Source organism: Oncorhynchus mykiss, chromosome 5, assembly GCF_057628025.1.
Source record: "Oncorhynchus mykiss isolate SJ-2025 chromosome 5, ASM5762802v1, whole genome shotgun sequence".
NCBI lineage: Eukaryota > Metazoa > Chordata > Actinopteri > Salmoniformes > Salmonidae > Oncorhynchus > Oncorhynchus mykiss.
Window position 1 is genome coordinate 58,904,017 of NC_143026.1, and position 288,200 is coordinate 59,192,216.

At 43.0% G+C, this 288,200-nt stretch overlaps 6 protein-coding genes across 19 annotated transcripts; 2 read left to right on the forward strand and 4 right to left on the reverse strand.

The window, feature by feature from the left end:
* Nucleotides 1–40,974: 40,974 nt before the first annotated feature.
* Nucleotides 40,975–43,001, reverse strand: LOC110524120 (growth arrest and DNA damage-inducible protein GADD45 beta). The gene is made up of 4 exons (XM_021603472.3): nucleotides 42,736–43,001; nucleotides 42,450–42,551; nucleotides 42,066–42,282; nucleotides 40,975–41,909 (listed from the first exon to the last, which is right to left on the reverse strand). The coding sequence occupies exons 1-4, from the start codon at nucleotides 42,777–42,779 to the stop codon at nucleotides 41,796–41,798; spliced, it is 477 nt and encodes a 158-aa protein (XP_021459147.1). The 5' UTR covers nucleotides 42,780–43,001; the 3' UTR covers nucleotides 40,975–41,795.
* Nucleotides 43,002–45,433: 2,432 nt separating this feature from the next.
* LOC110524119 (uncharacterized) lies at nucleotides 45,434–59,397 on the forward strand. Of its 3 annotated transcripts, XR_016496178.1 has the most exons (10): nucleotides 45,441–45,599; nucleotides 45,768–45,845; nucleotides 50,471–50,596; nucleotides 50,765–50,869; nucleotides 51,915–52,121; nucleotides 52,300–52,428; nucleotides 52,604–52,740; nucleotides 54,527–54,691; nucleotides 55,240–58,998; nucleotides 59,186–59,397. XR_016496178.1 is itself a non-coding variant. In XM_090235340.1 (8 exons), the coding sequence occupies exons 1-8, from the start codon at nucleotides 45,552–45,554 to the stop codon at nucleotides 54,615–54,617; spliced, it is 921 nt and encodes a 306-aa protein (XP_090091466.1). In that variant the 5' UTR covers nucleotides 45,455–45,551; the 3' UTR covers nucleotides 54,618–54,741. The 3 variants fall into 3 exon arrangements, 1 of the variants encoding a protein (XP_090091466.1); XR_016496179.1 differs by lacking the exon at nucleotides 55,240–58,998 and having other exon boundaries at nucleotides 45,434–45,599; XM_090235340.1 differs by lacking the exons at nucleotides 55,240–58,998; nucleotides 59,186–59,397 and having other exon boundaries at nucleotides 45,455–45,599; nucleotides 54,527–54,741.
* A 15,329-nt stretch (nucleotides 59,398–74,726) lies between these two features.
* On the forward strand, nucleotides 74,727–123,177 carry LOC110524121 (microtubule-associated protein 1S). 2 transcript variants are annotated; one of them, XM_021603473.3, is made up of 7 exons: nucleotides 74,727–74,920; nucleotides 91,716–91,817; nucleotides 108,909–108,991; nucleotides 110,031–110,171; nucleotides 111,480–114,795; nucleotides 119,205–119,428; nucleotides 119,557–123,177. In XM_021603473.3, the coding sequence occupies exons 1-7, from the start codon at nucleotides 74,737–74,739 to the stop codon at nucleotides 119,710–119,712; spliced, it is 4,206 nt and encodes a 1,401-aa protein (XP_021459148.3). In that variant the 5' UTR covers nucleotides 74,727–74,736; the 3' UTR covers nucleotides 119,713–123,177. The 2 variants fall into 2 exon arrangements, with proteins under 2 accessions (XP_021459148.3, XP_021459149.3); XM_021603474.3 differs by having other exon boundaries at nucleotides 111,480–114,699.
* Nucleotides 123,178–139,999: 16,822 nt separating this feature from the next.
* On the reverse strand, nucleotides 140,000–155,375 carry misp (mitotic spindle positioning). Of its 3 annotated transcripts, none has more exons than XM_021603475.3 (6): nucleotides 155,124–155,375; nucleotides 154,600–154,814; nucleotides 146,027–148,469; nucleotides 141,125–141,381; nucleotides 140,853–140,891; nucleotides 140,000–140,747 (listed from the first exon to the last, which is right to left on the reverse strand). In XM_021603475.3, the coding sequence occupies exons 2-6, from the start codon at nucleotides 154,657–154,659 to the stop codon at nucleotides 140,658–140,660; spliced, it is 2,889 nt and encodes a 962-aa protein (XP_021459150.3). In that variant the 5' UTR covers nucleotides 154,660–154,814; nucleotides 155,124–155,375; the 3' UTR covers nucleotides 140,000–140,657. The 3 variants fall into 3 exon arrangements, with proteins under 3 accessions (XP_021459150.3, XP_090091467.1, XP_036833834.2); XM_090235341.1 differs by lacking the exons at nucleotides 154,600–154,814; nucleotides 155,124–155,375 and adding exons at nucleotides 153,004–153,053; nucleotides 153,274–153,372; XM_036977939.2 differs by lacking the exons at nucleotides 154,600–154,814; nucleotides 155,124–155,375 and adding an exon at nucleotides 153,274–153,802.
* A 559-nt stretch (nucleotides 155,376–155,934) lies between these two features.
* Nucleotides 155,935–226,809, reverse strand: LOC110524123 (paralemmin-1). 8 transcript variants are annotated; one of them, XM_036977940.2, is made up of 10 exons: nucleotides 226,291–226,728; nucleotides 186,897–186,942; nucleotides 183,631–183,711; nucleotides 174,235–174,356; nucleotides 171,356–171,464; nucleotides 169,706–169,727; nucleotides 169,477–169,572; nucleotides 167,076–167,153; nucleotides 164,480–164,611; nucleotides 155,935–161,138 (listed from the first exon to the last, which is right to left on the reverse strand). In XM_036977940.2, the coding sequence occupies exons 1-10, from the start codon at nucleotides 226,293–226,295 to the stop codon at nucleotides 160,534–160,536; spliced, it is 1,296 nt and encodes a 431-aa protein (XP_036833835.2). In that variant the 5' UTR covers nucleotides 226,296–226,728; the 3' UTR covers nucleotides 155,935–160,533. The 8 variants fall into 8 exon arrangements, with proteins under 8 accessions (XP_036833835.2, XP_090091468.1, XP_090091469.1 ...); XM_090235342.1 differs by lacking the exon at nucleotides 226,291–226,728 and adding an exon at nucleotides 222,993–223,011; XM_090235343.1 differs by lacking the exon at nucleotides 167,076–167,153.
* A 39,442-nt stretch (nucleotides 226,810–266,251) lies between these two features.
* Nucleotides 266,252–284,698, reverse strand: plppr3b (phospholipid phosphatase related 3b). Of its 2 annotated transcripts, none has more exons than XM_021603481.3 (8): nucleotides 284,259–284,698; nucleotides 280,062–280,168; nucleotides 279,395–279,580; nucleotides 278,874–279,003; nucleotides 278,395–278,590; nucleotides 277,438–277,495; nucleotides 269,989–270,162; nucleotides 266,252–268,781 (listed from the first exon to the last, which is right to left on the reverse strand). In XM_021603481.3, exons 2-8 carry the CDS (start codon nucleotides 280,143–280,145, stop codon nucleotides 267,360–267,362), a joined length of 2,250 nt encoding a protein of 749 aa, XP_021459156.2. In that variant the 5' UTR covers nucleotides 280,146–280,168; nucleotides 284,259–284,698; the 3' UTR covers nucleotides 266,252–267,359. The 2 variants fall into 2 exon arrangements, with proteins under 2 accessions (XP_021459156.2, XP_021459157.2); XM_021603482.3 differs by having other exon boundaries at nucleotides 284,127–284,659.
* Nucleotides 284,699–288,200: the final 3,502 nt, after the last annotated feature.

Consider the following 288,200-nt stretch of genomic DNA (forward strand, 5'->3'; position numbering starts at 1 on the left):
GTCAGTGAACACGAAGCACTGTCCTGGTTTGGACCCTCACCCTGACTGGCCTGGGTCGGGCCCTGTCCGGCCCTGGTCATCACTAATGAACCCATCCTCCAATGTCTGTCCATCTCACACACACACACATGTAACAGTATAATTTTAAACCGTCCCCTCGCCCATACCCGGGCGCGAACCAGGGACCTTCTGCACACATCAAACAACTGACACCTACGAAGCGTCGTTACCCATCGCTCCACAAAAGCCGCGGCCCTTGCAGAGCAAGGGGAACTACTACTTCAAGGTCTCAGAGCAAGTGACGTCACTGATTGAAACGCTATTTAGCGCCCACGCTAACTAAACTAGCCGTTTCACATCCGTTACACTCACCCCCCTTTTGACCTTCCTCCTTTTTCCGCAGCAACCAGTAATCCGGGTCAACAGCATCAATGTAACGGTATAATTTTAGACCGTCCCCTCGCCCATACCCGGGCGCGAACTAGGGACCTTCTGCACACCTCAACAGTCACCCTCGAAGCATCGTTACCCATCGCTCCACAAAAGCCGCGGCCCTTGCAGAGCAAGGGGAACCACTACTTCAAGGTCTCAGAGCAAGTGACGTCACTGATTGAAACGCTATTTAGCGCCCACGCTAACTAAGCTAGCCGTTTCACATCCGTTACACACACACACACGCACACACACACACACACACACACACACACACACACACACACACACACACACACACACACACACACACACACACACACACACACACACACACACACACATCCATTGAAAAGTAGTTAGCTGTGGGACCAATGCATTGAAGTAGTGTTCAATTAGTAGGAATAGGAATCACTGTCATGATAGCTGTAATGTCGCTTTAACAAAGGGAGTATTCATAGGAAAATGCATCACAAAAAAACATCCTTCATAAGACAAGCAACGTATTTTACAGAAGCTTGGGTGGTTGTTGTTGTTATAGCAGTATTAGCAACAGTTGTAATAGTAGAAGTAGTAGTAGTGGTAGTAATTGTTGTCGTAGTATTTATATTATTTTAATAGTCGTATCAGTAGTCGGACCGGTAGGATTAGAATGGAGTGTTGGCACAGGGGTTGCTTTTGCCGCGTCTAGTCATTCTATTGCGTGTGTAGAACAGCCTAACCAAAGCACGCACACCTTGGCATTAGGACAGAGCACAAAGCATACCTCCTCATGTGTTTGACTTGTAGCTCACGCCAGCCTTTGGCTAACAGCCTCCAGTAGCATATCCTCTGGTTACCTCCCAGTTGTCAATGTGCTAAAGTTCACCAAATAATTGTTTAGAATCCACTGAAGAATAGAAAAGGGAGTTTCTATTAGTGCTAGTTGTGTAGGGAGAGATATTAGCCACCCATGCCCATCATGCTCCCTGCTACCACCCTAACTGGTTATTCATCAAAAGGACTTTTTTACTATTCAAACGAGAGATTTCTTTTGAGACACTGAGACCCAGCAGAAGGTAGATTGTCCTTGATAGTTCAAAACCTAACATCATGGTATTGTCACGTTCTGACCTCTATTTCCGTTGTTTTTGTATTTATTTAGTATGGTCAGGGCGTGAGTTGGGTGGGTAGTCTATGTTTGTTTTTCTATGTTTTGGTCTAGTTCTATGTTCGGCCTGATATGGTTCTCAATCAGAGGCAGGTGTTCGTCATTGTCTCTGATTGGGAACCATATTTAGGTAGCCTGGGTTTCACTGTTTGTTTGTGGGTGATTGTTCCTGTCTTTGTGTAGTGTTCACCAGATAGGCTGTATTAGGTTTCACGTTCCGTTTGTTGTTTTCGTATTCGTTTAGTTATTTCATGTATCGTCAATTATTGATTAAAGAACATGAGTAATCACCACGCTGCATTTCGGTCCTCTCTCTCAACAAACGAAGAACGCCGTTACAGAATCACCCACCACACCCGGACCGAGCAGCGTGTTAACAGGCAGCAGCGAAGGGAGGACGTTATGGACAGCAACGGCATGGAGTATACTAGTTGGGAGGACGAATTAGACGGTAAAGGACCTTGGGCTCAGCCAGGAGAATATCGCCGCCCCAAGGAAGAACGGGAGGCGGCGAAAGCGGAGAGGCGCTGGTATGAGGAGGCAGCGCGGCGTCGTGGATGGAAGCCCGGGAGTCAGCCCCAAAAATTTCTTGGGGGGGGGGCTAACAGGGAGTATGGTTACGCCAGGTAGGAGACCTGCGCAAACTCCCTGTGGTTACCGGGGGGCTAGAGAGACCGGGCAGGCACCGTGTTATGCTGTGGAGCGCACGGTGTCCCCAGTGCGGGTGCACAGCCCGGTGCGGTACATTCCAGCTCCGCGTATCGGCCGGGCTAGAGTGGGCATCGAGCCAAGTGCCATGAAGCCGGCTCTACGCATCTGGTCTCCAGTGCGTCTCCTTGGGCCGGCTTACATGGCACCAGCCTTGCGCACGGTGTCCCCGGTTCGCCTGCATAGCCCAGTGCGGGCTATTCCACCTCGCCGCACTGGCAGGGCGACCGGGACCATTCAACCGGGTAAGGTTGGGCAGGCTCGGTGCTCAAGAGCTCCAGTGCGCCTGCACGGCCCGGTCTATCCGTCACCACCTCCACACCCCAGCCCTCCGGTGGCAGCTCCCCGTACCAGGCTGTCTCTCCGGCCCATCCGTCCAGAGCCTTCCTCCTCTCCAGCGCTGCCGGAGTCTCCCGCCTCTCCGGCGCTACCAGAGCCTTCCTCCTCTCCAGCGCTGCCGGAGTCTTCCGTCTGTCCGGCGCCTCTGCCGGAGTCTCCCGTCTGTCCGGAGCCTCCCGCCTGTCCGGCGCCTCTGCCGGAGCCTCCCGCCTGTCCGGCGCCTCTGCCGGAGCCTCCCGCCTGTCCGGCGCCTCTGCCGGAGCCTCCCGCCTGTCCGGCGCCTCTGCCGGAGCCTCCCGCCTGTCCGGCGCCGCTGCCGGAGCCTCCCGCCTGTCCGGCGCCGCTGCCGGAGCCTCCCGCCTGTCCGGCGCCGCTGCCGGAGCCTCCCGCCTGTCCGGCGCCTCTGCCGGAGCCTCCCGCCTGTCCGGCGCCTCTGCCGGAGCCTCCCGCCTGTCCGGCGCCGCTGCCGGAGCCTCCCGCCTGTCCGGCGCCGCTGCCGGAGCCTCCCGCCTGTCCGGCGCCGCTGCCGGAGCCTCCCGCCTGTCCGGCGCCTCTGCCGGAGCCTCCCGCCTGTCCGGCGCCTCTGCCGGAGCCTCCCGCCTGTCCGGCGCCTCTGCCGGAGCCTCCCGCCTGTCCGGCGCCTCTGCCGGAGCCTCCCGCCTGTCCGGCGCCTCTGCCGGAGCCTCCCGCCTGTCCGGCGCCTCTGCCGGAGCCTCCCGCCTGTCCGGCGCCGCTGCCGGAGCCTCCCGCCTGTCCGGCGCCGCTGCCGGAGCCTCCCGCCTGTCCGGCGCCGGAGCCTCCCGCCTGTCCGGCGCCGCTGCCGGAGCCTCCCGCCTGTCCGGCGTCGGAGCCTCCCGCCTGTCCGGCGCCGCTGCCGGAGCCTCCCGCCTGTCCGGCGCCTCTGCCGGAGCCTCCCGCCTGTCCGGCGCCTCTGCCGGAGCCTCCCGCCTGTCCGGCGCCTCTGCCGGAGCCTCCCGCCTGTCCGGCGCCTCTGCCGGAGCCTCCCGCCTGTCCGGCGCCTCTGCCGGAGCCTCCCGCCTGTCCGGCGCCGCTGCCGGAGCCTCCCGCCTGCCCGGCGCCTCTGCCGGAGCCCCTCTGTCCCGAGCAGCTGCCCCTCTGTCCCGAGCAGCTGCCCCTCTGTCCAGTGGGGTCATTGAGAGGGGTGGGCAGGGTGAGTAAGCCACGGAGGCGGACAATAAGGCGGACTAGGACAATGACGAAGTGGGGTCCGCGTCCCGCGCCAGAGCCGCCACCGCGGACAGACGCCCACCCAGACCCTCCCCTATAGGTCAAGGTTTTGCGGCCGGAGTCCGCACCTTTGGGGGGGGGTACTGTCACGTTCTGACCTCTATTTCCGTTGTTTTTGTATTTATTTAGTATGGTCAGGGCGTGAGTTGGGTGGGTAGTCTATGTTTGTTTTTCTATGTTTTGGTCTAGTTCTATGTTCGGCCTGATATGGTTCTCAATCAGAGGCAGGTGTTCGTCATTGTCTCTGATTGGGAACCATATTTAGGTAGCCTGGGTTTCACTGTTTGTTTGTGGGTGATTGTTCCTGTCTTTGTGTAGTGTTCACCAGATAGGCTGTATTAGGTTTCACGTTCCGTTTGTTGTTTTCGTATTCGTTTAGTTATTTCATGTATCGTCAATTATTGATTAAAGAACATGAGTAATCACCACGCTGCATTTCGGTCCTCTCTCTCAACAAACGAAGAACGCCGTTACAGGTATAGGTTTCTTTTAGCAGGTAGGTCATTTTCACAAGTCAATAATCCATAACATAATACATAATACAAAGCCAATTACCCAGACCCAATGCTCTATTCAATTTGGATGGCAGAAGTTCAGCGTTACAGTTTGATTGATATTTAAAAGGCAACGTTTCCATGTGAGCGGAGACTGCATTCATGTGTCAATTGGAAATGACCTTTACATTTCTATTGTGCAATCTGTAAACACTTCAGCGATACAGATTGGATAGAGCCCCTAGTCTCTTAGACGGAGTAAATGATGTGTTTACTAGTAGTGCACCTGCACTGTGGTTTCGTTTGTGAATGCATGTGTGTGACGCGGTGAAGGACATCACTTATAAATCATCATGCAACATGTGTAGTCATCATTCTAGCCAAAGTGTTTGTTGCCTCGTGTCGCTCTGTAACTTAATTTGATCACTCTTTCGTTGTTGAGAATTTCCCTGCACAGCAGGAGATGCAGACTTGAATGTAGTCAATATTTTAAAATGATTTAAAATCCACTTTAAAATGTCAGACTTGATTTGCCTGAACAAAAAATGATCAACCCCTTTAAAAAATTACTATTAATTATAATCCACATAATAATTCTAAAATATTGTTACTGCAGTATTCTTTTTGTGCTATAGCAAACTAGCTCAAATTAAGATCCTATTTCCTTTTCAGGGTGCTTTTGATTGTGCACAGGTGCAGGAATGGGCAAAAATTACAAAATACATTTACAAAATACCATGAAGATCAATGTATAAAAAAATATACATAATACTTCATTTACATGTACAGATGAAGTCGGAAGTTTACATACACCTTAGCCAAATACATTTAAAAACTCAGTTTTTCACAATTCCTGACATTTAGTAGTAAATATTCCCTGTCTTAGGTCAGTTAGGATCACCGCTATATTTTAAGAATGTGAAATGTCAGAATCATAGTAGAGAGAATTATTTATTTCAGCTTTTATTTCTTTCATCACAATCCCAGTGGGTCAGAAGCTTACATACACTCAATTAGAATTTGGTAGCATTGACTTTAAATTGTTTAACTTGGGTCACATTTTTCAAGCTTCCCACAATAAGTTGGGTGGATTTTGGCCTATTCCTCCTGACAGAGGTGGTGTAACTGAGTCAGGTTTTAGGCCTCCTTGCTCGCACACGCTTTTTCAGTTCTGCACACACATTTTCTATAGGACTGAGGTCAGGGCTTTGTGATGGCCACTCCAATACCTTGACTTTGTTGTCATTAAGCCATTTTGCCACAACTTTGGAAGTATGCGTGGGGTCATTGTCCATTTGGAAGACCCATTTGCGACCAAGATTTAACTTCCTGACTGATGTCTTGAAATGTTGGTTCAATATATCCACATACATTTCTTCCCTCATGATTCCATCTATTTTGTCAAGTGCACCAGTCCCTCCTGCAGCAAAGCACCCCACAACATGATGCTGCCACCCTCGTGCTTCACGGTTGGGATGGTGTTCTTCTTATGTCAATTAGCCTATCAGAAGCTTCTAAAGCATAGACATCATTTTTTTGGAATTTTCCAAGCTGTTTAAAGGCACACTGATCTTAGTGTATGTAAACTTCTGACCCACTGGAATTGTGATACAGTGAATTATAAGTTAAATAATCTGTCTGTAAACAATTGTTGGAAAAATGACTTGTGTCATGCACAAAGTAGGATGTCCTAACTGACTTGCCAACACTTTAGTTTGTTAACAAGACATTTGTGGAGCGGTTGAAAAACCAGTTTTAATGACTCCAACCTAAGTGTATGTAAACTTCCGACTTCAACTGTATTTTGTATTTTACGAACAGCAGGGTGAAAGGGGGCGACAAAACGGTGAACCGCTATTAAAAAAAATCCAGCTCTCTAAAGTATGTTTTCACAAAATACATTGAAGAGTAGTTCAGCCCAGTTTAATACAAACTACAAAATACTCAGAAGTCATTAAAATTCCTATTTCCAATAGAAAAAACTGCCCATCTCAGCATGTGCAGTCACATAAGGCTGCGTGCACACACACACACATGCACACAAATGGACACACACACGCACACAGCCACTGAGCTTTAAACTACAACATGTTATATATTTCTATGTGGTCCTTTTCTTGCTTACTCCAGCAAAGGCAAAACAGAAAAAGTGGAGGAAAGAGGAGTTTGCTGACACGAGTTGGCACGTATCCAATTCCAGTAAGTTGTCAGCAATGTGTGCTGTTGTGCAGAGTACAGACTATGATGAGTTTATCTGTGTCTGCATCTGAGTCGGTGTGTGTCTTCATATGTCAGTGGTGTGTCTGTGCACATATTGTATGTGTGTAAGCAGCGGCTCTGGCAGAGTATGTAAAGCCAGGCCGGTGTGTGTGTGTGTGTGTGTGTTTGACTAGTTTCTTAGCCTACGGGGACCATAATTCCCCCTCCTACTCCAGAGGGCAGTTCAATGAAGACTGAGACAGTTCAACCTCTGAGTGGGGACAGAGGAAGCACAGCGGGGACAGAGGAAGCACAGCGAGTACAGAGGAAGCAAAGTGGGGACAGACAGGGACATATGTCGATGTTAGCTGTAATACTAGGCACAGTAAACTATTGTCCCACACTAGCATTACTTGAATTAGCATTACTTGAATTAGCATTACTTGAATTAGCATTACTTGAATTTGCATTACTTGAATTAGCATTACTTGTGCCATGAATTACTCAACTCAATACAACATTTCATCGTCTAATCAGAAGGATGGTCATGTGCCTTGAGAAGTGGAAGTCGTTGTCGCTCAAGCGTGGATGAAAGTTTATTCATGAGACCTGAGTTTAGTCACACACTCTTCACTCATGCCCTGTTGTGTGTTCTGTTTTTTAAGGAATGATATTAGTTGACACTTCTGGAAGTCTTACAGGCTGTGGCTGAGTAAGTGCCACATATTTGTCTGGAACTTGGAGCGTACCATTCCACATGCAGCTACAATTACGGGTGATTTATTTGTTACAGTAACGAAGCCAAAACAATTGTTTTAAGTGAGTCCGCCGTTTTCACTTCTTGTGGTTGAATCTACCACTAAATAGCTTTCTCTTGAAAGCCTCTCCTCTCTTTTTACTCTCCGGGCCCATAAATGATAAATGCTGTTGTCCTGAAATGGGTACGATGTGCATCTTCTGTCTGAGTCAGTCAAACGTTTGGGGTTGTGAGTCATTTTTAGGGACCTCTCATCCTAGATCTTGCGTACGACCCACGCCATTCAATCAACATCCAGACCCTTGTGTATCATCATTGCAGCTGAACTGTCTAAGATGGCTGGGGATGGTAGCTATGAGTCGGACTCCATGAGAGGTGCGCGGCTGGAGCGATATGAGAGAAGAAGTTCAAAGGCGCCCATAACAAGTTGATAAGGAACAGGGGGAAATATGTTTGTGTTTATAGTCGTGATGCCTCGGAAAAGTCTGGGTTGAGGTTAAAGACTGTGGGCTTGGATTCACTTTATAAACGCACACAAGCAGGCAGGCAGGAACACAAACCCAGGCAGACACACACACGCACACACACACCGCTACCTGAATGAGGATGAAAACATGACATTTTAGGTCATCCCATCTCTGTTTCCACTTAGTGCTAATTGTGGACATAGATGAGTGCTATTTTTACACAGTTTGAGTGGATTATTGAGGATTGTTTATTTTTGCCCATGATGATTACATCGCATAGCTGACATGAATCATTAGTCCACAAGGTATTGCATTGCATAATATCTACTGCTAAGAGAGAAACAAAATGTGGTTTTGTTGAAAATGTAATGATTCTTTTCACTACGCGTGATTCAGCCATTGCCTGTGGGATTGACTCATTCTCTTTAAGATTTATGTCATCAAACACTTGGCCGTTTTATGAGAGAAACTGCCAGATCTCATTTTGATAGTATTTTATCTGCAGGGTTTTTTGAGGTGCTAGCTTCATGATAGTCATCTGATATGGCACAGGCTAGACAGTATTCAGACCCTGCAGTCTGCTGCTTGATATACCTTTGTTCTGTACCTTTGAACAGTAGCAGAAGCTGCAGGGGGAAAAAAAATAAGAAACTGTACTATGTGACTTGGGTATAAACTGTACAAATGTACAAATATGGCATGGCCTGGGAAGAAATATCTCAGTGTCTCTCAGTGTCAGACTCTTAGTTCATTTGACAAAGATTGAGTCATACTGTCTAGTCTATAAAAGTCTGCCTGTCTGTGTAGTCTTGAGACAGTGAGGGAGGGAGGGAGGGAGGGAGGGAGGGAGGGAGGGAGGAAAGACGTTCCCAGCCACCTGTTTGATTAAAGCAAAGATAGTCTGGTCTGAATGCTCTGAATCTGAATCTCTCACTCTCTCTCTCTACCTCTCCCTGCCTACCTCTCTCTCTCTCTCTCTCTACCTCTCCCTGCCTACCTCTCTCTCTCTACCTCTCTCCCTCTCTTTCTCCTCTTTAGACTGTCTGGGAAGACTTTCCCCCGACCTCTCTTGGCACATGTATTTGGGTTTTCCCTCTGTGACTCAGAACTACTCCAGTCTCCCTCCCTCCTTTTCCAACCTTTCTTTTCCTCTCCAAGCAGACTAAGACTGGGGCGTGCCACCGTGGAATGGGCCGGCAAGTGGGAGGGAGCGAGAGAAATGAGACAGGGAGAGACGGGAAGAGTCAAGACTAAGCACAAATTTGAACCTGGAACAAACAGAGGGATACAGACAGATGGGGAGGGGGAAGGAGAGGGGGGAGGGGATGAGACGAGGGGTCAGGGACCAACATGTCCAATGTACCGTATATTATTTTGTATGCAAAGTCGTGCAAATACTTGCAAATAGCTAGATTAGTGACATTATTGCAACCCCGAACGCTTTTTGATCAGCTGAAAGGGTTTGACCCATACATAGATGATTTGCATTGGGGAACCAGGCTGCAGACAGACATTCTGCAACCTGACCTTACAGTCAGCCACCATGCTTTTTATTCAGGAACAACGCACTCTCCCTTCGAAAAAAACTTTCCTTCCTATTCAACCACTTCAAGAAAATTCCATAGGTCTATTTGGAAGTAACTATCCCCAACGGAGAATTGTAATCTGTTAGCTTTTCATTTCTTTTGCTGCAGCCGTCAACCGAACATTAAGCATTTTTAACGGAACAGATCGCGTCATTAGATTTGGAACCAGTAAGTCATCAAACACACACAGGCTATAAATGGACTTTGCTTTCATCTAAGTACCCTAGCAACATCACATGCAGCTGGTTTAAAGGCCATGAAACGTTTTCTGGGTGTTGTCCGCACTCCCACATACCTCTCATTACCACTGACTTTGGAATGTGCAGTATGCAGGCAAGAATGTGATAACACCAACAGTTTTGTAATCCCTCATCAATGTTTTCCAGTCTGCATTCCGTGGAAGTATAGGCCTCGAATTCTAACCGACACATTTCTGACATTATGACTGTGGAATCCTGCTTAAGATCTGTTCTCTTCTCACTAAGCCTGTGTCTTGGTTGCGGCCATCCAGCAGAGTGTATTGGTCTTGTTTTTTGAGACACGGAGAGGGAGGGAGGGAGTTCGTCATCTCTCCCACTCTCATAGGTACGCCTAGCCTGCTTACACACACTCCTGTTCAACTTTACTGAGGCATGGGGGATTAGCGTAACATAGCAAGTAACTGACGTGGTTTCTATCTTGTCTGCACAACAAAGTTCTCTCTCTGTTAGTCTGGGAAGGGCATTGTTTGCCAATGTGGTGCACCACCAATACTGCACCAATGAATTTGAAAATGATATGGCAAGTGTATCTACTATGCATGTCGCCCGTTTGTCAAACAATATGTTGTTAAAATGCATAGATACTTCTGATGATCAATTGTTATCCAAATTTAAAGTATGTTCAAATTGTGTGGAATTGGGGTCATTTTGAAGATAGATTCAGCTCTCACAGTAAATCCATTGTATTTCCCTGAGAATCTGAATTAGGCCATGAAGAGGCTTCCTATGCGCTCTCTTCTGAAATCTTTCAGGACACTCACGCTGTGCTTAACAGGAATTCTCCTGGGCATGATGACAATTTGGTTTTTGAATTTCACCCCCAATAACGACTTGTTTCTTTCACAATGTTTATGCAAGTACGTCATCGGCTTGAGGCAAATTGAAATGACCATAAAAAAACTGAAGGGAAGGAGAGGCAAATGAACTTTACTTTGTGAGGAAACCAGGACAGACAGGCAAGTGGTTTTTGAAGTAGGTCGCCTGCAAGCTAACATTGCCTAGCAACTGGAGTGGTCTGGGTTGGAGGGTGGAGGTGTGGGGGGGGACTCTGGACAGGGACGTTTGTTTAATCAAAACTGTCCCCTCTGTCCCCACCCCCCAACTCCCACCCCACCAGCTGTGTCAGCGTGGTGTGCATCTGAGCGAGTCAGCAAGCAGGCAGCCTAGACTGTGAACCGAGCAGCAGGGACCCCTACATACACGCAAACAACACACACAGAGCCAGAGGCAGCGTCTCTGTGTGAGAGTTACTGGGTCACTCCCAGCGCTGTGAAAGCTGGCCGAATCAGGTCAAATCTGTAGAAAGAGGGGAAATGAGGCCCACTGATCTGTAATCTCTCTCTCTCTCTCTGTCTTCCTCAGGGTCCCAGGGCTGGCTGACCTGACCTGCTGACCTGTTCCACCGTCAGTGGGAGGGGTGTGAAGGGGGTAAGGGGCTCTGAAGTTCACAACCTTTGGCCACTCCCCTTAAAACCAATACTTTATTAGATTATAGCCATTGTTACGGTGGGCATTTTTCCATTTTTCTTTTGTGCAACTTTTGCACTAAATATAAAAGTTAAAATCATCCTAATTTTTTATATGTTTGAATAAAGTATTGTGCAACAAATCGCTGCGCTTACTTAGATATTGTACTTTGCACATACAGGAATACGCAATGTATGCACAGACTGCCACCAGTGTTCAATCCCCCAAACATATATATAAAATGTTGACATAATTGAAATATTCCCGAAAATAAAACACAAGGGGCTGTAATAGTTACCCAGTAATGAGACACAGCAATGAGACACAGCAATGAGACACAGCAATGAAACACAGCAGTGAGACACAGCAATGAGACACAGCAATGAGACAGTAATGAGACACAGCAATGAGATACAGCAATGAGACACAGTAATGAGACACAGCAATGAGACACAGCAATGAGACACAGCAATGAGACACAGTAATGAGACACAGTAATGAGACACAGTAATGAGACACAGTAATGAGACACAGTAATGAGACACAGCAATGAGACACAGCAATGAGACACAGCAATGAGACACAGCAATGAGACACAGTAATGAGACACAGTAATGAGACACAGTAATGAGACACAGCAATGAGACACAGCAATGAGACACAGCAATGAGACACAGTAATGAGACACAGCAATGAGACACAGCAATGAGACACAGTAATGAGACACAGCAGTGCCTCTGCTGGGGCTGTGTATGAATCTCTACAGTGCAGTGGCCAGTGTTGGGGAATAGTGAACTACATGTAGTTCAACCAGTAATATAGCAACATTTTGCAGTAACTTGGTGGTAGTTGAACTAAATACAAATCTTTGTAGTGTTTTCTGTAGTTATTTACTTTTTTGCCATGTAGCGGTGTAGTTAACTACTTTTAAAGTAACTTTAGTGAAGTAAACTATATTTTTCATAAAGGTACCTTTTGTGTAGCTTAACTTCTTTCACTGTGAAGTAATTGGTAGCTTGGTAAACTATATTTTCAGAGTAGCTTCCTCAACACTCGGGGCGCCACATGTAGGCTCCCATTATGCCTTGCTTATTAACCCTTGTGACCGCCTGACAGCCAGGGCCACAGTGAAGGCCTTGACATAAAGCAGTTCCTTTTGCCTTCGTGGAACCATCCTGCTGTAGAATGGGCACCAATGGGCCCGGCGTTAGGGTGACAGTAGTGGTAAACGACAACTGTCTGTTCAGCAAGGGGAGGGTGGGATCTGTGGAACATGACCTCGCATACACCCCTCTCATCCCACCTAAAAACCTAGGTCACAGTGTGATTAGTTAGGCAAGAGGATCCTCCTGGTTGAGCCCAACGCTTCACCAAATCAAATCAAATTGTATTTGTCACATGCTTCATAAACAACAGGCGTAGACTAACATTGAAATGCTTTACTTCCGGGTCCTTTTCCAACAGTGCAGCGTTATAGATAAGGCTAAAGAATATATTTGAAATAGTAACACAAGGAATAAATACACAGTGAATAACTAATAACAATAACGAATACAAATAGCATGCCTATATACAAGGAGTACAGGTACTGAGTTGCTGTGGAGGGGTACAAAATAATTGAGGAAGCTATGTACATATAGGTAGGACTAAAGTGACTAGGCAACAGGATAGACAATAGACAGTAGCAGCAGCGTATGTGGTGAGTGTGAAAGTGTGTGTGTGTGTGTGGGGTGGGGTAGAGTCCAGTGTGTGTGCATAGAGTCAGTGCAAGAGAGTTAGGGTCAAGGCAGGTTGTCCGGGTAGTCATTTGATTAGCTCTTTAGCAGTTTTGTGGGGTAGAATTTTAGGGGTTGAATATTTTTTAGAAGATCTGAGAAGAAAGTGTAACCCTTTCACCAGACTCAGATAGATCCGCATGGTAACAATGGTGAAAAGGACCTCTCTGTAAATGAACTTGTAGGATGTTGACTCGCTAGGGGGGAAACGAGAGGCGAGGTATATTACTAATGGATAGAGAAAGTATTCACACCCCTTGACTTTTTCCACATTTTGTTGTGTTACAGCCTCAATTTAAAATGGATTAAATTGAGATGTTTTGTTGTTGTTGTCACTAGCCTACACCCAATACCCCATAATGTCAAAATGAAAAGCTGAAATGTCTTGAGTCAATAAGTATTCAACCCCTTTGTTATGGCAAGCATAAATAAGATCAGATGTAAAAATGTATTTACCAAGTCACATAAGTTGCAAAAAGGACTCTGTGTGCAATAATAGTGTTTAACATGATTTTTTAATGACCACCTCATCTCTGTACCCCACACATACAATTGTCTGTAAGGTCCCTCAGTCGAGCAGTGAATTTCAAACACAGATTAAACCACAAAGAACGGGGGGTGTTCCATCCCTCGCAAAGAAGGGCACCTTATTAGTAGCTGGGTAAAAATAATTAAAGAAGACATTGAATATCCCTTTGAGCATGGTGAAGTTATTAATTACACTTTGGATGGTGTATCAATACACCCAGTCACTACAAAGACACAAGCATCCTTCAAACTCAGTTGCCAGAGAGGAAGGAAACCGCTCAGGGATTTCACCATGAGGCCAATGGTGACTTTCAAAACAGTTACATAGTTTAATGGCTGTGATAGGAGAAAACTGAGGCTGGATATAAAAACATTGTAGTTACTCCACACTACTAACCTAATTGACAGAATAAAATGAAGGAAGCCTGTACAGAATAAAAATATTCCAAAACATGCATTCTGTTTACAACAAGGCACTAAAGATTTACTGCAAAAAACGTGGCAAAGAATTTCACTTTCACTGTCCTGAATACAAAATGTTATGTTTGGGGCAAATCCAATACAACATATTACTGAGTACCAATCTCCATGTTTTCAAGCGTAGTGTGGCTGCATCATGTTATGGGTTTGTTTGTAATTGTTAAGGACTGGACAGTTTTTCAGGATAAAAATAAACTGAATGGGGCTAAGCACAGTCAAAATCTTAGAAGAAAACCTGGTTCGTCCTGAATTAACCTTTCAGCAGGACAATAACCTAAAACACAAAATCTACACACTGGTTGCTTACCAAGAAGAGTAGTCGAGTTACCGTTTTGGCATCTGTTTGAAAATCTATGGCAAGACCTGCACATTGTTGTCTAGCAATGATCAACAACCAATTTGACAGAGCTTGAAGGATTTTGAAATGAACAATGGGAAAATGTTGCACAATCCAGATGTGGAACGCTCTTGGAGATTTATCCTGAAAGACTCACAGCTGTAATCTCTGCAAAAAGTGATTCTGACATGTATTGACTCAGGGGGTTGAATACTTATCTAATCAAGATAAATTAGTGTTTTGTTTTTCATAATTGTTTTACAAATGTTGTAATTGTTCTTTCATTTGACATCACAGAATATTTTGTGTAGAATATTGACAAAAATTGACCGAATTTTCTCCCAATTGGACAAATGATCAGTTACACAATACAATCAATTACAGTGTATGGCAATAAAAATAGAAAACCCCCGGGTATTAGAGTCCACTCTTATAAAACTCAGTCATTGACACTGTTCGACCTAGCAAGCTTGCAAGCTAAAGTTTGTGCGCACGTTGGAGCTCAAATTAAGGTATAACGAATTATTCAACCAAATGAATGGAAACCCAAGCAACAGTCTGTTTTGCTAAATGCAATTCGTAATCTCTTCCAATGTAAACGTTTTAAGCACAACAACAAATAGTGTTGTCTCTTTTCTCCTTACATCTCGAGCAGAATCATGCCTTCCAGTGCCTCCAAAGTCCCGTGCTACAGCAAACCCAGAGTTCACACGATTGGCCCAAAAAATTGACAAAGGCTTCTAATTGGCTAAACCAAACCAGGTTACTTTAGTTCACATCAATGCTATCAATCACAATATATGGAAATAATTAAGTGGATGGTACGTCAAAGAACTCAAGGTGATTCTTAAATTATTGACATAACGCTTCTTTGAAGTTGAAACATGAAAGCAACACAATTGTTTGATGTAATGCAATTCCAAAAAAGGCAAAAATGTAGTGTTTCTAATACTTGGTTTAACAGGGTATTACACAAGTGATGTGAGAACTAGTGTAGGACACATTAAATCAAGTGGGGGCCAGAAATGGCCCCCATGCCTCATGTTTCAGACCTATGGCTTAGGGTATCTTCTTAGTTGAGCTCATAGGTCTATAGTAGTAGTAGCTAACTAACATCATTAATTGGTCAATTCAATGCAAAAAGGGAGTGAAATGTAATACTATCTCACTGCAACACTCAAGGACAGGAATTCACAGATGTACATGTTTGTCAGTGTTTGTTATGCACATACAGGAAAAACATACTGTTTGCACACTGTCTCGAACATTTTTCTTCCACACATATAATTATCATGTCGGATTGTTAGGTTTACTGCTGCAGGGGCGGCTAAACTCACCAATCCCCTATTTTCGTTTTACCTGGTACCAAAGACATTGTGCGACAATGCATTTTGTCTTCGACCCTGACATTAAATTTGAGCACAGAAGCGCTAGACATTTTGGCTGTATAACTAAGACCAGAGCAAAACCATCGCCTGGAACTTTGCATTTCTTCTTGGGGTTTGATGTTTGTATAGAGATTTCGAAGGAGACTCTCTTTCCCAACAGCCTTATGACATTTGGACAAAAGCTATTTATACCAACCCAAAGGAAGGGAGAGTCGGGGTTGGTTTGTGATGTGAGATAACCAGTGAGTAAGAGCGTTGGTTTTGTGAGCAATGCTGTGGGGCTGTGGGGCAGCTGAATGTGGGACGTTTCGCTTGTTATGTTGACCCTTGAGGGAATTGTTTCACATTTGAACTCACGGCTTCCTTGGCATTTATTTCAAAAATGTTACTCTCGGTAGTGTGTGTGCGAGCGTCTGCGCATGCATGCATATGTTTGTGTGTCTGTGTCTGTATCTCTGTGTGTAGTCTCAGCCCATGAATGAGCAGGGGGAGTGCGGGGAGACAGTGGGGAGAGTCAGAGGGATCAGACGTCTCACTGACTGGCCTGGTGGGCGGGTGGGTGGGTGTCTACTCTGGGACTCTGTGTGCAGTTGTTTGGCTCATGTGCCCTGCTCAATCATCGTTATTATTACAGGGTGGAGCGCTGGCTTTCCAGACACTTTCAGACTGGGCATGTATCCCCGCCTGTGGTGGGGATGAGTCAGAGTGCACTCAGATCCTGCTATGAGAACATAGGTTCCGTACATCTAGGATGTCTGTTTTCAACTCCTTGTCCTGTTCCCTTAGAGTTTGACTTAATTTATTCCACAAAGGTACTTTAGCGCTTGCATGCACTAAAGAAAACAAAACGAGCAAGTAAATGCAGTAGTACCCGATAGACACAATCAACTTCTGTGAGGTTTTTACATGCGACAACCGCAGACCTCGTGCAAGCAGCTGAAACATTTACTCCACGAGCCTGGAGAGGTTTCACTCAACCAAACGCTCATCATAGCAGCATGAATTCAGTTCCAAGTGGAGTATCTATCCCCCGCTCGTCCTTCGCTGGCTAGAAAATGGGAACAGCATGGAGAGGGCGTCGACTAGGGAGAAGGGGGAGGAGGTGGGTGAGACAGGGTCAGGGCGCCAGGGGAGGGTGTCTATTTTTAGGGACTGGGCCAGCCTTGCGGCAAAGGCGGACAGGAGGAGGGGGATACGCTGGGGTTGCTGGAGCTTTGTGATGTAAATGGTGGCACACGCTGCTGTGGAGATTAGAGGCGGGCGGTGGTGCCAGGGAGGAGTTGGCATTGTTCTCTCCAAAGTGCCAAATTCGTCTTTTATGAACAGATTTGACCCCTGACCTTGGGGGCCCTGCCATGCTTTCCTCTCCTGATACCATTCAAGGGATTTAGGCTACTCAGAAAGTCAATGTACACTCTGAACACATAAACAACCAAATTTATGAGCATAGTTTGGACAAGCACACAGTGTGTCCAGAGTTTTGGTAGTATGACGCAGATTGTTGCTTCATCCCTGATATATTCACAAGCTGTAAGGATCGAGTCGAGAAGCAGGGAGTCAAACATTTAATGAAGAACAGACAAGGAACAAGACAGGAACAGCGTCAGCACACAAATAAAAAAACGGCATACGAATGTTAATGCGGAAGCGGGGAACAGAGCTGGGGGGTCAGACAGATATAGGGAAGGAAATAACACAAGTGATTGGGTCCAGGTGAGTCCAATTGAATGCTGATGCCCGTGACGAGGGAAGCAGGTGTGCATAATGATGGTGGCAGGAGTGCGTAATGCTGGGGAGCCCGGTACCCTCGAGCGTCAGGGGGGAAGAGCGGGAGCAGTCGTGACACAAGCCTTGTGAGAAGCCATCGCAAGACGTCTCAGTTTGACATGCGATTTGTAAATGAGCAAACCCGGAACATTAAGAAGGACTAGCTTTATTCATCCACTCACCAAAGTCATTTCCATGAACTCACCGAGTTACCAACCAATTAACTAACAGATACACCCCATCTCCAGCAATAACAACAAGTCAAATCCTCTTCTCATTGTGCTATTCTTGTTTGTAGTGTCATGACTGAACACTGTGGAGTTAGAATTGTGGAGTAGTTTAGTTTCATTGTTGTTTGTATACCATGAAGGCCATGGAAAGTTGGGAAAGTGCTGATGAATAGGACCAACCCTGACCCCCTGACACCCCATAAAGCACGAGGGCGGGCGGCTGCAGCACACGTCGCCCTTGGACAAAGCAGGTGTCAGGCCAGCTGGGTAGGCCGGTCCTCATCCACCGTCAACAAACCCAACACAGAGTCCTTGTCCACCTTAGTCTCTCTTTGTTCAGGAAAACAGAGAGAGGAGGGCAAAGGAAGGGAACAGAGTGGTAGGTGTCTCCAGAGGAAGGGCCGTTGACAGTCTGGTGACTTAACAATCAGAATAGGGGGAACTTTGACTGTGACAAAGAGCGAGAGGGTTGTTTGGAAACCTGTAACCAACAGGTTAGTGCGGCACTATGTCATTATATCAGGAATGAGGAAGAAAGCTATTGTTGAGGGCTTGACATGTCACTCCAGACAGGTAACCTTACCAACGGCTGAGGTTTATACTCCTGAAGGTGTACAGTGTTACATCTGGCATCTACAGTCAATGGGGGCCCTCAAAGTCACACTAATGACACAGTAGCACTAGTTGTCCAGTTTCACAGCATATATGATGGTTGGGTCTTAGAGAATAGGTCAAATACTTCAGGAGACACCTTGAGTTCCTCTGTTGACACCTGGCCTAGTGAGATGTCTTTGTTAGAGGACAAAGACTAATGAATAAGGATGCTACCAGTACTAGGCAAAAGCCCCCTCTTCACTTGTTTTATATCACCTGCCATCACATAGTTGGAGTGTAACTTATCCAATAGAACAGAGTGTATTCTTCAATTGCAGCTTCTCTAACAGACACTATATGTACAGTGTGGTATCCATCAGTGCAGTTTCCTTGGGCCGTTACTCTCTATTTTTACAAATGATTTGCCACTTTCTAGACGCTAAAATGACTATGCTGATGATTGCACACTCTACACATCAGCACCTACATCCAGTGAGCTCACCGAGACTCTTAGCAAGGAGTTAGTCAGTGTCAATAAACTGGTCTTAAATACATCTAAAACCAAAAGCATTGTATTTAGTTCCAACTGTTCTATTAGACCTAAAACTTAAGAGTAGTTGTGTACAAAAGGTGTGACCATTGAACAAGTTGTAGTAATATGGTCAATATTTGTCAATATGGTCAAGTCATATTGACAAAGTTGTTGTGAAGAGGTTGAGAGGTATGTCTGTTATAAAAAAAAAAGATGTGTGTTTGACAAACTGTACTAGTTCAGGCTCTGGTCTTGTCCCGGTTACTGCCCGGTAATGTGGTCAGGTACAGCAAAGAAAGACCTAGCAAAGTTCCAGCTGGCTCAAAACAAAGCAGCACACCTTGCCATTTGTAATGGTTTTCTTCCGTTGAAGGAGAGGACCAAAATGCAGCGTGGTTAGTGTTCAACATGTTTAATAAGGACAATAAACGTGAACACTACAAAATACAAAACAACAAATGTGAAAAAACCGAAACAGTCCTATCTGGTGCATAGACACAAAGACAGAAGACAACCACCCACAAAATACCCAAAGAACATGGCTGCCTAAATATGGTTCCCAATCAGAGACAACGATAAACCCCTGCCTCTAATTGAGAACCAATCTAGGCAACCATAGACTTACATAAACACCTAGACTAGAAAACACCCAATAAACATACAAACCACTAGACCAGACAAAACACATAAATCCCTCATATCACACCCTGGCCTAACCAAAATAATAAAGAAAACAAAGATAGCTAAGGCCAGGGCGTGACAGTAACCCCCCCCCCCCCCCCCCCCCCGTGGCTCTGGCACGGGACGTGGACCCCACTCCACCATAGTCTTTGTCCGCTTAAGTCTACTCCTAGGAACGGCGACCCTCGTCGCCGACCTAGGATTGGCAACCCTACTAAAGGGCCCTACTGGACTAAACAAATTCCTCTGGACCGACAAAACACATACATCCACCATGTCACACCCTGACCTAACCAAAATAATAAAGAAAACAAAGATAACTAAGGCCAGGGCGTGACACCATTATTGCAAAAGTAGGTGTAGGTGGACCTTACCGTGAAATGCTTACTTACAAGCCTTTTACCAACAATGCAGTTTTAAGAAAAATGACAGTTAAGAAAGTATTTACTAAATAAACTAAAGTAAAAAAATATACAAAGTGACAAAACAACAATAACGAGGCTATATACAGGTTAGTCGAGGTAATTGAGGTAATATGTACGTGTAGGTAGGGGTAAAGTGACTATGCATAGACAATAAACAGCAAGTAGCAGCAGGGGAAAAATTAAAATAAAATATTTTAAAAAGGGGTGGTCAATGCAAATGGTAGCCATTTGATTAGCTCTTCAGCAGTTAAGAAGCTTTTGGACCTAGACTTGGCGCTCCGGTACCGCTTGCCGTGCGGTAGCAGAGGGAACAGTCTATGACTTGGGTGGCTGGAGTCTTTGGCAATTTTTAGGACCTTCCTCTGACACCGCTTGGTATAGAGATCATGGACAGCAGGAAGCTTGGCCCCAGTGATGTACTTTGCCGTATGCACTACCCTCTTTAGCGCCTTGCGGTCGGAGGCCGAGCAGTTGCCATACCAGGTGGTGATGCAACCAGTCAGGATGCTCTCGATGGTGCAGCTATAGAACCTTTTGAGGACCTGAGGACCCATGCCAAATCTTTTTAGTCTCCTGATGGGAAATCGGTGTTGTTGTGCCCTCGTGCACACATAGGGCTAACATCAACAACATACATGATAGTCTTTCATGGTTGAGCGTTGAGGAGAAATTGACTACTTCGCTTCTTGTTTTTTTAAGAAACATTTGTGTGTTAAAAATGCCTATCAATAATCTATTTGCATATACTTCAAAAAGATACATACATACCCCACCAGACATGCCACTATGGGTTTCTTCACAGTACCCGAACCACATATATATATATATTGTGTTATTATTATTAATTTAATGACCTTGTCTATAACTGTTCTGTACTTTGTCATGTACAGTGCATTCAGAAACTATTCAGACCCATTTACTTTTTTCACATTTTGTTATGTTACAGCCTATGTTACAGATTTTTATTTTAAGAATCCCTCATCAATCTACACACAACACCCCATAATGACAAAGCAAAAACAGGTTTTTAGAAATGTTTGCAAATTTATAAAAATGAAATATCACATTTACATGAGTATTCAGACTCTTTACTCAATACTTTGTTGAAGCACCTTTGGCAAGCGATTACAGCCTTGAGTCTTCTTGGGTATGATGTTACAAGCTTGGCACACCTGTATTTGGGGAGTTTTTCCCTTTCTTCTCTACAGATCATCTCAAGCTCTGTCAGGTTGGATGAGGAGTGTCGCTGCACAGATATTTTCAGGTCTCTCCAGAGATGTTCGATCGGGTTCAAGTCCAGGCTCTGGCTGGGCCACTCAAGGACATTCAGAGACTTGTCCCGAAGCCACTCCTGCATTGTCTTGGCTGTGTGCTTAGGGTCGTTGTCCTGTTGGAACGTGAACCTTCGCCCCAGTCTGAGGTCCTGAGCACTCTGATCAAGGATCTCTCTGTACTGTGCTCCGTTCATCTTTCCCTCGATCCTGACTGGTCTCCCAATACTTGTGGCTGAAAAACATCTCAACAGCATGATGCTGTCTTGGAGTTCTACGGACAATTCCTCCGACCTCATGGCTTGGTTCTTTCTCTTACATGCACTGTAAACTGTAAGACCTTATATAGTGAGGTATGTACCTTTCTAAACCATGTACAATCAATTGAAATTACCACAGGTGGACTCCAATCAAGTTGTAGAAACATCTCAAGGATGATCGATGGAAACAGGATGCACCTGAGCTCAATTTCGACTCTCATAGCAAAGGGTTTGAATACTTATGTAAATGTGATATTTCCGTTTTTGTTTGTTTGTTGATACACAAAACCTTTTTTCACATTGTCATTATGGGGTATTGTGTGTAGATTGATGAGGGGAATAAGCCTGTAATTTAACAAAATGTGGAAAAAGGAAATGCTTTCCGAATGCACCGTATTTGTACATTTTAAGTGGACCCCAGGAATAGTAGCTGCTGCATGTACAGTAGCTAATGGGGATCCTAATAAACTAAACTAAACTGGTGATGTGTGTGTGTGTGTGTGCGTCCGTGTGTGTGTGGCACACTAAATATGTAACCACACTGCAAAGGTCATGCAGTTAACCTTTTATCAGGTTCTCCTTGTGAACACTAAATGGCCTTGAATCGATCATTTACCCAAAGAGGAAACCAGCCAGAGCTATCCACTCCTTCACAAAGACACCGCTAAGAACAAAGTATTACAGGCTTTAGCACTGGGGGTAAAGCTGTAAATAGTATTTCATCTGACTCACACACTATCATGTCAGGTCACGTGACAAAGGCATGAGGGCACATTGAGTAACGACCGCCTTCTAAAGGCATGAAAGTCCTCTTAGTAAGGGAAGACCACTGAAATCAGAAGGAACGCTCCAGTGCCTTTGATCTGCAGTTCAAAATGAATTACTGCATCTAGATTAGAACACAGATGTAAATGAGAAGAGCGAGTCTTTTTGACATAGTGAAGCGGTACAGGTCACATGATGTTATTTTGGTCACTCTCCAGCACTCTGGATATGATCACATTTACAGCTCAGACAGTTAGTGCCTTCTCTGTGGTGAGGAAAGCACCAAGTATCTTGGACTGTGTACAGTATGTTTGTGTGAAGTGTTTTGTGGCTCATTGGGAGGAGAGGCCTGTTAGAAGCATATTTTCTCTTCTTCACGCACATTTCAGTGACAAAGTGTGTACATTATGTGGCTAGTCACGCCGTTCCTCCCCTCCACCCTCTATCGCGCTCATTATTTCTCATTCTTTAAAATATACAAAAGTCAGTTCACACAAGCACTTAAACAAATTAAGTCACTGATGCCAATGAGAAAGCTCTACCTCAATTCAGAGCCTCGTGGCTCTGCCTGAAACGTCTTGGTCTCTTTCACATTACTCACGTCCTTATGCATTTTCTTTCCAGCTACACTGCTAATCCCTACACACACTACTCCCTTTCCAAGCCTGGCTGCCTCTGTATCACTGTACACCCAAACCCCACCCTGCCCAACTCTATCCCACTACACCCCCACAGACTCCTGATTGTGGCTGCAGAGAGAAAGAGAGAGAGAGAGAGAGAGAGAGAGAGAGAGAGAGAGAGAGAGAGAGAGAGAGAGAGAGAGAGAATGTGTGCGTGTGTGTTGTGTGTGAATCAAGGTTGGCCTCACTTGAGGTCTTTTTCAACTCCACTCTGATTCGGAGGACCCAAACAAAGCCTTGATTCTCACTGAAACATTGGCTGATGGGCGATCAGACGAGCACTCCTCATGACTTTGTGGGCTCCCCCTGGTTTTACTGGTGCCTTTCAATTAGGCTGCCATTTTAGACAAAGAAAATGGCAATGCAAACAATGGCCTATCTTCAGTCGCAGAAGCCTGAGGTTGAGGCCAACTGGCTTCCAGTGACTTCTGCACCCCACAGATTATTTTGAGTGTCACCTCAACTCCATCCTCTGGAGTTACAGGACAAAAGCAAAACCAAAACAGCATTTATCTATTTTCATTGTTGATGTGAGTTTTTTTTAGCGTGCTATGTCCTGCACATCTCCTGCAAAATTGTAGTTGAATGTAGTTCTCAAAATGGCTTTATGATTAGAATACAGAGGAACAATATGAGGAAATGGTTCCAACTGTGAGAACCAATGACAACCAAACAATTCACCCATAATGCAGTGAGTGCAAAACAGTAGGCAATCAGGAGGTGGCTTCTGCAGTAAGCTTCCTGTTGCTAGGGAAAGAAACCTATCACAACCCACTGGGCACACCATGTCATTTAAAAGTGGAAATGTTGGTAATATTTGATTGAGACGTTGATCAGTGAGATTTCAAACTTTATTCACCCACTCAAAAAGACAGCCAGAGGTTTGTTGAATTACCAATGTGTTATCACTATGCTCACTATGCTCTTCAACTGTCTAAAAGCACAATCAAATTCCAATGGAAAAACAATGTCAGATTTTTGGTTGAGTTGTCATCTAAATGTGTTTTCACCACGCTTTCAACCATTTAAAAGCACAACAAAGTTCAAATGGGAATTTATACAATAAATGAATGTGTTATCACTATCATTGCTTCATCTAATAGCAAAACCGAATGACCTGGATTGCAGTTGAGATTACATTAAAAGTACATAGTGAAAGTGATCAATGCTGTTCCAAGACTCTGCACAGATTATTATTGCAATTGTGAAGGTCTCCACAGAGCTGTGATGTCACGCCCTGGTCTTAGTATTTTGTGTTTTCTTTATTTCTTTGGTCAGGCCAGGGTGTGACATGGGTTTTTTATGTGGTGTGTTTTGTCTTGGGGTTTTGTTAGGTATTGGGTTTGTGGCTTAGTGGGGGTATCTAGCATAGTCTATGGCTGTCTGGAGTGGTTCTCAATCAGAGGCAGGTGTTTATCGTTGTCTCTGATTGGGAACCATATTTAGGCAGCCATATTCTTTGAGTGTTTCGTGGGTGATTGTTCCTGTCTTTGTGTTTGTTGTCACCAGATAGGCTGTTTAGGTTTTCTCACAGTTATTGGTTTGTTAGTTTATTCATGTATAGTTTTCTTCATTAAAGAACCATGAATAATAGCCACGCTGCGTTTTGGTCTGCCTCTCCTTCACCTCAAGAAAACCGTAACAGAATCACCCACCACAACAGGACCAAGCGGCGTGGTGAAAGGCAGCAGGAGCAGCGTAAAGAGGAATGGACATGGGAAGACGTTTTGAACGGCGAGGGTTGTTAAACTTGGGAGGAGATACTGGCTGGAAGAGATCGCCTCCCATAGGAACAGGTGGAGGCACTTAGGAGAGCAGAGGCAGCCGGAGAGAGGAGCTGGCGATACGAGGGAACACGGTTGGCAAGGAAGCCCGGAAGTCAGCCCCAAAAATGTCTTGGGGGGGGCCCACAGGGAGTATGGCGACACCAGTTAGGAGACCTACGCCAACTTCCTGTGCTTACCGGGGGGCTAGAGAGACCGGGCAGGCACCGTGTTATGCTGTGGTGCGCACGGTGTCTCCAGTGCGGGTGCATAGCCTGGTGCAGTACATACCAGCTCCGCGTTTCGGCCGGGCTAGAGTAAGCATCGAGCCAAGTGTCATGAAGCCGGCGCTACGCATCTGGTCTCCAGTGCGTCTCCTTGGGCCGGCTTACATGGCACCAGCCTTGCGCTCGGTGTCTCCGGTTCGCCTGCATAGCCCAGTGCGGGCTATTCCACCTCGCCGCACTGGCAGGGCGACCGGGAGTATTCAACCAGGTAAGGTTGGGCAGGCTCGGTGCTCAAGAGCTCCAGTGCGCCTGCACGGTCCGGTCTATCCAGTACCACCTCCACGCATCAGCCCTCCGGTGGCAGCTCCCCGCACCAGGCTTCCTGTGCGTGTTCTCGGCCCAGTACCACCAGTGCCAGCACCACGCATCAGGCCTACAGTGCGCCTCGCCTGTCCAGCGCTGCCAGAGCCTTCCTCCTCTCCAGCGCTGCCGGAGTCTCCCGCCTATCTAGCGCTGCCAGAGCCTTCCTCCTCTACAGCGCTGCCGGAGTCTCCCGCCTGTTCAGCGCTGCCAGAACCTTCCGCCTCTACAGCGCTGTCAGAGTCTCCCGCCTGTTCAGCGCTGCCAGTCTGCAAGGAGCTGCCAGTCTGCGAGGGGCTGCCAGTCTGCGAGGGGCTGCCAGTCTGCAAGGGGCTGCTAGTCTGCAAGGAGCTGCCAGTCTGAAAGGAGCTGCCAGTCTGCAAGGAGCTGCCAGTCTGCAAGGAGCTGCCAGTCTGCAAGGAGCCGCCAGTCTGCAAGGAGCCGCCAGAGCCGCCAGTCTGCATGGAGCCGCCAGAGCCGCCAGTCTGCATGGAGCCGCCAGAGCCGCCAGTCTGCATGGAGCCGCCAGAGCCGCCAGTCTGCATGGAGCCGCCAGAGCCGCCAGTCTGCATGGAGCCGCCAGAGCCGCCAGTCTGCATGGAGCCGCCAGAGCCGCCAGTCTGCATGGAGCCGCCAGAGCCGCCAGTCTGCATGGAGCCGCCAGAGCCGCCAGTCTGCATGGAGCCGCCAGAGCAGCCAGTCTGCATGGAGCAGCCAGAGCCGCCAGTCTGCATGGAGCAGCCAGAGCCGCCAGTCTGCATGGAGCAGCCAGAGCCGCCAGTCTGCATGGAGCAGCCAGAGCCGCCAGTCTGCATGGAGAAGCCAGAGCCGCCAGTCTGCATGGAGAAGCCAGAGCCGCCAGTCTGCATGGAGAAGCCAGAGCCGCCAGTCAGCATGGAGCAGCCAGAGCCGCCAGTCAGCATGGAGCAGCCAGAGCCGCCAGTCAGCATGGAGCAGCCAGAGCAGCCAGTCTGCCAGGATCCGCCAGTCAGCCAGGATCTGCCGGAACTGCCAGTCAGCCAGGATCTGCCGGAACTGCCAGTCAGCCAGGATCTGCCGGAACCGCCAGCCAGCCAGGATCTGCCAGAGCCAACTACCTGCCTGAGCTTCCTCTCAGTGCTGAGCTTCCTCTCAGTGCTGAGCTTCCTCTCAGTGCTGAGCTTCCTCTCAGTCCCGTGCTACCCCTCAGTCCCGAGCTACCCCTCAGTCCCGAGCTACCCCTCAGTCCAGTGGGGCCCTTGGTGAGGACTACTAGGCCAAGGTCGGCGGCGAGGGTCGCCTATCTAAGGACGCGAGGAAAATGGACTAAGACTTTGTTGGAGTGGGGTCCACGTCCCGCGACTGAGCCGCCACCGTAGACAGACGCCCACCCGGACCCTCCCCTATGGGTTTAGGTGTGTGTGTGGGGGGGGGGGGGGTTCTGTCACGCCCTGGTCTTAGTATTTTGTGTTTTCTTTATTTCTTTGGTCAGGCCAGGGTGTGACATGGTTTTTTTATGTGGTGTGTTTTGTCTTGGGGTTTTGTTAGGTATTGGGTTTGTGGCTTAGTGGGGGTATCTAGCATAGTCTAAGGCTGTCTGGAGTGGTTCTCAATCAGAGGCAGGTGTTTATCGTTGTCTCTGATTGGGAACCATATTTAGGCAGCCATATTCTTTGAGTGTTTCGTGGGTGATTGTTCCTGTCTTTGTGTTTGTTGTCACCAGATAGGCTGTTTAGGTTTTCGCACGTTTATTGTTTTGTTAGTTTATTCATGTATAGTTTTCTTCATTAAAGAAACATGAATAATAACCACGCTGCGTTTTGGTCCGCCTCTCCTTCACCTCAAGAAAACCGTTACATGTGACCTTTGCGTGCACACTTTTTATGATTAGATAAGAAGACATTCATAGTTACAGTAGGCCAACGTTTCCCAAACTCTCTTCTCGGGATCCCAAGGGGTGCACATTTTGTTTTTTGCCCTAATATTACACAGCTGATTCAAATTATCAAAGCTTGATGATTAGTTGATTATTTGAATCAGCTGTGCAGTGCTAGGGCAACAAACAAAAAAACATGCACCCCTTGGGGTCTCCAGGACCGAGTTTGGGAAGCCCTGCAGTAGGCTAACGTCAAAATTTGGCCATGGATGTGTTATTCATTTTAAGGGTGAATAAATACTGTTAGACTAGTTAGTAAGATAGCCTTAACTTGAGGCTATTTACTGTATTAGAAAAAGATGATTGAATTGTGTTTGGTTGACAATGGAGGATAGTTTCATCTGAGCCACTGGCTTAATCCTATTCTTTAACTTAGATGTTTGGTTTAGTTGGAGACGTGACTCCAACATACCATTTGATAACTTGTCAACAAGTTAATAGACTATTTACTATATTGCAAAAGTTATATTGTATTGTGTTTGTCATGGGGAGCCATGGGTCAGCCAAGGTAATGAAGACCAAATTAATAGATGTAGATCAACTCTCCAGTAGGCGCTGCCCAGGCGATTGTTTCTTATTTGATAGTGGATGTAACGTTGAAGAACTGACGTTGTTTCAAAGGTACAAATTCAACATCTTTGATACAAGGTTTGTCTATGTTGAAAATTGGTTACAATGATGACATATTCTTGCGGTTGAAATGTCACCCTTAAAACAACAGTTTACGTTTATGACTTTTTTCAAATCCAATGTATTTTCTTTTGTACAGTAGATTCCACGTCACAATACGTTGATAAATGATGTTGAAACAATTCAACCAGCTTGTGCCCAGCGGAAAGTGGGCATGCTTTCTATTAGGCTTTTTTATGACATGATTCCCTATTTAACTGGCGCCCTAAAAGGCAAAGTAGCGTATGTTTATGGGATGGTGAGGTCATAAAAGAACTACAGCATTTGTGCAGGTGAGCGATACGTGGCCATGTAGGTACTCAACTCACTTCCTATTGGGTTTTGCAATAGAGTGCTGTATATTTTCATTTTCTCAACCATTCTTATTCAGAGTGACTTACAGTAGTGAGAGCATACATTTTCATACTGGTCCCCTGTGGGAATCAAACCCACAACCCTAGCATTGCATGAGCCATGCTTTACCAACTGAGCCACACAGGACCAGGACAAGTATGATTTTCTCCTCTTGCAACAGTTTCTTTAATAATTGATTGGGAGCAAAGAATAAACGTAATAAATGTTTCTGGGCAATAAGCCAGTTACTGTACATCACACTTAACGAGACCACCCAAGATATGACTGTGCTAAAAAAAATTTTTTTTATACACATTTAGATGAAAGAAGAAAGAAACTGACACACACACATTGTAAACAGTAGGGTACAGTGTACAAACACAACCACAAAGCATTTTGGGGCTTTTCTGAATATGATTACAATGGTTAAAGGGGGATTTGTTCAAATTCTAAATGCAAAAGGTCTGATTTGTTTATTCTTATCTCATTAGTTTGCCTAATTATACTGCAAAAGGCCTGTTGTGGTATTCAGTAGGGAGATAGCTGATCATGCTGCTTTCCCACCTTGAACAACTGATTCCAGTTCAGCTCATGGTTCCCCAGTCCTATCTTTAACCATCATGAGCTACACAACCCAAACTGATCCTGGGCTTACCATTGGTTTGACTCTAACTTCCCTCTTGTCCGTTATAATTGAAAAGGTACATAGTAAATGAGTTATAGGATCCCTATGGGAGTGTGTGAGGGCATGAGGTTATATACCGTAAGCAAATGCTCTATAATCTTAATAAAGCATGAAAGTCCCACAGATAATTCCCATCAGACACAGTTGTTAATCTAAGGTTTGTGTCTCAGTGAATATGCAAAGCGCTGTCTTCAGCAGGGTTTACCTACATGGACACCTTGGGCATCCCCGCTGAGTCATGTGGTGAGGGCTGCCCCCCCCCCTCCCCCCCCGAGGCCCCACATGGGCCAACAAAAACTCCCCTTGACTCAGGATTTTACTCAACTCAAGTAATTCAGGATGACTAGCTCATGAGATGCAAATACACAGCATAGGCTGCAACATGACTTCTCCATTTGAGAACTGAAACTTCCATCTGTTGGTTGAGATATTATTATCTCCATATGCAAAACTGTATATTCTTCACAAAGGATCGTCAGTCACAGAAAGGACACACACGACGACCGCAAGGTTCACCTCACAAACCTTAATAAATGTCCCTCTGTTGTTCAATCGATTGTGAATTAGGGTAATATGATGTTGGGTTCCAGAATAAAGAGAAGTTGGGTGGGTGGGGAGTGGTTGGGTTAAGGAGTGGGGTGGAGAGGTTGGGGAGATGGGTTGGGGGCCCCTAACGTGGGTCTGTAATTAAGAGCTACTGCTCTACACTGGCCCAGCCACCTCACAGGCACTGAGTCCCCATTTAGCACTCGCCAGCACACAAAAGAGTCGCCACATTTCTCTGTAGCCATTTGAGGTGAAGGGGGGGATAACCTTGAGTGGAAGATTTAATTTCTTCAAAAAAGGAAGAGTCAATTGAAAAATCCCTCTGGTCTAAAAAGGCCCAGTCTAAAGAGGGTACCACTCCCTTTACATTTAAATATAGCCAGAGCCTTCCAAAAATAGTCCCCTCAGCCGGCTATTTATAGCTGGAGTCTTACAGATTTAATTCTGTCAGCAACATTAAATGGGGCAGAGTAAGGCTTTGCTGGAAAGAAAAGGGCTCCTGTTCCTGTAGTTTTTTTTTTTTTCTAGGCTGGCTTGATGTCAGCTGGGCTCAGCGTGCGTGGCTCCAGACTGCAGCCGCCCTGTCTTGCAGTAGAGCCTGCGTGCAGAGACCATGAACACAGCTATTGTGCTTTTCGGTGTGTCGGCCGGGAGCCCTCAGGGCAGCTCCTAAAACATTTTCCACCGTTTTTGCAGAGTGGCTGTTGTGACTTGGAAGACACAGCAAGGCATTGTCTCTCGGTGTGAGAAGTGTTTGTCGCACAATAGATCCTATTATCGCAGGGTTCACACACTCGCACTCTCCGTTGACGCTATGAGTTACCTTTGCTGTTTTTATGGCTTTGGGGGTTGAAGCACTTCTAAAATATCCCCGACCATCACCTTCGAAACAATAATGGCCCTTTATTTTACTTCAAAGGTAGCCAGCCCATGATTCATTGGCACTGATGCTTCAGACACAGTGAGGGAGGTAGGGTATTTTATTAGTGCCCATAAGCCGAGATGTGAGAGCATCAAAAGTGTCAGGTCAAGCAGTGTCATTTGGAGACCTCGTTGGAAGGAGGTCACATGTCCAAAGCCTATTCCATGACTCTGCTAAGATGACAAAAGGTCTCTCTGGCCTCATGAGTTACCATAGGATGATCACTCTGCCACCATGCAGTCGCTTAAAATATATAATCTTACCGTGTTTAACAGCTTGAGGTCATTTGACCTCAAGTACCCTGGCCAGTTGACAATAACGTGTTTGTTCTGTGGTTTTGCTCACGCACTTGCCTTGCTGCTTAGTCATGGTTCATTATCATTATGCTTAGCTCTTTTATCAGTGAGGGACTAGGGGACTTAACTATAGCTATGGTTTAACAAGGGAAAGTCAAACAACATGCTTATTGACTGTTTGGTGTGCTGTTGGCATAGTTGCTATGGGACCTGCCCTAGACAGCGAAACACTATCCACTCGCCCTTGCAGCCTCTGTATCTTGAGTCAACTTGAACCTGTGGGCAAGGACGGTTCCAGACGCAGTCAGTCTGTCAGACCAAGTTCAACAATGAGCCACATTATAATCGCCTTGTTACATGCTCGGGGGGAATATTGGACCGAAATAAACTCTCATTGTTTTTTCACTTCCTGACACTTCAGTTTCAACCCCATTCTCTTAATGCCGATATGACCGCCATGCAGCAGTGGCTGAGAGAATATTCTGTTCACTGGCATCTGCTGTAAACCTCCTTTCAGTGTGCAATTGAGGCCCAGTTTATCGCTACTCTGCTACAGTTTATAATGTTGAAACAAAGCATTGATCCTAGTCAGATTAAAGTGTTGGATTCATTGGCAGCTCCTGTTTGATTTGGTCTAGATTGCAGGATGGCATGAGGTCGTAAAACACGCCTGGTGTCTTTTAATTTCTGTTTATACGCAGCTTTGCTGTGACCTCAGACTCCTAGTCTGGCACTAAACTAGGTTAGCGGTGCTGTAGGCTGCGCTGGCTCTTAGGATCTTAATTTGATCACCCTGTTTACAGGAGAACATTCCTGCAATGCAGGACATTTTTTATGTGTAGTGTATTTGAGGTTTAAAAAGGCTTTAATTTCCACTTAGAAATTTCAGACTTGATTTTCCCTTACGAAAAATGTATCAACCCCTACACAAATGTCCATTAATTATAATCCACATTTCCTGTTGCTGCAGACCTCCCCCGACAGACTAGCAGGCAGACAGACACAGTGGTAGGGTGGGTGGGAGCCATCCCAGCTGCACACACAGATCAAGCCTCTATGTTTTGTGTGAGTTAGCATTAAAAAAAGTCAGAAAAACTGGGCGTAAAGGCTATGCTTGAGTATGTCTCCAACTCTGCCTGTCTGTCTGTGTCGAGAGAGAACCAAACTTCTCTTTTTAGCTGTATCCCTTTGCAAGTCTCCTGCCAGTCTCTCCCATCCTACACACTTTAGAATACTCTGACTCTACTTTTCTGCACTCAGAACCACGGAAGGACTGCTGTATTAAGCACCCTTAAGGCACCCATGCAGACATATTATTTTAAAGCACCCATGCAGACATATTATTTTAAAGCACCCATGCAGACATATTATTTTAAAGCACCCATGCAGACATATTATTTTAAAGCACCCATGCAGACATATTATTTTAAAGCACCCATGCAGACATATTATTTTAAAGCACCCATGCAGACATATTATTTTAAAGCACCCATACAGACATATTATTTTAAAGCACCCATGCAGACATATTATTTTAAAGCACCCATGCAGACATATTATTTTAAAGCACCCATGCAGACATATTATTTTAAAGCACCCATGCAGACATATTATTTTAAAGCACCCATGCAGACATATTATTTTAAAGCACCCATGCAGACATTTTATTTTTAAATCATCACTAATAAACCGAATAAATCACTGTGTGTGAATGTTTAATATATGAATATTATAATTGATTTCCCCGAGCTTCCTTGGGCCACTGAAATGCTCATTCTGACTGTTAGCGTGTGGATACATATTTGAATATATTTACATATATAGCCTGATTGGCTGATAGAATTGTCTAGAGACCACCCCCTTACCCCTTCAAAAAACATTTGAGCCCTATACCATGAATCAGGTTTGAAGAGTTAGCAAGGTAACTTTGGTCAACTCTGAGTTCAACTCGGGATAACCGGTACCACGAAAGTGGCTCACCTTTTAGCCGGGTAAGTTTCTATGGCAACGGATCCTTCAGAACTAACCTGCTCCGGGGAAGGCTAACTCAGGGCTAGCTCCATTTATCCTGAATTAAGTGTCTGAACTGCAGGTTGAGCACCAATTAAATCAGATATCATCATACCCATCATACTCTCCCTTTCTGTCATCATCCCCTTCATTTAAGGAAGACGACTGATTCAATATATTTTATTAATCAAATGTTTTTTTTGTGTGTAAAGAAATAACGTCTATTACATTACACATTTAGTAATGACATAATTTGCTTTCCAAACAATGTGTATTTCGTATGATTGTATTTTGAAATTTGCGACAGGCAAACTGACAGCCGCAACCAACCATAGACATGTAATTCATAGATGGTAGTTCCCATTAAGGTCAAGACTAGCAGCCGAGCCATTGCTACTGTACCCATGAGTTTAACAGTCAATTTGCCAGGGTTAGAGGTTTCAAACCCCTTCTATGGATTAAATGTCTATAGCCACAACGCAACAAGCTGTTCCATAGATAGAAGAAGGGAAGGGACGATAGGAGTGGGAAAAGGGTGCTTGTGATCCGATAAGCACACCAAAGCACGCCAAAGACGGCATTAAAAATAAGTAATAAAATAAAGACTGCACAAGCCTATTTCACACCATAGCCTGCTGAATTTGCAACATAACTTTTCTTTAATTTTGATATCAGGCACAAATGAAAACCGTGCCAATATATCCTCTAAACAACGGCTTCAAGGGCATTACCACTTTTACATGTTACCAAAATATTCAAATTATGATTGACATATTTTCATTCAAAGCGTTATTTTGATTAATTTATTCATACTATTTCATCCTTCCACAAGATATATTCCCGACACAAATCTAGGGTTACTACCCAAGCCGGCTGGTTGTTCGTTCTATAGGTTCGGTTGCCAGAGACTGGCTGGCAACGTTCTTCCCAGTCGTTTAGTCTTTTTGTTCAGTATCCATGGATATTTATTCTAAATGTTCCATTGCCATACTGGCTGGCAACGTTCTTATCCCTTGCTTGCTAGCTAGCCAACTATGCCTAATTTACAGTCACATCAAAAAGTGCAGCCAGAATAACAGCAAAATTGACACCGGCTGGAAGGTGTTTCCTGTACCAAACTAAGCATTTCTAGAGTAGTCCTCAAGTACATTGAAGTTTCACTCTTTTTGTTCTGACAATCAGCCAAATGTTAGCTTGGTCTTCGATCTGTTTGTGCTATATAAAAAATCTAATCAAATCAAATTTTATTTGTCACATGCGCCGAATACAACACCTTACAGTGAGTGAAATGCTTACTTACAAGCCCTTAACCAACAATGCACTTTTAAGAAAAATACCTAAAAAGTAAGAAAAAACAACAACAAATAATTAAAGAGCAGCAGTAAATAACAATAGTGAGGCCATATACAGGGGGTACCGGTACAGAGTCAATGTGTGGAGGCACCGGTTAGTCGAGGTAAATAAGGTCATCTGTATATGTAGGTAGAGTGATTAAAGTGACTATGCATAGATAATAACAGAGAGTAGCAGCAGCGTAAAAGAGGAGGGGACAATGCAAATAGTCTGGGTAACCATTTGATTAGATGTTCAGGAGTCTTTTGGTTTGGGGTAGAAGCTGTTTAGAAGCCTCTTGGACCTTGACGCTCCGGTACCGCTTGCCGTGTGGTAGCAGAGAGAACAGTCTATGACTAAGGTGGCTGGAGTCTTTGACAATTTCTCTAACCTTCCTCTGACACCGCCTGGTATAGAGGTCCTGGATGGCAGAAAGCTTGGCCCCGGTGATGTACTAGGCCATATGCACAACCCTCTGTAATGCCTTGCGGTCGGAGGCCGAGCAGTTGCCATACCAGGCAGTGATGCAACCCGTCAGGATGCTCTTGATGGTGCAGCTGTAGAACCTTTTGAGGATCTGAGGACTCATGCCAAATCTTTTTAGTCTCATGATGCCCTCTTCTCAACTGTCTTGGTGTGTTTGAACCATGATAGTTTGTTAGTAATGTGGACACCAAAACAGCATGATTGGACAATAAAACTCACATCGCTGAGCTTACTTTATGCAGGTTTGTATCATGTAGTCCTGTCCTATGCAACTGTAGGCCTAATTGAAAAGTAACTCAGTCAGTGTCAGCTATTGTGTTTCTTGATTAATTCCAGTTAATCATTTTGTATTAAAAAAGTATAGGTATTCAGCCCAAGTTTACCCTGGCCAGAAGGACAGTGCGCATAGTAGGCTAGACTATGCAGCTGCTGTTGTTAGTGGCCTAAAGTTGATCAGACTAAAAATGGTCCAGTTTCCATGCAACATAGCATATCAGATCGCTAATGTTTAGGTGTATAGGCTGCTACATTTATGAAATCATTTTTGCTTGTGTCTGTCGTGAGTGATTTATTATCACTCTTGCTAAATAAATACCAGAGGAAAGCGGACAGCGCGCCTCGATCTTTGTGGGTTGTGCCCTGCCCGCACATGACCTGCGATTTCCGTGAATCTGATTGGTCAAGATACACAAAGCGCCTGCAGAAACATTTGAATGTGAAGAACTCGGATGTGAAGGACAGATAAATTGTGCGAGAGTTGACAATTCGTGATGCAAATCGGTCTAAAAAAACAGTACTTTGGCCCTCTTTTTACTTTGGCGACAACATTTTTTATTAAACTAAATCAAAAGTGCTTTGGCAAATGCTGCGTGTGGCAAATGTGGCCTCACTTTTTCCGGCGGACCTGCCTTGTGGTCCTCCTCATCCTGCAAGCTTTCCTCAGTGATGACCCTTTAGCAAATAAGAAAGGGGACCATGAATGGAAGGGAATTGTGTAGCTACAAGTTTTCACTCTAACATTTGAGAAAACATGCAACATAATGTAATATTTGATAGTCCATAACTGAAATATTTATGATCATGCCTGTAAGTAGCAGTCAAACCACTTAGACCAGGCAGGGTGATTTAGTTACAAATCTGACTGCAAATCCTGAGCTTTCGTAGTCATTATCTATTATCATAAGGATTAGGCAATACAAAGACAAAATACCTAAAGTGCTGCTTGTTCACCGTTGTTGATTCACTGGTGGAGGAAAGGTCGGTTATTTTTATGCTGAAAGACAAATTCCAGAAAAATAGCTTAGCGTTAAAAAATGTACACTACCGTTCAAAAGTTTGGGGTCACTTAGAAATGTCCTTGTTTTTGAAAGAAAAACACATTTTTTTGTCCATTAAAATAACATCAAATTGATCAGAAATACAGTGTAGACATTGTTAATGTTGTAAATGACTATTGTAGCTGGAAATGGAAGATTTTGAATGGAATATCTACATAGGCATACAGAGGCCCATTAGCAGCAAACCATCACTTGACTGCTAAAAAAACAAGACACAGAGGTTGCTGGCCATGTGCTCGACATGCTTCCAGCCAAACCAAGCACTGGCAATGTATTTGAAATTCCTGTTATTTTCTAGATTTCTCATGAAAACATGTGTATCTCTGTGAAATGACACTGTTCTGTTGCACTGTGCTTATACCAAGCTGTTTATTCTCAAAGCCTTTGACATTTAATTCAGCTCGTGTCATGCTAATTTTGCTTTTTGTGACCCGCGAAAACAACTTTGAAGTGAAGATCACAAAATGTAAAATCCTTAAAAGTTGTTGAGTGAAAGCTGCATAGCTATGTCAACAGAGCTCGGTGTTTATTATTATCGGTTGAATTAGGTAACGAAATATGGCATTTGCACCCATGATTATTCCCAATCATACAGTCATCTGCTGCTTCACTGAATAGTTTTATTGCATTTTATAATACAAGTTCTTATGTTAAATTATCTTTTATTTAGCTCCATTGTGTGTGCAAAAGTGAACGTGAGTGTGTCTTCAGCCTGCCTACCTGACTTCGCTCTGGAAAAGAGCGCCACACTGGCTATGCAAATTAACCGTTTGAAAAACCTACTCGAGCGCACTTCCCGTCAAGACGCGCCGCTCGGTCCGCATTCTTTGCATTCCAGCGGCGCTGCTGCCAAGCACGACGCGCACGACACAGAACCTAGGCGGAAATCGTAGGAGATTCTCGTTTTCTCATGAGTGACCCAGACCGTGTCGTGGTGATGATGTGTAATTAAACAGCAATAACAAATATGTGACATTGGAGAAAATAACGAGTGTTTCCCTGTCCTGAGTGCCTTCTAAATAATATACAGTGTTATAACGTTGTCGTTCGCGAATATAATTGGCGTGATTTATTAATTTTTTCTTCAAAAAACCTGCCACATTTCTCAGCACCAGAAATTCTCAATTTTGCTATGACTGATCATCTTCCTGTGACTGTGATGCAGCATCCAATGTCTCAAATCCAACTTTAGCCAAGTGTGATTGGTTCAGGTTGTACTCATTATTTAACAAAGATAAAGACTAGAAACACTTGATAACGAGCCAGTAAAGATACTCTGGCTACCCCTTCCCGTTTCTATGGCAATGTGACGCACACTTTACCGAGCTGCATTGTGTGTATGTGGCCATCTCACTCCATAAAAACAGAGCAGCAATAGATCTGGGCATGATGCTATGAGAATGAAGACTTCGAAAATAGCCCTCTGTTTCTGTAACAAAAAATATGCCTTCTATTTAAGGAATGCATGAAACTCTGTTTTAAGATTTACCAGAGCTATTATTGTTGCTTTCTAGTGCAAAAACTGTATCTTACATGTCTACAGAATGAGACATATACAGTCTCTCATGTGCTTGCCTCGTGTATTCCAATACATCTTAAAAGCTAGAAGGGAGATTCAATTCTGGCTGTAATAATGGCCAGGAATGATGTCCACAAAATGGCAATCAATATTTTTGCAAATGTTGAGATGAGAGAATATTGCTCTCTCGCTCTTGCGCTCTCTCTCTCTCTCTCTCTCTCTCTCTCTCTCTCTCTCTCTCTCTCTCTCTCTCTCTCTCTCTCTCTCTCACACACACACACACACACACACATGGAAAACTCTGTGACATTTGTTTGATGTCTGTCTGGTTGCAAGACAGCCAGAACACAGGTATGATGTATATCTTGGAGACACACTGGATTCCATTTTACGCTCTAAACCACACGCTCTTCTGATAGAGAGTAAGTGTTTATGGCAAAAGCCATCCCAGAATTACATTTCACATTTTTGTAGATGCTCTTATCCAGTGAGTACATTCATTTTCATACTAGCCCCCCATGGGAATCGAAATCCACAACCCTGGCAACACAAGCGACATGTTCTACCAACTGAGCCGCACAGGACCACTACTATAGGGCTCCTGTTCATGGTATCATTGGTTACATGTAACTCCTCCCGACATGTACAACGTGCTGCAGGGATAAATGACACAGTCTATTCTAAAGCCTTATCACACCAGTTTGGGGCCTATTTAGTCTCAGACACTGATCTGTGGTTGCCATAGTGACCTAATTATAGTGTGTGTGTGTGTGTGTGTGTGTGTGTGTGTGTGTGTGTGTGTGTGTGTGTGTGTGTGTGTGTGTGTGTGTGTGTGTGTGTGTGAGAGACCAATGATCCCACCGCACACCTACTACTAGGGCTTCTTTCACGATTCGCTTTCTCTCCCTGTCTATCCCCTTCTATTTTGTCTGGACAGGATTCCCCAACCTCACAGATAGAAACCTGCAAGTGCAGTGACAGTGGTTTTAGATTAGAGAACCAAGGGCTCTCTATGGTCAGGGCGTGACACTCCACATGTGTGGTTCCCACTGTGAAGCATGGAGGAGGAGGTGTGATGGTGTGGGGGTGCTTTGCTGGTGACACTGTCTGTGATTTATTTAGAATTCCAGGCATACTTAACCAGAATGGCTACCACAGCATTCTGTAGCGATATGCCATCACATTCGGTTTGCGCTTAGTGGGACTATCATTTGTTTTTCAACAAGACAATGACCCAACACACCTCCAGGCTGTGTAAGGGCTATAAGGCCAAATTGTAGAGGGATGGAGTGCTGCAACAGATGACCTGGCCTCCACAATCACACGACCTAAACCCAATTGAGATGGTTTGCCATGAGTTGGACCGCAGAGTGAAGGAAAAGCAGCCAACAAGTGCTCAGTATATGTGGGAACTCGTTCAAGAATGTTGGAAAAGCATTCCAGATGAAGCTGGTTGAGAGAATGTCAAGAGTGTGCAAAGCTGTCATCAAGGCAAAGGGTGGCTACTGAAAAGATTCTAAAACAAAAAAATATATTTAGCTTTGTTTAACACTTTTTTGGTTTCTACATGATTCCATATGTGCTATTTCATCGTTTTGATGTATTCAATATTATTCTACAATGTAGAAAATTGTAAAAAACAAACAAAAATACAACCTTTGAATTAGTTGGTGTGTCCTAATTTTTTAATGGTACTGTATGTACTGTATACGTATAATAAAAGGTGTATCAGAGGTCATACACTGAGTGTGCAGAACATTAGAAAAACCTGCTCTTTCCATGACATAGACTGACCAGGTGAATCCAGGTGAAAGCTATGAACCATTATTAATGTCCCCTATTAAATCCACTTCAATCAGTGTAGATGAAGGGGAGGAGACAGGTTAAATAATAATTTTCAAGCCTAAACAATTGAGACATGCATGTATATGTGTGCCATTCAGAGGGTGAATGGGCTAGACAAAATATTTAAGTACCTTTGAACGGGGTATGGTAGTAGGTGCCAGGCGCACCGGTATGAGTATGTCAAGAACTGCAATGCTACTGGGTTTTTCACACTCAACATTTTCCCATGCGTATGTATCATGAATGGTCCACCACCCAAAGGACATCCAGCCAACTTGTCACAACTGTGGGAAGCATTGGAGGCAACATGGGCCAGCATAACTGTGGAACGCTTTCCTTGTAAAGTCCATGCCCCGACAAATTGAGGCTGTTCTGAGAGCAAAATATTAGGAAGGTGTTTTTAATGTTTTGTACACTCAGTGTAGTATAGCTTGCAGTATGTAGATTTTGGACTGTAGATGTCCAGATAAGCTTGTTTCCCTCCCCTTAAACCACCTCTGCACTCTGCAGCTTATTTTATTATATATTGCAGCTCTCTGTCCAATTTTTTGGAGAGAAGATTTGGACTTATTTGCCTATTACAACATCATTACTAGGCTACAGCTCAACCCAGTGGCACCCTTGTCTCTCCGATGTACCAACCTATCGTAGTTCAAACCTTAAGCCTTATCTAGATCAGCCTGTTACCTGTGTCCCAGACAGGCCAACAATAGATTGAGTGAACTGCCGTTAGTGACCATTTCTAGGACTAAGCTGTACCCTAGGCACACGAAAGGTCCAGGACAACTGCCAAGTCAAGGAAGTGTACTGCATTTCTGGGCCTATATGGAGTCACAGTCTGTTCCGGGGCAGGGTGTCACAACAGTGCTGGCCGCCATCCAGGATGTGAAGTAGTTACCAGTAAAGCCAGGAGACGGGTCTGCACCCTCAGCTATCTGTACACCCAGATCTTGATACACTCTGTTTGTTTGCACAAGGGGTTTGGAAAGAGGATAAGTGCCGTCAACAGTATAAGGAAGGAGAATATACCACGAGCCATGCTGCAATCCTTTTTTCAGTTAGTGTCTCATTGGGGGCCTATTGTGAAGGAAAAATTTGTTTGAAACTACAGTACAGCCCACCTGTTTGGTTGGTTCCTATTTGTCTTTTTAAACAACAAAAGACCCATAACTGAAACTAGGTTTGACCTGTCTTTTTACACGAATTGCACAAGAAACTCAGGTGAAAGGATTCAATCTTTACGTAGACCGATTCGAGATTTGAGAGCTTAGATGCTTCCAACTACCCATGCATGGCATTTGAGTGATGAAGGCTCTCTGGATATCAAACTGTAGGCTACTGTGGATGCATCACAGCATCAGAAAGCTACTGTCTGGCCTAAAGCAAACAGTGTATCTCAACAATGTGTATGAAAGTACAAGATTGCATTTAATAATGGTGTTGTGAAGCCTACATCTTGGTGAGAAATAGCAAGACATTAGTTCATATGCATTAGGCTGGGTGTCATTTAAAACTCCAGCCTTGGAAAAACAGTATATAGGCTACATTCTGATGCAGGTTTTCATTCATGGCTGTAAAGTTGAAATGGTATCAAGTATAAGTAAAGTATTGGAACTGTTTTAGGAAGTGTTGCTGATTCCATGTGTACATTATAGACAGGACACGGGTGAACATAAAATACTCTGAATTGGTTCCTTATAATCCAATAGGTATAGGCCTGTTAATTACTGTCTGATTGATTCCCAGCTGGAGTGAAGTTCATATATGTGCAATACTGTACAGTAGGCCTAGGTTACCAGAAACAATGTTGGAGAACACTGAAACAGTACCCAAAGCACACCTCGGCAACGCCCCCTTTCCCATAGGATAAAGCACTCAGAGAATTCAATTTCAGTTCAATCATTTATTCAAATAAGTTTAACATTCTATTCAACAATGCATTTCACTGTTATATATTATTCTGTTCAACTTAAATAATGGCAATACATTAGTTAATTGTGTCAATGTCAAATAAATCAATACATGGTAACATTGTGGCATTGTTACATTGTTACATTGTTTTTGACCCTCTTAACAGGCAGCCGCCACCTGGCTATGAGTGTAACCAGAATACTCTATCAAAAATATTTTACACAATACCCTATCGATATCTCTTACACAATAACAACCCATAGGCATTGTTGCTCTGAAGACTTCTGCATTGCACTGTTACTCATAACATCCAACTGTAGAGCATTGCAGTCATTCACATTGCATTTGATCATAAACACACTGACTTCCACGTCAGAAAGCATAGGGTTAAACTCAGTTTCAAGTCTGTATTCTCATTGATACAGTTGCTTTGTCCCTCCTCTCAAATAACGAAACTGCAAGTCCGTTCCCACGCGATGCAACCGCCCCCGCCGGTTGTTCCAACATGGCTGGGCAAACAGCAGCGAGATTTCTCTACAGTTCGTTCCTACGCCCCACTCCCGCCGACACAGTTCCTTTCCGCGAAGGAAGAGAGCGGGGTCAGATGCGTCATGGTTGTATGCGCATTGTCCATCGGAACCTTCGCATGCTCATCTCCGTCACTGGATAGCGGCCCAGGGCAGGCAAACACAGGCATGTCGACGATGCCCCTTCTTGAACGCCTTTCTCATTCTGGAAGAATGACGACTTATTCACTTGTTTTCATCGCTTTCACGTTTCTCAGCGAGGGTCATTAGTTCAGCGCTCCTGCAGGGACAGGTAAGGTACCCATTGGTTCTTGCAGCGACTCTCCTCGCAGTAGTTGCCGACATCCTGCAACGCTTGGCATTTCAGAGATTGGCACTGGGTGTTCTGTAGGCAAAAGGGGGAGAGATATCGTCAGGAATGTCTTGAATTAGGAAATTGTGATGATTTGATAATTTCGATGTATTCAAAATGAACAACTACGCATAAGGCCTATTGCCCGTTCAATGTAATCAAAATAAGAATATAGGAGGATGTACTTACAGTGACAAGGATGCAGTGCAGATCATTGGGCTCGTTGCCGTTGCTGTCAGCGGTGCTTGGCTCGCCAAGAACCTGAGCGAGGCGACTCATGCCGGAGACACGCAGTATGTTGATGTCGTTGTCGCAACAGAAGGCTTGGATGAGCGTGAAGTGAATCTGCAGTGGAATGACATCCTCGTCAGTCGCCAGAACACACAACACAACACTGTCAGGATCACTGCAGAAAGAAAGGGAATAGTACATTAATGATCTGTTCTGCATATCAAATATAGATACATTCGCAGACAAAAGTCTTGCAATGCGCGTCATGCTTGCAGCTATGCACCATTGACTCATATTATGGAATGGTCAATCGTAGGATAGAATGGTCAATAATGTACTTACACATTCATCAGCTTTGCAGACTCGTAGACTCCCACAGTCAGGCAGTCTTGTTGCTGCGCTGCCACCAGCAGCTCTTCTAGTGCTTGATTCACGGTCTCCATCCTTCAAGAAAAATACATTATGTTAGTTATGCACCACAATTGAGAATAGGCTACTAACACCTGGTGAATTCAGTACTGAGGCTATATGTGCTTCACGGTTCACTGCCAAACCATCTATTCTCAATGCACACTATGTTGCAGCAAGGTGTCGGCTATTATGAGCGACAAATGTACAAGGAACTTACTTTTTCTCAGTGATATTGCATCCGACGAGTTCCTCCAGAGTCATATTGAAATCCGTAATTGTATAATCCACAAGGTTATTCAGGATAATCTCCAATGAGTATATTCCCGAATCGAGGTTTGCAGAACGTCCGTGTCAATGAAGTAATCCAATATGGTATAGGTTAACTTGCAGTGTTTCAGCGTAAACTCGCTCGTTGTTGAATTGCAAAGTCCTTGTAATAGTTCTCCTGTCTATGGCTCAGTGGTTTCTGACACAATCGTGCGAAACTCAATGGTTATATCCACTCTCGTAATGGGCGTGGTGTTACTCAGTCGCTACTTTCCTGATTTGTTCATTGGTATACATGGAATCCCTACTCTTTTCAACCATTGGCTGTTTACGCCAACACATTTCGGGGACCCACGTGGGATGTCTCAGAGAATCCCCCACCTTCCTCGCTCAGTATCAATTTGTTTACTTCTACGGTGTGCAACGGAATTAATTCCCTTAGCTTCTCCATTGCTGCGTATTTCTTCATATTGGGGTCGTGTCTATGAAAGTATGTTTAATTTAACATAAGCTATATTGTTCCATTACATTTTTCAATACAAAACTTAATGCAATTGTTTTTATGCCAAAAATAACATTGTGACAAAGTCCGTTGGTTGATTGCACCGCAGTCGGAGGAGTTTGCAGAGAGGGATACATTGTTACCATCCATGTTTGTTACCATAGCACCTAGCCTCCCTCTTGTTAAACCACGTGCAGCAATCAGCCCATAGTACTGTACTGTGTAACCAAGATGCGCCCAGACAGTTAAATGACATTTTCTTGGGGTATCTGCTCCCCTACCTTTTTTGTCTGAAAGTCGTCTATCTTCTACTAGAATGTGACCGAATTTCTGCAGTTTCTAGTTCCACCGTGGCAAATTACATCTGCAGTCACAGGATCTATTCGTGGATTGCGTTATCCTATCTGTTACGGAATCTCACTTTACAGACAGACAGGTAAACTAGGCTACTCCATTCGTCTCAATTATAACTTCTTCCAATCCATATGTTGCATGATACTGAAGGCTACTTACTGTATGGGCCTATGAATGCTTATTACATTGTTATTATGTGTGCATTGGCCTATAGCATCCAATACTTATAGGTTTACATGTTAGCCAATACTCTCGGGAACAGTTTTCAATTATATGTTTTTAAGGCCTGTTCTATACAGTATGGTGATTGTAAGAAAGAACAGTGGGGTTTCACATTAGATTGCTCACCACGAGTCGCCCCTCAGTGGATTCTGTGCTGCATCGCAAGGAAACTGCAAGTTTAAACAAAACATGTTGTAACAAGTTGCAACTCTTACTGTCACCCCCTTATGCTGAATTGTGTCATGAGACCAAGACCAAGCTCTCACATTGTACCGAAAAAGCCACATTTCTGCAGATAATGCAGATACTCTGCAGATGAAATCCATATAGATAAAGTAGACTGCTTACTAATTTGTATAAATATACAACTTTTAAATAAACCTCATGTTATTGTTCAACTCCAGGGGCTACATATTTTAATAGTCATATTGGCTCAAAACTTTCATTGTTTGCTTAAACATGTACCTAATGAGAGTGCTAGAACAGTGATCAGAAAGCCGTATGTACAGTGAGGCTATAATAAAACGTTATTCTTCTTAGCGTGGAGCGCCGTTTAGTGGCCAATTGAATATCTACACTCTCGAAGACTGATATTGATTCAGACTAGTCGCGCTTTACACAGTATCAAGTGTGGCCCGGTTTGGAGACATTCGCTGATTTGTTCCCTGATCTGCTCCCAATTCTGAAATCACGCGTTTCACGCTAAATGAATGTAAACCAAATAGACAATGGGGACAATTAGCAACCACTACTTGATACTGCAGTAGTGTAGTTCAGGTTTGATAGGCTTATATCATAAATTGTCAAGCGACTGGAAAGGCTTATCTTGAGCTGTGAATAGCGCAGCTGTGATGAAATCAAATTATAGCACACTAGTCCGCAAATACAATCTAGTCTATCGATGTTCTTCTTCTCTTGGTGAAGATGTCATGCACTGTCAACTTTGTAGCAGTTGATCAATTCCTTGATAAATCGGCGGATTATGTTATTAACAAATAGATGTGACTGCTTAGCCTATATTTGATCGTTAGTATTTCTGGGCTCCGAATTTCTGAACTCATATCGGTGTGAAACTCTAGTCACAGATGAAAGGGAACGTTCTAATCTTCTGCCCAAATCCATTCCGAACGGTATCTGATTATAAGGGGGGAATTGCGTGCTTTAAAAAAACCCAATTAAGAAGTAATTTTGGTAGACCTGCAGCTTGTAATACAGAGGTCTCGCGTTCTTCATCTGGGGTGCATGGAAAGACACCCTGGGGAACTCACTGTGGTTATCCTAACACGGTAATTAATATTGAGTGCCAACCAGAACTCTGACTTTCCGACAAGATCATTGACGTCATGATTTGACCCCGTATTTTTCCGAGTTCCCAGTTGTCATGAACGCTACATTAATCTAGCCTAACTGTGAACTCGGGAAAAAAACGTGGTCAAATTATGACCTTCAAGTCGGTGCTCTAGACAGATGCCATAGTTTCCTACTTGGAATTCCAAGTTGGATGACGGTTCAAAACTCATTTTCCCTACGTTTGTAGTTATCTTGAACACACTGAAGTCGGATATTTCCGAGTTCCCAGGTGTTTTGAACGCTGCACAATCAAAGTGTTTGCTATTAACATTGACAATGGCCTAATGTCACGAAAACTATAACAAGTTAACACGTGTGTTTAATTCAACTAGCTAGTTATGGATGAATATTATGAAAGTATTGTTTTCCGATGTGAAGGAGTCGAGGTAAGGGTTTTATCGCATAACGTTAAGTTACTAGCTAACTAACGTTACAATCTCAACCAAGCTGATGATGAGCCAGTTAATCACTGAGAAAGTTAATAGCTAACGTCCATTGCTAGCTACTTATTATTACGAAGTTAAAATGTAAAGTATGTTACTGTTTTGATGTAGGATAACGTGTCTTTAGCTGTGGCTACTGACGACTCCGCACTGGTAAAGGCCTATGAAGACGCCCTCCGAACATTTCGGGTAAAGTTTGACAAGTATACAAGTGGATGGATAAACTCATTTGGTGTAGTGCGGAGCCATACATGTTTTCTCCCCTAAATACTTGGCTCTGATGTAGGGTTACTTAGCTAGCTAGCTTCCTTCAGCTCAAGGAGACAAGACAAAGGGAAAGGAAGCGCCTCGTGAGATTTGTCCCGTGTGAGTCGATGGTGGTGGGGAGTATTTTATTACTGATCCCCATTAGCTGCTGCTCCTCTTCCTGGTGTCCAAACAAGCGGCAATTACATACAAAATAAAACAGTACATGACACACTATACCACAACATATCTATACTGAACGAAAATATAAATGCAACAATATAAAATATTTTACTGAGTTACAATTCATATAAGGAAATCAGTCAATTGAAATGAATTAATTAGGCCCTAATCTATATCTGGGAATAAAGACATGCACTTGTTAGTAGCATTAAAAAGAAAGATTGTGGCGTGGATCAGAACCAGTCAGTATCTGGTGTGACCACCATTTGCCTCATGCAGCACGACACATCTCCTTCGCATAGAGTTGATCAGGCTGTTGATTGTGTCCTGTGGAATGTTGTCCCACTCCTCTTCAATGACTGTGCAAAGTTGCTGGATATTGGTGGGAACTGGAACACGCTGTTGTACTTGTTGGTACAGAGCATCTCAAACATGCTCAATGGGTGACATGTCTGGTGAGTATGCAGGCCATGGAAGAACTGGGGAATGTTCAGCTTCCAGGAGTTGTGTACAGATCCTTGTGACATGGTGCCTTGCATTTTCATGCTGAAACATGAGGTGATGGCAGCAGATAAATGGCACGGTATCTCTGCATTCTAATTTCCATTGATAAACTGCAATTGAGTTCACTGTCCATACCATACATGACATTGGAGGCAAAATGAATGTCAATTTCTCTTATGGTAGAAAAATTAACATTTAAATTCTCTGCAACAGCTCTGGTGGACCTTCCTGTAGTCAGCATGCCAATGGCACGCTCTGTCAAAACTTGAGACATCTGGGTCATTGTGTTGTGTGACAACGGCACATTTTAGTAGCTGTTTATTGGCTCCAGCACAAGGTGCACCTGTAAAATGATCATGCTGTTTAATCAGCTTCTTGATATGCCACCGGTCAGATGGATGGATGCAACATTATTTTGTGAAATAAGCTTTTTGTGCGTATGGAACATTTCTGGGTTCTTTTATTCGGCTCATGAAACATGGGACCCAACACACATGTTGGGATTATATATATTTTTTTCAGTGTAAAATACAAAATCCATAATACAGCAATATTAAAGTGTATAGTAGTGTGTGTCTGTCTCTTCACAATCCGCACTGTTCCATAAGGTGTAGTTTTATCTTAACATTTTTTGTTGTTGATTTGACTGCTTAACTGAGTTAGTTGATGTGGAATAGAGGTCCATGTACTCATGGCTCTATGTAGTACTGTGCGTTTATTTTATAAACATTTTTAGGGGGTAGAGCAGCTTTAATATTGCAGATTGTAGCTTCCATCAATGTAATTGACTGCATGATTTCCAGTCCCCCATATGTTATATATATATATATATATACTGCTCAAAAAAATTAAGGGAACACTAAAATAACACATCCTACATCTGAATGAATGAAATATTCTTATTAAATACTTTTTTCTTTACATAATTGAATGTGCTGACAACAAAATCACACAAAAATTATCAATGGAAATCAAATTTGTCACATTCAAAATTAGAGTGGAAAACCACACTACAGGCTGATCCAACTTTGATGTAATGTCCTTAAAACAAGTCAAAATGAGGCTCGGTAGTGTGTGTAGCCTCCAAGTGCCTGTATGACCTCCCTACAACGCCTGGGCATGCTCCTGATGAGGTGGCGGATGATCACCTGAGGGATCTCCTCCCAGACCTGGACTAAAGCATCTGCCAACTCCTGGACAGTCTGTGGTGCAACGTGGCATTGGTGGATGGAGCGAGACATGATGTCCCAGATGTGCTCAATTGGATTCAGGTCTGGGGAACGGGTGGGCCAGTCCATAGCATCAATGTCTTCCTCTTGCAGGAACTGCTGACACACTCCAGCCACATGAGGTCTAGCATTATCTTACATTAGGAGGAACCCAGGGCCAACCGCACCAGCATATGGTCTCACAAGGGGTCTGAGGATCTCATCTCGGTACCTAATGGCAGTCAGGCTACCTCTGGCGAGCACATGGAGGGCTGTGCGGCCCCCCCAAAGAAATGCCACCCCACACCATGACTGACCCACCGCCAAACCGGTCATGCTGGAGGATGTTGCAGGCAGCAGAACGTTCTCCACGGCGTCTCCAGACTCTGTCACGTCTGTCACATGTGCTCAGTGTGAACCTGCTTTCATCTGTAAAGAGCACAGGGCGCCAGTGGCGAATTTGCCAATCTTGGTGTTCTCTGGCAAATGCCAAACGTCCTGCACAGTGTTGGGCTGTAAGCACAACCCCCACCTGTGGACGTCGGGCCCTCATACCACCCTCATGGAGTCTGTTTCTGACCGTTTGAGCAGACACATGCACATTTGTGGCCTGCTGGAGGTAATTTTGCTGGGCTCTGGCAGTGCTCCTCCTTGCACAAAGGCGGATGTAGCGGTCCTGCTGCTGGGTTGTTGCCATCCTACGGCCTCCTCCACGTCTCCTGAGGTACTGGCCTGTCTCCTGGTAGCACCTCCATGCTCTGGACACTTCGCTGACAGACACAGCAAACCTTCTTGCCACAGCTCGCATTGATGTGCCATCCTGGATGAGCTGCACTACCTGAGGCACTTGTGTGGGTTGTAGACTCCGTCTCATGCTACCACTAGAGTGAAAGCACCGCCAGCATTCAAAAGTGACCAAAACATCAGCTAGGAAGCATAGGAACTGAGAAGTGGTCTGTGGTCACCACCTGCAGAACCACTCCTTTATTGGGGGTGTCTTGCTAATTGCCTATAATTTCCACCTGTTTTCTATTCCATTTGCACAACAGCATGTGAAATTTATTGTCAATCAGTGTTGCTTCCTAAGTGGACAGTTTGATTTCACAGAAGTGTGATTGACTTGGAGTTACATTGTGTTGTTTAAGTGTTCCCTTTATTGTTTTGAGCAGTGTATATACATTTTACAAACACAATATATTTTACATTAGTTATCTTTGTGTTTTGTTTTAGTCCCACCCTTCAGCTCCACTCAACCCCTCTCATCTATCTCTTAACAACATCCAGTAGTACTTTGCATTTCCCATAGTCTGTTCTGGACATGGGGACTGTGAAGAGACCTCTGGTGGCATGTCTTGTGGGGTATGCATGGGTGTCTGAGCATTTAAACTGACAGCTCGGTGCTTTCAGCATGTTAATACTTCTCCCAAAGACAAGTACCTTAATTTCTGGACTATTAAGCGCACCTGAATATAAACCGCACCCACTGAATTATTAAAAAATATGTATTTTGTACATAAATAAGCCGTACATGTCTATAAGCCACAGGTGCCTACCGGTACATTGAAACAAATGAACTTTACACAGCCTTTAAACAAAACACGGCTCGTAACAAAAATAAATAGGCTTTAACGAAACACGGCATTATGTGACGGTACTCATTGAAAGCGGGAAAAATCCATAAATTAGCCGCGTCATTGTATAAACCGCGAGGTTCAAAGCGTGGGAATAAAGTAGCGGTTTATAGTCTGGAAATTACGGTAATGATGCAGTCAACCTCTCCTCTACTGTGAGCCAGGAGAGATTGACATGCATGTTATTGATGTTAGTTCCCCGTGTACATTTAAGGGCCAGCCCTGCTGCTCTGTTCTGGGACAACTGTAATTTGCCTATGTCCCTCTTTGTGGCGGCCAGAATTTGACCATAATTTGACTGAGCAGTAGTCCAGGTACGACAAAACTGGTGTCTGTAAGACTTGTTTTGTTGACGGCGACGTCTTGAAACAAAAAACAGTACATGAATGTCACCCTAATGAATCTACTTTGTTTCGTTCATACTTCAGAACTTAAACAATGAAAAAGAGAGTAGTGAGAAGCTTTGCGACAATCTACAGAAATTGTTTGAATCAGAACTGTCCAAATCTTGTGTGCCAGGTCTGGAACCAGGTGACCCAAGGGCAGACTCCAAGGTAATAAGTCTATAGATAGAAGACTGACATTTTTGGGGTGTGCAGGCTTGAAGCTTTTTCTCATCATTGTTTCATCTTGGTATCTGAGTCTAAATGTTTTGTGGTCAGAGGATGGCCCCTTCTAACTCATGACATTCGCCCCTTGTGAATCGAAGAATGGGAGGCACGTGTTAAAACCCCACAAAAAATAGCATGAATGTCTCCTTCATGTCTGGCTGCCTTTCAGATTATTTTGTGCCCAATAGAAATGAATGGTAATTAATGTATTGTGCCATTTTGGAGTTACTTTTAATATAAATAAGAATAAAATATGTTTCTAAACACTTCTACATTAATGTGGATGCTACCATGATTACAGGTAATCCTGAATGAATTGTGAATAAGGATGAATGAGAAAGTTAAGAGGGTCAAATATCATACCCCCAAGACATGACAATGATCCAATAACGAATCTGCATTTTCTCCTGTAATATTTGTTTCATCCTTAGAGCTGTAATGATGAAAAAGAGAGCAAAGAGAAGCTTGGAAACAACCCACCGAAATTGACAGACTCAAAACTCCCCAAATCTCATGTGTTGAGTAAGGAGCCGGTTGAACCAAAGGCAAACTCAAAGGTAATCAGTTGGGCTATACGGGATGTGGGATGTGGTCAGCAGGTGGCACCTTCCAAGTCATGAGATTCATCCTTGTGAATTGAGGATGGGAGGAATGTCTTAAAACCAAATAGAAGAACACCTTTCCAAAACGGAGTCCTGAATAATCTCCATCGTTTCATCTTTTAGAGGGCCGAAAAAGAGAGCGGTGAGAAGCTTGCAGACAATCCGCAGACGCTGTCTGAATCATATGTGCCAACCAAAGGACCAGTTGGCCCGAAGACCAACTCAAAGGTAATCAATTAGGCATAGGATGAAAATGAACACTTGGAATATGTAGGGGTGATGCTTCTCCACAATGCTCTTTCTGTGATTCTTTCAATAATGGGAGGTAGGGTCCCATTTAGAGGTCGACCGATTGTGATTTATCAACGCCGGTACCGATTTATTTGAGGACCAAAAAAAGCCGATACATATTAATCGGTCAGAGGGACAAGTTACAACGTATATTTGTAGCAAGTAGAATTTGATGCATTCAAAGTATTTGGGTTTTTCAATGGTAAATGCAGATGAGCAACCCTATGCTTCAGCCTAAAGCCACTATGCTGCATCAGTCGAGCTAAAGGTTATGATGGTTTTAAAGGGACAATTATATTTCAGATGGTGTTTAATTTGAATTTATTTTGGAGTAGAATGTCCGTTTAAGAAGTGACCTTCTCTGTTGTTGTTGTCCCCCCCCCCCCCCTTTGCCAACGCTACTGAAAAAATCCTAGGAGAAACTCAACTCCTTTTGTATTTCTTTCATCCTTCAGAGATGTAATGATGAAAAAGATAGCGAAAGAGAAGCTTGGAGACAACCCACCAGAACTGAGAGAATCAAAACTCCCCGAATCTCAACAAACTTTTGCTTAGGGCCCTGAAAGGCTAGAGCCGGCTCTGACTGCATGTGTGGGTATGGATGTGGGTACACAGACCTGTGAGCCACTGCGTTCAGATTTTTTGTGGTCCCCACTCCCATCAAAGTTTGCCATCCCTGAGTTAGGCTATACAGAAGACTGAAATTGTGGCACGTGGACAGCGGATGGCCCCTTCCAAATCTTGAGATTCAACCAAAACCAAAAAGCATGAATTCTGCCTTTTTTATGTCTTCATCAGGAGAACACTGTTCTTGTAGCAAAACGTGCTACGGTGTAAATAGTTTTGCAACGGTGTGTGACTAATAAAGAAACCCATGGTAAAAGATTAATGATAGCACTGTTAACTCGACTTCTTTCGGTTCCTTTTCTCAAGCTTGCTTTTATTACTACCAGTTGTAGTAATAAAAACACCTGTGTACCAGGTGTGTAGGCTGGGATACCGGTGTCGTGCGGTGTACTCCGAGGATGGCCTGGTCTACCCAGCAGTGCTGGTGTGGTTGAGAGGCGAACGCTGCCGGGTGAAGTTTGAAGGCTACGGGAATGAGGAAGAGCTGGAGCTGAGCAGCCTGCTATCTCCAATAGAACTGGGAGGCCACAGAGGAAGAGTTGATGCCAAAGTGCAACAAGGGGTAACACTTCACTTGAACATTCATTTTTGGCCTTGTATGACAGATGGAATAAGTGTTACTTGTAGGGTCATCATTTTATAGTATCAAAGTTTAAATTACCACAAACATGTCAGTCAATCCAGTATATGGATAAAGCAGTGCGTGGGTCTGTCCAGTAAGGCAATTCTCTTGTCCCTAGGCTGTTGATGGGTTCAGCTCCACTAGTAACAACATTGCTGATTGGAAGAGGATGGAAAGAGATTGGAGGACACCTCAACAAGAGGGACGAGAGGAGCTGTCCTCACCTCAGCCACCTAAGTTTGCTCCAGTGAGTCTGGGTGCTGTTCCCTCTGTTTCAGGACACCTGGACTACATTGTTGACCAATGGCCATGCTTTACTGAGGTCTGATGTTTACTGACAAGGAAGTTTGCATTCAATTATTTGACTTGAATGTGACAATTCTGATATTTGTTGTAAGATTTGTCTGTGTGTGATATTTAAGGAAAAGACTATGGCAAAAGCAGCTATGACTTTGGCAAGGAGCATGGGGTTAAGAAGAAGCCAAGTGGCCGGCGAGAGGTACCAAACAATCACCCCTTTTCCTTCTTTCCTCCAGTGCAACCGCCCAAGGACTCTCTGGTGAGACTGCTGTGTGTGTTCTTACCTACATTTCTATCTTCAACCTGTGTGAGACTATTGTGTTTATTTATTTACTTATCTATTGTTCACCTAATACCTTTTTCACTGTGCTGTTGTATTCGGCGCACGTGACAAATGCACTTTGATTTGATTAGGTACCTCCAGCCTGTACATCCAACAAGAATAATGTTATTCAATGTCTGTGGTATTATGTCGTGGGTGTGCAATAAATTGAGTTATAAATAAGAGCTACTCAGCTTGTATTTCATATACGTGCCTTCGGAAAGTATTCAGATCCCTTGATTTTTGCTACATTTTGTTAGGTTACAGCCTTATTCCAAATTGTTTATCCCCCTCATCAATCTACACACCCCATAATGACGAAGCAAAAACAGGTTTTCAGAAATGTTTGCTAATTTATATATTTTTTAAACCAGCTTAAATATCACATTTACTTAAGTATTCAGACCCTTTACTCAGTACTTTGTTGAAGCACCTTTGGCAGCGATTACAGCCTTGATTCTTATTGGGTATGAAGCTACAAGCTTGGCACACCTGTATTTGGGGAGTTTCACCCATTCTCTGCAGATCCTCTCAAGCTCTGTCAGGTTGGAAGGGGAGTGTTGCTGCACAGCTCTTTTCAAGTCTCTCCAGAGATGTTCAAGTGGGTTCAAGTCCGGGCTCTTGCTGGGCCACTCAAGGACATTGAGACTTGTCCCGAAGCCACTTCTGCGTTGTCTTGACTGTGTGCGTAGGGTCGTTGTCCTGTTGGAAGGTTATCCTTTGCCCCAGTCGGAGGTCCTGAGCGCTCTGGAGCAGGTTTTCATTAAGGATCTCTCTCTACTTTTCTCTGTTCATCTTTGCCTTGATCCTGACTAGTCTCCCTGTCCCTACTGCTGAAAAACATCCCCACAGCATGATGATGCTGCCACCACCATGCTTCACCGTAGGGATGGTGTCAGGTTTCCTTCAGATGTGACGCTTTGCATTCAGGCCGACGAGCTCAATCTTGGTTTCATCAGACCAGAGAATCTTATTTCTTAATTTCTGGGAGTCTTTAGGTGCCTTTTGGCAAACTCCAATCGGGCTATCATGTCCCTTTTTACTGAGGAGTGGCTTCCGTCTGGCCACTCAACCATGGAGGCCTGGTTGGCGGAGTGCTGCAGAGATGGTTGTCCTTCTGGAAGGTTCTCCCATCTCCACAGAGGAACTCTAGAGCTCTGTCAGAGTGACCATCGGGTTCTTGGTCTCCTCCCTGACCAAGGCCCTTCTCCCCCGATTGCTCAATTTGGACGGGCGGCCAGCTCTAGAAAGAGACACAGTCCTGTTTCGTAGCTCTACGGACAATTCCTTCGACCTCATGGCTTGGTTTTTGCTCTGACATGCACTGTCAACTGTAGGACCTTCTATGGACAGGTGTGTGCTTTCCAAATAATTTCCAACCAATTGAATTTACCACAGGTGGACTCCAATCAAGTTGTAGAAACATCTCAAGGATGATCAATGGAAACGGGATGCACCTGAGCTCAATCTTGAGTCTCATAAAAAAGGGTCTGAATACTTATGTAAAATAAGGTATTTCAGTTTTGTATAAATTTGCAAACATTTCTGAACCTGTTTTTGCTTTGTTATCATGGGGAATTGTGTGTGTGTAAATTGCTGATGATTTTTTTTGTGTTTAATACATTTTAGAATAAGGCTGTAACGTAACAATGTGGAAAAAGTCGAAGGGTCTGATTACTTTTCGAATGCACTGTAGGTGTAATAATGGTATCTTCTCCTCCAGGACTTCCTGCCTCCTCCTCCTCCTCCTCCACCTCCTCCACCGTGTGTATGGCCCCCCCGAGCAGTGCTGGCCGATGCTAGCGATGGGCTAGACTCAGCCGTGACAGACATATCCAGCATGCTCCTGTCCTGGTACCTGTGTGGCTACCACACCGGCTGCTACATGGTTAGCAAGAGCCTTTTCCATTTCTAGACCATGCATTCCTATTGACAGACACTGCCATGTGCATTCAGAAAGTATTCAGACCTATTGACTTTTTCCACATTTCGTTACGTTACAGCCGTATTCTAAAATTAATAACCCTCCTCAATCTACACACAATACCCCATAATGACAGAGCAAAAACATTTTTTCACATTTATTACAATAAAAAAACGGATACCTTACTTAGCAAAAGGTCTGAATACTTATGTATGAGCCTTGAAATTGAGCCCAGGAGCATCCTGTTTCCATTGATCCTCCTTGATGTTTCTACAACTTGATTGGAGTCCACCTGTGGTAAATTAAATTGATTGGACATGATTTGGAAAGGTACACACCTGTTTATATAAGGTCCAACAATTGACGGTGCATGTCCGAGCAAAAACCAAGCCATGAGATCGAAGGAATTGTCCGTAGAGATCTGAGACAGGATTGTGTCGAGGCACAGATCTGGGGAAAGGTACCAAAACATTTATGAAATGAAATATGGAACTTAACTTGTTGGTACTTAGGCAATGCAACAGACGAAAACAAGTCGCAGGAGGGCTGATAAAGAGAAACTGGCAGAGGAATAAGGTAAAGTGATATACCTTCATGCGGTTTCAATTCCAATTCCACTGCTTTATCAAAGGTTATTTTAAATATTTGAATTGGGATGTGGGATGGCACTGACACTATCTATCGATTAAAACTGTAGGTCTATTTGAATCTTACAAAAGTAAAGGCCTAAGTTTTGCAGTCACTGAAGATTGCAGGCTGAGTAATTCTCGTATGAGGATATATTAGGACCGAAGATACCACCCTGGGGAATTCCACAGGTAGGCTATGTACTATTAAGCTCTCATAACTGCCTGCCTGTTCCTTTTCTGATGGGTTTTTAATTGAATTGATTTATTTGACCTTTATTTAACCAGGTAGGCAAGTTGAGAACAAGTTCTCATTTACAATTGCGACCTGGCCAAGATAAAGCAAAGCAGTTTGACACATACAACAACACAGTTACACATGGAGTAAAACAAACATACAGTCAATAATACAGTAGGAAAATAAGTCTATATACAATATGAGCAAATTAGGTGAGATAAGGGAGGTAGAGGCAAAAAAAGGCCATGGTGGTGAAGTAAATACAATATAGCAAGTAAAACACTGGAATGGTAGATTTGCAGTGGAAAAATGTGCAAAGTAGAGAGAGAAATAATGGGGTGCAAAGGAGCAAAATAAATAAATACAGTAGGGGGATAGGTAGTTGTTTGGGCTAAATTATAGATGGGCTATCTACAAATATATTGAACAAAAAGAATGCAACATACAACAATTTCTGCAATTTTACTGAGTTATAGTTCATATAAGGAAATCAGTCAATTGAAATGAATTCATTAAATCCTAATCTGGATTTCACATGACGACAGGGGCGCAGTCACTTGGTCACCTACTTGGGAGCCAGGCCCAGCCTATGAGAATGCATTTTTCCCCACAAAATAGCTTTTATTATACACAGAAGTACTCCTCAGTTTAATCAGCTGTCCGGATGGCTGGTCTCAGACTATCCCGAAGGTGAAGAAGCCGGATATGGAGGTTCTGGGCTGGCGTAGTTACACGTTGTGTGGCCGTACTGCCAAATTCTCTAAAACAAGGTTTGAGGCAGCATATGGTAAAATATAAAATTCTCTGGCAACAGCTCTGGTGGACATTCTTGCAGTCAGCATGCCAATTGCAGGCTCCCTCAAAACATTGAGACATCTGTGGCATTGTGTTGTTTTTTAAAAAGTGGCCTTTCATTGTCCCCAGCACAAGGTGCACCTGTGTAATGATCATGCTCATCAGCTTCTTGATATGCCACACCTGTCAGGTGGATGGATTATCTTGGCAAAGGAGATGCTCACTAACAGGGATGTAAACAAATTTGTGCACATATCAAGAATAAGCTTTTTGTCTGAATGGGACATTTCTTCTCTGATATTTTATTTCAGCTCATGAAATATGTGACCAATACTTTACATGTTGTGTTTTATATGTTTGTTCAGTATATATTCGGACAATCTGGGTGCTGTTTTCTCTGTTTCAGGACATCTGGAATACATTGTTGACCAATGGTCATGCTTCACTGATGTCTGCTTACTGATAAGGAAGTTTGCGTTCAATTATTTCATACTTGTCACTTGCTTTTTTTTGTCAAGAGAAAAGGATTTCGACCAAGCCACATGCCTTGTCATTTTGTTATGCTTGTTTTATTTAGATGCAATTGAATAGTAATTGTTTAAAAGGATAGCAGACATGATAAACAATATAATATCTGACTGGTGGCAATTGGGTCTCTCAAACCACCCAGCATGGTTTACTCATCTCCTCACCTTTATCCCTGAGATTCACCACATAGTTTTCTTCAGGACTTAAGAACTATAGTGTCAATATTATGCCAATTAATTAAACTGTTTCTCAGAAATGTGTGAGCGAGTAGGGACTAGTTAAATTTTTACACTTTTATAAAACACTAATGTAATATTTGCAAAAATATGCTATTTTTCAGATGCGTCAAGTATATGTGCAGCCTAAATGCAGAAAATGTGGTTTAAATCATTATTTGAGTCTTAAATGACACACACCCTCACCAGTCACCACGAAATTGAACGTTTAATAAGTCTATGATCTGTGTGGATGACGCAGTGTTCCAGATATAACACTGGGGGCCAATTTGGAACGACTCTTAGGTCAAGGATGAGGTGATGGGAAGCAGATGTGGTTTGACGTAGATGGTCAAAAGATCAAATGACCCGTAGACTCTCAAAAGGGCATTGATTTAGTATCTCTATTGGGAATTTGAATACTGTAGTTAGACAATTTTATGTAAAGAGTTCTTTGCAGAAACGCTGTAAGATTTCTATGGATTTTTGTCTAGGATACACAAAAGCTGCCAATATACAGTACCAGTCAAAAGGTTTTTTTTCTTTTCTTTTAGTATTTTCTACATTGTAGAATAATAGTGAAGACATCAAAATTATGAAATAACACAAATGGAATCATGTGGTAACCAAAAAAGTGTTAAACAAATCAAAATATATTTTATATTTGCGATTCTTCAAAGTAGCCACCCTTTTCCTTGATGTTCAGGTTATTAACAGCTATTATTCAGTGTAGCATGGGTATTTCATGTGAACAGAAAAAAGCCAGCCAACAACTCAAACTTTGCTATTTTGAATATCACATTGACGCCTCTCAATCATTTTGGGGCGTCAACTCTAAAACTCTAATTCTCCTGAGGGAAGAATTTGTTGGAAATGGCAGTTTTCCAGACAAAATGCCAGAGTTTGAGTTGAATAAGTTATGTTCCCCTTAGAAAATGGCAAAAGCACATGTATACAAAACAAAACATAAATCCACACCATTGCACTTCTCTCTCCAGTGTCTATGTACTGACATGTGGAACTGATAGATGCGCACACACACGTTACAATTTACACACATTTCAAAACATTAACATGTAAACTTTCTTTTTTCTCCCCGTTATGTGTTGGACACCAGTAAGACTAGCTGTCACCATTGGCGTCGGCTAATGGGGATCCTAATAAATCAAATGTATACGGTGATGTGAACCCATTTGACTCAACATGTCACCTGTCAAATCCTTCCATCATTTTAGTGTTATGATTATAGGAACAGATGATGTCAATGAAAAGTTGGTCCAGGTGGTCTGCCAGCCGGAATACGAGCCCAGACGTCTAGACCTACTGCTGCGCCTGCCCCGCCCGCGTCTCTTTGCTATCAACCTCCAATCGGGTTCAGTGCATTTCAGCACCATAATCGGCAGCCAGCTCCTCCTCCTCAGCGCTACCTACTCAGTGTTGGTACTGACGACCAGCTCCCACGACTTTCTGGAAACGCGCTCCCCTGAAGAAGACTCAATCCAGACACCAGATGAAAATAATTATTGAAAAGTTCTTTAGTTAATGCTTGCTGAAATAACATGATTATGTTTTATAAAGGGTTTATAGGCCTACAAATAGGTTTCTAACTTCTAAAAAGTACATTGCTCAATGACTTGGACAGATGGTTTTGTGTGCTATCAATTCGCACACAGCATGTGTACTGATTCATTGCACGAATGGACACTAATGCATATAGCTCATAATGGTGAAACTGTTGAAACTGTTAGATTGTCTATGTTTATAAGCTACCATTGCAGACAGAAACATGGACATGCCAAACTAAACTTGTTTCTTCTCTGTAGTAAGCAGACATTGTCCTAGGATTAGAAGTTTGGTTGGGTTCCCATGGTAAGAGGATTGGGTTTAGGATTTACTTTATTGTAATATAATTGTATTGTAGAAACTTGTTTAGAAATGCCAGAGCATCGAAATGTTTATCATTTGAATGACCATTATTTTGTGTTTGATATTGTCAAGTAGGTTACAGTGTACTAGAGCAAAAATAAATAAGTTCTCTGTGTCTCTGTACCCACAGTGTGATGCGGATCAGCAATGTGCAGTTGGCAAAGGTGCAAGAATTGGGAAGTTGTGCGAGTGTTCACGGGGAACGAGGGAATCGAGGATGACAGCTACCATCTGATCAATCATCACACTGTATGAGGACAAATGGTGTTTTCTCAAATGTTTCTCTTTTAGATATGTAAATGCTTAAGAGTTTAATAAACGTTTTTGAAGACTTCTCTTTAATTAAAGAAGTAAACGTCTTTACTACCTACATCTCTGCATTGAAAATGTTGGGAGATATTACTCTAGAGGGTGCAACAGAGCTGAAATTTCAAGAGGCAAAAAATGTCCACGTGAAAAGGAAACTACCACCTATTTTTATTAATAATAATAAATACTAATATTAAGGCATTGTATTATCTGTCATTATTATGCTACCTTAATAATCAAAATTGGCCTTAATTTATATATTTTAGACTAAATTTATTTTAGACTTTATTTTCAATTTGTCCAGAGAATATAGATTTGTATCAGATTGAAAATGTAGGACAGCAATGACAAAGCAGTGATGATTTATTTATATACAGTGCCTTAACGTATTCACACCCCTTGACTTTCCACATTTCATTGTGGGATTCAAATTGATTTGTCTTTTTTTGTCAACGAGCTACACAAAATACTCTGTCAAAGTGGAAGAAAAATTATATTATAAAAAAATTTACTTATTCCAGAAATTGAATAATGTGTCCCTGAACAAAGTGTGAGGTGGGGGGGGTCCAAATCAAAAGTAACAGTCTGTATCTGGTGTGGCCACCAGCTACATTAAGTACTGCAGTGCATCTCCTCATGGACTGCTCCAGATTTGCCTGTTCTTGCTGTGAGATGTTACCCTGCTCTTCTACCCAAGGCACCTGCAAGTTCCCAGACATTTCTGGGGGGAATGGCCCTAGCCCTCACCCTCCGATCCAACAGGTCCCAGGCGTGCTCAATGGGATTGAGATCCGGGCTCTTCGCTGGCCAAGGCAGAACACTGACATTCATGTCTTGCAGGAAATCACGCACAGAACGAGCAGTATGGCTGGTGGCATTGTTATGCTGGAGGGTCATGTCAGGATGAGCCTGCAGGAAGGGTACCACATGAGGGAGGAGGATGTCTTCCCTGTAACGCACAGCGTGGAGATTGCCTGCAATGACAACAAGCTCAGTCCGATGATGCTGTGACACACCGCCCCAGATCATGACCGACCCATCCCGCTCCAGAGTACAGGCCTCGGTGTAACGCTCATTCCTTCAACGATAAACGTGAATCTGACCATCATCCCTGGTGAGATAAAACTGCAACTCGTCAGTGAAGAGCACATTTGTCAGTCCTGTCTGGTCCAGCGATGGTGGGTTTGGGCCCATAGGCGACGTTGTTGCCTGTGATGTTTGGTGAGGACCTGCCTTAGAACAGGCCTACAAGCCCTGTCCAGCCTCTCTCAGACTATCGCAGACAGCCTGAGCAATGATGAAGGGATTGTGTGTTCCTGGTGTAACTCGGGCAGTTGTTGTTGCCATCCTGTACCTGTCCCGCAGGTGTGATGTTCGGATGTACCGATCCTGTGCAGTTGTTGTTACACATGGTCTGCCACTGCGAGGATGTTCAGCTGTCCGTCCTGTCTCCCTGTAGCACTGCCTTAGGTGTCTCACAGTACGGAATTGCAATTTATTGCCCTGGCCATATCTGCAGTCTTATAGTTAGATTAGATTAAACTTTGTCATTGAACAAGTACAAGTACACCACAATGAAATGCTGTTAGCATCTAACCAGAACTGCAAATAAAAGATTACAAAAAATGTACAAGTGAAACAATTAAGTACAATCTTTGTTATTAAGTGGGATGTATTATTGTGCAATGAAGGCAAATTGAAAGTGCAAGGAGGCATGCAACTGAAATGCAGGGAGAGCAGCAATGAGGTTACCGAGGTAGACATGTACATGTATAACTGAATAATGTCCTTAATCAGACTTTGCAAAGCAATGTCAGAGTCAAATCAAATGTTATTTGTCACATGCGCCGAATACAACAAGTTCCAACAGTGCAGTTCAAGAAGAAGAAAATATTTACCAAGTAGACAAAAATAAAGAGTAACACAATAAGAATAACAATAACGAGGCTGTAACAGGGGCCACTGGTAGCTCGTTCCAGTCGCTAGCTGCAGCGAACTGAAACGACGAGGGATGTGTGACCCAGGGATGTGTGTGCTTTGGGGACCTTTTAACAGAATGTGACTGGCAGAACGGGTGTTGTATGTGGAGGATGAGGGCTGCAGTAGATATCTCAGATAGGGGGAGTGAGGCCTAAGAGAGTTTTATAAATAAGCATCAACCAGTGGGTCTTGCTATGGGTATACAGAGATTAACAGTTTACAGAGGAGTATAGAGTGCAGTGATGTGTCCTATGCATTGGTGGCAAATTGTATGGCCGAATGGTAAAGAATGTCTAGCCGCTCGAGAGCACCCTTACCTGCTGATCTATAAATTATGTCTCCGTAATCTAGCAAGGGTAGGATGGTCATCTGAATCAGGGTTAGTTTGGCAGTGGGAGGGGATAAGACTGTATCATCTGCATACAAATGGATGAGAGAGCTTCCTACTGCCTGAGCTATGTTGTTGATGTAAATTGAGAAGCGCGTGGGGCCTAGGATTGAGCCTTGGGGTACTCCCTTGATGACAGGCAGTTGCTGAGACAGCAGATTTTCTGACTTTATACATTGCACTCTTTGAGAGAGGTAGTTAGCAAACCAGGCCAAAGACCCCTCAGAGACACCAATACTCCTTAGCCGGCCAACAAGAATGGAATGGTCTACCATATCAAAAGTTTTGGCCACGTCAAAAATCATGTTAAACACTATCATTGCACATATAGTGAGTCCATGCAACTTTTTTTGACTTGTTAAGCAAATGTTTACTACTGAACTTATTTAAGCTTGTCATAAAAAGGGTTCCATTTTTAATTCATTTGTAAAGAATTTTGAAAAACATTTCCATACCTATTATGGGGTATTCTGTGTAGGTCAATTACAAAAATGAAATGTAAATTGAATCCATTTTAAATTCTGGCTATAACACAACAAAATTTAGAAAATGTGTCAATGGGTGTGAATACTTTATGAAGGCACTGTATACACTAGATGACTAATAGGCCTCCATCTTTCACAATATGGCCGAGCCTAACCGAAAGGCAAACACTTTCAGCTGATTGCGAGGAAACGCGCTTCGGTCAACTACAGTCGGTTATGTTCGGCTATTGTTTACATATTGTGCATCACATGCAATGCGTCAACATATTAAAAATCAAAGCAACAGAACCTACCCGTGCAACTCTTTCTTGTGGATACCCTATCTCCACATCCTACTGCCAAAATGACCAACAGCATGTACAACCGATAACGTGTAAATGTAATTTTATTCAGCATTCTGCCTTGTAGAGACCACTGGCTCTTTTGAACAACTTCTTTCAGACTGATATTCATGGAGTAACCATGTTAGTGCCAGGCCTCCCGGGTGGCACAGTGGTCTAAGGCCACCAGAGATTCTGGGTTCGAGCCCAGGCTCTGTGACAGCTGGCCGCGACCGGGAGGTCCATGGGTTGGCGCACAATTGGCCCAGCGACGTCCTGGTTAGGGAGGGTTTGGCCGGAAAAAATGTCCTTGTCCCATTGCGCACTAGTGGTTCCTGTGGTGGGTCGGACGCAGTACGCACTGACATGGTCACCAGCTGTACTGTGTTTCCTCCAACACATTGGTGCAGCTGGCTTCAGGGTTAAGTGGGCACTGTGTCAAGAAGCTGTGCGGCTTGGTTGGGTTGTGTTTCGGAGGACGCATGGCTCTCGACCTTCAAATCTCCCCAGTCCGTACGGGAGTTGCAGCGATGAGACAAGACTGTAACTATCAATTGGATACCATGAAACTGGGGAGAAAAAGAGGTAAAAAACAAAAAACAAACAAAATATTTTTAAAATAATTTACTTGTGGGTGATAACCTCTAGTCTTGAACCCAAGACTGTAGAGGTAAAAATACTGCCTTGCAGTCCCGAAGGGATCATAAAGTCATTTGGCTGACACCTGCTGGAGCGCATGCTACGGGTGTGTGTTGTGTTGCCATCGTGACAAGTGAACTGAGATAAGGCGGAGCTTTACCTAGCATGGACTAGCATGGACTTGTAGATGACCTGGAGCCAGTGGGTCTGGTGACGATTATGTAGCGAGGGCCAGCCAACTAGAGCATACAGGTTACAGTGGTGGGTGGTATAAGGTGCTTTAGTAACAAAGCGGATGGCACTGTGATAAACTGCATCCAGTTTGCTGAGTAGAGTATTGGAAGCCATTTTGCAGATGACATCACCGAAGTCAAGGATCGGTAGGATAGTCAGTTTTACTAGGGTACGTATGGCGGCGTGAGTGAAGGAGGCTTTGTTGCGAAATAGAAAGCCGATTCTAGATTTGATTTTGGATTGGAGATGTTTGATATGAGTCTGGAAGGAGAGTTTACAGTCTAGCCAGACACCTAGGTACTTATAAATGTCCACATATTCTAGGTCGGAACCATCCAGGGTGGTGATGCTAGTCGGGCGTGCCAGTGCAGGCAGCGAATGGTTGAAAAGCCTGCATTTGATTTTACTAGCGTTTAAGAGCAGTTGGAGGCCACGGAAGGGGTGTTGTATGGCATTGAAGCTCGTTTGGAGGTTAGATAGCACAGATAACAGTTTGAGTGACTCTAAGGATCTCCTTGATTCTATAGAGAACTCGGTTAGTGAAGAATTAAATCAGTCTTTATTTATTTATTTATCAATTATGGACATCCAATATAGGGTTGGTCAATTACGAAATAACAAATCTCCAGGTTGTGATGGATTAACCTCTAAATTTGACAAAACCTTCTCTGAAGAAATAACACAATTTTTACTTGAAACCTTTAACCTTTAAGGAGGCTATAAAGAAGGGAGAACTACCTGCATCTCTGAAGCAAGGGGTTATTACTCTTATACCTAAACCACACAAGGATCTATTAAATATTGATAATTGGTGTCCAATCACACTCCTAAATAACGACTACAAAATCTTTGTGAAGGGTTAAAGTCATGCTTGAATGATCTGATTGATGAATGTCAATCAGGGTTTATGAAAGGGCGCCATATATCTAATAATCTGAGGCTAATCTTATTTTGGGATTTTCAGAAAGCATTGAAAGTCACAATTATATCTTTGATTGTCTTTGAAGTTTGAATCTTTTTTTGTTGATGCTATTAGAACTCTGTATAATGGTGGCAATAGCTTTATCAAACTCTTTCATGGAACATTCTCAAGGTTTAACATTTACAAAGGAATACGACAAGGTTGTCCAATCTCACCTTTTTATTTTTGTTAGTATCTCAAATCTTATGCTCACTAGTTTATCAAAGTCAATTTGAAGGCATTACATTCCAGGCCAGAGAGATCAAGATATCCCGACTGGTGGATGACACCTCACTTTTTTTGAAAAATGTGTCACAAGATAGATTAGCATTGGATATTGTGAAGCAGTTCTCCAAAATCTCAGGTTTGGTTTTAAATCTTTCCAACTGTGAGATGTTTGTTCTGAACGGTGCTGTCAATCAGCATCTCTGAAAAAGATACTGTAACATACCTCGGTGTAAAGATCACCAAACATCTTAAGGCGGTGAATGTTCTTAATTTGAATCCTGTAACTGGATCTATCAAAAGGTCGAGTGCTTTTATCAAAAGCTGATGGGCTATCTCGTGCATCCTATTTTTTTTTCATCTATTGACTTTTCCAAATCCACTTGCTGTACCTTAGATAGGCTATTGTACAACTTCATATGGAAAAACAAGCCACATAAGATAATAGATGTTATCACCAACAGGGTTTGTGATGGCAGTCTAAATGTCTTAGACTTCATTCTCTTTAATCAGATATCAAATTTCATTAAAAAAATTATCATAGTTTCTGGAATATTATATCTCATTTTGTTTTCAGAAGCTCTGGGCTTAATTGTTTTACTACAATATTGTGGGTAAACTTCTTGTGAAATTGGTGGATTTTCACAAGCAGGCTTTAACGTCCTGGGCTTTGCTGTATAAAAACAACTTTTCACCTCATAGGTGTTTTATATGGAATAATGGGTCGATATTACTTAGAAACAGGATGCTATTTTACCGTAACTGGTTCTGTTACGGTGCGTGAATGAGGACCCAAAAGCGAATTAACTTAAACAGAGCTTCTTTAATTACCAAACATAGGTAGGCTCAGACGGACCGGCAGATTCCGACAGGACAAGACAAGGTTACAGCAAACATGACGACAGTCTGGTTCAGGCATGAAACACAACAAACAAGAATCCGACAAAGACAGGAGCAGAAACAGAGAGAGATATAGGGACCTAATCAGAGGGAAAAAGGGAACAGGTGGGAAAAGGGGTGACGAGGTGGTTAGGAGGAGACAAGGCACAGCTGGGGGAAAGAGGGGGAGAAAAGGTAACCTAACAACGACCAGCAGAGGGAGACAGGGTGAATGGAAAGGGAAAGGACAGAGACAAGACACAACATGACAGTACATGACAGTACCCCCCCACTCACCGAGCGCCTCCTGGCGCACTCGAGGAGGAAACCTGGCGGCAACGGAGGAAATCCTCGATCAGCGCACGGTCCAGCACGTCCCGAGAGGGAACCCAACTCCTCTCCTCAGGACCGTACCCCTCCCAATCTACGAGGTACTGGTGACCACGGCCCCGAGGACGCATGTCCAAAATTCTACGGACCCTGTAGATGGGTGCGCCCTCGACAAGGATGGGGGGGGGGGGGAAGACGAGCGGGGGCGCGAAGGACGGGCTTGATGCAGGAGACATGGAAGACCGGGTGGACGCGACGAAGGTATCGCGGAAGAAGAAGTCGAACTGCGACAGGATTAATGACCCGAGAAATACGGAACGGACCAATGAACCGCGGGGTCAACTTGCGAGAAGCCGTCTTAAGGGGAAGGTTCTGAGTGGAGAGCCAAACTCTCTGACCGCGACAATATCTAGGACTCTTAGTTCTACGCTTATTAGCAGCCCTCACAGTCTGCGTCCTATAACGGCAAAGTGCAGACCTGACCCTCTTCCAGGTGCGCTCGCAACGTTGGACAAAAGCCTGAGCGGAGGGGACGCTGGACTCGGCGAACTGAGATGAGAACAGCGGAGGCTGGTACCCGAGGCTACTCTGAAAAGGAGATAGCCCGGTCGCAGACGAAGGAAGCGAGTTGTGGGCGTATTCTGCCCAGGGGAGCTGTTCTGACCAAGACGCAGGGTTGCGAAAAGAAAGACTGCGTAAGATGCGACCAATAGTCTGATTGGCCCGTTCTGCTTGACCGTTAGACTGGGGGTGAAAGCCGGAAGAGAGACTGACGGAAGCCCCAATCAAACGGCAAAACTCCCTCCAAAATTGAGACGTGAATTGCGGACCTCTGTCCGAAACGACGTCTGACGGAAGGCCATGAATTCTGAAAACATTCTCGATGATGATTTGTGCCGTCTCTTTAGCAGAAGGAAGCTTAGCAAGGGGAATGAAATGAGCCGCCTTAGAGAACCTATCGACAACCGTAAGAATAACAGTCTTCCCCGCTGACGAAGGCAGTCCGGTGACAAAATCTAAGGCGATGTGAGACCACGGTCGAGAGGGAATAGGAAGCGGCCTGAGACGGCCGGCAGGAGGAGAGTTACCGGACTTAGTCTGCGCGCAGACCGAACAAGCAGCCACGAAACGACGCGTGTCATGCTCCCGGGTGGGCCACCAAAAACGCTGGCGAATGGAAGCAAGCGTACCCCGAACGCCAGGGTGGCCGGCTAACTTGGCAGAGTGAGCCCACTGAAGAACGGCCAGACGAGTAGGAACGGGAACGAAAATAAGGTTCCTAGGACAAGCGCGCGGCGACGGAGTGTGAGTGAGCGCTTGCTTTACCTGCCTCTCAATTCCCCAGACAGTCAACCCGACAACACGCCCCTCAGGGAGAATCCCCTCGGGGTCAGTGGAGGCTACTGAAGAACTGAAGAGACGAGACAAAGCATCAGGCTTGGTGTTCTTAGAGCCCGGACGATAAGAAATCACGAACTCGAAACGAGCGAAAAACAGCGCCCAACGCGCCTGACGCGCATTAAGTCGTTTGGCAGAACGGATGTACTCAAGGTTCCTATGGTCAGTCCAAACGACAAAAGGAACGGTCGCCCCCTCCAACCACTGTCGCCATTCGCCTAGGGCTAACCGGATGGCGAGCAGTTCGCGGTTACCCACATCATAGTTACGTTCCGACGGCGACAGGCGATGAGAAAAATACGCGCATGGGTGGACCTTGTCGTCAGAGAGGGAGCGCTGAGAAAGAATGGCTCCCACGCCCACCTCTGACGCGTCAACCTCGACAACGAACTGTCTAGAGACGTCAGGTGTAACAAGGATAGGAGCGGATGTAAAACGATTCTTGAGGAGATCAAAAGCTCCCTGGGCGGAAACGGACCACTTAAAGCACGTCTTGACAGAAGTAAGGGCTGTGAGAGGAGCTGCCACCTGACCGAAATTACGGATGAAACGACGATAGAAGTTCGCGAAGCCGAGAAAGCGCTGCAGCTCGACGCGTGACTTAGGGACGGGCCAATCAATGACAGCTTGGACCTTAGCGGGATCCATCTTAATGCCTTCAGCGGAAATAACAGAACCGAGAAATGTGACGGAGGAGGCATGAAAAGTGCACTTCTCAGCCTTCACAAAAAGACAATTCTCTAAAAGGCGCTGGAGGACACGTCGAACGTGCTGAACATGAATCTGGAGTGACGGTGAAAAAATCAGGATATCGTCAAGGTAAACGAAAACAAAGATGTTCAGCATGTCTCTCAGGACATCATTGACTAATGCCTGAAAGACAGCTGGAGCGTTAGCGAGGCCGAAAGGAAGAACCCGGTATTCAAAGTGCCCTAACGGAGTGTTAAACGCCGTCTTCCACTCGTCCCCCTCCCTGATGCGCACGAGATGGTAAGCGTTACGAAGGTCCAACTTAGTGAAAAACCTGGCTCCCTGCAGGATCTCGAAGGCTGAAGACATAAGAGGAAGCGGATAACGATTCTTCACTGTTATGTCATTCAGCCCTCGATAATCTATGCAGGGGCGCAGAGACCCGTCCTTCTTCTTGACAAAAAAAAACCCCGCTCCGGCGGGAGAGGAGGAGGGGACTATGGTACCGGCGTCAAGAGCTACAGACAAATAATCTTCGAGAGCCTTACGTTCGGGAGCCGACAGAGAGTATAGTCTACCCCGGGGGGGGGGTGGTTCCCGGAAGGAGATCAATACTACAATCATACGACCGGTGTGGAGGAAGAGAGGTGGCCCTGGACCGACTGAACACCGTGCGCAGATCGTGATATTCCTCCGGCACCCCTGTCAAATCACCAGGCTCCTCCTGTGAAGAAGAGACAGAGGAAACAGGAGGGATAGCAGACATTAAACATTTCACATGACAAGAGACGTTCCAGGAGAGGATAGAATTACTAGACCAATTAATGGAAGGATTATGACAAACTAGCCAGGGATGGCCCAAAACAACAGGTGTAAAAGGTGAACGAAAAATTAAAAAAGAAATGGTTTCACTATGATTACCAGAAACAGTGAGGGTTAAAGGTAGCGTCTCACGCTGAATCCTGGGGAGAGGACTACCATCCAGGGCGAACAAGGCCGTGGGCTCCTTTAACTGTCTGAGAGGAATGTCATGTTCCCGAGCCCAGGTCTCGTCCATAAAACAGCCCTCCGCCCCAGAGTCTATTAAGGCACTGCAGGAAGCTGACGAACCGGTCCAGCGTAGATGGACCGACAAGGTAGTGCAGGATCTTGAAGGAGAGACAGGAGTAGTAGCGCTCACCAGTAGCCCTCCGCTTACTGACGAGCTCTGGCCTTTTACTGGACATGAAGTGACAAAATGACCAGCGGAACCGCAATAGAGACAGAGGCGGTTGGTGATTCTCCGTTCCCTCTCCTTAGTCGAGATGCGGATACCTCCCAGCTGCATGGGCTCAGCACCCGAGCCGGCAGAGGAAGATGGTAGTGATGCGGAGAGGGGGGCAACGGAGAACGCGAGCTCCTTTCCACGAGCTCGGTGACGAAGATCAACCCGTCGCTCAATGCGAATAGCGAGTTCAATCAAGGAATCCACGCTGGAAGGAACCTCCCGGGAGAGAATCTCATCCTTTACCTCTGCGCGGAGACCCTCCAGAAAACGAGCGAGCAAAGCCGGCTCGTTCCAGCCACTGGAGGCAGCAAGAGTGCGAAACTCAATAGAGTAGTCTGTTATGGATCGATTATCTTGACATAGGGAAGACAGGGCCCTGGAAGCCTCCTCCCCAAAAACAGATCGATCAAAAACCCGTATCATCTCCTCCTTAAAGTCCTGATACTGGTTAGTACACTCAGCCCTTGCCTCCCAGATTGCCGTGCCCCACTCACGAGCCCGTCCAATAAGGAGAGATATGACGTAGGCGACACGAGCAGTGCTCCTGGAGTAAGTGTTGGGCTGGAGAGTAAACACAATATCACACTGGGTGAGGAACGAGCGGCATTCAGTGGGCTCCCCAGAGTAACACGGCGGGTTATTGATTCTGGGCTCCGGAGATTCGAAAGCCCTGGAAGTGGCCGGTGGATCGAGGCGGAGATGGTGAACCTGTTCTGTGAGGTTGGAGACTTGGGTGGCCAGGGTCTCAACGGCATGTCGAGCAGCAGACACTTCCTGCTCGTGTCTGCCTAGCATCGCTCCCTGGATCCCGACGGCTGAGTGGAGAGGATCCGAAGTCGCTGGGTCCATTCTGGGTCGGATTCTTCTGTTACGGTGCGTGAATGAGGACCCAAAAGCGAATTAACTTAAACAGAGCTTCTTTAATTACCAAACATAGGTAGGCTCAGACGGACCGGCAGATTCCGACAGGACAAGACAAGGTTACAGCAAACATGACGACAGTCTGGTTCAGGCATGAAACACAACAAACAAGAATCCGACAAAGACAGGAGCAGAAACAGAGAGAGATATAGGGACCTAATCAGAGGGAAAAAGGGAACAGGTGGGAAAAGGGGTGACGAGGTGGTTAGGAGGAGACAAGGCACAGCTGGGGGAAAGAGGGGGAGAAAAGGTAACCTAACAACGACCAGCAGAGGGAGACAGGGTGAAGGGAAAGGACAGAGACAAGACACAACATGACAGTACATGACAGGTTCTCAAAAAACATTGTCCTTGTCAGCCAATTAGTTAATATTAGTGGGAATATATTTACAGAGCTCGGAAAATGATACTGTTATAAAAGCTATAACTAGTGGGATAAAAACTTTACTTCAGAATAATGCATATTTTGGAACATCTCCTATTGTAAGCGATATCCAGGTGAATGGCATAGGTTTACTAGATAATAAATTCAACAATTGTTTATGAAGGGATATTTTATACAGGAATTGTTTGTTTGATGTAAACACACAAATGTATGGTGACCAATAAAGTAAAGGATATCTCCTTTATGATTATCCATAGATTCTACCCGTGTAATAGCTTGATTTCTAAATATATACCTAATGTTACCAGTGAACGCAGTTTTTCTGAACTAGAATCGGAATCTATCGAACACTTATTCTGTAATTGTTACATTGTTACTACACTGATTCCACAATTGAACGTCAGTATGTCATAAATCTCTTTATTTTATTAGGAACATTTTTCAAACAAATCAAAATGTATCTGATTTGGAAAACTATTTTGAATCATTAAAACGTATAAAAAACAAAATGTAAAACACAGGATTCGATACATGTCTGTATTTGATTTGATATAATGTGGATTTGTATTATTATTTTTCTCCTAATTATTTATTTGTGTAATACCTCTGGCAGTTCTGTTTTTTGTGTTTTGCATGTTACGGTTTAATAAAATATATATATTGTTTAAAAAAAAAATGAAAAAAAAAAAACGTCGGATCGCATTTCTTTTTTTCTTTTTCTTTATTTCTTTAAAAAAAAATCAAAATGCAGATCAACAATTTACATTCTTACATCATACAAAACAGAATGCAGGGATTAATGAGAAAATACTAAAACTGTCACTTTCTGACCTTAGTTCCTTTGTTTTGTCTTTTGTTATAGTATGGCCATGACGTGAGTTGGGTGGGTTGTCTATGTCAGTTTGTCTATGACTTACTATTTCTGTGTTTGGCCTGGTATGGTTCTCAATCAGAGGCAGCTGTCAATCGTTGTCCCTGATTGAGAACCATATTTAGGTAGCTTGTTGTCCATTGTGTTTTGTGGGTGGTTGTTTCCTGTTTAGTGTTTTTGTTTCACCTTTCAGGACTGTTTGTTTGTCATGTTTGTAGTTTTGTCTAGTGTTGCATATTTCATTAAATAATATGAACACTTACCACGCTGCACCTTGGTCCTCCTCACCTTCTTCCACCAACGACAAGCGTTACAGAACCACCCACCAAAAAGGACCAAGCAGCGTGGTATCGGGCAGCATCGCTGGACTCCTGGACATGGGAGGACGTTTTGGACGGATAGGGTTACTACACATGGGAGGAGATCCTGGCTGGAAGGGATCGCCTCCCATGGGAACAGGTGGAGGCAGCCAGGAGAGCGGAGGCAGCAGGTAATGGGAGCCAGCGCTTCGAGGGAACACGGCTGGCAAGGAAGCCCGAGAGGCAGCCCCAAAAATGTATTGGGGGGGGGTACACGGGAGTGTGGCTAAGTCAGATAGGAGACCTAAGCCAACTCCCAGTGCTTACCGGAGAGCGAGAGGGACCGGGCAGGCACCGTGTTATGCCGTGAGGCGCAAGGTGTCCCCGGTACGTGTGCATAGCCCGGTGCGGTACATTGCAGCGCCTCGCATCAGCCGGGCTAGAGTGGGCAACGAGCCAGGTGCCATGAAGCCGGCTCAGTGCATCTGGTCTCCAGTGCGTCTCCTCAGGCCAGTGCACATGGCACCAGCCTTACGCATGGTGTCCCCGGTTCGCCAGCACAGCCCAGTGCGAGCTATTCCATCTCGCCGCACTGGCCTGGCTACGGGGGCATTCAACCAGGTAAGGTTGGGCAGGCTCGGTGCTCAAGAGCTCCAGAGCGCCGTCACGGACCGGTCTATCCGGTGCCACCTCCACGCACCAGCCCTCCAGTGGCTGCCCCCCGCACCAGGCTGTCTCTCCGTTTTCTCCCTACAGGTGCTCCCGCCTGTCCAGCACTGCCAGAGCCTTCCTCCTGACCAGCGCTGCCAGAGTCTCCCGTCTGTCCTGAGCTGCCAGGTGCTCCCGCCTGTCCAGCGCTGCCAGAGTCTCCCGTCTGTCCTGAGCTGCCAGAGCCGTCAGTCAGCCAGGAGCTGGCAGAGCCGCCTGTCACGCCGGCGATGCCAGAATCGCCCTTCACTCTGGAGCTGCCGGAGTCTCCCGCCTGTCCGGCGCTGCCGTAATCTCCCGTCCATCTCCAGTCCAAGGTCGGCGGCGAGGGTTGCCGCTCTTAAGAAGCCACGGAGGCGGTTAAGGAGGCGGAGAAAGACTATGGTGGAGTGGGGTCCACGTCCCGCGCCAGAGCAGCCACCGCGGACAGACACCCACCCAGACCCTCCCTTATAGGTTCAGGGTGGGGGGGAGGGGTGGGGTGGGGGGGGGGGGTACTGTCACGTTCTGACTTTAGTTCCTTTGTTTTGTCTTTTGTTTAAGTATGGTCAGGGCGTGAGTTGGGTGGGTTGTCTATGATTTTCTATTTCTGTGTTTGGCCTGGTATGGTTGTCAAACAGAGGCAGCAGTCAATCGTTGTCCCTGATTGAGAACCATATTTATATTTTTATATATGTATGTTTTTTTACACCTTTATTTAATTAGGCAAGTCAGTTAAGAACACATTCTTATTTTCAATGACGGCCTTGGAACTGTGGGTTAACTGTCTTGTTCAGGGGCAGAACGACAGATTTTTACCTTGTCAGCGCAGGGATTCATTCTTGCAACCTTACGGTTAACTAGTCCAACACTCTAACCACCTGCCTCACGAGGAGCCCGCCTGTTAAGCGAATGCAGTAAGAAGCCAAGGTAAGTTGCTAGCTAGCATTAAACTTAATCATTCATAATCACTAGTTATAACTACACATGGTTAATGATATTACTAGTTTATCTAGCGTGTCCTGCGTTGAATATAATCGATGCAGTGCGCATTCGTGAAAAAGGACTCGTTGCTCCAACGTGTACCTAACCATAAACATCAATGCCTTTCATAAAATCAATACACAGAAGTATATATTTTTAACCTGCATATTTAGCTAAAATAAATAAGTATTTTGTAAGGGTTTCCCAAAATTCTGACACAAATTTACATTCAAAGAACAAGTGAGACACATTCTCATGTTCTTTTTCACAGAAAACACAGATATCATCAATAGCCACAAATGTGGATATCATAGAATTACATGGATATATCGTATGTCAAATTTAAAAGTGCACTTCCTTAACTTTGCTTGGTATACAATATTTGTAAGGCCTTAACCATGCATTTTTCCAGACAATGTCAGGAATAAGCATGTTCCAGAAAATTTCCTCTCTGTGTAAATTGGTTTTGGGAATGAAGAACTTGTCTTATATATTTATTACAACAAGATTTCTCAAGTAAGCCCAAGCCTTCCAATCTAAGTTCTGGATAAACTTTGTGATCATTACCAAAGCTAAGATGAGTTTTCATTAGTGTAGTTAGACCACTGGGAACGGCTTTGATCACAGAAATAAACTCTTCCAATGTTATAAATTGTTCATATGTGAGAATATTACCCTTGTCGAAAACATCAAGAACAAAGTCAATATTCCTCTCATGCAAGCTGGGGTAGAACAATGACTCATTCCTTACAGTTGTGTCTGAATTATTCCACAAAAGAGCTTTATTGTGCAGGAAACATATTTTCCAGGCTATTAACACTTGTTGGTGAAACCTAGCCAGTTTAGCAGGTAATCTTTCAGGAATATAATTACATTTCAGTCAAATTGAAAACCTCCCAATTTATTAAACACATTATTTGGAATGAAATACCATATTGAATCAGTATTGATTCATCGGGGCGGCAGGGTAGCCTAGTGGTTAGAGCGTTGGACTAGTAACCGGAAGGTTGCGAGTTCAAACCCCCGAGCTGACAAGGTACAAATCTGTCGTTCTGCCCCTGAACAGGCAGTTAACCCACTGTTCCCAGGCCGTCATTGAAAATAAGAATTTGTTCTTAACTGACTTGCCTGGTTAAATAAAGGTAAAATAAAAAAAATAAAATAAAAATCTTTCAACCAGTTGATCTTGAAAGTGTTTTCTCATAGATGTTTTGAACGCACTGATGAAGTCTGAAGTCCGAGATTTTTGAGTTTCCAGCTGTTTTGAACGCGGCAGCATTGGCCAATACATCGCATTAGCAGTCCAGGGTTTATATACACAATTGGTTATTTAATGTATCGTTAACACTGGCCACAGCGATTCGGTTGGTCTTGCGAAGTGTCAATCTACAGATTTTCCGCCCTATAGATAAAGTAGGGGCGTCTCTGTATGACATCATTTGCCAAACTTTTCAACATGGCGACACAACAAACGGAAGCGATCGAAGCAATGGAAAATGCGAACCGAACTTCGCATCCTGGCTTCAGTAACGACAAGTATTCTCTGCTCGTCATTGTCGGTGGACATAGTCGGACTGGATTTGTGGACTACGTGGTGGCAGAGATAAAGAGAGGTAATGTGGCTCAATGTTGATTGATTTTGTGCCAGACCGCGCTTCCACCTCCCAATTTGGCTCGAGCTAGCGCCTTCAGTACAGGTGACGTTGCATACTGTATTACTGCGTTTTCAAGTATATTCCGTCAACAAATGGTTCTAATTGCAAATCAACACACACATCAGCCAATTGTCACTGAAATATCCCATTAGGGTCGTGAATATATGTAAATGTTTTCCACGACGAAATACAACGTTAAAGATGATGCCACATGCAAACCCCGTTTGTAGTAGACATTAAATGGAAAGATAAGGGAGGAAAAAGCCAGTGAGGGATATAATAGCAACAAGGCTGTTGGATCTCCTGGCAGATGGTTAGCAGAGGGCATCTGCATGGTGTGTAAGTTCACATAACAAAATGGTCAATATGGTGTGTTTAGTGTAAGTTCATAAAACAAAATGGGCAATATTATTTTACTTCGTTTTACTAGTTGATCACTAGTTTTGGATGATCTTGCCTGATAGACCAGCTGTCAATCAGACCATAAACTAGACCGCTAGGTTAGCAACGGAAGTTTAAACTATTTAAAATGATCAGGCAAAAATGTAAAGGTAAGAGAACAATTAATGCAATGGCATGGTTTAGCACTTGCTCTATAATGATTAGTTCTGACATTTAAATCTTAAATACTGTCTTCAATATTTACGAATACATATTTTGTGTAAATTATCATTCATTTATTTATTTAACACATTTCAGCACTACATAAAGTTTAAAAATAAAAAATAAATTTTTTACACACATTTCGACGTAATCATTCTGGGATTCAAGTGTTAGACATGTCCCAAACCCTTCCTCCAAACTTTTTTCCTCGCTTTGAGGACAATACAGTGCCACTGACACGGCCCGCTACCAAAACCTGCGGACTCTCCTTCACTGCAGCGGACGTGAGTAAAACATTTAAACGTGTTAACCTTCGCAAGGCTGCAGGCCCAGACGGCATCCCCAGCCGCGTCCTCAGAGTATGCACAGACCAGCTGGCTGGTGTGTTTACAGACATATTCAATCAACCCTTATCCCAGTCTGCTGTTCCCACATGCTTCAAGAGGGCCACCATTGTTCCTGTTCCCAAGAAAGCTAAGGTAACTGTGCTAAACAACTAACTCGTCATCAAGCTCGAGACCCTGGGTCTCGACCCTGTGCAACTGGGTACTGGACTTCCTGACGGGCCACCCCCAGGTGGTGAGGGTAGGTAACAACATCTCCACCCCGCTGATCCTCAACACTGGGGCTCCACAAGGGTGCGTTCTCAGCCCTCTCCTGTACTCCCTGTTCACCCACGACTGCCATGCACGCCTCCAACTCAATCATCAAGTTTGTGGACGACACTACAGTGGTAGGCTTGATTACCAACAACGACGAGACGGCCTACAGGGAGGTGGTGAGGGCCCTCGAGTGTGGTGTCAGGAAAATAACCTCACACTTAATGTCAACAAAACAAAGGAGATGAAACAGCAGAGGGAGCACCCCCCTATCCACATTGACAAAAGAGTAGTGGAGAGGGTAGTAAGTTTTAAGTTCCTCGGCATACACATCACGGACAAACTGAATTGGTCCACCCACACAGACAGCGTTGGGAAGAAGGCGCAGAAGCGCCTCTTCAACCTCAGGAGGCTGAAGAAATTCGGCTTCTCACCAAAAGCACTCACAAACTTCTATCACCTCCTGGTACGACAACTGCTCCGCCCACAACCGTAAGGCTCTCCAGAGGGTAGTGAGGTCTGCACAACGCATCACCGGGTGCAAACTACCTGCCCTCCAGGACACCTACACTACCCGATGTCACAGGAAGGCCATAAAGATCATCAAGGACAACAACCACCCAAGCCACTGCCTGTTCGCCCTGCTATCATTCAGAATGCGAGGTCAGTACAGGTGCATCAAAGCAGGGACCGAGAGACTGAAAAACAGCTTATATCTCAAGGCCATCAGACTGTTAAACAGCCACCACCAACATTGAGTGGCTGCTGCCAACATACTGACTCAACTCTAGCCACTTTAATAATGGAAATTGATGGAAATTGATTTAAAAATGTATCACTAGCCACTTTAAACAATGCCACTTAATATAATATGTTTACATACCCTACATTACTCATCTCATATGTATATACTGTACTCGATACCATCTACTGCATCTTGCCTATGCCGTTCTGTACCATCACTCATTCATATATCTTTATGTACATATTCTATATCCCCTTACACTTGTGTGTATAAGGTAGTAGTTGTGGAATTGTTAGGTTAGATTACTTGTTGGTTATTACTGCATTGTCAGAACTAGAAGCACAAGCATTTCACTACACTCGCATTTACATCTGCTAACCATGTGACAAATAAGATTTGAAAGTATCTTACCTAGAATGACTGTTTGATATGCAGGTGGTCACCAGAGTTCTAATTATTGGCTTTGATGACCTTGTCATTGAAGCATATTCATAAAAATGTTCTATGCTATTTTGTTACCAGTATATAAAGCTGGGGCAGTTAAGCTGCATTTAGTTTTCTGTCTGTACACCATATAAGATTGTTCTTGATGACTGCAAGTGCCTCTGAGTGAATTAAGGTAACTGTGCACTTCTACCATGAATCACATTTATTTCAATTCCATGATCACATGACATGATGCAGAGTTACCTCTGTCTGGTAGTGGCAGGGGCTCCAGTTTGTGTGTGCATTGGAATTTGCTTGGCTCGTAGTGTTGAGAAATCCAATAGCTGTCATTTCCCACTTCTGATTAGCTGAGGGAAGCTGTTTTATGCTGAGTTCATCTTTTGCAGACTTGCATTACTAGCCACACAGCAGATCATTCTTACATCCCATTGCAACAAGGCAATGGAAGGGCTCAACATTTGTACCCGCCGCTCTAGCTAAGGAGCCGAATAGCTTTTGCCTCACTTTCCAAGGACATTGCTCCAGAGAAAAGTTGTGGTATGTTTGTTTACTAAACACGGCAGGAAACACATTGAGCAGGCGGAGACATTTTAGAATACATTTAGCCTACGTTGTATCTTCCTCATCCCTTTAAGACTGCTTGACTTGGTGGAAAATGTATCTTGGCTTGCATCCATAAAATGCACTGTGTTTAAAGACTCCTGTCTGGTTCCAAGATGCGACTGTGCTGGACTTCTGGAGGTTTTTCTCACCGGGGAGGGACTTCTCCAGGGTCAAGATAGGGGATCATTGTAAAGGTCTGGCCTCTTGAGACCACTCAAGACCTCAGGGTCCTCTAGTCTCACACGAAATCATGGAATGGGTGGGCTTTTCTCCCAAGCTTGTAAGGGTGCCTCCTTGCTGTTTGTTTTAGTTTAGTTACTGACATACAGCCCTGCGCATCTGTCAGGGTGTTGCCTTAATAGCTCCGACTTTGTAGAAAGAAACAGTTTGCGGTGAGCTTCGAACACTCCAAGGCTAGTAACATTCACAAAGCTTGTTTGTAACTTGCTTGTAGCTGATTTATTTTTTTCTTCCCACTCATGCTTCAATGAATAGCAGGAAATTATATTTCCAAGTAACGTCAACATCCTGATTTGTGTCACCCCGTGTAGCGTTAGTTAATGGAAGCATATGCCATTTTTTATTTTTTTATTTCTTCCGGCTACTTCGAAAAATGAGTAACAAATCAAATGGTGATGAGTGATTCCTCAAACACAGACAAAAAATAATGATTTTTTTTAGGATTTTCACAAAATGTAATCCATAGAATAGTCCTTTGGTAGAAGGATTGTTGACATATACAGTGCATTTTGAAAGTATTCAGACCCCTTCCCTTTTTCCACATTTTGTTACATTACCGGATTGTGTGGAGGCACAGATCTGGGGAAGGGTACATAATGTCTGCAGCATAGAAGATCCCCAAGAACACAGTGGCCTCCTAAACTTCTTCCATTTAAGAATGATGAACTACCAAGACTCTTCCTAGAGCTGGCTGCCTGGCCAAATAGAGCAATAGAGGGAGAAGGGTCTTGGTCAGGGAGGAGACCAAGAACACAATGGTCACTGACAGAGCTCTAGAAGTTCCTCTGTGGAGATGGGAGAACATTCCAGAAGGACAACCATCTCTGCAACACTTCACCATTCAGGCTTTTATGGTAGAGAGGCCAGATGGAAGCCACTCTTCAGTAAAAGGCACATGACAGCCTGCTTGGAGTCTGCCAAAAGGCACCTGAAGACTTGAGAAACAAGATTCTCTGGTCTGATGAAACCAAGATTGAACTCTTTGGCCTGAATACCAAGCATCACGTCTGAAGGAAACCTGGCACCATCCCTACGGTGAAGCATGGTGGTGGCAGCATCATGCTGTGGGGATGTTTTTCAGTGGCAGGGACTGGGAGACTAGTCAAGTTTGAGGGAAAGATGAACGGTGTAAAGTACAGATGAAGAGCTCAAGAACCTCAGACTGGGGGCGACGGTTCACCTTCCAACAGGACAACGACCCTAAGCACACAACCAAGACAACGCAGGAGTGGCTTCGGGACAAAAATTCTGAAAGTCCTTCAATGGCCCAGCCAGAGCCTGGACTTGAACCCGACCGAACATCTCTGGAGAGACCTAAAAATAGCTGTGCAGCAACACTCCCCATCCAACCTGACAGAGCTTGAGAGGATCTGCGGAGAAGAATGATACGAACTCCCCGAATACAGGTGTGCCAAGCTTGTAGCGTCATACCCAAGAAGACTCGAGATTGTAATTGCTGCCAAAGGTGCTTCAAGAAAGTACTGAGTAAAGGGTCCCCCCTAACATTTTTTTCAATATTTGCCGAAATGTCTAAAACTGTATTTTTGCTTTGTCATTATGTGGTATTGTGTGTAGATTGATGAAAAAATTAATATTCAATACATTTTAGAATAAGGCTGTAACGTAACAAAATATGGAAAAAGTTAATGGGTCTGAATACTTTCTGAATGCACTGTATCTACCTCCATTACTCCAGTATCCATGCACATTGCAAATATGGTATTGGAACTGAACCTGTATGTCTTTAGTATGCTTACTTACTTATTGTTTGTCATATTTCTTATTTCTCATGTTTTCTTTTCTACGGATTACATTTATTGATTATTGCATTGTTTGGGTTTGAATTGGCAAGAAAGGCATTTCACTGTACTTGTGCATGTGAACTTAAAACTGAAACTTGAATATTTCATGGCCCTAAACCCGCCCACCCTGCGGATATAACCGTGGGGACTGCGTGTTATGAGTCAACCCGCGCATCACTTGTACACCTTTAGTCACTCACCCTTCTAGATAGCTAGCACTGGTTAGGCTGTTTCAAGAGAACTTCTTTCACCAATTAGCAGGCTGGTGTTCGACCTGTGGCAAAGTTGGTTCCACATTGGATAGTCTTCTTTTGTCTGGGTTACATGAGGAATCACTTTGATTTGATTTCTGTGCCCTTTGCATAGGCTTGTAGACTCTGCTGCTACATTTTAGCATGTTCTCTTTCGGATAGTTTCCCCATGCTCACAAACATTACTTGATTCCCATAAATTCATGCAAGTTGGCAACTTGTGTACCATTACAAGGATTGACTGCAAACGTCAATGAATAGTTTTGGTCTCAAAATATGTAATTGTCATGCCTGCGTCAGTGTGCCTTGGCAGCGTTCAGTGTGATGGAATGGTGAAGTCTCTTGAAGAAGCCAGCAGCCCTGAATGCCCAGCTACGCTGACGAGCATAAATAATGCAACCTATTTACTTCAGCTTGGCTTCACCAGCGTGCCAGAGAACAGAAGTCTTTGTTGTCAGGACGAACACGTTGGTTCCTCCACTACCCCTTTAGCATTAGCTATTCGGAGTTACCTTATCACCATCCAGACAGACTCCAACAACCGTGCAGTTCAGAGGCGAGGTGTGGATGTACTACCCATAATACCCTGGGTTGCTAGGAGAACATTGTGCTTAAAAAGCAGAGGTTGGGTAAGTTGGTAGTGGCATTCGATGTTGTCCACCATGTCTATCTGGTTCAGCTTGGGCTGGGGAGGGTACTAGGGATGATGTAGCTGTGTGTCTGAGTGTGAAAATACTGGCCTGCATCTTGTTGAGAGCCCCATAATGAGACTTGATGTGTAAAGTTCAGTCATTAGCAGTGTTTCCCCTAGGATTTTGTTTTAAAGCAATGGAGAAGTTAGCCGGCTACGGGGGTCTGGGTGAATTCCCCCTGGAAGATTTGTTTTTGTACACTGGGAATGTTACTTCTGGTGACTTTTTAAAAACCATTTCAACTCCAATACATGAACATTTAATTATGCCAAGCTCATACTGACACATACCCATGAGCCCCCTGTCTTGCATCCTCACCCACTGAGTCCCGACCGACACCGGATGTCCATGAACTTGAAAACTAGTTGAAATTTGGTCAGTCCACCCTGGCCTTGATGTTAACGTCCACAGAGAGAGCGGACTAGACCAAATCTGAGCCTATCATGGACGTATGTTTAGCAAGTTTTGATAGTACAGTGAGTTGAGCATAGAAGAGTACTGTACAGTTAAAGTACAGGACAGTGACTACAGCACAGTCGATTATAGTACAATGCAATACAGTACAGTAAAGATGTCTAAAGGAGAATGACATTAATTTCCATAGTTATGCATTTCTGTGTAGTACAGATCGGGGATTCATTACCGTAATTCCATTACCAGGTGTAAATCCACTTACTGTAGTTTAATAACCAAAATATATTTTTTTTCAAACTCAAGGTGCCATGTCATAGCTGACATACCATTCTTTCTGCAGACATCTTTGGATCTTAATTTGGAGCAGATATTTAATATTTTTTGAAAAACCTGGTTGCATTAAAAACAGATTTTATCGTAATTCCATTACCAAAGTTTGCATCTGCAAAGTTCTTCCACTAAATTTAGGTTTTGTAAATGTTTCCATGGAAATTGTTAAAAGTAGTCCTCGTGCATAAAGTTGTATGTTTTTGTTAAACTTTTAAAATAAATCATTTTTGTTTGGCGTACATTTTAATGCTAAAACTGTGTTAAAGCTTAATTCTGTTACAGTGGAATTGCCCGTCAGTATCTGTGTTGAGGCTATGTGACTGATGTCACAAACACTTCCTCTCGTGTGTGTGTGTGTGTGTCACACTGCTCACCATATCCTTCCCTTCCTGGTTAGTGATGGAGGCAGGCGCTTTGTTAATGATTTTGTTTGGGGAACAAGCCTGAAGAAACGGTCTTGTGTTGAAGATTCTGAGTATAACATGATTAAGTGTTTGGTGATGACTGTCAAAACATTTTTTTTCTATGAATGCAGACCCTGAATACTGTATCCCTCCTACATGGTCACCATGCTTGTGATTGCTGGCAAAGTGCAAATAGAAGAGGGGCTTCCTATTGAAAGAACAACGCTGTGCAGATGGTCTGTCAGTTAGTTGGTTCAGCTGTGCTGGTTCTTATGTGTTTTTGTAATGTGCTGATGGACGGCCTAGAAAAGATAACAGACATTTTGACCTGCTGGGGTTTTCTTTGCTCCAACCCAACGGTGGGTCAAACCAGCCCTAGTCTAGCCCAGACAAGTCTTCTCTTGTCTGAGACTTAGCAGCTGCCTCTGTGTACTCTAGAATCCTCTCAGCCCCATTTCCCATCTGCTACCACCAGTGTCCAGTGTACTCCCTCTTGAGTGTCTGTGTTGTATGTGCCACTGGCTTAACACTAGACCCGCTAAAGCGGCCATTTTGACAGCTCATGAATTGATTTTATTATTCTGCCATTTTTAAAGCCATGTCCCCTCTGTCGTTGACTTTTCCTAAATAAGTCTATATAACACACTGCCGTTGTTAGAATTGTTATATCACAAACAGAACTGGAATTAGAACCAGTTTTAGGAGGGCGTGTCATTATTTGAATGGTTTTCCCCGTTGCCCCTTCTCCCATCAGTAGTTCCTGCTCCGCTCATTCTCCTGACGTTGGAAGGTGCAGTGGCCAGTTGATAATCACCCCGGTAATTGCCTCAACTGAACCTAAATGAATCATGACCTCTCTGATTTTTCTTCTGATTCTACACCTCCGAGGCCTAAGTGCAAAAAAGCCAGAACGGTGTGCACTGAGCAGGTCCCCCGCGCCACCACCAAATGAAACGGTGAGAAAGGAAGGGAAAGGCACCGTTTTGGAAAAGATCCACATCGGGCAACAGGTGAGCAAGTGTCAGAGAATGTGGTGATGAGGCTTGTGGAACTTTACGTTGGCAAGGGGAGAAATGTCACAGTGGTCAATTTCTTCACTTTACTGTCATCGGTGAACAAGTTGCTTGCAAATAAAACAAGCTTAGTCGGCACCATGAACAAAGTAAGACTGGGAGCTTCCTCCCTCAAAATAAGGCACCTGCCCAGTCGTTGTACTCCACAACGGTGCTGAAGAATGACAACACTCACACTATACCAATTAAATGCAAGAAAGAGGGGTTCTGTCATGAGCAACATGCATCCGACAGTTGCCATCGACGGGGACACAATAAAGAGAACCGGATACTGTTACGCAGTATAACCAAAGATATGTCAATATTGCATAATACACATTGCCATATATATACTGAACAAAAATATGAAGGCAACATGTTAAGTATTTGTCCCATTTTTGAGCTGAAGTTAAAGATCCCAGATACAATCCATACTTTCAAAGTGCTTATTTTGCTAATTTTGTGTACAAATTTGTTTATCCATGTTAGTGAGCATTTCTCCATGGCCAAGATAATCCATCCACCTGACAAGTGTGGCATATCAAGAAGCTGATTAAATTGAATGATCATTACACAGGTGCACATTGTGCTGGGGACAATAAAAGGCACTCAAAAATGTGCAGTTTTGTCACACAACACAATGCCACAGATGTCTCAGGTTTTGCAGGAGTGTGCAATTGGCATGGTGACTGCAGAAATGGCCATCAGAGCTGTTGCCAGATAAATGAACATTACGTTTTCGACCATAAGTTGCCTCCAACTTTGTTTTAGACTTTTGGCGGTACGTCCAACCGGTCTCACAACCGCAGAGCATGTGCATGGCGTTGTGTGGGCGAGCGGTTTGCTGAAGTCAACGTTGTGAACAGAGTACCTCATGGTGGCGTTGGGGTTATGGTATGAGCAGGCATAAGCTACGGACAACGAACACAATTACGTTTTATTGATGGCAATTTCAGTGTACAGGGATACTGAGTTCCTGAGGCCCATTGTCATGCCATTCATACCTCGTGTTTCAGAATGATAATGCATGGCCCCATGTCGCAAGGATCTGTACACAATTTTCCGATTGCCACTAGGCATGAAAGGGGGGCAAAAAAATGTCATGCTCTGATCTGGTGATCTACTTATCCCTTGTGCAAAACAGCCGATGGCTGTGTATGTCTGTTCGGCGCTCACTAGCGTGTGAATATTTTATTCAGTGTTTGCTAGCACCAGCTTTGGCTGGACCAAGTTAATACAATAGTTGATACAATGTTTCAAGTTTCTTGCAAACAGGCCATGCATAGCCAATGTGATTAATAGGATATTTGTTTTATCAGGATATTTTCTACCTTTGGGCTTCAATGTGGGACTATCATTTGTTTTTCAACAGGACAATGACCCAACATACCTCCAGGCTGTGTAAGGGCTGTTTTACCAGCCAGCTGATATGTTGATGATGTTGTCGTTCAGCCACGACTCCGTGAAGCATAAGATACTACAGTTTTTAATGTCCGGTTGGTCGTTTAATCTTCCTCGTAGGTCGTCGATTTTATTTTCCAATGATTGCATGTTAGCTAGTAGAATGGAAAGCAGTGGGGGTTTATTCGATCGCCTATGAATTCTCAGAAGCCCGACCTCCATCCTCTTTTTCTCCGTCTTCACGCAAATGACTGGGATTTGGGCCTGTTCCCGGGAAAGCAGTGTGTCCTTCACGTTGGACTCGTTAAAGGGGAAAAAATTATACATTAGGTATATCAGATGACCTGGCCTGCACAATCCCCCGACCTCAACCAAATTGAGATGGTTTCGGATTTGTCGGACCGCAGAGTGAAGGAAAAGCAGCCAACAAGTACTCAGCATATGTGGGAACTCCTTCAAGACTGTTGTAAAAGCATTCCAGGTGAAGCTGGTTGAGAGAATGCCAAGTGTGCAAAGCTATCAAGGCAAAAGGTTGGCTATTTTTGGTTACTACATGAGTTCATATGTGTTATTTCATAGTTTTGATATCTTCACTATTATTCTACAGTGTAGAAAAGAGTAAAAATCAAGAAAAACCTTTGTGTGTCGACCGACCGACCGACCGACCGAGACAGACATATCTCATCTATCTCATATTTCAATTGTTCGAAAGAACAGAATACTCTCGTTCTACCAAATTATTTTTTAGTCTGGGATGGCCCTAGTAAAGAGAGAGGAAGAGGCGAAGCAAGGTTTCAGTCTCGCCAAAATAAGCCCTATGTGTTTCTATGGGCTTATTTTGAACCTCAGCTTGTCGCCTTTCTTCCCTTCTTTGGGACAACGACTCCCATTATTATCAATTGAAATTGGGTGGCCAGTCCTTCTGGCTGTGCCGGCTGGAGATTATAACAGAATATGGCCAAGATGTTCAAACGTTCATAGATGACCGGCAGTGTCAAATACTAATCAGTGGTTGTAGAGGGTGCAACAGGTCAGCACCTCAGGAGAAAATGTCAGTTGGCTTTTCATAGCCGATCATTCAGTTAGACAGCAGGTGCGGTGGTGAGAGGGTTAAAAACAGCAGGTCCGGGACAAGGTAGCACGTCTGGTGAACAAGTCAGTTGAAACTGGAGCAGCAGCAGCACGACCAGGTGGACTGGGGACAGCAAGGAGTCATCAGGCCAGGTAGTCCTGAGGCATGGTCCTAGGATGATATTCTATTAGGATGATCATCTCGTCATTACATACAGATCTCTGGTGTAAATGGGAAGGTGCACACAGCACAGAAGGAGACGAGACCAAAAAGACAACATGAGAACAAGCGGCCATAAACGCTCATAGAAACAAAAGAAACAAAACCGTGCAAAAACATTTATTCGACTTCATTAAATGTATCGTCCCGCCCTAGTTTGTGTGTGTGTGTGTGTGTGTGTGTGTAAGGTCCAGTGATTGTGCATGGAGCCAGTGCAAGAATGTCAGTGCAAAAAAAAGGTGCTCAATGGAAATAGTCTGGGTATCCATTTAATTAACTGTTCAGCAGTCTTATGGTTTGGAGGTAGAAGCTGTTTGACAATTTTTAGGGCTTTCCTCTGACACCACCTGGTATAGAGGTCCTGGATTGCAGGATGTACTAATTGATGCACTGGACAGTACGCACTACCCTCTAGCGCATTGCGGTCGGATGCCAAGCAGTTGCCATACCAAGTGGCGATGCAGCCAGTCAAGATGCTCTCAATGGTGCAGCTGTGTAACTTTTTGAGGATCTGAGGGCCCATGACAAAACTTTTCAGCCTCTTGAGGGAGGAAGTGGCGTTGTCGTGCCCTCTTCAAGATTATGTTGGTGTGTTTGGCTCATGATGGGTTAGGGCTGAGCAGTATACCTTTTTTTACGATATACTGTTATTGATGCACGGACCAGTTTGGGTTTTTACTTTACCTTCTATAACGGTATTTGAATGTTTGGTTTGTTATCTTATGTGTAACATCCATTTTTATAGTTCGTTACTTGAGTCCTCTCTCGCCACTCTCTCTCAATGCCGCTTTCCACACAGACCTTTCACTCAAGGAGCTCATTTGTTGTTCCTCGACCACGAGACACGTGCGTTCAGTCTGCATGGTCAATGCAGCACATGCAACAATGTTGATGACAACAACGCTGTTTTTACTTTGCTTCTTAATATAAATCCACTAACGTAAACTCACCCCATTCCGTACAAATGTGCGCAATCGCAACATTCAAATGAGGCTACAAAGAAAACTAATGGGACTGTAGCGACTGTGTTGACTTCAAAATCTGGGGTGTGAACTACGTTTCTATTCAAGAGTTGATCGACATGGTAATGGCTCTAGTATTGGAGTAAAGTTGAGAACTGACCCTCCGTTACATCGTGACGTGTCATGGCGCAAGGTACAGCACGCATAAAGCAACTATTTCTGTCTTACAATCTCTCCACCAGGTGTAGCACTTCTCTCATAGTTTAAAAACAAGAAATGGACAGTGACGGGGGTAAGGGGGGATACCTAGTCATTTTTTTGCGTCATCATTGCATGCGATCATCATTCTCAAAGCCACTGTTTACTTCTAAGATCACTTTAGCACCGCCCTAAAAACCCCATTCAAAACCTTCAAATAAGTATGTAATGACACATCAACTCTTTATAGTGTTTTATTTACATTTTAGAGGCCATAAGGGAATAAGTTGGACAGATCGAGTGAAAAAAAGCAATGTTCCCACATCTCTCCTTCTCACTATCACGCGTTTGTTTCCCGTTCCCACCCGCCATTTTTAAAAAGACCCGACGGGGCTCATTGCCTTCTTGAATCATGCAGAAACGGGCAGCGTGGGGTTCATGTAATTGATTCTGTTGGAAATGGGAGAAGTTGTGCTTTACAATGGTATTGACATTACAATTGATCTGGAAGTATTACGTTTTTGGGGCGCTAAAATTAGGTCAATTTTACGGACCAAGGCAATGTACAAAAGTGAGTCAGTTTACGTTAACGTTTTTATAATTACACTATTAGTTTGTGTTTCTTACATCTGCAAACAGCTAGTTTCTTTTCTTAGCAAGTTGTTCCTAAATCTTGTTAGCTGCTAATTGTTAGCTGCTAATGCTAATCGCTAGCTAGCTAATAAATGTACTGAGTAAGAGCAAACATAATTAGCTATACAGTCTGATAATACTAGTGATGGTTTAGACCTAAATCAGCATGTTTTTGCAACAGTATCTTCTAAATTAAAGAGGAATACACAAAGCAAGAATGTTAGCTACATGAAGTAGCTAAGAGAAAACGTGCCCCAATTTTTTTTTTGGGGGGGGGGGGGCCATATCACTCAGCCCTATGATAGGTTCTTAGTGATGTGGACACAGAGGAACTTGAAGCTCTCATACCGCTCCAATACAGCCCCGTTGATGTGAATGGGGGCGTGCTCTTCCCTCTGTTTCCTGCAGTCCACGATTAACTCCTTTTGGCTTGCTGACGTTGAAGGAGAAGTTGTTGTCCTGGCACCACACTGCCAGGTCTCTGAGCTCCTCCCTGTAGGCTGTCTCGTCGTCGGTGATTAGGCCCACCACAGTCGTGCCTTCTGCAAACTTAATGATGGTGTTGGAGTTGTGCCCGGCCATATAGTTGTGGGTGAACAGGGAGTACAGGAGGGGACTAAGCATGCACCCATGTGGTGGATGTGCGGCCCATCAGGAAGTCCTGAATCCAGTTGCAGAGGGAGTTGTTTAATCCCTGGGTCCTTAGCTTAGTGATGAGCTTGGAGGGCACTATGGTGATGATCACTGAGCTGTAGTCAATGAACAGCATTCTCATGTAGGGGTTCCTTTTGTCCAGGTGGGAAAGGGCAGTATGGAGTGCAATAGCGATTGCGTCATCTATGAATCAGTTGCGGCGGTATACAGGCTTGAGCAGTAGGTATACCGGGGTATTTGGAAAAAGCCATGGTATGGTTTTTCAATACCATCAAATAGGGCTTGGCGATGTGCTCAAAATCTTATATCCTGATATAGGTCATTTCATATAACGATACATATCACGAAATACACATTTTCTGTAAATTCAATGAATAAATAGTTTATATAAAATTACCACATGTGAAGGCTTATTTCTTATTATATTTTGAATTATACTCAACAAATAAAAGGTATTTGCATTTGGCCCCTTGGGTTGAGTGTTTGCACCAACTCACGAAGCCCCCTGTTTCTCGACCGTGTAAATTGGGGCCATGTCTTTGCAGATGCAAGTTGTAACTGCAGCTGTTCTCCTTCCATCTTCGTAATTGTTTGCCATATGGCGTGCTGCGGGCAAAAGCCTCTTGCAACGTCTGAGTCTGGGGTTTGTTTTGAGCACTCGACTGTACTTTTTTGGGTCTCATCCGTAGAGACTCTCCGTACTGTTTCACGTGATTCTTGCGTAGGTGGTAAGAGGTTAGTGGTGTTTGAGCCTGTTGTTAGGACCGGCCTGCGGCATATTTTGCAAAGGACGGTTTTCTGGTCCGTGTCAGACTTTTCATACCCAAACCACGTCCATGCGACCGAAGTAGACCTTCTTTTAGGTATGGTCTCCGTGCTCTGTTTCGCGTTCTCTCCATGTTTGTTTGTGTTGCAAAGCGACTTCCAATTGCCAAACAATATTGCCGGAAAGAGTGTGATTTGCAACACAACGAAATTAACGATAGAAAAACATCTATCGTTTAATATTATTCTCTATCGTCACACGATATATATCGCCCGGCCCTACCGCCAACTATTTTTTGGGGGAAGTTTTTCAATGATTTTGAATATTTGTAGCAACTTTTTAAGTTAATCCCTGCTGTCAACTTGTGCAATACGTTAGGAGATAAAGCAGATTGCGTTCTCCATTTCACATTATTTTACCGTGAAACTTACCGTAGATCCCCAGAACAGTTGAGCCAGTCATGTGTTCCCTGTAAAGTGCATAACAAGAGAAAGCTGGAGCTGGTGAGTCCAGTAAGACCCTTTTTAGTACTGTTTTCCTTTTGAATCAATTCATTTCACTTAGAATGTGCATGCAAATCAGGACAAATGGCTAGATCTTTTCAATGCAAGTTCCAAATCACTGCCAGACAAAGATGTTTGTCTGTTGAGGTTATACGGAAGTAAAGTAATGCCCAGATCCATGTTCTTCCCTAGCCTGGGTGCTATTCTGAGACATTTGCTTCAGTCTTTTCAGTCTAGAAACTAGGAATTGTTATACAGTGGGGCAAAAAAAGTATTTAGTCAGCCACCAATTGTGCAAGTTCTCCCACTTAAAAAGATGAGAGGCCTGTAATTTTCATCATAGGTACACTTCAACTATGACAGACAAAATTAGAAAAATAAATCCAGAAAATCATATTGTAGGATTTTAATGAATTTATTTGTAAATTATGGTGGAAAATAAGTATGTAATTTGCCAAACAGTTCAGCAGTAGCCTAACAATAGTGCCACAGAGTATAATAATGACTTTTATAGATATCGTCCCATCTTCATTTAGTAGTTCCAGAATGAGATGAAACAACCTTGGGCTTGGTCCCTAGGCCAGTGGTCTCTCACCTTTTTTTTGTTAAAATGTTCATGCCAGGAACTGAGCAATGAATACAATTTGTTGAGGAGATACTGTCCTCTCGGGAGACTAGTGGGCTGCCTTGCAGTGTTTAAAAAAAATATTCTACTGCTTTTTTCTGTTTTTGGAGAAGTAATAAAAATAACATGTGCCGATGAGGTCGGAGCTAAATTTGTCCCAGCCAGACAGAAGGGGAGGCTGCTTCCTCTTGCTTTGTCATTGTCCCTCTTGATCTTCACTATGGTGAGCGAATTCAAAAGCAGATCTTCTCTCTGCAATGTTTCATCATACATATGGTCGTATAGGCAGGGGAATGCATTTTTTTGTTTTTTGCCCTTTGTGTTCAAATAGGCCTGCAGTATGTCTTCATTACAATATTTAGATTATTAAATTAGAAGTCTGTCAATTTGCTCACCAGGGTCTACTTCGCTGTTTAGCATGCATTACTTTTTCTAGTAGAGTTGAATCTGATATTGCCCTCCCACTGTTAGTTTGTTATGTCATCACCACATGCAATGCTTAAGCCCTTAAATGGCCAATCCCTTTACTGCAGTGTAGCTCTCTTGTCATGCAGGGCACGTCATATGGACCATATGAATTCTGTGCCCTCCCATTTTGAATTTGACACTGCACCCGTGTACCACATTAGACATGACAGACATACCCTTTGTATACATTTTCAGGCAGTATAGTATATGCTATATAGCTTAATTGCAGCAAAATTGTAGATGAAATGTATACATTATATTCTGTCTTATTATCCATTTGTCATACTCTTAGTTCATGTCTTGGTCATTTTATTGGTTTTAGTCTATTTTTACATAATGTTATTGTACTTCTGCTATGTCATTGAGTCTAGGAATTTGAGGCCTCCGTTCACTTATTAGCTGCATGGTATTTATAGCATGTTGATGTTACAAAAAGTACCTCCAACAGTGACAGAGCCATAACCTATTATATTGTTTACTGTATGTAAGTTACTTATTAAAGGTGCAATATGCAGAAAGTGTCCGCCATTTCCTAGTTGCTAAAATTCAAATAGTTCCGTTTGTGACTAAACAAGCAGTCATTGTGTAGAGAATCATTGTACCACCTAATCCAGCTGTGAAATATATTTTACATAACCAAAAATATTGTATTTTCAGCTGTTTGACGCTGCTGTAGCCCAAAAAGTTACATATTGCAGCTTCAACTCAAAATATGTTTGTAATTTCATTACCGGTACACAAGTAGCATTTTCCATGTTGTCTGTGAGTTAGTCTCTCAGCCCATCCCTGAAGTCTTTGCTTCCCCAGTTGTAGTTTCAGTTTGAATCGTTCCCTTTTCTCCTCTAAAAACAATCCCTTAGCCTGACCGACATTAACACAAACCTCAACGATGTAATTCAACTAGGCTGTGTTGTCCAGTAATCGGGTTGTAAAATGGCAGAGAGCTATGTTATTATGAAGCAACTCTGAGCCTGGGCACGTTCTACTTCCAGCTCTGGCTAATTACATGCTGTTGACTTGAGTATTGAGTGTTCTCCTAACCACCCTGGGGTGTGTGTGTGTTTTCACAGGCATCCGCTCATGGGATGTGGACCTGACATTCTGTAACCTGGACGAGCAGCTCAAGCTCTTTGTGTCTCGACACTCTGCCTTCTTCTCGGAAGAAATAAAAGGTAAGGAGCTTTTTTCATCCGTCTATCCTTCTGGGTAAAAACATCAGTGACTGAGCTGTGAAACCCCTCCCTTTTGGCCCTCGGTATTACAAGTCTCTAGACACAATGGTGATCATGGCAAGGGATCCGTCGTCCTTGATCGGCTCGGTTTCGACTGTACGTCTTTATCCGTTTCAACGCAGAAAATTACATCTTAATGGTTCCTGTTGTGGTTGGTATAGTGAGGACCCGCTGCAGTAACTTGCAACAGTCTGTGTCAAGTCATGCTGGAACAAAAAGCTGAGGAGCTGCCCAGGTGATTTCTGTCATACCATTTGTGAACTGTACTTGGAATATTTTGACAGGCTCTCGTTTGCTGGTGTTGTGAAATAGTTTCAGTTTTTTTTGCGGTCCACTGAGCCAAGGCAATTAAGTACACCAAATTGGTCAAACCTGGCTCTCTTCTGAACATAGATGTTGTCCAGTATGTTGTCATAGATTCGCCCCCTCTATACTCCGTTTACTATGAGTTTAGCTTTCTGCCAGGCCCAGTTCATTGCATTTCAGCTCGAATCGCTCATAGGAACTAGAAGTCTTGTCGCTGCCGTTCCGGTGCTTTCATTGTGTCACCGATAGGGTGGAAAATTCCATCATAGGTCATGAGCAAAAAGCAAACACAGTGGCGTGTTTCAGCAAAGGCATGTAATAGTTCCACATAGAGCCTGTTTGAGCTGCCACTAATCGTTACCGCGAAATGCCAACTCCTGTTGACATAGCTAATTAATGCTACATCATTCTACCTAGGTCTTAAAAAATCTCACCATTCTCTTTGACCTTTGCATTGTGCATCCTGATGTTCAATCTCCGTTGTTCATTCAATGCCAGATCTATCCGTGAGCTGCCAAATGTCTGAAGAGCTATTGATCTAAACAATGCCATTATTTATCCTGTCCAAATATTGACCCTTACTTGTACGCCTGCTATTATTTTCATTATGTTGTCTGGCTCTTTATCAAAGTTCATTCAATGAGTTACATTGAATATCTTTGTGAATGCGGTTTATGACCCACTTTTCAAACTCGACAGCTGTGAAATTGAGCAAAGACACATGATGAAAAGCAAAAAAAAGCTTTACTAATTTTCTGTGAAACACATTGTTACATCTCATGACAGTCACAGTTCTTAGAGAAGATGCCATAAGCATAAATTAGTCAACCATTCTAAATAGTACAAGAGTTGCTTTGAATGTGAATATCCATTCTGCCATGCTCCAACAAACTGAGCCATTGGAACCTCCTTACATTACTCTATAGCTTACAATCCATTTCGCATTCTATTATTGACCCCTGTTAGGTGTGTGTGTGTCTCCCTCCCTGCTGTTGGCATGCTGGGTCACAGTGGTTAGCAACACGGCAGTACCCTTGGACTTGGGGTTTGCGTGCGGAGAGGCCGTGGCAGCCGTTAGCTCGGGGCTGCAAGCCGCTTGTGGATTAGAAAGTTTGACTGGCTCGGCTGGTCAGGGTCTGCTCAGTCTGGCAAACACCAGCGAGTTTACACTTGCCCAGCGTCTTCACACTCGAGTGGAGATGGAGCTCGCTTCCCCACGAGATTTTATCTCCCGTGATAACTCCATCTTTTACATCTGGTTGCTCTGCCAGCGTCTTTCAATTCAGCCCCACTGAAAAGCTTCATTCGGATAGACTGAACTTTTCAGATGAGTGGGCTATTTATTTATTTACCATCCAGATAATCGACAATACATCTGGAAAAATTCTAAAATTGACTGAGAAAATACTTGTTTTGTCTTCTCCTCAGCCAAACATCTACTTGAGAAATCTAGCAGAGTATCACCAGCCTTGGTCAAGGCAGAAAGCGTGTGCCCTTAGTTATCTGCCCATCTGCCGCTAATGATTGACTCATGTCTGTTTTATTTGACTGGCTGGGATGGTGTATGCAATGCCATGGGTGGTAACGGGTGCTGTCCACTACCAGTGGCCAGCTGGCTGTTTCTTCATGTCAGGTCAGTTGATAATTTAAGCTAAGTGATGTTTTCCAAAGCCCAGATAGCGACCCACCCTAGTTACAGCAGGAGTTGTCTTGCATAGCCAGATGTCGTATTCTCATGTTTGCTCTGTATAGTGACGCCTGGAAATGTCAGCTTTCTCAAGGTGAGAACGCTCCTGTGAGATCCAGAGGCCAACAAGCAACCTCCCTTTTTTGTCTGCTTGTAGAATAACTTAATTGCCACACACACCAGACTATAGCCGTAGAAATACTGCAATTAGACCTGTACTCTGGAGACAATCTTAACCTGTTAGAGCTCTAGGGGCGCTATTTCATTTTTGGATAAAAAACGTTCCCGTTTTAAGCGCGATATTTTGTCACGAAAAGATGCTCGACTATGCATATTCTTGACAGTTTTGGAAAGAAAACACTCTGAAGTTTTGTCTGTAAGTGCCCCAGAACTCATTCTACAGGCGAAACCAAGATGATGCATCACCCAGGAATTAGCAGAATTTCTGAAGCTCGGTTTTCCATTCTCTCCTTATATGGCTGTGATTGCGCAACGAAAGAGCCTACACTTTCTGTCGTTCGCCCAAGGTCTTAGCAGCATTGTGACGTATTTGTAGGCATATCATTGGAAGATTGACCATAAGAGACTACATTTTCCAAGTGTCCGCCTGGTGTCCTGCGTCGAATTCGGTGCGCAATTGCCAGCTGCTTCTACTTTACCATTTGATTCAGGGGAGAAAGCATGTGTCCAAGAACGATGTATCAATGAAGAGATATGTGAAAAACACCTTGATGATTGATTCTAAACAACGTTTGCCATGTTTTCAGTCGATATTATGGAGTTAATTTGGAAAAAAGTTTGCGTTTTGAGGACTGAATTTATGGATTTTTTTTGGTAGCCAAATGTGATGTATAAAACGGAGCTATTTCTAATACACAAGGAATCTTTTTGGAAAAACTGAGCATCTGCTATCTAACTGAGAGTATCCTCATTGAAAACATCAGAAGTTCTTCAAAGGTAAATTATTTTATTTGAAGGCTTTTATGTTTTTGTTAATGTTGCGTGCTGGATGCTAACGCTAATGCTAACGCTAAATGCTAACGCGAAATGCTAACTCTAGCTAGCTACTTTTACACAAATTATTGTTTTCCTATGGTTGAGAAGCATATTTTGAAAATCTGAGATGACAGTGTTGTTTACAAAAGGCTAAGCTTGAGAGATGGCATATTTATTTCATTTCATTTGCGATTTTCATAAATAGTTAACGTTGTGTTATGCTAATGAGCTTGCTGATAGATTTACACAATCCTGGATACAGGGGTTTTTTCATAGCTAAACGTGACGCAGAAAACGGAGCGATTTGTCCTAAACAAATAATCTTTCAGGAAAAACTGAACATTTGCTATCTGAGAGTCTCCTCATTGAAAACATCTGAAGTTCTTCAAAGGTAAATGATTTTTTTGAATGCTTTTCTGTTTTTTTGTGTAAATGTTGCCAGCTGAATGCTAATGCTAAATGCTACGTTAGCCATCAATACTGTTACACAAATGCTTGTTTTGCAATGGTTGAGAAGCATATTTTGAAAATCTGAGATGACAGTGTTGTTAACAAAAGGCTAAGCTTGAGAGCTAGCATATTTATTTCATTTCATTTGCGATTTTCATGAATAGTTAACGTTGCGTTATGGTAATGAGCTTGAGTCTGTATTCACGAACCCGGATCCGGGATGGGGAGATCAGAAAGGTTAATGGGCCTCAAGTGTTTTTCCTTTTACACCTCAACAATGCAACTTCAGCAGAGTAGCTCCTTCCGACTGTTATTTGTATCTTTGCAGTGTCGTTTGCGTGGAGAGTTAGTGGGGAGGACAGAGGAATGAGACGCGTTGGTTGATGGAAAGCAGAGAGAGAAATCCCAGGGAGAGTGGGAGGAGGAGAGAGTGTGTGACATCACAGCTGAAAATAGTTTGCCACAGCTTGCACCATCCTCGCCCTGAAGCCCATCTTCCCTCAGTCACCAGAACATTTGTTTATCCTCGGGACAACTTCCTCCTCCAGTGTCAAGAACTACCTCGCCCAACCTTCAGGCCTCTCCCATTCACAATCTGTGTGTCACACCCCCAGCACCTGCAATACATCCACACTTTCACTTTCATGCTAGCTCAGGCTATCGCAGCTCTGTAAAAGGAATACTATGTTACTGCAGTGCTCCACTATGGAATCTGTGCTGCAGAGCCTCTCCCGGGCAGCAGGCTGACTGACTAATGGCAGGCCAGCTGTTGAGGAATGTGGGGCGTCAGAGCTTGTGTGTGTGTTTACACTAGAGGAGTGCTACTGGGCAGGGTGGTGCAGGATGGGGGCGCATGACAGTCATCAGGGGGCACATGGTGTGCCACACAGTGCCTTGCCTTGCTCTCATTTCACAGGCCTACAGTATAACCTTATCCAGAATGGGCTAATTCATGACAAATACCTAATACAAATAAGTTAGAATATACAGTATATTGTAGGAAAGTTACCAAACAGAGTGACAGTTTTAGTAATTAGGCTACTCTATAGCTGTAAGCTAATGAATATGATACTGATAGATATATGTTTTGGAAAAGTGGACTTCTACCCTTGAGGCTGACTGTCTCCTGTTAGTGGGCAGGGCTCCCGGCTGACTGTCTCCTGTTACAGTGGGCAGGGCTCCCGGCTGACTGTCTCCTGTTAGTGGGCAGGGCTCCCGGCTGACTGTCTCATGTTACAGTGGGCAGGGCTCCCGGCTGACTGTCTCCTGTTACAGTGGGCAGGGCTCCCGGCTGACTGTCTCCTGTTACAGTGGGCAGGGCTCCCGGCTGACTGTCTCCTGATACAGTGGGCAGGGCTCCCGGCTGACTGTCTCCTGTTACAGTGGGCAGGGCTCCCGGCTGACATTTTCCCCTGGTGGCACCAGTCCATGATTTGGTCGCAACCCCCCCCCCCAAAAAAATAAACAGCTAGGGCATTTGGAATTTGAGGTTTCACCAATGTGATTGCTTTGGTGGAAGCAGACAAGTCTAATGTGTTTTACCAAGTATATTGAAAGCAGGTGCTTCAACACGTGTGGTTCCTGAGTTAATTAAGCAATTAACATCCCATCATGCTTAGTCATGTATAAAAATGCCCCGTTGCCCATTATTCAGCTACCATGGCTAGAAGAAGAGATGTCAGTGTCTGAAAGAAGGGTCTCAAAGGAGCGTAGGCTGTTTAAGTGGTGTGTCTGTGTGTTTGTCACAAGATCTCAATTGAACACTTATGGGAGATTCTTGAGCGGCATCTGGGACAGCGTTTTCCACCACCATCAACAAAACACCCAATGATGGAATTGCTTGTGAAAGAATAGTGTCGCATCCCTCCAATTGAGTTCCAGACACTTGTCAAATTCATGCCACGGTGCTTTGAAGCTGGTGGCTCGTGGTGCCACAACACCCTATTAAAACACTGTTGGAGTTTCCTTTATTTGGGCAGTTACCTGTGTTTTCAATGGGATTTTGTTTTTTATCAGAGCTGCTTTTATTATTTAATTTGTCATGTTCATTAAGTGGTTATTACTGTAAATCCTTTCATGACTTAGGACGTATTGGTATGTACTACTGCCACATTGCATATACATACTGTGAATGCAACTGTTTGGTAGTACACATCCAATTCCCTTCGTATGAACTCCGAGGACAGTGCCAAAAATGTCCTTATTTGAGTCAGTTCTCATGGATAATCCAGTCTGAAGCCCAGTATTTTATTGTATATATTCTCCCTGTTAAAAGAATTTGACCTTTTTATTTTAGCAAGATTAAGACTACTACTAATGTCCTTCAAGCAGTCCGCTCTGGATTCTTTGTGATGAAAACAGGGTAATGTATTTCACTGGCATTAAAGCTGCAATATGTAACTTTCTGGGCCACCTGACCAAATTCAGATAGAAATGTGAGTTATAGATCTGTCATTGCAAGCAAGTCAAAGAAGCGGTAGTAGAGCTGTTATAAGTGCACTATTTCTATGCTTCCCATTCTTACGTTTTGTTTTTGCGTCTTTTACACCAGCTTCAAACAGCTGAAAATACAATATTTTTGGTTATGGAAGAGCTATTTCACAGCAGTTCAGATGGTACAATTATTCTCTATACACTATATTTGCTTGTTTTGTCATATTAACCGAAACAGTAAACATTTTAGCAACCAGGAAATGTCGGAGTGATTTCTGCATAGTGCACCTTTTTAAATCCGATTGCTTTGGTGAAAGCAGACAATTCAACTTGTTTAAATTGGCTTTGAATAATAGCTTTCTATGATGAAATTGAGTTGTGAATTAGACACTCGTTTTGTTTTGATTGTGTAGTCTAATAGGTGTCATGGAAATCAACACTGATTTGACCATTGTGTTTTCAAATATCCCTTAAAATATGTGCAATTTCTTTGTTGGATCATAAAATCAGAGCACATTAAAATAGTTTGTTTTCATGCACTCTTGTCAGATGCTGAATGTTTATATAATGTTTATAAATATATATGTGTTCTGCAACAACAACCCCCCCCCCCCCCCAGACTTTATCAAACAATTCGCAAAACGTCACTAATGCTGCTGAACGTCATTCTCTGTGGCAATATGTTGTTCAGTGGCTAGAGGACACAGTAATGAGAGAAATTATATACTACTGGAAAACGTATATGCTGCTGAAAATATTAAGATATAAGCTTATGCATCCTATATGAGGACTCATGAAAGGCGTTTGGCTATGTTTCATTCAGTCGCACTCCATTTAACAAGAGAACAAACACAAAGCCGGCACCTGGCAACTCCGCTGGCCTATCTCTTCTCCCCTCTCTCTAGTTTGAATGAGAAGCCAATACACAGTGCATTCAGAAAGTATTCAGACCCCTTGACTTTTTGCAACGTTACAGCCTTATTCTAAAATGGATTTAAAAAATAATCCTCAGCAATCTACACAATACCCCATAATGACAAATGCGAAAGCAGGTTTTTAGATATTTTGCAAATTTATTAAAAATGTAAAACAGAAATTCCTTATTTACATAATTATTCAGACGCTTTACTATGAGACTCAAAATTGAGCTCCGTTGCATCCGGTTTCCATTGATCATCCTTGAGATATTTCTACAACTTGATTGGAGTCCACCTGTGGTAAATTCAATTGATTTGGAAAGGCACACACCTGTCTATATAAGGTCCCACAGCTGACAGTGCATGTCAGAGCAAAACCCATACAATGAGGTCGAAGGAATTGTCTGTATACCTCCACAGGTCCCCAAGAACACAGTGGCTTCCATCATTCTTAAATGGAAGAAGTTTGGAACCACCAAATAGCTGGCCGCCCTTCCAAACTGAGCAATCGGGTGAGAAGGGCCTTGGTCAGGGAGGTGACTAAGAACCCGATGGTCACTGACAGAGCTTAAGAGTTCCTCTGTGGAGATTCTTCAACAAAGTACTGAGAAAGGGTAGATGTAATATTTCAGTTTAATTTAATAAATTAGCAACATTTTCAAAAAACCTGTATTAGCTTTGTCATTATGGGGTATTGTATGTAGATTGAGGGGAACAAATATTTTTTTTAGAATAAGGCTGTAATCTAACAAAATGTGAAAAAAGTCAAGGGGACTGAATACTTTCTGATTGCACTGTATATGAACCGCAATGTAGTTTGAAACTTTCGAGGAGAGAAACATCGATTTGAACTTCTTGCTTGCTGAATAGCTATAAAATAGGCTACAGTGTTGGCAATAAACTGGTGGGGAAGTTTGATGAGAGCGACATGTAACTCTGGTGTGATGTGATCACATTGGCTAAATTGACATCTTTCTGCACTGATGCTTTGCAAATGTAAAAAAACAGGCAGAGAAATTAATTAATTGACCCAATGAGCCCACAGACCTCTGTGGCAGTGTCCCAGATAACAATTTCTATTGGTCAACAGCTTATTTTCACGTTAAAAAAAATATGAATAATTGACGAATTGTGACAGGATGATATTTTGCAGTTTGTGTGAACAGCATCATAAACAAGAGCGAGGGTCTTTACTGAAAATAGGCCTTTTAAAAAGTTAAATCATGACAGGAGCATTTGATTCTTATTAAAGAGATGGCGTCCAGACAAGCTACTTTAGAATCAGCAAACTCACACACCACCATAAAAGGACCTGTCAATCAAATACACCAACGTATGTCAGACACAAGCAAATATTTCTCCTTTCCTTAAAACGTATAAAGAAAACTAGGCCTACCTTGGTGAATTGACAAGGAAAGTATGAAGGGGAGAGAGACAGTTATGCAATCGTATGAAGATGAAATTGACAATCATTAAAATATAGGTAAATACATGCAACATGTCCATAGCCTATTTATCAGATTCCAAATTGTACCATGCCATTTTGGAGAGGATTGGCACATTATCCATTTGACAGAACATTAGCGCATTATAGGCCTCCGAGCCAGAATAACCTTATTGAATAATTAAATATTATTTTAATTAGTCTTTTTTTACAGACCTATTTATTTACTAATAAGCAATGATGGGCTAAATTACTTCTATGCTCCTTTGAGGCAAGTAACACTGAAACATGCATGAGAGCATCAGCTGTTCCGGATGACCACGCTCTCTGCAGCCGATGTAAGACCTTTAAACAGGTCAGCATTCACAAGGCCACAGGGCCAGACAGATTACCATGATGTGTACTCCAAGCATGTGCTGACCAACTGGCAAGTGTCTTCACTGACATTTTCAACCTTTCCCTGAGTCTGTAATACCAACATGTTTCAAGCAGATCACCATAGTCCCTCTGCCCAAGAACACCAACATAACCTGCCTAAATGACTACCGACCCATAGCACTCACGTCTGTAGCCATGAAGTGCTTATAATTGGCTGGTCATGGCTCACATCAACACCATTATCCCAGAAACCCTAGACAGATCCACAGATGATGCCATCTCTATTGCACTCCATACTGCCCTTTCCCACCTGGACAAAAGGAACACCTATGTGAGAATGCTGTCGATTGACTACAGCTCAACGTTCAACACCAAGTGCCCTCAAAGCTCATCGCTAAGCACCTTGGGACTAAACACCTTTCTCTGCAACTGGATCCTGGACTTCCTGACGGGCCGCCCCCAGGTGGTAAGGGTATGTAACAACATATCCGCCACGCTGATCCTCAACACGGGGGCCCCTCAGGGGTGCGTCCTCAGTCCCCTCCTGTACTCCCTGTTCATTCATGACTGCACGGCCAGGCACAACTCCAACACCATCATTTAAGTTTGCCAATGACAACCGTGGCAGACCTGATCACCGACAACGACGAGACAGCTTATAGGGAGAGGGTCAGAGACCTGACTGTGTGGTGCAAGGACAACCTCTCCCTCAACGTGATCAAGACAAATGAGATGATTGTGGACTACTGGAAAAAGAGGACTGAGCATGCCCCCATTCTCATCGACGGGGCTGTATTGGAGAAGGTTGAGAGCTTCAAGTTTCTTGGTGTCCACATCACCAACAAACTAACATGTTCCATGGTGGTCTGCTTAAAACATGTTGGTATTACAGACTTGGACAGGGAGAGGTTGAAAATGTCAGTGAAGACACTTGCCAGTTGGTCAGCGCATGCTCGCAGTACACGTCCTGGTAATCCATCTGGCCCTGCGGCCTTGTGAATGATGACCTGTCTAAAGGTCTTAATGAACTTTCTCCATTTATAGACAATTTGCCTTAATGTGGACTGATTAACATCGAGGCTTTTAGAGATACTTTTGTAACTCTTTCCAGCTTTATGCAAGCCAAAAATGCGTAATCTTAGGTCTTCTGATCTCTTTTGTTCGAGGCGTGGTTCACATCAGGCAATGCTTCTTGTGAATCGCAAACTCAAAATTGGATTTTTATATTTTTTTATAGGGCAAGGCAGCTCATTGATGGGACTCCAGGTTAGCTGGCTTCTGACTCCAATTAGCTTTTGGAGAAGTCATTAGCCTAGGGGTTCAACCTACACTGTGAATGTCTATTGTTGTGACTTAGATGAAGATCACGTTTTATGCAGAAATCCAGGTAATTCCAAATGGTTCACATACCTTTTCTTGCCACTGTACAATTACCTCGACTAATCGGGGCCTCTGTACATTGACCCTGTACCGGTACCCCTTGTACAGTGGGGCAAAAAAGTATTTAGTCAGCCACCAATTGTGCAAGTTCTACCACTTAAAAAGATGAGGCCTGTAATTTTCATCATAGGTACACTATGACAGACAAAATGAGAAAAAAAATCCAGAAAATCACATTGTAGGATTTTTAATGAATTTATTTGCAAATTATGGTGGAAAATAAGTATTTGGTCACCTTCAAACAAGCAAGATTTCTGGCTCTCACAGACCTGTAACTTCTTATTTAAGAGGCTCATCTGTCCTCCACTCGTTACCTGTATTAATGGCACTTGTTTGAACTTGTTATCAGTATAAAAGACACCTGTCCACAACCTCAAACAGTCACACTCCAAACTCCACTATGGCCAAGACCAAAGAGCTGTCAAAGGACACCAGAAACAAAATTGTAGACCTGCACCAGGCTGGGAAGACTGAATCTGCAATAGCTTGGTTTGAAGAAATCAACTGTGGGAGCAATTATTAGGAAATGGAAGACATACAAAACCACTGATAATCTCCCTCGATCTGGGGCTCCACGCAAGATCTCACCCCGTGGGGTCAAAATGATCACAAGAACGGTGAGCAAAAATCCCAGAACCACACGGGGGGGACCTAGTGAATGGCCTGCAGAGAGCTGGGACCAAAGTAACAAAGCCTACCATCAGTAACACACTACGCCGCCAGGGACTCAAATCCTGCAGTGCCAGACGTGTCCCCCTGCTTAAGCCAGTACATGTCCAGGCCCATCTGAAGTTTGCTAGAGAGCATTTGGATGATCCAGAAGAAGATTGGGAGGATGTCAGATGAAACCAAAATATAACTTTTTGGTAAAAGCTCAGCTCGTCGTGTTTGGAGGACAAAGAATGCTGAGTTGCATCCAATGAACACCATACCTACTGTGAAGCATGGGGGTGGAAACATCATGCTTTGGGGCTGTTTTTCTGCAAAGGGAACAGGACGACAGATCAGTGTAAAGGAAAGAATGAATGGGGCCATGATTCGTGAGATTTTGAGTGAAAATCTCCTTCCATCAGCAAGGGCATTGAAGATGAAACGTGGCTGGGTCTTTCAGCAGCATGACAATGATCCCAAACACACCGACCGGGCAACGAAGGAGGGGCTTCGTAAGAAGCATTTCAAGGTCCTGGAGTGGCCTAGCCAGTCTCCAGATCTCAACCCCATAGAACATCTTTGGAGGGAGTTGAAAGTCTGTGTTGCCCAGCAACAGCCCCAAAACATCACTGCTCTAGAGGAGATCTGCATGGAGGAATGGGCCAAAATACCAGCAACAGTGTGTGAACAGTGTGTGAAAACGTTTGACCTCTGTCATTGCCAACAAAGGGTATATAACAAAGTATTGAGAAACTTTTGTTATTGACCAAATACTTATTTTCCACCATAATTTGCAAATAAATTCATAAAAAATCCTACAATGTGATTTTCTGGATTTTATTTTCTCATTTTGTCTGTCATAGTTGAAGTGTACCTATGATAATTACAGGCCTCCTCTTTTTAAGTGTGAGAACTTGCACAATTGGTGGCTGACTAAATACTTTTTTGCCCCACTAACTGTAGTATGCTGCAAATTTTGCGTCCAAAATAACACTTCTTTTTTTTTACAGCAGTAATTTCTTATTTTTACTGCAGTACACTTCAGTTAGGTAGCCTTGTGGTTAGAGCGTTGGGCCAGTAACCGAAAGGTTGATGGATAAAGTCCCCGAGCTGACAAGGTAAAAATCTGTCGTCTGCCCCTGAACAAGGCAGTTAATCCACTGTTCCCCGGTTAGGCCGTCATTGTAAATAAGAATTTGTGACTGACTTGCCTAGTTAAAGGTTCAATTAAAAAAAAAAAAAAAAAAAATATATACAAAGCGTCACACACAGTCGACTGCTGTTACTGTACTTTTACTGCAGTTTCAAAACTGCAATCATTTTTTGTAAGGGTGGTTTTATTCACCTTAAAAAAAAAGACATTTTGATTGAGATGACCATGTAGAATGTGCAGATTGCATCAGTGCGACCAAAAATGTATTTAATTCGCACAGCCAAGTCAAAGGGTCACAAAGTTCAACTAAATGTTTGCGGTCTGGAGCTGGGGGGGGTTTACTGGCTGCCCTGTTTACCTTCTGCGATTTACAGCTCAGATTAAAACCCTCTATCCAGGGAGCGTGAACTGCAGACACATGGGATGAGGGGGTGGTCCGTGTTTATTTTTTATTTTTTTTTAAACCTTTATTTAACTAGGCAAGTCAGTTAAGAACAAATTCTTATTTTCAATGACTGCCTAGGAACAGTGGGTTAACTGCCTGTTCAGGGGCAGAACGGCAGCTCGGGGATTTGAACTTGCAACCTTCCGGTTACTAGTCCAACGCTCTAACCACTAGGCTACCCTGCCGTGGTCCGTGTGTGTTTGGATAGACCTGCAAATGGCAAACCTTAAAAAAGAATGACAATTCACCTCAGAAAGAAGCCAGAGGAGAAATATGGCAGAATCTTAAAGATATTCCTCTTTCAAAATCCTGATTTCAAATCTGTTCTACCTTTGCTTTGCGGTCTGACTCATCCAGTTGAAGAATAAAGGCAGAAACCATTCAGCTCTGTTTCCTTTCAGCCATATCGCTGTGAATATTTCAGGCTGCTTTCAGATTTGTCTTTTCCAGCCGCACAGAATGATACATTGCAATGTGTGTATGTATATTAAGAACCTGACAGTAGAAGGATCTGCCCCAAGGGGCAAATGGAGCCAACTCCCAGAGAGCCATCAAAGATGAGACGTCAAAGAGGGCAGGGGAACGGAGCATGGATTTTGTTGTAGGGTAATCCTTAAGTCCAGTTTAGCTGGTTTTCATTTGCACAATGTCTCAGTCTCACGTGGTGGGGAGTCGGATGCTGGCCTTTGTGCCGCTCAAGTTTCTCCCTGCAGGGGGCACTTCTCTGATAGGACAGGGCTCAACCAGACACGAAGCACATATGGAGAAAAGGACTGTGGTAGTCCTGAATCTTGGTAGTCATGAAGCCTTTTGTTTGAATAATTCTAGTTATTCATGGATTCAACTAATATCTGTTCTCTGTGAGATTCACACTGATGGACCATTATATACACGATCTGGTCATGGGCCTTGTTGAATCATTCCAAAATAGAATTAAGATAATTTGTGTCAACTTAATTCTTTGCTTCCTTGTGCTATTGTGTTCTCTGGCTGTGTATAGCCTCTGCAGCTGTTGCCATAGCAACGCCGTAGCTCGACTAGCTGACAGGAAGGAAGTGCTTTCTCGTGTTGGGTTTCGTCTCTACACCAGGGTCAAGGTTGGAGCCGAGGCCCTCTTTGAGCACATCTCTTTTTTAAAAATTTTTTTTACACGTTCTAGTGACTGGAAAGAATGGTTCCTCTTCTTTCAGCACAGCAAATAGGGTTGACGAGGGTAATGACAAGGGTGGGAAGTTGATACGCCAATGACATTGGTTTCTCAATGCTGTCCACAACTACCTTCTGTGCACTTCAGTGATGTTCAGGGGACTGGCGATAACCAATGACCAACTTATCTTCATATAAGGACGCAATCATGTACAGTACTCAGGGGGGCGTTACCAGACAGTGGTCAATGATTGATTCACTAGATAATTGAGTGACTGAGCACTATGATCTCCATGTTCTAATATACCATAGTTACTTCCCTAACGGGGTGGTAATTCAATAAGAGGTTCAATACCTGCTAGCACGTGTGACGACAGCAAGCAACAATTACTTTCTAAATCTCCCTTGGCTGGCTGGACCATCCACACCAACAACCTGACCTGTGCTGGGTTTCTTGGGTAACTGTCCACTCACTTTTGGATCTACTGAGCTTTTGGTTCATGTGCATTTGAGCTGTTGTTCATGTAGCAGACACAGTGTAGTAAATGACGGAACTTTTGCAGTGTAAATGTTCATACGGTTAGAAGGGGAAAAACTCAAAGCAGAACTATCTCACTGGCAGTCCTTTCTCTCGCTCCCACAGACTTTTTAGCCATACAGTGTGTTACCTATAGAACCCATAAATAAACGCACAGTTCTTGATTTCTGCTGGCCTTCCATGATTATTTCACCTTTTAGATCATGTAGCTCCACTACCCCAGGCACAAAACAGTCCCCACGCCCACCCCCTAATAATGATTGGGATTCAGTGTGGAAAATTGTAGGTTAAATGGGGATGCTGTTGGGTGCAGCACATGAGTGAATGCCACTGTATTCTGTCATGTGATGCAGTAGGATTTTGACTCACAGGTCGTTTATTCAGCCTAGATAGCCTCGGCATGGCATTGCAGCTTTTGAACCCTGCTTATAACTAGAATTCTAAACAAATATAGACTAAAACAAAAAATATGATATAAAAGTGTTGCCTTTTTTTGTTTCTCTTGAGTTTTATAGCATTATTGTATATATGTATTTTCTTTTACCAAGAACATTCTAACTTCTGGTAAGTCATGTTTTGGTTTTTGCTTCAGCCCTGTCTGGTTTCAGTGCCTTGCCTTGTTTTGAACCTATTCTCTCTTCAGACCTGCACTAAAAGTTAGTCACACTGCAAGCCCAGGGTTTATCTTTGTGCTATGCAAAGCTCTGTGCCTCAAACTGTGCACAGGGGTCGACATTCACTGTTGTCATCTTGTCCAGGAAAAGTAAAAAAAACAAAAACAATTGTTGGACAAGAAGAATATAGTTAAGTTGGACATTTTAATGGACAAGTAAAAAAATATATAAAATCATTATTCTGACCAGAATTGGATCAGAGAGGCCAACATTGGAATAATATTAAAATCAATGTTTTATGTACATAAATAAAAAAGCCTACATGTCAGTGTAGTAGATATGCATATTGTCCAAACATGAGGCGCCAGAAAATGGAGACAAACTTTGAGTTTTTTATTACATAAATATGGGCTAAATGCCAGTCATGTTTGACAAATATAATGAAGGATAATTACCATTTAAGGTCTAAAGGCTTTATTCTGTCGACGTGCTCGAGGGACGGTTCATTCAAATGATCACAAGACCTGAGAGTGAAGGACAGTGCCTGTTGCTCACCGCACATCACCCACCTTGAATCTGAGCAGAGGCGGTCAGCATTTTGAAACTATTTAACCATAAACGTAGTTGTTTAAACCCTGTACGGTTTATGTCTTATGAAGCATGTCTTACCCTGTTTCAAAGTAACCTATCCAAGTCAAAATACGACCATAGAAGTGTTGAATGTATTATTTTATTAGCACTTAAATGCTGGTTTCAATTGCATATTTTCTCATGTTATATTGGTTTTCATTTTTTTTATTCATTGTTTTATTGTCCATCACCCAAAGGCATAATCCTAGTCATATTAGTAACCCATGCTAGTTGATTCATCTTTAGATCTCCCCGCTTTCTTAATTTCTAACAGATATATTTTAATCTCTGTCAAGTGAAACCCAGGCTATATCACATCCGGCCGTGAGTCCCATAGGGCGGCACACAATTGGCCCAGAGTCGTCCGGGTTTGGCCGGGGATAGTCCGTCATTGTAAATAAGAATTTGTTCATGGAGCCGCCCCCTTCCCCCCCCCAATTTTTCGCCTAAAATGACTATATAATACCCAAATCTAACTGCCTGTAACTCATGACCTGAAGCTAGGATATGTGTATTCTTGATACCATTTGAAAGGAAACACTTTGAAGTTTGTAGAACTGTTAAATGAATGTAGGAGAATATGTCACATTAGATCTGGTAAAAGATATTACAAAGAAAAAAAAACATGCATTTTTTTTGTGCCATCTTTGAAATGCAAGAGAAAGGGCATAATGTATTATGCCGGCTCAGGCACAATTTAGATTTTGGCCACTAGATGGCAGTGTATGTGCAAAGTTTTAGACTGATCCAATGAACCATTGCATTTCTGTTCAAACTTTTGTATCAAGACTGCCCAAATGTGCCTAATTGGTTTATTAATACATTTTCAAGTTCATAACTGTGCACTCTCAGTCCTCAAACAATGGCATGGTATTATTTCACTGTAATAGCTACTGTAAATTGGACAGTGCAGTTAGATTAACAATACTTTAAGCCTTCTGCCAATATCAGATAGGTCTGTGTCCTGGGAAATGTTCTTGTTACTTACAACCTCATGCTGATCACATTAGCCAACGTTAGCTTAACCGTCCCGCGGGGGACCCATCGATCCTGTAGAGGTTTTAATTAACTGATTTGCCTAGTTAAGTGAAGGTTAAACACATATACAAAAAATAAACGCTTGTGCATGTTGTGCGGTTTTGAGAACAGTGTTTTGCCACTAAATGCATTTTGGCACATTAAAGGGTGTAGTATTTTGAGACAGGCTTGAATATGCAAAGAAGCCAATAGGCAGAGTGTAGCCTACATTGTCTGATTCTGTATGGTAAAAAATATGGTAATGAGTTGTGTTTTGTAAGGTGGTTCCTTGCATCATTCAATGGTGAAAAATGGTGATAAGTGTCTAAAAAAGTTCAAATCAAGCCCTGGAGCAGCATTGTTTCTCTCGCTTTACAGAGGCATTCAATTCTATAGACTGGTTGTTTCTGATGCTGACACGGATCTTTCTCTTGCTGTGGTCAAGACTAACTGTGAGCTGGTCAAGACTAACAGACTACACTAGAGATTAAAGGCTTTATAAATACATTTGATTTGATTGATTGATTGAGCTGAAGTGATCTACATCTGCTAATCGGTTTTCTGTAAAATATTTGACATCTGATTTTCCCAACCTTTTTAACCTTTTTGGTGGATGCAGGATCTGTTATTCCCAAACTATCCACATATAGCATAGACTATTGCCCAGTACCCCTTGTTTTTGTCAGGTCTAAAGGAACAGGCTAGGTTCTGTTTTAACCCCTACCTCCCTGGAGCCTTTTCCCTCACTCTCAGGTGTCTGACCACTTTCTCCCTCCTTCCCTATAGGCCAGAGGACACTGCAGCACAGTGGAGACGTTCTAGACACCAAGGTGGTGGGGAACCCATCCCATGAGTTGGTCTGCTCAGAGGTGAGACTTAATTAGGCTACATCTCTCACTGTTGAATGTCAGACCTCTGTGTTGAAGTCTTATTTCGGTTTCAAGGTATATTTTGTGTAGTCCAAATTCATTTTAAAATACTGGAAAATAAACTATGTTCAGAATGACAATAAGATATTTACTACGGTATGCTCTGCTTTGCATAACAATTGCTTTGTCCTGAGATGGAAAGGATCCAATTGCTCAAATGACACCTGCAGTACACACTGCCATCACATTACACGGTTCTTTGCCCTGCCATCTGGTGCTCATTTCATACTGGAAATCCTATCCTGTCGTTGCTGTAATGAAATATAACCTGCCTCACTTGAACTAACAATCTACTTCATTCAGCCTGTGCTTGTCAGCTAATGCTTGTGATGCTTAATTCACCGATATTTCAGAATGCATTCAATATTAGGGGAAATAATCTCTTGCGTTCTCATTCTGCATGAGCATATCTGGGGGTAAATTTGGGAATTATTTCAATGTCATGGCTGAACAACGTTTGCAGTATGTTTAGTACTGTAAAGAGTATGTGAACAGTAATTCCTGAAATATTTTCTCTGGGAAAGGATGGAGGGGGGGGGGGGAATTTGAGAAGTTTTGTAACAATAGAATATTGCCATGGAGTTTGAGGGGCTGCCTTTTTTATCATGAAAATGTTAAAACACGTGATCCTTTTTTATTGATCACTTAATAACATTGTATGTAGGCTATACATTGAAATCAGTATCTGGGTTGATTGTGGCCTAAGGCACCAAAACAAATTGTGTGCAGCCTTTTTTTAAATATCCGATCTGGCTAGTATGCATGTAATTTGGATCAAGATGAAGATCGGTTTGTCTTGCCATGTTCCCTTTTTTTAAAATCATATTATAGACTGTAAACGTAAAAAAAAACTTGAATGAGGGGCCTTGTTTATCTGTATTTTCAGTGACACTAAGCACATCTAATTGCCCTATTTGGAATTGTATAGGCTACTAAATGGAGCTTAATTTCATGACTACTTTTCCTTCCATTTCCCTAGGTGCGCCGGCTTATATCTGACGTGTCTCGCCACAAGTTGTTGGTTCTTGCTGGACAATGTGTCGAAGAGGCAGGAGACCTGGTCTTACAAACAGGATGTTTCTCTCTCAGTGACTTCATTCAGATATTTGCTGATGAAGAGGTGAGTTATTTTACTGTAATACAGTGCCTAGCGAAAGTATTCGGCCCCCTTGAACTTTGTGACCTTTTGCCACATTTCAGGCTTCAAACATAAAGATATAAAACTGTATTTTTTTTGTGAAGAATCAACAAGTGGGACACAATCATGAAGTGGAACGACATTTATTGGATATTTCAAACTTTTTTTAACAAATCAAAAACTGAAAAATTATTCAGCCCCTTTACTTTCAGTGCAGCAAACTCTCTCCAGAAGTTCAGTGAGGATCTCTGAATGATCCAATGTTGACCTAAATGACTAATGATGATAAATACAATCCACCTGTGTGTAATCAAGTCTCCGTATAAATGCACCTGCACTGTGATAGTCTCAGAGGTCCGTTAAAAGTGCAGAGAGCATCATGAAGAACAAGGAACACACCAGGCAGGTCCGAGATACTGTTGTGAAGAAGTTTAAAGCCGGATTTGGATACAAAAAGATTTCCCAAGCTTTAAACATCCCAAGGAGCACTGTGCAAGCGATAATATTGAAATGAAGATGGTTAAAATTGATGGGAAGATGGATGGAGCAAAATACAGGACCATTCTGGAAGAAAACCTGATCGAGTCTGCAAAAGACCTGAGACTGGGACGGAGATTTGTCTTCCAACAAGACAATGATCCAAAACATAAAGCAAAATCTACAATGGAATGGTTCAAAAATAAACATATCCAGGTGTTAGAATGGCCAAGTCAAAGTCCAGACCTGAATCCAATCGAGAATCTGTGGAAAGAACTGAAAACTGCTGTTCACAAATGCTCTCCATCCAACCTCACTGAGCTCGAGCTGTTTTGCAAGGAGGAATGGGAAAAAATGTCAGTCTCTCGATGTGCAAAACTGATAGAGACATACCCCAAGCGACTTACAGCTGTAATCGCAGAAAAAGGTGGCGCTACAAAGTATTAACTTAAGGGGGCTGAATAATTTTTTTCAGTTTTTGATTTGTTAAAAAAGTTTGAAATATCCAATAAATGTCGTTCCACTTCATGATTGTGTCCCACTTGTTGTTGATTCTTCACAAAAAAATAGTTTTATATCTTTGTTTGAAGCCTGAAATGTGGCAAAAGGTCGCAAAGTTCAAGGGGGCCGAATACTTTCGCAAGGCACTGTATACACGGAGTATACCAGACATTTGTCATAGGAATAGCAAATGTTCTTAATGTTTTGTACAATCAGTGTATATTCTAAGTTACAGATTTAATCTAAATTCAAAGCATTATTAATAAGCTGGTCAAGTGATTTTACATCAAACCATTCTATCTTTTTGAATAGATTGGAGAGTTATTGAGCTCGGCAGACCCTACACAAAAAGCTAGCCTCACACTGAGTTGTCCTAACACTGGAGTGTGGAAGAACTCAGTGTTGGAGAAACACAACCTACAAGACTTCATTGACATCAAAACAAACCTGCCATCAGTGCTACCTGAAATGGAAGGTCTGCAGGAGTTCACAGAATACCTCTCAGAGTCCCTGGAGCCACAGTCTTCTTTTGAGCTGCTGGAGCCCCCCAGTACTGTGGGCTTCCTCAAACTCTCCCGCCCCTGCTGCTACGTATTTCCAGGTGGGAGAGGAGACTCTGCCTTCTTTGCTGTTAACGGTTTCAACATCCTGGTCAACGGTGGGTCCGATCCACGCTCCTGTTTCTGGAAACTGGTTAGACATCTGGACAGAGTTGACTGCTTGCTCCTCACCCACATCGGTACTGACAATCTTCCAGGGGTGAACAGTCTTCTCCAAAGGAAAGTGGTAGAACTGGAGGATGAACAATCTGCCGACTCTCAGATCAATGAGGACTGGATGAAAAATCTAATTTCTCCTGATATTGGCATAGTTTTTCTTAATGCTCCAGAGAGATTGAAGTCATTCGAGGGTGATCCCAAAGAACTGCGGAGCTGCGATCAGGTGGCACTCACGTTGCAGCACCTTGACAGGCTAACAATCAATCCAGAGCCTGTTAGTCGCTCAAATGGACCCACCATTGAGCCTGTTATACTTTTCCAAAAGATGGGAGTCGGTCGTCTAGAGCTGTATGTTCTTAACCCAGTCAAAGGCAGTAAAGAGCTTGAGGCTTTGATGAAGAACTGGCCTGGCAATGGATCTAACATGAAAGGCTCAGAGATACCCCTGCCTTGCCTTGTCTCCATCTGTGCTCTATTGGTGTGGCATCCTGCCAGTACTCATGAGAAGATCATTCGAGTTCTCTTCCCTGGGTGTACTCCGCAGGCCAAGATTCTTGAAGGACTTGACAAAGTAAAGCATTTAGAATTCCTGAAACACCCCGCCGTGAGCCTTAGGGACCTTGAAGCATCCAAATCAGATAAACAACCAAAACGTGCAGAGAGTCGGGAGAGCCTTAAGTCCCTTCCCAAGGACTCCAGACCTAGCAGTGCCTTGCTGAAGGACAAACTTGGACGTGGGGACCTTAGGAAACAAGACGTGAAGACCAAGCCCAAAGGCCCAAGTGACATTGCTCCTAAAGAAAAGGAAGGGGATGAGAAGTTGAAATTGAAGGATGTGGATGCTAAACAAAGACTTCCAAAGCCTGAAAAGCTTATGACAAAGAAGGAACCTTTAAAGGATGAGAAAAAAGAAGTCAAAAAGAGGGATGAGAAAGCCTCTGCAGGTGTTGCCAAAAAGGATGAGAATGTGGAGAAAAAGAGAGAACCAATTAAGAAAGAACCTCTTGGTCTAAAACCAAAGAAAGATGTCAAACCTGATCCAAAGAAAGAGATCAAGAAGGAAATCAAGCCAGATGAGAAGAAACCAACAAAACCTGTCAGCAAGGATGTCAAAAAAGTGACAGCTGGACCTTCATTAGGAAACGCAGAAGCAAAAAAAAACGTAGGCAAGAATGGAACTTTGAAGAAGGATGCAATCCCCAAGAAAGACTCATTGAACAAGGGGGGAAAGTCAAAGACGAGTAAAAAGACAGAGAATCAAAAAGCTTCAGCCTCTGAAGGAGATGCGGATCGTTCTAAGATGTCAACGCCTGAAGACATGACAGCGGAATTCGAGAAGCTCAGAGCAGAAAATGGAGAGTCAGAGAAAAAGACTGCTATTGCAGTGAGCACTATAGCTAACAATGAAGGAATGGCGCAACCTGAAACAGAGAATGGATCAAGAGAAAATGCAGAGAAGGGAGACATCTTGGAAAGTCCAGAAAAGTTCCGCTGCATGGAGACACTCCCAAATCCAGAGAAGGCCCTGGGAACCACTTCACCTCTTGCCAAAACTCCTAAAAGTGACCGCAGTGTAAACTTTGATATTACACCAACTGAATACAGACTTCTTGATGGGGCCCTGCGAAATGGACAAGATGCATGTGCCAGCTCAGATGAGAAGACTTTAGAGTTGGTCTCCCCTGCTGACTCAGCCCCTAATAGCGCTGGGCATACCCCTTTCCACCAATCACCTGAAGAGGATGCTCAGGGCTCTGGTGAGGACAGTAGTCTCGGGGGAAGGGTGCCTAGCCTTGGGTTTGAAGACTGCCATGTCATGGGTTCTTGCAGGAACTCTGAGGTAGGCTCCTTGAAGGGGAACCTAGAGAACTCTACATCGTCCCAGGAGAAGCAATCAAGCCTTTTGACACTGAGTCCCTTCATGCTGCCGGACTCTGTCTCCCCTAATATTACCTCTATGCCTGCTGAAATCGGTTCCCCACACTCAACAGAAGTTGATGAGTCTCTTTCCGTGTCTTTTGAACAGGTGCTCCCATCTATTGATGAGTCACCCAAGGGAGACCATATGGACAGGTCCTACTCTAATGGGCATTTTGCTGATCCTGACCCCAAAATGGGGATGTCCTTACCTTTGAGGACATGTCATAACATGCGTCCGCCAGGGGACGGCTCAGAGGAACGCCTTACTGGATTTCAGGGTCTTCTCCCTGACGTTCCCCATGACGTCGACCTCTGCCTGGTCTCACCTTGTGAATTCAAGCACCCGAAATCCCCAGAGAACCAACAACAGCATCTGTCTCCGGGGCTAGCGACATGTAGCCCGCGAGAACTATCAGAAAACAGCGACCACTCCCAGGACCTAGCTAAGCCACAAAGCGTCATTCATAGTGATCGACATTCACCACAAGGTCAGGAGACTCCACCCACATCTGCTAGTGAGTCCCTCAACACAGCCACAGATTCAGACATACCCCCAGGGACTGAAGACTGCCCCTCCATCACTGCAGACATGGACTCTGATGAGGATTCTGGGAGTTTCCCACCCCACCATCCACACGACCATCCCAGCTCTCACTCCTCCAACAGGGGAGCTCAACATTCCTCTCAGGACCCTCCCCCAGCCCCAATGAAGGACCTGCCACCCTTGCCGCCCCAGCCCGGTGCCTGCATGGCTGACCCTGAGGCTGATGCTCCAAGCAAGACCTCAAAGAGCAGTGCCACAAAAACCAAGAAACCAGCTGGGGTCACACACAGGTTAACGTCAGCCACCAGTACGACTCTGAACAGCAAGACCAAGACTGGCGGCACAACTGGTACGTTGAAAATCACCTCAAGTCTTGACACAAGGCCTTCATCCCGCAATATCACTAATGGCTCCAGACCTGGGACTGCAAGGTCAACTTCTTCAGGTAGGCACAGTCAGTGTTTTACACTTAGAACGATGACATTTGATAATCTTTTATTACTTGATTTCTATAATCAATTTACAAAGCATTAGGGACACCTTCCAGATATGTGACTCTTTTCAGGAAGCTAGGCGTATGTCGAGCTTCACTACTTCACAGGAGAGTCATTTGAATGTAAACTTTTTAACCTGTCTGGGGCGGTAGTGGAACCCCTCGCAACAGCCAATGAAATTGCAGGGCACCAAATACAAATCAACAGAAATCTCATAAATCAAGATACAATTCTTGTTAATCCAGCCACAGTGTCTGATTTCAAAAATGCTTTACAGCAAAAGCTCCACAAACAATTGTTAGGTCACCACCAAGTCACAGAAAAACCTAGCCATTTTTCCAGCCAAAGAGAGGAGTCACAAAAAGCACAAATAGAGATTAAATTAATCACTAACCTTTGATGATCTTCATCAGATGACACTCATAGGACTTCATATTACACAATACATGTACGTTTTGTTCGATAAAGTGCATATTTATATCCAAAAATCTCATTTTACATTGGCGAGTTATGTTCAGTAGTTCCAAAACATGCAGTGATTTTGCAGAGAGCCACATCAACTTACAGAAATACTCATTATAAATGTGGATGAAAATACAAGTTTTATGCATGGAACTTTAGATAAACTTCTCCTTAATGCAACCGCTGTGTCAGATTTAAAAAAAAAACTTTACTGAAAAAGCATACCATGCAATAATCTGAGTATGGAGCTCAGAGCCCAAACCGCCATGTTGCACAGTCATGTTGCACAGTCAACATTAGTCAGAAATAGCATCATAAATATTCACTTTGATGATCTTCATCGGAATGCACTCCCAGGAATCCCAGTTCCACAATTAATGTTTGATTTGTTCGATAAAGTTCATCATTTATGTCCATATACCTCCTTGTGTTAGGGCGTTTGGTAAACAAATCGAAATGTGCGTGCAACTTCCAGCGGAAAGGTCGGATGAAAATTCCAAAAAGTTATATTACTGGTTGTAGAAACATATCAAACGATGTATAGAATCAATCTTTAGGATGTTTTTATCATAAATGTTCAATAATGTTCCAACCGGAGAATTCCATTGTCTGTAGAAAAGCAATCAATCAACGTTCTAAAGACGGTTGACATCTAGTGGAAGTCTTAGGAAGTGCAACATAACCAATATCCCACTGTATCTTCAATAGGGGCTGAGTTGAAAAACTTCAAACCTCAGATTTCCCACTTCCTGTTTGGATTTTCTTTCAGGTTTTTACTCACAGACATCATTCAAACAGTTTTAGAAACTTCAGAGTTTTCTATCCAATACTACTAATAATATGCATAAATTAGCATCTGGGACTGAGTAGGAGGCAGTTTACTCTGGGCACGCTTTTCATCCAAAAGTGAAAATGCTGCCCCCTATCCCAATGAAGTTAATCAAAATGCTTTTTTTGGCAGAAATGCCTTCTAGAACATGTGAACGTTCTTCTGCCCTAAATACGAATAAAATTGGTAAATTACGAACCTAGTTGGTTTAGCCACGGAAAAAATGAGCAACCTTCCTGCTAGCAATGATTGACTGGGATAATGAGTGGGCTGGACATGCCGAGAGATGAGTTCGGATTGGTACATCGGATGTAGTACACTTCTGTCTATAACATGAGCTGGTCAGTATGTGTAGGTAATCCTTTTTAACATGTCTTTTTTGGAAAATATCACATAGTAGAACTGCATAGTGTTGCTCTCCACTTTCTGGAGGACGAGTTTTGAAATGAGTGGAATTTGAGTATAATAGCTAAGGAGATGGATAAAATTCTGGCGTTTGATTGCAAATATGCAGACATAGTCGAAAAGAGAACAGAAGGCCGTTGTATAAAGCACCTGTCTCTGGATTACATCTTCAAACTAAGGGCAACCATTGGCTGGCTCACTAGTTAACATTAGGTGTTTGATCTGTGTAGTAATATTATTCGTATCGCAGAGCCATTTGAATTGCTAGTTATATTCTAATGTTAGCTAGATATCATTAAACCTGGCAGGTAGCCAAGTGGTTAGAGCATTGGGCCAGTAACTGAAAGGTTGCTGGATCGAAACCCCTAACTGACTAGGTAAAAATCTTGTTGTTCTGCCCCTGAGCAAGGCAGTTAACCCACTGTTCCCCGGTAGGCCGTCATTGTAAATAAGAGTTTGTTCTTAACTGACTTGCCTAGTTTAATAAAGGTTATATAAAAAACACTCTGGCACTCCAGATAAAATTTACCAACACACACGTAGTATAAACCAGGCATTGTTTTGAAGTCTTTGGTTGTTTAGTACATGGCCTCACATGTGAATCCTTAAGGAGATGGGTGGTGCTAAAGCTTTAAGGGTGTGAATCATGCTGAATGGGTGTAGACAAAGAAGAGCTCTCCAGTAGGTGTACCAAAGCATTCAAGGGCCATTTTCTCAAAAGTGAGGTAACAAGTTTAGCAACTTTCAATGCAGAATTACTTTTCCATTGTTCCTCAACTGCAGTGTATGATATACCATTTTCTAGCTCTGATTTGTACTTTTATCCATTACAAATGTTGTAACATAAGACAATCAAGCCAGTCGGTCACATATTGAGTGTGCACCCCTCACCCTCCTTCTGCCCTCCAAACAGCCTCAATTCGCATGGACTCTACAAGGTGTCGAAAGCGTTCCACAGGGATGCTGGCTCATGATGTCTCCGATGCTTCCCACAGTTGTCAAGTTGGTTGGATGTCCTTTGGGCGGTAGACCATTGTTGATACACAGGAAACTGTTGAGCGTGAAAAACCCAACAGCGTTGCAGTTCTTGACACAAACTGGTGCTCCTGGCACCTAGTACTATACCCCATTCAAAGGCGCTTACATCTTTTGTTTTGCCTATTCACCCTCTTAATGGCACACATCCACAATCCATGTCTCAAGGCTTAAACATCCTTCTTTAACCGGTCTCCTCCCCTTCATCAAATCAAATGTTATTGGTCACATACACATGGTTAGCAGATGTTAATGCAAGTGTTGCAAAATGCTTGTGCTTCTCGTTCCGACAGTGCAGTAATATCTAACAAATAATCGAACAATTCCCCAACAACTACCTAATACACACAAATCTCAAGGGATGGAATAAGAATGTATAAATATATGGATAAGCAATGGCCGAGCAGCATAGGCAAGATGCAATAAATGGTATAAATACAGTATATACATATCTTACATTACTTATCTCATATGTACACATTATTAAAGTGACTAGTGAGTATCTATGTAGGCAGCAGCCTCTAATGTGCCAGTGATGGCCTTGAGATATAAGCTGTTTTTCAGTCTCTCTGTCCCAGCTTTGATGCACCTGTACTGACCTCGCCTTCTGGATGGTAGCGGGGTGAACAGTCAGTAGCGTGAGTGATTGTTGTCCTTGATGATCTTTTTGGCCTTCCTGTGACATTGGGTGCTGTAGGTGTCCTGGAGGGCAGATAGTTTGCCCCCCCGGTGATGCATTGTGCAGACCGCACCACCCTCTGGAGAGCCTTGCGGTTGAGGGCGGTGTAGTTGCCGTACTAGGCTGTGATACAGCCTGACAGGATGCTCTCAATTGTGCATCTGTAAAATTGTGTCAGGGATTTAGGTGACAAGCCAATTTCTTCAGCCTCCTGAGGTTGAAGAGGTGCTGTTGTGCCTTCACCAAACTGTCTGTGGGTGGACCATTTCAGTTTGTCTGACGTGTACGCCGAGGAACTTTCCACCTTCTCCACTATTGTCCCTTCGATGTGGATGGCCATTTCAGAATGGCACAAATTCCCCGATATCAGGGTACTGTTTCCTAAAGTCCACGATCATCTCCTTTGTTTTGTTGAGGTTGTTTTCCTGACACCACACTCCAAATGCCCTCACCACCTCCCTGTAGGCTTTCTCGTCGTTGTTGGTAATCAAGACCAATACTGTTGTGTCGTCTGCGAACTTGATGATTGAGTTGGAGGCGTGCATGGCCACGCAGTCATAGGTGAATAGGGAGTACAGGAGGGGGCTGAGCACGCACCCTTGTGGGGCCCCAGTGTTGAGGGTCAGCGAAGTGGAGATGTTGTTTCCTACCTTACCCACCTGGGGTGGCGGCCCGTCAAAGTCCAGGACCCGATTGCACAGTGCGGGGTTGAGACCCAGGGCCTCCAGCTTAATGAGGAGCTTGGATGGTACTATGGCGTTGAACGCCTAGCTGTAGTCAATGAACAGCATTCTTGTCTACACTGATTGAAGTGGATTTAACAAGTGACCTCAATAAGGGATCATAGCTTTCACCTGGTCAATCTGTCATGGAAAGAGCATGTGTTCCTAATTTTTTGTACAATATGTGTACATTGTGTTTTATGCCTAACTCTGCTCTGTGTCCTACAGGTTCTGTGGGCAGCAAGGCCAGTGCAGCTGGAGGGGCACCAGTTTATTTGGACCTGGCTTATCTCCCATCTGGTTGTGCCTCTACCACCATTGACGTGGAGTTCTTCCGACGCCTGCGCTCCTCCTGCTACATCGTCAGTGGCAATGAACACCTGAAGGAGTCTGTCATGAGACCTATTCTTGATGCCCTACTGGACGGGAAGACAGCCTGGCCCGATGTGCAGGTCACCCTCTCCCCCCCCCCTCCTCTTATTTCAAATTTTCCGTATTTGTAGTAAGTTGTCAAAAGTCTGTCTACTTCTATGTACTCATGCTCTCATTTTTATTTACCCATCTACCTTTCTACTCTCAGGTGACCCTGATCCCCACTTTTGACTCACTGACGATGCATGAGTGGTACCAGGAGACCCACGAGAGGCAGGGGGAGCTGGGCATTACCGTGCTGGGCAGCAACAGCACTGTGGCCATGCAAGAGGAGACCTTCCCTGCGTGTAAAGTGGAGTTCTGAGAGAGAACAAGATAAATCTTCAGATCCCTGCACTCTTATCCACCAAAGTATCTCCCTCACTTTATCTTCTCTTAAATTGTGATGGACTCGTTTCCCCCCTCTAAAATGACAATTTCCCACCCTAGCATGCATCACGTATAGCCTGGTGGATTAGCAGGCTTTTCTCCTCCTTTCAATCTTATTAATATAGAGCGGACTCCAGCATCTTTGCCTGGGTACATATATACCATGGATATGAAGGCAGAACATGATGATGTCCAAGAGTCTTTGTTCTACCAACATGAAGAAATGTTGTTCATTATGAATGCTAGGTAAGGTGGACTTAGAAGACTGGCAATACTAATCGAAGTTCCTCACACTTCTTATCAGCAGCCAGGTAGTTGTGATCCAAATCCCCAACAGCCCAGAGAAAACTAGTCGACAGCTGTAGGAAACCCTCTGCCTCCCTGGGGCTGAACTCCTGAGTTCTTCCTTCAACGATGAATCATTTCATCCGTATAGCATTTCATAGGTATATTTAGCCCTGCACCCATTTGCACAGTTATCAATTTCCACAGACAAGGGGACCGCAGTGAGAGAATCAGTGTTACAATAGAATAGGATGTCAGTCAAAAACTTTAAAAAGGCAGAGGGTGTGTGAGAGGAGGTGAAGATGGGACCTTTGTTGTCTCCTGGTGCACATGTAGTCGTGCAGAGACCTCAGCACTTACTGAAGGACGACGGCATGTTTCTACATCCCATTTTGAGTTTCATAGACGGTCTATGAACATTATAAGGAGATCGCCAATGTCTTGGAAGGTAATGGTATGCATGTGAACAGAAGGATTACTCTGACATTGATAAAATAATGGAAGTCCACGTTTCAAGAAATCATGAAATGTGCAGTATTTTTGTGCAACATTCAGATCAGTCACTTTAACCCTTCATCTAGAGCGCATACTGTGGTATACTCTTTTGACAGTGTGTTTTTAAATGAAATGGCTTGGTAAATACTAGGTAATAATTTGTACTCAAAATAAATACTCGTAAGTAGTTTTAGATGGAAGTCAATAGACAATTGAGTCATTTATGTACCAACTCGCATGACTGAATTACAATTCTAGTACCGAGTAGTTATTTCATGAAAAAATGCACTTTCAATGAAGTGTTAACAGTACAGTATATTTCCACACTAATAAACCAACTGTATCCAAACTTCTATTTGAGTCCCTCTTCAAGACCAGAGTTGTTTTTATCATAGAGAAGCTGCATGATGTTACCATCCTTTAATTATAATTATAAACTGGGAGGGTTGAGTCCTGACTGCTGATTTTCTGAAAGCCGAGGTATATCAGACCAAATACCATAGGTATTTCCCCAAAAATATTTTTGTTGTTCTAATTAAGTTGGTAACCATTTTATAATAGCATTAAGGCACCTCTTGGTTTTTTGGTATATGGCCAATATACTACAGCTACTGTCTGTATCCAGGCACTCCGTGTTTCGTCGTGCGTAAGAACAGCCCTTAGCCGTGGTATATTGGCCATATACCAAACTTCCTCGAGCCATGTTTCTTAAATATGCCATGTCAATGGGACCACTAAATGTCACATGCGCCAGAGGTTAAGCTTCACTGAAGAGGGATTCACAAAATGAGAAGTCATTAGCAATACTTTGCAAGACAGTCCATTCCATTTATCACAGAGTGGTTATTATTGTGCCTAAGTGAACTAAAGGAAATGCTAAACATGATTTTTAACAAGAACGGGAAATCAGTTATATCAGCAATCGCTTGTGTATCTGGTTAATTGCAGTAAAATGTAAATGATGTTATCTGTGAATGTCGACGCTTTTAGCTCTCTATCAAAGCAGATTGAGTCCAAATGCATGTCAGCACTGCTTGCACAGCCATGCCCACCACTTTGCTTGCAGACCAAGCACTTGTGTTATATTGCTCTTTGTTACAAAATATATTTTAATTTTATTCAAGGAGAAGGGATATGAAAGGATTTTAAACTTTTTTTTTCACTTGGGTTAAATGTTATTCTTGGAGAAATGTACTTGTTTTTTTGTTTTTTTACTTACACTTGAAATTATATTTTTGGGCCATGCTGAGTTGTACAAGCATGCAGATCTCACAAGTTAAAATCTAATTTGAATTCAATTAAATGCCATGGCTCTTTGAGAGCACCTTGTACATTTGAAAATATCATGTGAAAAGGGTGTGTTCAGCCAGCCACATGTTGGCAGATCATATAATTCTAATTATTTCATACAGAAAAATGTAGTGTCATCTGTTTTTCTTTTATCAATCCATTAGCAATTCTATTTTTGTTTTCCCTAAATTGAGTTTTCTGTATATCAATAATGTGGTGTGGCTACTTTATCACTTACTATCATTTGATTAGCAACAGGCTACTCGCATGATATCATTAGCCAATGGCCGGACACAGTAAGTGGAACCGAGCTCACATTGTCACACGGAAGAGTGTTTAACAGCAGCATGTTTTTTGGTACTAGCTATAAGTCTGAGCAAAAAGGATTGAATGTGGATTGCATGACACTGATCACTTATTTGGATAGCTATTTCACACTACTGGAGTTAAGAATATATCTCATACTAATGTTAACGTTTGACAATCCATCATGTCTGTATTTGTGTGCACCATATATCACGACATTCTATATATCAGATTCTGGACTCAATGCATTGGTTTGGATATTGTGTGTCTCGTAACACCCGCTGTTGTTCATAACATGACTTGGCTTTGTTCTCAAAGATGTGTCCCAGAATGTCTACTACCACCTATTGATTCTCCCTCCTTGTCACAATATTCTGAAAGCCATGTTCAGTGGTATATTTGGCTCATTGGAATCAATAGAAGAACAAAATAATAATTCTAAAGAATGGTCCTGTGTTTCTCTGTTTCCGTCCCTGCCCCATTATAATAAAACTAGGTGAATGAGAAACCTCTTGTCGAAATCTGAGGCACTCCTGCGCTTCAGTCACAATTTAAGTGACCGTAGCACTTTGCATGGACATAGGTGTTCATATCTGTAAATCACGCCGCAACATAACTAAACCCATTGAGATTAATATGTTCTATTGGTCTTTGGCAACCAAATTGAACAGCACATTTTGGGAGATGGTATATCATTTCTTTAAAGCCTTTATATTTCAGTTTTTGGTGCTATATTTTTTTATACTTAGACACCTCTTTTCCCTTGCACCTATACATGTATGTTTGTCTATTTACATAACCTGTTGGTGGTTAACACATCCCTTGCAAGTGTCTGGAATTCACCTAGGAAATGCTATGAATGTCTGTAAAAATGTCATTAGACTGTTTCAGCGGTGTCACGTGAGTGTGGTGGTTAGATTAATAATGACAGGGTGGATTGATTCAGTATTGAAACACTAATTTTAGTTTTATTTTATTTTGCAGTGTATATATATACCCCTTTTATAAATGTGTGTGTGCTTAATTGGTGTTGTTTCCCTGACTTTCAACTTTCAAGATTGGAAACCATGACCTTGGGGCGGCAGGTAGCCTTGTGGTTAGAGCTTTGGACTTGTAACCAAAAGGTTGCAAGATCAAATCCCTGATCTGACAAGGTAAACATCTGTTGTTCTGCTCCTAAACAAGGCAGTTAACCCACTGTTCATAGGCTGTCATTGAAAATAAGAATTTTGTTCTTAACTGACTTGCCTAGTTAAATAAAGGTAAAATTTAAAAAAACCTGTGACCTTCTGATCCCTATCACAGTCCACTATGTCAGTAGGGTTAGGGCACCACTCCTTTTTTCAGTAGATTAGAAATGTGATTAGTTATGTCGGATAACAACCTGTATTGGGATTCGAACTGGCGATCTTGTCTGTCATAACCTGTGTTTTAACGTGCTCCATCCACCACCAACCTGCCTTTTTTCTTCTTTTTTTTACTCACCTGTAAACTCCACCCACTGACCTGTCGCTCTGCCCACTGAGCTTTCATCCAACCGATCACATTCGTATCTGCCAGTGCCCTGGAGGCGGAGCTGCCATCAGAACACATTGGAGGACAGTGTAAGGACTGTTTCTACAGTTGTGGCTAGATGGAGTACAGCTCCATCTAGTTGTCGTGTTGGGACAACAAATGTTGATAACTAGTGTTTTAGCTAAGCCTTACCCTTTTCCTAACCTTAACCTAATTCTCCTAACCTGCTACATTAGTTCCAACATGCTACGTAAAGTCACAACTGTAGAAACCATCAGTCCCAACAAACCAGTATCACCACTGGGATTAAATTCGAATCTTGGGATATAGGCTTCGCTGCTTTTAAAGGCAATGTTCCCACATTCGCGAGATCACGGTAAACACTGCATTTGTCGCCTCAATCTGAATTGACTTTTTTAAAGGTTCAGTCAGCAGTTGAAGCAATAGCAAAGCAGGTGACCCGCCACTGTTTCGGTAAAAAGCTGAGGGATAGAGCTGGAGACTGTCATCATTCTCAACTTCATAGACTGAGCTATGGATGACGATTTCAACATCAGATTTAACCATGTTTTGAGGGTATATATCGAGGTAGGCCTGATCACCGACAACGATGAGACACCCTATAGGGAGGACGTCAGAGACCTGGCGGTGTGGCGCCAGAACAACCACCTCTCCCTCAATGTGAGCAAGACAAAGGAGCTGATCGTTGCCTACAGGAGGGCCAAACAGGCCCCCATTAACATCGATGGGGCTGTAGTGGAGCAGGTCGAGAGTTTCAAGTTCCTTGGTGTCCACATCACCAACAAACTATCATGGTCCAAACACACCAAAGACGGTCGACTGAAAAGATTTGACATGGGTCCCTGGATCCTCAAAAAGTTATACAGCTGGACCATCGAGAGCATCCTGACCGGTTGCAACGCTGCCTGGAATGGCAACTGCTCGGCATCCTACCGTAAGGCACTACAGAAAGTAGTGCGTATGGCCCCATACATCACTGGGGACAAGCTTCCTGCCATCCTGGACCTATATACTAGGCGGTGTCAGAGGAAGGCCCCACAAATCATCAGACTCCAGTCACCCATAGACTGTTCTCTCTGCTACCGCATGGCAAGTGGTACCGGAGTGCCAAGTCTAGGACCAAAAGGCTCCTCAACAACTTCTACCCCCAAGCCACAAGATTGCTGAACAATTGATCAAATGGCCACCTGGACTATTTACATTGACCCCCCCCTGCTGCTTCTCTCTGTTTATTATCTATGTATAGTCACGTTACCCCTACCTACATGTACAATTTACCTTGACTAACCTGTTCCCCTGCACATTGACTTGGTACCGGTACCCCCTATATATAGCCTCGTTATTGTTATTTTGTGTTACTTTTTATCACATGTTTTACTTTAGTTGATTTAGTAAATATTTTCTCAACTATTTCTTGGACTGCATTGTTGGTTAAGGGCTTGTAAGTAAGCATTTCACGGTAAGGTACACCTGTTGTATTCGTATGTGAAAAATTAGATTTTGATTTAAAACAAGCTTATGCCCTGCCCTCTATTCAATCCGTATCGCAGAAGTTCAGCTTGACAGCGTGATTGAAATTTAAATATGTAATGCTTCAGCGATACAGATTAATTAGAGCCCTATATTTTTGGTTCTGCTGGGGTATGACAGGTTGGCTAAGCTAATGAGGCATTTATGAGTTATATTCTTCAAGAATCAATGGGTACATTTGTAGCCGGTGCTATACTGCACCGCTGTAACTCTGCATTGTGTGTGGTTGATTGAGACTATAAACGTGGACTTTGGAGATCAGGTAGTTTTAATCAAGCAGAACTGACTCTGCATCCTGCATCTCTCTCAGTGCATCAAAATGATTTGAGCACGAGCACGCTGGGCAAAACGTAAGTACACACTCCCCTTCTCCCAGGATACAGGCATGCATAACAAATCAACACAACATATTGATATATGAACCTGGTGAAATTCACATAGTACTTTAACAACTGTTATTTCACCAACCTTGTAAAACAACAAAATAACCTACCAAGCTCAAGGCTTAATTCTGAATGCAGCTCAAAGCTACCCATAGGGTTCAGGGCAAGTGAAAGTTGGTCAGGCCTTCAACTGCCCCTAGATGCATAGTGCCTCTTACACTATATCTACATTCTTAGCCTTAAAAAAAATAATCCTGTACTAAATCATCTCTCTGTGCTATGTTAAACTTACACCTTCTGGTGGATTGACTCTATTAGTCTCTTTACTGGTTTAACTACCCTCCCCGCGCTTGTGCGACCTGCCACTGGGCTAGGGGCCATGGTAACTAACGGTGGCTCTGGCCTTAGATCATTGATCAGAGGTGGGTTTGAAGGAATCAGCTCCAGAATCTGAGGTGCTTCCCCGGTCATTTTCCTCAAGCAAACTAGGTTCTTCTGGCTCTGACTTTCCATCCGATGTCCAGAGCTCGGAGTAATCGCTTGAATCCTCCGCCAGCCAGGATGCACTTTCCTCCCCAGAGTCCTCCATGTCTTCCCTGTCCAGTCCATCGCCGGAGTGGGTGACCTCTCCTGCATCTACATTGATTGAAGGCCCTGCAGCATCACTGTCATTGAAGTGCACTGAATCATCAATTTCAAATGGCAGGAAATTCACCTGCAGCAGTAGATTCCTGTAAACCACTTTCTCTCTGCCGTAATGGTCTTGGATTATGTACGTGTGAGTTTGTGGATTGACTGAAGTCACTGTGAAAATCTCGGGGTTCCACTTGTCAGCCAACTTGCGGCGGCCCCTTTCACCCTTGTTGGCGATGAGGACACGATCCCCCATGGACAAACCAATGCCTTTAACCCGCTTGTCATACTCCCGACCTTGTCGTCTCTGTTGCTTGTTAGTGTGCCTTTGGGCAACACTCATGGCTTCCTTCAGCCCAGTGATCAGAGTCTCGACATACTTGTTGCAATCCACAACACTGGAGTCGTCCAAAACATTGCGGAACATAACATCCACTGGTAGCCGAGGGACTCTACCAAACATGAGAAAGATTAGAGCATAGCCCGTAGTCTCGTGAACAGTGGCATTGTAGGCAAATGTTAATGACTGGATTTGTTCAGGCCAATGTTCTTTGGTTTTCAAGGGCAGACTCCTGACTCCTTTAGACTACCTAAAGTCCTGTTGTAGCGTTCAGTTTCTCCATTCCCCATTGGGTGATATGCTGTGGTTCTTGACTTTTGGACACCGGAGAGCTTAAGCAGTTCTGCTATTAGCTCACTCTCAAAATTTGCGCCTTGATCAGTATGGATCCTTGATGCAAAGCCATAGACACAGAAGACATGATCCCACAGTTTACGAGCTACTTGCTTGGCTGTCTGGTTTCTGCATGGCCATGCAAGGGCAAGTTTAGTGAAGTGGTCAGTCACCACCAGAACATCAACTGAGTTCTTCTTACTGTCTTCCGCTGTCCAAAAATCCAAACACACCATCTCCATGGGAGAGCAAGTTTTGATGCTCTCTAGCCGCTGGCTCTGGAGTCTTTGCTAGAACGCATCTCTGGCAGCAGCGCACATACTCCTTGATGTCTCTCTCCATTGCAGGCCAGAAAAATCTCTGTCTGGCCAGAGCTAGAGTTCTAGCTTGGCCTTGATGTCCTGCAAGGTTGTGAATGCCAGTCATCGCTTTGAGTCTCAACACCTCTGGCAAGACATACTGGAACTTTCTCCAGATTGTGTGACTCTCCTTAATGACACGATACAGAACTCCCTCTCTTAAGATCAAGCGATCCCACTTTCATCAGCAACAACATTATCGATCTCGTCTGGTGGGCCGTTTCATATTGAAGACGAAAGGGATGACCTTGGAAGTCACAGACTCTTGCAGCTGGAGATCTCGAAGTTCCTCGTGCGAGAGTTCAGGCAAAGTGTCAATACCAGGAGAAAGCAGCCGTTGGGTGTTGGAACCAAGCTGGATTGCTTGCATCTCCTTTGAACATTCCCAGTCAATATGGAGCGGACATATGGCCTTCACTTCAGCAGTGGTCAAAGAGGTTATCTCCTGGGGATAAGAAGCCCAACGGAAGGCATCTTGGACATCATCATTCAGCGTCCCAACAGCCTCAGACAGAAGTGCTAGGTAGGACTCCCTCATCAGTCTCTGCGCAACAGTCACTGCAAAGGGGTCGCGGCTCAGTGCATCTGCTGCTGTATTCTTGCTGCCTGGGATACACTTCAAATCAAAGTTGTACGGTGCCAGCTTGGCAACCCATCTTTGCTCGCAAGCGTCCAGCTTGGGTTTTGTCATGATGTACGTTAACGGGTTACTATCTGTCCAGACAGTGAACTCGTGCCCCTTAAGCCAGTGACTGAATTTCTCACACACACTCCATTTCAGTGCTAGAAATTCAAGTCTGTGTGCCGGATACCGTCTCTGCAACTTACTCATGGTCTTGCTCGCAAATGCTATGGGCCTTGCCTTATCTTCACCTTCAGGTACTTGGCAAAGCACAGCCCCAAGACCATCCAAGGAAGCGTCAGTGAAGAAAATGAACGGCCTCTCGAAATCAGGGTGAGCTAGCACGACACAATTCAAAAGAGCATCCTTCAGCTTCTGGAATGCAACGACACACTCCTAATGATATGTCTAGGGAATTTCACTGTTCTTCGTAGAAAGTGGCATTTTTTTGGGTGCTAGCTTGAGATTGTTGGCCCTTAGACGGCTAAACACAACTTCAAGTCGCTGTAGAGCCTGTTCCTCGGTGGGTGCAAAGACCAACAAGTCATCTAGGTAACAAAGGAGATTTGAGAAGTTTAGGTCCCCAAATATACTCAACATCATTCTCATGAAAGAGGCCGGGCTGTTACACAGACCTTGTGGCATGCGATTGGACTCATAAAGTCCCGTCGGTGTGGTAAAGGCTGTGTACTTCTTGTCCTCTTCGTGAACTGGAATGTTATAAAATCCTGAGGTCAAGTCCATGGTGCTGAAAAATGCACTGCCACCAAGGGCTGCGAGGCAATCTGCTTGATGAGGAAGGAGATGAGCGTCCTTCACCGTTCGTGCATTCATCCACCTGAAGTCAGTGCATAACCTCAGACTCCCGTCTTTCTTCCATACCATGACTAAAGGGGAGGCATACTCACTAACTGACTTGTGTATAAGACCTACTTCTTCCATATCTGTCAATACCTTCCTCAGCTTCAGGTAATGAGCAGGCGGAACTCTTCTGTATGGTAGCCGGAAGGGTCTGTCATCAACCAGGTGGATACGGTGAACATAACTCCTGGCTTCTCCGCAGTCCAGATTATGTCTTGAGAAGATGTCTTCATATTTTGTGATGGTATTCACAAGCTTTTCCTTCCACTGGTCAGCTACCTGGCATCCATCAATGTCAATGTCTACTAATCCTAGATCAGACAGTCTTTGTTTCAGATTGTGGCAGCCATTGTCATCCTGCTTCTGTTTCATTGGGGTTTTCCTCACTTCATGAAGGCCCTGAAAGATTGTTGCATCCTCAACAGCCAAGCATGTAGACACATCTGCCAGCTCATGTTACGTCTTAGGGTGAGATGTTTGTCAGAACAGTTTACTACCTTTAAAGGGACCCAGCCATCTCCCCACATGGGTGTAATAACTCTACCCATGAGTATGTTTCTGGGCATGACCTTTGACCTGGTAGGTTTGGCTATTACAGTGCTGCCTGGAGACAATGCCACATTTTTAGGAAGTTTACCCCAAACTAAGTGTTCAGTCTTGGGCGAAAGAGTCACAGCTTGAGTGAGCTTCACTGTCCCAATCTTGCCATTGACTCGCTGTCCCTTCCATCTTGTGACACTTGTCATCATCTGCAGAAACTGCTCACCATCTGTTGAGTGGGTCTGGCCATCCATGTTGTTGACGAGCTTCCAGTATTCGTCAGTGCCTTTCATCTCATGCAATAGATGCTTAATGACATTCGATCCCAGGATGAGATCATCACGCTGTCCAGGAACAACTACAGTGGGCACTTTAACATCAATCCCATAGATTTGCATCTCCAAATCATAGAAACACTGAGGTCTTCTTCCCCCCCACACCCCACTAATACTAACTCTGTGGGAGGCTGATAATGCTGAGGAAGGGCACCTGCTTCCAAAAGTCTCTGCTCCGCATGTTCACTCGACGTACAGGCCATAGACCCAGTGTCAAGCATGCCCTTAAGCTGCACTTTCCCATGTACAGACACAGAGGTGTAAAACAAATCTGAAAAAGCCTCAACTTCTTGTGAACCTAACATAACAATTTTCTCTCCTTTCGCATCAGAGCACAAAATCTCATACGTTTTCTCGAGATCATCAAATTCTTTCTTGGGGGTAGACAGTTGAACACCCACATTTCCCCCCTTCACCTGTGGGCGTGACAGTTTAACGGTTGCTGCTGTGGTGGTGAGTTTCTCTGCTGTTGTGGTGGGCGTCTCTCACCACCGGGATTGGCATAGCGTTCCCCCGGTTTAGGACAATTTGACTTCCAATGATCTGGGGAAAAGCACCGGAGGCACAGGTTATCATGTCTACAGTGCATCACAGTGGAGTGATCTGTTGAGCCACAAACCATGCATTCCCTACGCCTGAAGGGCTGGGTGGGGAAAGATGGTGCCTTGGCCTGTGTCTGTGAAACCATAACGGGTGGTAGGCTCTTCTCTAAGGTACGTTCAAGCAGGTGAATGAGTCTCTCGATACTTGCACTCTGCCCATCTTGTTTGGCTCTTGATGTGAGAGAAGTGTGTCACTGCACGCACCAGCATTGACCCCACCTTCACATGGAGTTATCTGGGGATGTACTGTTACTTGCTTTGAGGATACAGCGGTAGATTGACACATGGTGGCCTTCCTGCGGCGTTCATGTTCATAGATTCTCTCCTGTACTTCACTCGCAGTCCATTTCTCAGTAGACTTGCATCCCAGAGGTGTGGACTTGAGTCTTGATAGAAAACTTGATAGAAAATAAAGTGACTTGACTTGGGTGCCTCAAGACTCTGGACTTTGACTTGAGACTGATGACTTGAAATTATCTGGCCAGGTTTCGTAACGTTTTGTGGATTTGGGTCTCCAGTGGATTTACTCTCCATTAAGCCAGAGACGGTATCGCGCTTGCAAAAAAATAAAACGCTATAGTGAAACACACAGCCTTCTGATTTGGACCAGCAAACTGAAACAACACAGGTCATTTGAGCTAGCAGTGAGAACGTTTTGGGGAGTTGCAAGTGTGAAACTGAATGGGGGAAACAAGTCATACATATTTTAATAGGCTACATATAGCCTACCATTTTTTTAAAATGTTTATACCTTTGCTTAATCGTTCTGGTCACTAGGGATATCATGTCACTTCTCTGCAGTCCGGCGCAAGCACTCTGTTTTATCTGTGCTTCAGAACCAAAAAGTTGCAAGTCTTGAATGATGTCCAGTCATCAGCATTGGAACGCAAAAGTGGGCGCACATACCCAGATTAGTGACCAGGTAGCGCTTGTTTAAATTTCTCCGGTTTAGCCTGGGAAAAACATAGTAGCCTACCTACTTTCATAATATTCGTATAAAGTACCATTTAGCAAACTGCTACGGGCGCATCTTCGCCTCTGGGTAAAAGCATCTGCTAAATGACTACATGACAGTAAAGCTACCTGGTGATTTCATTAATGTTCACATTTCAGATAGGCATAGTTTGGGTGGGTTATAAACCTCAGTGGTAGTACTGCTTATGTCCAAAGAGAGCTGTGAAATCGCACTACCTTCAATACATGGGATGAAGATGTAACATATTCTTGTGAATTGATTACGATATTTGTGAGGAAGAAAGACTAAAGACGGATAGTGCTTTCCATCTGATCCTGCAACCGCTGCTGGATAGGCCTAAGTATGATCCTGCTTGCGCCGGACTGCAGAGAAGTGACATGATATCCCTAGTTGACATTGACTGCTAACAAATCCAGGTGTTAAACGCCAACCTGGTCTGAGCGTGTTGTATTATGTACATTAAGTCGACACTCCATCTAGTATGATACGTTATATTTGGTATGGTTATATAAGACTTGGTTACTTAAGGCAAAAATAAAAGGGTGGGTGGTTGCGAGTTCCAATCTCATCAGACAACTTTTATTACGTATTACGTATTTTAGCTAATTAGCAACTTTAGATTAGCATGTTAGCTAACCCTAACCTTAACCCTTCCCATTAACCCTAACCCTTTTGTTCATCCTTACCCTTTAACCTAAACTTAACCCCTAGCCTAGCTAATGTTAGCCACCTAGCAAGAATTTGTAACATATTCTAGGTTTTGCAAATTCGTAATGTATAATATGAAATGGGTGATGGACATCCACAAATAAATACATACCATACCAAATGTAACATATCAAACTATCATGTCTCAGATTTACATACAGAATACAAAATGCTCTGATACCAGGTTGGAAGGCATCATTGCAAAGTAACAAACTCCTCTTGACTTCAACCTGTTGCGCAATGGTGTATGGAAATTGTATGTTACCGTTCGTTTAGCTGATTGTTGCATCCAAAACATTGACTCAGAGGGCTGTGATATGCCAAATCTTCCAACACAGTAAGATCAGCCATCTCTCAGTCTTTTATAGTATTTCAACAATGGTTTTACTTTCAAATGTACCTCTAATTTAACAAATTACTGTACGTTACTTTATATGGATTATTATAACAAATGCAGTGGTGTTGAAATGATATAGCTTTTTTTTTTTTTGTATTTCCATTGTGAATTCATGCAATGAAAAAGTATTAAATTGCTTTCACAATATCACATTTTAACATACTGTATATTTTCCCCTTTCAACATTTGACAAACAGTTCCATTATTCCACCACTTTGCACTGTGTGAATCAGGTGTGTTAGTGCTGGACTGGAACAGAAGCCAGCAGACCTCCAGGAGCAGGGTTGGCCTGCTCCAGTTGTAATAGGGTTATACATTGTGCAATGTTTAACTTTATAAACTGGGTAGTTCGAGCCCTGAATGCTGATTGGTTGAAAGCCGTGGTATATCAGACCGTATACCAAGGGTATGACAAAACATTTATTTTTACTGCTGTAATTATGTTGGTAACTAGTTTATAATAGCAATAAGGCACCTCGAGGGTTTGTGATTATATTGGCCTTATACCACACCCCCTCGGGCCATATTGCTCAAGTATACAACATTTGCTAATAGGTACACATAACCAGTGATATACCCCTAGTCTCTTGGGACATTCATTGGGACCTCTTCATCTGCGGACAGGCTTTTACAGCTCTCCGTATCTGAAGGCATAAAACATCACAGAATTAGACAGCACTGAAATTATGTTGCTATTGTCTCTCTGTCCTAATAGTTTTCCTTACTAGGGTCTGGAACTGACCACTGGAGCTTCAGTCCTTTCACCCCCTTCCACGGCTGTTATCTACAAATACATTTGGAGCTTGTGTTTTTAATTTACAATGATGCCATTTGATTTACTTAGCTATACAGTAAAGTTAGCTAGCTAGTTAGCAGCTCATACATGTAGCTGGCTATGTAATGTTATTTGATAATCTAGCAAGGCAGGCTAGCTAACTCGGGGTTTACCAAACTCAACCCCCACCCGATGCAAGTTTTGTTTTTTGCCCTAGTGCTACACAACTGATTCAAATAACCAACTCATTATTTTAATCGCCTGTATAGTGCTAGGGCAAAGAAACTCAAACACAAAACCAGGATCAATGTGGTTAGGGTTAGAATCACATTTTAAGACGAGATTGTAGAAATAGGCAGTCTTCTGACATTGTTGGTGTGGTAACTAGTGATTACCTAGAATTAGCTTGTCCCAAGTTACTGCCCCGATGACACAGACTGCTTCCTCAACAACAGTTATGTGAAAAGTTGTTTGATAAACTAGTAGATTAATTACCCAGCCAAGCAGATACAAGCAGTATAGTCATTTTGGTTATGAAGTGCATTATCAAAAGTCTTTGTCCTTTATAACAAAATGCAATTTACCACTTGGCTGTCAATTGTTTTCACCCTGTCACGGGCCTCTGTCAACACCACATAAGATGAGGAAGCACATTTTTTTTTTAGGAGGATTGCCTACTGCAGTTGTTCAAGAGATGTCCAGTTTGCAGCTGAACATGCAACATAGGGTTACCAAGAGCTGACATGCCATGCTCATCAATGGGGCGCTGGCAAAGACCTTACTTCCAGCCTCACCTTTTGCCTGCTCACCAACGGTTGGCAATGGGGAGACCAGTATTAGGTAGGTTTAGTCTGACCTGTTCAAACTTCAACATACTGTAGCATACTGTGCCTTCAGAAAGTATTCACACCCCTTGATTTTTTTTCCACATTTTGTGTTACGGCATTAATTTAAAAGTGATTAAATTGAGATTTTTTTTGCTAATGGCCTGCCTACACACAGTACCCCATCATGTCAAAGTGGAATTATGTTTTTTGATTTAACTTTAAATGGAAATCTGAAATACCTTAGGTCAATAAGGGTTCAACCCATTTGTTATTGCAAGCCTAAATAAGTTAACAAGTCACAAATTGCATGGACTCACTCAGTGTGCAATAAGTGTTTAACATGATTTTTGAATGACTACCTCATCTCTGTATTCCAAACAGAATTATCTATAAGGTCCCTCAGTCGAGCAGGGAATTTCAAACACAGATTCAACTACAAAGACCAGGGACGTTTTCCAATGCTTTGGAAGAAGGGCATCTATTGGTAGATGGGTAAAATAAAATAAAACAGACATTGAATATCCCTTTGAGCATGGTGAAGTTAATTACACTTTTTGGATGGTGCATCAATACACCCAGTCATTACAAATATACAGGCGTCTTTCTTAACTTAGTTACCGGAGAGAAAGGAAACCTCTCAGAGTTTTAACCATGAGGCTAAAACAGAGATTAATGGATGTGATAAACTGAGGATCAACAACATTGTAGTTACTGCACAATACGGACCTAATTTAGTTGACAGATTGAAAGGATTATGTAAATCATGGATTTCTGTATTTTCAAAAAACATGTTTTCACTTTGTCATTATGGGTTATTGTGTGTAGATGGGTGAGAAAAAAGTATTTAATCAATTTTGAATTCAGACTGCAACAACAAAATGTGGAATAAGTCAAGGGGTATGAATACTTTCTGAAGGCACTGTATGTATGTCAGATATTGCCTATACTAACTGCCATTGGTAATAGAACAGTGACTGTGTACAGTGCCTTGCGAAAGTATTCGGCCCCCTTGAACTTTGCGACCTTTTGCCACATTTCAGGCTTCAAACATAAAGATATAAAACTGTATTTTTTTGTGAATCAACAACAAGTGGGACACAATCATGAAGTGGAACGACATTTATTGGATATTTCAAACTTTTTTAACAAATCAAAAACTGAAAAATTGGGCGTGCAAAATTATTCAGCCCCTTTACTTTCAGTGCAGCAAACTCTCTCCAGAAGTTCAGTGAGGATCTCTGAATGATCCAATGTTGACCTAAATGACTAATGAGGATAAATACAATCCACCTGTGTGTAATCAAGTCTCCATATAAATGCACCTGCACTGTGATAGTCTCAGAGGTCCGTTAAAAGCGCTGAGAGCATCATGAAGAACAAGGAACACACCAGGCGGGTCCGAGATACTGTTGTGAAGAAGTTTAAAGCCAGATTTGGATACAAAAAGATTTCCCAAGCTTTAAACATCCCAAGGAGCACTGTGCAAGCGATAATATTGAAATGGAAAGAGTATCAGACCACTGCAAATCTACCAAGACCTGGCCGTCCCTCTAAACTTTCAGCTCATACAAGGAGAAGACTGATCAGAGATGCAGCCAAGAGGCCCATGATCACTCTGGATGAACTGCAGAGATCTACAGCTGAGGTGGGAGACTGTCCATAGGACAACAATCAGTCGTATATTGCACAAATCTGGCCTTTATGGAAGAGTGGCAAGAAGAAAGCCAATTCTTAAAGATATCCATAAAAAGTGTCGTTTAAAGTTTGCCACAATCCACCTGGGAGACACACCAAACATGTGGAAGAAGGTGGTCTGGTCAGATGAAACCAAAATTGAACTTTTTGGCAACAATGCAAAACTTTATGTTTGGCGTAAAAGCAACACAGCTGAACACACCATCCCCACTGTCAAACATGGTGGTGGCAGCATCATGGTTTGGGCCTGCTTTTCTTCAGCAGGGACAGGGAAGATGGTTAAAATTGATGGGAAGATGGATGGAGCCAAATACAGGACCATTCTGGAAGAAAACCTGATGGAGTCTGCAAAAGACCTGAGACTGGGACGGAGATTTGTCTTCCAACAAGACAATGATCCAAAACATAAAGCAAAATCTACAATGGAATGGTTCAAAAATAAACATATCCAGGTGTTAGAATGGCCAAGTCAAAGTCCAGACCTGAATCCAATCGAGAATCTGTGGAAAGAACTGAAAACTGCTGTTCACAAATGCTCTCCATCCAACCTCACTGAGCTCGAGCTGTTTTGCAAGGAGGAATGGGAAAAAAAGTCTCTCGATGTGCAAAACTGATAGAGACATACCCCAAGCGACTTACAGCTGTAATCGCAGCAAAAGGTGGCGCTACAAAGTATTAACTTAAGGGGGCTGAATAATTTTGCACGCCCAATTTTTCAGTTTTTGATTTGTTAAAAAAGTTTGAAATATCCAATAAATGTCGTTCCACTTCATGATTGTGTCCCACTTGTTGTTGATTCTTCACAAAAAAATACAGTTTTATATCTTTATGTTTGAAGCCTGAAATGTGGCAAAAGGTCGCAAAGTTCAAGGGGGCCGAATACTTTCGCAAGGCACTGTATGTGTTCACAGATGCATCTATGGAGCCAGCACTTGAAAACTTGCAGACTGACAGACAGGCAGTGGTGGAAAAAGTACTCAATATTCATACTTGAGTATAAGTAAAGCTAACTTACTAGAAAAGTCACCCAGTAAAATACTACTTCAGTAAAAGTCTAAAAGTATCTAGTTTTAAATGTACTTAAGTAGAGTGGTGGAAAAAGTACTAAATTGTCATACTTGGATAAAAGTACAAAGTAAATGCTATACATTCAATTCCTTACAATAAGCTAACCATAAGGCATGCTTTTCTTGTTTAAAATTATGGACTTATCGGCACACTTCAACACTCCGACATAATTTACAAACACAGTATTTGTGTTTAGTGAGTCTGCCAGATCAGAGGCAGCAGGGATGACAATGCGTTATATTGATAGGTGTGTGAATCAGACCATATTACTGTCCTGCCTGAGTATTCAAAATGATAAGAGTACTTTTGGGTGTCAGAGAAAATGTATGGGTGTAAAAGGTAAATATTTTGTTTAGGAATGTAGTGGAGAAAAAGTAGTCAAATATAAATAGTAAAGTACAGATAGGTAAAAATACTTTAAAGTCGTTTTTTGGGGTAAGTACTTTACACCACTGCAGATGGGCTTGATACTGAGGTCTCTAAATGGAGAGAGACCTGGCACTCTGAATAACATTTTCAGTAGTTCACTTTTACTTGAATTGTCTTTTATTATTGAATTGAACGGTATCAGTCAATATGGGGTTGAAGAAACCCTGTGTATTCGGCGCCAGGATCAGGAAACTCATGTTGTATACAGGACACCAGAAGCATTTGTGGTCATACGCACATCCTTAAAAACATAGGTGCTGGGAATACTAGAAAAGAGCAAGGGCCGCACAATGTTGAAGCTCTCAATTCACTGCTCGATTGACAACGTCAGCAATGACACACCTTAGGAACACCCACACCAAACCACACCCCCAAGCCAAATCACATTTGGCTTCTCTCATGGCCACCAGCATTTGTGGAGCAAGCCAAAAAAACAATGCCAAATCAGCAGGTGCAGTTGCCCTTTAAATACACTACATGACCAAAGTATGTGGACACCTGCTCATCAGACATCTCATTCCAAAATCATGGGCATTAATATGGAGTTGGTCCCCCCTTTGCTGCAATAAAAGCCTCCACTCTTCTGGGAAGGCTTTCCACTAGATGTTGGAAAATTGCTGGGGGACTTGCCTCCTTTCAGCCACAAGAGCATTAGAGAGGTCGGGCACTGATGTTGGGTGATTAGGCCTGGCTCGCAGTAGGTGTTCCAATTCATCCCAAAGGTGTTCAATTGGGTTAGAGTTCAGGGCTCTGTGCAAGCCAGTCAAGTTCTTCCACACCGATCTCGAAAAACCATTTCTGTATGGACCTCGCTGTGTACAATGTCATTGGGCTCCCGAGAAGCGCAGCTGTCTAAGGCACTGCATCTCAGTGCTTAGAGGCGTCACTAGACACCCTTGTTCGAATCCAGGTTGCATCACAGCTTGACTAGTTAAATAAAAAATAAAAATTGTCATGCTGAAACAAGAAAGGGCCTTCCCCCAACTGTTACCACATAGATGGAAGCAAAGAAATGTCTAGAATGTCATTGTATGACGTAACGTTAAGATTTCCCGTCACTGGAACTAAGGGGCCTAGCCCGAACAATGAAAAACAGCCCCAGACCATTATTCCTCCTCCACCAAACTCTACATTTGGCACTATGCATTCTGGCAGGTAGCGTTCTGGCATCCACCAAACCTAGATTCATCCGTTAGAATACCAGATGGTGAAGTATGATTGATTCGTCACTCCAGAAAACATTTCCACTGCTCCATAGTCCAATTGCGGCGAGCTTTACACCAATCCAGCAGATGCTTGGCATTGCGCACGATGAACTTAGGCTTGTGTGCAGCTGCTTGGCCATTGAAACCCATTTCATGAAGCTCCCGACTAACAGTTGTTGTGCTGACATTGTTACCAGAACAGTTAGTGCGGACATTGCTTCCAGAGGCAGTTTGTAACTCGTTAGTGAGTGCTGCAACCGAGGACAGGCAATTTTTACTCTATGCACTCTGCGATCCCGTTCTGTGAGCTTGTGTGGCCTACCACTTCACAGCTGAGCCGTTGTTGCTCCTAGACGTTTCGACTTCACAATAACAGCACTTACAGTTGACCGGGGCAGCTCTAGCTGGTCAGAAGTTTTACTGACTTGTCGGAGCGGTGACAATGACACGTTGAAAGTCACTAAGCTCATCAGTACAGGCCATTCTGTCTATGGAGATTTCATGGCTGTGTAGTCGAACGTATACACCGGTCAGCAATGGGTGTGGCTGAAATAGCCACTAATTTGAAGGGGTGTCCACATACTTATGGTCATACTTTTTTAGTTTCAATGTTACAGTTAACCACTCAAATCCCCTACAATCAGTTCAAGTGTCTGCCCAGGAGATGGCAATGTCTTGCTCCATTTGAATCAGTTTGACATTCTCTTATTCATCTACAATGCATCCGATTTGACGTCGCCACTCGTTTAAGCAGTGTATCCCACCGCTACCACCAAATGTAGCAGAGTTGAATCTCTTATCACATCTACATTCCCTGGGCTATTCTCAGATGTAAGTCATACCGTAGTCTTTCCATCAAAACCAGAGTGTCATGTTGCAAACAGTCGGGTTTAGAGTGTGATTAAACTTGTCATTGAACTTACATTACAATTTAGTAATTTAACAGACCCTCTTATCCAGATCAACTAGGGTTGCCAAGGGCACGTCGCCAGATTCTTTCACCTTGTCTGCTTGAAGATTCAAACCAGCGACCATTCGGTTACTGGCCCAAGGCTCTTAACTGCTAGGCTACATTCATATAACCAGTGGTGGAAAAAGTACCCAATTGTCATACTTGAGTAAAAGGTCAGGATATCTTAATAGAAAATGACAAGTAAGTCATCCAGTAAAATCCTATTTGAGTAAAAGTATTTGGTTTTAAATATACTTAAGTATCAAAAGTAAAACTATAAATCATTTCAAATTCCTTATATTAAGCAAACCAGACGGCACCATTTTCTTTCTTTTTTAATTTACGGATAGTTAGGGCATGCTCCAACACTCAGACATAATTTACAAACGAAGCATGTGTTTGGTGAGTCCGCCAGATCAGAGGCAGTAGGGAGGACCTGGGATGTTCTCTTGCTAAGTGTATGAATTAGACCATTTTCCTGTCCTGCTAAGAAAAATGTAACAAGTACTTTTGTGTTTCAAGGAAAATGTATGGAGTAAAAAGTACATTTTCTTCAGGAATTTAGTAAAAGTTGCGAAAAATATAAAATAGTAAAAGTACAAATACCCCAAAAAACAACTTTAGTAGTACTTAAATATTTTTATAAACACATTACCTAAGAACCTGGCAGGTTCAAGTCTTGCACAAATTTCTGCTTTCACAGCACATACAAGTCAATTAAGAACACAAACATACTGGTATCAGCTGTAGCTAACTCTTTATTAGATATTATTTCATATTAAATTAGACAAAAGTCAACATTTCCTGAAGACTACTGCAAGTGCTTCATTGGACTGGATATTGGTTTGGAAATGTTTACTTTATTAAATACATAATGGATATCTGATGGTTTCTTGCTTGTTTTTGCTTTGCAAAGCACAACTGACAAGACAAAAATAGCTCCCTCACTCATTTTCTATGCAGCCTTTTGAGGGCGGATGGGCCTAATCAAAGCTACCTAGCAGTGACTGCCAGACTTAAAAATAACTCATACACCGTTTCATCCCAAAACAAGGCAATGCATTCTAAGCAGGCACAGAACTCCTTAAATTCCACTTCCATTCCATTCCCTGCCTCAGCTAAAAACCTGTCTCATCTATTACATATATTTTTCAGTTCACCTTTCGCTTCTAAAATCGTGAAAAGGTACCTGCCCTAGTCAGGGCAATGCTCAGGTGGCAGATGATGGACGGGGGGGGTTATCACAAAGTTGACCAATCATTAGTTCAGCCAGGTAGTGTGTAGACGGAGTATATTCTTATGTGCTGAGATGGGACAACTTCCCTAAACTGCCTGTTGTTCCATCTCCTCTTCTCCTTTCCATGTTCGCTCACCCTCCAGTGGAGAAGGCTGGTGGACTCATTGGCTGTCCTCCTTGGTGTAGTCGCCAGCCTCCCAGCGCAGTGCCCGCTTGTTTTTGTGCCTGGTGACGCGGGTCGCCTCCAAGACCTGCAATGGAAGAAATAGCATCAATATCATATTGGACCTGTGATAAAAGACCTTCTGAGACAAATTACTCAATGGATATCAGCAGAGAGAAGAGCAACCACTTACTTCATTGTTCACATCGTCAGTAGGCTGAATTCCTGCATACTAGAGGTAACAGAAAAGTCTAATTCAACAACTAGCACACTGTCATTGTAGGATACAAAACCTATGAATTGAGAAGTCTCACAAGATGTACATGGTTTCGCCAACACTATCAGTACTCTTTTGTAGGCATATTGCATTGCTGTATTTCTTTCCAAACTGTGCCTAAATGTTTTATGTCTATAATGGATTTTCAATGTATGTAGACAGCATCAATAACTACAGTCTTTCCTCACAGCATTCTCTTCCAGCTTCAGTTTAATTCTCCTCTCCTCAAAGTCCTCTAGCAGTGTTTCGGTCAGGCCTTTTTGCGTGGGGATCCCAGGGGAGCCACCCATCTCTACCCACGGGCTAGCAGGCAACAGGGGGGCAACCCTGCTCACCACAGGGGAGCTGGGCCTTGGGGAGCCCCATGGCTGGGCAGTGACTATGGAAAAGGAGGGAAGACGGGCAGTGGGACGAATGGCGGTGGAAAAGCGAGATGCGCTGTCCACTTTATCGGGGGGGAGGGGGAGAGAAAGAGAAACATTGAGTTAACACAATTACAAGCATGTATGTGTTAAGAGTACATTCGAAATGTAAGTCGAAAGCAACATGAAAACTACAGTGCCTTCAGAAAGTACACCCCTTGACTTTTTCCACGTTGTGTTACAGCCTGAATTTAAGGTGGATTAAATTGAGATTGTTTTACTGGCCCACACACACACACACACACACACAACCCCGTAATGTCAAAGTGGAATTGTTATTTTTAATACGGTGCAAACTAATCTCACACTACCAGTCAAAAGTTTGTACACACCTACTCATTCAAGGGTTTTTCTTTATTTTTACTATTTTCTACATTGAAGAATAGTTAAGACATAACTATGAAATAACACATATGGAATCATGTAAAAAATATATATATATTCTAAATATATTTATGAGATTCTTCAAAGTAGCCACCCTTTGCCTTGACAGCTTTGCACACTCTTGGCATTCTCTCAACCAGCTTCATGAGGTAGTCACCTGGAATGCATTTAAATTAGCAGGTGTGTCATGTTAAGTTACATTTCTGGAATTTTTTTCCTTCTTAATGCATTTGAGCCAATCGTTTGTGTTTTGACAAGGTAGGGGTGGTATACAAGACGAAACCCCCTATTTGGTAAAAGACCAAGTCCATATTATGGCACGAACAGCTCAAATAAGCAAAGAGAAAAGACAGTCCATAATTACTTTAAGACACGGTCATCTCAGATTGACTGACCATCTGAAGGGGAGAGTTTTGGCCAGAGTTCCAGTTAAATACATATGAGGATCTCGGGTTTGTCCCAGTTAATCTTATATCCTGATATACTGCTGAATATGTTGATTGTCGAGAGCACGTGTTCTAATGATCGATTGGGTTCTTGTACGAACATCAGAATATCAGTCTAAAGACTTATTTTGCAAATCGGATGCCTACATCTGAACTGAATTATCAAGGCTTGTGGTGAGCTAGAGAGAAGTTTAAACCATTTGCATATAGCTGTACTAAAACCGAATTCCTCAAGTGCCAAGTTCAGGAAGGTCATATTAACTCTGTTCGGGAAGCTAGATGCATGATGTCAAAGAGGCGCCTGTTGACTAGAGTGTCAGACTTTCATAAAACCCTTTTAATCAGAATGTATTATTTTGGGAAGAATAGTTTCTAATCTGTTGGCTTTGCAAATTATTTTTTAACTTATTTTTTGACCAGGAGAATGATTAAGGCGGTGTTCATATGCGGAAGGTTATTAGAGCAAAAATATTCCTACAACTCAATAGGAAGTGGAATTATGTTAAAAAATGAAAAGCTGAAATGTCTTGTGTCAATAAGTATTCAATCCCTTTGTTATGGCAAGCCTAAATAAGTTCAGGAGTAAAAATGTGATTAGCAAGTTGCATGGATATACTGTGTTACATAATTGTTTTTATGACTACCTCATCTCTGTAACCCACACAAACAATTATCTGTAAGGTCCCTCAGTTGAGCAGCGAATTTCAAACAGATTCAACTACAAAGACCAGGGAAGGGTTTCAAGGACTCGCAAAAAGGGCACCTATTGGTAGATGGTGAAATCCCTACTTTAAAAAAAAAAAACAAGAGGCTAATGGGGACTTTAAAAACAGACTAATGGCTGTGATAGGAGAAAACAGAGGATGAATCAAGGAAGCCTGTACAAATATTCCAAAACATGCATCCTGTTTGCAACAAGTCAGAAAGCAATTAACTTTTTATTCTAAATACAAAAAGTGTTAATGTATGTTTGGGGCAAATCCAATACATTACGGAGCACCACTCTCCATGTTTTCAAGCATAGTGGTGGCTGCATCATGTTATGGGTATGCTTGTAATTGTTAAGGACTAAAGATTTTCAGGATAAAAAAAAGAAACTGAATGGAACTAAGCACAGGCAAAATCCAAAAGGAAAACCTGGTTCAGTCTGCATTCCACTAGACACTGGGAGATGAATTCACCTTTCAGCTGGACAACACCATAAAACACAAGGCCACTGAAGTTGCTTACCAAGAAGACAGTAAATTTTCCTGAGTGGCCGAGTTACAGTTTTGACTTAAATCTACTTAAATCTATGGCAAGACCTGAAAATGGTTGTCTAGCAACCAATTTGACAGAGCTTGAAGAATTTTGAAAATAATAAACTGGGCAAAGGTTGCACAATCCAGGTGTGGAAGCTCTTAGAGACTTAGCCAGAAAGACCCGCAGCTGTAAATCGGTGCAAAATTGCTTCTACAAAGAAGAGACTAAGGGAGTGAATACTTATGTAAATGAGATACTTCTGCATTTCATTTTTTATACATTTTCAAAAATAGGTATAAAAAAAAAATGTATGTTTTAATTGACATATGTAGAGGAGTGAGCAAATACATTTAATCTACTTGGAATTCAGGCTGTAACAACAAAATGTGGAATAACTCAAGAGGTATGAACACTTTCTGAAGGCACTGTACATAAAGATAGCCGAATTGTAGTCATACCATTCATTGTACACACTTGACTATGAAAATGGACACTGGTAGACATCTTGCCGTAAAACTAGTTTTAAAAAGGCCCAGTGCAGTCAAAGCTATGTTTTTCCTGTGTTTTGTATGATATTGTACATACAAAACACATGAAACTACACTACATGACCAAAAGTATGTGGACCCCTGCTCGTTGAACATCTCATTCCAAAATCACAGGCAATAATATGTAGTTGGTCTCTACTCTTCTGGGAAGGCTTTCCACTACAATTTAGAACATCGCTGCGGGGGCTTTCTTCCAGTCAGCCACAAGAGCATTAGCGAGGTCGGGCACTGATGTTGGGCTCGCAGTCACCGTTCCAATTCATCCCAAAGGTGTTTGATGGGGTTAAGGTCAGGGTTCTGTGCAGGCCAGTCAAGTTCTTCCACAACGATCTTGACAAAAAAATTCTGTACGGACCTTGGTTTGCGCAAGGGGTCACTGTCATTCTGAAACTGTAAAGGGCCTTCCCCAAACAGTTGCAAGCACAGAATCGTCTAGAACAAGGTTGGGCAGTTCCAGTCCTCGAGGGCCTGATTGGTGTCAGTTTTGCCCCAGCTAACACACCGGACTCCAATAATCACCTAATCATGATCTTCAGTTTAGAATGCAATTTGATTAATCCGCTGTTTTTGCTAGGGATGGAGAAGTGTGACACCAATCAGGCCCTCGGGGACTGGAGTTGCCATCCCTGGTCTAGAATGTCATTGTATGCTGTAGCGTTAAGATTTGCCGTCACTGGAACTAAAGGGCCTAGCCCGAACCATGAAAAACAGCCCCAGACCATTATTCCTCCTCCACCAAACTTTACAGTTGGCACTATGCATTCAGGCAGGTAGTGTTCTCCTCTTATCTGTCATACCTAGATTAGTCTGTCGGACTGCCAGGTGGTGAAGTGTGATTCATCACTCCAGAGAACACATTTCCACTGCTCCAATGGCAGCGAGCTTTACACCACTCCAGCCGACGCTTGGTATTGTGCATGGTGATCTTAGAATTGGCCATGTAAACCCATTTCATGAAGCTCTCGACGAACAGTTCTTGTGCTGACGTTGCTTCCAGAGGCAGTTTGGAACTCGGTTGTGAGTGTTGCTTGCAGTCCTAGCAAAATTTTAGCTTGAGAAAGTTTTTGCTAAAATGCTATTTTTCACCAATTTTATGGAAAACTATTACAGTAAGGTACTGTTTGATATTGAGATAAAAACAGCTGCATTGGCCCTTTAATGTGACTGGAGGTAGAATAATTTTAAGGTCCAGTGCAGCCGTTTAAAAATTCAAAAAAACTCAATATCAAATCCTTTCTGGGTAATAATTTAGTACCTTACTGTGATTATTTTCAATTAAAATTGTCAAAAAGAAACAGAAATGGCTTCTTAGCTAAGAACAATCTCAGACAATTTTGCTAGGACTGTCTGGGAGTGGTCTGAGTGGGGAGGGGAAAGCTGAAACTAGCTCTTACTGGCAGAGAGGTTTGGAACTCTTTCTTATTGGTCTATTGACTCATTTTCCACCTAGTGATGTCACCAGGCAGGTCAAAACTTCATCCCACTAAAACAGGCAAGAATTTTACGTGGTCTTTTCAAACATCTCTTACACTAAAAGGGCATTATCATAATTTTTACAATATTATTCTAACCTCAATGTGGAAATATGTATAGAACACAGGTCAAGCACATTTAACCGCACTGGGCCTTGAACCACAATTTCAGTGCGTCAGGAAAAGCAGCAATGAAATAATAATTTATTAAACTTTTCACTGTTCTGTTTATCTGACTTATTTGAGCCTTTTTGATGCAAAGTAATAGCCTTTGTGTCAATGATTAATCATGGCTGGTAACACAGCATTGGTTCCTCTGCTCATATATGACCAAAGTTCAGGATCTAATTAAGTTTGTCATGTCTTCCAGTCTAAGAAAGCCAGCAGTATACAAGACAAACAAATTCCACTAAAAGCTAGAATTGTGAGGACATTTGACAATTGGTGCATGTAGACATTTGCTTAAATCAAGCCAAAAACAAGTATAAGATATTGCCATCATGAATAATTCCTCTGTTAGGTTAGTCTTGTAATTGTATAGATTTGTGTATGGATAAATTAACTGAACCATCCTACCTAGCATTGATACTGGAGTGATAGATGAGTAGGACCATCTGGCCAAGCTCGTATGCTCTACTGGAAGTGAAGGGCTCTCAGAGAAGACAGACTCTTCCTGTTCCACAATGACTCTTCGCAGGCTTTGTGATTGACATGCGTCTTTAGCGTCTCGTTCTATACAGTCCAAGCTTCCTTCCATAGAGGCGGACAGGCCACGGGATTCCCGCAGTTTCCGGAGCTCCTGCTCACGTTTCAGATCCTGCTCAATCTCCTTCTGGATAATATCTGGAGCGTTTGGTCTTCGATGTCGCAGGCCGCCAGAATCCAGGTGCGCCCGCCAGGTTGGAACAGGCTTATCACTCGGTTCAGACACCTGCACTGCAAATGCAGTGGGTGTAGGTGAGGAGGAAGAGGATGACAAAGAGGAGGCTTCTTTAGCCGAGGAGCCTCTGGCTGGAACTGGCTTCTTTCTTTCCACTAACCACGATGGGTAATTTACTATTTCACTAGTACTGGTCTTCACCACCACTGTGACTTGAGCGCTTTCTGCCTTACTGGTCTCATTCCCTTTCAACATGACGCTCTCCTCTGGGAAGCTGCTTGGCAGTACTCTATTGAAGTCTTGGGACTCTGAACTCCAGCCTTCGCTGGTGGTATTGACGCTTGGAGTGGCGCTCATGCTGCCGATGTACAACTCGGTCTCTTCGGAGTGCCGGTGAGGGCAGCAAGGGGAAGGGTAGCCTTCCGTATCTGAGCTGCTACTCCTCACAACGACCCTGGGTGATGACCAAGTCCTTTTCATCGTCTCGACCTCGGCTCCAGATTGGTCTCTAAGCTCAAAGATCTTTCTCCGATCCTCCATTTCCTGAGGAGTTCCCCGGTTATACAGACCTGGGACTCTCCCCTGGTGCAGCAAGTCTTCTTCCCTCTGGCTGTCCTTTTTGATCTCACGCTGGATGAAGAAGCTCACCCGGTTCTTCTTATTTGCCTTGACAGGCATCAGTGGCGGTGTAGGCTGGGAGAGCAGAGACTTGACCTCCACCATCTCTTGGACGTCGGTGTGCTTGATGCCCCGCAATCGCCGAAGACTCTCTTCTCTCTCCTGAGCGATACGAATCTCCCTCTCTATGGGCGTCTCTCTGTAACCACTTGCCGATTGGGTGCCCTTGCTTTCTGGCTGAGGGTTGTCATTGGACATGCTTCCGTCACTTGTGTAGCCAACACTGGTGTCACCCGATAGATCCTCCAGACCAGAGTCAAGGTCATCAAACAGGCTACTCTGCCTCTTGGTTACCCTCTCCTCTGTGCGGTACACCTTTCTGCCAGCGACATTTTCCCCTTTGTCCTGACGTTTCACTGGGGTCAGACTTTGGTTAAACCATTCCGCAGAGTGGTAGTCTTTTTTCTCACTCCTTGGTGACAGCAAGCTGTCTTCTGACTGCCACAGTCTTTGTGGTTTTAGAGAGCTGGGACTCTGCAGGAATGGGTTGAGCCTCGACTGTTCCATCTTTAGGAACTGCTCCCGTGCTGCGCTGAAGTTGATCTGTTCGTTGTCGATGGTGCATGGCTCAGCTGCTGGTGTGGACTCAGATTTGGTGCTGCTTGGCTCGTAGCACAAGCTGAACCCTTCAAGCAATTTGTTGGGTGATTTGCTGAGATCCAGGGTTTCAAGTGCACTCCACTGCTCCCTGAATGTGGCAATCTTTTTGGGGGCTTGACTGTGGATGATCTCCTGCCTAAGCTGCTTCTCCTCCTCCTCGACCTTGAATTGGGCACCGTTGGTGTTCACCTGGTAGCGGGAGTCCTCGTCGTCCTCGAACAGACTCCCTGGCTTCTTCCCACCGGCGTATGTCTGCAGTTTGAAACTGCTTTCCTCTTTCAGGGTCGCCAACTTGGCTTGTCTCTCTGGGGACACCATCCAGGCTTCGTTCATCTCCGCCTCGGGGCTCACCGGATCATCCACAAAGGAGTAGAAGCCACGTTGGGAGCCCGTGCTCCCTGCACTGCTAGGGCTACTGGGTTGCCAGTCTTCACTGGTGTTGCCGCAATCTTCCTCTGACACCGCCACCTGCCTGGCCTGCACCACCACATCCCGGGACACTTTCTGCTGGGTGGATACGATAACTGTGGACTGGGTGCGGGTCACGGAGATGCTGTCAAAACTGAAAGCCGAAGAGTTGTCATTCCGATTGTAGATCCAGCTCCGGTCCAGACTAAAGGGCTCATCGGTGGTGGGGCTGAGCATGGTGCGAAGGTCTACTGCCAGCTCCAGTTTGGGTGACATGGGCTGAAGCACCCATTTTCTGGGTGTGCTTTCCATGGTTCCTTGGAATGTGGTGTCTTCCTGTGTAGACGGTGAGATTTCTGCAGCAGGAAGCTGGTGGGATTGACACACTATCTGGTCACCCTCCTCCTGGGTCAACACATCCTGGCAATCGTCAGGTGCAGCAACTGAGAGTCTCTGCAACCAATTTAAAAAAAAGTTATAGGCCAACACTTAAGCAACATAATAACTAAGAAATATAATGGTCAAGTGGCAACTGGATCATTATAACCAATCAAACAAGCTCTCCACTGTCCAAATAATTCTAACAATTTATCATAATTACAATTCAATATTTTATTGAAAACACTTTGAGTAGCTACATCTTATCAATGAACCTACCAGGTACAACCCCAAATCAGTAAACACGGGCACCCTCATAGACGTCATCCTAACTAATTCGCCCTCCAAATACACCTCTGCTGTTTTCAATCAAGATCTCAGCGATCACTGCCTGCATCCGTAATGGATCTGCGACCAAACGACCACCCCTCATCACTGTCAAACGCTCCCTGAAACACTTCTGCGAGCAGGCCTTTCTAGTCGACCTGGCCGGGGTATCCTGGAATGACATTGACCTCATCCCGTCAGTAGATGATGCCTGGCTATTCTTTAAAGGTGCCTTCCTCACCATCTTAAATAAGCATGCCCCTCTCAAAAAATGTAGAACTAGGAATAGATATAGTCCTTGGTTCACTCCAGACCTGTCTGCCCTCGACCAGCACAAAAATATCCTGTGGCGTTCTGCATTAGCATCGAATAGCCCCCGTGATATGCAACTTTTCAGGGAAGTTAGGAACAAATATACACAGGCAGTTAGAAAAGCTAAGGCAAGCTTTTTCAAACAGAAATTTGCATCCTGTAGTACTAACTCACTGGTCACCATAGCAGCACGCGCTCCAGCAGGTATATCTCACTGGTCACCCCCAAAGCCAATTTCTCCTTTGGTCGTCTTTCCTTCCAGTTCTCTGCTGCCCATGACTGGAACGAATTGCAAAAATCTCTCAAGTTGGAGACTCACATCTCCCTCACTAGCTTTAAGCACCAACTGTCAGAGCAGCTTACAGATCACTGCACCTGTACATAGCCCATCTGTAAACAGCCCATCCATCTACCTACCTCATCCCCATACTGGTATTTATTAATTCATTTTGCTCCTTTGCACCCCAGTATCTCTACCTGCACATTCATCTTCTGCCGATCTACCATTCCAGTGTTTAATGGCCTATTTATTGCCTTATCTTACCTCATTTGCACTCACTGTATATAGACTGTTTTATTTTGTTCTACTGTATTATTGACTATGTTTTGTTTATTCCATGTGTAACTCTGTTGTCGTATGTGTCGAATTGCTACGCTTTATCTTGGCCAGGTCGCAGTTGCAAATGAGAACTTGTTCTCAACTAGCCTACCTGGTTAAATACATTTTAAAAAATGTTTAAAAAAAATCTTTGCATACAGTGACAATGGCTGTTATTCCCACTTCACAGATATTACAGAACACGGCTTGTGCCACCAAAATGAAATGAGTTGCATAACACTACAGGGGTTTATGGTTTACAGGAATCTGTTTAACAGGGGAAATAAAAATAAAAAGTTGTGCAAGACAGGATGCTGAGATTTTCTTTGGAATGCCAATATAAAAGTTGCCAATAACATTTACAGCTTAAAATGTAATGCATGAGAACGAGAGACCATGTTTGCAGTGAACCTAGCTGATCAGGAAAGACACGGGAACTCAAACTGGGAAAATGTAGAGCAAACCAACGTGCGAGATGGTCTAAAAAGATGTTTGCGTTGGTCTAGAAGGCAACTAAGGAATGTTAAGCTGGTGTGCAAGGGAATGACACACAAGGTTCAATCGTCTCAGTCAGACCTCTATTTATTGCAAACCTTAGTTTCTGTATGGAGGATTACCAGATCCATTGCTGTGATACTGTATAAAGATCTGTATGAAGAGCCATAAACACCGTCTGTTCCCGTCTTAGCCAAGACATTCCGATTCATAATATTGTACATGGATTGCTTTTTTTTTTTTTTTTTTTTTTTTTTTTTTTTTAAATCGGCACAACTCATACAGTCAAGCTTTTATATACTGAGCAAAAATATAAATGGAACGTGAAACAATTAACGATTTTACTGAGGGACAGTTTATATGAGGATATCAGTCAATTGAAGAATATTCATTAGGCCCTAATCAATGATTTCACATGAGAATACAAGTCTCACAATGGGCCTCAGGATTTCGTCACGGTATTTCTGTGCATTCAAATTGCCATCAGTAAAATGGTGTTTGTTGTCCGTAGCTTATTACTGAGTTACAGTTAATATAAGGAAATCAGTCAATTGAAATAAATTCATTAGGCCCTAATCTATGGATTTCGTGACTGGGAATACAGATAGATGCATCTGTTGGTCACAGATTCTTAAAAAAAAAGGTAGCAGTGTGGATTAGAAAACCAGTCAGTATCTGGTGACCACAATTTGCCTCATGCGGCGTGACACATCTCCTTCGCATAGAGCTGATCAGGCTGTTGATCGTGGAATGTTGTCCCACTGCTCTTCAATGGCTGTGCGAAGTTGGTGGATATTGGCGGGAACTGGAACACGCTGTCGTACACGTGTTGGACATAATGCCAAATTCTCTAAAACAACGTAAGGAGGCAGCTTATGGTAGAGAAAGTAACATTAAATTATCTGGCAACAGCTCTAGTGGACATTCCTGCAGTCAGCATGCCAATTGCACGCTCCCTCAAAACTGTGTTGCGTGACAAAACTGCACATTTTAGAGTGGCCTTTTATTGTCCCCAGCACAAGGTGCACCTGTGTAATGATCGTGCCATTTGATCGGCTTCTTGATATGCCTAACTTCTCAGGGAGATGAATTATCTTGGCAAAGGGGAAATGCTCACTAACAGGGATGTAAACACATTTGTGCACCAAATTTGAGAGAAATACACTTTTTGTGTGTATGGACCATTTCTGGGATCTTTTATTTCAGCTCATGAAACATGGTACCAACACTTTACTTGTTGCGTTTATATTTTTGTTCAGTGTAGTTATTATGAATCGTTATCCATTTATTCAAGCAATGGATTCATCTTAAACCTGCAGACATGTACCTAGAGCAGGGCTCTCCAACCCTGCTGCTGGAGAACTACCATCCTGTAGGTTTAGGGCATCGGTTTCTAATAATTAGCTGGTTGACAAAATTATTCAGGTTGGTCACACTGGGATTGGAGAAGCCTGACCTGGAGTGAGACCTGGAGTGTGCAGCTACAATTGCTTTTCAAAGTGCCTAGATGTCAGAAGATATATGAAGAACCATAATGAGGGAGAGAGAGGAATGTGTTCACTCCTTTCTCACACAACTCATCTGGAGGTGGGAGTACTGACACTCGAGCAGGATATTAGATACTCTTGGCCAATGAAAACAGATGAGTTCCTCTTCACTCGACTGATGTAGAACTAACTACACTGGAGGCTGGGTGCAATGGCGGGTTGACTTGTCAGTCATTTTTTATATGCCACACAAAGGATTAAAAGGAAAATATTTCATGGCAACTAGCAGTATCACTTAGAATCTCTATAGCACTTTTGGCATAACAGCATACTCTAGCATAACATGCTCACTGCTATTCGAGTATGTTGGCTAATGAGTAAAACCTATAGCCCCTGGAAGCTTCCACTCCATTCAACATTGTAATTTCAATTGACAAAGCAATCTTGCATTTCACAATTGTCATTGTAACCCTGCTGACACAGAATTATTAAACTAATCATGACAGATGCACAACACTAGACAAATGGACCGGAGTTTACCCAGTCCTAACCTTCCCTGAGATGCCAAGACGTTTGGCTGACCTCAGAATAAGCGCCTCAGCAAATATACATACATTTTGGGTTAAAAAGTAACGCACTATCCCAAGAGTTCTAAGGCAGCCTGCAGTGTGTGAATGCGCGCATGTGACCACTTGTGTGACAGTGGACTGTGTACCCCTGATAAGCTCTTTTCAGCGCCACTTTCTGGAATCGGCTCCTCTTGCCCTTTGCTCATTGGCTGAGAGAGAAGAGGAGTGATCGGTGGGGGACAGGAGATACACAAGTGTCCTCGCCTCTACTAATTTATTACCTCACACTGGTGTGTGTGTACGAAACACCCACTAGTTCCTGTCAGTAAAGTGCCTATTGTGGCATGGATCGACTAAGGCCAAGTTGCATGTAGCACACAAGATAATACAACAAATTACGCAATAAAGATTTTGCCACAGATAAGTCGTCCCCGTCAAAACCTTCAGACTTATTCAAGGCTAATATATATATACACACACACACACACACACACCGACTGTCTGAAATAAATGCCCAAATACATGTTGTCATACCCTACAGCTTATGTCTGTCGACCATACAGATTTCAAACTAGTTTTCATGTCTTGGAAGGACAACCATGCCAACTGCTCATTAAAGCTCTACTAATTAACAAAAAAAGGAGAGAACATTTAGCAAATTAACAATGTGATGGTGTTCCCATGGGTATAGGTTGTGTAGTTACAGAGACCAGGGTATACAAGGTCCTCCTCAAATAGGGTAGGCTGTAGCATTTGGAGAAACATGGAGAACAGCCATTACTTGATACACACAAAAAAAGTGTATAGGGAAATAGACTTACATTAGGCTTACTTCCCTCAGTCAATGCACAAGGGTTTAATTTGACATCAACTTTTGAAAAGAAGTAGAGGTCATTATTCAGTAATGTAGACAGTGTGACAAGATGGAAAATCCAACCATAGTGTCTTCTAAGCTAATGCACCTGATCACCCAACTACCACTTAACTGAAGTGCTTACAATTCATAGATAATGTAAGTATTGATAATGCCATTGAAATGCATTTGGATCAAAAGTACAGTTAATTTGGGAAAATTAAGTAATGAACCCTACCTTAATTAGTATACCGCAAACAAGACAAGTTTGTTGTCTTGTGTCTCCCGCTCTCGGTCTTTTGAGCACCCTAGAGCACAGGCAAAGTTCAGCCAATATGACGTCAGTTATTGAAGCCACACCCTCTTACCGAACAGGGATAAGTGCACAAGACTGACAAACCGCTATAACAAAGGTAGGGAGAGAAGAGAAACCCATTTACGTCACCAAGGCAAATCAAACAAGACGACCCAGATGAAAAATGACCTGTGGTCCAAACTGAAGTCCGTAATTAGTTGATTATTTGTCAGAGAGTCAGAGAACCCTGGCCTAAGGGAATGAGTTGGCTAATTTCCTGGTGATCATTTTGTGTCTCAGTACAGAAGCTTCCTTCTTCTCCTTTCCTTCATGACATGACTTGACAAACTTATGGAAACATGTCCATTCCCTTTATCTATCATTGGTCTCATAAGGAAACAAAAACAGAAAAGAACACAAAAGTACTGAGACATCAGTATGTTGCCTGTGGACTGTTAAAGAATAATCTTCCTTTGGGGTTGAAGTTCACCTGAGAGGATGTCACTGCTACAGCTAGTCCAGTGGAAGAGCTTGAGTCATCATGGCCAAAATGTTCATTACTTAGAAATGCAGAAAAAAATACATTTTTTACATAAAATAATGATTATGGCTCTAGATTGCAGGAAAAGATTGTTTCAGGTGTCTTTCACCCCCCAGCCATGCTCACATACTTTGTGTCCCCTCAGACTTTTGGGGTGCATTACACCCCTGATAGAGGGCATTCCATACCTTAAGGCATTCGCTCTGAGAAATGGGAAGGTTCACACTGAACATAGCTTTGCCGCGCTCTAGTGGCTACCTTGTACATTTACACCAGAGTATTTCAATCAACTTTGTCACTCTGAATAAAAATTTGAAGGGGTCATGACAAACATAATATGGATCTCAGTTTAGCTTACTAATGTTTGTGGTTGTGATCTACTTCACACCACTATGGTCTTACATCTAGGAATCAAATGCATGACAGATGAAACATCAGACATTAAAATGGGTACTATTGTGATGTATTTGTCCAAAATGACATTTAAATCAATGAACGCCATAGTGAAAAATATTTCCCAATATCATGGAAACCATGGGAAGAATCTAGTCTGCAACAGCTGTGGTACAAACATTAACAATGCAGAGCCAACTGTGTGGGATGTTGATTGTTGGTAAATGGGGGGGAGAATGTCAAAGCAAAACAAATTGTTAGCCTGCAATCAGGATCCCTTTAACATTGTTGTAACTACCCCTGTCATTGTGTGTTTGCGGTAAGGGTTGTCTTACCTTGGTCTCATGCTCCATGCTGTTACACAGCACCTGCCAAGGAGGAGTGTACTTGAACATCCTGCAGTGTGAGTGTATGTCTATCTGTGTAAGAGAGCACTTGTGTGTGTGTTACAGCGTGTTGGTGAATGTGTTCAGGTAGCTCTCTGTGTGACAGGATTCAAGGCTAGGTGCAGGGGGGCAATCAAGATCAACTCAGGCCAGGTGTGCTCATTCTGAGACAAGAAAGGGAGGGAGGTAGAACACTCAACAATGGGAAAGACAGTACATTGAATTTGAATTCAAAGTTTTGGGGTAAGACAGAACATGATAAAACAAAACATTGATTAAACTAACATTTTGGTGAACCTTCCAGTTGCTTTTTTGGTTGATTAATCCTTACGTTTTTTTTCATCTGGCAATTAAAAATGACTGTACACGTTTCACAAATGTCCATATTTGAGTACACAAGGAATAAGATTTTTTTGGTCAGTAGCTTAATCAAAGACCCCCACCCCCCCCCCTCGCCCCATTCCTTAACTCACCTCTCGGTTCTAGACTTGCCCTCCTAGAAGTCTGGGTTCTCCAGCAGGTGTTCTGCTGTCTGGATCTGCACCCCCCTCGTATCCCCTACTGTGTTAAGCCCAACAGCTGGGTCTCCGGACTCCGCTGGTGTTTTGGTCTGTGGTTTGTCCCTCTGACTGGACCCCTCCCTGTTACCCCCCACGCCTCCCCCCAACGGTATCTGTCACCCCCCCCCCCCCCCCCCCCCAAAAGCTGCTAGTCCAGAGATATTGACCGGTTGTGGTGGGGGAGTGGGTGAAAAGGGAGTGAGAGGGTAAGGGGGGGTTCCAGAACACAAAGCGTTGGGTGGCGTGACTGCTCCCATGTCTGTTGCTGAGGACAGGGGAATTGCAATGGAATGCTGCTGACCATCACAAAGTGCCGGACAAAAGAGGAGCCATCTGTGCATACGCGCGCACACACAGTCCCGCCTCTACCAACAGTGACTGTGTAGCCAGGTGACTGTGTCGATGACAATGGCCGTGACAATGGTGCAGCAGGTCTTAGATTAGCAGTGTAAACACACCACCCGTAAAAACATTGCATTGTGGTGCATAAGTGGGCAGGACCTTCGTTCATAGGAAAGGACTGTGAGGATTTCACAATGCAGGCCTTCGAGATTGATGCAAACCTCAAGGGGGATTTCAACTTAGTCTAAGAACCAAGGCTAAAGACACACACTCACACTCACATGCACCCGCACACACTTTCACAAATTTGTACTGACTGAGGTGAAAACTATTTTCAAGATGGAGGGAGGGAACACAAAAACAAAACAGAGACCGGGAGACCTTTGAAGCACATCACATTTTTATTTGTCTTTTCAAACACTTTCTTCTACAGCACTTTCCAATTTGTAAGAAAGCAGACCTTCACAACTAACAAAGCAATACGAAAGCAGCAGTTTGTGGGCACTCACTCTATTACCTGGGCCCTCCACTGACTGACTGCCATGAGCGCAGAGTCACTGGGGAAGGGACAGGGATCTATGAGTCTACACTAGAGGATGAGAGAGCGACAGACATTTTGTTTTGCACAAAGACATTTATATGTAGATATTTATATATGCATTTACAAAAAATATGCCTGGCCGGGGGCCAGACTACAAGGCATTGGGGGTGTGTAGAGAGAGAGAAAGCCAGAACTGGAATGTAAATATTGATAAGAACCAACAGGGGGTGCTGCTGCAGAGTCATCAATCAATCAAATGTATTTATAAAGCCCTTTTTTACATCAGCCGATGTCACAAAGTGCTATACAGAAACCCAGCCTGAAACCCCAAACAGCAAGCAATGCACCACGGTGCAGGCAGTGCAGAGTGGGAGGAGCTGGGGTTGCCAGGGGCGACAAGCCTCACTGCCGCTGCACCAAGCTCACCAAGAGGGAGGAGCCAAAGAAGGAAGGGTATTGGGTATTCAACAGGAGCTCGAGGTAAAAGTTACCCTTCACCATAGATCTAGGATCGGATTACCCTATACCCCTATCCTAACCTAAGACATTAGGCATAGAAAAATATTTGACCCTGCATTTGACTCCCGCTTCTGCTCAGTGAGGGCACTTCGAGTGGAGGTGTCCATGCGTTACCCCTGATAAGAATGGCTTTGGCATTCATTACCCTTCATAAGAACGACATTGACATTTGTTTACCTTTAAGCTCAAAGTTGATGGAGCAAAATGTGCTGCACCAATGGAGCAAATACGATTAACAGTGTCATCTTGTTTCCGAAAGTGGCAAGTAATTCTTTCCTCTATCGTCATATTAGGAAGGTATCATGCATGTCTTCTTCAACTTAAGTGTCACCATATTTCACTGCAAATAGAAATATCTGTGATTTTCTTAAAACACAAGTCGCAGAAAATAATATCTAACATAATATCTCATCTTCGGCAGTCAGATATGACAGTATCAATGATTTAGCACCACAGAAACACACCACCCACATTTAGCCATCCCAGCATGTCATGTGCAACCAAGTTGGCAGTGCCAACATATGAAATCCTTTTCCCCACCTTTAATATTGAAATGGACCAACCGAACCTATGCCAACCAACAGCCACTGAGCCACATGTACTGTATATGTAGTGAGCTGTTAGCTAGAAAGTATTTCAGAAATAAAAAGGCATAATCATATAAACACATACAAAGGAAGGGATGGGCCATGGTTCAATGCTTGGCCCTTTAGATAATTATTTTGTGTAATATACTGATGACCTTAAAGCCTCTTATCCAGTCCTATATGCTATACCTATGGTGATTCGTTAGCATGGGAGTTCTTGCATAGGTTTGGATCCAGCAGTGTGGGAATATGACTTGAAGAGGACTGGTCTTCAGTGATGCCTGAACGGATCGAAGGCAGTGTTTTTGTCGGGACACCTTCTAGACCAACACCCCATGCTGACAGTCCTATAGAGTAACGCACATGTCTGTGCCCTCGTCGTGACCAGCGCCCACTCACAGAGACAAAGAGCAGTCTAGAGAGTCAGGCCATGTCATGTGTACACTGACCGTACACTGACCGTACATTGACTGTACACTGACTCAGCTTTTTCTGCTCCTTCCTCCATGCTGGATGCAGCATATTGGAGAAGGTGTCGGCATATCAATGATTGCCCTGCCCATTTGAATGCACAGGAGGAGGTGGGATTGAAGGGGATTGGCAAAATAAATTTGTTTCGTGATATATTTTACACGATGAAATGAATGTTCCATTTGGTTTTTTTCTACAATGTACTGGATTTACCAGCATTATTCTGACAAGGCTTATCAGACCTTGTTATCATATTTTTATTTTATTTTTCTATGTCCATCCTGTTCTTGATTTGAACCCTCACAAAGACGGTTATTTAACCTTCCTTTTAACTAGGCAAGTCAGTTAAGAACAAATTCTCATTTACAATGACGGCCTACCCCGGGGACGCTGGGCCAATTATGCGCCGTCCTATTGGACTCCCAATCACAGCCGGATGTGATACAGCCCAGATTCGAACCAGGGACTGTAGTGATGCCCTCTTGCACAGAGATGCAGTGCCTTAGACCGCTGCCCCACTCGGGAGCCCAATGACATACACTGTTAAAATAACCTATAGAGCTCTATAAATATCAATGGATAGGTACAAATGCACATGGAACAATATTAAACGAGGATTAGGCAAACATTACCCAAGGTCGGTCAACCTCTTGCTGGAGAGAGCTCACACCTTTGACTCACTTCAAGATAACGCAGACCATCCACTATTTAGCCATCTTTGAAAACAAAATGTTTGTTTTATTCCGCATGCGAATAGTACATGGACCACGTTTACATGGACCACGTTTACTTGGTCCACGTGTCAGTGCGTCGGTTGAAAAGATCTGGCTCCTAGCTTGACCAATTCAACTCAACTGACTCAACTCACCACTGGAAAAATACACTGGACAATAATAACATGACCCTCAGCTCAGCTGGAAATTTGGCTCCAAGATGGCAAAAATAAGTAAGAAGCAAGATATTCTATAGCTACAGGCACCCATAATGCAGCAAAAACGCACACAAAAGTAAAATACAGCTGTTCAATTTGAGCTACACCGCAAAACAAATTATCTGTGAGGAAAATAAAAATATTATTGCAACATTGAATTTGGAGATACATTTGCCACTCCCTGTGGAAAAGGATTCTGTCAACTTCTAGGACTGTAAAAATGTTGAAATTCCATGCTTTTTGCCTCAAGTCTAGCATGTTGACAGATAGATACACTGAATGAAAAATGAAAAGTAGGCCTACTTCAACTTTTGTTTGGTTTTGTTTCCCTTAAATGACAAAACTAGGGCCTAACAGTAGAGTTCAAACAGGAAAACAGGAAACCAAATACTCTTAGTGAAGTGAAGCTGCTCCCACACCAACTCTGAGGTCGACATACAATATGACCCCCAACCCCCTCCAAATGGCACTCCTCCTAAAAGTCTGAATGGAGCAACTTCTTACAGTATTTGCAACACAGTTTAGTATATGCGCTGCTGTGCCAAGGTTGAAAACAACAGACTATGCTCTATGCACCAATTCCACAGTAGTTGATATCCAACTGAAAATCTTTGGGACGTTGGAAGGGCCTGTCCAGGCCGACCATCATATCAAAACACAGTTGTTGGTAGGTCATCACATCAGGAGCCAGAGCTTGGATTATGTAATTGAGTTAAAGGAAAAATAGTTAATACTGTTATCACAAAGGCATTATTTATTTTAAAGGGGTAGTTGTATTCTTGGTAATGTAGTTAAGTGGGGGTGAACCACACAAACGTCAAGGCTTACACAGGGGCATTCATTTCATCAGTCTCAAGCTTCGGTATGAAAGACCTTCACGCATGTTATTCAATTCATTACTAGTGTTGTCGAACTAGTGTAGTTGATTTGGGCGCAGGAAAATGACAAAAAAAATAAGCGAGTATTGTTTTTTTTTCCAGAAATAAAAAAGGTGATGGGGATTGTGGGTAGTGTAGTGTAGGATGATATAAGGACCAATGAGGCCATTGTAATCCAACACACACACATTCAAACACACATCCATGCATGCTCATACACCCACGCACGGATATCCATACACACACACGCACACAGTACAATGATGTCATCAATATCACGTCTCATTGCATGTCACTTTCAAATAGCAGTGTGGTTGGAGTCAGTCTCAGAAATTCCAAAGTCCCTTTTCTTTTTTTTTTCTTTCTGGAAAACAAAATCCAAGAGAATTCTCTAACAGCTTCATCAGTCATACATATTTCCCCATGTTTTTATCTAAAATGCACTAGCAGAGGACAGAAAGCACAATGTATAACATGCTTCTGTCAGGGCTTTTTCAAAAAATCAAAAAAGTCAAATAAATATATCTTTAAAATAAAGAATTTAGATATTTAGATATATAGAGACATATATCTGTCCTTCATACAGAAAGTTAAGATTACAAAACTCATGACGGTGTATTAGAGATGTCATTAAAAAAAAAGCTTGTTGGACAATGCTGGGTGTGTGAACGAACCAGTTCCTCTGTCTTTCTCTCCCTCTATCTTTCCTTTTATATCTTCTCTCTCCCTCAGAAACCTCAAAGTGTGAAAACGCAGGGATGGCTCGCCTTTGGCACCATCCGTTTTAATCACAACCCAAAATCATACAAAAGTTAAAAGAATGAAAGGAGAAAAATGAAATGAAATATATAAAACAAGAGATGAAAATGAAGTTGGGAAACAACAGCCGGCTATCAAAAGATACAGAACATTTATGCCTTTTTTTGTCGGGAGGGGGGCTAACGGGAAAGGGGTGAGTTTTTGTTGTTTTTTTTTCACGCTATGGTTGTTGTTGGTTTGTCATTTCTCCTTGAATAGTCAAGTCCCGGGGGGAATGCGGCGACACAACGGTGGCTCACATGATGGTGCAGCACTTGCAGGGCTGCTTTTCCTTATTGTTGAGCTCAGTGGCGCCCCCCTCTGGCTCGCCCCCCTTCTCCCCCACGGGGGCCTTCTCCTGGGGGGTCTTAACGGGGTCGGCGGCACTGCCGTTGGGCGGGGGCGACTGCTCTTCCTTGGTGCCTCCCTCGGTGACGGTCACAGTGGCGGGGTTGGGCCCCACCGTCACATTCTTGCCCTCGCTGTCCTCGATGACCACCAGCTGGGCCTTGACGGTGCCCTCCAGGCCCAGCACCTTGTTGGTTTCCGCCTCATCCTCCACGCTTTGGTAGCCCATGAACACCATGGTGACGGGGTTCTCAGCACTGGCCTCCACCTCGCCTCCACCTGGCTGGGGACTGGCGCCGCCCGCCTTGGCCTCCATGCCAGTGATCTCCTTCTGTGGTGTCGTCTGCTGCTCCGCGGCTAACTCGGCATCGGTGGGGACGACGGGGGCAGTGGAGGTGGTGCCAGCGGTGGTGGCGTCGCTCATCATGGACTCGTCGGCTTTGTGGATGAGCTCGTCCACCTCATTGGCGCTGAGCTGGTGGACCCCGTTCTCCCCGTTCACCTCGTGTACCACTACGAGAGAGACAGAGACAGAGAGAGAGAGAGCGAGAGAGACAGATGTGTCATTGACAGAAGATAACCAGAGCCTTCCTCATGAGAGCATGGAGAACTAGGCCCTGTTCAAATTCTTTAAAAAATGCATCCTTCCTTGAAGCAATCATGAATGATCTGATACAACCAAAGCAATGTCATGGACCTATGGCTTCCACCTGGCTCCTATACAATTGTTTAAGATCCTTCGAGAAACAAGGAGAGGGAGGCTATTTAACGCGATGCCTTTTTCCCCACAAACCTCCACTCATAGAACAATGACGTGCTCTGTAGCTGACCAGTGATGGCAGTCACAGTCAAGTCGCAGGGAAGGAAGCAGGTGAGCGAGGAAAGCAGACAAGGAGAGGAGAGCAGCTGAAAGAGAGCACGGAGGGAAACAAAGCGAATGCCACAGCTGCTGCATCAGGAGCCCAGTGCATGTTGTCTGTGTCAGGGAGCAAAACAGGTGCTACAGGGACACCAAAAGTGCAATTTCAAATGAGTTCTGAATGTACTGACTGTGTTTTGCGCCAATACATAATAGCCCAAGTTCACGTTCACAAATTGAACTATTGAAGTAGAATTATTGGTTTAAAACCAGGTCTATAAATAGGGTTGGATTTATTGGTTACCCTGCAACACTGTGTCATGCTATGCTTAATTATTCATTTTACTTTACGAGAAGTGGTAATATCAAGGTAATAATATCTAGCGTCAATAAGTGAATTCACGGCAATCATTATATGAGCTTATGCCAGTGAAAATGCATTGTCAAGTTTATTGAACCACAAGATGTTTGTCTTTCAGTGGCTATGATCAGACAAGCAATGTCTGTAATAACTATTATTTTAGGTAGACTTGTCTCAGGTCATATATTACAACATTATTTTTTCTTCTTCTGATATTACAATGCCTTCCAAAAGTATTCATGCCCCTTAACTTATTCCACACTTTGTTGAGTTGTGGCCTGATTTCAAAATGGATGACAGTTTCTCTCTCACCCATTTACACACAATACCCCATAATGTCTAAGTGAAAACATGTGTTCAGAAATGTTTGCAAATGTATTTAAAATAATGAAATACAGAAATATCTCATTTACAAAAGTATCCACACCCCTGAGTCAATACTTTGTAGAAGCACCTTTGGCAGCAATTACAGCTGTGAGTATTTCTGGGTAAGTCACTAAGTGCCTTCCAAACCTGCATTGTGCAGCATTTACCAATTATTATTTTAAAAAATTCTTCAAGCTCTGTCAAATTGGTTATTCATCACTGCTAGACAACCATTTTCAGGTCTTTCCATAGATTTCCAAATAGAATGAATCTCCCAGGGTCTGTTGGAAAGCAGACTGAATCAGGTTTTTCTCTAGGATTTTGCCTGTACTTAGCTCCATTCCATTTCTTTTTATACTGAAAACTCACCAGTCCTTAATGATTACAAGCATACCCATAACATGATCCAGCACAATTATGCTTGATAATATGGAGAGTGGTAATCAGTAATGTGTTGTATTGGATTTGCCCCAAACATAACACTTTGTATTCCAGACAAAAAGTTCACCTCTACGGGATTGGTGTCCCTAAACCGGGACAGTTGTTGCTCAATATGCGATAATGTGACTAGAATGACATTGTAAACAACATAGACATGTCTTATACGGGCAGAAAGCTTAAATTCTTGTTATTCTAACTGCAGTGTCTAATTTACAGTAGCTATTACATTAAAATAATACCATGCTATTGTTTGAGGATAGTGCACAACAACAAAACACTTTTATCATGACAACTAGTTTGATACATTAACCTCTGACGGTAAATAATGTACTTACTTTCAGTAATCTCGCTCTGATTTGTCATCCTGAGGGTCCCAGATATAAAATGTAGCATAGTTTTGTTTGATAAAATCAATTTTTATATTCAAATGTAGGAACTGGGTTCTACAGTTAGACCCCTCTGCTGTCTTTGGCTCCACACCCACCCCCCTGGCCATCTAGATGTGTGAAGGTTAGTATATTTTCTGTAGGGAAGCTAATTATCCATCATGTATAACATTCCTGGGAGTCATTGTAAATAAGAATTTGTTCTTAACTGACTTGCCTAATTAAATACAGGTAAAAAAAAAATTAAAAAGTACATGAAAATGTATCAATTGACCAATTCGGCACATTTGGGCAAACTCCTGGCAGACAAAATATTGTGTAGGGATGTAATTCTTCACTGGATCAGTCTGAAACTGTCCACACACACTGCTGCCATCTTGTGGACAGCTTCTAAATTACACCTAGAATCCCATCTCAATGTATGTATTCTCTTGCATTTCAAAGAGAAAACGCATTATATTTGACCAAATCTAATGTGTTATATTATCATATATTAATTTCAAATTTCCATAAACTGCAAAGTGTTTCCTTTCAAATGGTATCAAGAATATGAATATCCTTGCTTCAGGTCCTGAGCTACAGGCAGTTAGATTTGGGTATGTCGTTTTAGATGAAAAAAAGGGTCCGATCCTTTGCCACATTTTTTGCAGTAATACTTTTTTAGTGCCTTGTTGCAAACAGGATGCATGTATTCTGTACAGACTTCCTTCTTTTCACTCCGTCAGTTAGGTTAGTATTGTGGAGTAACTACAATGTTGTTGGTCCATCCTCATATTTCTCCTATCACAGCAATTAAGCTGTGTATTGTGTTTTAAAGTCACTATTGGCCTCACGGTGAAATCCCTGAGAGGTTTCCTTCCTCTCTGGCAACTGAGTTGGGAAGGATGCCTGTATCTTGTAGTGACTGGGTGTATTGATACACCATCTAAAGTGCAATTAATAACGTCACCATTCTCAAAATGCACTGCTCTACTGACGGACCTTACAGATAATTGTATGTGTGAGGTACAGAGATGACATAGTCATTCAAAAATCATGTTAGACACTATTATTGCACACAGAGTCCATGCAACTTATTATGTGATTTGTTAAGCACATTTTTACTCCTGAACATATTTAGGCGTGCCATAACAAAAGGGTTGAATACTACATTTCAGCTTTTCAATTGGATTAATTTGTAAAAATGTAAAAAAACACGACGTTATGGGGTCATTTTTGTAGGCCAGTGACAATTTAATCAATTTTAAATTCAGTCTGTAACACAACAAAATGTGGGAAAACTCCATGGGTGTGAATAGTTTCTGAAGGCACTGTACATGTTATTCATGTTAATAAAACCATAACACACATCTTAGCTCTCATCATAATTGTTAACACTTCTCATAACGCATGTTTTAGTCAAGTGTTTCGTTTTGCTGTTGAAATCATGTTGGGAAATCACCTTTCTGGTAATCCTCATACACCTTGACCCCTTGCCCAGAGAGGTTAATGGGCAGTAGGGTGTTGGTGGACAACACCTTAGTCTCGCCCGTGACATTGTCCCTCTCAACGGTGATCTCTACTGAGTACATTGCTGGGTGCATGGGGTGTCAACAAGAGGAGATGTTAGGAGCCTGCAGAGCCCTCTCTCTCTCTCTTTCTCTGTCATACCACACATCCATGGAACACAGGAATTCTCTCACTTTCTCTCTTTCGCACCACATACTCCCTTTCACACCCCATATTATCTCTCGCTCAACAAGACTAGAGACATACAAGTTCCACTCAACCATATTTCACAATTATAAATAACTATGTAGTCTCTCCACAATACACATGTATAATAATACCAGCCAAAACCAGACAACCACTCTAAACAACCATATTCCACCAACAAATACACCACTTGGTTACAGCCCATGTATCACACAACTATAAGCAAAGAAGAAGACAGTCAACTTTGATTCATGACATTCCTTTGACTGCATATCTGGGCAAGTTGAACGACTGTGTGGATGTTAAGGAAGCACGTCTTTGTAGAACGGTCAATAACTTGGCTACATACACTATAACTAAGGTAAACTCGAACATTGGCCATCGGCAGGCCTACACTATGCGAGTCTAACGCTGCCGTGTTGACGGATAGAGAAATTGTACTCTTTAGCCGGAGCTGCGTTGCCTTGGCAACGTCGCATCGTCTGATGAAGACTATATATAGTGTATCCCCACACAACAGATGTACTGTGAGAACGGGACTCTCAGTATATCATCCTGGCAAACTCTATACAAACATACCACTCTTCTTGCTTTAACACCTTTTAGCCACAAACCACAGTGAATATCCACAAGAGTGAAAGTCCACAAGAGCTGACCAAAACGCAGACGGACGGACGGACGGACGGACAGACAGACTCACATCAACTCATTCAAACACATTCCCATACAGATAGGCAAACACACGGAGGCAGACAGTTGACAGCTGTGTAGTTTAGGAGAGAAGACAAATGTTAGGGGGAAAACACAGTACGGAAACACGACACAATGTTAGCGACAACAAAATAGAGGACATGAAACACACCACGGCACTTCAGAGAGCGCAACGTGTTCAATGGCATTTCCATTGCTTTTGTGTTCTCCTAAAAGGTGTCACGAAAGCATGGTACATAGCAATGATGAAATACCCCGAGTGGTCCGTCATTAAAATAGTTCCTCCCACATGACTCAACATTGTTTTACCTTCCCACCCACACATTCAAATAGTGCGTCAAAGTACACTCGCACCAGTAAAACAGGAAGTGCACTACATCCTACTACACAGAATGGAACTGGTAGATGTATACGCCACATAAACGTCCCCTTCTAATCATCCCCCATAACAGTCCCTCTCTATTCTATTGTGTCCTATCAACTTCTCCAGCTTCTAGATATCTATTGGGCATCTATAACTTGTTTATGCACAGGGTATAGTAACCATACTGTGTTACTTTCTTAGTTTCTAGTTACTTAGCTCCTATCCAATGGTGATATTACACCAACATGTTACCAAAAACGATCATATCCAGGAAAGAGTTGGCCATGAGAATTTTGGGTCTCGATGAAACCAAACATGAAGTATTCGCTCTGCTCAGCAAGGGTCCTCTAGATAAGACGTATGAGGACCGGAGCTCAAGAGGTAAAACTAATTAGTCACTCGCCCCATCTCCTTCTCCCCCTCTCGCTATATCTCAATCGCTGTGGAGAAGAGCCCTTCAGTGGAGTCCCTCACTCTCCTTCCAGAGCTGTGAGGCTGATGAAAGCACATGTTTGATTAAAAGGGACAGAGGCCCACGTGTGAGGAGGAGGAAGGTTGAGACCCCTTGATATGGCTGAAAAGACCCCTTGCTGAGGAGATAAAGTCGTCCCCAGATGTTTCTAACTGCTCGTGTTTACAATACGCTGAGCTACACTGAGGTGTTGTATATGACAGTGGGGTAAATGACCAGCTATTTAGGTATCCTTTAGCTGTCATTCAATCAACGCTCCATTCAAATGAAGATTCGATAACGTGTTAGATTAGACATTGTGACACGGCTGACAACACGCTTGAGGAGCTACTGCCGGGCCAATCAAACTGGTTGTGTTTACATAATGAGTTCCACTGAGGAGTTCCATATTGAATTTATAGATTTTTACATTTATTATATGTCTAATCCAGTTACCCAGGATGCTAATGCCAGTAGCTGATGCCAGAGTGGGTGAACAGGATACAACAAAAATTACGATTTTGGGTAGGGGATAATATTATATTTTCTTACAATGTAATACCTATTAATACCTATTGAATGTTTGTTCATGTCTGAGTAATGAATAACCAAGTGTTATATATTTGAAAAATGATAAAAGTAAGTAAATTATATCAAATAAACTAACATCAGATATAGTACTCAGCCGTCTATGTAAAGAGGCAAGCAGAGACCGAGTTTATGAGTGAAAAAATAAAAATAAAAAGAGGCAAAGAGTAGAATTTGTCTCGCTACAGTGTGTCTCAGTCTGTGAGCTACAGGGTTCCCGAGACTCACCTGCTCTCGTCATATCTGAGGCACCTCCGGACATGTGCAGACGAGGGCTGTTGGGCACTTTGAGCACTTCCTTGACCTCTACAAGCAGTCAAGGAAGTGGGGTGAGAATGACAGAGAGAGAGAGAGAAAGAGACAAACACAGAGGTGGCCAGGTTTCGGCAAAGACAGATAGCGATAGAAGACTCCAAGAGAATCTTATTGACACTTCTTCCATTTTGGACAAACTTGAACTCTATTGCATGTCTTTTTTTATATATAGACAGCAAAAAAAAGAAACGTCCTCTCACTGTCAACTGAGTTAATTTTCATCAAACTTAACATGTGTAACTATTTGTATGAACATAACAAGATTCAACAACTGAGACATGAACTGAGTTCCACAGACATGTGACTAACAGAAATTGAATAATGTGTCCCTGAACAAAGGGGGAGGGGGGGTCAAAATCAAAAGTAACAGTCAGTATCTGGTTTGGCCACCAGCTGCATTAAGTACTGCAGTGCATCTCCTCCTCATGGACTGCCCCAGATTTGCCCGTTCTTGCTGTGAGATGTTACCCCACTCTTCCACCAAGGCACCGGCAAGTTCCCAGACATTTCTGGGGGGAATGGCTCTAGCCCTCACCCTCCGATCCAACAGGTCCCAGGCGTGCTCAATGGGATTGAGATCAGGGCTCTTCGCTGGCCATGGCAGAACACTGACATTCCTGTCTTGCAGGAAATCACGCACAGAACGAGCAGTATGGCTGGTGGCATTGTCATGCTGGAGGGTCATGTCAGGATGAGCCTGCAGGAAGGGTACCACATGAGGGAGGAGGATGTCTTCCCTGTAACACAGCGTTGAGATTGCCTGCAATGACAACAAGCTCAGTCCGATGATGCTGTGACACTCCGCCCCAGACCATGACGGACCCTCCACCTCCAAATCGATCCCGCTCCAGAGTACGGGCCTCGGTGTAACGCGCATTCCTTCGACGATAAACGCGAATCTGACCATCACCCCTGTTGAGACAGAACCGAGACTCGTAAGTGAAGAGCACTTTTGGCCAGTCCTGTCTGGTCCAGTGATGGTAGGTTTGTGCCCATAGGCAACGTTATTGCCACTGATATCTGGTGAGGACCTGCCTTACAACAGGCCTACAAGCCCTCAGTCCAGCCTCTCTCAGCCTATTGCGGACAGTCTGAGCACTGATGGAGAGATTGTGCGTTCCTGTTGTAACTCGGGCAGTTGTTGTTGCCATCCTGTACCTGTCCCGCAGGTGTGATGTTCGGATGTACCGATCTTGTGCAGGTGTTGTTACACGTGGTCTGCCACTGCGAGGATGATCAGCTGTCCGTCCTGCCTCCCTGTAGTGCTGCCTTGGGCGTCTCACAGTACGGACATTGTAATTTATTGCCCTGGCCTCATCTGCAGTCCTCATGCCTCCTTGCAGCACATTCACCCAGATGAGCAGGGACCCTGGGCATCTTTCTTTTGGTGTTTTTCAGAATCAGTAGAAAGGACTCTTTAGTGTCCTAAGTTTTCATAACTGTGACCTTAATTGCCTACCGTCTGTAAGCTGTTAGTGTCTTAACGACCATCCCACAGGTGCATGTTCATTAATTGTTTATGATTCTTTGAACAAGCATGGGAAACAGTATTTAAACCCTTTACAATGAAGATCTGTGAAGTTATTTGGATTTTTACAAATTATCTTTGAAAGACAGGGTCCTGAAAAAGGGACGTTTCTTTTTCATATATTTTTTTATTTATTACTTTAACCCCTTTTTCGTGATATCCAATTGGTAGTTACAGTCTTGTCCCATCGCTGCAATTCCCCTATGGACTCGGGAGAAGCGAAGGTCGAGAGCCATGCGTCCTCCGAAACACGACCCTGCCAAGCTGCACTGCTTCTTGACACACTGCTTGCTTAACCCGGAAGCCAGCCGCACCAATGTGTCGGCGGAAACACCGTCCAGCTGGCGGCCGAAGTCTGCTTGCAGGCGCCCAGCCCGCCACAAGGAGTCGCTAGAGCGCTGATGGGACAAGGAAATCCCAGCCGGCCAAACCCTCCCCTAACTCGGACAATTGGGCGCTGCCTCATGTGACACAGCCTGGGATCAAACCCGGTTCTGTAGTGACGCCTTAGACTGCTGCGCCACTCGGGAGACTATATTGCATGTCTAATTGTACAGATGCAACTTACATGATTCATTATAATCAGTCAATAATGTATCAATTGCCTATCAATCAATTACTATATTCCTGAATGAAATAGGAGTGGGTACATTGAATATCTACATTTGTTGTACAATGAGAGGAAAAACACCACTTTAATATGCTTAGCATGACAGACTCTAAGTGGAAAAAAATGGAGGCAAAACATTTGTCTAAGATGTCTCTCTACAGGGTACCGAGACTCACCTGCTCTCATCCTATCTGAGGCACCTCCAGACATTTCCAGATGAGGGCTGGTGTGCACTTTGACTACTTCCTTGACCTCTGTAACTCCCTTGACCTCTATAAGCGGTCAAGGAAGTGGGGTGAGAAAGAGAGAGGGAGGGAGAGAGAAAGAGCGACAAACACAGAACACATGTAAAAGAGGAGAAAGAAGAGAGGGAGGAGGAAGAATATCTGACTGAAGATGTATTACCGTGCACAGTGCCTGCCGGAGCCTGTGAGAGAGGGAAAGAGAGAAAACAGTATTTAAACCCAGTGGTGGAAAAAGTACCTAACTGTCTTGAGTAAAAGTAAAGATACCTTAATAGAAAATTACAAAAGAAAAAGTGAAAGTCACCGAGTAAAATTGTACTTTAGTAAAAGTATTTGGTTTAAAATGTACTTAAGTATCAAAACTATAATACAACTTAATTATATTAAGCAAACCAGATGGCACAATTTTCTTGTGTTTTTTAAGTTATGGATAGCAAGAGACACTACAACACTCAGACATCATTTACAAACAAAGCATGTGTGTTTAGTGAGTCCGCCAGATCAGAGGCAGTAGGGATGACCAGGGATGTTTGGTTGATAAGTGTGTGAATTGGACTATTTTCTTGTCCCGCTAAGCATTCAAAATGTAACAAGTACTTTTGGGTGTACTACTTAAGTAGTACTTTAAAGTATTTTTACTTAAGTACTTTACACCACTATTTTAACCCATGTATCATACAGCATTAAACTCAGAAAATTCAAATGTCAAACCCATCAAATACATTACCAGAGGGGTGGTAAAGGGGTGGGTCTATTTCTGTGATATGAATCATTGGGATTATTGTATCAATGCAGCCGCACAGTCGAACAGCATCCATTTCTAAAAATACTTTAACAGATGGAATGAAACGGTTCTACTGACAACCCACAGCTTTGAGGTAATAGATTTGTTTCCTGAAGAGACACTCTTATTCAAAAGCATGGCTACATAATGAATGAGCATTATGTCACATACAGTATTTAACGTATTTCATTGAAAACTTAGTTTGAGGGAAGGAACATACACTATTTATTTTTATGCCACAAAAAACATGGATGACAAGGAAGCAAGAAACATTATTGGGGTAGAAACAGACGCCACATTAAATAAGCACTTTCCCCTTTGAATAAAGAGGTGCCAGGCTGGATAGGTTGAGGAAGTAGATATTTAACTTGTGGAGGAAAGAGCAAAAAGGGCCAACAAGTTCAAAAGGGAAAAGCGAAGAGACAGAGCATCTTTTCTAGACGTTGCTAGGAAACCCGCATGTTAAAAGCTGCCCAGTGTGTGCTGTCAATATGAACTTCCCCTTTGGACAAGAGCCTCCCTCCTGTCAACAACTGTTCCCCATACACTGCTTGTCAGACCCAGTGTCTGACTCTCCGGGCCCATCCGGACCGTCACTAATGATATCACTGATGGCATAATATTGAGATGTCATTTGCTCAAGTGGAGATGCCACTGTCAGTTTATCACAAGGGCAGTTACTGTACACACACATTTCTGTACAGCACTTTGAGATATTAGCTGATGTAAGAAGGGCTACATAAATACATTTGATTTGATTTGACAGGGCTTTTTCACTTTCCGATGTGCCCCAAGGCTTGCGTCGGCCTCCTAAACCTCTCCCCTCCCTTCTGATTCCGCCATCTCCTACTCCTCCTACTTCAAGCGTTCCCCCTCAACACACACGCGCACACACTCCCCACTCCTGTCTCTAACAGTGTGTGTGTGTGTGTGTGTGTGTGTGTCTGTGTGTGTGTGTGTGTGTGTGTCCGGTGGACCTGCTGTGTCCAGCTGCCCTCGGAGGGGTAGGAGGCGAGGGAGACTCACTTTGTTGTCTGCTGTCTTAGCTTCCTCCTTCGTTGCTGCGTCTGTCAGGCTCTCTTTGGTAGAGGTCGCCGACACACCCGTCTCCAGCACCTCCAGTTCCTGCTCCATTCTGCAGAACAGAGAGAGGTGTTATCAGTCACACACACAGACATGGTCAATGACACACAAACAGTGTGAGAATGCTTGGCAAGTCATGCACATCATGCATTCACGAGCCGTAGCGTTCCAAAGAAGTTTTGGATTTCTGTCTTGTCTATTTAAAAATGTTTGTTATTTTTGGCAACAGTGCTCATCCATTGGGAAGATGATTTGACAGATGCACTTGTGCACTTGAGTGCATAAGGAGTTGTTCAAAATCAAAGAGAAATATTAGCGACCCCCCCCCCCCCCCCCCTTTCCTTTAAACCGTGAACTATTTCTTTAAGTGTCCTGGTATTGTTCAATACCAAAACAACCTCCCTGTCCTTCCTCACTATGGCCCATATAACAGAATTAAGAGCCTATTTGGGAAATGGACAAAAGCTTCTCCTTAGCTTTCTCCAATTCCGCATTTTCCCTAGCTCCGGCAATTGTACGCTTGCGTTGCTCATTGGGTGCTGTGCCAGTTTAGTGCCAATGTTGCCCCAGTCTGAGCCCCAATAGCCAGCCAGGACTACAGCAGCCAGGGGGAATTTAATTAGCGAATTGGATTGCCAGGGGAAGAAGACTGATGACACTGTTTTTCTATGAGTGAGAAAGAAAATGGTTGGAGCGAGGAGGGAGGGGTGGTGGTGGAAGGCTGGTCTGTTCTTGGCTACTGGGTCTCCTTTCTGTACCCGAGCCGACAAGGTGAAAAATCTGTCGATGTGCCCCATGGTTGCTGTGATCACGCTCTCATTTCCAGTATTACTACACACGTGTGAAATACGAAAAATAAACAGGAAAAGCAGGAAAATAATCCTGCAGCAACAGGAAATGTGAATATTATGTGGATTATAATTAATGGATTTTTTTTGCATGGGGTTGATACATTTAAACTTCGAATACACTACAAGTTTGCATTTCCTGCTGTGCAGGAAAATTGTCATCAACAACAGAGTGATCAAATTAAAATCCTACATCTGTACTCCTTTCTTGCTAAGAGTTAAACTTATTAAACATTTTCTAAGAAGCATTGCAAACGATCTCACTGATAGCAAATATGCTGGGCCACATTGAGCTATGAGCTGGCATGCCAAAATTATATTGAGAGAAAAGGATATCAAGATTGTATCTGTTTTTATAAATTAAGAGCAGATTTTGCCTAGTTAAAGACTGGTTAAATAAAGACATATAATGAATCCAGAAACATTTATAGGTAGTAGGTACCAGTGGAGGCTCCTCAGAGGAGGAAGGGGAGGACACTCCTACTCAGTAAATTTATATATTTTTTTATATAGTGAAACATTTGAAAAAGTATTATTTTTAGATAAAATTATACTAAATATATTAATTTACTTCACCATATAATTTATTAAAACTCACTGTTCTGCAATGGTCTACAGTAGCCTCAGCAGCAATCTGTAGGGTAGCACCATGGTGTAGCCGGAGGACAGCTAGCTTCCGTCCTCCTCTGGCTATATTGACGTCAATACAAAACCTAGGAGGCTCATGGTTCTCACCCGTTCCATAGACATACTCAGTAATTATGACAACTTCTGGAAGACGTCCTCCAACCTATCAGAGCTCTTGCAGCATGTACTGACATGTTGTTCACCCAATCAAAGGATTAGAGAATTAATCTACTACTGAAAGCATAAGCTACAGCTAGCTAGCACTGCAGTGTATAAAATGTTGTGAGTAGTTAACTCAAAGACAGAGAAAGACAATAGTTGAACAGAGAGAGATAGTTATATTTGTTAGTATTTAAAAAAAACTTTTACTTTCTCTTAACTACCGAATGCAGCTAGCTAGTTAGCCTACTTAAACACCCGACTCAAACAGAGAGGGATGCTATGTTAGCTAGCTGGCTATGGCTATCCAATACTGTATTCCCTTCCAAGTCATGGTTTTATTAATTTATTGCCACTGGGGCCCACTGTTGTAACTGCTAAACTGCATTCTGACTGTACACTGTACTGCATGTTTGTAGTGGGTTTACTAACATGTTAGTTCTATTAGCTATGTTGAATATGACTACGGAATATTGCTTCTACACCTGCATTGCTTGCTGTTTGGGGTTTTAGGCTGGGTTTCTGTACAGCACTTTGAGATATCAGCTGATGTACGAAGGGCTATATAAATAAATTTGATTTGATTTCGATTTGATTTGAAATGGGGATAAACATACCTGAATTTGTCCATTAGAATCTCTCATTTGCAACTGTTGGACTAATGAGTATAGCCTAGATCAGACAAGAGTGTGCAAGGCGGTATTGAATGTGTCACTGTCTGTCCCCTTGATTACATTTATTGACCTGTGCACTTACACTACCGGTCAAAAGTTTGAGAACACCCAACTCATTCAAGGGTTTTTCTTTATTTGTACTATTTTCTACATTGTAGAATAATAGTGAAGACATCAAAACTATGAAATAACACATATGGAATCATTTCGTAACCAAAAAAAGTGTTAAACAAATCCAAATAAATGTTATTTTATTATTTTAAGCTATGTGTTATTTCATAGTTTGATGTCTTCACTATTATTCTACAATGTAGGTTGTAGCATGTAGTAGCCCAAACCTATCACTGTGACATTGAACTGGGTGAATGGAATATGAATGACAGTCATCCAATATGCTGTAATAGAAACAAGGCCATGTGCTCATAAAAAAAAATATATATAATCCTCATCCTCATCTTAAACATCACCGAGAGCAACTGGTAGGTACCCCAGTGTTCCAGGGTTGTATACGTACCTAATGATGTTCTCCTCCATGCCCTTGAGCTTGGCCTCGTCCTCCGCAAGCTGTTTCTTGGCCTCGTCCTGCTCCGAGCCAGCAGCTCCATCCAGCAGCCATCTTTCCCTCAGGGATTTTTGCTGGACAGGACAGAAGAACATAGGAACATCAATCACTGATTACTCACCCCTCTTTGATTTCATCACATTTTGTTGATCGACAAAGTGGGACTGAAATGGATTTAGTTGTGATTTGTTTTATTGATCTACACTAAATACTACATAATGTCAAAGTGAAAAGAACATTCTACAAATGTTAAGACATTTATCAAAATGAAATAACTCAAATAGTTGCTGCAAAAGTATTCACACCTTTTGTTTAGTCAAGCCTAAATTAGTTCAGGGGTAACATTTGACTTGACAAATCACATAATAAGTTTCATGGACTTATAATAGGGGTTGACATGATTTTTAAATGACTACCCCTTCCTCTGTCCTCCATACATACAACTTGTGTATGGCCACTCAGTCAAGATGCATCATGGTATGGGTGTGCTTGACAAAGACAGAGCTTGAAGAATTTTGAAAAGAATCATGGGCAAATATTGCACAATCCAGGTGTGCAAAGCCCTTAAGACTTACCCAAGAAGACCCACAGCTGTAATCACTCACAAATGTGTTTCTAACATGTATTGACTCAGGTGGGTGATTACTTATCTAATCAAAGTATATACGTTTTTTTCTTTTCTATTTTTGTTATTGAATTTTTTTCCCACTTTGACATTACAGAGTAATTACAGAGTAAAGTAAATAACAATTATATTCATTTCAATCCCACTTTGTAAATGCAGATGTAAAATAATGAAACAAAAAGGTCATCCTTTTTCGATAAAACTATACTAAATATATTTTACGTCACCAAATACCTGATAAAAACATTGTTTTGCAATGAAGATCTATAGTAATCTCAACATTGCCCTCTAGGGTAGCGCCATGGTGTAGCCGGAGGACAGGTACATTGACTTCAATACAAAACCTTGGAGGCGAGTGATCCTCACCCCTTCCATAGACTGACATGGCAATTATGACATCTTCCGGAGGACGTCCTCCAACCAACAAAAGCTTTTGCAGTATTTAATTTTTTACATTTTTATTTCACCTTTATTTAACCAGGTAGGCTAGTTGAGAACAAGTTCTCATTTGCAACTGCTACCTGGCCAAGATAAAACATAGCAATTTGACACATACAACAACACAGAGTTACACATGGAATAAACAAAACATAGTCAATAATGCAGTAGAACAAAAGAAAACACAAAGTCTATGTACAGTGAGTGCAAATGAGGTAAGATAAGGGGTGCAGAAGATGAATGTGCAAGTAGAGATACTGGGGTGCAAAGGAGCAAGATAAATAAATAAATACTGTATGGGGATGAGGTAGGTAGATAGATGTTAGCTGTTTACAGATGGGCTATGTACAGGTGCAGTGATCTGTGAGCTGCTCTGACAGCTGATGCTTAAAGCTAGTGATGGGGATATGAGTCTCCAACTTCAGAGATTTTTGCAGTTCGTTCCAGTCATTGGCAGAAGAGAACTGGAAGGAAAGACGACCAAAGGAGGAATTGGCTTTGGGGGTGACCAGTGAGATACACCTGCTGGAGTGCGTGCTACGAGTGGGTGCTGCTATGGAGACAGTGAGCTGAGATAAGGCGGGTCTTTACCTAGCAGAGACTTGTAGATAACCTGTAGCCCATGGGTTTGGCGACGAGTATGAAGCGAGGGCCAACCAACGAGAGCGTACAGGTCGCAATGGTGGGTAGTGTATGGGGCTTTGGTGAGGATCGGTAGGATGGTCAGTTTTACAAGGGTATGTTTGGCAGCATGAGTGAAGGATGCTTTGTTGGAATATAGGAAGCTAATTCTAGATTTAATTTTGGATTGGAGATGCTTAATGTGAGTCTGGAAGGAGAGTTTACAGTCTAACCAGACACCTAGGTATTTGTAGTTGTCCACGTATTCTAAGTCAGAGCCGTCCAGAGTAGTGATGCTGGACGGGCGAGCAGGTGCGGGCAGTGATCGGTTGAATAGCATGCATTTAGTTTTCCCTGCGTTTAAAAGCAGTTGGAGGCCACGGAAGGAGAGTTGTATGGCATTGAAGCTCGTCTGGAGGTTAGTTAACATAGTGTCCAAAGAAGGGCCAGATGTATACAGAGTGGTATAGTCTGCGTAGTGGTGTACCAGAGAATCACCAGCAGCAAGAGCAACATCCTTGATGTACACAGAGAAGAGAGTCGGCCCGAGGATTGAACCCTGTGGCACCCCCATAGAGACTGTCCAGAGGTCCAGACAACAGGCCCTCCAATTTGACACACTGAACTCTATCAGAGAAGTAGTTGGTAAACCAGGCGAGGCAATCATTTGAGAAACCAAGGCTGTCAAGTCTGCCAATAAGAATGTGGTGATTGAATGGACATGTTGTCCATCCAATCAAAGGAGCAGAGAATTAACCTAATACTACGCATGTGTGATTTAGTAGATTGGTGAGTTGGTGACATTGTTGGATAGATTGAGATTGAGATAGTGAATAATGACAGTTGGGCATTTTGTTGTGTCGTTCTCTGGTGGCTAGCTAGCTAGCTAAAATTGGCCTTTTCCTAAATTAGCTATGGATGGAGATAGGGATTTGTTGTTTTACCTAACTTCTGTGCTGGCCAATGATTATGGCGATTCTGATTCAACCATAAATTCGTATATTGTGCCTCTGGCTTGAGAGGATGGAAGTTCAATATGTAGCTAGATGTAGTAGGCTAATGCTAACTAGCTGGCTCATAGTTGCCCATGAAAGGAAGTTAGGCAAGCGAGCAAGCTTTTTAGCCAGGTAGCCTAGGACAACAAAAACTAAAAACGTGAAATGTATGAGAGAGTCATAATCAGTCAATTGAAATTAATTCATTAGGCCCTAATCTATGGATTTCACATGACACTGCGCAGGGGTGCAGCCATGGGTGGGCCTGGGAGGGCATAGATAGGTCCACCCACATGGCAGCTAGGCCCACCCACTGGGGAGCCAGGCCCAGCCAATCAGAATGCGTTTTCCCCCACAAAAAGGCTTTATTACAGATAGAAATACAGACAGGAAGCACCCTGTCTGTCTGTCTGTCTGTCTGTCTGTCTGACTTGCTCTCTTTTTCTCTTGCTCAAAGCCATACTGTAACTCCACACCTCTACGTGAACACACCCACATGCAGGCATGCACACGCACACACACACAGTCTTGTATAACTAACCTTGTGGGGACACAATTCAGTCCCATTAAAAATCCTATTTTCCCTAACCTCGAATCCTAACAGGTACCCTAACCCTAATCCTAACCTTAACCTCAAAACCTAACCTTAACCCTATACCTAACCATAGATCCTAACCTTAACACTAATTATAACTTAACCCTGAACCCCCTAGAAAAAGCATTTGACCTTGTGGGGACTAACACACACACACACACACACACACACACACACACACACACACACACACACACACACACACACACACACACACACACACACACACACATTCAAACTGTAGACGGGATTCATATCATGTATTAATACTCTGTATGTTAATTTCCAACTTATTTAAAATGTAACGTGAATGTAAATCCCTTGACTTGAATCGCATCCACTTAGGAATGGGCTGAAATCAGCTCAATGCAGAATGATGGATTTGCATAATTTCCCCTTGGCCGATGGGTTAATTTAGGGGACTGGTTCATAGGAACCCAATCTCTTTCAAAAGCAGGAAAATGTGGGTAAAGGTTATTTTTGCAGCAATGAAAGAGCCTCATGCCACGCCAGTGTATCCAGCATAGAATAATATCACTATTCATGAATTCAACCCCAGGCAGGAAAAATCCATCTAACCCAACTATCTCATGACCCAACCATCTTACTCTTATCAATAAGCTGGTTTGTCTCTCTCTCTCTCTTTCTCTCTCTCTCTCTCTTTCTCTCTCTCTCCCTTTCTCTGAGAAAAAAACATGATGTATTTACAGTACCAGTCAAAAGTTTGGACACACCTTCTCATTCCAGGGTTTTTCATTAATTTTTTACTATTTTCTACATTGTAGAATAATAGTGAAGACATCAAAACTATGAAATAACACATATGGAATCATGAAGTAGCCAAAGAAGTGGTAAACAAATCCAAATATATTTTATATTTGAGATTTTTCAAAGTAGCCACCCTTTGCCTTGATGAAAGCTTTGCACACTCTTGGCATTCGCTCAACCAGCTTCATGAGGTATGTACCTGGAATGCATTTCAATGAACAGGTGTGCCTTGTTAAAAGTTAATTTGTGGAATTTCTTTCCTTCTTAATGTGTTTGAGCCAATCAGTTGTGTTGTGACAAGGGTGGTATACAGAAGATAACCCTATTTGGTAAAAGACCAAGTCCATATTAAGACAAGAACAGCTCAAATAAGCAAAGAGAAACAACAGTCCATCATTACTTTAAGACATGAAGGTCAGTCAATCAGGAACATTTCAAGAACTTTTAAAGTTTCTTTAAGTGCAGTCGCAAAAATCATCAAGAGCTATGATGATTTGTCTTTCACCAGGACAATGACCCAACACACCTCCAGGCTGTGTAAGGGCTATTTGACAAGAAGGAGAGTGATGGAGTGCTGCATCAATGACCTGGCCTCCACAATCACCCGACCTCAAACCAACTGAGATGGTTTGGGATGAGTTGGACCGCAGAGTGAAGGAAAAGCAGACAACAAGTGCTCAGCATATGTGCAAACTCCTTCAAGAATGTTGGGAAAAGCATACCAGGTGAAGCTGGTTGAGATAATTGCAAAGCTGTCATCAAGGCAAAGGGTGGCTACTTTGAAGAATCTAAAATTGAAAATATATTTTGATTTGTTTAACACTTTTTTGGTTACTACATGACTACAAGGCGATCTGTTTCACAATCCTCTCTACTCTACCGCTCTCCCCCCTCTCACCTTCCCTCCTCTCTCCTCTCCCTTTCACTCTCTCTCTTATCCAGCTCTCCTGCGTATGCTCTCCCTGCCTCTCCCCTGGTGGGCTCTATGATTGGGTGACATCATCACCTGTTCACGCCCTTCCACACACACGCACACCGTCGCCCCCCGTCGGAAGCAAGAGGACAAAGCCACAGCAGCTCCCACACATGTACCCTGTGTTTGATCCATTGTTCTGGGGGAGCACAATGCCCCATGAATAAACACACACGTATATGTGCATAAACGTAAACACACACACACACACACACACACACACACACACACACACACACACACACACACACACACACACACACACACACACACACACACACACAGAGAGAGAGATGTGCACACAAGACATGCATACTGACAGGCACACACACACATACGGTACACACACTCTCACACCAACTGGGCATTTCACTCATTTGTAAAATATCAGGTGCACAGAACTAGCCACCAGCAGTTAGCTTCACCTTATTACATTTTACTGCAAATGAAACATGATCAGACAAGCAATGTTGTATAATAATAGCTACTCAATATCCTTTTCATATTTCTAAACGGACTCTACTGGGAAATATAATAAAACAGCTGTTGTACTGAAACTACATTTGCAGAATAATTATAACAATAACAGACAAGCTGCATATTGCGGTGTTGAGTCCCAAACTGACATCCTTTACTGTTCTACTACCTCCTGTGACCATCATACACTCATAGAAAAAAAGGGTTCCAAAATGGTTCTTCGGCTGTCCCCATAGGAGCACCCTTTTTGGTTCCGGGTAAAAACCCTTTTTTGGTTCCAGGTAGAACCATTTTGGGTTCCATTTTGGGTTCCGTGTAGAACCCTCTGTGTAAAGAACCCTCTGTGTAAACATGGAACCAACAAGAGTTCTTCAAAGGTTTCTCTTATGGGGACAGCCAGAGAACCCTTTTAGGTTCTAGACAGCATCTTTTTTTTCTAAGAGGGTAGCGGGGGCCATTTCTATTTTGATTACTCAACTCAGGAAATGTACTGAAATTCAATTAAGAAATCTAAATAACCTTTATAGACAATAACAGCACAGTACCAATTGACGAGTTGGATTGCAGTACATTTCCTGGATTGATTGTGTTGGGAGGGCATTAACCTATTGCAGCCCTGTTGTCCACCCCAAGGACAAATAGCCTATAATATCTACATACCTGCACCAATCAAAAATAAACAGAAATAAAACAACAATGTCTGCTGAGTGACAGTGAGGTGAAAAAGCTGAATGCAACTGGTCTGTATTCACCCACCATTCAGCTTCCTGCCTCTCCCTCGCTCTCTCCCCTCTTGTTTCTACTTCTACATTTGTGTCTCTCGCTCTCTCATCTCTGTTTCTCTTTCTTTCTCTCTCTTTCTATCCCCTACCCATTCTCTCCCTCTCATCTCTCTCCCCCTCTGTTTCTCTTGTTATATCACCTGCCCCCATCTCTTTCTCTCTCTACCTCCTGCTCTCTTTCCCTCTTTCTCCCTCTTTCTCTCTCTCTCTCTCTGTCCAGTGTGTCTGCTGACTAGACAGTTGAGCTGCATGGAAACTGCTAATGAGTCCAGTTTTTGGATCTTATCTCCCTCTGGCTGGCCGGCTCTCTCTCTCTGCTTGCATTGGGCTAGCTGTATCCGCCTTACCGATAACTATGGATGTATCCCAAAAGGCACCCTATTCCCTATAAAGTGCACTACTTTTGACCAGAGCGCTACTGTATGTGCCCTGGTCAAAAGTAGTGCACTATATGTAAGGAATAGGTTGCCATTTGGGGCACATCCTATGTGGAGACTTGATCACTCACTATCTATTGATCCTCAATCCATCCATGGACCAACAGAGGAAATAGAAGAGTAACAGACTCCAATATGGAGATTGCACTTATAAACATTTTATTATATTTACTAGCCATTTTACTCTTGTTGTTTTCAAAAGGTGAGTCATAATTGAAGTGAAGGGTAATTGAAAATCGATTAAAGCTTGTTTTAGAGGCCACAAGTATTCGAAACGGAATAAAAGCCAAAAGCCATGTAACCAAAAACAACAACGCCAAATTCACTTTCCACAATACAAGAATGCAGCTAGCTGAAAGTAAATCAGGGAAAGACAATGCACTGCATACTTAGCAGGGGAAGTGTGCTTTTTTTCTTGCCCCAAAACAGGATGTCTTTCAAAGCCAAACTTTTTAGGGTTTTTTTTCAGAGGGATTCTTCTTCTTTTGCTGTCTGAGCATAGGGCCTCCTCTGTCCAGCCATGTGCTTTCAGGACCCTTGAACACACACACACGCATGCACATGCGCACACACGCACACATTAACACACACACACACACATCCTTTACTGATGTCCAGCGCAGGAGTTCAATTCTACCAGCCCCAGCCAAGTCCTTCTAGGTCCCTGCTGTGCTCATTCCATAGAGAGGGCCCCTCTACTCCTCTAGACTTCAGGACTTGGTGCCCAGTTCCTTGCACAACCACTGCCAAGCCTCACTGGCACGGTTAAGTACCCCCCTAAAAACTGATTTGTCAATGCAGCACTCATAAATAAACATTATATTAAAAGAAAAGGGTGTAGGAAACCATCATACTCAAGCCACCGTACCACTCCTTGGAAATTGTGGGAAGGTACGATTTTAGTTTCTCATTGGTTCTGGGAACGAAGCCATCATTTTCCTGTCCGGTTAAACTGAATGTTTTTTTAAACGTTCTGAGAACGGAAGTGAACATTTTGCCTGTTCTGGGAACTTTTTTTAGGTTGCATGGAGGTTCTGAGAGTGTTTTTATTATGGTTCCCTGAAAGTTTTCCTGGGAGGTTTTTATTAACGTTATGAGAACTGACATTTTACGTTATTTGAAGGTAATTAAAATGGCAAAATAGCGTTCTGAAAACATTCTCTATATGCCGTAAATGTTTTGAATGAAATGTAAAGGTTATTTGGAGTTTTTTTTTTATTATAACTTCCTGAAAACTTTTTCTGAATGTTTTAATAACACTGCTAGCTTAGTTTAACTGTTAACACCAAGCACAGATAGGACACATGGAAATTCATTTACTTAGACATTAATCATGCAAACACATGTATTTTTAATTGTGGCACAGCGTCAGTGGTCTTCTGTTCTCTATCCATGGAAGTTGTCCGCTGGGCCACCAGGATGGGGCTAGCCTGCTATGTTTTTAAAACTCATACAACGCTGTTTATTTTAGACTATTCAAACAGACCCCCAATTTTTTTTATTTTTCTTGCGTTGTTGGTTGTAGGTGCGCTTGACTCAGCAGCCCGAGCAAAGTGTTCCAATGTTGAACCATTTAATGTGTCTGAAGGTAGAACTCTGCCTACCCGGTAGGCCCAGAGTGCAAATGATCTATTACCAGCGTAATCATATACCTATTTTTATATATATATAACTTCTAAACGGTCTGAGAATAACAACACTGGCAGGGCAATTCAAGCATAGCCAATATGCAGTGATAATGTATTGGGCCTATAGCCTACTGCATAAGCCTCATTGCTACATAACTGTTTTGAATTGGTTAATGTTGCATAGGCTTATGTTTTTTTAAGTTGTGGTAGATCTCTGCTTGCATTTTGACTCAGAAAGTAATCTTGACTCAGAAAAGGTTGGTGACCATTGAGATGGAGGATAGAGAGAGTTTTTTGGACAGTGAGAATGGAATGTATTTGTTTTTAAATAACATTCTTAGAACGTCCTTTGAATGTTACTAATGTTTTCTTGTCTTTTTTGGAAAGTTTTCTTAATGTTCTGAGAACACGACTTTAAATAGAATCATGAAGAAACCTGTAGGAAACGTTATGCCGAAGTACTGAAATTCGCACAGACGAATGTTGTTTCTTAACATTCTCTGAACTATTTGAGAACATTCCCAATGTCAAACCAGTTGAAGAACGTTCATAGAACATGACCAAAAATCTAATTAAATGTAACCATGTTTGAACTTTTAGGAAATGTTCTGTCAAAGTAATGAAATACCAAGAAAATCACTTTTTTTGTCAAGTTCCTTACATGTGCTCAGAATGTTCCAAAACTGTCCTGCACCATTCCCAGATAGTTGTGGGAAGGTTGTATGCAAAACAACCATAGGACAACCACACACAAATGTCTGAGATGAAAGTGATATAAGAGATAGCGATTCGGACGGCTAAGACATTTTCCAAATTCTCTGAGGGGTTGCCGTGACAACGTTGGCACTACTGCACTCTTCAAAGTGAAAAATATTTGTACTTTCCAACACTCCTGCACCCAATCCTGTTGTACTGTGAAACCAAAATAACTGTACCCAACAGCTGGATGCTCAGTGTCCCATCCACCCCTCAGTGTTCCCCCAGTGTCCCATCCTGTCCTCCTTCTTACCTTGAGGTGAGAGAGCTGTCTCCTGTCATCTTCCAGCTGCCTCTTCTTATTCTCAATCTCTGTCTGCCTCTTCCTCTTCTCCTGTTGAAGTATAGGAAAAACACAGTCAGTATGTGAGGAGAAGACATTAAATGCAAACCAACAGTAAATAGCACGGATGGATGGATTATGGAACCCTGAAGGTTCCTAAGTAAGTTGTAGCAAAGTGCTAGCAACAACATGAGTGAGTTTGATTCCTGCATGGGCCAAATATAGAGAGATAAGCTTTACCAGACCATTTCCCCCTACTAAGTACAGAGGAAACCATATACACTCTCCTCCTAAAGAGCTCTTAACTGCAACAATTACAGATGTAAATGTGCCATGTCATTGACTATCAAGCTTGGGGCCCTGAGTCTGAACCCCGCCCTGTGCAACTGGGTCCTAGACTTCCTGAAGGGCCATCCCCTGGTGGTGAAGTTAGGAAACAACACCTCCACTTCGCTGATCCTCAACACAGGGAACCCACAAGGGTGCGTGCTCAGCCCCCTCCGGTACTACCTGTTCACCCATGACTGCATGGCCACGAACATATCGAACTCAATCATCAAGTTTGCTGACGACACAACAGTGGTAGGCCTGATTACCAACAATGACGAGACAGCCTACAAGGAGGAGGGTGAGGGCCCTGGCGGAGTGGTGCCAGGAAAATAACCTCTCCCTCAACGTCAACAAAACAAAGGAGCTGATCGTGGACTTTAGGAAACACAAGAGGGAGCACGCCCCTATCCACATTGATGGGACCGCAGCGGAGAAAGTGAAAAGCTTCAAGTTCCCTCAGCATACACATCACTGACAGTGATGAGCCCCTCCTTCAGGCTTGTCATTTGGATATGAGTTGTACGAAAGGACATTCTAGGCTGAACTTCGTATTGCGCTAATAGGATGTCAAATCTAAATCAACATGTGCTCTATGTTGAGAATAGAGAAGGTTTTATAGAAATGGTTGATTTGAGGTTATAGGAACACATGGCATGACATAACTTTAACCTCTCTTATGCCCTAACACGACTTGTACTTCATATTCAACCTCCCAAAAATGGATGCACGCACATGAACACATGCATGCAAACACACACACAGACACAATGGGCAGTGCATTTCTCATTGTGACAGGGTATTATGTTTAAAAGGTCTGGCCATACTGGGCATGACTTCCTCTCTGTCCTGCCTCTCAGAGACGCCAGCTCCACAGAAATACAATACACAACCCTGCCAACTAGAGTGCAATCCGAGAGAATCCACTCGCCCCTAAACCCAGGCCTTTGTCGGGGCATAGTGGTAGGGGCTAGGGGTTGATTTGGGATTGTTCTCTCTCTATGCTGAAAATAGCAATCACCCTAGTCGGCTGAGTGCATGCCACATCCCTCTGTTTATCAAGGAAAAAGGTTCACTTCACTATCTGTGGCCCTATAAGAAGACCTGCAGATCACACACACACACACACACACACACACACACACACACACACACACACAGTCGCCTGGCTCCAACATGGTACATGGGAGAGAGAGTATATCTGCCACATCAGCAAAAGATTCATCTGAAAGCAGTGGACTGTGGTGAAGAAGAGAGAATGATATGACCTGTCCCAACAATAGAAGGGGAAACCAAGGGCACAAGGAAGATGGCTGGCCCAGTGGCGCAGTTGGTTAAAGCACATAGCTCACAACACTACAGCTGTGGGTTTGATTCCCACGTGGGAAGAATAACTGTATTAAGTTGCTTTAGACTTTATCATTATTATGGATGGGAAATGTATTGGAAGTGAGTGTTATTAGCGTTGACACTTGTGTTATTTACAGCGTCCATTTAAACTGTGCAGTCTGCAGCACTGGCCTTGGCTAAGTCTTTCTGTAAGTTTTGCCCATGCAGCATTATTGAAAAGGGATAGAATTAAATTGAAAGACTGAGAGGAGAGACAAATTGAGAGGGAGATGGAGAAATAGAGAGGTACGGCAGAGAAAAGAAATGAAGCAAAATCTTTAAAGATCGATCGATTGATGTGTGTGTGTGTGTGTGTGTGTGTGTGTGTGTGTGTGTGTGTGTGTGTGTGTGTGTGTGTGTGTGTGTGTGTGTGTGTGCAGATCGATTGGTGCATTAGAGACTGCATTACCCCTCTCTGTGGCTTACTAAAACCAAAAGACCAAAGAACAAAATGGAGGGAAGTTTGAGTGTATGTGTGGTAGGATGTGTGTGTATGTGTGAGAGGGTCGTGTGTGTGTATGTGTGATTGAGTGTGTGTGCGTGCGTGCAATAAAGATATAGAAAGAGAGGAAGGAGAGAGAGAGTAGAGAGAGGGGAGGGAGAGAGTAGAGAGAGGGGAGAGAGAGTAGAGAGAGGGGAGGGAGAGAGTAGAGAGAGGGGAGAGAGAGAGAGAGTAGAGAGGGGAGGGAGAGAGAGAGTAGAGAGAGGGGAGAGAGAGAGAGAGAGAGAGAGTAGAGAGAGGGGAGAGAGAGAGTCGAGAGAGGGGAGAGAGAGAGAGGGTCGAGAGAGGGGAGAGAGAGTAGAGAGAGGGGAGAGAGAGGGGAGAGAGAGAGGAGAGAGTCGAGAGAGGGGAGAGAGAGAGTAGAGAGAGGGGAGAGAGAGAGAGTAGAGAGAGGGGAGAGAGAGAGTCGAGAGAGGGGAGAGCGAGAGAGTAGAGAGATGGGAGAGAGAGAGGGGAGAGAGAGAGTCGAGAGAGGGGAGAAAGAGAGTAGAGAGAGGGAAGAGAGAGAGTAGAGAGATGGGAGAGAGAGAGGGGAGAGAGAGAGGGGAGAGAGGGGAGAGAGAGAGTCGAGAGAGGGGAGAGAGAGAGTCGAGAGAGGAGAGAGAGAGAGTCGAGAGAGGGGAGAGAGAGAGTCGAGAGAGGAGAGAGAGAGTAGAGAGAGGGGAGAGAGAGAGTTGGGGGTGTCTTCAGAGGAAGACGCTGAAAGCCATGGGCTTAGGGATCAAAAGGTTTTATTTCTCCTTCCCCGTCGGTTGGCATTAATGATTAAAGCCACTAAAAAGGATACGCTCGTGGAACGCTTCGAGACGGAAATTAAAGTGGAGCAGGAAATCTCCCGTCAAACCCATCAAACCAAAACCAGTCCATCTACTACTGTATATAAACATATTAATTGCAATCGTTTCGCTGCTCAGTAATGTCGGAGTGCGCTGTGTACATTATACTGTATAGTAAGTGTTTTGGCCATGAGAGTGTAACGGTTGTGAACCACATATGGCAGGAGGATCTCATCACTTACCGCTATAGCCTGGAGTCTCTCCTGCTGTGACAGCCCCTCAGACATCCTGCCAGAGAGAGGGGTGGGGGGGAGTGGGGGGGGGGGGGGGCGGAGAGAGAGAGAGAGAGCGCTAGTTAACTTGTTTAACAAAAAACCCACAAGACAATTGGCCGTGAAGACATCATTCTAAGAAATAGCCAGCCTTACAGGTTTGTGGTCTTGGATACCATGGGTCTCTTTGCATTTAAAACATAATGAGATGTATGGGAAAGGCCAGGTTGCATTCCTTAAACCCCTGGTTACCTTAATTACAAACTATTAACTTAATTTCACAAACAGGCATGAACGATCATCGCCCACCCTCTCCTTCTCTCTCCGTCGGATTCAAACACACAGAGGTAACCCAATGTTGCAAAAGCATTCGTTCAAATGAATACCAGACAGTAAAGTAAGACCTAATAAATTGAAAGAAGAAGGACATCATGATACACACACTGCAGAAAGGATAGGGAGGAGGTATTTGGGATGTATTCATTTTTTCACTGCATGTGACAAATAAAATGTGAAACTTGAAACGCGCGCACACACACATACACAGAGAGAGCGAGCGAGAGAGAGAGAAATCTGGATTTCATCCTCCCGTCCCATTGACAGTTGTAATATCTAATACCTGCCTGTCAAGCATTTTACTAGAGAGGAAACATATGTATGCGTCGATGCTTTCATACCTGAGGAATTCAGAGCATGTGTAGATCAGCTTTCATACACACATTCTTTCCTGGATAGACTCCTAGTCATACTGTATATGCAATACTGTATGTGTATGGTTCATTGCTGGACTAGAGCTGAATTAGGTCCGTTCAATTAGTTCACATCACTGACCCCCCGAATAAAAAGCAAATACTATAGCAAAGAAAGTAACTGCTCGTGCATAGGACTCAATGGGTGGAATGAAGCCCAGAAAATGACGACCACACAAATCGCTGATTCATTGGCAACAGCACGACTTATCACAACCCACACAAGTTCTTTGACTTAAGAAAAGCATAAAAATACATATGACCAACACCTTAAAGGAAGTATTGACTTATAAAATAGATACCACGGATAATTCTGTAGAACGTCCCCCTCACACGTTCTCATTTTGATATCTTTGTGGGGAAATAAGGATGCGCATGAACAGTCACCAATCACCACACGAGGTAATTCCATTTATCTCATGAAACAGGAAGAAAGAAATTGGAACCAGGGTCATTGAACAAAGAAAATACTGATGTCGGGCGATAATATGCTGCAGGCCTATTGTTGACAATGTTTCTCAAGCGCCTGCTTGGCTAATTGATTCCAGATATTCAGGCCACAAAAATGTGCGGCCACATATTCACACAGTCAAACACAATAAAACACATTAACACACAGTGAATGTCATATGGTCCCACTTTACATGAAGTGCCCCAAAAAAAACTACGTACAGTATTTACCTGGTACTGTAGCTACATATGTAGATAGGTATAGTGTATTTACAGTGTAAGTAAGCTACAACTGTTGTCCAGTTTGCAGTTTGTGTTATTAGACACATTTGAATCCTTATACACATTATATTTGTAACTAAACTCAAATGAATGGTGGCCAAGTCTACCCTTACATCAGAACAATTGTTAAAGACTGCCAAACCATACAGTGTTTATATCACACCAGGGCTATTTCACCAGAGCTAAGTCAGGATTGGTCCTCTCTCTGGCCAGTTTGAGTTTGGCCCTGGATTAATTTGGCTCCTCCAGGTTCCAGAGGATTGATCTGCCGTGCATACGGTGCAGCAGCACTTGTCTCTACGCTCCAGTTGAGAGGTCTGTGTAAGAATGCCAGAAGGACAGCCTCTCCTTGATCTTTCAACCCCAGAGAACGTGTAACAAAAGGACAATCTAGCCTCAAGCAACAATGGCCAGTAGCTTAGTGGTAGCTTAGTAGAATAGGCAAGGACCAAGTTGAGTGAGTGCATGACTCAAGAGCCCTCGTCTAAAAGAGCAATCGACATCCGTAGCAATCCATTGTCACTCTGGGTTTCGTGGGCTAGCCAAGATGACCGACACCGGAATTACATAATTAGATAAATAACAGTAAGACAAGTTGAGCGTGAAAAAGGGCGAGAGACAAGCTGAGGCTCAAGCTGGCTCAATATCATATTTTTTCACGCTAGTTTTCTTTTGAGGGGGAGGTTGAAAATGATGGAATTCTTTCCTGGAGGAGACTGCAGGGGAACAGTGTCAAGAGAGAGAGAGAGCATCCAGCGAGAACGCAGGATGCAAGGCTGCCAATGTTTCCCCTTGCTTTCTCCACAGGCAGGTTGCAAAATCCCCCCGAAAAACTGCTAGACTTCCAATACCAAAATATGACATCAAGACATAATTTGTTATGAAGTCACAGTAGGGGAAACCTCAAGCTGCACACAGTGTCTCTCTCTCTCTCTCTCTCTCTACAACAGGGACAGTGACTCTTCATGTGAACTTACAATGCCTCACACAGCGTAATGACTGACCGCACGTCTCCTGGAAGGTCACAAGACAGACAGCCCGTCTGAGATGCCTCAGAGCTCTGTATCAGAGCATGCTCCGATGGGAGAAGAGAGGGAGAGGAGAGGTATGCATCCCACCCAGACACCACCACCACTACCAGCACCCCTAGTACCATTCCATCCCAGACTGGGAGTGTGCTGGTCGGGAACGGGCCCCCCTCTGATAGCCCTGTTTGAAAGATGAGACACACGGCATGCCATGAGGGAACGCAGGAATGCCTGGCCTGCGCTACAGCCCTACCCCGCCGGCCCCAACAACCCCTGCCACCCCAACATGTGTTTCCCATCCCCCAGGACCACCCCCTATATAACACACACCACCTGTAAAAATACCATGCGTTTTTTTGGGGCTCCTAAGTGAAATATATTTGGCTGCTTGGCTTACAGTGGAGAATGGTGTGAGAAGCTGAAGGGGTAAGCAGAGAAAGCGGAGAGCGGGTGGTTATAATTCACAACTAGGGTCTCAAGGTGAAACAGCAGAACTCAGCCTTGGACCATATCTACCAGACATTTTCATTCGCGTAGACACTATGTCCCGGGGGCAGAATGCTATTAACGCGGCTTATGTTCAATGCTTACGCTAGGCTAATGCTAATGCTATGTGTGGCTGTGACTGCTGGGTCCGAGTATGCAGAATTCAGCAGAGCTGCATCATGTATGGGCTATTGTCTGGGGGAAATGCCTGCTTGCTGCTGTGTGCCCAGTCAGCAGCTTTGGGCTGACAGGTCGGAGAGAGAGGGAGAGGGAGAGGACAGGACAAAGCCATGTGCTGGCCACCATCGCTGCTGACTAATCTGAATGCTACCTATAGCACCCTCTAGGACACTGCATAAACGATGCTAGCATACACAGCGACACGTGCTTTATGCCTCAGCCCCAGCCACAGCTAGGCCAAATCCAAATCTGTATAAGTAAAGGCTATCTACCAATAAGTAAAGGCTATCCACCAATAAGTAAAGGCTATTCACCAATAATGCTATCTAAATGGCGCCGGAGCAGAATGCAGATGTTTTATGTGTCCCCAACCGATTGTGTTTTTTTGTTTGTTTATCTGCATTGTTCGTAACTTATTTTTTTACTAATTTTGTACATGATGTTGCTGCTACCGTTTCTTATGACCGAAAATAACTTTTAGACATCAGGACTGCAATTACTCACCAAGGACTAGCAGAATCCTTTTTCTTCTTTCACGACTCTGACGAGCCGGAGGCGGAGGATATAGGGCTCCTTCGGGAACACGCCCCGAGCCCCGTGATCTGAGTTCAAAGGCGATCTAATAAACCCCCACTTCCCTCGATTCTGCTAGCAAATGTGCAATCTTTGGACAATAAAATCGACAAGTTACGAAAAGATTAAACTACCAATGGGACATTAAAAACTGTAACATCTTCTGCTTATGGCTGAACGACGACAACATCAACATAAAGCTGGCTGGTTATACGATGTACCGGCAGGATAGGACAGCGGGACAGGACAGGACATTTTTTTTAATTTTTGTCAACAACAGCTGGTGCACGATATCTAAGGAAGTCTCAAGCTATTGCTCGCCTGAGGTAGAGTTTCTCATGATAAGCTGTAGACCACACTACCTACCGAGAGAGTTTTCATCTGTATTCTTTGTAGCTGTTTACATAACACCACAGTCAGATGCTGGCACTAAGACAGCATTGAATGAGCTGTATTCCACCATAAGCAAACAAGAAAACGCTCACCCAGAGGCGGTGCTCCTAGTAGCCGGGGACTGTAATGCAGCGAAACTTAAATCAGTTTTAGCAAATTTCTATCAGCATGTTAAATGCGCAACCAGAGGGAAAATAACTCTGGACCACCTTTACTCCATACACAGAGACTCTTACAAAGCTCTCCCTCGCCCTCCATTTGGCAAATCTGACCATAATTCCATCCTCCTGATTCCTGCTTACAAGCAAAAATTAAAGCAGGAAACACCAGGTACTAGATCAATAAAAAAGTGGTCAGATGAAGCAGATGCTAAGCTACAGGACTGTTTTGCTATCACAGACTGGAACATGTTCCGGGATTCCTCCAATGGCATTGAGGAGTACACCACATCTGTCATTGGCTTCATCAATAAGTGCATAGATGATGTCATCCCCACAGTGACTGTATGTACATACCCCAACCAGAAGCCATGGATTACAGACAGCATCCATTTTCAAGGAGTGGGACTCTAACCCGGAAGCTTATAAGAAATCCCGCTATGCCCTCCGACGAACCATCAAACAGAGAAAGCATCAATACAGGACTAAGATCGAGTCGTACTACACCGGCTCTGACTCTCGTCGGATGTGGCAGGGCTTGCAAACTATTACAGACCACAAAGGGAAGCACAGCCGAGAGCTGCCCAGTGACACGAGCCTGCCAGATGAGCTAAACTACTTCTATGCTCGCTTTGAGGCAAATAACACTGCACCAGCTGTACCGGAAGACTGTGTGATCACTGACATTTTCAACGTTTCCCTGTCCGAGTCTGTAATACCAACATGTTTCAAGCAGACCACCACAGTACCTGTGCCCAATAACACTAAGGTAACCTGCCTAAATGACTATCGACCCATAGCACTCATGTCTGCAGCCATGAAGTGTTTTGAAAGACTGGTCATGGCTCACATCAACACCATCATCCCAGAAACCCTAGATCCACACCAATTTCTACACCACCCAAACAGATCTACAGATGATGCAGTCTCTATTGCACTCCACAATACCCTTTCCCACCTGGACAAAAGGAACACCTATGTGAGAACGCTATTCATTGACTACAGCTCAGTGTTCAACATCATAGTGCCCTCAAGGCTCATCACTAAGCTAAGGACCCTGGGACTAAACACCTCCCTTCTGCAACTGGATCCTGGAATTCCTGACTAGCCGCCTCCAGGTGGTAAGGGAAGGTAACAACATATCCACCACGCTGATCCTCAACACAGGGGCCCCTCAGGGGTGCGTGCTCAGTCCCCTCCTGTACTCCCTGTTCACTCATGACTGCACGGCAAGGCACGACTCCAACACCATCATTAAATTTGCCGATGACATAACAGTGGTAGGCCTGATCACCGACAACAACGAGGCACCGGGTGGTGTCAGGACAACAACCTCTCCCTCAACGTGATCAAGACAAAGGACATGATTGTGGACCACAGGAAAAGGAGGAACGAGCACTCCCCCATTCTCATCGACGGGGCTGCAGTGGAGCAGGTTGAAAGCTTCAAGTTCCTTGGTGTCCACATCACCAACAAACTAACATGATCCAAGCACACTAAGATAGCCGTGAAGCGGGCACGACAAAACCTGTTCCCTCTCAGGAGACTGAAAATATTTGGCATGGGTCCTCAGATCCTCAAAAGGTTCTACAGCTGCACCATCGAGATCATCCTGACTGGTTGCATCACTGTCTGATTTGGCAACTGCTCGGACTCTGACCACAAGGCACTACAGAGGGTAGTGTGAACTGCCCAGTACATCACATCACTACTGATGTACTGGGGCCAAGCTTCCTGCCATCCAGGACCTCTATACCAGGCGGTGTCAGAGGAAGGCCATAAAAATTGTCAAAGACTCCAGCCACCCTAGTCATAGACTGTTCTCTCATGCTACTGCACGGCAAGCGGTACCGGAGCGCCAAGTCTTGGTCCAAAAGGCTTCTAAACAGCTTCTACCTCCAAGCCATAAGACTCCTGAACATCTAGTCTACCCAGACTATTTGCATTGCCCCCCCACCCCCTTAACTCTACCTACATGTACATACTACCTCAAATAACCGGTGCCCCTCTGTATATATATATATTTTTTTTTTTACTGCGGCTCTTTAACTACTTGTTCATTTTATCTCTTATTCTTATCTGTATTTTTTTGAAACTGCACTGTTGGTTAGGGGTAAGTAAGCATTTCACTATTGTACTCGGCGCATTTGATTTGATTTGATATCTACCAATAAGTAAAGGCTATCCACCAATAAGTAAAGGCTATTCACCAATAAGTAAAGGCTATTCACCAATAAGTAAAGGCTATCTACCAATAAGTAAAGGCTATCCAACAATAAGTAAAGGCTATTCACCAATAAGTAAAGGCTATCCACCAATAAGTAAATGCTATCTACCAATAAGTAAATGCTATCCACCAATAAGTAAAGGCTATCCACCAATGAGTAAAGGCTATTTACCAATAAGTAAAGGCTATCTACCAATAAGTAAAGGCTATCCACCAATAAGTAAAGGCTATTCACCAATAAGTAAAGGCTATCCACCAATAAGTAAATGCTATATACCAATAAGTAAAGGCTATTTACCAATAAGTAAATGCTATCTACCAATAAGTAAAGGCTATCCACCAATAAGTAAAGGCTATCCACCAATAAGTAAAGGCTATTTACCAATAAGTAAAGGCTATCCACCAATAAGTAAAGGCTATCCACCAATGAGTAAAGGCTATTTACCAATAAGTAAAGGCTATCTACCAATAAGTAAAGGCTATCCACCAATAAGTAAAGGCTATTCACCAATAAGTAAAGGCTATCCACCAATAAGTAAATGCTATATACCAATAAGTAAAGGCTATTTACCAATAAGTAAATGCTATCTACCAATAAGTAAAGGCTATCCACCAATAAGTAAAGGCTATCCACCAATAAGTAAAGGCTATTTACCAATAAGTAAAGGCTATCCACCAATAAGTAAAGGCTATCCACCAATAAGTAAAGGCTATTCACCAATAAGTAAAGGCTATTTACCAATAAGTAAAGGCTATCCACCAATAAGTAAATGCTATCCACCAATAAGTAAAGGCTATCCACCAATAAGTAAAGGCTATTCACCAATAAGTAAAGGCTATTTACCAATAAGTAAAGGCTATCCACCAATAAGTAAATGCTATCCACCAATAAGTAAAGGCTATCCACCAATAAGTAAAGGCTATTCACCAATAAGTAAATGCTATCCACCAATAAGTAAATGCTATCTACCAATAAGTAAAGGCTATTTACCAATAAGTAAATGCTATCTACCAATAAGTAAAGGCTATCCACCAATAAGTAAAGGCTATTCACCAATAAGTAAAGGCTATCCACCAATAAGTAAATGCTATCTACCAATAAGTAAAGGTTATTTACCAATAAGTAAATGCTATCTACCAATAAGTAAAGGCTATCCACCAATAAGTAAATGCTATCTACCAATAAGTAAAGGCTATTTACCAATAAGTAAATGCTATCTACCAATAAGTAAAGGCTATTCACCAATAAGTAAAGGTATCTACCAATAAGTAAAGGCTATCTACCAATAAGTAAAGGTATCTACCAATAAGTAAAGGCTATTCACCAATAAGTAAAGGCTATCTACCAATAAGTAAATGCTATCTACCAATAAGTAAAGGCTATCCACCAATAAGTAAATGCTATCTACCAATAAGTAAAGGCTATTTACCAATAAGTAAAGGCTATTTACCAATAAGTAAAGGCTATTCACCAATAAGTAAATGCTATTTACCAATAAGTAAAGGCTATTTACCAATAAGTAAAGGCTATTCACCAATAAGTAAAGGCTATTCACCAATAAGTAAAGGCTATCTACCAATAAGTAAAGGCTATTTACCAATAAGTAAAGGCTATTCACCAATAAGTAAAGGCTATTCACCAATAAGTAAAGGCTATTTACCAATAAGTAAAGGCTATCCACCAATAAGTAAATGCTATCTACCAATAAGTAAAGGCTATTCACCAATAAGTAAAGGCTATTCACCAATAAGTAAAGGCTATCTACCAATAAGTAAAGGCTATTCACCAATAAGTAAAGGCTATTCACCAATAAGTAAATGCTATTCACCAATAAGTAAAGGCTATCCACCAATAAGTAAATGCTATTCACCAATAAGTAAATGCTATTCACCAATAAGTAAAGGCTATTTACCAATAAGTAAAGGCTATTCACCAATAAGTAAAGGCTATTCACCAATAAGTAAATGCTATTCACCAATAAGTAAATGCTATTCACCAATAAGTAAAGGCTATTTACCAATAAGTAAAGGCTATTTACCAATAAGTAAAGGCTATTCACCAATAAGTAAATGCTATTTACCAATAAGTAAATGCTATTCACCAATAAGTAAAGGCTATTCACCAATAAGTAAAGGCTATTTACCAATAAGTAAAGGCTATCCAACAATAAGTAAAGGCTATCCAACAATAAGTAAAGGCTATCCACCAATAAGTAAAGGCTATTCACCAATAAGTAAAGGCTATCTACCAATAAGTAAATGCTATCTACCAATAAGTAAAGGCTATCCACCAATAAGTAAAGGCTATTCACCAATAAGTAAAGGCTATCTACCAATAAGTAAAGGCTATTCACCAATAAGTAAAGGCTATCTACCAATAAGTAAAGGCTATTCACCAATAAGTAAAGGCTATTCACCAATAAGTAAAGGCTATTTACCAATAAGTAAATGCTATTTACCAATAAGTAAAGGCTATTCACCAATAAGTAAAGGCTATTCACCAATAAGTAAAGGCTATCTACCAATAAGTAAAGGCTATCTACCAATAAGTAAAGGCTATTCACCAATAAGTAAAGGCTATTCACCAATAAGTAAAGGCTATTTACCAATAAGTAAAGGCTATTCACCAATAAGTAAAGGCTATCCACCAATAAGTAAAGGCTATTTACCAATAAGTAAATGCTATCCACCAATAAGTAAAGGCTATTCACCAATAAGTAAATGCTATCCACCAATAAGTAAAGGCTATTTACCAATAAGTAAATGCTATCTACCAATAAGTAAAGGCTATTCACCAATAAGTAAATGCTATCTACCAATAAGTAAAGGCTATTCACCAATAAGTAAATGCTATCTACCAATAAGTAAAGGCTATTCACCAATAAGTAAATGCTATCCACCAATAAGTAAAGGCTATTCACCAATAAGTAAAGGCTATTTACCAATAAGTAAATGCTATCTACCAATAAGTAAAGGCTATTTACCAATAAGTAAATGCTATCTACCAATAAGTAAAGGCTATTCACCAATAAGTAAAGGCTATCCACCAATAAGTAAAGGCTATTCACCAATAAGTAAAGGCTATTTACCAATAAGTAAATGCTATCCACCAATAAGTAAAGGCTATCCACCAATAAGTAAAGGCTATTCACCAATAAGTAAAGGCTATTTACCAATAAGTAAATGCTATTCACCAATAAGTAAAGGTATCTACCAATAATTAAAGGCTATCCACCAATAAGTAAAGGCTATTTACCAATAAGTAATGGCTATCCACCAATAAGTAAAGGCTATCTACCAATCTGTACAGGCTAAGCTCAGAGGTTTGATGGAGGCTGTTTGAGTGGCAAAATCAGGAGATGAACTAATCAATCTGTGCAGAAACATTCAGAGGGTTACTAGTGGGTCAAAGAGCAGTAGTGAATCTATTCTGCAAATTAACAATCTAGCCAGGATTTTGTTTTGTTTTTCAGCTGCAGTACTGAGTCAGTGCATGCTTTGAATGTTCGGAATTCTCCAAAATGAATATCATACGTCTCGGAGCATTCACAAGCTAATTCTCTCACTGTCACGTGTGCATTTTAATGAAGCACAAACAACGGCAGGAGGGTTTGGTCAGGCCTCAAAGAAGAGATTGTTCCCCTTCCACAGAAACTGCTTCGTTTTCATGAAAAATGTCCCCTTCTAAATATTTCATAAATGCGTAAATTGTTGCGTTGCACAATATTAGCCCTTGAAGCTTTTTGTCATTAGAGATAGGATGATAAATGTATCAATATGGGGCCAGACAAAATGGCCGTGGTAAATCTCTGTGGGAATGTTAAGACTTCCAGCATCAACACATTGGGCTCTAATGCCTGGGGGTATTGCAGAGTACTGGCCCACTTCACTCATGAATACTGACCAAAAACTGGCACACCATGCCCTTTTTATTACACATTTTTATTTCATTTCAATGTTTATATTTTTTTAGTTGAACATTTCATTGGAAGTGAATCTGTGGTGTGCTGTGACCTGGTGGTCAGAGAGGACTCTGAGGGTTTGAACAGTGAGCTGGGTGATCAAATGGGTCTTGGCCAACACACAGCCACACTGCTCTGGTATAAGATAGGAGGTGGTGGGTGTTTCTGTGTGTGTGTGTGTGTGTGTGAGTGAGTGAGTGAGTGAGTGAGTGAGTGAGTGAGTGAGTGAGTGAGTAATGTACATGTTTTACACACATCTCATATTACTGTGTTGATTCATTTTTGTAATTTATTTTTTAAATATGGATGTCACAAATGTATCATTTGTACAGTGCTTTATAATATATATATATATATATATATATATATATATATATATATATATATATATTTTTTTTATTTTTTTACACTTGACAGTGTAAAACCTAGCAGTACTACTTCGTCGGGGCAGGGACTCTATAAGTTGTCAAAAGCGTTTCACAGGAATGCTGGCCAATGTTGACTCCAATGCTTCCCACAGTTGTGTCAAGTTATCTGCATGACCTTTGGATGGTAGACCATTGATATACACAAGAAACTGTTGAGGGTGAAAAACCCAGCAGCGTTGCAGTTCTTGACACACACGCCCTGCGAGTTTGGCATTCCAGGATGCATTGCACATCCAGGAAATCTACTCCTTGGGAAAACTGCAGGCTTTTCAAGGATTCCAATTTCTCTCGGAATCAGTGATGCCATACTAAGTAGGATATACTCGAGTCAAGTCTTGGTGATGGCAAGGACAATGACACCGTTCTGAGTGCGGGAAACTAAAAAAAGTATGTGAAATATGTCAGCTCAGCTTGATTAGATTAGGCAGGTAAAAAATTCAAAGGAAATGGGGAAATTAGTGAGCGCAGGTGCCGAGTCACTTCAAATACTGAGAGATGTGTTCCGCATTGCTGATGTGGTCAGGGGATTTGGAGTGAGCTTGGTGCTTATTCTGAGTGCGTCATAATAACAATTCGGAAACCAACGCATAAACCAAACAGTTTCCTCGACAAGATATTTAGCAAAATATGACAGAAAGATGAAGTAACTGTTAGAGTAAATGTAGAATTAGTGCAGCGGAACCCAGGCTCAATAGCAATGCAATAATACACAGTGATCTAGCCATGAAGCCTGCTACTATTTTCCAGTTTTATCTGAATTCAGAGATGGAATAACTATAATTATTTTTCCTTTTGACATTTCCTTTGTCAATTTTGAATTGAGCCCATTTCACACTGATCACCATTCCTCTGTGTCACGTCCTGACCTTAGTTCCTTTTGTACAGTGCCTTGCGAAAGTATTCGGCCCCCTTGAACTTTGCGACCTTTTGCCACATTTCAGGCTTCAAACATAAAGATATAAAACTGTATTTTTTTGTGAAGAATCAACAACAAGTGGGACACAATCATGAAGTGGAACGACATTTATTGGATATTTCAAACTTTTTTAACAAATCAAAAACTGAAAAATTGGGCGTGCAAAATTATTCAGCCCCCTTAAGTTAATACTTTGTAGCGCCACCTTTTGTTGCGATTACAGCTGTAAGTCGCTTGGGGTATGTCTCTATCAGTTTTGCACATCGAGAGACTGACATTTTTTCCCATTCCTCCTTGCAAAACAGCTTGAGCTCAGTGAGGTTGGATGGAGAGCATTTGTGAACAGCAGTTTTCAGTTCTTTCCACAGATTCTCGATTGGATTCAGGTCTGGACTTTGACTTGGCCATTCTAACACCTGGATATGTTTATTTTTGAACCATTCCATTGTAGATTTTGCTTCATGTTTTGGATCATTGTCTTGTTGGAAGACAAATCTCTGTCCCAGTCTCAGGTCTTTCGCAGACTCCATTCTTCCAGAATTGTCCTGTATTTGGCTCCATCCATCTTCCTATCAATTTTAACCATCTTCCCTGTCCCTGCTGAAGAAAAGCAGGCCCAAACCATGATGCTGCCACCACCATGTTTGACAGTGGGGATGGTGTGTTCAGCTGTGTTGCTTTTACGCCAAACATAACGTTTTGCATTGTTGCCAAAAAGTTCAATTTTGGTTTCATCTGACCAGAGCACCTTCTTCCACATGTTTGGTGTGTCTACCAGGTGGCTTGTGGCAAACTTTAAACAACACTTTTTATGGACATCTTTAAGAAATGGCTTTCTTCTTGCCACTCTTCCATAAAGGCCAGATTTGTGCAATATACGACTGATTGTTGTCCTATGGACAGAGTCTCCCACCTCAGCTGTAGATCTCTGCAGTTCATCCAGAGTGATCTTGGCTGCATCTCTGATCAGTCTTCTCCTTGTATGAGCTGAAAGTTTAGAGGGACGGCCAGGTCTTGGTAGATTTGCAGTGGTCTGATACTCCTTCCATTTCAATATTATCGCTTGCACAGTGCTCCTTGGGATGTTTAAAGCTTGGGAAATCTTTTTGTATCCAAATCCGGCTTTAAACTTCTTCACAACAGTATCTCGGACCTGCCTGGTGTGTTCCTTGTTCTTCATGATGCTCTCTGCGCTTTTAACGGACCTCTGAGACTATCACAGTGCAGGTGCATTTATACGGAGACTTGATTACACACAGGTGGATTGTATTTATCATCATTAGTCATTTAGGTCAACATTGGATCATTCAGAGATCCTCACTGAACTTCTGGAGAGAGTTTGCTGCACTGAAAGTAAAGGGGCTGAATAATTTTGCACGCCCAATTTTTCAGTTTTTGATTTGTTAAAAAAGTTTGAAATATCCAATAAATGTCGTTCCACTTCATGATTGTGTCCCACTTGTTGTTGATTCTTCACAAAAAAATACAGTTTTATATCTTTATGTTTGAAGCCTGAAATGTGGCAAAAGGTCGCAAAGTTCAAGGGGGCCGAATACTTTCGCAAGGCACTGTATGTCTCTATTTTAGGTTGGTCAGGGCGTGAGTTGGGGTGGGCATTCTATGTTTTGTTCTATGTTTGATTTTCTATGTGTTTGGCCTGGTATGATTCCCAATCAGAGGCAGCTGTCAATCGTTGTCTCTGATTGAGAACCATACTTAGGCAGCCTGTTTTTGCCCTTGAGTTGTAGGTAGTTGTTTTCTGTTTTGTGTGTATCACCTGACAGAACTGGTTCGTTCTCGTTATTTCTTGTTGTTATTTTGTTTAGTGTTCAGTTTTGATTAAATTGACAACATGAACACTTACCACGCTGCACCTTGGTCCTCTCCTTCTTCCACCTACGAAAACCGTTACACTCTGACACAATATATCTTTACTTATAAAATAAACCCAGCTCATTGAGAATATGGAATCTGATACATCTATTCTGTATTCCCCAAAAAATGACATCAGACACACAAATGAACTGCAGCAGATGTTTTTCCTCTCAAGCGGAGAGAATGTCTAGATGGGCCAGCTTATTTTACTCTCCTGTTACCACTGTTACAGATGTAGGATCTTAATTTGAGGCAGTTTGCTACAGCAGGAAAACAATCCTGCAGCAACAGGTCAATTTTATTATTATGTGGATTATAATTAATGGACATTTTTGTAGGGATTGAAAGAAATAAAAACATAAGGGAAAATCGAGCCTTTTTAAACCTCAAATACACTACATGTTTTACATTTCCTGCATAAGATCCTACATCTGTAGGTAATTTCATGCCCTTCACTTCTAGGCCATACACTTTTAGAAAAAAGGGTTCCAAAAGGCTTCTTTGGGGAGGGATAGGGTTCTACCAAGAACCATTTTCATCGAAGGGTTCTTTGCAAGACAAATGGTTCTACCTAGAACCTTAACTGTCCAAATAACCTTTTTTGGAAGAAAGGGTTATTTGACGATTCTTTGGAAGGTAAGAATGATTCTTTGGAACCCTTCTGAATCTGATTAAGCTTTTTATAATGTTTTTTTAGAGTGACTAAGCATTAGTGTTTACCTCATTGTTCAAACTTTAACATCAGGAGTTTGAGTAATAAGATAAGTTTAAAAAGATAGGTGTGAGAATGTTTTAAACCGTAGATACATGTACAGTTGAAGTCAGAAATTTACATACCCCTTAGCCAAATACATTTAAACTCAGTTTTTCACAATTCCTGACATTTAATCCTAGTAAAAATTCCCTGTCTTAAGTCAGTTAGGATCACCACTTTATTTTAAGAATGTGAAATGTCAGAATAATAGTAGAGAGAACAATTTCAGCTTTTATTTCTTTCATCACATTCCCAGTGGGTCAGAAGTTTACAGACACTTAACTATTATTTGGTAGCATTGCCTTTAAATTGTTTAACTTGGGTCAAACAGTTTGTGTAGCCTTCCACAAGCTTTCCACAATAAGTTGGGTGAATTTTGGCCCATTCCTCCTGACAGAGCTGGTGTAACTGAGTCAGGTTTGTAGGCCTCCATGCTCGCACACACTTTTTCAGTACTGCCCACACATTTTCTATAGGATTGAGGTCAGGGCTTTGTGATGGCCACTCCAATACCTTGACTTTGTTGTCCTTAAGACATTTTGCCAGAACTTTGTAAGTATGCTTGGGGCCATTGTCCATTTGGAAGACCCATTTGGAACCAAGATTTATCTTCCTGACTGATGTCTTGAGATGTTGCTTCAATATATCCACATAATTTTCCTACCTCATGATGCCATCTATTTTGTGAAGTGCACCAGTCCCTCCTGCAGAAAAGCACCCCCACAACATGATGCTGCTACGCCCATGCTTCATGGTTGGGATGGTGATCTTCGGCTTGCAAGCCTCCCCCTTTATCCTCCAAACATAACAATGATCATTATGGCCAAGCAGTTCCATTTTTGTTTCATCAGACCAGAGGACATTTCTTTGTCCCCATGTGGAGTTGCAAACCGTAGTCTGGCTTTTTTTATGGCGGTTTTGGAGCAGTGGCTTCTTACTTGCTGAGCGGCCTTTCAGGTTCTGTTAATATAGGACTAGTTTTACTGTGGATATAGATACTTCTTTACCTGTTTCCTCCAGCATCTTCACAAGGTCCTTTGCTGTTGTTCTGGGATTTATTTGCACTTTTCGCACCAAAGTACGTTCATCTCTAGGAGACAGAAGGCGTCTCCTTGATGAGCGGTATGATGGCTGTGTGGTCCCATGGTGATTATACTTGCATACTATTGTTTGTACAGATGAATGTGGTACCTTCAGGCGTTTGGAAATTGCTCCCAAAGTCTATAATTGTTTTCTGAGGTCTTGGCTGATTTATTTTGATTTTTCTATGATGTCAAGCAAAAAGGCACTGAGATTGAAGGTAGGCCTTGAAATACATCCACAGGTACACCTCCAATTGACTCAAATTATGTCAATTAGAATATTAGAAGCTTCTAAAGCCATGACATCATTTTCTGGAATTTTACCAGCTGTTTAAAGGCACAGTCAACTTAGTGTATGTAAACTTCTGACCCACTGGAATTGTGATACAGTGAACTATAAGTGAAATAATCTGTCTGTAAACAATTGTTGGAAAAATTACTTGTGTCATGCACAAAGTAGATGTCCGAACCGACTTGCCAAAACTATAGTTTGTTAACATGAAATTTGTGGAGTGGTTGAAAAACGAGTTTTAATGACTCCAACCTAAGTGTATGTAAACTTCCGACTTCAACTGTATCTGGGAATATTTGGTATCTGGTATTCCCTTAATAATTTTACTTGTACAGCACTGACATAGTTGATATCTTTGTCATGATTTCCATCTTTCATATTAGTATTTTCTGTGATTTTATTGAGCAGAGGGTAGGAGAAGAGAAGGGAGTATGAGTGAACCAGCAGTGTATTGTATACTACACAGCAAATTAGCCATTAGAGTGTTGATTTTCAGTGCAACATTTCTAATGTTGATACAGAAGTCAAATTAACACTAAATGGTGTAAAATAACCCCATTGTTGGTGTTAATAACCAGAGTTGAGTGTGATTGTGACATTTTTACTCTGTAAGGAGAAAAACACTACAAACCACGCACAGGAGTGTGCCGAGTATTCAAACAAAACGAGTATCGTAATGCATATGGGCAATTGTCGTGATACGATTATGATCCCAGTATTTTCTGTTATTATCCCTGATCTGAAAGATTTACATTTTCTGGTGCCAGTGTTCATCTTTCAATCAAGTGCGCGGTCCTACATGGTCTAAATAACTCAACTGGCTAGTTTGCCTGTCTGTATAGACAAGGGCGGGCTGTACGTTGATCCTGCTGCTCTGATTGGATAGAGCGAAGCTGTATCCACTCGCTTAGCTTCATCATTTCACCTGATCACTTCTCCTCGCATGGTTCAGTCGAATCGTTTAGATTGCTGCTGTCGCCTGTTAGCCTGTTACTAAGACCACACAGCACCTTGCACTTGATATAAAGATGCCCCCCCCAAAAAAATGTACACTACAAGACCATAGTGCTTGCCTACGAAAAAGCAAAGGGAACTGAACTGCCACTCCCTACCTTCAGGCTATGCTCAAACCCTACAAACCAACCCGAGCACTCCGTTCTGCCACTTCTGGTCTCTTGGCCGTCCCACCCCTATGGGAGATTAGCTCCTGCTTAGCCCAGTCAAAATTCTTCTCTGTCCTGGCACCATGAAAACGTCTAAAAACCCTACCTCAAAAATAAGAAATCTCAGCTCCCACCTCCCCTTATTGTTGTACTATAGTAATGTACTATGACTGTGATATGTGGTTGTCTCACCTAGCTATCTTAAGATGAACGCGCTAACTGTAAGTCGCTCTGGATAAGGGGGTCTGCTAAATGACTAAAATGTAAATGATAAATCAAATGGCAAGGACATTTGCTAGAACTGTAGCAAGCTATCAATGTGCATGATATCTAACAAGCATAGCGAGGGTAGGGGGAAAATACAAAACATGAAACTCCGATGCATTCTGACTGAGTGACAGCAAACTTGTCTCTGCCCGCTGCAAGTTTGAGCAAACGCAGACACAGACCCCTCCTCGCACCGCTCCTAATCTGCAGATTGTTTTGTCTAAAAACACACAGGAAGATAGGTATTTTTCCAACATCTATGAAGGCATATTAAAACCCTTTTGGGTTTTCCAATCACGAGTATCATCCGATCCGATCCAACTATAAACTGTCAATTTACGGATACGATTAGTAATACGAGTATGGCCAGGTCGGCACACCCCCTGAGCACGTCCTGATACAAATATTTTAAAATATCTGTGTTTTTGCATGTACATCGATTGGTTGATTAATCTTGTGCTACACAAAGATAAATAGCAAACCTTTTTCTAAACTAATCCAATCTGTTCGATTTATTGCACCCATTACTGAGATGGTTGTTCCAATCTAGATTATCCTCATTCATCAATCATCACTACCCTGGCATGCATTCTGATGGCAGTTTGCTGGTGATTAAAAGTTAAAATTGTTAGATATCCTCACTCTGGCTGGATTCCAATAGGAATTACACATCAGTGAGCATAATGTGACTTGCAGGCCTGATACGGCCTGTAAACCAAGAGTTTCGTATCACCAATGTGTTATGTTATAACTAGGCCCTCAAAGAAAGGCCTGATGATATACACTATATATACAAAAGTATGTGGACACCCCAGACCCTTTGCTGACAGGTGTATAAACTCGACTACACAGCCATGGAATCGCCATAGAGAAACAGTGGAAGTCGAATGACCTTACTGAAGAGCTCATAGAATTTCAACGTCGCACCATCATAGGAGGCAACCTTTCCAACAAGTCAGTACGTCAAATGTATGCCCTGCTAGAGCTGCCCCGGTCAACTGTAAGTGCTGTTATTGTGAAGTGGAAACGTTTAGGAGCAACAACGGCTCAGCCGCGAAGTGGAAGGCCAAACAAGCTCACAGAACGGGACCGCTGAGTGCTGAAGCGTGTAGCGTGTAAAAATCCTCTGTCCTCGGTTGCAACACTCACTATCGAGTTCCAAATTGCCTCTGGAAGCAACCTCAGCATAATAACTATTATTCGGAAGCTTCATGAAGTGGGTTTCCATGGCCGAGCAGCCACACATAAGCCTAAGATCAATGCCAAGCGTCGGCTGGAGTGGCGTAAAGCTCGCCACCATTGGAGCAGTGGAAACGTTCTCTGGACTGATGAATCACACTTCACTATCTGGCATTCTGATGGACAAATCTGGGTTTGGTGGGTGCCAGGAAAACCATTTCCTACAAGGTTCTAGGAAATCCCTTAAAAAAACTATAAAAGTGTTGTCGGTAGAGCCGTTCATAGAGGGTTCTAGGAAGAACCTTCAGAGCAGCAAACTGTTGGGTTGCAGGTGTCTGAGTACAAAAAAAAAACTAAGAAATACTCCAGTCTGAACTTAAACGACTTAAACCAGGTAGAAAGTGTGTAAGAAATGATAATGAACTTAATAACTTAATCTCAGAGAAAAATATAGAGCTATTAGCAGGCCTATTTTGGTTGATTTTGTCGTCTCAAAAAAGTGAGGTAATAACATTTTTTGTCAAGAATATGGGCAAAATGTTCTTATTGACAATGAAAGTGGTGTTGTTCCCTTGTCATATAATTGATACATTTAATATGAATACAGCATTAAAAATAGTTTTCAAGATTGTATTTTGCCGATTATTTTTCGGGAGGCGAATATTTGGTCGCGACTGAGACAACCTGGTTCAATTTGGGTCCCAAGCCAAAACCAGTTGAGAAGCACTGCTTTAGAGGACAAAAGGGTTCTTGGTAGAACCCTTCAGATGGTTTTAGGCAGAACCCTTCATAGAGGGTTCTAGGTAGAACAAACCAAAGAAGTCTATATGGTAGTACTTAGCACATTTTTTTCTGAGTGTACACTTCATAGGCCAGACGTTCTGTTGTCAAAGCAGGGCTGAATATGTCTTACCGATGATGTCAAGCCCAAAAAGCAAAACAAAACATGTAGATGACAAAGAACAGCTTTGAGGCTTCATGTTCGACACCACTGTCCCCCGCAATGACAGGAATTATTCTGCAGAGTCGGCAAAGGGCAGCTCTAAAGAGCCTGATTCGTCCAGAGTGCTAGTCTGCAGTGTAATGCGATCGAGGCCAACGGGCATCCTGTCCCTCATCACATGGAGTGTAGGACACAGACACAGTGACAGACTGGGTGGGGTCACATCATGCAGACCGACAACGAACCAATAGAAAAGAAGAGCTTGGGTTTTTTTCTATCCCCAAACACAACACTGGGGCACTTCCTCCAGCACCCTCCTCAAGCAGCAAAAGAAGGGAGGGGCATGGAGTCAGACCACCACTAGTCTCAAGACATTTCCTGCCCTGCTGAGAATAGGGTGGGGTACTTGCACTGAATACTCATAAATCTACTCTTTATTTGGGTTGGTAATTTTGCCCATTTTAGTGTCCTTTTGACTTATTGCAGCTTATCTGGTCCTACACAATCATAGTTCAGCTATTGGAAATATGGTAAGCCATTATGGTGCCCTTGCTGATTTCAAAACCTAACAACAACAACGATGAAAGAAGAGAAACCGAGACAGACGGTGATGTAACACCATTTACTAGACTCATGGGGAAGGTGTGTCACGGTGTTGTGGCTGCCACTGTCTGTGCACTCGGTACCCTACACTTGGAAAAAAAGGTGCTGTCTAGAACATAAAAGGGTTCTTCGGCTGTCCCCATAGGAGAACCCTTTTGGGTTCCATGTAGGACCCTTTCCACAGAGGGTTCTATATGGGACCCAAAAGGGTTCTCTCTGGAACCAAAAAGGGGACAGGCAAAAAAACAGATTGGAAACTTTTTTTCTGAGAGTGTAGGCTAGGCTTGCAAAATTCTTGAAACTTCCAAGGTTTTTCATAAAATCCCAGTTTAAGGATTCCGAAAATCAGGAGTGAATGAGCAGGAAAATAATACTTCAACTGGGAATCATTCAGCTTGGATTTCAGAAAAAACAGGCAACTTTGGGAAAGTATCCAGAATTTTGCAACCCTGCTGGCCTGCCTTCCTCCCCTAGCCCGACCACCACTGTCTCCCCTGGACAATGGAGGCTCCAACTCTGACTCAAACCCTCACAAGGCTAATGGGGCGTGCCCTGATAAGGTCCACACAGATAAATAATCCCAGTGCAATAAAACCATGAGGAAATGTCACTGCTGACAAGTTCATGGCTCAGAGATGATTATCTTAACCTTTTAGCATAAAGACCAAGGAGGGCAAAATACAGTTAAAATATCTCAAAACCTTTGCTGATGGATGAATCTGCAGCCTGGCTATGAGCAGATTACAGGGTGCCTTTTGTAAACAGAAAGGAATGCTTTGACATTCCTACACTCCCAAATCAGTCCCGGTTGTCACAATATTTTATGTTTTACTTTTGTGAATTTCTAAATCAAATTCTTACCATTCCAAAATGCTCTTGAATGCTTTTGTCTAGAAATAGTTACAATTGTTTGCTTAGGAAGAGTTTCTCTTCTGCTTGTTGTTTAATCTCAAAGTTTGGCGATCGATGAATCCGTACTTACGTGTGGGTTTCCTTGGTCTCATCCTGTTTGGACAACAGGATGGAGTGAGACACTGTGAGCCATTAGAGTAGGCACTAAAAGTCCATTTGCAGCCACATACATTAGTGAGAAACACACAGGAAACAGCCTTCTGAGTGTGACAATACATTGAAATGTCATGTGCATGAATGAATATAACAAAAATATAATACTCCAACATGATGATAAATATGATGATAAAATAGATGAAAATATGACAGATATAGCAACAACAAGGGCACAAATCCACACTACATACTAATAAACACATGCATATCAACCATCATCATACGTTCACATAAATAGCACATAGACATCCTCAGATTAATTATGCATATTGTTGTAATCATAATCTGACAAAGCAATGAAAATACCACCACATGACTTTCACATCATTTGGGAATTGACACAAAATGTGTCTATATGTAGACATTTTCAGGAGGCTATGAACTATTAATAGACAATGACTTCACAGTAAGACACTAATACAGTAGACTTACAAAATGGACCGAATCTAAACTTAAAATGTGCACAACGAATACAATCATGTATTTATTCAAGACTTGGGTTAAACTAACCAAGGCTATTGTTCGTCATTCCACTTTGCCTAACTAGGCTGCGTTATACATTTCCATGGCCATGGAAGTAATGTCCAATGTCTTAAGACACACATCTCTTGTCCTGAATATTGCTCAGTCTTTGCGCCCCAGAGGAACAGCTCATATGACACTTTTCACTGCTGTTTGTCCCTCGGAGAACGTTTTCCTTTAGCAGGAATGCAAGACGACTGAATACAGTCCCCGTGATCTTTCACGGAGCCACAAGGGCTGGAAGTGAATAGACCTTTAATCACGTCCACCATTCTATTTGTATCACTGTTGTCATCTTACACTAAACGTACCGAGGAGGCTGCCCCAACATTTCGTACGGGTTGAATGAAATGGTGCTTAAAACGACATGACAAAGGCCATTACGCGTCCGTTTTCAGTCTGCTCAGTTGACCGTGCGACGAGCAAACAATGAGAAACTATATTTCTACCACTAATCTCATGGGCTTTGGTATTTAAGTCTAGCACTGAGGCCTTTACATGGGGCACGGCCCACTATCTCCCTTAGTCATGATTTAGAAGAGCATTCAGAGGGGTGTGAGCCGCAAAGACGCAATGTGACCTTGCATGCAGGAGTTCCAATGGGAGTCTGTGGCTCCTGCCGTGCCATTACGTTACCCTGGCGCAAAGCAGCCCTGGCTAGGAGTGGAAGTAAGAATGGGAGTATAACAGATTTAATAAGATAAATTGTGTTTGGTTAACAGCGAACGCCTGATTGGGAGACCACAGGGGCACTAAGGCAATCATGCCCTTCACAAAGCACCGTACACTCAAAGTGACATGAATGAACAGAAAGCAGGAGTGACAAAGATGCTTCCTCAAAACAGGCCAATGATCATGTCAGACTGTCACAATACAGTGCCTTGTGAAAGTATTCGGCCCCCTTGAACTTTGCGACCTTTTGCCACATTTCAGGCTTCAAACATAAAGATATAAAACTGTATTTTTTTGTGAAGAATCAACAACAAGTGGGACACAATCATGAAGTGGAACGACATTTATTGGATATTTCAAACTTTTTTAACAAATCAAAAACTGAAAAATTGGGCGTGCAAAATTATTCAGCCCCTTTACTTTCAGTGCAGCAAACTCTCTCCAGAAGTTCAGTGAGGATCTCTGAATGATCCAATGTTGACCTAAATGACTAATGATGATAAATACAATCCACCTGTGTGCAATCAAGTCTCTGTATAAATGCACCTGCACTGTGATAGTCTCAGAGGTCCGTTAAAAGCGCAGAGAGCATCATGAAGAACAAGGAACACACCAGGCAGGTCCGAGATACTGTTGTGAAGAAGTTTAAAGCCGGATTTGGATACAAAAAGATTTCCCAAGCTTTAAACATCCCAAGGAGCACTGTGCAAGCAATAATATTGAAATGGAAGGAGTATCAGACCACTGCAAATCTACCAAGACCTGGCCGTCCCTCTAAACTTTCAGCTCATACAAGGAGAAGACTGATCAGAGATGCAGCCAAGAGGCCCATGATCACTCTGGATGATCTACAGCTGAGGTGGGAGACTCTGTCCATAGGACAACAATCAGTCGTATATTGCACAAATCTGGCCTTTATTGAAGAGTGGAAAGAAGAAAGCCATTTCTTAAAGATATCCATAAAAAGTGTTGTTTAAAGTTTGCCACAAGCCACCTGCGAGACACACCAAACATGTGGAAGAAGGTGCTCTGGTCAGATGAAACCAAAATTGAACTTTTTGGCAACAATGCAAAACGTTATGTTTGGCGTAAAAGCAACACAGCTGAACACACCATCCCCACTGTCAAACATGGTGGTGGCAGCATCATGGTTTGGGCCTGCTTTTCTTCAGCAGGGACAGGGAAGATGGTTAAAATTGATGGGAAGATGGATGGAGCCAAATACAGGACCATTCTGGAAGAAAACCTGATGGAGTCTGCAAAAGACCTGAGACTGGGACAGAGATTTGTCTTCCAACAAGACAATGATCCAAAACATAAAGCAAAATCTACAATGGAATGGTTCAAAAATAAACATATCCAGGTGTTAGAATGGCCAAGTCAAAGTCCAGACCTGAATCCAATCGAGAATCTGTGGAAAGAACTGAAAACTGCTGTTCACAAATGCTCTCCATCCAACCTCACTGAGCTCGAGCTGTTTTGCAAGGAGGAATGGGAAAAAAATTCAGTCTCTCGATGTGCAAAACTGATAGAGACACCCCAAGCGACTTACAGCTGTAATCGCAGCAAAAGGTGGCGCTACAAAGTATTAACTTAAGGGGGCTGAATAATTTTGCACGTCCAATTTTTCAGTTTTTGATTTGTTAAAAAAGTTTGAAATATCCAATAAATGTCGTTCCACTTCATGATTGTGTCCCACTTGTTGTTGATTCTTCACAAAAAAATACAGTTTTATATATTTATGTTTGAAGCCTGAAATGTGGCAAAAGGTCGCAAAGTTCAAGGGGGCCGAATACTTTCGCAAGGCACTGTAGACCAACTGTTTTTAGCGACCAGGCAAAAAACACTCAACTCACCCTCACTTTCAAATCGCCCTTGCAAGTGTTCAATGAGAGAGATACTGTTACTCATATAATTTATAGAACACTTACTTCTATCTGAAGTCTCATGAGAGAAATGGAGTCTCAAAGATCTCCAGGTCAAACTGACACAAGTGATATTCCAGTCAGACAAATTCTTGAACTTGGGTATTATTGTTGCTTCTGCACCAAATGTGTAAGTACATCTCATTAGCATCAGATTGTATAATGTTCAAGTAAAGATGGCTCAGGTTTTTTCCAGTCATGATAAAAGCTGAACCATCCCTTCAAACGTTGGATAATGCTTTTATGATGGAGACAAACAAGAAACAACCAATAGCTGCACTTTAGTTGAATCATTGAACGTAGATATAAATGTATCAAAGCCTTGTTGGTTGACACAGTCTATCTCTGTTTTCAGAGGCCATACCTTCCTCCAGAGGTGTCGGCCACATAAAGCACTAGCTGAGATCAACATCTCTTTGTTGTATGTTTTTGTAAAGCTGTAATTCAAAGGACTCTAAACAAAACTGTCCAGCCAACTGAAAGAATGCATGGTTTCTATGGAGACCTCCCCTGCGAAAAAAAAATATCTGAGGGGGAACTAGTTGCTGTGCTGGGAAAACACAAACAGCAACACAAAATCATCCAAACCCTTGGAGTTGTTACCAGTGAAAACCAGTGGAAGCAAAAGTACAAAGGGCCCGTTGCACAGTATGTTGAAACATGTTTACCACTATTTGTTAAAAAACATAATGAAAAGTCTAGTGAGGCCTGTTTAGTAGCTTTGTACAGCTACTCTACATGTATTACAGCTATTTATCTATGATCTATCTATATACAGTGCCTAATTTTGCACGCCCAATTTTTCAGTTTTTGATTTGTTAAAAAAGTTTGAAATATCCAATAAATGTCGTTCCACTTCATGATTGTGTCCCACTTGTTGTTGATTCTTCACAAAAAAATACAGTTTTATATCTTTATGTTTGAAACCTGAAATGTGGCAAAAGGTCGCAAAGTTCAAGGGGGCCGAATACTTTCGCAAGGCACTGTACCAGATATGCAGCTATGTCTCTATTATCTATCTATGTACCAGATATGCAGCTATGTATCTATTATCTATCTATGTACCAGATATGCAGCTATGTATCTATTATCAATCTATGTACCAGATATGCAGCTATGTATCTATTATCTATCTATGTACCGGATATGCAGCTATGTATCTATTATCAATCTATGTACCAGATATGCAGCTATGTATCTATTATCTATCTATGTACCAGATATGCAGCTATGTCTCTATTATCTATCTATGTACCATATATGCAGCTATATATATCTATGATCTATCTATGTACCAGATATGTAGCTATGTATCTATTATCTATCTATGTACCGGATAGGCAGCTATGTATCTATGATCTATCTATGTACCATATATGCAGCTATGTATCTATTATCTATCTATGTACCAGATATGCAGCTATGTATCTATGATCTATCTATGTACCAGATATGCAGCTATGGCTAGCTGCCCTGGGCTGTGTAAGCTAGCCTGCTCATTAGCCTCAAATGTGTCTGTGCGCTAACCCTCGACGACATGACCCACACCACACTGCCACACTCCCCTCTGCTGCACGAGGTCTGCCCCCAAGGCTACGTTTGAATGTGTGTCACTGTGATTGAAAAATGACAGAGGGGGACTGGGACACCACTGGCTGGCATGACTGGCTTGATGATTACACTTGTGGGCTGACTGGGATGAGACAACTTCTATTGTCCTTTTAAGAGTGTTGGATTATTGTTTAATACTGTAAGTGTTATACTATATATACTGTATCTAATCATATGTTTATACGATTGGAATACGCCAAATGGATGTTGAGAAGAAGAAAAGGAGGACCCATGCAGAGAAGAGAGGATAGGGAGGATGAACAAGGAGGAGTGGAGAGATGGCAGGGAGCGGATCAGTCTTCATGACTGGAATGTGAGAGAGGTAGAGGCTGAGGCATGAGAGAGGCTGAATAAAATAAGAGCACGATCTCAGCCTATCTGCTCTCCCAAGAGCTTCTCCATGGAATCTCAATACTTGGAAGGTCCGGCACATATTGAATGGCACATGGTTGGCCATTAGCAGTGGGAAGAACAATCTGTGTATCTGTCAGCTTACGACTTAGAAGGGAAATGAAGAAGGATTTGTGTTGGTTAGTTTTGTACGTTTATCATGGTCTGGTAAAGAAAATATTCGACTAGATGTCGAATAATTGCAAACAAATAATTAAAAGACAAAATTAGGGATGTGCATGTTATTCGAATATTGAATTATTCAAAAACATGAACGTATGAGTAGTCATTTGTGACATTAATACATACAAGTATGTACCATGACATACCACAAACTCAATGTAGTTTTTATGACGTGCACAGTGTGCTCCCCATAAAAAGGCGGTAGCCTTTCCAAGTATTGTTTATGTTGGCCAATCAAAGCGGCAAAGAGGCTTAATGTGTAGCAAGTGGAGTGAGAGTTCACTAATGCAATGCAAGATGGAATAAAATTACGGAATGAAAAGTTAGCTAAGCGAGTAGGCTACAACCAGCAACCAACAGTTAGGTTGTTGTTTTATCTGAATGGGGTTGGGGAGAATGCACAGCATGTGGCCTCAATTAGCCTAGCTAACTATAGTACTAGTTTCTCTAGGCTGCACCAGTCAAGACAGGCACTGTTATATGGGATGATACATAACATGGTGGCTGCTACAAGTTAGCTAGCCTTGGCTGTAGCCGAGTTGCCATGGTGCTCTCTCTCCCTCCGTCTGCTTGCTCCCATCTCAAACACACCAACGCGAGTGATTCATGCCAGAATCAAGCCCTGTGAAGCTACTGATGCATCTCAGCGTGTCACCTAACGTCTCCCCAGCGCCATAAAACACCGCCATGAATTAACATGGACAGTCAATGGAGACAAAAATAAAAGTATAGGTGTCAACCTGCCTACACGTTCCCGTGACGTTCATGTCACGTGACACGCTCACGTCATGTAGACAGTGGTCTCATCATGTACACGTTACACTTACATGGCACGTGTCAGTTTACATGTACGTTTTTATAAAAGATCTCACCATGAACGCATTACAAACGTCTTCATGATGTCTGCATGTACATGCTTTTAAAATTATTTTTAATTGGCAGTGTAATCTAATCAATTTAATTTGTCGGCAAAATAGGCCTATCACCTCTATACAAAAAAAATATTAGGCTAGTTGATTTGCAGCCAGCCACCATTACTGCGTACAAAGCCTATAGGTGATATAGTCCTATTTCTCAAATGAATATGGACAGGATGGCTTCGTCTGAGCCCTATTCAGAAAAAGGAGGTAGGATTACCTGTTTGACAGATGCAATCACTGTCACCATGCATTCCTTAGGCTGCATGCTATCAACTTCTGTGGAGGGCTTTATGTGTTATGGTTAAAAGTAGGGCTTGAATTGAAGGGGTATGCAAGGACATACCCTAACTCGTGTTATAGAGAAGGGCAAAAGCAAGGCTACCTCTTGTTGGTTTATAAATTGTGAGAAAAAACAACATTCCAGATTATATAAAGAGTGATCTATAGGTTATAACAACAATTAACTCCACAATGCTTTCTGCATAGTCCACGAGCCTATCGAAGGCCATGCTCAGCCTCAACATGGGTTCATGGTGGGCCTATAGGCCTATCAAAACATTTAATTTTAAATATAAAGCAAGTATCGTTATCCCACAACAACAAAAAACTGTGGTTGTTTAAAATGCTCTGGAATTTAGAATATTAGTGGTAGGCTATGCTTACAGCAAACAGCCCAAAAAATAGAAGCGGTATGGGTCTATCTATCTATAGACCAAAAAGCTTAAAAGATCAACCCCAAAACAATTCAGGAGAGGGGAATCTCATTGAATCAGGTTATTTGTTTCAGTGCAGTTGCGTTCTTACACATAACCTATAACCTGAACGGAACCCGAAAACCCCCCGTCTATTTTGATCACAGATCATGACAAAGCCTGAACATTTCGGCTATATTTATCCTTGATTTAGCCCACTATCACCTATACAGTTGAGGTCGGAAGTTTACATACACCTTTACATTTAAACCCAGTTTCACAATTCCTGACATTTAATCCCAGTAAAAATTCCCTGTCTTAGGTCAGTTAGGATCACCACTTAACTTTAAGAATGTGAAATGTAAGAATAATAGTAGAGAGAATGATTTATTTCAGCTTTTATTTATTTCATCACATTCCCAGTGGGTCAGAGGTGTACATACACTCAATTAGTATTTGTTAGCATTGCCTTTAAATTGTTTAACTTGGGTCAAACATTTTGGGTAGCCTTCCACAAGCTTCCCACAATAAGTTGGGTGAATTTTGGCGCATTCCTCCTGACAGAGCTGGTGTAACTGAGTCAGGTTTGTAGAGGCCTACAAACCTGACTCAGTTACACCAGCTCTGTCAGGAGGAATGCTTGTAGGTCAGGTTTGTAGGCCTCCATGCTCGCACACACTTTTTCAGTTCTGCCCACACATTTTCAAAAGGATTGAGGTCAGGGCTTTGTGATGACCACTCCAATACCTTGACTTTGTTGTCCTTAAGCCATTTTGCCACAACTTTGGAAGTATGCTTGTGGTCATTGTCCATTTGGAAGACCCATTTGTGACCAAGCTTTAACTTCCTGACTGATGTCTTGAGATGTTGCCTCAATATATCCACATCATTTTCCTACCTCATGATACCATCTATTTTGTGAAGTGCACCAGTCCCTCCTGCAGTAAAGCACCCCCACAACATGATGCTGCCACCCCTTTGCTACACGGTTGGGATGGTGATCTTCAGCTTGCAAGCCTCCCCCTTTTTCCTACAAACATAAAGATGGTCATTATGGCCAAACAGTTCTATTTTTGTTTCATCAGACCAGAGGACATTTCTCCAAAAAGTACCATCTTTGTTCCCATGTGGAGTTGCAAACCGTAGTCTGGCTTTTTAATGGCGGTTTTGGAGCAGTGGCTTCTTACTTGCTGAGCGGCCTTTTAGGTTATGTCAATATAGGACTCGTTTTACTTTACCTGTTTCCTCCAACATCTTCACAAGGTCCTTTGCTGTTGATCTGGGATTGATTTGCACTTTTCACACCAAAGTATGTTCATCTCTAGGAGACAGAACGCATCTCCTTCCTGAGCGGAATGACGGCTGCGTGGACCCATGGTGTTTATACTTGCATTCTATTGTTTGTACAGATGAATGTGGTACATTCAAGTGTTTGGAAATTGCTCCCAAGATTTCTTTTGATTTTCCCATGATGTCAAGCAAAGAGGTACTGAGTTTGAAGGTAGGCCTTGAAATACATCCACAGGTACACCTCCAAATGACTCAAATTATGTCAATTAGCCTATCAGAAGCTTCTAAAGCCATGACATAATTTTCTGGAATTTTACAAGCTGTTTAAAGGCACAGTCAACTTAGTGTATGTAAACTTCTGACCCACTGGAATTGTGATACAGTGAATTCATCTGTCTGTAAACAATTGTTGGAAAAAGGACTTGAGTCATGCACAAAGTAGATGTCCTAACCGACTTGCCAAAACTATAGTTTGTTAATAAAAAATGTGTGTAGTAGTTGATAAACAAGTTTTAATGACTCCAACCTAAGTGTATGTAAACTTCCAACTTTAACTGTATTTAATCTATATTTGACAAACAATAGCCTAACTTCTAGGACCCTTTGACCTCTCCCCGCACCTCCAAATAGGCTAAATGTAGTCCTATGAATAAGGCCTAAATGTTTTCCTATTAATTTGCATAGGCTAACCATTGTGATTAATGGCATTTACTATCTTCTGGTTTTTATGGAAGAACAGGCATCTGTAAAAAATAATTATGGTTTTAGATATGCGCCGCATGGCCCCTTCGAAAAAATTAGTGAAATTGCATTATTTTCAAATATTCATTGATTTTCAATAAATTACTACTACTTAGCACCTCACCACATGTTTGAAAGTAGGCCTATTCCTTGTAAAGATTATGTGTAGGCTATTGAGTATAAAGGCTACTGAGTAAAATGAAAAAATGTCTAGACAAGAAAGAGGGGATGAGTGTTTGGATAAGACACGTAGGCCTATAGGGGTGTATAAGTTCCGTCTTCCTCCCGACAATATTCGTGCGCAGTTTGATGTTTCATTGTGTGAATCGTTTTTTCAGCTACCCTCCGTTGTTAATGTATTCATTCCCCGTTACATAGCGTGATCAGTTACAGTACCAGTCAAAAGTTTGGACACACCTACTCATTCAAGGGCTTTTCTTTATTTTTAGTTATTTTTACTATTTTCAAAACTATGAAATAACATGTATGGAATCATGTAGTAACCAAGAAGTGTTAAATAACCACGGGCACTATGTTCACAACGTTGACATCAGTAAACTGCTCTCCCCACACGACGCTAACATCTGCCCGGGACAGTTGAAACCAGGATTAATCCGTGAAGAGCACACTTCTCCAGCGTGCCAGTAGCCATCAAAGGTGAGCATTTGCCCACTGAAGTCAAGACCCTGGTGAAGACGACGAGCACGCAGATGAGCTTCCCTGAGAGTTTGTGCAGAAATTATTCCGTTGTGGCCTCCTGAGTGGCGCCACATTCTACAGAGGTATCACTACAGATCGGGTTCGATCCCGGGCTGTGTCGCAGCCGGCCGCGACGGGGAGACCCATGAGGCGGTGCACAATTGGCCCAGCGTCGTCCAGGTTAGGGGAGGGTTTGACCAGCTGGGATGTCCTTGTCCCATCGCACTTTAGCGACTCCTGTGGTGGGCCGGGCGCATGCTGAATTCGGTCACCAGTTATACGGTGTTTCCTCCGACACATTGGTGCGGTGGGCTTACGGGTTAAGCGAGCAGTGTGTCAAGAAGCAGTGCGGCTTTGCAGGCTTGTGTTTCGGAGGACACATGACTCTCGACCTTCGCCTCTCTCTCGAGGCCGTACGGGAGTAGCAGCGATGGGACAAGACTGTAACTACCAATTGGGGAGAAAAAGTAGTAAGAAGTTTAAAAAAAATATATATATATATATATATATATATATATATATATATAAAAATATTCTGTTGTGCAAACCCACAATTACATAAGCTGTCCAGGTGGCTGGTCTCAGACAATCCCGCAGGTGAAGAAGACGGATGTGGAGGTCCTGGGTTGGTGTGGTTACACGTGGTCTGCGGTTGTGAAGTCGATTGGACACACTACCAAATTCTCTAAAATTACGTTGGAGGCGGCATATGGTGGAGAACTGAACATTAAATTATCTGGCAATAGCTCTGGCATGCCAATTGCACACTCCCTCAAAACTTTAGACATTTTAGAGTGGCCTTTATTGTCCCCAGCACAAGATGCACCTGTGTAATGATCATGCTGTTTAATCAGCTTCTTGATATGTCAGACCGGTCATGTTGATGAATTATCTTGTCAAAGGAGAAATGTTCACTAACAGGAACGTAAACAAATCTGTGCACACAATTTGAAAGAAATAAGCTTTTTGTGGGTATGGCAAATTTCTGGGATTTTTTTTTTCAGCTCATGAAACATGGCATCAACACTTTACATGTTGCGTTTATATTTTAGTTCAGTGTATATCGCTGTTCATTGTCTATTTCAGAGCAAGACAGAGGAGGAAGAGATAGGCGAGTTGCCAGCAGATTTGCGTGAATTCCAAGAAGGGAACAGTGAAATATCAACCGCAGTTTAGGCTATCCTTATCAATAAGTGGTTTCACAGATTTAGATAAAGCACTCATATTAAAATGTAGGCCTAGTGTCAACATAACCATCCATTGCTTCACTAAAATTAATCAATGGCTGAAAGGCTATGGATGTGTTTCAATTTTCTAATGGTTGTCAATTTCATCTTCATATAGCCTATATCACAGCTGTCTCTATATCTTCCCCTTAATTGATATGATAGGCTACATTGATTTAGCATTATCCTATAATGTAAACTCATTTCTGATATCTGACAGAAAGGATTTGAAGCTAAGACTTGGTGTTTTGGGGAGGAAAGGAGAAATGTGATTTGCTTATGTCTGAGAGAGATGGCTGCAGACGGCTTTGATTGATGGTCCTTTTAGGTGTGTGGGTGTGCGTGTACGAGTTTGCTAATTCTCTCTATGTCCATTCAGAAAGTTTCCTAAAATAGGCCTAACCTGTCTGGACTTAAATCTCTTTAATCAAAACTCCGAACTTGTGGGGGTCAGGAGAAACTGTACATGCCAGTGATGCTTATCATTAAATAAACAACGTTCTAGTATGCCTAATAGCCTGGCTATAACCACTTGATCAAGGCTATAACCACTTGATCAAGGCTTTAACCACTTGATCAAAAGTTGGAATTTCTGTAACATAATAATGAAGATGTTGACTTGAGGAGAGAAAAAGATGGCAACTATATATAGGCTAGAAAAGTATTTAGTCAGCCACCAATTGTGCAAGTTCTCCCACTTAAAAAGATGAGAGGCCTGTAATTTTCATCATAGGTACACTTCAACTATGACAGACAAAATTAGAACAAAAATCCAGAAAATCACATTATAGGATTTTTAATGAATTTATTTGCATACTATGGTGGAAAATAAGTATTTGGTCAATAACAAAAGTTTCTCAATACTTTGTTATATACCCTTTGTTGGCAATGACAGAGGTCAAACGTTTTCTGTAAGTCTTCACAAGGTTTTCACACTGTTGCTGGTATTATGGCCCATTCCTCCATGCAGATCTCCTCTAGAGCAGTGATGTTTTGGGGCTGTTGCTGGGCAACACGGACTTCCAACTCCCTCCAAAGATTTTCTATAGGGTTGAGATCTGGAGACTGGCTAGGCCACACCAGGACCTTGAAATGCTTCTTACGAAGCCACTCCTTCGTTGCCCGGGCGGTGTGTTTGGGATCATTGTCATGCTGAAAGACTCAGCCACGTTTCATCTTCACTGCCCTTGCTGATGGAAGGAGGTTTTCAATCAAAATCTCACGATACATGGCCCCATTCATTCTTTCCTTTACACGGATCAGTCGTCCTGGTCCCTTTGCAGAAAAACAGCCCCAAAGCATGATGTTTCCACCCCCATGCTTCACAGTAGGTATGGTGTTCTTTGGATGCAACTCAGCATTATTTGTCCTCCAAACACGACAAGTTGAGTTTTTACCAAAAAGTTATATTTTGGTTTCATCTGACCATATGACATTCTCCTAATCTTCTTCTGGATCATCCAAATGCTCTCTAGCAAACTTCAGACGGGCCTGGACATGTACTGGCTTAAGTAGGGGGACACGTCTGGCACTGCAGGATTTGAGTCCCTGGCGGCGTAGTGTGTTACTGATGGTAGGCTTTGTTACTTTGGTCCCAGCTCTCTGCAGGTCATTCACTAGGTCCCCCCGTGTGGTTCTGGGATTTTTGCTCACCGTTCTTGTGATCATTTTGACCCCACAGGGTGAGATCTTGCGTGGAGCACCAGATCGAGGGAGATTATCAGTGGTCTTGTATGTCTTCCATTTCCTAATAATTGCGCCCACAGTTGATTTCTTCAAACCAAGCTGCTTACCTATTGCAGATTCAGTCTTCCCAGCCTGGTGCAGGTCTACAATTTTGTTCCTGGTGTCCCTTGACAGCTCTTTGGTCTTGGCCATAGTGGAGTTTGGAGTGTGACTGTTTGAGGTTGTGGACAGGTGTCTTTTATACTGATAACAAGTTCAAAAAGGTGCCATTAATACAGGTAATGAGTGGAGGACAGAGGAGCCTCTTAAAGAAGAAGTTACAGGTCTGTGAGAGCCAGAAATCTTGCTTGTTTGTAGGTGACCAAATACTTATTTTCCACCATAATTTGCAAATAAATTCATTAAAAATCCTACAATGTGATCTTCTGGAATTTTTTTTCTCATTTTGTCTGTCATAGTTGAAGTGTACCTATGATGAAAATTACAGGCCTCTTTCATCTTTTTAAGTGGGGAGAACTTGCACAATTGGTGGCTGACTAAATACTTTTTTTGCCCCACTGTATATTATAGATAGGGCTACAGTGAATTGATACATGATTACTACTGGAGTGCATCGTTGCCATGGTGTTTACATGAAATGTCCCAACAACAAAAAAAACGGAATAGGCAGTTGCCTACCATGTAAAAGGAAGACAGCTTTGTTTGAACCTAAAATATATTTTTTAAGTAGAATAGAAATTCTGAGTAGACCCTCCGGCAGTTGAGAGGCTTACGGAATTATAATAGCCTGCCGATGAACAATATAGCTCAATACTATTTTTAACCTAAAATAGACCAGAGCCTATCATGGGCAGAACAAGCAAGGTGGGCAAAGCCAAGCACGAGCTAGCGAGATCCTATTGGCACATTCTAGCATTTATTTGCATATGTCCGTAGGGGAACGCCTAATCTGGGAAGTGAGTGTGGGCAATAACTAAATTCGCCCTTGCACTCCTTCTAAACTATGGCATTTATTTTTTTTTGGGGGGGGGGGGGGGGAAGGGTAAAGTCTGCAAAACATAGTCTGCTCTGTTTGTTACAGATTCTAGTTTTGGAAACAGAAAACCGCTTTGAGATCAAATGTTTAATCAAGGAGAAAATTTGCAGAATGTCGGCCAAAATCAATCTCGCCCCATCTTCCCCCACTGCCGGCCACTGGGATTCCTTTCATCACCATATTTAGTAGTGAGTGGAAACGCCAACCGGATGCTTCACATTTATACAACCAGTGAAATATCTGTCTCATTGTTCTATCTATGGGTGTAGTGTTTGTAACGCAAGGCGGAGGAGAGGCTGTCTCTTGTCAGAGATCACATTTATTTTTGGGAGATTGTAAAATATTACAGTTTCATTCAAGTCAGGATAAATATATTGTTTCAGGTGATAATAAAACATGTTTTGTTAAGTTACTTCTTCCTCAACTTGTTTCTCCAACTTTATAGCAAGTCAAGCTAGCTTGCACAGCAGAGCAGCTAGCTAGCTAAAAGCTAGGCTATCTTGAAGATACCACTAGTAGCTAGCGACCTCCACCTAATAAATATATATATTTTTTAAGTCCTTACCATCACAATAAACTTAAATCGGAGGCAACAGTCATATAATCTAATTGGCTTAAAAGCCAATGTGTATTATTTAACATGACTATTAAAATAGTACTAACTTCTAGGAATCGGTAATTGTTTGCAAGATGCTAGCTATCCCATAAAGCCATCGCCAAAAACCAAATGTTTCTCTTCTTCTGTGGTTTGGTAACTTCCTGTTCTTCTACAGACTCTGGCTGGACTGAAGACAACGCAATGTTTGGAAAATGTCAAAGTATCCGTCTGGCAACAAAGTCTTCAACCACAAGGGGGCATTGCGATTCCACTGCGTTGTGGACATCCCTATTGAAATAGATGACATCCGGTGCAACGTAACTGAGTGCTTATGAGTAATGTGACACCACGTGTCAACCAGATGCATCAAACTCTTTGCGTTCCGGCGGAAGTCATTCATTGTCATTGCAGCAGTCCGTAATGCTACGTTGGGGATGCTACACTAGGCTGCTGCACTGTGTTCTGTGTTCCTGCATGCATTCAATCTTTTAAACTGTGTGTTGCTTTACCGTGCGGTGGTACAATCGGAAGTACACACACATACTCCAAATAGCTAGCTTTTAGCTCGTCGAAAAGCGAAGCACACGTGCATTAAGTACGAAAAATGCAGGCTAGACATCCAGCAAAACAAAACGCATATGCATCTGGTGGACATCAGGCGTGAACGAGGCTTCCGATGTTCAATGGTAGGCAACAGCATAAGACACAGGGGTCACGCAGACGTTAGCCAGGTGGTGGTAGCATCGCGACAAGTCAGTCAGACATTCAACGGTAGGCGACAGTAGCTCATTCGGCTCTTTTCACCCACAATACTCACCGCCCCCTCTGCAGCTGCAGCAATAGGGTGCCAGCCTCTCTCCCTCGCTCAGCAGTACTTTAAAAAAACACATGTATTTCGAATATCCGGACATCCAAACAAAAATGTAAGATACTATTTGAATAGTGAAACTCCCATCCCTAGACAAAATCAACTCAAATTGGATTTAAACGGAGATGTTTCTCAAGTCCATGGCTCCATGATGGATATCAAACATGCACTCTGTATGGTACGTGTATGTTGCACTATATTCTCTTATAACACAGTTTTACTCACTTCCTCTTTCATAGGAGCCTACAGCGTAATTTCAACTTAAATTCATACACTTGTGCTCTACTTTACTACTGGCACCTTCAAAACGTGGAACAATAAACACAAATCTTAATATCAATCAATAAAATAGGTCTACTGTGTTAAACATGACAAATTGGTATGTATAAACAATAGCATTCTTGAGGATGTTGGAGTATGTCAGGTGAAACGAAGGTGATGGATAGTCAGATGGAAGCAATGTGGGCTATGAAAAAGAAGAAGAATCATTGTAACAATGCTGCAACATCACTGTAACATTGTAATATTAGTGGGCTCTTAGGCCTGCAACAATGGAAGATGGTCATGGTCCCCTATTGCCCATTGTATTTTCATGTATACTTTTTATATTTTGTTCATCTCACTGTAAGTCAGTCATGGATACTTAAGGATATATGGAAATGTACAGAATGGTTACATGGAGGAAAGTGTGGGAGATCGTGCTTTTTCAATTTCAGTCAAGGGGAGGGTTTAGTATTTTTTTTTAAATCTAGTCCAGGGGAGGGTCATGTAATTTGTAATTGATGAAATATCAATATTTCTCAGTGTTTTAGAATTAGTTGCTTGTCAGGCTAAATTTCCATGTGTGCCAGATGCCGCCCCTCATCTCTGATTCTCCGCTGGGCACGCAATATCAAGTGCGCCTATAGGCTATTTAGTGTGGTCTCAATCAAATGATCCATAGCCTATAGGCTATGAAGTGCATGCTCAGAGACACAAAGAGCAAAGTTACATTTCTAAGATAGCTGCTGGTATGGTGTAAATACAACTAGGCTGTATTACACACACTAATGGATAATCCAACCCTGAGCCCATGCCTTCTCTGCTCTTGCTGATCAAAAACTGTGTAGGGCTACGGTGGCAGTTCAGGAAGAGAGTCAAAAGCGAAATAATACTTTATTAGGCCTAGTCCAAAAAAATGCACTTGCTCGTGGACTAGCCTATCACCTACATGTATGTCATTTTCAGTTTGAGGAGAGCGCAGAGATGAGAAGGAGAACCTGAGGTCAACTTTGATAGCTTGCTACTACTATAATTCATTTTTATTAAAAACAACATGTGTCTTGCCCATGATGGTTGAAATGAATTATGCCTACTCGAATGAATTTGCCTACTTTCAGCACCATGAGCTGTCCATTTACAATTGATTGTGCCACAGCTGCTGCTTCAAGTTTCTTGAATCTGGTTTATTGTGAGGCCATCAAATCTGATAAACACATCTTCATTTTAATTAGACTTTACAAACAATGAGAGGGCTTTGTGTTGGAGCCTATTTTTTCCTATTTAAGAAATATGTAGTAGGCCTACTTGTTTGACAGAGGAAATTATGCAATAAGCTGCTATATCCAGGTAGGCCACATTTTTTGAAGTATCATGCTCAGATTCCGAATGACTTCTCAGATTGAATTACTTGCAAACAGGGTCAGCTTCGTTACAAACAAGTCACACTTACTTGGCATTGGCGAAATATGATGAGATGAACACAGGCCTATCTTTCTGTCCATTAGCCTATTTAAAAAGATTCAGCTAATGCGTAAAACGATGTAGCATTGCATGAAATGTTTATTAAAATGCAATTTTTTCTCGGACCTGCAAATAAAATCATTGATTCGTGCAATGCTTTTACTATAAAGGAGACCTTTCCATCCTTATTCTTGTCCACGGTGGTCTGCGAACCCACAACCTTCTGTCCCGCAGTCTTGTGTGCTAGCTAAATTCCTGCACTGCCATGTAATGCTTACAGGATGAAGAACAGTTTCTAAAACTGCATTTCTAAGGCTCTGGTCTGTCCAAGAATTGAGGGTAACGGAAGATATGTTCTCTACTATCCACTTACTTTGTATAGAAGGGGTCACTTGTTTTTTTTTTTTTCAAGCGTTCGGGGACGGTTTAGATTATATACATTTTGCTGAAGGGAGTGCCATCCATTTTCATTTCAGAGAGGTCCGATTTTCTCCATGTAACCCTTATTGTAAATAACGTTCACTCCCGTAGTCAGCCATAATGACAAAGTAATGACATGTTTCCTATAACACCTTTCTGTGTCTATGTAGGCTACACTAAAGCAGCCGCATCAGCTCACTCAGCCATGTTGGAACAGCCCATTTCTGTCAACACGGGAGAAAATGAAAACACCGCTCCTACAAATGCACGCCCCGGTTCCTACACATGCATGCGCACCCACCACTCACACAATTAAGAGCAGGCACGGCTGGCTGGTACCGTTGTCTGGCGCTCCCTCCTATTTCCAAATAGCACGACATTCACACCACTGGACTATGACATTCAGGATCCCCCATATGCGGCGCGCTATTTAGGAACATGCGCAGCATGCATCACACGTTCCCCATATTGATCCCCCAAAATACAAACTGAGCCTAAATCGATAGGTCATTTTACAAATAGTTGTTATGGTTGACCATTAAAATCCACGGTAGGCTAATTACACGTGCAAATATAGCCGGGAGTAGTTATTCTGGACACATGTTTTATTTCACATAAATCCCCAGCTGTTGTTAAGAGGATATTCCTTACATAGACTGCCGATTGAACATGCGGCTTTGCCCTGTCTAGATATAGGTCCAGTATTTTACAGCATAGGCGCACATTTTTAAAAAGCCTTGATGTTTTGCCCAACACTGAGCACTGAAGAGAGGACAAATAAATGCGATGCAAGTTGAAGTCAATAACATGACATTATCTTTTGTCTGCATATTGGCGATGTTTTAAGGTTGACTATTATCAAAATATTAACTTCGCCTATTAAAAATCCGTTCTTCACTGTTTCGAAAAAATCAATACCTCATTTCATCCCCCCAAAAGACCTACATTGCAATTAGCTCGCCTGCATATTCTTTCCCTTTTGCAGGTGTGGCAATCGGGGCGAAATCGTTCAAATTGAGCCAGAACATTCATTGTCAGTGCATAAAATACCCTAGTCTATACAATAATAATAGGCTACATGCAGTTAAGTCAAAAGTCTACTTACTCCATGTTTCACCACCGTCCCGTTTCACCAACTCTGCTGTGTTCGACTGAAATGTGTATTTTGCCTTTAATATCAAGAGGAGTAGTCTTCCTCAGTAGCCCACTACCATCAATTTCGGTCTACGGACCCCCTCCCCTTCATTCAGAGCTGCAAAGTCGAGAAATCGGCAGTCCCTCCCCTGTAGCTGGCTTTGGTGGGGAGCAACGCGCTTACAGCACATTTGCCAAAAGACTACCCTTTAAATCAGGGCCCAAATAATGATTTGCCTTTGCTAATGGGTTCAAAATAACTTCTATACTTTCCACATCCGTGCTCCCACCATTCCCTGTTTTAGGATGATTTCTTTTGTTCCATTTCTGAGCTCATACCGCGCAATGCTGTATCATCTGTTCGCACAGCTAGCGCGAGTTAGGTGAGGCGTTACGCCCCCACATGGATAGAAAATAAGAAAATAGTGTAGGCATAGAATCGATTTAGCTCTGCTAGAATTCTCACACTGGACAGGACACGTCAATGAATGTATTATTTAGGAGACTCGTGTTATTTAATGAGACTAATAGGATCTCAACTTCTATAAGCAATATGTTCATGCTCACTGCAGATACCTAAGTCTGGGTATCAGTCTTTTTAGCTATTCCACTCCTTGAATGTAATAGTTGAACTGAGATGGCAACCAGGCTAGCAGATACCTTTCCCATAGCCTAATATTGGCTCCATGACAACTGTTAAACATACATTATGCAACCCACTGTATGATGTGTATCCTAGGCTGTATACCTGTTAGCCTAAAGCATTTAAAGTAGGCCCTAACAGAAAACTAAGGAATTGTACCATCATTGAGTGGACTATTAAGAGCTTTTCTCCCTTAGTGTAAAATGCACTCAAAATAACATTTGATTTGAGTCAATGGTGCATTATAGAGAGTTATGTGTGCCGCCTTAAGCCACAACTAACAGTACCAGTCAAAAGTTTGGACAAATCTACTCATTCAAAGTTTGTTTTTATTTATTTTTTTTACAATTTTCTACATTGTAGAATAATAGTGAAGACATCAAAACTATGAAATAACACATATGGAATCATGTAGTAACCAAAAAAGTGTTAAATCAAAATACAGTGGCAAGAAATTTGGAATGACCTGGACTTCTGCATAAATTGGTCATAAAATGTGATCTGATCTTCATCTAAGTCACAACAATAGACAAACACAGTCTGCTTAAATTAATAACACACAAACAATTATACGTTTTCATGTCTTTATTGAACACACTGTTTAAACATTCACAGAGAAGGGCGGAAAAGTATGTGAACCCTTGGATTTAATAACTGGTTGACCCTCATTTGGCAGCAATAAACTCCAAACTCCTATAACCAAACGTTTTCTGTATTTGCGGTTTAGACCTGCACAACGGTCAGGAGAAATGTTGTACAATTCCTCTTTACAAAACTGTTTCAGTTCAGCAATATAATTGGGATGTCTGGTGTGAACCGCTTTCTTGAGGTCATGCCACAGCATCTCAATCGGGTTGAGGTCAGGACTCTGACTGGGCCACTCCAGAAGGTGTATTTTCTTCTGTTGAAGCCATTCTGTTGTTTGTTTACTTCTGTGTTTTGGGTTGTTGTCCTATTGCATCACCCAACTTCTGTTGAGCTTCAATTGGTGGTCAGATAGCCTTACTTTCTACTGCAAAATGTCTGGATAAACTTGGAAATTGATTTTTCCATCAATGATAGCGTCGATGATTCCGTCGATGATAGTCCATTGAGAATAAGAGCACCTCCTCCCAGCTGCCCACTGCACTGAGGCTAGGAAACACTGTCACCACTGATAAATCCACGATAATCGAGAATTTCAATAAGCATTTCTCTATGGCTGGCCTAGCATTCCACCTAGCTACCCCTACCCAGGTCAACAGCTCTGCACCCCCCACACCAACTTGCACAAGCCTCCCCCATTTCTTCTTCACCCAAATCCAGATAGCTGATGTTCTGAAAGAGCTGCGAAATCTGGACCCCTACAAATCAGCTGGGCTAAACAATCTGGACCCTCTCTTTCTAAAATGATCTGCCGAGGGTCTCACGGGTGGCACAGTGCTAGCTGTACCACCAGAGACTCTGGGCTCGAGCCAAGGCTCTGTCGCAGTTGGCCGCGACTGGGAGGTCCATGGGGCGACGCACAATTGGCCCAGCGTCGTCTGGGTTAGGCAGGGTTTGGCCTGTAGGGATATCCTTGTCTCATTGCGCGCTAGTGACTCCTGTGGTGGGCTGGGCGCAGTGCACGCTGACCAGGTCTAGGTGTACGGTGTTTCCTCCGACACATTGGTGTGGCTGGCTTCCGGGTTGGATGCTCGCTGTGTTAAGAAGCAGTGCGGCTTGGTTGGGTTGTGTTTCGGAGGACGCATTACTCTCGACCTTCGTCTCTCCCGAGCCCGTACGGGAGTTGTAGCGATGATAAAAGACAGTAACTACTAACAATTGGATACCACAAAATTGGGGGGAAAAATATATATATATACATATATATATTTTTTAAATGATCTGCCGCAATTGTTGCAACCCCTATTACTAGCCTGTTCAACCTCTCTTTCGTATAGTATGAGATCCCGAAAGATTGGAAAGCTGCCGCGGTCATACACCTCTTCAAAGGGGGAGACACTCTAGACCCAAACTGTTACAGAAGTATATCTATCCTACCCTGCCTTTCTAAGGTCTTCAAAAGACCTTAGAAGACCATTTTGAATTTCACCATACCTTCTCTGCTATGCAATCTGGTTTCAGAGCTGGTCATGGGTGCACCTCAGCCACGCTCAAGGTCCTAAATGATATCTTAACCGCCATCGATAAGAAACATTACTGTGCAGCCGTATTCATTGATCTGGCCAAGGCTTTCGACTCTGTCAATCACCACATCCTCATCGGCAGACTCGACAGCCTTGGTTTCTCAAATGATTGCCTCGCCTGGTTCACCAACTCTTCTCTGATAGAGTTCAGTGTGTCAAATCGGAGGGTCTGCTGTCAAGACCTCTGGCAGTCTCTATGGGGGTGCCACAGGGTTCAATTCTTGGACCGACTGTCTTCTCTGTATACATCAATGAGGTCGCTCTTGCTGCTGGTGAGTCCCTGATCCACCTCTACGCAGACGACACCATTCTGTATACTTCTGGCCCTTCTTTGGTCACTGTGTTAACAACCCTCCAGGCAAGCTTCAATGCCATACAACTCTCCTTCCGTGGCCTCCAATTGCTCTTAAATACAAGTAAAACTAAATGCATGCTCTTCAACCGATCTCTACCTGCCCTGCCCGCCTGTCCAACATCACTACTCTGGACGGCTCTGACTTAGAATACGTGGACAACTACAAATACTTAGGTGTCTGGTTAGACTGTAAGCTCTCCTTCCAGACCCATATCAAACATCTCCAATCCAAAGTTAAATCTAGAATTGGCTTCCTATTTCGCAACAAAGCATCCTTCACTCATGCTGCCAAACATACCCTTGTAAAACTGACCATCCTACCAATCCTCGACTTTGGCGATGTCATTTACAAAATAGCCTCCAATACCCTACTCAACAAATTGGATGCAGTCTATCGCAGTGCAATCCGTTTTGTCACCAAAGCCCCATATTCTACCCACAATTGCGACCTGTACGCTCTCGTTGGCTGGCCCTCGCTTCATACTCGTCACCAAACCCACTGGCTACATGTCATCTACAAGACCCTGCTAGGTAAAGTCCCCCCTTATCTCAGCTCGCTGGTCACCATAGCATCTCCCACCTGTAGCACACGCTCCAGCAGGTATATCTCTCTAGTCACCCCCAAAACCAATTATTTCTTTGGCCGCCTCTCCTTCCAGTTCTCTGCTGCCAATGACTGGAACGAACTACAAAAATCTCTGAAACTGGAAACACTTATCTCCCTCACTAGCTTTAAGCACCAACTGTCAGAGCAGCTCACAGATTACTGCACCTGTACATAGCCCACCTATAATTTAGCCCAAACAACTACCTCTTTCCCTACTGTATTTAATTTATTTATTTATTTTGCTCCTTTGCATCCCATTATTTTTATTTCTACTTTGCACATTCTTCCATTGCAAATCTACCATTCCAGTGTTTTACTTGCTATTTGTATTTACTTTGCCACCATGGCCTTTTTTTGCCTTTACCTCCCTTATCTCACCTCATTTGCTCACATCGTATATAGACTTGTTTATACTGTATTATTATTATTTTTACTCCATGTGTAACTCTGTGTCATTGTATGTATCGAACTGCTTTGCTTTATCTTGGCCAGGTCGCAATTGTAAATGAGAACTTGTTCTCAACTTGCCTACCTGGTTAAATAAAGGTGAAAATAAAAATATATATAAAAAATATATACTTTTGTAACCCTTTCCAGCTTTATGTAAGTCAACGATTCTTGATTTGAGATCTCTTTTTTGTTCGAGGCATGGTTCACATCAGGCAATGCTGCTTGTGAATAGCAAACTCAAATTTTGTGCGTGTTTTTTATAGGGCAGGGCAGCTCTAACCAACATCTCCAATCTCGTCTCAAAGATTGTACTCCAGGTTAGCTGACTCCTGACTCCAATTAGCTTTTGGAGAAGTCATTAGCCTAGGGGTTCACATACTTTTTCCAACCTACACTGTGAACGTTTAAATTATGTATTCAATATAGACAAGAAAAATACAATAATTTGTGTGTTATTAATTTAAGCACACTGTGTTTGTCTGTTGTTGTGACTTAGATGAAGCTAAGATGTGCAAATCTGGTCAAGAACTACAGGAAACGTATGATCTCTGTAATTGCAAACAAAAGGTTTCTGTACCAAATATTAAGATCTGCTTTTCTGATGTATCAAATCCTTATGTCATGCAATAAAATGCAAATTAATTAGTTAAAAATCATACAATGTGATTTTCTGGATTTTTTTTAGATTCCGTCTCTCACAGTTGAAGTGTACCTATGATAAAAATTACAGACCTCTACATGCTTTGTAAGTAGGAAAACCTGCAAAATCGGCATTGTATCAAATACTTGTTCTCCCCACTGTAGTCTCCTCTGAACAGTTGATATTGAGATGTGTCTATTACTTGAACTCTGTGAAGCATTTATTTGGGCTGCAATTTCTGAGGCTGGTAACTCTAATGAACTTATCCTCTGCAGCAGAGGTAACTCTGGGTCTTCCTTTCCTGTGGCGGTCCTCATGAGAGCCAGTTTCATCATAGTGATTGATCGTTATTTGCGACTGCACTTGAAGAAACTTTAAAAGTTCTTAAAATGTTCCTGATTGACTGACCTTCATGTCTTAAAGTAATGATGTACTGTCATTTCTCTTTGCTTATTTGATCTGTTCTTGCCACAATATGGCCTTGGTCTTTTAGCAAATAGGGCTATCTTCTGTATGCCACCCGTACCTTGTCACAACACAACTGATTGGCTCAAACACATTAAGAAGGAAAGAAATTCCACAAATGAACTTTTAACAAGGCACACCTGTTAATTGAAATGCATTCCAGGTGACTGAAGCTGGTTGAGAGAATGCCAAGAGTGTGCAAAGCTGTCATCAAGGCAAAGGGTGGCCATTTTTAAGAATCTCAAATATGAAATATATTTTGATTTGTTTAATACTTTTTTGGTTACTGCATGATTTCATGTTTTATTTCATAGTTTTGATGTCTAAATTATTATTTTTTTAAATAAAGAAAAACCATTGAATGAGTAGGTGTGTCCAAGCTTTTGGCTTGTACTGTACATTAAAATGTGGCCTTGGTCTACATGCACTGCTAAAAGATGATTGTATCCATAACCGCAAATGAGTTGCCACAATGAGAACATTCAAGTTTTTGTTCTCTAATCTAATAATCATGGGGAACCACCATGAATACCCGTCAAATTGTTGCTGTGGTAAAACAGATACATTGCAAACTTTCTGAAGGACTTTGGACATAGACATTATTAGCTCCAGACAAGAGGTTTCCAAACATTGTTCCATCTTCTTCCACAGACCAACGGTGATCTGCAAGGTACAGGGGTCTAAGTCTGTGTAACCGCTTTCAATGACTTTCATCGCAATAAAATTAGTTAGAGTCGGTGTCGATCGTTGAAACTAAAGTCTCTAAATACGACCATTGCTGTCTTATGACAGTGCCCGCTTTTGGCCAACCATTGCTATTGTTTATGGTGCAACATTTTGTGACGCTGATTTCAGCGATTAAAGAATCGATAACTGGACTCCAGCATACTATGTGTCCAGTAGCAGAAATAGGTCCCTTTTTTCATACTTTTTTCAATGGTCACACATGTGGAATGATTGCTCGGCTAAATCAATGTGGGGTGGAATTGGTTTGAAGCCATTAAGGAGGTCAGTGTTGTTTTAGGTCATTATTTACAATAGCACCCACTATTAAAGGGATAGTTCACTCAAACTGTATTTGAGTATTTTGTTCATTGGCCCACTGTTATTAGATAGTTTAGTCATTTTTGAGTAAACTATCCCTTTAATAGAGGTTTCTCTCAAATTATAAATAAAGAGATATTTGGAGGGGCAGAATTAAGAATCACAAATTCTTATTATCTGGTGTAATAGGTTTTTTTCATGTTGAAACGTGATGTTAAATGTAGGCCTATTAGTAATTAAATATGTACTAGTAAATTACCTGAAAGTCAGCTAATGAGAAATGGTTGTTTTTTTTACATGAAGATGCATAACCACAAACAAACAAAGATATATCTTGAAAAAATTAAATTAATTAAATATATTTACTCCAGTGAAATTATGACTGCATCATCCACTACATTTCATTGGAAATACTTGTGAAATAAGGAAAATAAACACAAACTCTGATTTCACTCAGCTTCATTCAATTTCCCAAATTCCATATTTTCAGACATGATGTGCACCATGTCACACATTGAGGTTACACTGGTTCTTACAGGCTCTCACGGGATTGGACATGATCCTCTCTTCTCTACTGCAATACTGTACTGACTGTACTGCATTGACCATCAATCAACCATGACATTCCATTTAGTGGAGGAATCTGCCACCTACTGTAGACTTGTAGCACCAGCTACATTTCTGTCTCCTGTAGAGTCATATACACTGAGGAGAAAAATCATTAGGAACACCTTCCTAATACTGAGCTGCACACACTTCTCCCCTCAGAAAGAGCTTCAATTTGTAAGGGCATGGATGTCGAAAGTGTTCTACAGGGATGCTGGCGCCCATGTTGACTCCAATGCTTCCAACAGTTGTGTCAATTTGTCTGGATGTCCTTTGGGTGGTGGACCATTCTTGATACACATGGGAAACTGTTGAGCAAGAAAAACCCAGGAGCGTTGCAGTTCTTGACACAAACCAGTGCGCCTGGCACCTACTACCATACCCCGTTCAAAGGCACTTCAATCTTTTGTTTTGTCCATTCACCCTCTGGATGGCACACATACACACTCCATGTATTAATTGTCTCAAGGCTTACAAATCCTTCTTTATCCTGACTCCTCCCCTTCATCGTCACTGATTGAAGTGAATTTAACAAGTGACATCAATAAAGGATCATAGCTTTCACCTGGATTCACCTGGTCAGTCTATGTCACAGATAGAGCAGGTGTTCTTAATGTTTTGGACACTCAGCGTACAGTATATGGTGTGCACATTTTTGTACCACCCCAACTCTAACACACCCAGTTCTATTAATTAGCTGCTCCCAAGGACCATGATTAGCTGAATTAGGTGTGTTAGTGCAGGGCTGGAACAAATGCCTTTTCAGGAGTAGGGTTGGCGTAATGATATTTTGATATTCAGTTAGTACATTAACTTCACCTACTGTGCCTCCAGGTGGCGTAAGAGCCCAACTCCTGCTATGTGGAAACATCTTACTGTAATACAGACTTGCACAGACACTGTCTTAAAATGATTGTTACCCAAGCATGAACCACAAACAGGAGCATGCTCTCGCTTTAGAGGTAGAAATTATTCTTAAACTTCAAATTGAAGGAGTATGTCAGATAGTTAGTGGTAAAATCCTTCAAAGACAATACATACACTATCTATAGAATCTGTGAGTTCGCGGATCCTTTTCAGCCAGCCCTGTTGTAAAGCACTAATAGCCATGTTACTAATAAATCACCAGTGCTCGTTTTGTTTTGTCTCCCAAAATATATACACCATGGTATATATATGGTATCCATTCGTCCAGCAGCCTCATCTGTTGTTGTAATGCAGCTCTGTGCTGTGAGGATAGCCCTGTCTTTAATAGTCTACTGCAGTGGTTCTCAATCCTGGTCCTGGGGGAGCACATTTTTGTTTTTTGCACTAGCACTACACACCTGATTCAAATCATAAAATCCTGATGAGTTGATGATTTGAATCAGGTGTATAGTGCTAGTGCAAAAAAACAGAAATGTGCTCCCCCAGGACCAGGATTGAGAACCACTAGTCTACTTCAGTGGTAAGCTACTGCCTGCTACATGCTGCATCCGCCAAACACCGCAACACCAATGATCCCATCAAAGGATGGGACAGAAAGCGGCTTTACATGCTGTTGTGACTATCTAGCTGGTCACTGGGGCCAGCACATACAGAGGATCAGACACAGGGCTGGCCCTAGACATAAGCGACATAGGAGACCGCTTAGGGACAATTTTTTTCTCTACTTCCTGTTGAGAGTTAAATAGTAAAATACACAAGGCGCAATTTTGAAATGAACAACCAGGAGTTTTTCTCTTGTTATGTCAGTCACTGATGGTCACTCAATTAACCCATGTCATCTGAAAATGTTTACACTGAACAAAAATATAAATGCAACATCCATATCCCAGAATGGGGTCATAATATACTGAACTAAAATATAAATGCAACATGTAAAATGTTCATGCCATTTTTCACGAGCTGAAATAAAATATCCCAGAGATGTTCCATACACACAAAACACAAATTTCTGTGCACCAATTTGCTTACATCCCAGTTAGTGAGCATTTCTCCTTTGCCAAGATAATTTATCCACCTGACAGGTGTGTCATGTCAAGAAGCTGACTAAACAGCATGATCATTACACAGGTGCACCTTGTGCTGTGGACAATAAAAGGCCACTGTAAAATTTGCAGTTCTCACACAACACAATGCCACAAACGTCTCAAGTTTTGAGGGAGTGTGCAATTGGCATGCTGACTGCAGGAATGTCCACCAGAGCTGTTGCCAGATAATTGAATGTCAATTTCTCTGCCATACTGTATGCCGCCTCCAACGTGGTTTTAGAGAATTTGGCTGTACTGTACGTCCATCCGGCCTCACAACAGCAGACCACGTTTATGGCGTTGTGTGAGTGAGCAGTTTGCTGATGTCAACATTGTGAACAGAGTGCCCTGTGGTGGCAATGGGGTCATGGTATGGACAGTCATAAGCTATGGACAACAAACACAATTGCATTTTATCGATGGCAATTTTAATGCACAGAGATTCTGTGACGAGATCCTCAGGCCCATTGTCGTGCCATTCATCTGCCGCCATCACCTCATGTTTCAACATGATAATGCAGTGCCGCATGTTGCAAGGATCTGTACACAATTCTTGGAAGCTGAATGTGTCCCAGTTCTTCCATGGCCTGCATACTCACCAGACATGTCACCAAGAGGCAAATGGTTGTCACACCAGATACTGAATGGTTTTCTGATGGTAAAATTGCAGGAAACTAGCTTCAAACCCCCCCAAAATGCTCTCTACCCTATGGCAAAACATGTAGAATTGGAGGAAATTACCTGTAAAATTGCACATTTCTCTCTCCACCCCATGGCAAAATGAGTAGAATTGCATGAAATTAGTCAAACTAAGCAAAATATTTTTCTCCACCCCATGGCAAAATGTGTAGAATTTCAGCAAGCTTGTTAAGAAACAGCAACATTTTCTCTATGCCCCATGGCAAAATGTGTAGAATTGCAGGAAATTAACTCTAAAAGATATTATTGGATTTTCTCTCCGCCATCAAGAGCGGTCTCTCTCTCTCTCTCTCTCTCTCTCTCTTCATTGGCCCCTGCCCGTCAACCTGACTCACAGATTCTCCAACAGCTTGCGCGCACCCCCTGAGTCGGCATGATAGTTACCGTGGTAACTTGACAAGTCTCCATTTGCTCTGATCAATGGGACGGTTTTCGTAAAAGCCCCTGGAAGCCCCTCAGCTCCAAGGGAATGGAGAAGGAGCGATGTGTGTGTGTGTGTGTGCGTGTGAGAGTGTGTCTGCGTGCCTGTCTGCGTCCATGTGTATAAGCATGTGTATATTTGTTTGTGCGCGTGTGTGGTTTTGTGCTAAACTGAGAAGATGCCAAAAGGCCAAAAGGAGGAGGGTGTGTGTGTGTTGGGGGGGGGGGGGTTGCTCCACGGCCCAGGGGATGCACGAAGGGTTCGGCCTTCTTTCCTGCTCAATTTTGACACTTCAATTTTCTTTGCAAGGCAGGGATTTCATTGTTGCGCATAGGAATCAATGAGGGATTTCATTCTTGCCCAGTGCAATCAATGACTATCGGTAGTTGCTATTTAATGGGTTCACATTGAGCGTGAAGAGGCACCACAAGCACACTGCAAGATGCAGTATGGAAAGGTAGGGCATGCAGGATTCCAAACACAAAGTATAAAATAAAATGTAAATGTAATTCTATTGTATAGGATTTTTCCTTTATATGTTGAGACTAAATGGCCTACATAAACGTAAATAAACAAGACAGAGGGAGAGGGAAATTCTGCAGTGTCAAACTGGAGTCTACCACATGAGGTTTCGGACAGACAGCATGTGTCCTCTTATCTGACTGAAAGAGTAGAAAGAGAGTAAGTGGGAGGAAGAGGTTTAAGGGAGAGGGAGAGAATTCATCAGGGAAGAATCGTCAAATAGACATTGGAGACCCGAGAGGCAAAGTGTGGGAAGTAATTGACGTCAACTGTAAATAGAAGATACTGCAGAGTAGCAGTAATGAAAGACGACTCCTAGCAGGTCCAGTGAGAGGCAGGGAGAGGAAGAGAGAGGAAGAGAGAGGGAGAGAGAGGGAGAGAGAGGGAGATTGGAAACCAACCAAGCAAAGACTATCCCGGGAAGAAATAAACCTGTAGAGAAGGAGAAAGCTTTGGCAGAACACGCAAAAGGCAGGGAAACTTCAAGGGGAATCTTGAATTCACACAATATTAACGAAGGTAGGAAAAACATAACAAGATTGAAGATACAGAAATGAACAGAAATTATGGTAACACTTTACTTGACACCCAGCGTTATAACACATTGTCATAACAGCTGAGATAACTTGTCATAACCTGTCATATTAAAGTCATAACAGTGTCATGACACATACATTTAGGCCTGTTGTAACATATATTGCATTATTTTATTCCTGGTTATGACACCTACATGAGTACATTTATTAAATGGTTTTTTTCCCTGCCGAGAAGTTTCCTTTTATTTGAAAGTTAAGAACCTAAGTTCTACATCTTTTTTTTATCTGAATTTCTGTGAGTTAAGACACTTTTACGTAGGTGTCATAACCAGCCATAACATAACACAGTATATGTCACAACAACAGGTCTAAATATATGTGTCAGTGTTATGAACATGTTATGACAGGTTATGACAAGTTAGCTGTTATGACATGTCTATGTCCGTGTCATTGTGTCAAATGATGCTGGGGTGTCAAGTGTTACCGAAAGGGTTGTATGACAAGTCAATGTTTAACCACATAGGATTTGGAACAAGAGCTGTGTCTATGGTTCATAGTTGTTTACTTAGCACACAGCCAGCGACTCATTAAGTCAGTTGGGTGAACTATCCCTTTAAGCCACACAATATGAATCCTCTTTTTGTCTGTGTTGCCGGTGGTGAATATTATAATGATCTATCAAAGGGTATACTGCAAGCCAGGTTAAGCCATGCTGCTGCAAATTTAGAGCCCTGGCCATTTTGCTGAGTGGATATTTTTATGAGCAGGGCAAGATAAATGTTTCCTCCCAATGTCTTTTCCTTGTCACCCACAAGCCATTAAATCCTTACGATAATACCCATAGCCATTGAATCCATACGATACTACCCACAGACATTGAATCCATACGATAATACCCACAGCCATTGAATCCTTACGATAATACCCACAGCCATTGAATCCTTATGATAATACCCACAGCCATTGAATCCTTATGATGATACCCACAGCCATTGAATCATTACGATAATACCCAGCAGCCGTTGAATCCTTACGATAATACCCAGCAGCCATTGAATCCTTATGATAATACCCACAGCAATTACTGTAAATCCTTACGATAATACCCAGCAGCCGTTGAATCATTACGATAATACACAGCAGCCATTAAATCATTACGATAACACCCACAGCCATTGAATCCTTACGATAATACCCACAGCCATTGAATCCTTATGATAATACCCACAGCCATTGAATCCTTACAATAATATCCACAGCCATTGAATCCTTATGATAACACCCACCTCAATTGAATCCTTACGATAATACCAAGCAGCCATTGAATCCTTACAATAATGCCCAACAGCCATTGAATCTTTACGATAATACCCAGCAGCCATTGAATCCTTATGATAATACCCATAGCCATTGAATCCTTACAATAATACCCAGCAGCCATTGAATCCTTATGATAATACCCATAGCCATTGAATCCTTACAGTAATAACCAGCAGCCATTGAATAATTACGATAATACCCAGCAGCCATTGAATCCTTATGATAATACCCACAGCCGTTGAATCCTTATGATAATACCCACAGACTTTGAATCCTTATGATAATACCCACAGCAATTACTGTACATCCTTAAGATAATAACCACAGCAATTGAATCCTTATGATAATACCCACAGCCATTGAATCCTTACGATAATACCCACAGCCATTGAATCCTTATGATAATACCCACAGCAATCACTGTAAATCCTTACGATAATACCCACAGCCATTGAGTCCTTACGATAATAACCAAAGCCATTGAATCCATACGATAATACCCACAGCCATTGAATCCTTACGATAATACCCACAGCCATTGAATAATTACGAGAATACCCAGCAGCCGATGAATCCTTACGATAATACCCAGCAGCCATTGAATCCTTATGATAATACCCACAGCAATTACTGTAAATCCTTACGATAATACCCCGCAGACGTTGAATCATTATGATAAAACCCAGCAGCCATTAAATCATTACAATAATATCCAGCAGCCATTGAATCCTTACGATAATACCCACAGCCATTGAATCCTTATGATAATAACCACAGCCATTGAATCCTTATGATAAAACCCACATCAATTGAATCCTTACGATAATACCCAGCAGCCATTGAATCCTTACAATAATACCCAGCAGCCATTGAATCCTTACAATAATAACCAGCAGCTATTGAATCCTTATAATAATATCCAGAGCCATTGAATCCTTATAATAATACAAACAGCAATTACTGTAAATCTTTATGATAATAACCATAGCCATTGAATCCTTATGATAATTCCCACAGCCATTGAATCCTTATGATAATACCCAAATCCATTGAATCCTTACGAAAACACCCAGCAGCCATTAAATCCTTATGATAATACCCACAGCCATTGAATGCTTACGATAATACCCACGGCCATTGAATCATTACCATAATACCCAGCAGCCGTTGAGTCCTTACGATAATACCCAGCAGCCATTGAATACTTATGATAATACCCACAGCAATTACTGTAAATCCTTACGATAATACCCAGCAGCCGTTGAATCATTTCGATAATACACAGCAGCCATTAAATCCTTATGATAATACCCACAGCCATTGAATCCTTATGATAATACCCAGAGCCTTTGAATCCTTGCGATAATAGCCACAGCCATTGAATCCTTACAATAATACCCACAGCAATTACTGTAAATCCTTACGATAATACCCAGCAGCCGTTGAATCATTTCGATAATACACAACAGCCATTGAATCATTATGATAATACCCACAGCAATTACTGTAAATTCATACGATAATACCCACAGCCATTGAATGTTTACGATAATATCAACAGCCATTGAATCCTTTGGAAAATACCCACAGCAATTTAAACCTTATGATAATACCCACAGCCATTGAATCCTTACGATAATACCCATAGTCATTGAATCATTATGATAATACCCACAGCAATTACTGTAAATTCATACGATAATAACCACAGCCATTTAATATATACGATAATACCCACAGCCATTGAATCCTTATAATAATACCCACAGCCTTTGACTCCTTATGATAATACACACTGCAATTACTGTAAATCCTTACGATAATAACCACAGCCATTGAATACTTATGATAATACCCACAGCAATTACTGTAAATCCTTACGATAATACCCAGCAGCCGTTGAATCATTTCGATAATACACAGCAGCCATTAAATCCTTATGATAATACCCACAGCCATTGAATCCTTATGATAATACCCAGAGCCTTTGAATCCTTGCGATAATAGCCACAGCCATTGAATCCTTACAATAATACCCACAGCAATTACTGTAAATCCTTACGATAATACCCAGCAGCCGTTGAATCATTTCGATAATACACAACAGCCATTGAATCATTATGATAATACCCACAGCAATTACTGTAAATTCATACGATAATACCCACAGCCATTGAATGTTTACGATAATATCAACAGCCATTGAATCCTTTGGAAAATACCCACAGCAATTTAAACCTTATGATAATACCCACAGCCATTGAATCCTTACAATAATACCCATAGTCATTGAATCATTATGATAATACCCACAGCAATTACTGTAAATTCATACGATAATAACCACAGCCATTGAATATATACGATAATACCCACAGCCATTGAATCCTTACGATAATACACACTGCAATTACTGTAAATCCTTACGATAATAACCACAGCCATTGAATCCTTATGATAACACCCACAGCCATTGAATCGTAAAGATAATACCCACAGTCATTGAATCCTTATGATAATACCCACAGCCATTGAATCCTTATGATAATACCCACAGCGATCACTGTAAATCCTTAGGATAATAGCCACAGACATTGAGTGCTTACGATATTAACTACAGCCATTGAATCCTTAAGATAATACCCAGCAGCTGTTGAATCATTATGATAATACCCAGCAGCCATTAAATCCTTACGATAATACCCACAGCCATTGAATCCTTATGATAACACCCACATCATTGAATCCTTACGATAATACCTTTACGATAATACCCAGCAGCCATTGAATCCTTACGATAATACCCATAGCCATTAAATCCTTACAATAATACCCAGCAGCCATTGAATCCTTACGATAATACCCACAGCCATTGAATCCTTATGATAATACCCACAGCCGTTGAATCCTTATGATAATACCCACAGACTTTGAATCCTTATGATAATACCCACAGCCATTGAATCCTTATGATAATACCCACAGTAATTACTGTATATCCTTACGATAATAACCACAGCCATTGAATTCTTATGATAATACCCACAGCCATTGAATCCTTATGATAATACCCACAGCCATTGAATCCTTATGATAATACCCACAGCCATTGAATCCTTGTGATAATACCCTCAGCCATTGGATCCTTATGATAATACCCACAGCAATCACTGTAAATCATTACGATAATACCCAAAGCCATTGAATCCTTACGATAATAACCAAAGCCATTGAATCCATACAATAATACCCACAGTCATTGAATCCTTACGATAATACCCACAGCCATTGAATCTTTACGATAATACCCAGCAGCCGATGAATCCTTACGATAATACCCAGCAGCCATTGAATCCTTATGATAATACCCACAGCAATTACTGTAAATCCTTACGATAATAACCACAGCCATTGAATCCTTATGATAATACCCACAGCCATTGAATCCTTACGATAATACCCAGCAGCCGATGAATCCTTACGATAATACCCAGCAGCCTTTGAATCCTTATGATAATACCCACAGCAATTACTGTAAATCCTTACGATAATACCCAGCAGTCGCTCATTCAATATGATAATACCCAGCAGCCATTAAATCATTACAATAATACCCAGTAGCCATTAAATCATTACAATAATACCCATCGCCATTGAATCCATACGATACTACCCACAGCCATTGAATTCATACGATAATACCTACAGCCATTGAATCCTTACGATAATACCCACAGCCATTGAATCTTTGTGGTAACACCCACAGCCATTGAATCCTTATGATAATACCCACAGCCGTTGAATCCTTATGATAATACCCACAGCCATTGAATCCTTATGATAATACCCACAGCAATTACTGTAAATCCTTACGATAATAACCACAGCAATTGAATCATTACGATAATACCCACAGCCATTGCATCCTTATGATAATACCCACAGCAATCACTGTAAATTCTTACGATAATACCCAGCAGCCATTGAATCCTTACAATAATACCCAGCAGCCATTGAATCCTTATAATAATACCCACAGCAATTATTGTAAATCATTACGAAAATACCCAGCAGTCGTTGAATCATTATGATAATACCCAGCAGCCATTAAATCATTACAATAATACCCAAAGCCATTGAATGCTTACGATAATAACCAAAGCCATTGAATCCATACAATAATACCCACAGCCATTGAATCCTTACGATAATACCCACAGCCATTGAATCATTACGATAATACCCAGCAGCCGATGAATCCTTACGATAATACACAGCAGCCATTGAATCCTTATGATAATACCCACAGCAATTACTGTAAATCCTTACGATAATACCCAGCAGTCGTTGAATCATTATAATAATACCCAGCAGCCATTAAATCATTACGATAATACCCAGCAACCATTAAATCCTTACGATAATACCCACAGCCATTGAATCCTTATGATAACACCCACATCATTGAATCCTTACGATAATACCTTTACGATAATACCCAGCAGCCATTGAATCCTTACGATAATACCCATAGCCATTAAATCCTTACAATAATACCCAGCAGCCATTGAATCCTTACGATAATACCCACAGCCATTGAATCCTTATGATAATACCCACAGCCGTTGAATCCTTATGATAATACCCACAGACTTTGAATCCTTATGATAATACCCACAGCCATTGAATCCTTATGATAATACCCACAGTAATTACTGTATATCCTTACGATAATAACCACAGCCATTGAATTCTTATGATAATACCCACAGCCATTGAATCCTTATGATAATACCCACAGCCATTGAATCCTTATGATAATACCCACAGCCATTGAATCCTTGTGATAATACCCTCAGCCATTGGATCCTTATGATAATACCCACAGCAATCACTGTAAATCATTACGATAATACCCAAAGCCATTGAATCCTTACGATAATAACCAAAGCCATTGAATCCATACAATAATACCCACAGTCATTGAATCCTTACGATAATACCCACAGCCATTGAATCTTTACGATAATACCCAGCAGCCGATGAATCCTTACGATAATTCCCAGCAGCCATTGAATCCTTATGATAATACCCACAGCAATTACTGTAAATCCTTACGATAATAACAAAAGCCATTGAATCCATACAATAATACCCACAGCCATTGAATCCTTACGATGATACCCACAGCCATTGAATCATTACGATAATACCCAGCAGCCGATGAATCCTTACGATAATACCCAGCAGCCTTTGAATCCTTATGATAATACCCACAGCAATTACTGTAAATCCTTACGATAATACCCAGCAGTCGCTCATTCAATATGATAATACCCAGCAGCCATTAAATCATTACAATAATACCCAGTAGCCATTAAATCATTACAATAATACCCATCGCCATTGAATCCATACGATACTACCCACAGCCATTGAATTCATACGATAATACCTACAACCATTGAATCCTTACGATAATACCCACAGCCATTGAATCTTTGTGGTAACACCCACAGCCATTGAATCCTTATGATAATACCCACAGCCGTTGAATCCTTATGATAATACCCACAGCCATTGAATCCTTATGATAATACCCACAGCAATTACTGTAAATCCTTACGATAATAACCACAGCAATTGAATCATTACGATAATACCCACAGCCATTGAATCCTTATGTCACGGCCGTCCTCCTCTTCATCTGAAGAGGAGAGGCGAGATGGATCTGAGGACCAATACGCAGCGTGGTAAGTGTCCATGGTGAATCTTTAATAAAGAAAGACTGAACACTATGCAAAAGAGTAACGAAAACAATAAACCAAATACGACCGTGAAGCTACAAAATGAGACCTGTGCTGACACAAGCCACTAACATAGACAATCACCCAAAAACAAACAGTGCAACCCAGGCTACCTAAGTATGATTCTCAATCAGAGACAACTAATGACACCTGCCTCTGATTGAGAACCATACTAGGCCGAAAACATAGAACTGCCCCAAAACATAGAAAAACAAACATAGACTGCCCACCCAACTCACGCCCTGACCATACTACATAAATACAAAACAGAAATAAAGGTCAGAACGTGACAGTACCCCCCCCCAAAGGTGCGGACTCCGGCCGCAAAACCTTGACCTATAGGGGAGGGTCTGGGTGGGCGTCTGTCCGCGGTGGCGGCTCTGGCGCGGGACGCGGACCCCACCTCATCATTGTCTTAGTCCGCCTTATTGTCCGCCTCCGTGGCTTACTCAGCATGACCACCCCTCTCAATGACCCCACTGGACAGAGGGGCAGCTCGGGACAGAGGGACAGCTGCTCGGGACAGAGAGACAGCTGCTCGGGACAGAGAGGCAGCTGCTCGGGACAGAGGGGCAGCTGCTCGGGACAGAGGGGCAGCTGCTCGGGACAGAGGGGCAGCTGCTCGGGACAGAGGGGCTCTGGGCAAAGGGGCTCCGGCAGCGGCGCCGGACAGGCGGGGGGCTCCGGCAGCGGCGCCGGGCAGGCGGGAGGCTCCGGCGCCGGACAGGCGGGAGGCTCCGGCAGAGGCGCCGGACAGGCGGGATGCTCCGGCAGAGGCGCCGGACAGGCGGGAGGCTCCGGCAGAGGCGCCGGACAGGCGGGAGGCTCCGGCAGAGGCGCCGGACAGGCGGGAGACTCCGGCAGAGGCGCCGGACAGGCGGGAGACTCCGGCAGAGGCGCCGGACAGGCGGGAGACTCCGGCAGAGGCGCCGGACAGGCGGGAGACTCCGGCAGAGGCGCCGGACAGGCGGGAGACTCCGGCAGCGGCGCCGGACAGGCGGGAGACTCCGGCAGCGGCGCCGGACAGGCGGGAGACTCCGGCAGCGGCGCCGGACAGGCGGGAGACTCCGGCAGCGGCGCCGGACAGGCGGGAGACTCCGGCAGCGGCGCCGGACAGGCGGGAGACTCCGGCAGCGGCGCCGGACAGGCGGGAGACTCCGGCAGCGGCGCCGGACAGGCGGGACCACCTGCAGGGAGGAGACAGAGAGACAGCCTGGTGCGTGGGGCTGCTACAGGAACCACCAGGCTGGGGAGACCTTCAGGAGGCTTGGGGTTAGGAGGAGGCACCTGAAGGACCGGGCTGTGGGGGAGCACTGGAGCTCTGGTGCGCAACCTTGGCACCACTTCCCCAGGCTGGATAACCACTCTAGCCCGGACCCTCCAGAGTGCAGGCACAGGTTGAACCGGGCTGTGGGTAAGCACGGGAGATCTAGTGCTTACTACACGCACCTCTCCCTTAGGCTCCACTCCCACATTCGCCCGGCACGAGCGGAGCGCAGGCAGAGGACGCACTGCACCCTCCCAGCGCCCCGGAGACACAGCACGCAGAGCCGGCGCAGGATACCCTGGACCAAAACTGCGTACTGGCGACCAGACCCGCTGAGCAGGCACCATACGCCCTGGCTCGATGCCCGCACTCGCATGACACTCTCGGGGGGCTGTCCTATAGCGCACCGGGCTATGGACACGTACTGGCGACACCGTGCGCTTAACCGCATAACACGGTGCCTGCCCAGTATCACGCTGCTTATAATAAGCACGAGGAGTGAGCGCAGGTCTGCTACCTGGCTTAGCTCCACCCCTCGTGTGCCCCCCCCAAAAAAAATGTTGGGGCTGTCTCTCGTACCTGTCGCACTGCCGTGCTGCCTCCTCATATCGCCGCCGCTCAGCTTTCGCTGCCTCCAGCTCTGCTTTGGGGCGGCGATATTCCCCAGCCTGTGCCCAGGGTCCCTCTCCGTTCAGTATCTCCTCCCATGTCCAGGAGTCCTGTGATACCGGCCGCTGTTGTTGCTGCTGCTGCTGCTGTCGTCGCTGTTTTCTACCACGCCGCTTGGTCCTTGGTTGGTGGGTGATTCTGTCACGGCCGTCCTCCTCTTCATCTGAAGAGGAGAGGCGAGATGGATCTGAGGACCAATACGCAGCGTGGTAAGTGTCCATGGTGAATCTTTAAGAAAGAAAGACTGAACACTATGCAAAAGAGTAACGAAAACAATAAACCAAATACGACCGTGAAGCTACAAAATGAGACCTGTGCTGACACAAGCCACTAACATAGACAATCACCCAAAAACAAACAGTGCAACCCAGGCTACCTAAGTATGATTCTCAATCAGAGACAACTAATGACACCTGCCTCTGATTGAGAACCATACTAGGCCGAAAACATAGAACTGCCCCAAAACATAGAAAAACAAACATAGACTGCCCACCCAACTCACGCCCTGACCATACTACATAAATACAAAACAGAAATAAAGGTCAGAACGTGACACCTTATGATAATACCCACAGCCATTGCATCCTTATGATAATACCCACAGCAATCACTGTAAATTCTTACGATAATACCCACAGCCATTGAGTCCTTACATACCGTATTCCCTTACAATAATAACCAAAGCCATTGGATCCATACGATAATACCCACAGCCATTGAATCCTTTCGATAATACCCACAGCCATTGAATCCTTATGATAACACCCACATCAATTGAATCCTTATGATAATACCCAGCAGCCATTGAATCCTTACAATAATACCCAGCAGCCATTGAATCCTTATAATAATACCCACAGCTATTACTGTAAATCATTACGAAAATACCCAGCAGTCGTTGAATCATTATGATAATACCCAGCAGCCATTAAATCATTACAATAATACCCAAAGCCCTTGAATGCTTACGATAATAACCAAAGCCATTGAATCCATACAATAATACCCACAGCCATTGAATCCTTACGATAATACCCACAGCCATTGAATCATTACGATAATACCCAGCAGCCGATGAATCCTTACGATAATACACAGCAGCCATTGAATCCTTATGATAATACCCACAGCAATTACTGTAAATCCTTACGATAATACCCAGCAGTCGTTGAATCATTATAATACTACCCAGCAGCCATTAAATCATTACAATAATACCCAGCAGCCATTAAATCCTTAAGATAACACCCACAGCCATTGAATACTTACGATGATACCAACAGCTATTGAATCCTTATAATAATACCCACAGCCATTGAATCCTGATGATAATACCAACAGCAATTACTGTAAATCTTTATGATAATAACCATAGCCATTGAATCCTTATGATAATTCCCACAGCCATTGAATCATTACGATAATACCCAAATCCATTGAATCTTTACGAAAATACCCAGCAGCCATTAAATCCTTATGATAATACCAAACAGCCATTGAATGCTTACGATAATACCCACGGACCTTGAATCATTAACATAATACCCAGCAGCCGTTGAATCCTTACGATACTACCCAGCAGCCTTTGAATCCTTATGATAATACCCACAGCAATTACTGTAAATCCTTATGACAATACCCACAGCCATTGAATCTTTATGATAATACCCACAGCCTTTGAATCCTTACAATAATACCCACAGCCATTGAATCCTTACAATAATACCCACAGCAATTGAATCGTTACGATAATACCCAGCAGCCATTGAATCCTTATGATAATACCCACAGCAATTACTGTAAATCCTTACGATAATACCCAGCAGCCGTTGAATCATTTCGATAATACACAGCAGCCATTAAATCCTTATGATAATACCCACAGCCATTAAATCCTTATGATAATACCCACAACCATTGAATCCTTATGATAATACCCACAGCCTTCGAATCCTTACGATAATACCCACAGCCATTGAATCCTTATGATAATACCCACAGCAATAACTGTAAATTCTTATGATAATACCAACAGCCATTGAATCCTTAAGATGATAACCACAGCCATTGAATACTTACAATAATACCCACAGCCATTGAATCCTTAAGATAATACCCACAGCCATTGAATCCTTACGATAATACCCAGAGCCTTTGAATCCTTACTATAATACCCACAGCCATTGAATCCTTACGATAATACCCACAGCCTTTGAATCCTTATGATAATACCCACAGCCATTGAATCCTTATGATAATGCCCACAGCCTTTGAATCCTTATGATAATACCCACAGCCATTGAATCCTTATGATAATACCCACAGCAATTACTGTAAATCCTTACAATAATAACCACAGCCATTGAGTCCTTATGATAATACCCACAGCCATTGAATCCTTATGATAATACCCACATCCACTGAATCCTTACGATAATACCCAGCAGCCATGGAATATTCACAATAATATCCAGCAGCCATTGAATCCTTATGATAATACCCAGCAGCCATTAAATCATTACAATAATACCCAAAGCCCTTGAATGCTTACGATAATAACCAAAGCCATTGAATCCATACAATAATACCCACAGCCATTGAATCCTTACGATAATACCCACAGCCATTGAATCATTACGATAATACCCAGCAGCCGATGAATCCTTACGATAATACACAGCAGCCATTGAATCCTTATGATAATACCCACAGCAATTACTGTAAATCCTTACGATAATACCCAGCAGTCGTTGAATCATTATAATACTACCCAGCAGCCATTAAATCATTACAATAATACCCAGCAGCCATTAAATCCTTAAGATAACACCCACAGCCATTGAATACTTACGATGATACCAACAGCTATTGAATCCTTATAATAATACCCACAGCCATTGAATCCTGATGATAATACCAACAGCAATTACTGTAAATCTTTATGATAATAACCATAGCCATTGAATCCTTATGATAATTCCCACAGCCATTGAATCATTACGATAATACCCAAATCCATTGAATCTTTACGAAAATACCCAGCAGCCATTAAATCCTTATGATAATACCAAACAGCCATTGAATGCTTACGATAATACCCACGGACCTTGAATCATTAACATAATACCCAGCAGCCGTTGAATCCTTACGATACTACCCAGCAGCCTTTGAATCCTTATGATAATACCCACAGCAATTACTGTAAATCCTTATGACAATACCCACAGCCATTGAATCTTTATGATAATACCCACAGCCTTTGAATCCTTACAATAATACCCACAGCCATTGAATCCTTACAATAATACCCACAGCAATTGAATCGTTACGATAATACCCAGCAGCCATTGAATCCTTATGATAATACCCACAGCAATTACTGTAAATCCTTACGATAATACCCAGCAGCCGTTGAATCATTTCGATAATACACAGCAGCCATTAAATCCTTATGATAATACCCACAGCCATTAAATCCTTATGATAATACCCACAACCATTGAATCCTTATGATAATACCCACAGCCTTCGAATCCTTACGATAATACCCACAGCCATTGAATCCTTATGATAATACCCACAGCAATAACTGTAAATTCTTATGATAATACCAACAGCCATTGAATCCTTAAGATGATAACCACAGCCATTGAATACTTACAATAATACCCACAGCCATTGAATCCTTAAGATAATACCCACAGCCATTGAATCCTTACGATAATACCCAGAGCCTTTGAATCCTTACTATAATACCCACAGCCATTGAATCCTTACGATAATACCCACAGCCTTTGAATCCTTATGATAATACCCACAGCCATTGAATCCTTATGATAATGCCCACAGCCTTTGAATCCTTATGATAATACCCACAGCCATTGAATCCTTATGATAATACCCACAGCAATTACTGTAAATCCTTACAATAATAACCACAGCCATTGAGTCCTTATGATAATACCCACAGCCATTGAATCCTTATGATAATACCCACATCCACTGAATCCTTACGATAATACCCAGCAGCCATGGAATATTCACAATAATATCCAGCAGCCATTGAATCCTTATGATAATACCCAGCAGCCATTAAATCATTACAATAATACCCAAAGCCCTTGAATGCTTACGATAATAACCAAAGCCATTGAATCCATACAATAATACCCACAGCCATTGAATCCTTACGATAATACCCACAGCCATTGAATCATTACGATAATACCCAGCAGCCGATGAATCCTTACGATAATACACAGCAGCCATTGAATCATTATAATACTACCCAGCAGCCATTAAATCATTACAATAATACCCAGCAGCCATTAAATCCTTAAGATAACACCCACAGCCATTGAATACTTACGATGATACCAACAGCTATTGAATCCTTATAATAATACCCACAGCCATTGAATCCTGATGATAATACCAACAGCAATTACTGTAAATCTTTATGATAATAACCATAGCCATTGAATCCTTATGATAATTCCCACAGCCATTGAATCCTTACGATAATACCCAAATCCATTGAATCTTTACGAAAATACCCAGCAGCCATTAAATCCTTATGATAATACCAAACAGCCATTGAATGCTTACGATAATACCCACGGACCTTGAATCATTAACATAATACCCAGCAGCCGTTGAATCCTTACGATACTACCCAGCAGCCTTTGAATCCTTATGATAATACCCACAGCAATTACTGTAAATCCTTATGACAATACCCACAGCCATTGAATCTTTATGATAATACCCACAGCCTTTGAATCCTTACAATAATACCCACAGCCATTGAATCCTTACAATAATACCCACAGCAATTGAATCGTTACGATAATACCCAGCAGCCATTGAATCCTTATGATAATACCCACAGCAATTACTGTAAATCCTTACGATAATACCCAGCAGCCGTTGAATCATTTCGATAATACACAGCAGCCATTAAATCCTTATGATAATACCCACAGCCATTAAATCCTTATGATAATACCCACAACCATTGAATCCTTATGATAATAACCACAGCCTTCAAATCCTTACGATAATACCCACAGCCATTGAATCCTTATGATAATACCCACAGCAATAACTGTAAATTCTTATGATAATACCAACAGCCATTGAATCCTTAAGATGATAACCACAGCCATTGAATACTTACAATAATACCCACAGCCATTGAATCCTTAAGATAATACCCACAGCCATTGAATCCTTACGATAATACCCAGAGCCTTTGAATCCTTACTATAATACCCACAGCCATTGAATCCTTACGATAATACCCACAGCCTTTGAATCCTTATGATAATACCCACAGCCATTGAATCCTTATGATAATGCCCACAGCCTTTGAATCCTTATGATAATACCCACAGCCATTGAATCCTTATGATAATACCCACAGCAATTACTGTAAATCCTTACAATAATAACCACAGCCATTGAGTCCTTATGATAATACCCACAGCCATTGAATCCTTATGATAATACCCACATCCACTGAATCCTTACGATAATACCCAGCAGCCATGGAATATTCACAATAATATCCAGCAGCCATTGAATCCTTATGATAACACCCAGCAGCCATTGAATCTTTACGAAAATACTCAGCAGCCATTGAATCTTTACGATAATACTCAGCAGCCATTGAATCCTTACGATAATACCCAGCAGCCATTGAATCTTTACCATAATACCCAGCAGCCATTGAATCTTTACGATAATACTCAGCAGCCATTGAATCCTTACGATAATACCCAGCAGCCATTGAATCCTTACCATAATACCCAGCAGCCATTGAATCTTTACGATAATACTCAGCAGCCATTGAATCCTTACCATAATACCCAGCAGCCATTGAATCTTTACGATAATACTCAGCAGCCATTGAATCCTTACGATAATACTCAGCAGCCATTGAATCCTTACCATAATACTCAGCAGCCATTGAATCCTTACGATAATACTCAGCAGCCATTGAATCCTTACGATAATACTCAGCAGCCATTGAATCCTTACCATAATACTCAGCAGCCATTGAATCTTTACGATAATACTCAGCAGCCATTGAATCCTTACGATAATACTCAGCAGCCATTGAATCCTTACCATAATACTCAGCAGCCATTGAATCCTTACGATAATACTCAGCAGCCATTGAATCCTTACCATAATACCCAGCAGCCATTGAATCTTTACGATAATACTCAGCAGCCATTGAATCCTTACGATAATACCCAGCAGCCATTGAATCCTTACCATAATACCCAGCAGCCATTGAATCTTTACGATAATACTCAGCAGCCATTGAATCCTTACGATAATACCCAGCAGCCATTGAATCCTTACCATAATACCCAGCAGCCATTGAATCTTTACGATAATACTCAGCAGCCATTGAATCTTTACGATAATACCCAGCAGCCATTGAATCCTTACGATAATACTCAGCAGCCATTGAATCCTTACCATAATACCCAGCAGCCATTGAATCCTTACGATAATACTCAGCAGCCATTGAATCCTTACCATAATACCCAGCAGCCATTGAATCTTTACGATAATACTCAGCAGCCATTGAATCCTTACGAAAATACCCAGCAGCCATTGAATCCTTACAATAAGGTTACGTACAGCACTCATTGTACGTAATATTAGCAAGGTTTGTAAAGTGGCTTTTAAGATTCAAGTAAATTCCCACGCATTCATATTTTATTTGACTATTCACATTATATAGATTGTTTTCTTTGCAATGAATGAAAGCAAGTACCCTTAGGTGCCATTTTGTATTTAATTCTGCCCAGAGTGGCACAAGATCAGAGGAATGGTCATGAATGGTCATGAATGGTCATCCCACTGTAGTACACCATAGGGAGCAGAAACACCACTGACATGCGAGCACACAGCTGCTGCATGTAGGCTGCACTGACACACAGACACAGGCAGAACATGCAAGCACTCCCAAGGGCACTCTCTTTCCCTCTCGCTCGCTCTCTTGCACAAACGCACGCACGCACGGGCACACTCAGAGTGAGTGCTGTTATCTTGTCTGGTGCAGAGACAGAGATGGGGATTGGTGGGGGAAATGAAAGGAAAGGACCAGAGGGAGAAAAGCCTATTGCAACACAAATGACCAGGAAACTGAGCGGCGTTACAGTAGGGGAGAACATTGAGAATATGATATGTGTGGGGTTTGGAAATGGTTGACCTGGTTTATAAGATGGAGTCAGTGTTTAGAGTCAAAAAATCTAGTTGAAAAGGGTACATTCAGCCACAAACTTGGTACTATAAGATTTGTGTAATAACCTGGTATAGGCCAAGGTGAAACATGAATAACCGGCTAAATCTTCTACCAGTTCAGTTGTTGGCTTAGCTTAGTTGCCTGTTTTGAAATGGCAAGACATGGCAACAACTGTACTTTGAATTGGTGTTTCATAATCCCTTTTACGAAGTGTTGGAGTTTGGAGTGACATGTTGGTCATCCTCATTCAGGAGCTTTGAACATATCCGCTTGCATTGGGTCGGAGAAAATGCTTGACACAGCCAGTGAGGCTTTCGCACCTGCGGATCAAACACACCCAATTAAAGCTCCTGAAATTTTAATCGTGGTGAATGAACTGCCACTGAGTAGGAGACAAAAAGAGAGAAGGTGCAGAAAACGAGGTAACCTAATGATCGCATCGTGCCCTCGAGAGGCAATTTGCTCTCGCTGCGATTTGCGGCACCCCGCATCACAATCACAAGGTTCATTTAGGCCACACAAACAACTGTGAAGGGTGGCACTAAGTTTGCTAATTGCTGATATTGTCCCAACCTAGTTATGGCTGTCTATTTGACAGCCATTCCGGAGGGAATGTCAGCTGAAGTGCAGTGGTTATAGCCTTGTCAGTAGGCATACAAACATTGCGTTAACAGTTTCCACGGGGTGCCATTCTGAGGGCAAACGTGTCATTGCTCTAGCTATCTGTGCAGTGCATAGCAGCACCACCATAACACCATACTGACAGACACAGTTTAGGGACAGAGTGACAGAGGACAGCTAAGATACTGATTGAACTGGATATGTGTTTGCCATTTCTAATCATGACTTAATGAAGGGTTGTGACAGGAAACATAAGCCCTGTCCAGAAACAAGGCCTAACTGCTACCTCCTAGGGCAGTTGGATCTGGAAGGGAGGATATTAACAAGATGGCAAAAATTCAACCAAGTGTATTAGAGTGTAAGTGGAGATACTGTCCTAATTCTTTCTAATCTACCCAAGTGTCTAGGCTTAGGTGGGTTAGAGGTTGTTTCTGGACAGGGCCATAGTTTTAATCAATCGGGATAGAGGGCTACAGGAAAATGCTTTTAGGAGGTTCACACTCAGTAAACACAAGAAACATTTGGGAGACACAGATCATGAACAGCATTTCAAAGGGGAAACTAGTTGGGGTGAGTGGGCTAAAGTGTGGTACCTGACAGTACTGCCCTCAGTCTCCGAAAGGTCTTTTGTTGCATATGATTGAAGCTGACATCCACACTTCAACTACCTTCACCACTGAGTCAGAGAGCTGTAGAGGAGTCGTGATCTTGTAGAGTAACTCATGCCAACAAGCAGACAGGCACACCAAAGCTCTTTCAGGCTAAAGTGATGATATCTGAGTAGGAGGTAAAAAGGAAAAATGGATAGTTGAAACCAAAAAGAAGACAGAGGATCAATGCAAAAAATGTACTCACTAAGCACTGGTAAACAAAATGAATGGAAGGATTTTAGGTTGAAAATCTGTAATCGCTTTCTCCGTTGATAGGTGGGTCAAGAACCAGTGAGGATAGCGATAATTGCATGTCAAAGTCATCAATCATGGATGCGGGTTGGAGACAGAGAAAAGGCCAGCCAGGGAGAAAAAAATACAGCGTTTAATGTTTTACTGTTTGATTAAAAGTCGTGACAGGTTTCCCCGTTTTAAAAACATTTAGATACTGTATGTACAAATCTTTTTATAGCATCTACATACAGGTAATTGCCAAAATGATGGAAACACCAACATACATTGTCTTAGTAGGGCGTTGGGCCACCACGAGCTGCCAGAACAGCTTCGATGCACCTTGGCATAGATTCTACAAGTGTCTGGAACTCTATTGGAGGGATGTAACTTCATTCTTCCATGATAAATTCCATAATTTGGTGTTTTGTTGATGCTGGTGGAAAACACTTTCTCAGGCGCCTTTCCAGAATCTCCCATAAGTGTTCAGTTGGGTTGAGATCTGGTGACTGAGACACACACATAAACACACACCCTTTAACCCCAACATTGCTCCTTTGAGACCCCTCTATCAAATTCACTGAGATCTCTTCTTTGAAACCACGGTAGCAAAAATAATGGGCAATTGCGCATTTTTATACGTGATCTAAGCATGATGGGATGTTAATTGCTTAATTAACTCAGGAACCACACCTGTGTGGAAGCAGCAGCTTTCAATATCTGTTGTATCCCTCATTTCCTCAAGTGTTTATTTGATCAGTTACCAATATCTTACGCTACAGCTGAATAGCCATACTCCTGTGGGTATTGCGATGTTCCCACACAAGAAAACAATGGGAGGTAATGACGGAAATAAATAGACCAAAATAGAAAAACTACCACACAATTTAAAAAACAATGCCATAGTATAATTTCCTCTGTGGTATAGTCTGTGGTATATCTGTTCAATGAGGAATAGTTTGCTCCTAGTGTTTTTAAATGAGATATTCTCATGCCATTAATTCACACATTCTTCACATTGAATAGCAAAGGGAAAGAACAGTCATCTGGAAGGAGAAAGTTCTTTCCATTGGGTTTACTGCACCTCCTCTCATGCACACAGCAGTTAATTGCCTTGTGATCAGGGGGATATTGAAAAGATCAAAACAGAGTTTCAGTGGTAAAGAATTTACATTCCAGTTGTACAAAACTTTGCCTCTAGAGTCTAGACCTACCCAGCCTCCAGTATGAAGCGATTTCAGTGTCAACAGAAATTGCATTTGAATTCCATAATATTGAATTTCAATTAGGATATTGAATTTGTAATGCACAAATTGAATCCATAAATTGTATTTCATGATTTGAAACTGAAATGAGTGAATATTGCATTCAGTTTTTAAAAAAATCAATTGAATATTAAAATGGAATATTAATATTTTTGGTTTCAAAATGGTAGATATTGCATTCATTGTTTGTGTATCAAGCTTACAAACGGTCATTTGAAGTTGATCAAGGTTTCGTATACCCAAGATGCATTCAGATTCAGTTTCCAAAAACCAGAGAACCAGAGAAAACATCCTGGTACTTCGCCAGCCAGGAAAAGTAGATAAGAACAGATAGAATTAAACACGCACTTTGGTATAGATGTTTCTGGCGCTTTCTAAAGCCAATATGGCATGTTGAATTTATTTTCCTCCTATGAATTTCGCTCTAGTGTTTTAACTTTTTCGGCTATAAACAATCCCGAACAAAAATATAAATGCAACATGCAACAATTACAGTTCATAGAAGAAAATAAATTCATTAGGCCCTAAATCTATGGATTTCATATGACTGGTTAGGGGCGCAGCCTAGGAGGCCCACCCACTTGGGAGTTAAGTCCACCCACTGGGGAGCCAGGTCCAGCCAATCAGAATGAGTTTTTCCCCACTGTCACGTTGTTCGTAATAATGATCGGACCAAGGCGCAGCGTGAGTACAGTTCCACATCTTTTAATGAATAAGTGAAACTGAAAACAAAATAACGAAACTTACAAAGACCAGTGACTACGTAGTGCTCAAACACACTATACATAAACAATATCCCATAACCCACAGGTGGAAAAAATGCAACTTAAGTATGATTCCCAATTAGAGACAAGGATTACTAGCTGCCTCTAATTGGGAATCATACACAAACACCAACATAGAAAAATAAACCTAGAACCCCACATAGAAATATTAAACTAGACTAAACACCCCAAGTCACGCCCTGACCTACTCTACCATAGGAAATACAGGCTTTCTATGGTCAGGATGTGACACCCACAAAATAACTTGTTTACAAACAGCTTATTATTAACCCCATTACTGTACACCTCAGGTGTGGTGAGTGTGGCTCAGGTCCCTAATTAACACATTCATTTACACAATGAGACAAGCATTCAAAAGGGGTTAACGAATTGAAAGGAAAGGAAGTCACTCAAATAAGTAAATAAGAAGTCAACCAAAACACAGCACACACTAGGAATAAATACAAATTAAAGCACTTCTAAGTAAATCTATAAAAAATAAAGCAAGAGGTAAACGGAAAAATGACTTAATAGAACCATAGGCACATGGGACATTAGTTTGAGTGATGGGGTTCTGACCCAGGTCTCCTGTGTGCCAGACAATGCAAGTTTCCAGGTCTCAGACAAGTCACTCATCACATGACCATGGTCACCGAGCCACCTGTGTTATTTTTCACCCCCCTTTGAGCTCCTTCTTGAAGAGACCCATCCAAGTCACAGGACCAATGCCTAGGCTTTAGCTCAACCCAGTCAGTTACATGGTAACCTTATCATGACTACCCTTGCCGGAAACTTGAAACTAACACGTCTAACACAAACCATTTACAATTTCAACCTCAATGGGGTAGGGACATCCCAAGGATCGCGGATAGCATGGACCCTTCTGTGTACCACAGTGATTGTTTGATTCTATCAGTTCTCATCTACATTTCTTGGCTGGCAAAGTACCAGGATCTTGTCTCTGGTTTCAAATCAAATCAAATTCTATTAGTCACATGCGCCGAATACTTACGAGCCCCGAACCAACAATGCAGTTAAAAAAAAAATGAATAAGAATAAGAAATAAAAGTAACAAGTAATTAAAGAACAGCAGTAAAATAACAATAGCGAGATTATATACAGGGGGGTACCGTTACAGAGTCAATGTGCGGGGGCACCGGTTAATCAAGGTAATTGAGGTAATATGTACATGTAAGTAGAGTTATTAAAGTGACTATGCATAGATGATGACAACAGAGAGTAGCAGCGGTGTAAAAGGGGGGGGGGGGGGGCAATGCAAATAATCTGGGTAGCCAGGAGTCTTATGGCTTGGGGGTAGAAGTTGTTTAGAAGTCTCTTGGACCTAGACTTGGTGCTCCGGTATCGCTTCCCGTGTGGTAGCAGAGAGAACAGTCTATGACTAAGGTGGCTGGAGTCTTTGAAAACTTTTAGGGCCTTTCTCTGACACCGCCTGGTATATAAATCCTGGATGGCAGGAAGCTTGACCCCAGTGATGTACTGGGCCAAACGCCAGTACTACCCTCTGTAGTGCCTTGCGATCGGAGGCCGAGCAGTTGCCATACATTGCAGTGATGCTACCAGTCAGTCCCGATGGTGCAGCTGTAGAATCTTTTGAGGACCGATGCCAAATCTTTTCAGTCTCCTGATGGGTAATAGGTTTTGTCATGCCCTCTTCACGACTGTCTTGATGTGCTTGGACCATGTTAGTTTGTTGGTGATGTGGACACCAAGGAACTTGAAGCTCTCAACCTCCACTACAGCCCCCATCGATGAGAATGGGGGAGTGCTCGGTCCTAATTTTCCTGTAGTCCACAATCATCTCCTTTGTCTTGATCACATTGAGGGAGAGGTTTTTGTCCTGGCACCACACGGCCAGGTCTCTGACCTCCTCTCTATAGGCTGTCTAGTCGTTGTCGGTGATCAGGCCTACCTCTGTTGTGTCATCAGCAAACTTAATGATGTTGTTTTAGTCGTGCCTGGCCGTGCAGTCATGAGTGAACAGGGAGTACAGGAGGGGACTGAGCTCGCACCCCTGAGGGGCCCTCGTGTTGAGGATCAGTGTGGCGATGTGTTGTTGTTTTTTCTCCCCAATTTCGTGGTATCCAATTGGTAGTAGTTACAGTCTTGTCTCATCGCTGCAACTCCCGTACAGACTCGAGAGAGAGGCGAAGGTCGAGAGCCATGCGTCCTCCGAAACACAACCCAACCTAGCCGCACTGCTTCTTGACACAATGCACATCCAACCCGGAAGCCAGCCGCACCAATGTGTCGGAGGAAACACTGTACACCTGGCGACCTGGTTAGCATGCACTGCGCCCGGCCAGCCACAGGAGTTGCTAGTGCGCGATTAGAACTGCCGGCCAAACCCTCCCTAACCCGAACGACGCTGGGCCAATTGTGCGTTGCCCCATGGACATTCCGGTCGCAGCCGGCTACGACAGAGCCTGGGCTCGAACCCAGAATCTCTGGTGGTACCGCTAGCACTGCGATGTGGATAAGTTGTTACCTACCCTTACCACGTGGGGGCGGCCCGTCAGGAAGTCCAGGATCAAGTTGCAGAGGGAGGTGTTTAGTCCCAAGGTCCTTTGCTTATTGATTAGCTTGTGTTCAACACTGCGCTCTAGTCAATGAATAGCATTCTCACATACAGTGCCTTGCGAAAGTATTCGGCCCCCTTGAACTTTGCGACCTTTTGCCACATTTCAGGCTTCAAACATAAAGATATACAACTGTATTTTTTTGTGAAGAATCAACAACAAGTGGGACACAATCATGAAGTGGAATGACATTTATTGGATATTTCAAACTTTTTTAACAAATCAAAAACTGAAAAATTGGGCGTGCAAAATTATTCAGCCCCCTTAAGTTAATACTTTGTAGTGCCACCTTTTGCTGCGATTACAGCTGTAAGTCGCTTGGGGTATGTCTCTATCAGTTTTGCACATCGAGAGACTGAATTTTTTTCCCATTCCTCCTTGCAAAACAGCTCGAGCTCAGTGAGGTTGGATGGAGAGCATTTGTGAACAGCAGTTTTCAGTTCTTTCCACAGATTCTCGATTGGATTCAGGTCTGGACTTTGACTTGGCCATTCTAACACCTGGATATGTTTATTTTTGAACCATTCCATTGTAGATTTTGCTTTATGTTTTGGATCATTGTCTTGTTGGAAGACAAATCTCCGTCCCAGTCTCAGGTCTTTTGCAGACTCCATCAGGTTTTCTTCCAGAATGGTCCTGTATTTGGCTCCATCCATCTTCCCATCAATTTTAACCATCTTCCCTGTCCCTGCTGAAGAAAAGCAGGCCCAAACCATGATGCTGCCACCACCATGTTTGACAGTGGGGATGGTGTGTTCAGCTGTGTTGCTTTTACGCCAAACATAACGTTTTGCATTGTTGCCAAAAAATTCAATTTTGGTTTAATCTGACCAGAGCACCTTCTGCCACATGTTTGGTGTGTCTCCCAGGTGGCTTGTGGCAAACTTTAAACAACACTTTTTATGGATATCTTTAAGAATTGGCTTTCTTCTTGCCACTCTTCCATAAAGGCCAGATTTGTGCAATATACGACTGATTGTTGTCCTATGGACAGAGTCTCCCACCTCAGCTGTAGATCTCTGCAGTTCATCCAGAGTGATCATGGGCCTCTTGGCTGCATCTCTGATCAGTCTTCTCCTTGTATGAGCTGAAAGTTTAGAGGGACGGCCAGGTCTTGGTAGATTTGCAGTGGTCTGATACTCCTTCCATTTCAATATTATCGCTTGCACAGTGCTCCTTGGGATGTTTAAAGCTTGGGAAATCTTTTTGTATCCAAATCCGGCTTTACACTTCTTCACAACAGTATCTCGGACCTGCCTGGTGTGTTCCTTGTTCTTCATGATGCTCTCTGCGCTTTTAACGGACCTCTGAGACTATCACAGTGCAGGTGCATTTATACGGAGACTTGATTACACACAGGTGGATTGTATTTATCATCATTAGTCATTTAGGTCAACATTGGATCATTCGGAGATCCTCACTGAACTTCTGGAGAGAGTTTGCTGCACTGAAAGTAAAGGGGCTGAATAATTTTGCACGCCCAATTTTTCAGTTTTTGATTTGTTAAAAAAGTTTGAAATATCCAATAAATGTCGTTCCACTTCATGATTGTGTCCCACTTGTTGGTGATTCTTCACAAAAAAATACAGTTTTATATCTTTATGTTTGAAGCCTGAAATGTGGCAAAAGGTTGCAAAGTTCAAGGGGGCCGAATACTTTCGCAAGGCACTGTAGGTGTTCCTTTTGTGCAGGTGGGAAAGGGTAGTGTGGAGTGCAATAGAGATTCCATCGTCTGTGGATCTGTTGGGGCGGTATGCAAATTGGATTGGGTCTAGGGTTTCTGGGATAATGATGCTGATGTGAGCCATGACCAGCCTTTCAAACCACTTCATGGCTACAGACGTGAGTGCTATGGGTCTGTAGTCATTTATGTTACCTTAGTGTTCTTGGGCACAGAAACTATTGTGGTCTGCTTAAAACATGTTGGTATTACAGAGTTTTTTCCCCCTCTGGTTGCACATTTAACATGCTGATAGTGCCAGCATTAGTCTGTGGTGGTATGTAGACAGCTACGAAAATACAGATGAAAACTCTAGGTACATAGTGTGGTCTACAGCTTATCATGAGATACTCCACCTCAGGAAGGTAAAACCTTGAGATTTCCTTAGATATCATGCACCAGCTGTTATTTACAAAAATACATTGTCCGCCACCCCTCGTCTTACTAGACACCGCTGTTCTATCCTGCCGACACAGCGTATAACCAGCCAGCTGTATGTTGATAATGTCGTCATTCAAAAATGGCATGTTTGCGAGCAGAACGGAAGGCAGTGGGGGTTTATTCGATTGCCTAAGAATTCTCAGAAGGCAGCTCGACCTCTGGACCTTTTTTCTACGCCTTCTCTTCACGTAAATGACGGGGATCTGGGCCTGTTCCCGGAAAAGCAGTATGTCATTCAGGTCGGGCTCGTCGGACTCATTAAAGGAAAAAAAGGATTCTGCAGTTCGTGGTGAGTAATCGCTGTTCTGATGTCCAGAAGTTATTTTCAGTCATAAGAGACGGTAGCAGCAACATTATGTACAAAATAAGTCAAAAAATAATAAGTTACAAACAACGCAAAGAAACAAACGAAAAAATACAATTGGTTAGGAACAGCCTTCTTATCATTGAATCTGAATGCATCTTTGAATCTTATCTTTGAATCTGAATTTAGAGAACTTAATTTGAAAACTGAATCTGAATGCATCTGAGAAGTTGAATATATGCAACTGAAAACTTAAAATTATATTTTGTAAACTTGATGCAGACAATGAATGCAATATCTATCATATACAAACTGAATACATAAATATTCTATTTGAATATTCAATTTAATTTAATTAAAACATTTCAATTTAATTTAATTTAAAAATGGAATGCAATAGTCACTCAATTTAGTCTAAAATCATGAAATACAAGTTACATTTCTGAATTAAATGATTAAATTTGTGCATTACATATTCAAAAACATTACATTCAAATTCAATATCCTGACACAAATGAACAATTATGGAACTCTTGGCACTGAAATCGCTCCATTCTCCTGCCCTGCCTCACTCTCTTCCTGCCTTCCCTGCAGTCCTGTCCTGCACTGTTTGTTTAACACGTTTACCAAACATATTATTGCCAAAGGTACTGTATCACAGATATTTGGCTCTCCGCTCAGATTACATCAATTGTCACCTTATTGATGTGCAAACTACTCAAAGCGTGTAATGTTATGCTTGAAATAAGATTTTGATGAAGGCCTGTCAGTGTATTCAGAAGCACAGACAAGAAAACGGTAAGAGATTCATTCAAATGCATTCTTTCATGAAATGCCAGAAAAATCAAATGAATTGAATGCCTGTCTCATGTGCACCTTTTGACCCGTCCTCTGCTGCTCCCGCCCTCTCTCTCTCACTCACACACAAACACTCACACAGTACACACACACACTCCTCATTAAAATGATAAATTGATTCACACTCCAAGCGCACATTGCAGAGCCCCTGTCGCCATAGCAACAGCCTGGGCTGTGCTCGCCTCCAGGAAATAAAGAAACAAATGTATATCACAGGGTGCTGACCGCCGTCTCTCCCCCTTGCGGCGTGTGTGTGGGTGTGTAGGTGGGGTGTTGAAACTACCAAAAGTTCAATGCAAACCAGCCGAGGAAAAGTTTCCATTAGGCACTGCATGTAGAGGCTGAACGCAAGTCGCTTTTTGTGTCTTTAGTCTGGTTGTTAAAGAGATACTGAGACCAAAAACACCTCCCCTTACCAGATGGCTGATATTACTCACATTTTTCATCATCCTCAGGCTTCGGCTGTTGACTCTTAGATTGAATAAATCATCATTGCCTGCTACTTTCTTCATGTTAATAACTTGGATTAAATTACACTGTACCAGGTCTCTTCCACAATCGTGTAATCACAATGCCTTTGCAATTACATATTTTAATAGTGCGTGTCTATCTGATCTGGCTTTTAATCAGACGGCATAGGAAGCCTCTGCTTGATCAGATATTGCTGGATGAAATCGTTAGAGATAAGTGTTTTTGTATCAGACGATCTGAAAAATTCAAGCACTGAGGATATGAATTTTCATTGAAGCTCAAAGCTGGAATTGATCTATCCTAACGAAAAAGCTTAAAAATGCAAGCCTGAATTCGGGTTACATTGCAGTGTACAGAAAAAAATCTACTTTGCACTCCAAATCTACAGCAAGTTCCTATCTGTCTGGCAGCAAAATCAAATCAAACGGTCGTCACCAAGTGGATGCTGACCCTAGGTGTACATTAATGCAGAATTATGCTGATCTGAAATTGACTGGTAGTAAGCCTGTCTCCAGTCTCCTATGTGTGTGTGTGTGTGTGTGCGTGCATGCGTGCGATGAAAGATAGAGGGAGAAGGATAGAGAGATAAAGAGAAGGAGAGTAGGAGGAAGAAGGGAGGGGGGGAGTGTGTTTCTCCTACACGTTGCCCTGGTAACTGCATAATGAGGCCCCAGGTGTGGGACACAAGGTTCCGTGTGCATCGTCAAGGATACCATCGGGGCATGGACGCTCTTTAACCATCCGATAGGGCAACTATTCTGCCCACTTCTATCCTTGCATTATTCATCTTTCCACGACAACAAAGACCATTCACAATAAGCAAGAAGTTAACTCCCATCCTCAATCAATTGAGCATGTATTATTAACACGATCAATTAAAGGGCCTCTCTGCGGGTTGAGATAACCTGTTTTGGTGGAGCATGTGTTAAATAGGCAGGGCTTCAGATGGTGGATAGCAGACCATTTCTGGGGGGGTTAAAAACTCCACCCTTGAGACTATCTAGGATTCTGCAGTTCATGTTTGGCAACATCTTTTCATATCTCTGGCTCCCTTTAATCTCCCTTTAATTGGCGAGTTTAACCAGTCACCTCATGGGGCATGCAGATCTCTATTCCGGCACCTCAATTTAAGAGCATCGTTTCAACTCCGCACGAGAGAAGAAGTTAACAGACTAAAAGAGACGGATTAGGGAAAGTAATGATTTGGAGACTACACAATTTGCCCTGAGAATTGACTCATTAAAATGCCTGCAAAACATAGTTAAGCTTCATTTATTAAACAGAGAAGATGCAACGCTGTGTTTCGCAATGATCCCATTTGGTTAATGAAGTGAATTCCTGTAGTACTGTATGTAGCTATGCATGTGTCCCTTTGTGAGTGGAGACATTCATGTGAACACGTGTGTGTGTGTGTGTGTGTGTGTCTGTGTGTGAGCGTACATGCCTGTGTGTCTGTTTAGCATATTCCTCAGTAATAAATCATAGTCAGTGTATACCCGCAGGCGTTTTGGTGCTAATTTAGACCCCCAGTGGCTGTGGACATCATCCACAGCAATCTGCTTGGTGCCTGGGGCTGCCTTCTCTCTCTCCATCTCCCTGACACCAGCCTGATCGCCTAGCTAGTGAACCCCAACTCGCACGGTAATCCAGCAAATGAGTGCTTCTCCAGTATTTTTAGGGGACAACTCAGGGTGCTACTCAAACCAGGGACTCGGGGTATCTCTAGTGCCACTAGAGATTCTGAGTTTGAGTCCAGGCCTTGTCTCAGCCGGCCGCGCCCGGGAGACCCATGGGGCGGCGCACAATTGGCCCATGTCGTCCGGGTTAGGCCGGCAGGCATGTCCTTGCCCCATCGCGCACTAGCGACTCCTGTGGCGGGCCTGGGCGCAGTGCATGTTGACACGGTCGCCAGGTGTACAGTGTTTCCTCCGACACATTGGTGCGGCTGGCTTCTGGGTTAAGTGGGTATTGTGCCAAGAAGCAGTGCTGCTTGGCTGGGTCGTGTTTCGGAGGAAGCACAGCTCTCGACCTTCGCCTCTCTCCCGAGTCCGTACGGGAGTTGCAGCAATGAGACAAGACTGTAACTACCAAATGGAACCCACGAAATTGGGGAGAAAAAGGGCTAAAAAATAAAAACAAACAAAAAAGGAATGGGTTTGTTTGGGTCATAATTTGCTGAATGAAATGATTTAGTCGACACACTAAGGCCAGGATTCAACTCGAAATGCATTGACAACAAATGCATTGCACTTGTTTAGGCGTGTGTCGAATTTACGTTTGAGCTGCAGCATTTACCATGAATGCGATCTCCTTAACAGTGGGTAAATTCCCTTTAAAAAGGCACACGGCTGGAATTATCGTGCGCAGCACTAGAACGCGCTTTGAAAGAAGCCAAAATACAGCATATTCTAAAGCTGTTGTGAGGAATTGACACATCTTCTGATTGTAAGTTGAAGGGCTTTGGTGGACAATAAAGTCTCAGATATGCAACATTTGCCACACTGGTACCTCACAGTTCAGTTACTAACGACAACTTTTAATTTTTTTTTTTGTTGTTCTTGTTTACTGACAAAGTAGTATTTCCAACCTGACAGCCACATACATGCAGTAGTCCATCCGCAGGAGTATGCTGATTTGTATACATGTTCACTTTCAACGATCAGAAAAAAGAAACCTTCAAAATAACCCATTCTATTTTACACATACTGCCTCTATTGCTTTGATCAAATGACTGATGTCACTTTTCCTATTGTGGTTTCTCTTATACCGTGTCCAGCCCAAAAAATACACACGGTTAATGCTTTAAGTCAAGGGGTACTCCCGTCGCTGTCTCAAAAGTAACATCCATATGGAAATGTTGAAATTGAAAAGCACTCCTTTGCACGATTTTTACAGCCATTCAGTCCTCGTGGTATTCTCCACTAAAAGAAGGAAGTTGATGTTACATTTTGTTGTTGTTCTTCATTTTGAAGTTAAGTTCAAGGTCTGAACTTTGTCGAGAATGGGCACCATCAGGGGCCCTCCGAACATTCTGCCGCAGAATAACATCTTTTTTTTTGTTGAAAGCACACTTCTTCTTCAACACATACCCACACACCCATACACACAAGCACCTGACCCACTGACCCAAACACACAAAAACACCCAGACATACATGCTCAGAATCTACACATTAGCAATCAAGCACTAACACAGGAGAGAACACAACATACAGTAGATGCCATTCCAACACTAGACAATCAGCCCATCGAGTGGTCATAACAGGGGAAACATTGAAAGGAAGATGGGGTCAATAAAGAAATGTAACAAAACTGCCTGGTTCGGCTCAGTAGACGGAGCTTTAATACATTGTCTTTTTTGGGGGTTTGTGTTGCGGGGTGGTGTGCTTCTGATTTGAACCTTTGAAAAATGTCTATGTGCTCCTGAAAATACCTCAGGGTCACACAGCAACTCGAGATGTTTCCCTCCGTCTAGCATACATCGTAGTAGCCTACAACAGTTTTGCACAGCTCCTTTGATAACACACAAAGTCCGAGAGATGCGTAATAGCAGAGCCCAGCTTGTCAGTCCAGGTTTTGTGCTGTTTTGTGGTTTGACTGTAAGGCTTATCAGTTAGTTAGTGACTAATCCTTATACCTCCGGCCACCCTGTATTTTTTTATAGTAGTTCTCCTGCTCACTCTTGTTTTGAAATTGAATGTCCCTCTCCAGGAGGACTAGTGCAGTCTTGCGTCGTAAGGTGGACTCCCGGCTTCTCCCGTCGTGGGGGACCTCCGCGTGGGGGAGGGGCAGAGGGGGAAGCATCTCTGGGTCTCCGTCGCCGGTGGAGGAGCACGGCGAGATGGTCTGGTGTGGCCGGAAGCTGCCAGTGCTGCCGCGAGCACCAACGCTGTCGCCGCGGTTCAGGTCGTTGAGCTCGTAGGAGTCTCGAGGGTCGCTGCCGTTGGACGCGCCCCTCCACTCCCAGGGGTTCCCGTTGCCCGAGCAGGGGGGCGGGCCACCGTGCACCACCGGGTGGTGGGGGGCGTGGGCGTCTACGGTGATGATGGCCGAATCACGCTGGGCCTCTGAGGGCGGGCGGTAGTGGGGCGAATCAGCACTGGCCGTAGAGGAGGTGCAGGAGGAGGTGGAGGTGGTCTCGGAGGACTTGGGCGTGCCCCCTGAGGAGGAGGAAGGGAGGAGACCCTGCTGCTTGGACATGGCGATCACCTGCATGATGCGCGGCTGGTTGGGTGCCCCGCGAATCGACCCGCCACCACCGCTCTTCTCTGTGATGGACAGCCACTTGGCGCGGGTTAGTGCGCTTTTGGGCGACACTGGCGGGGGACCCGCCTCGGGGATGTGGGGGGGTCTAGGAGTTGCCACCACCCTGGCACTACCTGGAGGCCCCACACTGACGGGGATTGGGCCGGCAGAAGCTCCCCTGTTGGACTGCACCATAGATGGATAGAGCGGGGCCTGTGGCCCCCCGTCCTCGGACCCTTCCTCCCCCCCTTCGGAGCCCTCCTCACTGGCATCTCGCTCGGCTTCATCCCTAAGGCTCAGACCCCGCATCTCCATGGACTTCTGCTTCCACTCCGTCACCAACTGCTGTGAGCGCATGGGGTCCATGGGCACTTGCACAGCCTTGAGCCTCCTTTGTACGGGTTGAGTAGGCATCATGGACTCCTCTGGGCCCCCGTTAGCGCCCAGGCCCCCGTTAGCGTTCATGCTAGATCTGGGCAGCGTGTTGCTGAAGGTCACCATGGTCTGCTGGCCCATGGGGCTGCGGGGCGCCAGGAGCTCCACGTCCACACTGGCCCTTTTCAAGCTCCCGATAGAGGCTTTCTCGCGCTGTAGTGGCCGACCCATGCCCTCCAGCCGGTCCAGGGAGGGCGGCGCGGCGATCTCGTCGGCGCTCTCCGATGCTGAGGCGACACCTTTGTTGTAGACCGAGTCGTGGCCCCGTTGGGTCAGCGCTCGCAGGGCGTCCTCCTTCTGGGGGGGCGGAGCTGGCTTGATGATGATGTCGTCGGAGGACCTGAAGTTGCCAACGGCATGGAAAGCCTGGAAGAGAAGAAGAGAAGGCCTTGGTCGCCTGAAATCCCTCCACAGCTACTCGGCATAATAGTCCTGTGGAAAGTCATTATCATTCACTATCATTCGTCTGCCTGGTTTATTGCCCTGTGCTTTACACTCCAGAGGAAGCCGACTTAAACAGAACTGACGAGCTAGCTCTAACCACCGCTCGCTATCTCCGATAAGAGTGAGAGAACATAGGGACCAAGAGGAAATGAGAGAAGGGAAGAGATATGAGACAGAAAAGAGCTCTGAGAAAAAATGACATACGAATGAGAGAGCATGATAAGACAAATGGGTATGTAGAGTAGGCCCCACCATAGACAGACAGAATGTCAAAGAAAGACAATTCCAGAATCTGTTCAAATAATCCCCATTCAGACGAAGGATGGAAAAAGAGTGTCTAAAATGGAGAGAGAGGGAGATATATATATATATTAATATATATATATCTATATATATATATATAAAAGAGAGAGAGAGAGAGAGAGAGAGAGAGAGAGAGAGAGAGAGAGAGAGGGAATGAAATGATGGGCATGAAAGTGAACTCCATCCCTCCCTGAGGACAGATAGTCGTGTGAAAGCGGAAAGCAAATGAGAGAGGGAGGAGTGTGAAAAACTTCAATAAGAGCAGCAATCTGGAGATATCAAAGAGCCTAGCACTAAACTGCAGGTAAGCCGTTTAAGTGGGGGAGGGAGAGATGGTATGCAGTGCAGTTTGATCAGCTGAAATTCTACATCACTGTCTAGTGAATAACACTTTCCTCTCCAGTGCTCGCCTGAAATCAAATTGCAGAATCGTTTTGGCTACTACAGGAAGTAGTCGGTAGACTCCCTTCGCAAATACATCAAATATTTGATTAACAATTTTTTTGGTTACTACATGATTCCATATAAGTTATTTCATAGTTTTGATGTCTTCACTATTATTGTACAATGTAGAAAATATTAAAAATAAAGAAAATGAGTAGGTGTGTCCAAACTTTTGAATGGTACTGTCCCTTTCAGAAATGTATGCGCGCACGAATAGCCCTTTTTAAATGCGCTTTGACAGAATCCTTAAATGTCATGTTCCTAAATGTTTTAACCACCTGTCAATCCTGCAGATAAAAAAAGAAATAAAGATTAATATGCATCATCACTGTCAAATAAATGTCACAAGTCAAGATAGATGTCATTGGAAGTTAGGTCTTACCAGGTAAGCAGCGATGCCGGCCCCTATGAGGAAGCCCACGTAGACGTCAATGGGGTGGCTGCGGTACTGGGTGATCTGGGTGAGGCCGGTTAGCGCCGCCACGATGGCAAACGCAAACACCAACACTGGCTTCAGCAGCTTGGTGCTGTCTGAGATGGTTGAGTTGAAGTACATCTGCAAGTAGAGAGAAATTGAGAAAATACACGGTGAGATATATTATAACAGAAAAACTCAAATACATTCCATTCTTCTATGTATATGATACGTTTTATTCCTGCTCAGAAACGGGTTCTAAACCATTAAGTTCATGAGCTATTTATTAACCAAAAATGCCTTGTACATGTTTTCCCTTAATTCAATCCACATATTTTAAGCTTGATGATAATATTTTAAACGGTTTGAGGCAAACATTTCAATTTAAGCCATCAAATATATATATATGGGGGAAAGGCCAGCATGGCACAATACAATAAGCTCTTACTTAAAATAAATAGTCGGGACAGATTTGCGCAAGGGATTTGTACATTGAGAATCTGGTGTGAATACTTTGGTTACAATTCCACTTTATTCTCAAACAATATTAGCACACAATTCCCCAATTTGTGGCTAATCAATCTGCTATTGTACTTGGTCAGCCACTGAACAACACAAAAAAAAAGCCAAAATCTGGGGTGGATCCTTCCTTACCATGACAGCATTTTCGACATGTTTAATCAATAAAACTAGCCAATCATGTTTAGTCACAGTTTTTGTTTATAAATTGACTTAAAGCGACAGGCACTTTTTCATTTGAGTCTTAGGGGCCTATGAGAAACACTGCCACATAAAATTTCACCTGGCCCTAGCAATACACTCTAACCGTGCTATGAACTCTCTGGATGCTTTTGTTTACATGAATGTCAATGCTGCCTCTTTAATTGGTGTGTCCACTGTAACATGTAATATGGTCCCTAACCAGGTTTAGTACATGTTGGATAAAAAACGTTCCATAATTTCGACAAAAACCAAATACGCTCGACAAAGTGGGATCTTTTTGTGTCTGTAAAATGTATTATGGCATTGGAAGCCTTTCACAGGGATGCTGGCCCATGTTGACTCCAATGCTTCCCAAAGTTGTGTCAAGTTGGCTGGATTTGAAAAACCCAGCACCGTTGCAGTGAGCGCCTGGCACCTACTAGCATACCTCGTTCAAAGGCACATCTTTTGTCTTGCCCATTCACCCTCTTTATTTATTTTTTAACCTTTATTTAACTAGGAAAGTCAGTTAAGAACAAATTCTTATTTTCAATGACGGCCTAGGAACAGTGGGTTAACTGCTTGTTCAGGGGCAGAACAAACCCCCCAAACCCTCTTTTCAGCTCGGGGGTTTGAACTTGCAACCTTCCAGTTACTAGTCCAACGCTCTAACCACTAGGCTACCCTGCCGCCCCTCTGAATGGCACACATACACAATCCATGTCTCAATTGTTTCAAGGCTTAAAAATCCTTATTTAACCTGTCTCCTCCCCTTTATCTACACTGATTGAAAATAGCTTTCGCCTCCCAGGTGGCGCAGTGGTTAATACTGCAGCGCCAGCTGTGCCATCAGAGACTCTGGGTTCGTGCCCAGGCTCTGTCGTAACCAGCCGTGACCGGGAGGTCCGTGGGGCGACGCACAATTGGCCTAGCATCGTACCGGGTTAGGGAGGGCTTGGCCGGTAGGGATGTCCTTGTCTCATCGCGCACCAGTGACTCCTGTGGCGGGCCGGGCGCAGTGCGCGCTAACCAAGGTTTCCAGGTGCACAGTGTTTCCTCCGACACATTGGTGCGGCTGGCTTCCGGGTTGGATGAGCGCTGTGTTAAGAAGTAGTGCGGCTTGGTTGGGTTGTGTATCGGAGGACGCATGACTTTCAACCTTCGTCTCTCTCGAGCCCATGCGAGAGTTGTTGCGATGAGACAAGATAGTAGCTACTAAAAACAATTGGATACCACGAAATTGGGGAGAAAAAGGGGTAAAATTAAAAAAAAGAAAATAGCTTTCACCTGGATTCACCCGGTCCGTCTATGTCATGGAAAGAGCAGGTGTTCTTAATGTTTTGTATACTCAGTGGACAGTTTATTAGGTATATTAGGTACCCCTACAGACAGTGAGTCACGTGGCAGTGGCTTGCTATGTAAAGCAGGTACACAGGCATTGAGGCATCCAGTTGCTGTTCGATTGAATGTTAAATGGGCAAAACGAGTGACCTAAGTGTCTTTGAGCGTGGTATGATCGTCCGTGCCATGGGTGCTGGTTCCAGTATCTCAGAAAAGGCTGGAATCCTGGGCTTTTCACACACGGCAGTATTTAGGGTTTACAGAGAATGGTGCGACAAACAATAAACATCCAGTCAGCGGCAGTCCTGTGGGCAAAAACAGCTCGCTGAAAAAGGCAATAAACTGCATCTCAGAACGCACATTTTGTCAGTCCTTGTCATGGATCGGCTATTGCAGCGGACAACCACACCAGGTTCCACTCCTATCACTTAAAAACAAGAAGAAGCGGCTCCAGTGAGCACGTGATCATCAACACTGGACAATTGAGGAGTGGTCTGATGAATCCCAGTTCCTGTTGCGTCATGCTGATGGCAGAGTCAGGATTTGGCGTAAGCAAATCCAGTCAACAGTACAGGCTAGTGCCGGGTTGTGTAATGATGTAAGGAATGTTTTTCCTGGCACATGTTAGGTTACTTGATTCCAATTGAGTAATGTTCCCATGTCCTGAAGAATTCAGGCTGTTCTGGAGGCAAAGGGGGTCTGACCTGCTACCTTCTGTATATCGAAGATGGCGTAGCAGTGCAGACGTGGTTTGTTGTCCTCTCATTTACTTTTTGTATTTTTCGTCCTTTTTGTATATATTCCAATTTATTTTCAATCGCGTTTTCCATTTATTTATTAAATATACCTTCCGGTAAACCGCCTCCCTCAATGTGACACAAATCCGCTATTTTTTTTAGACCCTATAGCCAAAACTTTCATCAGAAGGTAGCCAGCCAATTAGCTAAGTTACTAGCTATTTAGTCATCGTTAGCCACTGCTAGCGGCCTTTACCTGTTGATGTTGTCTTAGCTGATTAGCTGATGTTGTCTTACCCATTTTTGACTTAGCTAACTCTCCCAATCAACACCTGTGATTGCTTTATGCCTCAATTTATGTCTCTCTCAAATGTCAATATGCCTTGTATACTGTTGCTTAGGATAATTATCATTGTTTTAGTTTACTGCGGAGCCCCTAGTCCCACTGTACATTCCTTAGATACCTCCTTTGTCCCACCTCCCACACATGCGGTGACCTCACCCAGTATAACCAGCGTGTTCAGAGATGCAACCTCTCTTATCATCACTCAGTGCCTGGGCTTACCGCAACCCACCAAACCCCTGTCTGCACATTATGCCCTGAATCTATTCTACCACGCCCAGAAATCTGCTCCTATTATTCTCTGTCCCCAACACACTAGACGACCAGTTTTGCTAGCCTTTAGCCGTACCCTCATCCTACTCCTCCTCAGTTCCTCAGGTGATGTGGAGGCTAACCCAGGCACTCTCATTTGTTCACTTCTGTAATCGAAAAAGCCTTTGTTTCACGCATGTTAACATCAGAAGCCTCCTCCCTAAGTTTGTTTTACTCACCGCTTTAGCGCGAACCCTGATGTCCTTGCATTGTCTGAATCCTGGCTAAGGAAGGCCACCAAAAATTCTGAGATTTCCATACCCAACTACAACATTTTCCGTCAAGATAGAACTGCCAAAGGGGGAGGAGTTGCAATCTACTGCAGAGATAGCTTGCAAAGTTCTGTCATACTTTCCAGGTCTATGCCCAAACAGTTCGAGCTTCTCATTTAAAAAATGAATCTCTCCAGAAATAAGTCTCTCACTGTTGCCGCCTGTTATAGACCCCCCTCCACTCCCAGCTGTGCCCTGGACACCATTTGTGAATAGATTGCCCCCCATCTATCTTCAGAGTTTGTTCTGTTAGGTGGCCTAAACTAGGATATGCTTCACACCCCAGCAGTCCTACAATCTAAACTAGATGCCCTCAATCTCACACAAATTATCAAGGAACCCACCAGGTACAACCCTAAATCCGTAAACATGGGCCCCCTCATAGATATTATCCTGACCAACTTGCCCTCCAAATACACCTCTGCTGTTTTCAATCAGGATCTCAGTGATCACTGCCTCATTGCCTGCATCTGCTATGGGTCCGCGGTCAAACGACCACCCCTCATCACCGTCAAACGCTCCCTAAAACACTTCTGCGAGCAGGCCTTTCTAATCGACCTGGCCCAGATATCCTGGAAGGATATTGACCTCATCCCGTCATTCAAGGATGCCTGGTTGTTCTTTAAAAGTAATTTCCTCACCATCTTAAATAAGCATGCCCCTTTCAACAAATGTAGAACTAAGAACAGATATAGCCCTTGGTTCACTCCAGACCTTGACCAGCACAAAAACATCCTGTTGCGGACTGCAATAGCATCGAATAGTCCCCACGATATGCAACTGTTCAGGGAAGTCAGGAACCAATACACACAGTCAGTCAGGAAAGCAAAGGATAGCTTTCTCAAATATAAATTTGCATCCTGTAGCTCTAACTCCAAAAGATTTTGGGACACTGTAAAGTCCATGGAGAACAAGAGCACCTCCTCCCAGCTGCCCACTGCACTGAGGCTAGGCGACACGGTCACCACCGATAAATCCATGATAATCGAAAATTTCAATAAACATTTCTCTACGGATGGCCATGCTTTCCTCCTGGCTACCCCAATCCCAGCCAACAGCTCCGCACCCCTCGCAGCTACTTGCCCGAGCCTCCCCAGCTTCTCCTTCACCCAAATCCAGATCACAGATGTTCTGAAAGAGCTGCAAAACCTGGAGCCGTAAAAATCAGCTGGGCTAGACAATCTGGAACCTTTCTTTCTAAAAATGATCCACCACCATTGTTGCAACCCCTATTACCAGTCTGTTCAACCTCTCTTTCGTTTCGTCCGAGATCCCTAAAGATTGGAGAGCTGACGCGGTCATCCCCCTCTTCAAAGGGGGTGACACTCTAGACCCTAACTGTTACAGACCTATATCCATCCTGCCCTGCCTTTCTAAAGTCTTTGAAAGCCAAGTTAATAAACAGATCACTGATCATTTTGAATCCCACCGTACCTTCTCCGCTGTGCAATCCGGTTTCCGAGCTGTCACGGGTGCACTTCAGCCATGCTCAAGGTACTAAACGATATCATAAACGCCATCGATAAAAGACAGTACTGTGCATCCGTCGTTATCGACCTGGCCAATGCTTTCAACTCTGTCAATCACCGCATTCTTATCGGCAGACTCAATAGCCTTGGTTTCACAAATGACTGCCTCGCCTGGTTCACCAACTACTTCGTAGACAGAGGTCATTGTGTAAAATCGAAGGGCCTGTTGTCGGGACCTCTGGCAGTCTCTATGGGGGTACCACAGGGTTCAATTCTCGGGCCGACTCTTTTCTCTGTATATATCAACGATGTCGCTCTTGCAGCTAGCTGGTGATTCCCTGATCCACCTCTACCCAGACGACACCGTTCTGTATACATCTGGCCCTTCTTTGGACACTGTGTTAACTAACCTCCAAACAAGCTTCAATGCCATACAACACTCCTTCTGTGGCCTCCAACTGCTCTTAAACGCTAACAAAACCAAATGCATGCTTTTCAACCGTTCGCTGCCCGCACCCGCCCGCCCGACTAGCATCACTACTCTGGACGGTTCGGACCTAGAATATGTGGACAACTACAAATACCTAGGTGTCTGGCTAGACAGTAAACTCTCCTTCCAGACTCATATTAAACATCTCCAATCCAAAATCAAATCTAGAATCGGCTTTCTATTCCGCAACAAAGCCTCCTTCACTCAAGCCGCCAAACTTACCCTAGTAAAACTGACTATCCTACCGATCCTCGGCGATGTCATCTACAAAATAGCTTCCAATACTCTACTCAGCAAATTGGATGTAGTCTATCACAGTGTCATCCGTTTTGTTACCAAAGTGCCTTATACCACCCACCACTGCGACCTGTATGTTCAAGTCGGCTGGCCCTCGCTACATATTTGTCGCCAGACCCACTGGCTTATCTCAGCTTACTGATCATGATAACAACACCCACCCGTAGCCCGCGCTCCAGCAGGTATATCTCACTGGTCATCCCCAAAGCCAACACCTCCTTTGGCTGCCTTTCCTTCCAGTTCTCTGCTGCCAGTGACTGGAACAAATTGCAAAAGCTGGAGACTTACATTTCCCTCACTAACTTTAAACATCAGCTATCTGAGCAGCTAACCGATTGCTGCAGCTGTACATAGTCCATCTGTAAATAGTCCACCCAATCTACCTACCTCATCCCCATATTGTTTTTTATTTACCTTGCTGCTCTTTTGCTCACCAGTATCACTACTTACACACCATCATCTGCTCATCTATCACTCCAGTGTTAATCTGCTAAATTGTAATTACTTTGCTACTATGGCCTATTTATTGCCTTACCTCCTTGCCGTTTGCACACACTGTATATAGAATTTATTTTTTCTCTATTGTGTTATTGACTGTACGCTTGTTTATTCCATGTATAACTCTGTGTTATTGTTTCTGTCGCACTGCTTTGCTTTATCTTGGCCAGGTCGCAGTTGTAAATGAGAACTTGTTCTCAACAAGCTTACCTGGTTAAATAAAGGTGAAATTTAAAAAATGAATTAAACAATAGTTGGGTGTGCCTAATCAACTTGCCACTGAGTGTACGTAATAACCATCATATCAAAGTAAACTTGGAGTCACGCGATGATATGTTCTGTGGTCCTCCCACTACAACTCAGGAAAGAATGCTGTTTATTAGGCTACAGATATTTTTTAAATGATGATGAACTTCACAGGGTGGTGATCTTGATGCTCCTTTCCAATAAATACAGAGGGTCTTATTCTGGTGACATGATGATAGAAGCTTGGCTGCCGTTTGACAAATACAAACGATCTTGCTCTTTTGTCCATAATAATATCATCATGTACTGTCGGTAACCTACTCAGAGTGCCCACACTGTATCTGTGAGCTGTTGGCTTGAGTGCATGTGCCAAGACCAGAGTGGGCACACTCGCTATATAGCGCAAAACATTTCTGTGACAAAACCATCAGTACATTTGAAAATGCGCTGGAAACCCACTTAGGTTGTTGTTGTTTTTTAAAATTCGATACATGGGAACTTAACTGCAAAATCAATGTTTATGTGCACAACGTCATCACGGACATCCTTTTATCCGCAACAAGTCAATTTGAAGGAAACCCATATCTGGTGGGAAAATGCATCGTTTTTGTGCAGAGTTTGATTACTGGCTTGAAAATATGTTGCCAATGGATGGAAACCTATCCAGTGACACTTCATACAGTGCATTTGTTGCAGGAGGTGTACTTACTGATATGTACACAGCAGCAAAGGCAGACAGGGTTGCGTGCTGGGAGGGAAAGGTTTTCCTGACGAGAAAGAGAAAATGTGTTTGTGGCGAGATGAAATGCAAGAGCAGCAGACAGACAGACAGACAGACAGACAGACATACAGACAGACAGACAGACAGACAGACAGACAGACAGACACCATATGTCCCACAGCTTTGATCACAATGTGAAAGGGGAGAAAACAGTGCTAGTGTGAAATAAAGATCACACCTACACATTGCTACAATGCGTGTTATTGTTGTTATGGTGATGTTGTCAAGGTGTGCTGTATCTGTCTAAGTGTACAGTGTTGAAACATCCTTGTTTATCTGTCTATGACTGATCTGTGAATCTGTGTTGAAACACCCCAAAATGGCTTCCTTACTAACACCAATTCCTGATCACTTAGTATATCTAAGACTGGATGAGATGGATTATCTGGAAGCAAAATGGAGGAACAGAAAACTTGTCTTGGATTTCACCTAGCCAGTTGGTTCAGATCAGTGGTCCAGAGAGGAAGAAAACAAGAAAAGTAGGCTTTTCATGAGTATTGAGACTCATCCTCTGCCAGAGTATATACAATGTTCTGTCCAAGGCTGCATTCCAATACTTAATACATAATTTCCTTAAAAAACCATTAAATTCATATCTATCATTCATTTTTCTCAATGCATTTTTTCCCCTTTACAGTGTTTATATTGCCTCAGTGAGAGCCTTTGAACCACTCTGTCTTTTTGATCGGGACTTCCGGCATGAGTGATACACAGAGACGAGGACACACAAAAGCTATGTTCCATTATCCAGACGAGCATACTACTAACAATGAATGCCAAAAACAATTGCTTAATTCAAACTGGTATTCTAGTATGGATACTGTAACAGAACCTTAATCCTTCCTGGGTCAGGTGGTTATGTTATGTCATGTCATGTAGCTATACCTGGCAGAGACGATGGCGTGCTGGTCGTGACCGGAGCAGATGTCCTTGGTGATGTAGGGGTTTTTATCACAGGCCACCCCTGGCTGTGTGTAGTTGGGCTTGCACACAGTCAGGAAGAAGGGAGTGTGATAACCTGTGGCCAACTGAATCACATCAGTCATTAGAGCCGTGGCACACAACCCAAACACATGGACACCTGGAGAGACAGAGGGCGAGAGAGAAAAAGGGGAGTGAAAAGAGAGGACGGTGAATGAGAGGAAAAGAGAGGGAGGAAGAGGGAGAGCGGAAATACAGAGAGAGGGGTATGTGGTGATGTGAAGAGAAATACGGGGAGATTGAGAGAAAGAGGAGGGAGCGGAGGAGTGACGGGAGTTGAAAGAGAGAGTAGTGAAAACAAGAAAGAACGAGCGAGAGGGAGTCATTGTCACACTGGAGATATCCCTGAACAAGCGACATTCCTCCACAGTGTGGAACCATACCTACGAAGCGCACCGTTCGCCGAAGGAAGGAGTTGAAGTTGCACCCGCCGGCGTTGATGCTGCCCTCCACCCCGGGGCGGATCTTAAGGCGTGACTGCATGAAGTAGACCAGGCCCTCGCCCATCATGATCTGACCAGACAACAAGATCACACAATCAGAGATACGGCAGCACTAATCAATACATTTGGACTTGCTCATTGTGTTGAACACCATCTCAGAGACTGGGCTATTTGTGTATTAGATTGTTGTATGTGGTATGTGTGAACTTGGTCCCATGTTATATGGTCTGATTTGAATGTAATCCTATATATTTGACAACTATACTTTGTCTGAATGTTTTTCACCATATAGTTTGAGTGTCTAATGGCTTAATTATACATAGTGTTTCACATAGGCCATGTGTGAGAGTGTTTAGATGGGTACATATGCAGGCAGAGCAGCATTGTGTGTTTGTGTGTGTGTGTGTGTGTGTGTGTGTGTCTCTGCACGAGTGCAAGTGTGTTCAGAGGGGTGTACTCACCGAAGCGGCGGGGCCAGCGAAGGCCAAGCTGAGCAGCATGAGTAGAGGGATGAGCTCATCTCCACCGTCAACGTAGGGCATGCTCAGCATGCGGTCATGGCAACGGAAGCCTACCTGGGCAGGCTGGAGCAGGTCCGTCAGCTCCAGGAAGTAGAGCGACACCATAGAAGAAGCCACAATGGGCAGCTGGGAAACAGGAAACAGGAAGTGCAAGTGTAGGTGAAAGGTTGCTGTCAGACTTGTCATTATACTTACTACCACTAACTCCGACCTTAAAGATAACTATATAGAGGTTTCGCGTCTTGAACCAGAAGGGTTCCCCTAAATAGACTAACTAGATACTTGAATAGATGAGGTTCAGATCGTTTAGAATAATGACATGTGACCTTAAAAGGAAAGCAGTTCGTCCTCAGCTTCAGCGTATTGACCCAAATGTATCCACCCATGATAATGACAAACCAGAAGACACAGAGAGGGAGAGAAACGCAGAGCGCCAGACAAATATATTCTGATGGAGTTAATCAATATGTGTTTGTTAGTTGGTTCATTCATTTGTCTGTTCGTTCATTCGTTCAGTCAATCAATCAGACACAACCAAAGATTTATCATGGTAACATGTCGAAGTTCCCCGTTTCTTTTGTATCATAACGCTGATCTTTCTACCCACCTCTACAAAATAAAAGCATGGCAACAGAGTCAAGCTGTCTTTCGGCGGTTTCTTCTTGGGCTTTGGGTCTCTTGGAGTCATCATTGTGACGTCTGATGTGGACAAACCTGAAAGAACAGATAGTTGAAGTTTAACAACAACAAAAAATGATAGTACTGAATGAGCTCAGGGTCGTTTCTTAGCTATTTTAATAGACTATATTAAAATGGATTCAATTTAAATAATGAATGCATTTATTCCATTAAAATTGCTAAGAGCTCTGAATGCCATGTAGTCAAATGCAATGGTAAAACACATGGCTGTCCATGATAATGAATGACATTTTAAAACTCCTGGGGAGCACAACTCAGGCCCTCATGTTCTGCAGTATTGCTGTTTTTTGTTTCTCTTTGGCATTTAATTGATAAATTCATGTTACTGGTTTCCTGGAGAGAGCACACACCTTGTTCCAGGTAGAAATCAGTCACAGGTTAAAAGCCAAAAACCAGCAGGACAACCAGCGGCCTTCGAGGACCCGAACTGCTAATCTATTTTCCTGATTCCATTGCTTTAGCATATGGTTTACAGGCATGGTAGGCCAACTTGTGTATGCCAAATTTGCCAGTGAGTGGACACACATTGAAAGTGGTTCCTTCATTATTATAGCCCACACATACAAAACCTTGATAGGCCTATTCTGGCACAGAATTGTTATTTTTTAAATTATTTTTTTTAAAAACCTTTATTTAACTAGGCAAGTCAATTATGAACAAATGTGTATTTACAATGATGGCCTACACTGGCCAAACCCGGACGACGCTGGGCCAATTGTGTGCCGCCCTATGGGACTCCCAATCACGGCCGGATGTGATACAGCCTGGATTCGAACCAGGTACTATAGTGACACCTCTTGCACTGCGATGCAATGCCTTAGACCGCTGCGCTACTCGGGAGGCCAACTAGTGCTGAAAACCCATACCTACAGAGAGGATGATGCCAAAGTAACTAACTAGTGCTGACTTTGGCCAACCACACACACAGCCAGTCTCGCTAGCATTCCGAGCATACAGCCAAGCCTGGAACAGACTCTCTCCATGGGTACAGTGGTACTAACTGTTAGCCTTCTCTGCTAGCAGCTAATTATTCTAACCAGCAGGCGATGAGATCAGGTTCTAGACGTTTCTGGAAAGGTATTGCTAGCCGTCTTAATGTAGGTACTGAAGAATAGCAAAAATGTGACAGTGAGGTTCTCATTTTCTTATTTTGTTTTGCCAAGAGAATGTTCAAATGTGTCTGAGGTTTTCATACCTCAACAGCAGTGCAATGTGGGGATAAGTCCATGTCCCACACCATCTGTTGTGTAGATTGATACATATGACATATATAGGTGCATCTCATCTTGACATTAGACCCCTGTTGAGGTCTGACGGATTTTGATATTTAGGAATCAGAATATGTACAATATGGAGGAAAACAAAATACAAAATAAATAAGGCTCTCTCTCTCTCTCTCTCGATATATATATATATATATATATATATATATATATATATATATATATATATATATATAAATAAGACATTGATGACTGATTTATAACACCATGCACTGTACAAACATTTACAACTGCTTATGTCAGCTTACATCAACATCTACAGGTTGAAATAGGGTATGCGGTGATACCAACTTGCAATTGACATAGTGTAGCAGTAATGCAGCTGTTATGTGTGGTGCATAAATGTGTTACATAATCCCTCAAAAAGAAAGTGCTTCCCTGAGCATATAGATGCTTGCTGTTTGTGTAGGGAAAATACAAGTGCCAAGATACTTGACAAGACAACCCTAGAGTGAGGGAGGTAAAATGCCAACAGAGTGCTCATCTTTCATTGGGGAAAAGACATGTTTATCTAGAGGAGCCAGATTTTCCTTAAAAGAGGGAGAGAGCGAGAGAGCGAGAGGTGTGTGTGTGTGTGTGTGTGTGTGTGTGTGTGTGTGTGTGTGTGTGTGTGTGTGTGTGTGCGTGGAGAGGAGAGGAAGGGGGTGTAGACAGTGCCTCAAACAAACTGAGGTCTGTGTATGTCTGTGGTCAGAAAACCTGTTTGACAGTCAGCGAGAGGGTTTTAATGGGGAGTCTTTCAATTAAACAAGACGGATTAGAAAATGGCAGATCACAGCTGTCTTCCCTGGGGCTATTGTTGCTTTCAAGTGGGAGTCAAAATGGTCCCTCAGTCTAATACAAAAAGCAAGATTTTTTTTTTACACAATTCCTTCACATTGTTTGTGTGGAGTGTTGTGGGCAATGCTGTCCTTGCTCCAGAGCAAAACAACACTATTCTATACAAAGTTGGAGACTCCTTTAGGAGGAGGCCGAAATCAGGGGTTCCAACATCTTATTAAAAGCAAGCTTCAAAACATTTGAATGATGTTCGATGTTTATGTATTGCTAAAAGAATATGTTTTGGAGACGGTTCCACCCACCTTCAACATAACAGTTGGTTGAGGTACCCTGTAACTCACCAATTTTAATCCCAACAAACCAGAGACATTCTGAGGACATTCAACCACGTTTCCATCAGGTCCCTTAAGGGTTTCGGTGCAACGTTATCCCTCTGACGTTCTGAGAACATTCTAAGAACATCGCATGACGATCCCAAGGGAACGTTCTCCTTGGGACCTTTGTCTAGTTCCCTTTAAGTTCCTAGGACATCACTGAGGACCATGTCAGGATCATTTTAGGACATTCTCAGGATGTTCATTTTACTAGTCTTTAGGACATCTCGTGATGGTCCCAAGGGGGATTTTAATTATAGTTTCCAGTTTGTCTCGAGGATTTCCCCGAAGACATTTTCAGGATGTTCTTGGGACGTTGTGTCATGGTCCCCTGGAGGTTTTGTCTAAATCAGTCACTGATACAGACATGGTGGAGAAGAAGGATTATCGGAATGCTATGAACCAAGAGATTTTGAGTTCAAATCCCAGCTGAGGACATGTTACATCTTAAAACTGTATGAATAAAAATACAATGCTGCTGTTTATGAGACCATCAGGTGACGTCCCCAGGACAAACCTGGTAACTAGACAAAAAACTCCAGAGGACCAAGACACAATGTCCTCGGGACGCCCCGGGACAAGACAAAACCTCCAGGATACTATGACACAACATCCCAAGAACATCCTCGGGACAAACCGGGAACAAGACAAAACCTCTAGGAGACTATGACACAACGTCCAAAGAACGTCCTCGGGACAAACCAGGAACTAGATTAAACCTCCAGGGGACCATGACACAATGTCACAAGAATGTCCTAAAAAAACGTCCCGGGACAAACTGGGAACTAGACAAAAAACCAGGGGACCATGACGACTTTAGGCGACCATTTCGGGACATCCACAGGACCTCCTCACAACTTATTATTGATTGCAGGGATAAGAGTGGCAGTGTATAACTAAGGCAGGATCAGACTGATAAAGAGGATTCAATTCCAAAACAAACAAATAACGCTTCTACAGTAATGCAACTTAATTAACTTAGCTATACAACTATGGTAGGTATGTACTGTAAGTAGGTAGATACAGACACACACACACACACACACACACAGGCAGACATGAGCATAGTTGGTGCAACAATAAAACAAATTCCAAGCATTAGCTCCTAGGTGTAGAGCTGCCATACAACGTGCGGTGCTTATCAATTGACAGAAATCCAGAGATAAAAACCGCTGCATTGATTTTTATATTTTAATGTATGCTAAGCGTCAGGACACCAACAATTAACGGCGGTTACATGGGCACAACGACAAAACCGTGCTGTCTGGTGAGTGAGGCAATAGCCTATACCTCAAATCCATATGGGAATCACATTTTATATGAATCACTAGGGCAGGCTACCCATATGACTATAAACAGCACATGGCTGAAAATACCATGATCTTTTATGATGGTTGCTTTACATGCACACAGTGAAAGAGCTACAATTAATTCGATCAATTAGCCTAGTCTATGCATATCAGACATCAAGTTTAAAAAACACACACATTTAAAGCATACAATCCTTGTAAGAGAATAATAAACACCAAAACTCACCTAGGCTCTACGTAGCCTAAATACAAATAATGAATTGAAAATCAGCTAAAGTTAATTGATTAGATATAGCACGAGGAATAAACGTGATGGTTAAGACTAGGCTACTACTGCCGCTGTTCCCCCTTTACGCACCGCAAGTGGAAATAATGTCAACGTTTCTCACAGCCACTCAGTTCCATTTCACTTTCTTTTTTTTCTGCTCGCGTTTCACACGGAGCGATCCCGAAGAAAGCGTGTAGTGGGTGCAGCTCTGGTGGAGTGAAAATGCACGATTCCCCCGGCCTCAGGGGGCTTTTGAATTGGGCAACACTGGCGATTCAGCGAGAAATGCCTTGCACCGCTCCTGGTTCAAAAGGTTGCCTCGGATACTGTGGTCTTGCTCCTGACCTTGGCTAGATAGATGACAGATAATAATTGATAACCTGTCTATTTACAGCCCTAGTATTCCGTCATGGGGGAACGGGGGGCTGTCAATGATGCATCATAGGCTACTGCAAAAAGAATATGAGAGCAGAAGAAGCGGGGAGGGGTGTGAGTGTGTAGCCTTTTGTGAAGTGCGTAGCCTTTTGTGTAGTTCGTGTGCGTGTGTGTTACAGCCAATGTGAGAGAAAGACGGCTTCTTCCCCCACCATCATTTTAGGGACACATAGTGTCAGTCTGCCCTCATGCATACTCTCTCTCCCTCATGTTCTTTTGATTGCTCCGCGCTGTAGTTTTACACCAGAATAACTTCAAGGAGTCTTTGTTTGGGACCACGAACATGCATATGTGCAGCACGTCCATTTTTAGAGATTCTCCCACCAATCAGGTAATTGCAGCAGACACGCACTCACTGCCTTTCAACGAAAAACGATCCTCCTAATCTGCACCACATGCATGCCACACAGCATTGTCCACGGGAGAGTCGGCGGTGCTTGCCTTAGCCCTACACCTCTTGCCTCTGTCTTGCAGGATTTTCTGCGGGTTTTATTTGGGGACAATATGATATACCAGCATTGCAGCCTAGACACTGCCTGTGCCTGCAACACATCCCCCATAGTCCTTATCATAGGCTACAGCTATTATAAAATGGATCAGTAGGCTATACCCTTTGAGCACACCTATCTTTAAGAACATAATCTCTGTGCACGTTTGACCCTGGCAAGTTTAGCGTTACAACAGGAGGGAGCCGATGGAGTCTCACGGGCATAAATGACTAATAATATACATGTCCGGAAACTCAGCATAACGCAGTGCTACACGAGCAAGTATTTCCACCGAGCAGCAATGGCACCACATTGTAAAGCAACTGTGTGAGCAGGACCCGGAAATTGATCCAAAATGTCACGGCGGGTGGTGTGAGCCAATGCGTCGCTCCACTCTGCCTGCCAGTGTGAAAAGCCTCATATCTGCACTGACACCCACGCTCAATGCAGACAGGGAAATGTGCAACAGTGAGTGGGGAATGGCGGCGGTTGTTTAAGTGTCATCATTCCAAGCCAGAGGATCTCGTCTCACTTAATGAAGGGGATTTTTAATTGACATCGGTCACCGGTTGGTCGTCGTGGACCCCCAAGGGAAACCTCTTGCAGTCGGACTCCCATGAACACACACACCAGGGCCAGTATCCACGCGCACACACACACACACACACACACACACACACACACACACACACACACACACACACACCAGGGCCACCTGCGAGGCAGACAGCTAATGAATGAGCTCCATCCAGCCGTTTAGTCTCATCCAACCAAACACTGGGCCATTAACTACTGCTGCTAGGCTGGGCAAGCCCTCTTACTCTTCACACCAGATACATTCCTCTTTGGACCAATAGTCTATTTACTATTTAGTCTATTTATTATTTAAAACTTTGCAAGAGCACTACACAGAGCCTACCAGCAGTCGTTGGGTTAAGCATTTATGTTTAAATATAGGTAGGAAAGGTGCAATGAATTGTTTATGAATGTGTTGTGTCATCCTTATTTCGGGCAGCGGTACTGAAGTGTTACCCAGAATACATCACTGGGGGGTAGTTAGAAGGAGAGAGGGAGACTGTATAAAGTGCTACACTTTATATGGAGAAGGAAAGAAAAATGAAAAGTGTTTTGATATTGTCCTCCCCATTCCACCCAGGTGAAAGGTGTCACAGGCTGACGTCCATGAAGGCCTTTGTTACAACAATATACTGTACATTGTTTTTAGTAAGGGACTGCTGGGACACCGGCCAGGAAAACCTAGTGGGAATTCGTCCACGACCTATGGCACACTGTTACTGTATGCTGCTGTTTTGACCTTCCTTTGAAGAAAAAAGAAAAAAAAAGGGTTTCTGAACCTCAATGGATTTCATCCTCAATTCCGACTCTGAATCTCAACCGAAATGAATAGACTAGATGAAAATACAGTCTTCCACCTGGCATACGAAGGCAGCTCAACTCAAGATAACACTCTCTGTTTAATTGAGAATAGGGCAAATAAAGCCTAATATTCCCTGTCGAGGCATCCCCTGCCTCAACACTTTTTCTTTAGTTATCAGTTGTACACAAATGCGTGTTTTCTTTTCAGTACAGCACATTGCCAATTTCTACCCTTTGTATTCCCACATGACTGTAGAAGGAAGAACCCCCAAAGGATCTATCCGTCTCTTGAGCTGATTAAAAAAAAGCCGATAACGCGGTGGAAATGCACTACCGTTCGCCCTCCCTCTCAGTGTTTATGGTCCTGCATTGACTGATCGCATTGTGATTGATTTTTCCCTCTCCTCCCTCCTTCTCTTCCCTCGTTGTTCCCTGGGCTCGCCCGCTGCAGAGTCGTTGCGCGGATGCCTCGACAGAGGGCGAGAAGAAACAGCTGCCTCGCATGAACTTACCCTCGACGACTCACCAGCCGCCACTGCCTGTGCCATCGGCTGCTCTGCTCAGTCAGTGGAATCAGTCTGTTCGGTTGGTCTCTCCTCTCCACTGAGCTTTCAGAGGACTCCTGGCTGGCACTGGGAGACCAACAGGAGACATGGCTACATCCCAAGATGTCCCCTTGTTTCCTTGTCTCCTGATCTGAAAGGACTTGGTAGAGAAGAGGAATGGAGGGTTTGAAAGAGAGAGAAAAATAGAAAGAGAAGAATGTCAGGGTTTTCAATTTCTATTCAATTTCTATGTTGTGCACAAAAATTCAGTCCTTTGCCTGAGTGCATGTTTGCAAAGAAAAGGAGACAAGGAAAGGAAGTGATCTAAGCATTTTGGGATAAAACAGCCTGAATGTTAGGCCTAATCTCCACCCTCAGAAGGTCTAGTTAAGAGCCTTCCCACCCAGAGCCTATAAGTGCTCTCAAGTCTCGCCAGCATTCACTTCAATCAAGCCTAATTCAATCACACGTCTATTATGCAACCAACATTTACAGCACTTCAAGACTGGCGTTTCAAAACTCTGATTTTAAAGGGCACTTGATTCAGGTTGCCCGGTGTGCGACGTGGGCGGGATATACGCTTAAGGGAAAATGGAATGTCTCCAAAAATGCACACCAGGCGAGCTAAATCCCATATTGAGAAAGCGTCATTGTGGCAACCAGATTGTCCTGGCGTGACGGGGACGTAGCAATTGCGGGGGAAAAACCTCTAATAGTCAGTGATGAGAGACTAAACTCTCCCCTACTGTTACTGTATACTGTAAAACAAGATCATGAGGCGACCATAAAACACACTACAGCCTTGGTGTGTGGGCCTAGGAGTCCAAGAAGATGATTCTAAATCTGTTCAGTTCAACCTATCTTTTCTACACTGTCCCCAGGAAACTGTCTGACGATATTAGTATCAGTATCTGCTACAACATGAAAGATACTGCTTCTCTCGATTTAATGCTCTTTGACAGTATCTTTTGGCAACCTTATTGCAGAAGCTGAGAGTAACTGTCAAATGGGATGTGTGGATCCCCTGAGGCTCATGGAATAGAAGTCAAAGCCCTTCTGTGTTGGGTCTTTTGAGTACGGTGAGCAGGGTAGTAGTCCTAAGGGGTATTACCTCACAGTTCAGGCTGAGGCACACCTGTAGGGAGAGGCTGTTCCTCCGGTTGTGAGATCGAGAACCATGTGTTGAT

What these genes read in the sequence shown, in the direction of transcription:
- LOC110524120 (XM_021603472.3), bottom strand. Translation starts at nt 42,779, where the DNA reads ATGACTCTGGAGGAACTCGTCGGATGCAATATCACTGAGAAAAA. An exon ending in TGCAATATCACTGAGAAAAA is followed by an intron (nt 42,552 to 42,735) that starts GTAAGTTCCTTG and finishes TTTTTCTTGAAG; the next exon opens with GATGGAGACCGTGAATCAAG. An exon ending in TGCACTGCATCCTTGTCACT is followed by an intron (nt 41,910 to 42,065) that starts GTAAGTACATCC and finishes TTTTGCCTACAG; the next exon opens with AACACCCAGTGCCAATCTCT.
- LOC110524119 (XM_090235340.1), top strand. Translation starts at nt 45,552, where the DNA reads ATGGATGAATATTATGAAAGTATTGTTTTCCGATGTGAAGGAGTCGAG. An exon ending in TCCGATGTGAAGGAGTCGAG is followed by an intron (nt 45,600 to 45,767) that starts GTAAGGGTTTTA and finishes GTTTTGATGTAG; the next exon opens with GATAACGTGTCTTTAGCTGT. An exon ending in AGCCACCTAAGTTTGCTCCA is followed by an intron (nt 52,429 to 52,603) that starts GTGAGTCTGGGT and finishes GTGATATTTAAG; the next exon opens with GAAAAGACTATGGCAAAAGC.
- LOC110524121 (XM_021603473.3), top strand. Translation starts at nt 74,737, where the DNA reads ATGACATCATTTGCCAAACTTTTCAACATGGCGACACAACAAACGGAA. An exon ending in CTTCTCGGAAGAAATAAAAG is followed by an intron (nt 91,818 to 108,908) that starts GTAAGGAGCTTT and finishes CCTTCCCTATAG; the next exon opens with GCCAGAGGACACTGCAGCAC. An exon ending in AGATATTTGCTGATGAAGAG is followed by an intron (nt 110,172 to 111,479) that starts GTGAGTTATTTT and finishes CTTTTTGAATAG; the next exon opens with ATTGGAGAGTTATTGAGCTC.
- misp (XM_021603475.3), bottom strand. Translation starts at nt 154,659, where the DNA reads ATGTTCAAGTACACTCCTCCTTGGCAGGTGCTGTGTAACAGCATGGAG. An exon ending in GCATGGAGCATGAGACCAAG is followed by an intron (nt 148,470 to 154,599) that starts GTAAGACAACCC and finishes AATTGGTTGCAG; the next exon opens with AGACTCTCAGTTGCTGCACC. An exon ending in TGAAGCTGGAAGAGAATGCT is followed by an intron (nt 140,892 to 141,124) that starts GTGAGGAAAGAC and finishes TGTTACCTCTAG; the next exon opens with TATGCAGGAATTCAGCCTAC.
- LOC110524123 (XM_036977940.2), bottom strand. An exon ending in AGAGACTCCAGGCTATAGCG is followed by an intron (nt 183,712 to 186,896) that starts GTAAGTGATGAG and finishes ATACTTCAACAG; the next exon opens with GAGAAGAGGAAGAGGCAGAC. An exon ending in ATGGAGGAGAACATCATTAG is followed by an intron (nt 171,465 to 174,234) that starts GTACGTATACAA and finishes TCTGTTCTGCAG; the next exon opens with AATGGAGCAGGAACTGGAGG.
- plppr3b (XM_021603481.3), bottom strand. Translation starts at nt 280,145, where the DNA reads ATGATGACTCCAAGAGACCCAAAGCCCAAGAAGAAACCGCCGAAAGAC. An exon ending in CATGCTTTTATTTTGTAGAG is followed by an intron (nt 279,581 to 280,061) that starts GTGGGTAGAAAG and finishes CCTGTTTCCCAG; the next exon opens with CTGCCCATTGTGGCTTCTTC. An exon ending in CACGCCATCGTCTCTGCCAG is followed by an intron (nt 277,496 to 278,394) that starts GTATAGCTACAT and finishes CTTTCTCGTCAG; the next exon opens with GAAAACCTTTCCCTCCCAGC.